Raw genomic sequence first — 286486 nt, forward strand, 5'->3', positions numbered from 1 at the left:
AACAAACAAATGAAAGGATGCTCAACATCACTCATTATCAGAGAAATGCAAATCAAAACCACAATGAGGTACCATCTCATACCGGTCAGAATGGCTGCCATCAAAATGTCTACAAACAATAAATGCTGGAGAGGATGTGGAGAAAAGGGAACCCTCTTACACTGTTGGTGGGAATGCAAACTAGCACAGCCACTATGGAGAACACTGTAGAGATTCCTTAAAAATCTGCCATACAACCCAGCTATCCCACTGCTGGGCATATACACCAAGGAAACCAGAATTGAAGAGATGCATGTACCCCAGTGTTCATCACAGCATTGTTTACAATAGCCAGGACATGGAAGTAACCTAGATGTCCATCGGCAGATGAATGGATAAGAAATTAACCATTGGTACATATACACCATTGAATATTACTCAGCTGGTAAAAAGAATGCATTTGAGTCAGTTCTAATGAAGTGGATGAAACTGGAGCCTATTATACAGAGTGAAGTAAGCCAGAAAGAAAAACACCAACACAGTATATTAATGCATATGTATGGAATTAAGAATGATGGTAACAATGGCCCTATATGCAAGACAGCAAAAGAGACAGATATAAAGAACAGACTTTTGGGCTCTGTGGGAGAAGGCAAGGGTGCGATGATTTGAGAGAAGAGCACTGAAACATGTATATCACCATGTGTGAGACAGATGACCAGGCCAAGTTCAGTGCATGGAGCAGGACGCTCAAAGCCGGAGCACTGGGACAACTTCGAGGGATGGGATTGGGAGGGAGGTTCAGGACGGGGGGGACGCATGTACACCCGTGGCTGATTCATGTCAAAGTATGGCAAAAACCACCACAATATTGTAAAGTAATTAGCCTCCAATTTAAATAAATTCATTAATTTTTAAAAAACAGCAGCAATATTGTAACAAATTCAATAAAGACATTAAGAATGGCCCACGTCAAAGGGACCTATGGCCAGTGGAAGGGGCTTCCCCCTAGGCTGCTAGGTGAGTGGATGCGCCATCTCCCACACCCCTCAGCCTCATAAGCGGTCCCCAGGGGCACAGGAGATCCAGCACTGTGTCCTCCCTCTGGGTGCGGACCGTCCAGAGGAAACACTGGCAGTTTTGATGCCAACGCCATAAAGAATCAATGCACAGCCATGGAGCAGAGAGGACATAGGCGTCCTTTTGTTCACAGCAATTAGTGCATTCCAGCGGAGCCAGTTCTGGGCAGGGGGCAGAGGGAGTCACCACAAAATGGCCTTTGTCCGAACTCCCATAAAAAATTCCAGCCAGTGGGAGTGAGCACAGAGCCCAGAGACTCGATTGTAGATGTCCCGGATCTCAACTTCTACAGCGAAACTATCCCAGGAATTCGTGAACCGTGGTCTATTCAAGGAGGAGGAGAGCAAATACCTCCTGAAGAAAAGACGCCGCTTTCAAAAGATCTGATCTGATGGTTGAGGATTTATTGCTCTAAAAAGCTCAAGATCCCTCTAGAACACTGGGTGGGTAGATACGGCCATGGAGAGACATCTTCCATCTTCACTCACCCAGCCTACACCCAGTTCCTCCTGACATGTGGAAACAGGAGTTTGGCCATTTGATTCACAGATAAATCATCTTCAAATTGTGTTATTCTTTCTAATGACAGACGCACACAAGAAAACCTGCTCACTTGGTAGTTGTCATTATTCCCACTGCAGAACTAGAGAAAACGATGATCCGAGTGGTCAGGTAGCTGGATTATCGGGCAGAGCTGAAATGTTAATCTAGGTCCGCCTGCATTACCTGGACGTCAGGTCCACTGTGCAATAAGACTGTAGCTCTTCAGTAAGATGAGCACAGCTCTGTGTGCTGTGACAAGCACGACGACACAGCCTCCATCACAGAAATTCTCCAGCCTCCAATGAGGCAAAGTGTGGAGTCCTTGGAACTGTACCCAGCACTTAGTAAACAGCATATGGACCTATTTCAATTAGGTCAAGGGCTCAGCGGATGAGCCCACCCAAGACTAGGAGGATGGATGTGCTTGAAAAGATGTTTTCAACTTGGAGGGATTTGCACTGATTCGCATATTTTTAGTCCCATTTTGAGCTAATTTTATGCATTCCGAAGGGAGCCAGCTGGATTAGCCACGCACTTTTGGACAAGTTGGAGGACATTAGGACATAAGGCAGATGCCCTAAGGGCTGACCACCACAGGGAAGAGAGGAGAAGATGGACAGGCCACACCCTAGTGTCCTAGGGTCCACTCGAGCTGACACGTCTTTTTCCAAGAAGGTAAGATTTGCTCCATCAACTTTAGGCAGAGCGTGGGCTCTTAGGAATCTTGAATAGAGGGCCTGGGATCCACTGACTTCAAAAGAGCAGGGCTTGAATACATATATACACATTCACAGGTATGTACATTCATATACGTATACATACAGGAATCATTTGGCGGGACACCGGAAACTAACACAACACTGTAAATCAACTCTACTTCAATAAAAATAAATTTTCAAAGGTGGCATGGAGTCCAGACCCAGGGCTCCTAATTCACTCCCTGGGGTTGGTAGTGGGGGCTTCATTTCTTCACCTGCACAAACAACGAGAGGAGAGGAATCCCCATCTACGCTTTCTTATAGTTCTAGAAACATAATTCTGCAGCTTTACTTCTTTGTGAAAATCTACCATGGTTTGTCTCAAGGCTGGACTCCAGCCAAAGACCATACAAAGGAGCAAATCCAAACCTCTGAGTGATGCATGGTGATTTCAGTTGAATTGAACCAACTGTACACTATCAACCAGGTAACAGTAGAAGCAAAGCCTGTGCAAAATAATAACAAAGCAAAATCAGACACACCTGGGCCCTTCCTAGGTGGTAAATTCACCTTCTTACCTTGTAATGCTTTTTGAGTGTTTCACCTCTAATGTTTATTTCCACTGGACTTTGGCATATAACTTAATTTTTATGAAGTTCGAACTTTTTATTAGTGGAAGGGTGGGAATAGGGTGTGTGTTTCATGCCTACGTTGAAAATCATCTCACAAGTCCATCCCAACCCACCTGAAATGATTCAGATTGTCCTCGTGTCATCTTCAGAACACCTGCCCCTCTTCAGTCGCTGGGTCTGCTCCCCGACCAGGGGCTCACAATATCCTTACAGGACTCACAACCTTGTGTGTATGGTGGGGGTAGGGGCTGCTCTGGGTGTGTTACAATTGAGGAGTCATTTTCCCATCCTGCTGTAGGGTCTTCATTATGATGAAACACATTAATATGTTGAACTTTAGTTATTTTCAGTTATAGATTATCAACATGAGTACAGTCAGTACTTGCTATCTGGGACAGTTCCGTTTTATAAAAGTCAGCGAGAACACTGAATTAGTGAATCCTGAACCTTTGCTCCAGGGGTGGGGAAGTACAGGGTACCTTTGATGACAATGTTTTCATTGACCAACTGACACAGAACCCTTGATTTTTTGTGTGTTTCTGTTTAAAGACACCTGATTTAATAGACACCGGCGATTCACTGCACTCACGGCCGGCAGCCCTGTAACAGATGTGCAACAAAGATTCCCTAACACACATGCTTCCTCCATAAGGACTGTCTCAAGCTTCTCGCATGTAGGATCACTGGGCAGCATCTCAGCATCTTGGAAGCCATTTTAAACTGCAGAATCACCAGCAAAAAAGCACAAAAATGTGAAAAATGTGGCCCCAAGTATGCAGTGAAAAAGGGCCCCTGTTTACAACACAGATAGCTTCTGGAATAAGGATGAGGGTTGAGAGAAAGAGGGGTGGCCCCAGACAGACCTCACTCTTGGCTCCTGTTCCTGAAAAGTATATTCAATTCCATTAATAATATCGAAATAAAATAGCATGAAACATGGTGGTGTTGATTAGGGTAATATATCCACAGAGTTTCTAGACTTTTCTGGGCATGCTACCCTCTCACTGGGGGCTTCCCTGGTGGCTCAGATGGTAAAGAATCTGCCTGTAGTGCAAGAGATGTGAGTTTGATCCCTGGGTCAGGAAGATCCGCTGAGAAGTAAATGGCTACCTGCTCCAGGATTCCTGCCTGGAGAATTTCATGGACAGAGGAGCCTGGCAGGCTACGGACCACGGGGTCGCAAAGAGTTGGACACGACTGAGTGACTAACACTTTCACCCACCTGCTTATTTCCACTGGACTTTGCATATCATTTTCTTTTTTATGAACCTTAATACTCTGCTCATTAAAAGAATAGGAAAACAAAAGACACTGATATTTACACAACGTGTGGCAACACCCATTTGGCCCTGAGTCAGAAGGGATGATTCACGGTCCTACACGACCATTTAATCTCTAGGTAAATCTCAGAAAACACGCACGCATCACAGACTCAACAGTGGAGCCCAAGAACCACCATCAGAAGACAGCACACCCACGTCCCAATTCTGTTTCCTTAGAAAATCAATAAACTTATTTCCAAGGTCAAATTTGCAAACTGAAATGCTGCAGGTTCACGGCCATTTGGTGACCGGAGTTAATACTGTCTCTCTCTGTAATGACCCACATGGGTGGTTGTTGTTCAGTCGCTCAGTTGTGTCTGACTCTTTTTGACTCCATGGACTGCAGCACACCAGGCTTTCCTGTCCTTCACTTTCTCCCAGAGTTTGCTCAAACTCATGTCCATTGAGATGCCATCCAACCATCTCATCCTCTGACATGCCCTTCCCCTTTTGCCTTCAGTCTTTCCCAGCATCCAGGTCTTTTCCATTGAGTCAGCTCTTTGCATCAGATGGCCAAAGTATTGGAGCATCAGCATCAATCCTTCCAATGAATATTCAGGGTTGATTTCCTTTAGGATTGACTCGTTTGGTCTCCTTACAGTCCCCCAAAAAAGAGTGGATATACGTATATGCCTAACTGGTTCACTGTGCTGGACAGCAAAAAGTAACACAACTATATTTCAAGAAAATTTTTCAAATAATAAAACAAAACAAAATAGAAAAAAAAAGTACTCTATCTCATAACTATGAAATGTAGGACAAGATTGCAGTTGAGAAAGAAGAAATAAAAACTACAAATAACTAGAAATAAATAACTACAAATCATCATGAATAATCAATCCTAGTACAAACCGTACAAATTCATTTGTTAATTTTCAGTGTACCTTAATCTGAAAAGCAGAATTATCGATAGTATCAAAATCATGTAAATCACCATGATAACCAAGCTTATTAACATCTGAGCTGTCCCTAAGGTAGGAGGGGAGCAAAACAGCTTGGAAGACGGCACAAGGGTTGTGGTGGCTTCAGCACAGGGACAGGAAAAGAGAACCATGTTCAACCAGAGCTTGCACTTTTATTGTTTGAAATGACACCATCAGAGCATCTAGCGCAGAGATGGCAGATAAGAGAATCTGCCGTATCAGCTCCAATTCATGGTGGGGATGGTCCCTCGGAGCCCTGTTAGGGATGCTTCTGCCATCAAGGTTAGTGGGAAGCGGGGCCACACGTGCAGGACGTCCACTCAGACTTCATCCAGGCTCTGTTCTAAGTGCCTTCTATGCACCGGCTTGTGGATTCCTCCCAACAAGCACCATTAACATAGCCATTTATGGATGAAGGAACTTGCACAAGATCCATCGGCTAACAAAGCTGCCCGGGGGCATTGCCAGAACCCTCTGGCTGGGAGGCAGTGCTTTTAAGTGTACAGCACTTAGAAGCAATGAGGCTGTGGGCATTTCTTCAATCTCTCTAGGCCTCCATTTCCTAAGCCACCTCATAAAGGTAATAACAGTACAATAGCATCATATTACAGGATTTTTATGATTGGGACAGGTACCTGACAGTACCTGGCAGACAAAAAGATGAGATATTATTACTGTTGTTAAAGGCCTGCCAGCGAGCACTGTCCATGGTAACTGGGATGCTGCATCCCCAGCCCCACTCGAAGAGTAAGTTTCTGATGGGAAAATGATATAAGTGCATGCTAAGTCGCTTCAGTCCAACTCTGTGTGACCCTGTGGACTACAGCCTGCCACGCTCCTCTGTCCATGGGATTCTCCAGGCAATACTGGAATGGGTTGCCGTGCCCTCCTCCAGGAGATCTTCCTTACCCAGGGATTGAACCGGCATCTCCTGCATTGCAGGCAGATTCTTTACCACTAGGGGAGCCTAGGAAAATAATGTAAATTCATCCAAAAGAGGATGAAGCTGCCCCTTAGCAAATCGACTTTGTTCTCTTACTAAATCGACTAAATAAAACTGTCCAGCAGGTACTCTGCCTTTATGGCAAATCATCAAACTATGCCAGACAGTACACAATCCTTTCCCAAATACCCCAGGAGTGATGCCATAGATGTAATCTGAATGTGTTTTTATCACTTCAGTCGTGTCCAACTCTCTGCAACCCTGTGGACTGCAGCCCTCCAGTCTCCTCTGTCCGTGGGATTCTCCAGGCAAGAATACTGGATCACAGAGATGATTGTAAGACCTTGTAGGAAAGAGAAAATGCCAAAGAAAAAAAGACGAAACTAAAAACCACCCACAACATGCCCCCGGGACAACTGCAACCAACAAATTTGCATATATCCTTCCAGACTTTTCCTACCTCCGTACGTTTATTTATTTTTCACACACACACACACACACACAAATGTGATCATCCGGTTTTGATTTAATTTGCTGTATTCCACCTTTTCATGTGACTTGATTGCCTTTTGGGGGCCCTGGCAGCCTGCCAACAGCCGTCCCAAGCTCCAGTCAGATTTTCCTAACCCAATGAGGTTAGAATCATTAAAGCCACTCTCAAAGGGGAAAATTAATGTTTTGAGAGCTTAAGTAAACTCGGCAAATTCCACAGAGCCGGCAGGCATCAGCGCCAGGCTTTGTTGCCAGCACCAGGCCTGTTCTGCAGCCAGTCTTATGCTTCCACAGGGCCTTTGCAGCCAGGGACAGAACCAGGACAGAATCTACCAGGATAGAACCAGACTTTATTTGACCTGCCCCCATTGCCTTCCAACCCCACCCCCACCCCTGCCATGACTGTGCACGTAGAATTGTCAGTTCTTTTCACTATAATGAACAGTGTGGCACAAAAATATCATTATACCTCCTCTAGTTATCTCTTTGAAAAAGAAAAGTTTCTGGAACTGGAATTGCTGGATGGAAAGGGCCGAATGTTTAAGGCTACTAATTCATAGTCCTAGGTCAGCCTCCAAAATGCTGCACCATTGAAAACCCTCATGGTCTCTTTGCCATGTGATTCATGCCATGTACCCCTTTCATCAACAAGTATGTATTAAGCACCTATTAGATGCAAGGCACTGATTAAGCACCCTGTATTTATAGTCATTGGATTTTTATTATTTGATAATGTAACACTGGTCTTTCCAGGTGGGTCAGCAGATAAATAATCCACCTGCCAATGGAGGAAATGCAGCTTTGTTCCCTGGGTCGGGAAGATTTCGTGGAGGAGGAAATGGCAACTCACTCCGATATTCTTGCCTGGGGAATCCCATGGCCAAAGGAGCCTGGCGGGCTACAGTCCATGGGGGTCGCAGAGTCAGACATGACTTAGTAACTAACAACAATAATATAACATAGCTGGAAAGGTATATATTTGTTCCCTGGCCCTGACAATAATCCAGTGGAGAGGCAGATAAGGGAAAGCTTCAGAAGAGGAAATGTTAATACACACCCAGAGTTTTAGGAGCCCACCCAAGTCACGCAGCTGGCGAGGGACAGAGCCAGGACCAGGGCCAAATCCATCAAGCCCCAAAGCAGAAGTCTTGCCTTTCTGCCACTGGCCAACCCCAGACAGCGAGGATCATCTGAAGGGTTTTGTGCAATTTCCTGTCCTTTCCCCACAAGCTGCATATTTTGAGCAAAAATCATGAAAGGGAAATGCAAAAGAGCTGACTGAGAGAAAGTTGAAAATGGGTGACACTTCCTGAACCTGGAGGCTGCCTGGCGTGGGGAGGTGTGTCCCGGTTCTGCCCAGCAGAAGAAAGCCAGCAGCAGGTACAGGGCAAGATGACGGCTACACACACCAGGTGCAAATAATGGTGACCCTGGAAGAGACTCTAGCAAGGGTCTGGATGAGACCCTTTGTTTCACCTCCTTAACCGGCAGCCCTGATCTCTTCCCATAAATCTTTTCTCAACAAGCCCAGATGGTTCTGAATCCTTTCCCCAGGATCCAGAACCTCCTCTCATCTTTGTGGACCACAAGTGCCAAAGGAAAGTGTCTGGAATATTTACCTTCATCTCTCACCCCTTCATGATGCTGCTGGTAAAATTTAAAATTCCTACTCAGACATACAGAACAGATTTATGGACATAAGGGGCAGGGAGAAAGGAGAGGATGGGACAAATGGAGAAAATAACATGGATGCATATACATTACCATATGTAAAATAGATAGCCAGTGGAAATTTGCTCTATGACTCAGGGAACCTTAACTGGGGCTCTGTGACAACCTAGAGGGCTGGGATGGGGTGGGAGGTGGGAAGGAGGTTCAAGAGGGAGGGGACATGTGTATATCTATGGTTGATTCATGTCAATGTATGACAGAAACGAAATAATATTGTAAAGCAATTATCCTTCAATTAAAAATAAATAAGTTAAAAAAAAATTTAACTCCTATGTGAAAAAACCACCAATAGAACCTAATAACAAACTGGCAAAAAAAAACTCTGTACTTCATATGCAAATATATATGTAAATATTAATTAACAAACAGATTGTACAAATCAACAACAATAAAAAGACAAACTATTCCACAGAAAAATGGCAAATAAAATGAACAGGCGTTTCAGAGAAAAGTGAAAGTGAAAGTCACTCAGTTGTGTCCGACTCTTTGAGACTCCATGGACTGTATAGTCCATGGAATTCTCCAGGCCAGAATACTGGAGTGGGTAGCCTTTCCCTTCTCCAGAGGATCTTCCCAACCCAAGGATCAAACCCAGGTCTCCCACATTGCGGGAGTATTCTTTACCAGCTGAGTCACAAGGGAAGCCCAAGAATGCTGGAGTGGGTAGCCTATCCCTTCTCCAGGAGATCTTCCCAACCCAGGAATCGAACCAGGTCTCCTGCATTGCAGGTGGATTCTTCACCAACTGAGTTATCAGGGAAGCCCTGAAAGCTTTTTCAGAGAAAAAGAAATACAAATGGTCAGTCCATTTAAAAGATATTAAATCTCACTTATAATTAAAGTCAAACCAAAATAAAGGCAACTATTTAATGAATAACAGCAAAAAATGTAGTGAAAAATAAAATGATGGCATTTCATTTCAAATGGACTAACAAATGTTTAAACACATTTCTCAATCTTTGGCTTATCCTTGCTTTTCTTTTTATCATCCCAGTAACACGGTGGGATGTTTCCATTATTTGCTATACTAACTGAACAATTTGTTTTAAAGTTATACTTACCACATGACCCAGCCAGTCTGTGTCTAAGTATTTATCCCAAAACAATGAAAGCATATGTTCATACAAAACCATATATCTAAATGTATATAATAGCTTTATTTCTTTTTTTTTCCAGTCCTAGAGTCACATGCATTTTATTCTTTTTTTAAATTTATTATTATTTTTTTTAACTTTACAATATTGTATTGGTTTTGCCATACATCAACATGAATCTGCCACGGGTGTACACGTGTTCCCAATCCTGAACCCCCCTCCTACCTCCCTCCCCATACCATCCCTCTGGGTCATCCCAGTGCACCAGCCCCAAGCATCCTGTATCCTGCATCAAACCTAGACTGGCGATTTGTTTCTTATATGATATCACACATGTTTCAATGCCATTCTCCCAAATCATCCCACCCTCTCCCTCTCCCACAGAGTCCAAAAGACTGTTCTATACATCTGTGTTTCTTTTGCTGTCTCGCATACAGGGTTATTGTTACCATCTTTCTAAATTCCATATATATGCGTTAATATACTATATTGGTGTTTTTCTTTCTGGCTTACTTCACTCTGTATAATAGGCTCCGGTTTCATCCACCTCATTAGAATGATTCAAATGTATTCTTTTTAATGGCTGAGTAATACTCCATTGTGTATATGTACCACAGCTTTCTTATCCATTCATCTGCTGATGGACATAATAGCTTTATTTCTAAGAGCCAAAAATCAAAAGCAACAGAAGTACCCATCAATAGTTGGATGAATAAATTAAATATGATCTATCCATCTGATACAATGCTACTACTACTAAGTCACTTCAGTCGTGTCTGACTCTGTGCAACCCCAGAGACGGCAGCCCACCAGGCTCCCCTGTCCCTGGGATTCTCCAGGCAAGAACACTGGAGTGGGTTGCAATTTCCTTCTCCAGTGCATGAAAAGTGAAAAGTGAAAGTGAAGTCGCTCAGTCGTGTCCAACTCTTCGCGACCCCATGGACTGCAGCCCACCAGGCTCCTCTGTCCATGGGATTTTCCAGGCAACAGTACTGGAGTGGGGTGCCATTGCCTTCTTAGCAACAAAAAGGAGTGAACAATTGTTATATGTAGTGATATGGATGAACCCTAAGATAACTGTCAGGCAAAAAAAGACTATAGACTGTACTGTAAGATTGTCTTTGTATAAAATTCCAGATAATGCAAACAGATCTACAGTGACAAAAAGTAGATTCATAGTTCCCTAGGGACAGATAGTGGCAGGGAGAAATGAGACGGAGAGGCAAGGAAATTTTAGTGGTTGGTGAATATGTTCATTACCTTGATAGTGGTGATTGTTTCATGAATATGCTATACATACACACACACACACACACACACACACACACACACACACACACACATATATATACGGTGGCTCTATCGGTAAAGAGTCTGCCTGCAATGCAGGAGACTCAGGTTCAATCCCTGGGTAAGGAAGATCCCCTGGAGAAGGAAATGGCAACCCACTCCAGTATTCTTTTTTTTTTTTTTTAATTTAAATTTTTTTTTTAGTTTTTATTTTTTAAATTTTAAAATCTTTAATTCTTACATGCATTCCCAAACATGAACCACTCCAGTATTCTTGCCAGGAGAATCCCATGGACAGAGGAGACTGGCAGACTACAGACCATGGGGTCACAAAAAGTTGGACTTGACTGAGTGACTAACACACACACATACACACACACAAACACACATATATAGATGTACGTGAAAAAACTTAAAATTGTTTATATCACACTTAGACAGAGCTATAATTCAAAAAGATACGTTCATCCCTGTGTTTGTAGCAGCACTATTCACAAGAGCCAAGACATGGAAACAATTTAAATATCTATCACCAGAGGCATGGATAAAGAAAATGTGGTACATACCTAAATGGAATACTACTCAACCACAAGAAGAATAAAATAATGGCATTTGCAGCAACACGGATACAGCTAGAGATTATCATACCAAGTAAAGTAAGTCACTAGATGAACCACAAGCTGGAATCAAGATTGCCAGGAGAAATATCAACAGCCTCAGATATACAGATGACATCACCCTTATGGCAGAAAGCAAAGAGGCATTGAAGAACCTCTTGATAAAAGTGAAAGAGGAGAGTGAAAAAGCTGGCTTAAAACTCAACATTCAAAAAACTAAGATCATGGCATCTGGTCCCATCACTTCATGGCAAATAGATGGGGAAACAACGGAAACAGTTAGAGACTTTATTTTCTTGGGCTCCAAAATCACTGCAGATGGTGAATGCAGCCATGAAATTAAAAGACGCTTGCTTCTTGGAAGAAAAGTTATGACCAACCTAAACAGTATATTATAAAGCAGAGACATTACCTTGCCAACAAAGGTCCATCTAGTCAAAGCTATGGTTTTTCCAGTAGTCGTGTATGGATGTGAGAGTTGGACTATAAAGAAAGCTGAGTGCCGAAGAATTGATGCTTTTGAACTGTGGTATTGGAGAAGACTCTTGAGAGTCCCTTGGATGGCAAGATCAAACCAGTCCATCCTAAAGGAAATCAATCCTCAATATTCATTGGAAGGACCAATGCTGAAGCTAAAGCTCCAATACGTTGTCCACCTGTTGCGAAGAACTGACTCATTGGAAAAGACCCTGATGCTGGGAAAGATTGAAAGCAGGAGGAGAAGGGGGTGACAGAGGATGAGATGGTTGGATGGCATCACCAACTCAATGGACATGAGGTTGAGCAACTCTGGGAGTTGGTGATGGACAGGGAGGCCTGGCATGCTGCAGTCTGTGGCGCAAAGAGTCGGACATGACTGAGCGACTGAACTGAACTCAAAGTAAGTCAGAACGAGAAAGACAAATACCGTATTATTGCACAAGTGAGCTTATTTATGAACAGAAACAGACTCATAGACATAGAGAACAGACTTGTGGTTGCCAAAGGAGAGAGAAGTTGGGGAGGGAAAGACAGAATATGAGATGAGCAGATATAAACTACTATAAATAGGAGGGATAAACAACAAGGTCCTACTGTATAGCACAGGGAACTGTATTCAATATCCGGTGATAAACCACAATGAGGAAGAATATGAAAAAAAAGAATGTCTATATGTGTATAACTGAGTCACTTTGCTATACAGCAGAGGTTGGCACGACACTGTAAATTAACTGTAAAATCAAACATTGTACAATTTAAAAGTTTTTGTGTATATTAATCATACCTCCATTAAAGTTAGCTCTTACATAACATGGAACTCGCCTTGCATTCTTTCTGGTATACTGACCTACTTCATGCTCCTCTGTGATTTCTAGTTTCTCCTCCTCTCATTCTTAGGGCTTCCTATTTTTTTTTTTTTTACAGTTGTTTGCACTTCTTCTTTATTTATTGTTTGAATATTTAAATATTCACTGCATGGATTTTCTTCGTGTTCCCATCCTTTCCCATCAGCTTCTGTCTCTTAGGAATTTGAACCAAGAAAAAAAAAAAAAAAAACCCCGGAAATAACAGTAAAATCATCACAACACTGGAAAGGTGAGGAGAGCGGACAGGACTCTCAGCTATCCTGGAGAAGGAGACTCAAGTTCAGAGCAATTCGACCATCCAAGTAAGATCCTGGTGAAGTGCCATTTCTGTAACACGGCACACCACCCACACACTTAAATGCTGGCAATAAAGGAAAATACTTTCCTCTTTGTCCTTATACTTCAGTCTCAGCCCAGAGGTCAAAGAATCATTGAAACCTCACGCTTAGATCTGACAATCCCCAGGGGAGGAAGGGTTGATGGTCTCATGAGGGAGAGTCTGAGCAGTTCACTGGGTCAAGTTCAATGGGGGAGGTGGAAATGCATCCATGCTCTGGGCTGTCTGTTCCCAGTTCTCTGGCTGGATGAGTAAGTCCAGTCTGGTGTGCTCTGCATGGACCACCTCAGACTCCTAGTAATCAGTGTGGCCTCCTGACCAAAGGTACAGCCACCCTTTCAGCTTCCCCAGAGAGCTCTGCCCTGGGACAGGGGCATAGCTGCCATGTCCCTGCATGTTTCACTCCATCTCAGAGGGGAGACAGCATTCATCAGAATTCAAGCACCAAAACCAGTTTGCAGAGGCCCGACTACAATCTCCACCACTCTGGCTGCCCCCACCTCTTCCAAAAGCCCAGTCTTGACACCCAGCTCACGCATTCCTGCCTTTATGGGGCAGGCACATGGAATCTTAAGCAGTGATAATTTTACAATACAAATGGACTCCCCATGAAAAGAGATTTTGTCGTTCAGTCACTACATCATGTCCGACTCTATGCGACCCCGTGGACTGCAGCACACCAGGCTCCTCTGTCCTCCATTATCTCCCGGAGTTTGCCCAGATTCATGTCGGTTGAGTCAGTGATGCTATCTAACCATCTCACCCCCTGCCACCCCCTTCTCCTTTTGCCTCCAATCTTTCCCTAGGGTGGCAAAAAAACACAGGTTGATCACATCACCATCCATTCTCCCTTCCCTCCCTGGTAGAGGACTCCTAACTAGTAGCTGGGGACAGAGCTGACTGGAAAAGAAAAACAACCAAATGTCCAGCCACCCTCACAGTTCGGTACCACCAGGAGACAGGAGCAGGAATGCCACGTGGGACTTCCCGGAAGGAAGGCTGCCAAAAAGAGCTGCCTGAGGTGGGAGGGGCTCGTCTTTCTACCAGGAGGGCAGCCCCAGAGGACCAGAGGATGAGAAAGCTGCAGGTTGATGATGGCAGAGCACGAGATAAAGGCCTGGGTTCCTGATGCCCAAGAGCCTTCATACCACTTCTAAATTACCCACTTCTGGACATGTTTTATGTGCAAGAGAAATACAAACCAGTGTAGGCCACTGGTATTTTGAGGGTTTCTGTTCTCAGCATTGGACCTTGAGCTAACCGATGTAGTTGGTCTTCTTTCTGTGTGCCCACAGCACTTGGTGACTTACTGAATTCTACTGGGATGATCACCCTGTAATAACATTTCTCCACTAGACTCTGACTTTGCTAAGAGCTCGACTCCAGATGCCTGTGTGTGTTAGTCACTTAGTCATGTCCCACACTTTGCGACGCTATGGACTGTAGCCCGCCAGGCTCCTCTGTCCATGGGATTCTCTAGGCAAGAGTACTGGAGTGGGTTGCTGTGCCTTCCTTCAGGGGATCAGGAAGATCCAAGGATTGAACCCATTTCTTATGTCTCTTGCATTGCAGGCAGATTCTTTACCCACTGAGCCACCTGGGAAGCCCCTCTGGGTGCCTGGTACCTCCTTATGGAACGAAAGGCAGGTACCTGGGGTATCTTTTTAAATATGTGAAGGAATGAATGTCCAAGATAAGATTCAAAAGCCACCTAGAGCTGGAAAGCTCTGTAATCTTCACCCCTGGGTAACTCCAACTCCTCTAGGGATGACTCACGCTGTCTGGCCCCAGGGCTTTCCTCCCTGGCAAACTCCACTCCCTGCAGACCAGAATATGGGTGTTAAAAAAAGCCATTGTCAGCTCCCCTCCTCCTCCCCCAGCAACCTCCCCCTCATTCACAGATGACAAAACCAAGGCTTTGTTTAGGCAAAGTACAGTGTTACATTTCTGACCTCTCAGACCCCAAAACTTCAGGAATGGAGACAAAAACAATTTTACCAATAGTCCTTATATATCCAAGCCAACATTTATTTAAAATATTCAAACACTGTTTTAGTATACTTTTCTCTGTCTCAGATTTCTATCCAGTTATTGAATCCTACCCACCTACTCTTCTATCAGTGGCACGTTCAACATTTCTCTCTTTATTTATTACTCCCCTTTTCTTCTGTAAATGAGTTAAGAAAATATATTTGGGATTTCTCTGGTGGTCTAGTGGCTGGCTCCACACTCCCAATGCAGGGGGCCCAGGTCTGATCCCTGGTCGAGGAACTAGATCCCACATGCCACAAGGAAGATGGAAGATCCTATGTGCTGCAACTAAGACCTGACATAGCCAGAATAAATAAATAAAATAAAATATTTTTTAAAATATTGATTGGGCATCCATAAATACTGAACACTGCGCAAGGTTCTGGGGAGACGAAGACAGATGTGACTGCGAGTTGGGTTTCTCCATCAGGTGTAGACAACAAGCCACAACTTGGCAATCGATGTAATGATACCAAACACAGTGGTAAGCCTTGAGGAATGACCACCTCAGTTTTCCCAAGACAGTTGGGAGAAGCTGGACACCATGGTGGTTGGGAGATCCTTGAAGGATAAGCAGGAGGTCAGCAGAAGAGGAGAGGGGGCAAGTATTTTGTGCAAATGTGAGTTGAGTGAGAAATATTCTAGACAGGACAGACACTCATGAGGAATGAGACAGATGGTGGTATGGCAGGAGGTCACCTTCTCCACAAGCCATCTCCCCATTTCCTGAATTCCTAGAGGAGTTTACCTGGCCCTCCCTCCCAGCACGCAGCTCTCCCTACCCTCTTATAGCCATTGTGTTCTTTTATTTTATCCCTGATGAACTTTGGTCACCCATAGGGCAGTATTCCATGTTGAACTCACTGGAATTTCTCCTGTCCACACCAGCGGTGGATACAGCTGCGGCAATGTTCATCACAGTGATCTGTGCTCCCCTGACTCTTGGCCAGCCTCCTAACTTTGACCCAGAGTCTATGCGCAGCTTCTCTGATGATGGTGATGATGTTGTTTCAGGTGTATATCACTGTAATTGAACATTTGTGTACACTAAAGTTGTCACCTCTAGTCTCACCATCCACCACCATATGGTTGACCTCTTCACCCATTTCTCCTGCCCCCACCCCCCTTCCCCTCTGACTTTGTTTTTGTTTTGTCAGTTTGTCTTGGCTTTTTTTTTATTCCACATATGGATGAAACCATACAATATTTGTTTTTCTCCATCTGACTTATATTCACTTAGACCTTCAAGGTCCATCCATGTTGTCGCAAATAGCAGGATTCATTCTTTCCATGGCTGACTAATATTCCAGTGTGTGTGTGTGTCCCATGTCTTCTTAATTCACTTATCCATCAATAAGCCCTTAGGTTGTTTCGATACCTTGGTTATTATAAATAATGCTGCAATGAATACAGGGCTATAGCTGTCTTTTTGAATTAGTGTTTTCCTGTTGTTCAGATAAACACACATGAGTGGAATAGCTGGGTCCATATTGGTTCTTTCTTTTCCTGATAGTTCATTATTAGCATATAGAAACACCATAGATTTCTGTATATTTATTTTATATCCTACCACTTTGTTGAATTTATTTATAAGCTCTAACAGCTTTTTTGGTAGTCTTTAGGGTTTTTTATATAGTTTTATGTCATCTGCAAATGATGACAATTTTCCTTCTTTCTTTCCACTTTTGATGCTTTTACTTTCTTTCTTTCTTTCTTTTTTTTTTTTTTTTTTTGCCAATTGCTGTGGCTAAGATTTGTGTTGAATAAAAGTAGTGATAGTGGGAATCCTGGTCTTATTCCTGGTCTTAGAGGAAAAGCTTTCAGCTTTTCACCATTGATTATAACATTAGCTGTGGGTTTGTCATAGATAGTCCTCATTATGCTGAACTATGTTCTCTCTATACCCACATTGTTCAGAATTTTTATTATAAATTGATGTTGAATTTTGTCAAATGCTTTTTCTGCTTCTATTGAAATGATTGTGTCATTTTTACCCTTCTTTTTATGAACCACGTTGTCTGATTTGCCTATACTGAACTCTCGTTCATCTCTAGAATAAATCCCACTTGATCATGTTACATGATCATTTTAATGTATTGTTGGATTCTGTTTACTAGTATTTTGTTGATAACTTTTGCATTTATGTTCATCAAGGATATTGGCCTGAGAGTTTCTCTTTTGTAGTGCCTGGCTTTGGTATCGGGGTGATGCTAGCTTCATAAAATGTTTGCAAGTCTTCCCTCCTCTTCTACTTTTTGGAAGAGTTTGAGCAGGAAATGTATTAAATCTTCTTTGAATGTTCATAGGATTTGCCAGTGAAACTCTCTGTGCTGGACTGTTGCTTGTTGGGAGTCTTATTTTGTTTTGTTTTTTTATTACTGTGTCGATCTCCTTACTAGTAATCAGCCTATTTTCTGTTTCTTCATGATTCGGTCTTAGAAAATTGCATGTTTTTAGGAATTTATCCATTTCTTCTGGGTTATTTAATTTGTTGGCTTATAATTGTTCATAGTAGTCTCTTATGATTTCTGTGGTATCAGCTGTAACATCTCCTCTTTCACTTCTGCTTCATTTGAGTCCTCTTTCTTTTCTTGGTTAGTCTAGTTAAAATTTGTTGATTTTGCTTATCTTTTCAAAGAACCAGCTCTTAATTTCTTTGATCTTTTCTCTTTTTTTAGTTTCTGTTTCATTTATTTCCACTCTGAACTTTTTTATTTCCTTCCTTCCATCAGCATTTTTAATACCATATTTTTTTTGTTTTTGCTTTCAGATCCTCACTTTTCCTTGAACGCAGAAGTGTGTTCAAATACTGTTGTCTTCTGGGGGTGGCTTTGAGTGACACCCAAACAGACTCACCCTCCCTCAAAATGACTAGAGAGATCCTTATCATACTTGGCTGCTCCTGCCGGGGGAGGGGCACCTCCCAGCAAGCCCTTCACCCTCTTGTGAACATGCAGACTCCAGGGTCCACCCCATCCCCCTTCCACAGACTCGTCTGAATTCCATCTCAGGCTCCTAAGCTGTTACATAATCATAAGCTGTTACATAAATAATCATAGTCATTTATGTAAACAATACCCAGACCCTCTAATTCTGTGCAAAAACACAGTGTTACGAACATTCGACGGGTGGGTGAGTATTGCCTCTGATTTACTGACTCTTTGAATCATTTAGTCCAGCTTAAGTGCAGAACTATTTTTGAAGTGCAGATGGATAACCATAGACTCTCAGTCGGATGTAAATCTAGTGATACTGGAAGGGGCCAGTTGCAGATTTCGTTGTTGTTGTTCAGTTGTGTCCTACTCTTTGTGACCCCATGGACTGCAGCACGCCAGGTTTCTTTTCCTGTCCTTCACTGTCTCCCAGAGTTTGCTCAGATTCGTGTCCATTGAGTCTGTGATACTATCTAACCATCTCGTCTTCTGTCACCCTCTTCTCTAGTTGTAGATAAATAGACATTTTGTCACCTGAGGGAAAGAAGGGAGCCCTGGGGATGTGAATGCAGGGAAGTCTTTTCCATCTTTAAACAAAAATGGTGTCCAGAGCTTCTCGTGTCTCATGAATGATGTTGGATGTTCTCTGTGCATCATTTCTTAGCCTCACAAAAACTTAAGGGTAAGATCCCCATTTTACAAAAGGAAAAACTGAGGCTCAGAGAAAAGAACTGATTTGCCCTGGGGCCCATCAATAGATTTTTAGATTGAAACTCAGATCCATCTGGCCACAGAGCCAGTGGGGTTTCTGCTACTGCACGCCTTTTTAGATATTTGACAAACTCTCCTGTAGAACAGGGAAGAAACTCCTGGAATGTGCTTAAATCGGCAGAGCAGGGGTCTGTGGGCAACAGTACAGAGGGGCCAGCCAGGCTCGCAGGCACAGGGGTGGCCAAGGAGGGAAATGGTTGAGCTTCCTAAGTGATGAATTTCCATCAGAGTGGGCCAGAGCAGAGGTCTTGAGACCAGATGTCAGAAAACTACAAAGAAGGTTACCTCCGGTTGGAGGTTGAAACTTGATTTCTAAAGCTCTACCAAGTTCAAGACTGCAGCTAGAATGAGAGTTCTCCATCAGAGCAGAGAGAGTTGGCTGCTCATAAAGAACGTGGGCATGAGATGAGGCTTAAAATGCATGAAGTAGGTTGCACAGCGATGTGAATGCACTTAATGCTGCTGAACCGTACATTCAAAATGGTTAAAATGGTAAATTTTACATTGTGTGTATTTTACACAATATCAAAGTCAGTAAAAGGGGGGAAAAGAGACAGATCCACAACTAGACTGAAAACAGGTTCAAACACAGAAGGTTCCAATGTTATTGTAGATGTCATGGGCCCCTCGCTAGATGGCCATATCTTGGAATTTCGATAAAGAGGGATGACCAAAAAATTAGTCAATAGCATTCTTTTTTAAAACTTTTCATTGTGTTTTGAAGTATAGGAGAAATATCAATAACCTCAGATATGCAGATGACACCATCATTATGGCAGAAAGTGAAGAAAAACTAAAGAGGAGCCTCTTGATGAAAGTGAAAGAGGAGAGTGAAAAAGTTGTCTTAAAGCTCAACATTCAGAAAAGTAAGATCATGGCATCCGGCCCCATCACTTCATGGCAAATAGATGGGGAAACAGTGGCAGACTTAATCTGGGGGGTGCTCCAAAATCACTGCAGTTGGTGACTGCAGCCATGAAATTAAAAGATGCTTACTCCTTGGGAGAAAAGTTATAGCCAACCTAGACAGCATATTAAAAAGCAGAGACATTACTTTGCCAGCAAAGGTCCATCTAGTAAAGGCTATGGTTTTTCCAGTAGTCATGTATGGATGTGAGAGTTGGACTATAAAGAAAGCTGCTGCTGCTGCTAAGTCGCTTCAGTCATGTCTGACTGTATGACCCGATAGACGGCAGCCCACCAGGCTCCCCGGTCCCTGGGATACTCCAAGCAAGAACACTGGAGTGGGTTGCCATTTCCTTCTCCGAAAGAAAGCTGAATGCTGAAGAACTGATGCTTTTGAACTGTGGTGTTGGAGAAGACTCTTGAGAATCTCTTGGATGGCAAGGAGATCCCAACAGTCCATCCTAAAGGAAATCAGTCCTGAATATTCATTGGAAGGACTGATGTTGAAGCTGAAACTCCAATACTTTGGGCACCTGACGGGAAGAACTGACTTATTGGAAAAGACCCTGATGCTGGAAAAGATTGAAGGCAGAAGGTGAAAGGAATGAGAGGATGAGATGGTTGGATGGCATCACCGACTCAATGGACATGAGTCTGAGTAAACTCTGGGAGCTGGTGATGGACAGGGAGGCCTGGCATGCTGCAGTCCACGGGGTCGCAAAGAGTCAGACACAACTGAGCGACTGAACTGAACTGAACTGAACTGAATAGCCAATTAACGATTGTGATAGTTTCAGGTGAGCAACAAAGGGACCCTGCCGTACATAAACTGGCTGCCACATAACATTGAGCAGAGTTCCCTATGCTATACAGTAGGTCCTTGCTGGTTATCCATTTTAAATACAGCAGTGTGTGCAGGTCCATCCCAAACTCCTTAACTATCCCTTCCCCCATCCTTTCCCCTGGCAACCACAAATTCATTAAGTCGGTGAGTCTGTCTCTGTTTTTGTAAGTTCATTTGTATCATTTCTTTTTAGATTCCACATATAAAGAATGTCATATGATATTTCTCCTTCTCTGCCTGACTTACTCCGTTTGATATGACAATCTCTAGGTACATCCCTGTTGCTGCCAGTGGCATTATTTCACCCTTTTTAATGGCTGAGTAATATTAATATTCCATTGCATATAGGTACCACTTCTTCTTCATCCATTTCTCTGTCGATGGGAATTTAGGTTCCTTTCATGTCTTGGGTACTTGGAGCAGTGCTGCCCACCCACTGTGCTTGTGGAACAGGCCATGTGATGTCCGGCAATTCCAAGTCCTATTTTCTTTGCAGGTCCGAGGTTGAACCATTAGCAATGTCAGGAGGGTCACTGAGGTTTAATTGTAATGATCAAAAATACCAACTGGCTTTATTGAGTGCTTACTACCTGCAAAGTATATCGTGCCCCCCTTACAGAGACCTGGGTTGATCCCTGAGTCAGGAAGATCCCCTGGAGAAGGAAATAGCAACCCACTCCAGTACTCTTGCCTGGAAAATCCCATGGACAGAGAAGCCTGGTAGACAACAGTCCATGGGATCTCAAAGAGTCAGACACGACTGAGTGATTGCTTGCCTTGCTTGCCTTACGGGGTCAGCGGTAGAGAGGAGAGAGGTGGGCCCAGAAGGAAGGACGGTGGGAAAGGATGGGGCCCAGAGGACCTCGTGGAGGCTTCAGGCCTCATGACAGCGAGTGGGACTTCACTGCCTTCCTGGATGTTCCCATGTGGACACTACATCCAGTGCTCTGGGGGTGGACAAAGGTTGCTAATGGACTGAAAAAAATCTCTTAAGAGAAATTTTTTTTTTTCTATCTAAAGTCGAGTTCATTTATTTTTTGGCTGGGATTCCTTCAAATAATTCAAAGAGCTGGGGTTTTGTTTTCACAAATCTAGTGTTCTCCCCTGCCAAAAAAATCTGCATTTATGAAGCTCGGCAGTGTCTTAGGAGAGCTGATGGGCAGGGTCAAGGGAATAGACAAGCCTTTGCCTTCTGGGTTTGGGGTTTTTTTCTCACTCCCATCCCACCCCTGTCCTCACCTGCACCCTCCTACCCCTTGCTGCTGCTGCTGCTGCTGCTGCTGCTGCTGCTGCTGCTGCTGCGTCACTTCAGTCGTGTCCGACTCTGTGTGACCCCATAGACGGCAGCTCCTTAGTTACTGTCACAGGCACTTTCCTGGGCTCCCTGCTTCCCCAGGCCCCAGCCTAGATCTTCAGCTTCAGAAAAGTCTTGCTGAAGTCCCATGTCCATCATTCCATGTCTTGCTTGCTAAGCCAGCAAGGATCTTTCTCACTGAATCAGAGTCCCCAGCCTGACAGTATTGCTGCCCTGAGAGCCCACTTCAACTTCCCATTCCTGTCTGCCCCGTACCATCCCTCTTTGGCTCCAGTCAAGACCATCTCCTCCACAACTGGCCTTCCCTGGCCTTTGTGCTAAATACCTCCATCAATTCAGAGCCACCAGCTTCTGCGGGATCCAGCTCAACGCTTGCAAGAAGAGTTCCAAAACATCCATTTGCATTTTGGCTCATTGTGTTTAGTGTCCTCCTGTCCAGAAACCTGCAGTTGAAGCATTTCCAGAGAGAAAAACATCCGATTTTGTATTAGCCTGTGGGCCAGGTGGTCACCTGCTGAACAGAGCAAAGGAGGAAAGGAGAGGTAGGGAAAGACTATCATACTTCTTCTTAAACAGCTTTCCAAGGAATGATGTACTTTGACGTCCACTTTTATTTTTTTTTTAATTTATTTATTTTTTATTTTATTATTATTATTTTTTTTTAATTTTAAAATCTTTAATTCTTACATGCATTCCCAAACATGAACCTCCCTCCCACCTCCCTCCCCATAACATCTTTCTGGGTCATCCCCATGCACCAGCCCCAAGCATGCTGCATCCTGCGTCAGACATAGACTGGCGATTCAATTCACATGATAGTATACATGTTAGAATGGCATTCTCCCAAATCATCCCACCCTCTCCCTCTCCCTCTGAGTCCAAAAGTCCGTTATACACATCTGTGTCTCTTTCCCTGTCTTGCATACAGGGTCTGACGTCCACTTTTAAAGGCACATGGGGGCTGCCATTCTTGAGGCTTTGGGGAGTTCTGGGCTGGAAACTGGGCTTCATTTTTCTCACCCAGGGTTAGCAGTGAGCCTCCCACATCTGCAAAATCACTTGCTGTGTGTCCCTATCTTTGCCTTCCAAAATGTCCCTGCAGTTGACTCCTCTCTCATCTTCTTTACCCTTACAGATGTGAGCCTTTTTTTCCCAGCCCCTCCTCAGTGATGTTCACGGAGTTTTGTGAATATGGGTCCCACCTGCCCTCTTGCACCAGAAGTCCCAAAGGGCCGTACTTTGCTAAAGGGTGTAGAGAGCTGTATGTGACCCCAGACGAGGGGTTGAGCAAGGTGAGTGAGGTTTAGAGAAACAAAGGGGGCACATGCGGACCAAGCCGAGGGCACAACTCAAAGCACCAGCCACATGGCCCTGGGCTCACACAGGCTTGGAGGTCACCTAACAGTTTGGACTAAACTTGAAGAACCGTGGAGAGCCCTGGGAAACTCCCAGGCAAGGGAAGGATTCACATTCTGGAAAGATGATCATGAGAGTAAGAGGAATCCCAGGGGAGGGGTCTTGGGCCAGCAGGAAACCCAGCCCCACAGGTCCCCAGGGAGAGGCTGGAGCCTTGTGCATGGTCCTGCAGGGCCCATGAGGCCTGCAGCAGGTGAACTCACTGGGGTCTGGGGATGCATTCGCTCCAGAGAAAGCAGTTCAAGAATCTGGGCGGTGGTCCCATTTCGAACTGGGCACATGTGTGGTGATATTTACCAAGACAGGGAGCCCTGGGGACAGTTCAGCCAGATGTGGTGTATCTTTCTTACTTAAAAGAGAAAAAAGAGCGTATATGTGGAATCTAGAAAAATGGTACAGATGTACCTATTTACAGAGCAGGAGTAGAGACGCAGACATAGAAAATGGACTTGTGGGCAGTGGGAGAAGGGTGAGATGAATTGGGACAGTGGCATAGACAGATATACACTGCTGCTACTGCTGCTGCTGCTGCTAAGTCGCTTCAGTCGTGTCGGACTCTGTCCCCATAGACGGCAGCCCACCAGGCTCCCCAGTCCCTGGGATTCTCCAGGCAAGAACACCGGAGTGGGTTGTCATTTCCTTCTCCAATGCATGAAAGTGAAAACTGAAAGTGAAGTCACTTAGTCGTGTCCAACTCTTCGCGACCCCATGGACTGCAGCCCACCAGGCTCCTCCATCCATGGGATTTTCCAGGCAGGAGTACTGGAGCGGGGTGCCACTGCCTTCTCTATACCGCTGTGTGTAAACAGATGGCTAGTGGGAACCTGCTGCATAGCACAGGGAGCTCAGCTCGGTGCTCTGTGGTGACCTGGAGGTGGGATGTGCAAATGGGAGGGAGGTCTAAGAGGGGGTGTATATATACATATGGTACAGCAGAGACTAACGCAACATTGTGAAACAACTTCACCCCCCACCAAAATATAAAAAGATGAAGGACTAGATTTGGCCCATAGGCCTTAGTTTGACAACTACTTGTTTTGAGCATTATTTCAGATAATCCCAATAAAAGCTTTATAATAGTTACCCACACTTAATGAACATTCAATAAATATTAGCTGTTATTATACAAAAAAAAAAAAAAGCATCAGTCAGGACCCTAGATGAACTTCCCCAGATACTCCACTCAACAGACCTGAGGAAGGGTCTGGATCTACTCTGAGCTCATCAGCACTTTATCAGCACTGCCCTCTGCCCTTTCACAGCCCAGCTCCGCATCTTAACCTCTGATTGGACTTTCTACATGTCAAGGCTGTATATTGTCACTCTGCTTATTTAACTTATATGCAGAGTACATCATGAGAAACGCTGGACTGGAAGAAACACAAGCTGGAATCAAGATTACTGGGAGAAATATCAATAACCTCAGATATGCAGATGACACCACCCTTATGGCAGAAAGTGAAGAGGAGCTAAAAGCCTCTTGATGAAAGTGAAAGAGGAGAGTGAAAAAGCTGGCTTAAAGCTCAGCATTCAGAAAACGAAGATCATGGTATCTGGTCCCATCACTTCATGGAAATAGATGGGGAAACAGTAGAAACAGTGTCAGACTTTATTTTGGGGGGCTCCAAAATCACTGTAGATGGGGACTGCAGCCATGAAATTAAAAGACACTTCCTCCTTGGAAGAAAAGTTATGACCAACCTAGACAGTATATTCAAAAGCAGAGACATTACTTTGCCGACTAAGGTCTGTCTAGTCAAGGCTATGGTTTTTCCTGTGGTCATGTATGGATGTGAGAGCTGGACTGTGAAGAAGGCTGAGCACCGAAGAATTGATGCTTTTGAACTGTGGCGTTGGAGAAGACTCTTGAGGGTCCCTTTGACTGCAAGGAGATCCAACCAGTCCATTCTGAAGATCAACCCTGGTATTTCTTTGGAAGGAATGATGCTAAAGCTGAAGCTCCAGTACTTCGGACACCTCATGGGAAGAGTTGACTCATTGGAAAAGACTCTGATGCTGGGAGGGATTGGGGGCAGGAGGAGAAGGGGACGACCGAGGAAGAGATGGCTGGATGGCATCACTGACTCGATGGACGTGAGTCTGAGTGAACTCTGGGAGTTGGTGATGGACAGGGAGGCCTGGCGTGCTGCGACTCATGGGGTCGCAAAGAGTCGGACACAACTGATCAACTGAACTGACTGACTGACTGACTGATACAATGAGAAGCCAAGAGACCCAGCCCCTTGAGCCAAAGTCCATAATATCCCAAAGCCAAGTGGCAGCTGCACCTGGGGATATCAGCCGTCACTCTTCCGCCTTCACTGCCCTGTGCTCACACACAAGGGCGTCCGACCACACCCCCTCACTTCTGAGACCCGCATGCAGGCTGTCTGCTCTGCCTGAACCTCTCTCCCTAATCCCAGGACCTCCTGCAAAGCCCATAGGACCCCCAGGCCTTCTGAGACTCTCTTCTAGATGGAAGCAGAGTGGGTGACACTGGGTGTCACTGGGTGACAGTGATGCTCTGATTGATGACACACGAAACATCCAGGTAAAAGCAAATGAAGTCACTCATGCTCCTGCCATGCACAGTGACCCTCAAGCTGTTGTGGTTCAAGGCCCAGACTCGGTCAAAATCTCCAGTGTCTCCTTACAAGTGCTGAGCAGGATTTAGCACCGGGAGGGACTCAGGGCTGAATCAGAGTAGGCATCACCTACACCACTACAGTCTAGAGATGACCCCGATCCTGCTGCTGTGGGCTGAGTCGTGTCCCCAGATTCACATCTGGCCTCCTCCTCCTGCCACCTACGCATGTGATGTGTCTGGAGATGAACCCAAGAGGGAGTAGAGATAAAATAAGCTCACGGGGTTGTGCCCTCATCCAATCTGACCCAGTGTTCTTCTGACAAGAGGAGAGCAGGACAAAGACGTGTACGGGGTGAGGCAGGAGCAAGGGGACACTGTGTGTGTTACCAAGACCAAGGTCACTCTGCTTACTGCACGACGGGGGAGGAGGCGTTGAGGCCAGGAATAGCGACTTTATTCGGAAAGCCAGCAGACCGCGAAGATGGCAGATGGGAAAGTGGTCCACTCAGGGGCCACTTGTGTGGATTCCAGAGCCAACTGACTGGGTTCAAACTCCCTCACCTACCCTCCCCGGGGGACAGCCCCGCTGGGTGTGGTTGTCTGCAGGATGAAGGAAACAAATTGGCACAGACTAAGCCCACAGTAAAGGGTCATGACTGTGGGGGAATTCCAGGCCATAAAAGCTAAGAACACAGAGATGGGTGGGATTCCAGGGCTTGAATCTGGAGGAAAAGGCATTTCCAGCAGAGGGGATCCTGGGCCAGGATGCAGGGCTGGGCTGGATGGATCTGGGGGGTGTAGGGGAAGGGAGCCTGGGCTGGGGGAGGGGCCAGAGCAAGGGAACACCCAACACCAGACCAGACTCTGCTCCGGAGAAGGAGAGACAGGTCAAGGTATGTAAGGCAAAGAAGCAACCAGCAGGGAAGGAAGTGATGACCGGCCAGTGGACCAGGGGTCGGCAGAGAGGACTGAGAAACACGTGCAGACAGACCTGGACTTCTTCTAGCCCTTCTCTCTGCTCATCTGAAATATTTATTTCAATGTCTGTATGCATAAGCAAGAGCCCAGAGGTAGCCACCCCCACCTCCAGCTCTTAAAAGACTGCCGGAGGAGTGTTTCTGGAAGAGGTGGTTAATGCCTCTGCTCCCGGCCCTGAAATCCATTTCTGAGAAGCAGTCCAGGTGTTCACGGGCTGGCCGCCAGTGGGGTTTCTCAGATACATCCCCTCTCCCAGGTGGGTTTTTGATGGGACTCGGGGAGGTCAGGTTTCCAAAGGAAGAACTGTCCTTGGGGAATTCAGCAGGCTTTGGCTAATGAATAAATAAAAGCTCCCGAGATGTCCCTGACATTCATTCACCAACACTGTGCTATTTAATCTTTGATCTGAGAGGTGAGCTTGACCCTAACCTCCTGCAGGAACCGAGACAGGCTGGGCCAACCAGCACTGCTTCCCAGTTCACCCACGTTATTTGGGTAGCAGAAAGTGTAAGTTGCTCAGTCATGTCCGACTCTTTCGCAACCCCAGGGACTATAGCCTGCCAGGTTCCTCAGTCCATGAGATTTCCTAGGCAACAATACTGGAGTGGGTAGCAGAGAAGTGGAAAAGAATTGTAGGAGGCTCAGATGTTAGCTAATTCAACTCCCCTATTTCACAAAAGAGGACATGGAGGCCCAGAGAAAGTATTTGCTCGAAGTCTTTTGTTTTGTGAGGGCCCATAGTTGATACATGAGCTTGAGTAAATTCCGGCAGTTGGTGATGGACAGGGAGGCCTGGTGTGCTACAGTCCATGGGATCGCAAAGAGTCAGACACAACTGAGCAACTGAACTGAACTGATAGGTGATACTGGAACTCAAATATTATGTCATAACACCCAGCACCCACCAGGCACACGGTGCCCAACAGAAAGATGTGAGCCCCAGCTGTGCTTTTTAACTTTCAAGCAGCCCCATTTAAAAAGTGAAGTGGGCATCTAGATCAAAAAGTGAATTATGCCAAGTTAAAAAAATGTTGAAGATATGAACCTAAACACAAGCTTTCTCTTTTCTATGATTGAAGTCTGTACTGAGTTGTTGAGACTGTATAATAAGATTCTATCCAAACACATTAGCAGAAGCAAACTATTACATACGACATATAGGATGGATAAACAATAAGGTCCTACAGTATAGCACAGGGACCTATGTTCAATATCCTAAGATAAACCATAATGGAAAAGAACACATACATGTATAACTGAATCAATTTGCTGTATGGCAGAAATTAACACAATGTTGTAATCAACTGTAGTTCAATTTAAAAAATTATACCCCTAAAAAATAAAAACAAACATTTTAAAAAGTGAAATGGGGATTTCCCTGGTGGTCCAGTGGTTAAGACTCTGATCTTCCACTGAAGAGGGCACAGGTCCAATCCTCAGTCAGAGAATTAAGATCCCACAGGCCACATGGCCAAAAAATATTTTAAATAAAAATAAATAAAAACTGAAATGAATCATAATATATTTCACTCATAATATATTTCATCCGGTCAATGCAAAATATACGGACTCCTTCCACCGGCTCAAAACACGCTCTGCACCTGCCAGGACTTGTGGGGGATGCGGGCGGGGAGTAGGGGGCCAGGCTCTGAATAGCAGTCTCTCCAAGGAAACAGTAGACATGGAAGCCCACTAAGCCACAAATTCTGCAGAAAATCTGCACTTCTCTCAGGAGCCTAGAGCAGAGCGAGAAATGTCCCCATAATGGAAGCGTGGGCTGTCGTGGACATTATCCCCGCCCCCCCGCACCATGGCACACAGAGGACTTTTTATCCAGCCACCCATCTCCAGGGCTCTTTTTGCTGACACAAGAGGCCCGTGGGCTGCTGGCATTCCAGCCATCTCCAGAGGTGGCTGCATGGGGGCGGCACTGCCAAGTCCTGGGAGGAATGCTCTGTCTGGCCCTGATGCTGGAGGCCCGCAGGTCAGCCCAGAGGACTAGTGCAGAATCCCCAGTCCCTCCAGTCCAGGCCACTGGACCAGCTTCCAGAGCTCCACTCCCTTCCTACAGCCTGGAGTCCATTTCGGGTCCTTTAAAAGCTGCTGCTGCTGGCTCTGCTTGTCCAAAGTGGTCCACGTGCATCTCAGGGCACGTGCTCCTTCCCTGACCCTTTAGACAAGCTCCGATGTGGGAGCCACTGAACAGGGCTGGGGAGGTGGCTGCCGACCAAGGACTGGTTCCCAAGGTCACGGAACCCTGATATCGAGCCTGGTGTATCCCCCATTCTCAGCCAGCCCAAGCTATGGCCCACCTGAGCACCAAGGGCGGTGGAATTAGCCAGTTCCTCGGACAATAGGTTTTCACAGAGGTGAGCTGTAAGGTCTGATTTAGGTCTGAACTGACCAATACACGTGGCCACTGAGCAACATGGCTCATCCAAGCCGAGATGCTGCTAAGTGCAAAACACACACAGGTGTCTAGAGCTTAGTGTGCAGAAATGGTGTGAAAGATCAAACTGAAAACATTTATGTTGCTGCCATGCTGAAATGAGCATATTTTGCATCTATTAGATTAAGTACAATGTGCATGCCTACTTGCTAAGTCATTTCAGTCTTGTCCAACTCTGTGAAATCCCATGGATTGTAGCCCACCAGGCTCCTCAGTCCATGGGATTGTCCAGGCAAGAATACTGGAAAATGTTGCCATGCCCTCCTCCAGGGGATCTTCCTGACCCAAGGGTCAAACCCATGTCTCTTTAAGTCCCCCTGCATTGGCAGGCGGGTTCTTTACCACTAGCGCCACCTGGTAAAAGTCACTCAGTCAATGTCTGACTCTTTGTGACCCCATGGACTGTAGCCTGCCAGGCTCCTCCATCCACGGAATTTTCCAGGCAAGAACACCAGCATGGATTGCCATTTCCTTCTCCAGGGGATCTTCCCAACCCAGGGATCGAACTCAGATCTCCAGCATTGCAGGCAGACTCTTTACTGTCTGAGCCACCAGGGAAGCACCACCTGGGAATCACCCCCCCACCAAAAAAATGGTTAAGATAGTAAACTTCATGTACATGTTTTATACCGCAGTGTTTAAAAAGTTAAAAATCAGGGCCTTTTAGCCTAAAGATCAATGTCTTTCTTTCACTAGTCACCCTATTCAAGGACGAAGAACCAACAAGCTGTTGGGCATGTGAGCAGGAACCAGGCGGGCAGCTTTGGGGTGCTCAGCCTTGGAGAAAAGCAGAAGCAGGGCGTGCGCTCAGCAAATGGGCTGGGCATTGGGGCAGGTGGGGCCCAGCTCATGCCAGGCCTCACCTCAGGCATGTCCCATCCCCAGATGGATCTTGTGTGCCCCCTAAAGGTGGAACTCAACTTGTTATTACAGAGGTGGCTGCGATCAAAAATGTTCATAACTGTCGGGGGCAGGGAGCTAAACATCTAGGTGGAAATATGGATGCCTGGAGTTGGATGGGGCTGGGAAGGTGGGGGCTGAAACCTGAACTGACAAATTAGATCTACTTTAACATGGTGGGGGGGAGGCGGTGGGATTGGCATTTGGGGGTGTAGTTCTTCATACCAGCTCATAAACATGCCAGGTTTGTCCTGTACAAACTAAGGGAGGAGCTTGACCTTTTGAGCCCAGTTGTGCAGTTGAAGCAGCCATGTGCTTCCTGGGACAGGGCACATGTAATCCAACCTGCTGAGTCGGGCAGGGCAGGGCAGGGGGTCCCTGCACCCCAAAAAAATGGCCACCCAGGGCTGACTTCAGTGTCAACGAGGAGGAGGAAGGAGCTGCAGGGCTGGGAATATCTTTCTTATCCAATCATGAATATGCACAGGTATCAAGGGTCGGTTTTTGGGAATGGGGGGGTGTCTCTGAAGGTGGATATTTCTTCCCTCTGAAATTCACCCAGGCTGCCCGGGAGCCCCTGGATGGCCTGGAATGTTTATCCAAGGTGACAGATGTCTTAGTGTTGCTCCTTTTCAGCCACTGGGGCGTTAAGACCGTCTGCCTCCATCACAGCCAACAGTCGCACATAGTGCCAGGCAGCAGCTTCGGTGGTCTTGCACCTGACCTTGGCAAAGGCAGGTGGACATATATGCATGATTCCGCTCCCCAAGCAAAAGATTCAACTGCTTATGAAAAACAGTATTGTTTTCCCTCTTGGTTGTCTAAGTCATAGGAAATTTTTGTGTGGTGATGCAAAAATCCCAGAAAGTTTGGTTTTTAAAAGTTCCCTCAAATGTGGGTGGTTCCTCAAGTTTGCCCAGATTTATAAATCAAGCCTGAAGCTTTCACCCCAACACCCTCCATAGGCCCCTGGGATCCTCATTAGTGAGTTTTGGCAGCTGGCTGTTGCGTGCAGGACTTTTAAACTTGAAGTTAGAATGACTCTACAAGCCTAAATTAACAGTCAGCAGAGAATATCGTTTGAGCTCAGTTAAGGACAACCCTCCCAAGATTCAAAATCCCTCTTAGGCATCGTAATTAGTCCCAAATGAGTTAGCTGTTTTCCTTGAAAAACTTGTCTTTGTTGTTTTACTCAATCCGTCACCTGTGTATAGAACTGTGGGAAGCCTACCCAACCCAATTCCTTCTCCTGCCCTCCCCGCCCCCACCTCCTCCCCACCCAGAAGATGATTCCACTAAGATGCCCCCTCAATGTCCAAGGCAGCCAACAGTGCATTGACATGGAGAGATGGAGGCTGACAAGGAAGCCCTCGGTCAGTGCTGCCTCTGTAAAAACATCAATCCTCTTGTGCTCTGTTCAGTCGTGTCCAACTCTCTGCAACCCCATGGACTGTAGCCCAACAGGCTCCCCTGTTCTGCAGGAGGAGCAAACAGTTGGCCTGAAAACCCAAATTCCTAGGGCTTCCTTGGCGGTCCAGTGGTTAACACTCTGAGCCTCCAAAGCAAGGGACACAGGTTCAATCCCAGGTTGGGGAAACAAGAGCCCACATTCTGCACAGTGTGGCCAAAACAAAGCAAAATAAAATAGGCCTGGACTTCTCTGGTGGCCCAGTGGTTAAGAAGCTGCCTGCCAATGCAGAGGACACGGGTTCAGGGAAGCTCCTTCTTGCCACAGAGCCGTTCGGCCCAGGAGCCACAACTACGGAGCCTGCATGCTCTGCAGCCCGAGCTCCACAACAAGAGAAGCCACTGCAGTGAGAAGCCCGCACACTGTAACTAGAGGGTAGCCGCCACTCACAACTAAAGAAAGCCCACGTGCAGCAACAAAGACCTACCAAGGTCAAAATAAAATAATTTTTAAAAAATAAAAATACCCTATTTGTTCTCTCATAGAAAAAAAAAAAGCAATATAAAGTTTAAAATAACAATTTTTTAAACCAAATTCCTGGTGTGGATATGGGGGGAGGAGGTGATAAGGGGTACTGTAGCTCCTGACAATAGCAGTTTACATTTGGGAAAGATTTTAAATCATATGTTAGAGGATCGTAATTGTAGGGCTTCTTAGAACTGGTGGTTTGCCTACTGAGCTCCCAGCATGTGCTCAGCCTCCTGCAGGAAAGGGGGTGAGCCCGAACAGCTCCAGAGCCCCTCCCTCCCCCTCAGTCCCAGCCTTCTCCCTGCCTCCAAGCAGACCACCCAGCTTTCACCTGCTTGATTTCACCCCAACAACATTTCATGGGAAGAAAGGTCTCTATGATTACAAAGAGTAGATAAAATATATATTCTATATATAATATCAATATATATTATTTCTAATATACTATATTATATATAATGGTATATAATTTGTATAATATTATATGTAGTATGGGGGCTTCTCAGTTGGTACCAGTCATAAAGAATCTGCCTGCCAGTGCAGGAGCCACAGGAGACAGGGGTTTGATCCTTGGGTCGGAAAGATCCCCTGGTGGAGGAAATGGCAACCCGCTCCAGTATTCTTGCCTGAAAAACCCCATGGACAGAGGAGACTGGTGGGCTACTGTCCATTGGGCTGCAGAGAGTCAGACATGACTGAGCCACTGACCACCGCCACATATATAACATAGGATAATACTATAACCCTAGAGGAGGAAATGGCAACCCGCTCCAGTATTCTTGCCTGAAAAATTTCATGGCCAGAGGAGCCTGGTAGGTTACAATCCATGGGGTCACAAAGAGTCAAACATGACTGAGCAACTGAGCACACATATAATAAATTATATATATATATGCATTATATAGTATTACACTGTAATATATTATATATAGCATAATATACTAATTACATATATACTTATAAATATGTATATATGCCACTGATTTTAGCTGATTTCGACATGCATATAAAATTACTCAAAATACAAATATCCAACAAAAAGTTTCTATGGCAAAATACAGGGAACTACATTCAATATCCTGTGATAAACCATCATGGAAAAGAATATATGTGTGCATAACTGAGTCAGTTCACTGTGCAGCAGAAGTTAACACAACATTGTCAATCAACTATACATCAGTAAATGTTTTTTTAATATTTTAAATATAAATATTCCTCTTGCCTATGATGCCTTTTCTGAATCACATGGATTCGACACGTGTGTCTACAGTTCATTCCTAATGAGAAAGAGCACTTCAGGCCAACAGGAAACTAACTCTGGAGGAGATCTGTCCCTAGGGAAGACGCTCAGACGTCAAAAACGAGGACTGTTTGGATGGAGATGATCTCTGGCAGGAATGCCCTTGGCGGGTCTTGTGCGTCCCGAATTAACGCTTCGAAGTCAAGCCAGCCAAGAGGACCGGCTCTTCCTCCCCAAAGAGGCCATGAGCACCGAGATGTTGTGCAGATGTGGCTGCCTCTGTGGAAGGCCCTCCTGGGAAAGGAAGGGCTGAGCTCGCCAGGTGGCTGCAGGGCCCGGCCTCGGAGGTATGCTGTGCAAGAAGCAGGCCCTGGGCCGTTGTCCTGACTTAAGGTCCTCGCAGGTGGGGGTGGGGTGCAGCAAGCAGAGTGGCTCCAGGACAGACATGGGTGCTGCCTGCGCTGTGGGCTCAGTCACTCGGTCTCATCCGACTCTTCAGAGGAACCTGGCGGGCTACCGTCCATGGGATTTCCCAGGCAGAATTCTGGAGTGGGTTGCCATTTCCTCCTTCAGGGGATCTTCCCAAGCCAGGGATCAAACCCGTGTGCCCTGCCTTGGGGATCAGATTCCTTTACCACTGAGCCACCTGGGAAGCCTATACTGGACCCGTTCTCATTCTGTCCCCAGTCCTTAGTGGGGCTTTCTCTCTGGGAAGCATCGAGCTCCATGCTGAGGGGACTGAGGTGGGGAGGAGGGTCCTTGTTGTGAGGTTGGGGTAGGGGCTCTACGTACAGGTGATGGAATGTCCTGTGTGAGATGTCTCTGCTCCAGGGCCCCGGGGTGAGGCAGGGCCTGATGGGAAACCTGGCGAGGCTTTCTGAGCTCCGGGCAACCACGCCAGCACTCTCATTACAGGACTGTCTTTATGGACTTGGGGTCTACAAATATCTCCAGAATTTCAGCCTTAGGAACAACCCCCATCTCCATGAACCCACACACTGGTCTGAGGCAGGAAGCCCCTCCAGGACACCCTCCATGGATTGGCATTTTTGATTGCCCTCAGGATGGGGTGCTCACTCCCACCTGTCAGGGGCTGGACTAGCTGGCATCCACACAGAGGCACCTACTCTATAGAGCCAGCGTCCATTCTGGAGTGTGCAAGGCTGAGGAATGCTGTTCCCTGGGTGTCTGGCTTGCTTGAGTATGCCCAGGGCCCCAAGCTCAGGGATGCCAGGCCTTGGGTTATATCCCAAGTGGGGCGGCCAGCTGCCCACAGTCCCTCTGGAGGCTCACAGCTCCTTCTCCAGGCATGGCATGTGCCTCTCAAGGCAGTCGGCCTGGCCAGAGGTCGGGGGCACAGTACCTGATGCCCCCACCTGTACCCTTGCTCAGCCATGGGGCCTACGGTGGCCTAAGCCTTCAGGGCTCCACCCAGCCTGGTGGCCAGCTCAGTTCAGCTCACAGTGTCCTGGGCTCCACTCAGATGTGCTGCCTTCCTGGCTTTCAAGAGTTCTTTTGTTATTTAATGGGGATATAGTTGATTTACTCTGTTGTGTTCATTTAAAGTATACAACAAAGTGAATCAGTTATACACACACATATATCCACTCTTTTTTAGATTCTTTTCCCACGTAGGTCATTACAGAGTGTTGGATAGGTTTCCCTGCGATATACAGTAGGTTCTATTATCTATGTTTGCGTGCTCAGTCGCTCAGTTGGGTCCAACTCTGTGCCACCCTATGGACTGTAGCCCACCAGGCTCCTCTGTCCATGGAATTCTCCAGGCAAGAATATTGGAGTGGGTTGTCATTTCCTTCTCCAGGGAGTGGTATGTATATGTCAAGCTCAATCTTAGCTTTGGAGAGTTTTTTTTTTAAGCAAGAGAGTGGGGTTTGTTCGGGGTTTTTCTTTTTTTTTTTTTTCCATTTATTTTATTTGGCTGCATCGGGTCTTCATTGCTATGCAGCATGTGGGATCTCAGTTCCCCTACAGGAGATTGAACCTGCATCCCCTGCATTGGAAGGCAGATTCTTAACCACTGGACCACCAGGGAAGTCCCTGGAGGGTCCTAACTTCCTGCCTTTTGTTTCTGCCATGGCTCAGGGGTCTCTTTGCACTATTTCAAGCGCATCAAGTTCCCTGTGAGCACGGGTGCTGTCTCTCTTTGTAAACTCTCATCAGCCACGTGGCTGCCAGTTTCAGTCCCAAGTCCCCCACCTCAGAGATTCTTCTAGCCCTGTCTGTCACCACCCGCTACTAACCTCACCCTTTCTCAGCATCTTCAGCACCTTCAAGCTCCACCTGCCCAGCCAGGGTCTGTCTCATCGTATCCTGCCTCCAGTTTCTCTCTGACTCCTCCTCCCGGTGAGCTCCTAACAGAAGAATTTCGTGTCTTCTTTTAATCCCCTTTGAAGCATGTAATAGGCTTTTAAGAATGTTTGTTGAATGAAGACATGAATACAATTTGAGCCCTGCCCTTGAAGAACCTCATAATCTGGAGGTGGGGAGGGGAAATGATAACAAAGGACTGCAAAGCAGCAGGAGGCAGGGCAGCGATCACCCCAGGTGCTGGGCGAAAGTTTGCTTGCTTGATAAGATGTGCACACCGTCTGTCTCGTTCTTCCCTTAAGTCATTGCATCCAAACCTCCCGTCAGCTTTATTCCTTACAACACACACTTGGGTTTGTGCTAAAATAAGGAGACCTGTTATCATGAAAATCGTGGTGATTGCACCTGGGCGATGATTCACAGTCTTCAGAACTTTCTGTGAACAGAGAGTCTGCATGGAGCAGTGACGGGCTGGGTGCTTCTGGAGCTCCATCTAGATCAAATTCCCTTACTTTATGGAAAAGAACAGACATTCCAAGTGGCTTTCCTAAGTTCCTGCAGGGACGTGGGCTTCCGGGCAGCATGTTTGCTTTCAAGGACCTGTTCAGAAAAACATGTGCCAAGGCACCGTGACACCCACTTACCTGTCCCTGACATCACACCTGTACCTGGAGGTTCCCCAGACCATTTGCCCGTGAGCACAGACCCCTCGAAGGTGTTCTCCTGCCCCTGAGGCTGAAGACCACAGGAGTAAAATTCTTTCCTGATTGAAATTTATCATCAGTACAATAAAGATGTTGTCAGCGCTTAAGCCAATTAGGCCAGTCCCCTCTTTCAGCGTATTGGTTTTCTCCAGGGGATCTTCCCGACCCAGGGTTCGAACCCAGGTCTCCTGCATTACAGGCAGATTCTTTACCATCTGAGCCAGGAAAGAAGCCCGTATTGATTTTAGTAGGGGTCAATTCTAGGTTGATTTCTGGGTCATAGGAGTATAATCTTAGTAAGTAGTCATGGTGCTGAAGCGGGCTGTTTAGGAAAAAAAAAAAAAACTGATTTGTAGTATCTGCTGATTTCTGTGGTGTGAACACTCCCACCCTGGTCCATTTCAAGCTGCCAACATAATGTCGCAGAGTGGGCAAGGGGCCAGCTGTTCTTGGCACTGGAAGTATTCATACAGTTAGCTCTTATGAGCCCCTACGAGTGGCTGTTCCAGCCACATTTACTGAGATTTTTCTAGGAGCTAGGCATTTCTTTAGGTTCACTGAATCCTAGCATTTAAACTGCGATTTATCTATCACAATAGTAACAATTAAGAGTACTTACCTCTCTGGTTTTGTAAAATCTGAAGTCATACAAGGTGACTAAGCCCTGCCTGGCTCATGGGAAGCTCTCAGTAAACAAACACAACCATAACTGTCCTTATTACTCCATAACTCATTTCATTTACTCTTTTCAGTAGCTGAGGGCAGCCAATGTCTGTCTGTCAGGCACGGGGAAGATGATGCCACAATTCCCCTTGTGACAGATCTCCTTGAGGATAAACTGTGACAGCGTCAGCTGGGCTGAGCTAAGGGATGCCCAGAGAGCTGGTAAAATGTCATTGCTGAGTGTCAGTGGCAAGGGTGTCTCTGGAGGAGATTAGCCTTTGAATCCATGGATGGAGTAAAGATCACCCCCACCTGCACAGGTGGGCCTCATCCAACCTGCTGAGAGCCTGAATAGAATAAGAAGACAGAGAAAGGCAAATTCTCTGTCTCTCCGCTGGAGCTGAAACACTCCTCTTCCCCTGCCCTCTAGCACTGATGCTCCTGGTTCTTGGACTTTGGGATGCAGACCAGCTCTTACACCATTGGTGCCCGAATTCCCAGATCTTTAACTCGGACTCAGTTACACCACTCAGAAAGTGAAGAGGAACTAAAGAGCCTCTTAACAAGGGTGAAAGAGGAGAGTGAAAAAGCTGGCTTCAATCGCAACATTCAAAAAACTAAGATCATGGCATCCAGTCCCATCACTTCATGGCAAATAAAGAGGGGGAAAGTAGAAGCATTGACAGGAGACAGTGAAGGACAGGAAAGCCTGGTGTGCTGCAGTCCACAAAGAGTCAGACATGACTGAGCAATTAAATAACAACAGTTAGAGCACAGGCTTTCCTGATTCTTCAGCTTGCAGAGGGCAAACCATGCACCTTCTTGGCCTCCATCACTGCATGAGCCAAGGCCTATAACAAGTCACTCTGGAGCTGTCAAACAGCATGAAATTTTCTTAAGGGTAATCAGTTTTAGATGGCAGGTTTACAATTTTTCCACAACTTGTACTATTTATATTAAAATGTTTTGTAATTACTTCTTTACATATTATGTTCACACTTTCTTCTTAAAAAAATTTAAAAATTGTTTTGTACAAAGGTAACTCTAAAACCAAAAAACCAAAAGTCTCTAGCACCTGTTGATTGAGCTGAACACTCACAGAAGTACAGGGGGTAGGGCTTTACTGGGCACTGGGCTAGAGGCAGGGGCCCTTCCCTCACTTGACCTGTACTCAAAGCTTATTAAAAAGCAGAGACATCATTTTGCTGACAAAGGTCCGTATAGTCAAAGCTATGGTTTTTCCAGTAGTTATGTACAGATGTGAGAGTTGGATTATAAAGAATGCTGAGTGCTGAAGAATTGATGCTTTTGAACTGTGGTGTTGGAGAAGACTCTTGAGAATCCTTTGGACTGAAAGGAGATCCAACCAGTCAGTCCTAAAGGAAATCCATCCTGAATATTTATTGGAAGGACTGATGCTAAAGCTGAAGCTTCAATACTTTGGACACCTGATATGAAGAGCTGACTCATTAGATAAGACCCTGATGCTGGGAAAGATTGAAGGCAGGAGGAGAAGGGAACAATACAGGATGAGATGGTTGGATGGCATCACCGACTTGATGGACATGAGATTGAGCACACTCCGAGAGATGGTGAAGCCTGGCGTGCTGCAGTCCACGGGGTTGCAAAGAGTCGGACACAACCGAGCGAATGAGCAACAGCGCAGCTCCTTCACTCCCCCTCCCCGTCATCCTCATCCGCCCTTCTCCATCTCAGACACACACCAGCGTGGTCCTCGAGAACTGGATGAGCCCAGTTGTACATGTTGCTCCTCGGTTGGGTATGAGGATCCGCTAGTGGGCTCATCTCTGAGTGTCAAGCTCTGGACTCTTCCTGAGTTTTGAGTGATTCTGCAGGACAGATGCTGGTGGAGAAAGGGCATGCTGGGAGGGGAGGTCTGAGTGGTCTTGTAGCTGCAACTCTGGAGCCGAGCTCTGCCCCCCAGGGCCCGGCACACTGTCTCCTGGGGCGGGCTATGGCACCCTGGCCAAGCTGCCCAGGGTGGGCATGCACAATGGAAGCCTGTTCCTGAGGAACCAGGAATAGTCTAAGAGAAAGAAGCCGAGAAGGAAAAATGTCTTCGTATCTGTTTTGCTTCCCACGCCTCACCCACTGCGAACATTAACTTCATACCAAGCTCCCACTGCTGGGGACCAGGGACGGGAGCTGTCAGAGTGGGGGTGGCAGCTCTGCACCACTTCTAGGTCCGCGGCGGCCCCGAGGCCTAGGCCCGTGCTCTGTGCTTTCAGTGTCCTTAAATATTTGTCAGCATCATCTGCGTCAGTCCTTTTCCAAGAGTGAAGTAGGAGGAATTTCCTTCTGAACTGCATTTCCCTTCTATTTTGGTATCACTTTCCAAAGTGGAAAGGGTAGGCCTTCAGACCACTACGTGAGTTGGCAAATTCAAGTTCTGATGTTCCCATCTCACCTGCTGGAGGTGAGCCAGCCCCAGCACACCTTCAGTGCCTCAAACGGCAGGCAGGTATCACTGCTTGGAGGTGAGGGAATACAGGCACCCCGCCGTCACCTTGTTATGGAGTTCAGCCTTTCAGCAGGAACAAGAGGATTGTCAGTGACAAGGGTCAAGGAGCCTGCCTTCTAGTCACCAGTCTCACTACCTAAGAGAAAAGAGGGCAATTGTACTACCTGAAAATCACTTTCATTCTCACCAAGAGGCTCAGTGGTCATCAGGAAAAAAATTTCAGAAAGGTTCTCTGGGCTTACTCTTATCAGACAATAAAAGAGATGTTAAAGCTGCCATAATGGAAGCAATCTGACTCTGGCAAACAGACAGGCAGATCAATGAGCTGAAATAGAAAATCCCCAAAAAGACTGGAAAACATAGAGTAATTTCAGGTATAAGAAAGGCAAGTTTCCAGTCATTGAGGGAAAGATGGATTGTTCAATAAATGTTCTTGGGGAAACTGGCTCACCAGAGAGGGAAAGTTCAACTAAATCCTCCTTCCTGCCTTGATACTAAAATTAATTAATTACAATTTAAACTAAAATTAATTAAAAACAGAAAAACCATAAAAGTACTAGAAAAGGACATGAAGTAATTTTTTTCATATCCGGTTAGGAGAGGAAAAAGCTTTTATAATTAAGACAAATTTTTTTTGGTCTGAATTAGACAAATATTAATGAGGCTGACTGTATAAATATTTTAAAGTTTATGCATTTCAAAAGTACTAAAATGGAATCAAAATACAAAGGACAGGTAGGGAAATATTGGAAAGACAGGTTATGAGCAAAGGACTGAAGAGCCTAATACAAAAAGAGGACTTGAAAGCCACAAGTGAAAGGCCAAGTCAATTTTTTTTTTAATCAGTAAAATATATTTTTAAAATGGTTCACAGAGAGAGTATGTTAGAAATGGTGAACAAACAAATGCAAAGAAAGAAAAGGCACATTAAAATCTGTAAAATTTTAGCTAATTAGGTCAAAAGTGAAAGTGTTAGTCACTCAGCTGTGTCCTCCTCTTTGCAATCCCATCCACTGTAGCCCTCCACGCTCCTCTGCCCACAGAATTCTCCAGGCAAGAATTTTGGACTAGCCATTCCCTTCTCCAGAGGATCCTCCCGACCCAGGGATCAAACCTTGGTCTCTGCATTGCAGGTGGATCCTTCACTATCTGAACCATCAGGGAAGCCTTTCAGTAAAGACCAAAAATTTATTAACACATGTGCCGAATAGGAAGTGGGGAAACAGGGCTTCTCACAACTGTAGGGGGAGTGTGAATAGGTGTGACATTTTCTGAGGTCAATTTGGTAATAGTTTCTGTCCAGATAAGAATGAACCAGGGCAGCTGCACTCCAGGAATTCACCTTGCTGATGTGCCCCTCATGTGAGCAGAGACACAGCAACTCTGCGTCCAGGAACCACCAAATGTCCATTATGTCTGGCTAAAGAGCTATATTCATGGTGGACACACACAGCATTACATTCTGCAGCTGCTTAAAAGGATGCAGTGATTCTATGTGCCCAGAGAAACCACCTCCAAGATGGCTAAGTGGGAAAAGCACCCAGCAGGACACTGTGTATCATACAACATGTGGGGGTGGGGAGAGTGTGAGCATTCAGCAAAGCTTTGCCAAGCAGCTACCTGATATGGAAACTGTTCCAAGAGCCAGGGACCCAGCGGTAAACACAACAAAGACCCTCTGCTCTCCTGAGCATGTATCCTCCTGGGAGAATGACAAGCAGTAAGTAGGTGGTGGTGGTGGCCACCAGGCGGAAAGTGATGGAGAAAAAAATGAAGAGATATGAGGGATGCAGGGGACAGGCTGGAGCTTTACCAAGACGAGGGTATTTGAGCCAAGACTCCTACGATGCCAGAGAGAAAGGGTGAGGATGGGGCGGGAGCGTTTCAGCCAGGAGGGCACAGAGAAGGAAGCCTGATGGTCCAGGCAGGCTAGAGCTGCCAGCTGGAAGGAGAACGTGGAGAAGAGGCACAGAAAGGAGGCCAGAAGAGCTTTCTGGTTGTACAAAGGATTCTGGTCTCTTACTAAGAGGAGATGTGATGTGACCTGACTTCAGGGTTTAAGAGTGCACAGAGAAAATCCCCCAAGGAACACACATCCACCCGTTAATGGTGGTCACCTCCAGGCAGAGGAACGGCAGGGGGCAGGCAGGGAGGTGGGGGCAGAGAATGATTTCTCATCATATTCCGTGGATGTCTTTTTTGTTTCTTGACCGCAAACATGCACGCCTTGCTTTTTTTTCACGTTTCAAAGAGCCCTTGTGCCCTGAGTGAAACACAAAATAAAGAACTTCCCCCGCAAAGGGACTCCTTTATTCCTGGGTGGCTGGATAAGCCAGGGGTTGCCTGCATGATGTCTTAGCTTGGGTTCCCCAAAAGCAGACTCTGAGATGAGGATTGGAGAACAAGGAGCCTACTGGGGGGTGTAAACCCAGGAGACACGGACAGGGGAGTGGAGAAGTGGGCAGAGGAAGAACACAGGCTGAGGCACAGGGCGTCCTTGAGCAGATGGCCACTCAAATACTCGTCTGTTACCAGCTTGGACCTCCTCACTTACACGTCCGAACTGGGGAGTGGGGGAGGGGTAGGAAGCTGGGCCATTTGTCTTCTCCCTCCTGTTGGCCATACTGAGGGCATTTCCCAGGACCTTAACTCCTTGTCCCCTCCAGGGCATTGAGAAAACGCTCCAGGTGGAGAGTTATTGGTGCCTGGAGTGCAGGCAGGGGCGGGGACGTGAATGTTGCCTTTAAAAAGTCCTGGCAGTGGTTTGCCCCATGGGTATTTTCGCCCTGTCTTTTGTAAAGTATGCTGGTCTTTAACTCATTCTACATGAAGATGAAATCAGTAAAGGAGAACCAGGTGGGCTTGGAAATGTTTCAAAAAACTCTCCTGGAGCACAAGAAACTAGGACCACCTTGGAAGGAGGGTTTGCACCCAAACACGACTTGCCTGGGGTGCTCTGCTGGGAAAATAAGTTTCAACAAAATCTCTGGCTAAAACTATATTTGGTGATTTTCTGAAGAAAAGGAATTGCAGATAGTGGTCCACCCACCCCCTCCACAAGGAAATTCCAGCTGCGTGCTCAGGGCTATCTGGAGAGGCCCCCTTCCCTGATCCATGGCAGACGTCAGCAGTGGATCAGGAAGACCAGGATGGACTGCTTTCAAATCCTCCACGAAATCACTGGGCCTCTCTGACCTTCTGTCTCCTTATCTTCAGAATGATTGGGGGAGATTAAAGGAGCCACTCTTACATGCCCTCCCTCATTCTCTGGTCCTAGAGCAGCTGAGTTTTGCTACAGCCCGTGAACTGAATCAGAAAATGCCAACGAGAGTGGAGCTCAGAAGGCTCCAAGCAGAGCCAGCTTGTTGAACAGGGCACAGCTTCTCAGGTTGAGGACATAGCATCACATGGATGACTTGGGAGAGGATAGCTCTCACTTGAGAACAAAATTCATGTATATATAAGACTTTTTGCTCCTCAGAGGCGGGCCTCATATCCCCCTTTTCCTCACCTCTTGATATTTAAGGTGGTTGGTGAGCTAATGTTCATGGTAGTGGGCCAGGGAGCCAGGAATCCAGAGTTTAGCCTCTCATAGATCTCGCTATTTCCCTGCCTAAAACCCTGCTGTAGCTGTTGGTCATTCTTAGGGGGGAAATGGTCTTTCATTTTTGGGTCCTGAGGTGACCCACTCTCACCCCCTTACTTCCCAACCTCTGCTTGGATCCCTCACCTCACCCCACCCACTCATACTGGGGCTTCTCAGAACGCATTCCTCAGTCCTCCTTCAAACATTTAGCATGGTGTTATCAGCTATAATCAGCATCCTGTACATTAGGTCTCATCAACCTCATAACTGGAAGTTTTACCCTTGAACTAATATCTACTCCTCCCCTACCCCCAGCCCCCAGGGAACCACCACTCTACTCTCCCCGTTTCTGAGTTCGGCATTCTTAGATTCTACCAATGGCACCCCACTCCAGTACTCTTGCCTGGAAAATCCCATGGACGGAGGAGCCTGGTAGGCTGTAGTTCATGGGGTCGCGAAGAGTTGGGCACGACTGAACGACTTGACTTTCACTTTTTACTTTCATGCATTGGAGAAGGAAATGGCAACCCACTCCAGTGTTCTTGCCTGGGGAATCCCAGGGACGGGTAGCCTGGTGGGCTGCTGTCTATGGGGTTGCACAGAGGTGGACACGACTGAAGCGACTTAGCAGCAAGGGCTTCCTTGATGGCTCAGGTGGTAAAGAATCTGCCTGCAATGCAGGAGACCTGAGTTTGATCTCTGAGTTGGATAGATCTCCTGGAGAAGGGAATGGCAACCCACTCCAGTATTTTGCCTGGAGAAGTCCATGAAGAAAGGAGTCTGGTGGGCTCTAGTCCATGGGGTCCCAAAAGAGTCAGACACGACTGAGTGACTAAGCATTCACACACTCTACAGTATTTGTCTTCCTCTCTCTAATTTATCAATAGGCCTTCCTCGAGAATCCCAGGGACGGGGGAGCCTGGTGGGCTGCCGTCTATGGGGTCGCACAGAGTTGGACACAACTGAAGTGACTTAGCTTAGCTTTAATGAGACTGTGTCTTTGCTGGTTTCATAATTTTTCAATAAATAAGGGCTGCACTTTCATAAGTTTGTTCAGAGGTGACGTGGCCTGATGGAGGTGGTGAAGGTGGTGGTGATGGAGATGGTGGTGGTGGTGGTGATGAAGATGATGATGGTGATGGTGGTGGTGGTGGTGGTGGTGTGTGTTCTGCCAGGAGCTCCCCACTCTGGCACAACAGAAGGCGAAGTTTGCCTGAATTCTGCCAGCAGGACCCTAAAGAGGACTAGATGAAAGCACCCTGCTAACCATTCTGAGCTCTTAATTGCAGTGTGTTCTGTTGAACATTGGGACTGCCTTCTCCAGTTCAGAACTACTAAACCTCCTCTTAGAAATGGGGCGCTTGGTATCCCAGCAGCAATTCTATGATCAAGAGGGAAGCTGTTGATGCAGGAAGGGAAGATGAAGGATTCAGGGGGAACTGGTTCTGGAATCTGAGTTAACAGAGATGCCCTGAGATCCGTGTTGGAGGTGGAGCTGGTCCTCACCAGGGAACACCACTCAGAATTAGACTGTGGGCCTCCCAAAGTACACACTTCCAGTAGAACTGTAATTTATTCTGTTGAGTTTCTGCCACCCCGAGGCCTTCAGGGCAGATTTACTGACGTGTGTCAACCTGGGGGAGCCATGCCCTGGGAGACCATAGGGGGACCCAGTGGAGAAGAGGGAGAGCAGTGGCCTGGGACTTCGGAGCAATGGCTCTGGAGTGAGAGAACGGCCAGGGTGACCTCAAGTGGCGCACAGTGCTCAGAGCTTCCCAGGGTGCACCTGAGCACGTCTCACCTCCTCAGGTTAGAGGCTCAGACCCAGGATCTGAGCATAAAGGGGCCTGCTTCTCCAAAATTTGTGCAGCCCAGGCCATGTCAGTCACTTCTACCGCAGGGATACTGAGTCACAACAAGCATCATTTCATTTTACAATGACAAAAAATAAAATGAAAATCAGATGGAAAGGAAGGAGGAAGAGGGAGGGAGAGAGGCAAGCAGAGAGGGAGGGCTCTGCAGGTATGACCAGGACAACGACGAGGTGGAGCCGGAGACCACGCCTCGTCCCTTGGTTAAAGGACATCCCTCGCCCTGGTCTGCAGAGGGGTCCCCCAAACCCAGAAAGGCAGGTAGAAAGCATGGAAAGCCAGACCTGGTCTCTTTGTTTTGAGACATGGGAAAGTTCATGTGAGGCTCATATGTCTAGGGGCCCAGATGCTAAGGGTTTGGACCTGACCACCACCCGGTGGGGAAAGTACAGACACTGGAGGGGCCCCCCCACATCTGAAGCTGCCTCGCCCAGCCCCAGCCCTCCAGCCAGGAAGGCTAGAGGTAAGAATCATAGGGCTAGCAGCCTACAGATGTGGGTGCTGCCTCTGTTCTGCTACGAGGGGCCGGGCCGGGAGAGAGGCGCCACACCCCGAAGCTCGCTCCCGAGCCCAGGGACAGCTCCATGGTGCTACAGAAACAAACACGGCAGCCGGGTAAGCGTAAACTGAAGGCAGCTTGGCAAAGTTCAAAAAACTCACCAGGCCGCCAAACTTCAGTTTGGCCAAAAATTTGACATGACCTCACCCCTTTTCATAAGCAGCTGTCCTGATACTAATCCTGCCTCTTCCCTAAGCCCTTTGTCCTGAGCCTGGGGAGAACACACCAGGTGCTTCAAGCAAGAGTGCTCCACAAACCCCAAGCTTCTCTGTAACATGCAAGGGTGATGGACCAGGGTCTGCACCGCCAGACGGAAGACCGAGTGTCTGCCGCGCTCACGCTGAGCCCCCTTGGGGTCCCTGGCACAAGCCAGCACCCAGCACATATTTGTAGGGTGCCCATTGGATGGCTGCCGACGTCGGAAAGGGAGATGGTGTTAGGTCTGTGAATTTACATCCCTTCTGATAAAGGATGGAGAAAACACATTAACTTGGAGTTCCATCAGACAGGCATGGGCTGGTCGTTTTAAGAGGACAGAGTAACTAGATGTTGAATTTTGAGAGACTGTGCCTGCTGCTCCTCCATGTCCTTCAGGGAAGCGCACATCCAGGGTACCACCAGGGTCCTTTATTCGAATCACACCATCAGGACCAGAAGGACCTTTCCAGCAAAGCTGCCTGCCCCTTGCCTCAAACCTTTTACACAACCCTGGCCAAGTGGTTTCTCCAGCCTCTGGACATTACAAAAGATACATCGCAGTTCATTCTGTTCCAGGTGTTGGGAACTGCTGTTGTAAATTATTTGTAATTGAGCTCCAGTCACGTGCCAGGCCATGGGCCGTGTTCTGGGAAGATGACCATGAGCACGGCTGACCTTGTCCGGCTCTCATGACACTTTCAGAGCCTCCTTCCCAACTCAGCTGGTCCGGCGGCAGGTGAGTTGGTCCTGAGGAATGCGCCATGAAGGACTGGCTTCTGGTAAAGCCACTCACAGGGAGGAGTGGATGCCTTCCAAAAGGATGCCCGGCACTGACCCTGAGGGTCAAAGCCACAGGCCAAGCTCACCTGGCCCTCATGAGGACACATCAGCAGGACTGCCAGTGATGAAAACAAGGAGGAAGAGAAGGAAATAGGGGGGAAGGGGACCCGGGTACAGGGAAGGTAGCCAGGACTTGGACCTGAGGGCTTGGGTCCAGTCCCAGAAGGGCTCCCTTCTAGCCAGGACAACAGACAGAAGCCCCCAGGCAGTGAATGGACCTGGACAAGCAGGAACACACAGAAGTGGGCACAGAGGGCCTGGTGCACTCAGGGTCCACAGGGCAATTGTCCTTCCAGTGGTCACTTTCCCTGGGACCAGTTCATCTCTCTGCAACACCCCTCCCGACAGGCGGACCCACAGAAACCATTCTGACTTGTCTGAAATGCAGAAGCTTCCTGCCTGCCTTGTCTACCAAAAATGACGGAGGTTACCGGGTAGCTGGAGACTGGACCTGAAGGGGAAGTGGGTTACCTGGAACCTTGCTGGGCCCTCACAACTAGGAGCTTCCTAGAAAGGCCTTGGGTGGGGAGGGAATTCTTTGCCCTGGAACAGACAGCCTGGGAGAAGAGATGGGGCTCTCGGCACCAAGTCCAAGGTCATCTCCACATCACTGTTTATCCTGCCTGTCCCATGTGGAAACTGGATCGTGGTCGGGACCAAGGCACAGAATATGGGGGAAGTGGTGGGCTCCACCTAAAACTGGGATGTTCCCGCATCCCCTGCCTGCCGCCCATGCCCATCCCAATACCCCAGAGGGAGCCCCTTGCATGTGCCCGGCCATGCCTCACTGGTTTAGGGCAGCACAGTGTGAGTTCCAAGTACCTAATCAGATGGCACTAGTGGTAAAGAACACGCCTGCCAATGCAGGAGATGTAAGAGACACGGGTTCCCTCCCTGGGTCGGAAGATCCCCTGGAGGAGGGCATAGCAACCCAGTATTCTTGCCTGAAGAATCCCATGGACAGAGGAGCCTGGCAGGCCATAGTCCATGGGGTCGCGAAGAGTCAGACTGAAGCAACTTAGAACGAAGGCAGGTGGCTGAGGCTTTGCGTCCCTGGTGAGAGCTGGGGCTGGGGAAGTGGGTAGTGAGCAAGGAAGAGGGAAGATTTCCTGATTATCTGAGCTGCAGCCGAGGCTCAGCAACACTGGATCCTGGTAAATCCCAGGCCCGTGTTTACTGCCCCTGCAGCTCCCATTCGGTCTCATCACTGATAAGGTGCGGGTTTTGCACACACGCCCATCACTCCAGAAGGGTGGGGATTCCAAGAAGCTTCTAGGAGTGACTGACTCAGACAGAGCTGAAGAGAGCCACAGGGGCAGGACAGGCGCGCAGGCGCACCCAACATCCCACAAAGCACTTTACAGTCTTTCCTACCACCTCTGTGGACACGCAGAATGAGGCTGCAGGGCTGGGGTTCCTGCCGCTGGCTTTCCGTCTCCAGGGACGTGGGGCTGGCCCTTGGTTGGGATTCCTGGGCTGTGTTCCCTCTCCCTCCCAGGGCCCCCATCAAAGCCCAGGGGTCCAAACCCCTACCTCAGGGGGCCCATTATTTTATCTCTGTCCTGAAAAAAAGGACTGAGGGGACTGTGAGGCTTTTGTGCCTCCCACACAAGGCCCTCAGGCCCCCTAATGGACCAGAAGGATTTGTAATCACACGCGCTGTCAGTTAAGTCCACGGCTCCACTAAGCACCTGGCCTTAGGCCCCACCCTGGCCTCCCTTTCCAATTGGAGGATCCCTGGGCCACCCTCAAACATCTGGCTGGCACACCCCAGCTCCAGGAACTGCCAGATCGTCTGTCCTTACAGCCCACCTTCCCCACCCCCACCCCTCCCAACCCCTGAATGGCAAGGACCACAGGCTCAGCTGAAGGTAAACGTCAACTGTTTAAACACCAACTGTGAAATCTGCAAACAGATGAAAACCATATCGTGCACGGGAGCCAGAGAATTTGCTCAAAAACAGCTACTCAACGTGTCAGAGGCAGAGGGGTCCTTAGTTACTGAGCAGCACAGAAGGGCTAACAAAAGATACACTCTGGTGTTTCACACACCAGCCAGAGTGGGGAGACGAAACAGCTCCCCTGACAAACAGAACTTTCTAGATGCTGTGGAGATAAAGAGGCGGCGGCTACGGGCTGTGGACTCCCAAGGACTCCACAAGTGCTGTGAGTCCAGCACATCCAAAGGAACCTGAGCTCCCCCAGGCCCTCCACTCAGAAGGCGACTGAGGTTGCACTCGGAAGAATCCACATTCCTCTCCAAGCCCCGCCCGCTGGGCCGACTCCAGGCAGCTGGAAGGCTGCTTGCAGGCCCTGGGAGCACCGGGAAGTCTCCCAGCTTCATGAACAAAGCCAGTCCAGTCCCGCCAAGCATCTACTGGGCTCTACAGACCCACAGCTTCGTGTCCACGCCCAGGGAGGGGACCTGCACGTGGGTGCCTTGTGATATCAAGAAGTCTCTCCCCCCCTTTTCGTCATTACTTCAGGGCCTCCCAGGATTTTAGCAAGAGTCCTCCACAAGTTTAGCACAAGTTCAGCTCCAGGGCCCCCACCTCTAGTCAGGCATCTGGGCCTGGAGACAAATTTAAGCAACAGCTGCTTCAATACCTCAGGGTCACCCTCCTTCCTCCAGTGACGGAGGCTTCATCACTGGTCCAGCTACTCCGTCCATCAGCTGCCTCCCCAGGAGAACCCCTTCCAGGCAGCCCCCTTGGTCCTCAAGCCAACATGGCAAGCCCTTGAAGTGGCTGGACCTATGAACCCAGTTTGGCCTTGAACAGACTCCTTCCCTTTCAAAGCAATTAAGAGTTTTTCTTTCTTAAAACAGCCCCAGAAGCCACCGTGTCTGGACTGCAGCCACAGACACAAGCCATTCTCATCACAGTGTAAGGTACTGGTATGCTTAGCTCCTGCTTGTATGTTATAACAGACTGAGAATTAATCTAAGCAATGTTATCTATAAAACAACCATTCATTTAGAGAGTATATATTTGTAAAAACTGTGAAACACCTAGAAATTTAAAAAGCAACAGCCACCAAAAACAAAACAAAACACTATGTAACAACTCTACCTTCAAAGGAATGGAAAGAAATCAGCCCAAACCCCTGCAAACACTGACACAATGAAAATCTATAATCCATCACTTCCCAAGTATACTCTAGCTATAAACTCCCATAAAGGGATAGAGAAAAGAAAAATTTTTGTTAGGAATTCATCATTCGCTTCCAAGTCTGTAAATGTTCCGTGGACCCAAAAAACAGTCATTCAGATTCACTGTAAATCATATTATTTTTGTAAGAATTCATTCTGGCCAAGAGCTGCGGACCCAGGAATGGATCTGGAGCTCCTAACTTGTGCAACTCTCTACACAGCTCACGGCAGCCAGAGTGCAGCCAAGTGTTTCTGCAGGGCTCCTGGGTGGAGAGGGCACATTCTCAGGGCAGCTTCCACATTTTCCAACAACTAACTCATTGCATCTTCTGTGTCTGTGTGAGAAGCTGGGTGAGTATTAACCGTTTCACTAACACAAGCATAGACACTTGGATGAGGCAAAGAAGAGAGATGCGATCAGTGAAGCCACGCTCAGTGCAGGAGCCCCAGAGCCAAGACTGGGTGGTCTGCCTGTCGCATTGGGTCCCCTCTGTGACTAAACACATAGTGTGTCCGCCTCCAGACTGAGGACAGCATCGTTTGCTCTGAGGCCAGCTGGGAATAGCCCAAGCATGGGTGGACCGATTTCAGCTATCTGACAAAGCACAGCTGGGGTCCAGCCGGAGCTGTCTCCCCGCCAGCTCTGCTCCACAAGCCTCAGAGAAGCCCAGGGGACAGAATCCCCCATCTCTCAGCAGCGGACACTTGGACCCCCATAGCCACTTTGTAAGCACCCCCCCCCCAAGGAAGAAACCCCCCAATACAGGTTCAGGAACCAAATGGGACAGCAAGGTGGGATCTCTTGGAACCCACTGGGCAGGGACTCAAGCTTAATTCCCTGGCTCTAAGTCCATCCTTTCACACTCTGCTTTGAGACGCAGGATTTGGGTTGCTGCAAACCACATTTCTATTTCCCTCCCAGTTAGGCTCTGCCTATCAGGAGAGCCAGAGGGAGCGTCAAGACTGGAGGAGGAAGAAGGGACTTGCTCCAGATTTGGTTCCTGCTGGCTTCCTGTCCTCAGCAATACTCATTCACTTGGGCGGTGTCAACTCCTTCCAGAAACATCTGAGCCCCTCTTGGGTTTCCCCAACAACTCTTGGAACCAAGCATGTGCGTCCATGAGCCAAGAGGTGGGGGTGCCACCCCACAGGGCTGTCCTCCGAGCTCAGGACACCAGCGTCTGCTGAGAAGCATTCGTTAGCCCACCTCAGGAATCAGAGATCAGCCCACCTGCCCATCACCAAGCGTCTAGCTTAATATATTTGCATCTTCCCTGGGTGCATGCCCCAGGCTGCTTCCTGCAGGTGCCTCTCCATCCATGTCCTCTGAACCCTCTTCCTGCCTTTTCAGTGGCCTGCTCTCTGGTGTGGTTTCTGTCTGCTGCCTGGACCAGAACTGATTTGTCCTCAGCTGGGTCCTAAGCATCTACACCAGGAACTGGAGCCTGGCATTCCCAGGCCCACTTAATTGCACTGCCAGAGGGAGAGCACCCACCCACCCATGGCCCCCATCCCTTGGGGTTGATCTCAGCCAACCTCTGCACCAGCAGGGGCGAGTTCCAACGCAAGGGCCGCCACACAATGTGTGGCAAACGGCGCTTAATTGCCATACAAGCTCAGGGGTCAGCTGCGGGGACTCTGGCTAGAGGCAAAACATTTCTGACGGCCGCCCGGCCGTGTAAGGGAGCGTCCTCATGGTGGGCGCCCGGGCAAAGATGATCTTGTTGTAGCTGGTGGTGGGACTCGCCCTGGAGTCTGAGTGCAGGTGGAGGGGCTCTGGGACCCCCGGGGGCCCCATGGCCGACATCGTGAGGGGGCCCCACACAGACAGCATGGTCTCGGACCTCAGGTCCTTGAAGGTGGCAGTGCCCGAGGACTTGGAAGACTTCCTCCTCTTCAGCTGGATGAGGCTGGCTGGCTTGCTCTGCTTGCCCCCCCGCCGACTCTCCTCCACTGTTTGCAGGCACTCCAGCTCTCTGGCCTTGCTCTTCTCTATGAGTCTCTTCACCATCGGGGAGGTGTATGTGACATAGGCCGGCCACGGGTCGTGTTTGTCAAGCAGATTCACTGGGAGCCCGATGTTCTCAGTGAGTTCTACTGGCAAAGAGAAACACAGGCAATTTAGAGGCACTCACGGCAATGGTTCCATTCTTTAGAGGTCAGAGGAATCAGAGTCTGGATTTCTTCCCATCAGGCGTGATAGCCCTTCCACCCCCTGTATTCAGTGGGAATAAAATGGTGGGCTTGAGCTCAAATCTAACAGGCTCACACATCCATAAACTTCTCACTCTAGCTGCTGGTCAGAAGTTTTGGGTGTCTGAGGTGGGGGGAGCTTTACTGGAAAATCTGTAAAGTTGGGAGACAGAATGACACTCCACAGAGTATATTAATTAAGGAAAACAATTGTCAAGAGTGGGACCTTGGAGTCCAACAGGCTTGGTTTCAAATCTTTGCATACATCAAATTGTTTAACCTATAAACCTGTGTCATTTTCATTTCACCAGTAAAAATGGTTACCATAAGGCTATAGGAAGGATGAAATAAAGTAATGTAAGTCAAGGACTTGTAACAGTGTAGCTCAGGGGTTGAAAGCATGGGCTTTGCACTTGGACTATCTGAGTTCAAATTCATTCTCCACCCCCTCTTCTTATCTGTGAATCTCGAGCAAGTCTCTGACCCTCCTTAACTTCAGCTGCTTTGTGTGTAAAGCAGTGATTAGAAAAAGACCAACCCCAAAGAGCTTTCTTGTGGATTAAAGGAAGCAATATATGTAAAGATTTTATTTAGCATAGTACCTGGCACAGAGTAATCAGTGAACAGCAGCTATGAACACCTTGGCTGAGTCTCACTGCCTTTTTCATTTAATCCTTGTTACACCTGATAATGGATGTCATCTCCCTTTAAAGAGAGGACAAGCCCAAGGCTGTCCATCCTGCTCAGCTAGCACATGGTGGGTTTGAACTCAAGTCTCACAGGCTCACACATACATAAGCTTTTCACTTTAGCTGCTGGCCAGAGGTTTTGGGTGTCTGGAGTGGGGGGAGCTTTACTGGAAAATCCACCCATTAGTTTGCCAAGCAGCCCATCCCTCTGTGAATACCAAGTCCTTCCAGGTCAGATCTTCTTTCTTTCCTTTGCAGCTTCACTTGGTCCAGAAGAAAGGCCTCCAAATTTCCCTCCCGCAGCTTCTCCTCCCCTATATCCTCAGGTGTTGCCTACTTGCCCTAATTTTATAGTCCTTTGGTCATTTTGATATGAGTTGGAGAGGCAGGGGACTTAAAAGGTTCAGCCTGAATTCAGTGAAAAGCACTATAACTCAAGAGAAGAGGCAGATTCTAAAGTGATTCCCAGGCTCCCTTGTGGGGAAATAAGAGCTCCTCGGAGATAGGGCCATGAGGAAGAGCATCGTGGAAGGTTCCAGGTCCCAGCAAGGGTGTCACTGTGCCTGGGGGGAGACAGGATGCGTGACGTCACCTCGCTCTAGAAGAAGAGCATCCAAGCTTCCGGGCACAGATGTGACCACCCATCCTTGCCTGCAGACACAAAACTCCAAGGTCCTGCGGGTTAGGGAATCCACTGTACAGGACAGAGATGAAACTACCCAGAGACCTGCCCCTCTGTCTCTCCAAGCCACCAGATCCTCGCACCAGTGTGACAAGAGCAGCCACCTCAGCGTCTCCCCCACCCCCACCACGCCCCAACCTCGGCCAACCCCACCCACTGTGAAGACCTGAGCTTTACCTTCTTCCATCTTCATCTTTCTTGCATCGAGCCTCTCCATGTTTACCGAATTCTTCACAGCAAAGGCCTAGATACCTTTGGAGAAAAACATCTGTAAGCCTGGACTCCCACAGAGAGTCCTGGAAGAAAGCGGCGGGCAGCCTCCCTGGGAGCCTGAGCTCAAGGGCCTCTGTCAGCTCAGAGACAAGGAGGAGCCTCTGGGAGCCGGAGAGACAGGCTGAGCCCAGGGCATGCGGGGAGGGCAGGCCAGGTCCAGGCCTCCACCTTCTGACTGCCAGCTTTTGAGGACCCAGTGCGAGGCTGGCTTGGGGGCTACATCAAGACTGCACTAGGGAAAAGGTGAAGAAAGAAACGCCCCCACTTCAAAACCACGTCTTCTTCTCCACCAGAGCCCAAGTTAGCACGTTACTGCCATTGGGCAGAATACGTCTCCCTGGCAGCACCCTTGGCCTGCTATCAGGGGAAGGGGCAGCAGAGATGGGCAGCTGCCTGGAGTCAACCTCAGGCCGGCAGGCAGAGGCTGCAATAAGGCTGCCTTCCTGCCCAACATGACCAATGGTAACTGCAGTCTAGGGACTCTCGAACCTCTCGAGGGTCCATCCGCCTGGAGGGTTGTTAAAACATCCCTGGGCCCAGGTCCAGAGCCACAACTCAAATCTTCAGCAAGGAAGATTGGTGAGCTTTTATTATTAACCACTTAGCGACCTTTTCAGCTCCTCTCTACTTCCAAGTCCCTGAAATGCACATCGGAGAATGGATGACTTTATAGATTCATTCCTTGAGCATTGGGAAGGCCCAGGGAGCATGCCCACTGCCTCCTGTCAACACCCAGGGACTAAGAATCTGAGTGTCTCTGAACAAGCTTGAGGGTGAGTCCAGAGCTGTGTCCAGCAGACCCTGCTTTGAGAACCATGGGTCCAGGGCAGTGCCACTTCATGGGAACCCTAGGGGGTGGGGCTGGGAAAACACACCAGCAGGGTCCGCACCAGGGATGCAGAGTCTGCCGCCGGCTCTGGGGGCCTGAGAACGTGCATGTCGAAGTCACGCCCAGGTGCTGCTGCCAGTGTGAGGACCTACTCTTAGTAGCCCTATTAGAGGCTGAATGACGATTCTAAATCTTTCAGCTGCAACATACACAAGGCTTGGCTTGTGCAGGCAGGAAACGCCCCTCAGGTGAGCAATTCCAAGACTCTCTGCCCCTTTTCCCTCCCCATTGAGGAGCCACTGGGGAAGGCAGGGAAGGGAGCTCTCGACAGGGCCACCATCAATTTTACTGCAGTTATAAAGTAAATCATTTCCAAGGTCAGAGCTTTACTATAACATGCCTCACAGCCAAAAAAAAAAAACAAACAAACAAACAAAAAACAAAAAATAAAACAGAAGCAATACTGCAGAGCAAATTCAATAAAGACTTTTTTAAAATTCCACATCAAAATAAAAATCTTTAAAAAAATTTTTTTTTAAATTAAGGGCTGTGGAGCACCACCACCTGCTAATACTGGAATCAGGAAGATTAAAGAACCACTGTCTCAAAGTGGGGGCTAAGGATGGTGCTTTCATGCAGAACTGGTTCACACTCTGTCCATGCCACATTCTTATCTCAGGAAACCATCCTGCAAAAGGATTTCGTGGGTTCCAGGCAAGACAGATGAATCAGTGGGTACAAATCCACCCCGAACACTCAGATTGTTTGCCCCACAAACACTGTGAAAATAGTGCTGTTGGCACACCCCTGATGGGCAGGACAGTGTCTTAATCCAGTGTTTCCCAAGCTGTGCCCCACAGAATGCAAAAGAAAAAGTGAAAAAAGTGAAAGTGTTAGTCACTCAGTCATGTCCAACTCTTTGCAACCCCAAGGACTGTAGCCTGCCAAGCTCTGTGTCCATGGGATTTCCCAGGCAAGAATAGGGTTTCTCCAGGCAAGAATATTGGAGTGGTTGCCATGCCCTCCTCCAGGGGATCTTCCTGACCCAGGGATCAAACCCACATCTCTATGTCTCCTGCATTAGCAGGTGGGTTCTTACCACTAGCGCCACCTGGGACGGGCCAAGCCAAATGGAGGGCCCAGTGCTCCCTGGAAAGTAAACCCTCTTCCTTCCTTCTGCTTGGCCTGTCCCCTGCTCTGCTTCAGCCTGCAGGCATCTTGTCTTGCTTGCATTTCATCTCTCTCTTCTCCCTGAGCCATCCAAGGAGTTTGTCTGACCCCTCGGCCCCCCACACCCACCCCACCCCCCACAGATGGAGAACCATATTTTTCCCAGCAGGAAGCTGGTGCAGAGTTTCTTTCCACCTCTGCACTTACCCTTCTCAACCTCCGGTCTCCTCCCTGGCCTGCCCGTTTCCTTGTCTGCCTTCTGGTTACTCTGCGTTTATTTTGGTCTGAAGAGGAAGCTTCCACTTAGGGCAGAAGTGTCCTGGGAGTCTTATCTCTAAGACGAGAACCAGCCTGGTGCCGCGTGGTGTTCCCATGCTGACTTTCATCCTGAGCGGACCCTGGTCTTATAGGCTGAGAACACGCTCTGATGCCCCGCACTTCAGACCTAGGGAAGCACTGGGCCCCCCGACAGACTTACCATGAGCCCACCGCCCACTTACCAAGACTCCCTCCACCTCTTCACACTGCCCCATCCCCCCACCCAACACTAGGCAGCTGACAGGCTCCAGGGGGCACCCAGGAGATCCTGATACGATACTGGGAAGCCCTGAGAATTCCAGAGCTAAAACAGAGGGGACAGGGGTGGGGAGCGGCAAGCTTGCCTCCCCTGCCCCCTCCCTACGAGACAACTTGCTGGTCACCTTCTCAACCTCAAATACACGCCTACTCCAAGAGAGGAGAAACAAGCCCATTATGAGCTCTGCTAAAAAGCCTCCTTGTACACGATGGGCAGCTTTGGTAGCTATCAGCTGGTCCTGATCGAGACCACGCCTCTTTCCAGGGCAGGGGATGAGGGGGGTGGGCACCACCCTGGGGCGGGAGGCAGGAGCCTCATCGAAGTGCCCATCTTCTGACACAGGCCTGGCATCACTGACTTATCACAGCGGCAGGAGGGAGAAGGGGGACACGCTGCTTCTTGAAGACACTTCGGCACATCCATGTTCTCTAATGATTACACGCGGACTTTGAGGGACACCAGAAGTGGAAGCAGATTTGAAGTGCCCACTGCCACGCACACCAGTTCAAGCACGGGTACAGGTGTTCACCAAATCCATACTGAGCCCCAAACACAGCACTTCTAAGAGGTGTGGGCCCCACCCTCCCCGAGAACCCACAGTGGATTCTCCATGTTCATCTCTTGCTTTCGGGGGGTGGGGGGAAGGGGTCTACTCTTTGCAGTGCCAAGGGTCTACAAAGCACATGTGTCTCCCATGCCCATAACACATCAAACACAACCAGCCTGTGTCATCTGAGTCACCAGAAATAAAAGAAGAGAAGTTCCTGCAGAGACCAGAAGGAGTCCCCTCAGCCACTCTGCAGATGGGGGGTCCACTGTCACCACGCACCAGGCCTGGAGCTTCAGTTCAAGGAGCACCTGGCTCGTTGAGGAGCCAGATCACAAGCTTCCCAACTCAACCCAGGTCAGGGTGGGAAAGCACGAAACAGGTTCAAGAAGAGAAGATAGATGGTTGTGCTGAGTCCTTGAGGAGTTCAAGTCCCGAGTGAAGTGCGTCTCTACTCGGGCCCACCTTCCTCTCTGGGTGCAGCTCACACGGGCTGCAGGGTTTCTGCCTATGAACCATGATGCTGAACTGGCAGAATGAACACTTGGCTGCAGGAAGTAGAACTGAGCCTTGGGTAAAACTACAAATCTAAATTTCATATTTATCTGAGGACTATTCAATGATAAATAGTAAAATTCCCAATTTAAATGTAATATGAAGACTCATTCAACAAACAACACCCGTGGCTATACTGTCTAGAGATCAAGGTTCAAATTTTTAAATAAAATTTCCAAAATGAGCCAAACAGGCACAATCAGAGGAACACTGTTCAACCTTTTCCTTCCATGGACGTTTTCGGTGGCCGGGTACACCGACAGGCAAGACGGCTGGGAAAGATGAAAAGACAGGCAGCAGAATCAGCCCTGCCTTCGTACTCAGGAAATCAGACATGAAAGGCGTGAAGCAGTGTGTGCCCAGGGACCTTCTCTCTGCCTGACAGCTGGCTCAGGAGTAAAGGGACCATGAAAACATGTGGCTTCACAGAGTGTAATCAATCAGAGAGAGGAAGCCCTGCTCCACTGGAACAATGGGAGGACAGACAGGCATCTCCAGGGTGGGCCGCAATCAGTGGGTCCCACCACGAGATTCTACAGTGCTCAAAGCACCAGGAACCCAGGGTTTGCTTTAAAGATGGTGACTTGCTAACAGCTAACATTGATTACCCTTCAAGTCACAGACCTGGAGACCAGAGAGTGAAAGCGGGAAATCAAATTTCATTTCATTCTTAATGAACACTGTGAATTTTCAACCTGGCATATATTACTTACATTTAAAATATCTTTAAGGAAAAAATAATAAATATCAAGCAAATCCTAGAAATAATGCTTTTTCAAAAGTTAATATTTTAGATAATAATGATGAGCAAAATTTTATTTATGTATCCTTATACAATATTAATTTGATTTTTTTGCCTATTTACCTATATATTTTTCTTAATTAGAAGATTTTTATAAGGCCATGTTTCACCTGATTTTTTTTTAACTTCACTTTAATCATATTAAAAGAATAAAATATGAGGAGGCTTCCCTCATAGCTCAGTTGGTAAAGAATCTGCCTGCAATGCAGGAGGCCCCGGTTCGATTCCTGGGTTGGGAAGATCTCCTGGAGAAGGAAATGGCAACCCATTCCAGTACTCTTGCCTGGAAAATCCCATGGACGGAGGAGCCTGGTAGGCTACAGTCCATGGGGTCACAAGGAGTAGGACACGACTGAGCGACTTCACTTAATCATATTAAAATCCCTATCTTGTTTTTTTCTTAAAAAAAGAAAAAAGGTGATTGCATTTGAGACTCTGCCTGGAAGCAAACAGCTAATGTGGCCACCTTCTTCAGAGGTCAGTTATCCCAACGTACACGTAACCTATGGGCTTCCCTGGTTGCACAGTGGTAAAGAATCTGCCTGCCAATGCTGGAGAGAGGGGTTCAATCCCTGGGTCAGAAAGATCCCTTGGAGAAGGAACTGGAAGCCCACCCCAGTATTCTTGCCTGGGAAATGCCATGGACAGAGGAGCCTGATGAGTTACACTCCCTAGGGTCTCAAAGAGTCTTATACGACTGAACAACTACACAGCATATTTATATACATATACATATACATATACATATACATATACATATACATACATGCGTGCCAAATCGCTTCAGTCGTGTTCGACTCTTTGCAACCCCATAGACCACCAGGCTCCTCTGTCCACGGGATTCTCCAGACAAGAATACTGGACTGGGTTGCCATGCCCTTCTCCAGGGGAATCTTCCCAACCCAGGAATCGAACTTGCATCTCTTATGTCTACTGCAAAGCGGCGGAGGGAGGGGAGGAGGATATACCACTAGTGCCACCTGGGAAGCCCTGCCCAGAAATGAGCCCAAGACACTGGCTTGAAGCCACCAAGTCCAGGATTCAGGCTTCACTGAAACCCTGTCTCACACAGAAAACCACAGGGCCTGAACAGACTGAACTCCAACCCCGCTTTTCCTCGGAAGCTGCATCTCCCTTCCTGTCTGGTCCAACATGTGCTCCATCCCCTGCATGCCCACCATACACAGGGATGTCACTGCTACTAGAGGCAGGCCCGGGAGGTCTCCCATCTGCTCTTAGAGGATGGAGTGGTCTTTTCTTCCCTCAGAACGATGATAAATTCAGATGCCCCTTCATCTCTCCTTCCAGGACTGTTTTGACTCTTCTTTTGGGAGGCCGATCAGCACCCCCAGGGGCCTTATACCTGCTCTCACCTCTTCTCTCAAGTGTCTTATCTGTGCCTGGTCTACCAGGGCCCTTTGTCCCATTGTGCATGACTTGGTATTGGGGTCTCTCTCCCCAGGTTTGCTCACCTCACTCTGACCGTCTCTGGTTCCTGTTTCTCCAGCGTGCATGCATCTGAAAGTCTCTGGTGTGGCTCTTTTCAAGAGGTTTCTGAAAAACACAGAATGAGGAAGGTAAACTGGTAAAATACACTATCATGTAACTACCATGGGTGATCTAGGGGAAATGGACAGCTGAATATGCAGGAAAACTGTTGCCTGCAGTTAAAAGAGAAAATAGCAAAGATCGAGTACCCAAAGATCAAGAAAAGGGTCTTTGAAATTGGAGAGAAATACTGAGTTACTCATTTTTAATGAATTTTTCTAGGCACCGATATACAAACAGTCCACAGCGATCCATTACCACATAGGAAATATGTGCAGGTCACATGCCAGGAAGTTCTGAGGTTCTGACAAAAGGAGTTTTTGTTGAGTCAGAAATCCAATTCAACAAGGGTTTTAATGTGTCTCTCCTTGGCACAGTGGAAGGGTGCACAGAGCGCTTTTACTCTCCGGGAACGGGCCCTCCACGGTATGTGTTGGGGGGACATCCTCTCCTGACAGAGGCCCAACCTTGCAGACCCACCGTCGTGCAGCCCTGCATGAGAGCCAGCTCTCTCCTCGGCGCTCCCACAGTGCTTCTATCATCTACCTATGTTTTATTTCAACATCTCCAGGAGGCAACATACGAGAATGTGCCTAACAGGACAAAGGTGCATAGGAAGCAGTTGTTTGGAGTAAAGTATACAATTAAGGGGCTTCCCTGGTAGCTCAGTTGGTAAAGAATCTGCCTGCAATCCAGGAGACTCCGGTTCGACCCCTGGGTCGGGAAGATTCCCTGAAGAAGGGATAGGCTACCCACTCCAGTATTCGTGGGCTTCCCTGGTGGCTCATACGGTAAAGAATCTGCCTGCAATGCAGGAGACCTGGGTTCGATCCCTGGGTTGGCAAGTTCCCCTGGAGGAGGGCATGGCAACACACTCCAGTACTCTTTCCTGGAGAATCCCCATGGATAGGAGCCTGTCAGACTACAGGCCATGGGGTTACAAAGAGTCACACATGACTGAGCAACTAAGCACAGCACAGCACGTACAATTAAGAGCATGAGGGCAGGACAGGCCACCTGCTGCCCAGCTGTGTGACCTGCAGTGGGACACTTAAACTTCCTGAGGCTCGATGACCTCGTCTGTAAACTAGGGGCAGTAACAGGATTTCTCTGGCCTTGACAGCTCTGTCGTGAGGCACATTATGTCAAGCAGGTAGGAGCCCAGGTTGGACCGCCCTCACCCTCCTTGGGTGACTGTCATGCAGGACTGTGACATCCAGGAAGAGGCTGGAGCAGGGGGAGATGACAGGATGGGCTACGGGAGGGGGACACACTTCTGTCCCCAAGTCTCACCCAACCCCCACACCAATGCCACTCCTTAGGTCCCAGCAGCCCTGCTTATATCGTCTGCTTGCAGAAAGGACACCCTCTGGAGGTGACCTGAGCCCAGCAGGTCTGAGGCATCCCAGACAATCTGCAGCCACTCAAGTCCAAATGTACATATATGCACACGGCCCTGATCCCCAAGGTGAAGCGGGGGGTCTATGACCTACACACACACATGTACACATGCACACATGCACACACATGCCCCGTGCAACCCCCCGATGTCCCCAGGCATGCCTCTAGGCAACCCTCAGCTTCAACACCCCTGGTCCCAGCTGACCCCGTTTCTCTTCTCCTCAGGCCACTGCAGCTCCAGCCTGCGATGACTTCATGAGCAAACTGGGCCAAAAAGTCTCGCCAGATTCCTGCTGGAAACAATCTGGAGACTTGGGTATGTGAGCAGCTTAAAGGGGACGTGGGCTGGAGGAGAGTTCTGAGACCCAGCTCTGCATCTTAGGTCCAGCCTTCAGCAGGTTACTCTGTCCTTCCAAATTTCATTTTCTCCGTGAGAAACACCCTGTCCCACGGATGTTACTCCAATCCAGTTGATTCAGGGAGAAGGATGTCATGATCAGTAAGTTCTAAACTATCTGCTTTTGTAGAGAAGATCAGGAAGCCTGAACTAATGGCATGAACATACCTCTCTGATGTGTGACTGGGGCGTGTGTGGGTAGCAAGATGATGCCGTAACATGGGCACCCAAGACAAGAACTAGATGAATTCCAGAGAGAGCAGAGGGTGGAGGTGGGACAAGAGGAGTGAGTGGAGGGCAAGTGTAACCAGTTCAGGAGCTCAGAATCACCAGCCCCCAGGTGGTCTTCAGAACACTGTGTCTTACTCTCTGGTGACCGTAAAACTCGTTTATCTCTACCACTCACAGCCACAGGCTTATCAGAACCACTGGGGTGCCAGGGCCCACAGGCTGAACAGACTGAACAGAACTGGGCCCAGAAGCCTTGGCAGGCTGCCTCCCACAAGGCCCCCAAATATCCTCTGCCCAGAACTCACATCCTCTGAAACCACCCCACACACACACATCTAATGTCTCCTTTCTAACAGATAGAATGTGATCAAAGTGATGGGACATTACATGGCGATTGGATTACACAGAAACCTTGGCTTCCTTCTCAAACTCACTCTCTGTCTCTGTCTGTGTCTGTCTCTCTTTGTCTCTGTACATCAGAGGGAAACCCTATTGTAAGCCACCCTAGGGAAAAGCTAATGGCCAGGGACATTTCTAGCCAGCAAGAAACTGAGGCCCTGAGTTTCACAACCTGTGAGGAACTTGATCTTGCCAATAATCACGTGAGTGAGCTTGGGCAGGGACCCTCCCCAGTTAGCCTCTCAGGTGAGACCACAGCCCCAGCCAAAACCACAACTGTCCCCCACAGAGAGGCCTGGAGACAGAGGCACAGTTAAGTCCCACTCAGATTCTCAACCCATGGAGACTGGGAGGTACATGTGTGTTTTAAGAAACTAAATTTGGGGTTATTTGTTACACAGCCAGAGGTAACTGATACAAGGCCCATATCAGATTTCCCAAGGAAGGATCCTACTCCTGATACAGAACAGAGATGTGGACTCTGCCAGCCATGGGGGTAATTCCCGTACACGGTTCCTCCTTCTACTCTGCTCCCATCTCTGGGGAACAATGCAACTCCTGCTACAAGGGAGCACGTGTACATAAATAATTCATGGCTATCAAACACCACAGAAATGAGGCCATGGTCTAACAAAGCCAGTTTGGACAAGGCCATCTAGATGCTGTGGACACACTGCTGTGGCTGGAGGGGTCAAGGCAGAGAGGGGACAGGGAGGGGTGGGAAGGGGTGGAGGTGGGGCTCAGAGATGATGCCAGGGTGCTCTCTTCACATGTTCCTTGAGAGGTTCAGAAAGCTGTAGCTTTAGTGGTTTAAGACCAAGTAAAAATGACTTTGGCATCAAAATGGCTTTGTGAAAGCAGCCAGATTATAAAGTCAAGTTCTATCATGCAATTATTTTACCCACCCACCCCCTCTACTACATAAATGCTGTTTGGGCTCTGGATCTGGGTGGCTGGCCAGCCACCTTTCTCTCCTACTGTGTGTGCATGAGCACGTGTGTGCACTCATGCATGCGCATACACACACAAACCATGAAAGGGATTCAGGAGTAGGTTTTCAGAGTCTGAGAGCACAGGATAAGAAAACTGGGGGTTTCAAGGCCACCATCTACCCCCTGCCTGATGTGGATCTAGGCTGTTCCTATCCAAAAGGCTGAAGGGCACCTGCCCCCAAGGCTGAGGCTTCACCCAGGACCCTGCAGAGAGCAAATCATCCCCAAGAAAAAACCAGGAACCAGGTTATTGTGTTCAAAGGGAAGGGTGCCTTTATCTCTGAATTGATCCCACTGGTTTCCCAAAGGTCTCTATATCGTTAATAAAGAGAAGAGGGTCTCTGTGGCCCTGCTGTGTGATCATCCTGCTAAAGGACATCCTGTTAAAGGACAGTAACAGTCACAGATCATCACAGGCACCGACCAGCATGGTTCTGAGACCCAACCAGCTATGTTGGGGTCTTTCTGACCCAACAGTCTAGCCCTCATGTCACTAGATTTCTGTGAAGATAGGGTTGTTTTTTTTCCTCTCTCTCTCTCCAGCTCTGACCTCCTCCCCACACAGCAGCCCAGGACCCAGGATGCACGCCAGCTTCCCAGCACCCCACCAAATGAGTTCCATGTGAGCCCAGCTTCTGAGTTTATTGCAAACAAGAAAGCACAGCAAGCCCTGACCTTCAGCACTCTGCCCACTTTCTGCCCGGTTCCAGAAGAGAAAGCACACTTTGCCCTCTAGGGTGGGAAATGTGAAAGGCAGGGTGCAGAGCCAGGGCGAGCCCCCCCCCCCCCCCCCCCTACCCCACCACCACCAAACAGCCAGCAGTCTTTCCATCCACCCATGGAAATTCTAGACGCACGAGGTACAGGAACCGACCCTGCGTTCCCACCCTTGCCAACTGCCGTAAACCTGTTTCTCTCCCGTTGGAGTTACGACCGTGGAGCCAGAAATCTGGAAGAATTTAACGCCCAGTCGGTTCAGACAGAGGAAAACATTGTTCGGAATAAACACTGGGATCCCTCCCTCAGCATCCAGGAATGTGGAGCCGGCGGGGTGGAGATCAGCAGCTTCTCAGCGCGGCCCTCCTGGGCCACGGCGGGAGGGCCGGCTGGGGCTGTGGTCCAGCCCAGAGCCCAGGCCTGGGGCTTCCCCCTTCCCTCCCTCGATCCTGGCCTTGGCTCCAGAAACGCTGTTTCTGGGCAGGACCCAGCCCACCTGCAGAGGCCGCGCCTCCCTGTCCTTGGGAGGGGCCAGAAGAGGCAAAGGGACCCAGAGGGGCTCATAGGCTCTGTCTGGGACTTTCCACTTCCTTCGACTGCACCGCCCATGAAAGAGTGGCTTCTCCTGGAGGAAGAAAGGAGGCTCTGTGTATGCAGCAGGGACACAGCGCCTGCAACCAGGAGCCACAAGTGCCAGGCTCGCTGTGACCGCCAGCATCTACCTGGCTTTGAAGGAGCCATGGGCCCGGCCCCACCCCGTGTTCTCTGGCTCTGGGGTGGGGAGACGAGGGGCTGACTTTTCCTGGGGCGACGTGGGGGTCCCAGGAAGGTGTCTTTGGGTCACAGCATCCCTCTGCCTAAAGTGCCCCTGCCAACAGGTAGGCCTGACTGGAACTGTTGACAGTTTCTGACAGTCACAGTTCAGGAGGAACCCTGCAAGTCAGGAAGGCTTCATGATGATGCAGACAGAACCCGAGGACAACTGTTTTGCCCCAGGACCTCCAGCGGGGCTGCCAGGCAGTTTAGGGGCAGCAACAGAGCTGCACGGCCACCCTGTGGGCCCTGACCCTCACCACGGCTCTCACCCCATCCTCAGCCCCAAAGGATGCACAGAGGGCATATTTCAGTGGACTTATTGATGCCTCCCACTGGGCTTCCCAGGTGGCACTAGTGGTAAAGAAACCGCCTGCCAATTCAGAAGACGTAAGAGACTCAGATTCGATCCCTGGGTCTGGAAGATCCCTTGGAGGAGGACATGGCAACCAGTATTCTTTCCTAGGAAATCCCACGGACAGAGGAGCATGGCATACAATCCATAAGGTCACCAAGACATGCACACATTGATGACTCCCACTGGCACTTCCCTGCTCTCAGGAAGCATATGACCCAGACCAGAGGTCACCAAGGTGGTCGGGGGACCAGCCTCAGCATCACCTGGCTGCTTGTTGGCAATGCTTTTCCTCTGGTCCGCCCGGGCCTGCTGCATCGGAAACTCTGGCATGGGGCCGGGACCTGAGTTCAGCAAGCCTGCAAGGTGATGCTGGTTCACAGGAGAGCTGTCCTCTGCCATCTCCCCACCAGATAGCAGAGAAAGGTTGAGAGGTTCGTATTGGCTTCCAGGAAGTCACAGAAATGGTGTGTGAATGTCGCCTGGACTAAGAACTGCTGTGCCAAACTCTGGTGTCAGTGGAAATTTTTGACTCCAGCTTCAGAAACACTTTTTCCACCTCAGTGTGGTCACCCTTGACGGGTGGTTTCTAAAACTTTACTCTGAAGCCAAGGGGCAGGCAAGAAAACGACGAGATTTCTTGGCTCTTGCAGCAGCTGCCGGCCCTGGGCACATCACAGCTCTGCTTGGAGGCCCTGCTATTGCCAGGGCTCCCTCCTCATCCAGTGCTTCAAAGGGCAACGAGGAGAGGATACAGCCAGACTCTCTGACTGAGCAGATTTGTAAAGAAAAGTACTGACCGAGGAAGTAAATCTCATTTGTCCCTTTGGCAAATGATGCTGAATATTCATTGCAAGGATGATGCTGAAGCCAAAGCTCTAATACTTTGACCACCTGATGCAAAGAGCCCATTCATTGGAAAAGACCCTGGTGCTGGAAAAGATTGAAGGCAGAATGGGGAAAGGGGTGACAGAGAATGAGATGGTTGGATGGCATCATCAACTCAATGGACATGAGTTTGAGCAAACTCTGGGAGATGGTAAAGGACAGGGAAGCCTGGCATGCTGCAGTTCATGGGGTCGCAAAGAGTCAGACACAGCTGAGCAACTGACCAACTGCACGTCACCAAACTCCATCTGTTCCATTTGGCTGTTCCTGAACTGTATCCTCCACAATAACCTGGTGAACATTTCCTGTAAAGTAACAGTAAAGCATTTCCTGAGTTCTGTGAGTTATTCTAGCAAATGAGCAAATCTGAGGAAGGGGTGATGGGAACCCCCAAATTTATAGCCAGTGAGAAGTAGAGGAGGCCCTTGGGACTTGAACTGAAATGGGGGCAGCCTTGTGAGACTGAGCCCTCTGTCTGATGCTCTCCAGGTAGACAGAAGCTGAATTGAATTCACGTGTAGGCACCCAGCTGGAGGAGGAGGGGAGAATCAGCTGGTGTCAGAAGCTACACATTTGGTGTCAGAAAAAAGATGTCACAGACACGGACATGTGAAGGCCACAGAGGCATCAAGAAACTCAAGGACCAAATGAACCCGTTGACATTGACACTAGGAGCGTGTATGAGGGTGATTCCATAAAATGATGGGGGTAAAAGCCAGAGCTGGGAGAGCTACAGAGGTCACGGGGAAGGCGGATGTGGGGACAGGGATGGAAATAATGTAAATGGAGACCCGGGAGGACCAGCACTGCCACCAGAGGGACACACTTCACGCCATTCATTCCTTACCACTGTTCACCTGTGACATGGTGTCCCCATTCTGTAAAGGGAGTAATGAGCCTCAGAAACACCAAGCAACTGTCTCAAAGCCCTGCAGTTGGCAAATGCTGAGGTTAGAATTCAAAAGCAAGTCAATTTGATTCTAAAACCTGCTTGTAACTAGCAGACAGTTGCCCCTTGGAGCTATGGGTGCTAAACCCGCATATATGGGACCAACTGTAAGGGATTTGAGCATCCGTGGACTTAGATAACCTCAAAGGGTCTAGGAACAATCCCCCAAGGACACAGAGGGAAGACTCTGACTATATCTGTAGATACCCAAGTGAATCTACAAATAAACTATTAGCATTGTCAAGTTTAGCAAGGTTGTTGGAGGGAAAGACAACATACTCCTTCTAAATACCAGCCAGAAACAAATGTCTGCAATGTTACTGTTTACAATTACTTCAAAAATGCCAAATAAATCCAACAAAAGATGTGCAAGTCCTCTCTGCAGAAAATTATACATTATTTTAAAAAACATATTTCAGTTCAGTTCAGTCGCATCCGACTCTTTGTGACCCCATGGACCACAGCACGCCAGGCCTCCCTGTCCATCACCAGCTCCCGAAGTTTACCCAAACCCATGTCCATTGAGTCAGTGATGCCATCCAACCATCTCATCCTCTGTCGTCCCCTTCTCCTCCTGCTCTCAATCTTTCCCACCATCAGGGTCTTTTCCAGTGAGTCATCTCTTCACATCAGGTGGCCAAAGTATTGGAGTTTCAGCTTCAACATCAGTCCTTCCAATGAACACCCAGGACTGATCTCCTTTAGGATGGACTAGTTGGATCTCCTCGCAGTCCAAAGGACTCTCAAGAGTCTTCTCCAACACCATAGTTTAAAAGCATCAGTTCTTCGGGGCTCAGCTTTCTTTATAGTCCAACTCTCTCATCCATACATGACTACTGGATAAACCATAGCCTTGACTAGACAGACCTTTGTTGGCAAAGTAATGTCTCTGCTTTTTAATATGCTGTCTAGGCTGGTCATAACTTTCCTTCCAAGGAGTAAGTATCTTTTAATTTCATGGCTGCAATCACCATCTGCAGTGATTTTGGAGCCCCCCAAAATAAAGTCAGCCACTGTTTCCACTGTTTCCCCATCTATTTGCCAGGAAGTGATGGAACCAGATGCCATGATCATAGTTTTCTGAATGTTGAACTTTAAGCCAACTTTTTCACTCTCCTTTTCTCTTTCATCAAGAGGCTCTTTAGTTCTTCTTTACCTTCTCCCATAATGGTGGTGTCATCTGTATATCTGAGGTTATTGATATTTCTCCTGGCAATTTTGATTTCAGGTTTTGCTTCATCCAGCCCAGCATTTTTCATGATGTACTCTGAATATAAGTTAAATAACCAGGGTGACAATATACAGCCTTGACATATTCTTTTTCCTATTTGGAACCAGTCTGTTGTTCCATGTCCAGTTCTAACTGTTGCTTCCTGACCTGCATATAGATTTCTCAAGAGGCAGGTCAGGTGGTCTGTATTCCCATCTCTTTCAGAACTTTCCACAGTTTATTGTGATCCACACAGTCAAAGGCTTTGGCATAGTCAATAAAGCAAAAACAGATGTTTTTCTGGAATTCTCTTGCTTTTTCAATGATCCAGCAGATGTTGGCAATTTGAGGTCTGGTTCCTCTGCCTTTTCTAAAACCAGCTTGAACATCTGCAAGTTCATGGTTCAAGTACTATTAAAGCCTGGCTTGGAGAATTTTGAGCATTGCTTTGCTAGTGTGTGAGATGAATGCAATTGTGCAGTAGTTTGAGCATTCTTTGGCATTGCCTTTCTTTGGGATAGGAATGAAAACTGACCTTTTCCGGTCCTGTGGCCACTGCTGAGTTTTCCAAATTTGCTGACATATTGAGTGCAGCACTTTCACAGCATCATCTTTTAGGACTTGAAATAGATCAACTGGAATTCCATCACTTCCACTAGCTTTGTTCGTAGCGATGCTTCCTAAGGCCCACTTGACTTCACATTCCAGGATGTCTGGCTCTGGGTGGGTGATCACACCATTGTGATTATCTGGGTCATGAAGATCTTTTTTGTATAATTCTTCTGTGTATTCTTGCCACCTTGTCTTAATATCTTCTGCTTCTGTTAGCTCCATACCATTTCTGTGCTTTATTGAGCCCATCTTTGCATGAAATGTTCCCTTGGTATCTCTAATTTTCTTAAAGAGATCTGTAGTCTTTCCCATTCTATTGTTTTCCTCTATTTCTTTACATTGATCACTGAGGAAGGCTTTCTTATCTCTTCTTGCTATTCTTTGGAACTCTGCTTCAAATGGGTATACCTTTCCTTTTCTCCTTTGCTTTTCGCTTCTCTTCTTTTCACAGCTATTTGTAAGGCCTCCTCAGACAGCCATTTTGCTTTTTTGCATTGCTTTTTCTTGGGGATGGTTTTGATTTCTGTCTCCTGTACAATGTCACAAACCTCTGCCCATAGTTCATCAGGCACTCTATCAGATCTAATCCCTTAAATCTATTTCTCACTTCGCTGTATAATCATAAGGGATTTGATTTAGGTTATACCTGTATGGTCTAGTGGTTTTCCATACTTTCTTCAATTTAAGTCTGAATTTGGAAATAAGGAGTTCATGATCTGAGCCATAGACAGCTTCAGTTTTGTTTTTGCTGACTGTATAGAGCTTCTCCATCTTTGACTGCAAAGAATATAATCAATCTGATTTCAGTATTGGTCATCTGGTGATGTCCATGTGTAGAGTCTTCTCTTGTGTTGTTGGAAGAGGGTGTTTGCTATAACCAGTGTGTTCTCTTGGCAAAACTCTATTAGCCTTTGCCCTACTTCATTCTGTACTCCAAGGCAAAATTTGCCGGTTACTCCAGGTGTTTCTTAACTTCCTACTTTTGCATTCCAGGCCCCTATAATGAAAAGGACATCTTTTTGGGGTGTTAGTTTAGAAGTCTGAATAAATGGAAAGAAATGCCATGTTCACTGTAAAAATATCAGTTCTCCTACATTGGGCTGTAGATTCAATGTCATCTCAACCAAGTTGAAAGTGTCTATAGAAATTCACAAGCTGATTGTAAAGTGTATTAATGTAAAGGGGCTTCCCAGGTGGTGCTAGTGGTAAAGAACCCACCTGTAAATGCAGGAGCCTCAAGAGATGTAGGTTCAGTCTCTTGATTGGGAAGATCCTGTGGAGGAAGGCATGGCAACCCACTCCAGTATTTTTGTCTGGAGAATCCCATGGACAGAGGAGCCTGGCAGGTTGCAGTCTATGGGGTCACAAAGAGTCCACGACTGAAGCGACTCAGCAGACCACATATTAAGGTAAAATGTTTTAAGGATGTAAGGATGGCAGGGGCCAGAAAAGGGAGCAGAGTGTGTGGGCAGGAATGGACCAAACCTTGGAAGTGAAAAGAGAGATGAGAGACTGTGGAGAAGAGTCAGGGGGACCCTTACATCCCCCACTGTCAGCACAGCTATAGGGCCACCAGTTGGAGGTGCATCTAGATATGGAGAGGGGATTCTCTTTAGCATCAGAGAGGAGACTTGGTTTGAAGAAGTTGGGAAGAAGAAAAAAAGGATCAGATGTGGTGGAAAAACCAGTGTGCTACAGAGTCAGGGAGGCTCAGGGTCTCCATGAGCAAGAGTGAAATGCTGGTTCCAGGGTGGCTGGAGAACAGTACAGGCTGGAGACATCCTGCAGGTGGCCCCTCCAAGAAGCCCTGGCTGACAGCCTATGACTGTGATTAGCTAATTGGCTTCTGTCTCTCTGCAACCAAAAGTCAAGAGTCTAAAAACCAGAACAAAGTCATTCTCTGGCATGTTCCTAAAAACTTTAAGAATTACAATGGTGAAATAACTATTTGTTAGAAATAAACAATGAAAAGTGAAAATCAGAATGGGCCAAGTATTTCCCAGGCTGCTGGCCTGACCTGCTGCATATTCCTGATGCCTAACCTAGACCAGACACTCACTTGTTGTTGTTCAGTCGCTCAGTCAAGTCTGACTCTTTGTGACCCCATGGACTGCAGCATGTCAGGATTCCCTGTCCTTCAGAATCTCCCAGAGCTTGCTCAAATTCACCATTGAGTCAGTGATGCCGACCAACCATCTCATCCTCTGTTGCCCCCTTCTCCTCTTACCCTCAATCTTTCCTAACATCAGGGTCATTTCCAATGAGTTGGCTTTTCACACCAGGTGGCCAAAGTATTGGAGCTTCAGCTTCAGCATCAGTCCTTCCAAAGGCTATTCAGGGTTGATTTCCTTTAGGATGGACTTGTTTGATCTCCTTGCAGTCCAAGGGACTCTCAAGAGTCTTCTCGTGAGCATCCCTCACAGCAACTTGGCAAACCTTTCCTTCCTTTCTGTTGATTTCTGGGCGTTTTCCCTGCAGCACCAGCCTCCATGAGCTGTGGAAGCAGCTTCCCATCTTCTCTCTGCAGCAGACTGCCCACCACGCAGTTTACCGGGTGCCATCAGATCTGACATTGACCCATCCAACTGGAAACGCCCAGTCATCAGCCCCCTCCTCAGAGCCTGACTTCCCACACACCTGTCTGTCCCATCCCCAGAGACCTGGTAGCCTGAGGAAAACGGGAACTGGGGGGAGAAGATCCTGAGGTCCTGAGGAAGAAGCCGGGGCCGGGAGTTGGTGGGAAAGCCAGAACTGGCACATGGCCTGGCTGAGGTCTGGACAGTGAAGGGCCGTGTCAGGAGTGGGCAAAGTGACAGGAGGTCAAGCAGGCAACGGAGTCAGAGTTCCCAGAGGGGCTACCCTCACCCAGAGCGCGAACACTGGGGTCAGAGGGCGCTGGGTTTCTGTCCTAGTTCTGTTGTTTGCCAGCTGTGTGACTTTGGGCAAATTACCAACCTCGCTTGGCCTCATTTTTCTCCAATGAAGAGAGGGTGGGGCGGGGGTGGGGCAGGGATGAGGGTAAGGGTGGCAGAGGAGTGAAGACCCATGGGCCAGGCAAGCCCTCAGGCGCGGGAGGCTGATACGTCTTTGTCCCAGGAGATGCTGAGCCTGTTAAAGGCAGAGACCAGCTCCCGGCCTGGGCATGGTGTTTGGCATCTTCTCTCTGCGCCCTTTGCTGGTCACCGCTCACTGGGGACATCGACAGCATGGATGCTGGGGGTGTAAGCAATCTGGGGCATGGCGACTGGCCCGAGACAGACCGCAGCAGTGCTGACGTCCACTGTCCACGCTCGGCCCCTTTCACCCGCCCCGCCCACTGGCCTCACTCCTCGCCCCAATCACCAGCATTTTCCAAATGTCCCTCCCTCTCTGCTTCAAACATTCCCAAGTCTCCCCTCCCCTAGAAAATTCTTCCCTTGACCCCAAGCTTCCCTGACTTCTATTTTCCTCCTTTTTCTGCCAAAACTCCCCAGGGAGTGGCCTGTACCAGCTGCTATTCCTTCCTCACTCCCCCAGGCCCAGCTGCCTGGCGCCCATCCACCAAGCCCCACAGCCCCACTGAGAGCCTGACGGGGAAGGACAGGGGGCACGGCCATGGAGGGGCTCGAAAGTGCAGGGGTTGGGCCCATGTGTGCACACACACACACACACACACAGATGCACACAAAAACACAAGCACAGACACAGTTGCACATAGGAACACAGATATACACAGATGCACATGAACATGTACACACAGGCACACACAGAAATACAGACATGCACACACAGACATATACAGACACAGACAAATGCACACACAGACACAGACACACACAGACATGGACGTGTGCATGCTCAGCCGTGTCCATGGGCGACTGGAGTCCACCAGACACACACAAGTACATAGAGGCAACAGAAATCCACACACAAATACAAATATATGTGTATGCTCAGTCATGTCTGATTCTTTCCACCCCATGGACTATAGTCCACCAGGCTCCTCTGTCCGTGGAATTCTCCAGGCAAGAATACTGGAGCGGGTTGCCATTTCCTCTTCCAGGGAATTTTCCCAACCCAGAGATCAAACTCACATCTCCTGAGTCTCCTGTATTGGCAGATGGAGTCTTTACCACTGATCCACCTGGAAAGCCCCCAACACACACACAAGCACATATACACATGCCCACACAGACACAAGGACACACACACAATAACCCATTCCAATACAGCAACCGAGGGCCCCCGCTCTGACTAGGGGAGGAGGAGGGATCCCAGGGCTCCAGACCCCTCATGGCAGCACCAGGAGGGCAAAGAGAAGACACCGGAATGGCTGCCCTACATTCCAACCCAGGCCGTGTGGGCCTGACCATTCATTACTGGGGAGGAAGGGTCCCTGTACTCTACACAGGTCCCAGCTGGGAGTGCTCAGAAGACACCCCGAAGTAACTCAGCCGAAAAGGAAGGAGGGAAGTGCTGGTTGGAGGCCTGAAGGAAGACTGTGACCTTGGGACGCAGCGGGTGAAGCGGACAGGACTGGCTCCCTGACCCCAGGCTGGCCAGTGACCCTCTCCCGGACACGGGGCAGTCTGAACTGAACCCAGGACTCTGGCCCCCTCATCCTTGCCCCTCCCCTCCCTTCCTGCTTCTCCCACAGCAGCTCCTCACACCTCGAGCACATGCAAATCCGCAGCTGCTGGCACAGACAAGGTGGCCTCTGGGGGCCTGGGTTTGAGCCCAGCCCCCCTGCCTCTTCCCCTCCCCCTTCCACACTGTGTCCACGCTGATCAGAATGCTTATGGACTGCTGTGTTTACGTACTCACCCTTTTTCCTCCTGTTCTTTGTTATTCAATAAGCAACTGGAATATTCATCATCACTTTTTCTAGAACCTGCTGTCTGTGTGGCTGTCACGACCTTCTCCCCTCCGGGTTCCTATAGGTCCTTAACCGTCAAGGCCTCCCCCAATCCGGGTGTAGCATGTCCTGGGTGCTGAGCTCCTGGTGGGTGGGGAGGAAATCCTATAGAAGCCTCGTCCCCCACCCCTAGGGAGGAAGCAGGTGTATTTCGTGTGTTTGTTTTGGTTTCTTTGCTGTTCAAATAGACTTGTTGCCCTGGCTGCCTTGAGGAGTCACCTGACCAGTTTAAAGGACAGGCCTAAGTTCCTGCAAAGTTAATCCAGACCTCAGTAGAGTTAGAGTCCAGGGGTGGACGGCAGGGGAGGAGGAAGACCAAGGCTCCGATGCCCAGCAGAAGGCCTCCTGCTGCTGTGACAGGCTGGCCTTGCTCCGCATTCATTCCTGACTGTTCTCTCTGGAACCCCTGGTGCTCCAAGGCGAGACAGGACCCTACCCCCGAGTTACCTGAGAGGTCTCTGTGCTTCTCCATGCTACCTTCAGGAGCCTGGTGACTCTCCCTCCCGGGGCTTATTTTCGCCCCCAAACGTCCCCGTGTCCTTGACCCTACTTCCCCGTTGGTCCTCTACTCGTGGCCGCCAGCCATCCTCTCTCCACTGCCCCAGGTGGTCCAGGAGCCTGCAGCCAGAGTAAATGGGCATTGTGATGTCAGCACGTGGTATGGTCCCCACCCTGAGCAGAAGAGGAGCAAAAGAGGCTCCTGCCCTCTTCTCTTCATCCCCCTGGAGCTCAGCCTGCTGCAGGGTGCTGTCCTCAAACCCTGGTATGGGATCCCCCCACCCCTGGTCTGGTTGTAAACGCCCACTGGGTTCTGGGCCTTAGCCCAGGTAGCAGGGGGTTTCTCTGCCCCAGAGAGGCAAATAAACCCCTATTCAGTGGTCACCTGGAAGGTCTATTGAGACCCAGATTGCCAGACCCCACCCAAGAGTTTCTGATTCAGTAGATCTGGAATTCACCTGTCCATATTTCCGGACATTTGGGGGCTCTGAGAATCTGCCCTCTCTCCTGGCGGGTGTAGAGACACGAGACTGTGGACACTTGTGTGATATTTGGGGGCTCAGAGAACATTCTGCCTTCTCCTTGGGAGTCTAGGGAGACTGTGGACACTTGTGTGCAAAGGCCTGGGGTGGCGGCTGGTTTGCAGCGTGGAGGGTGGGCAGGTAAGCACAGATTCACAAGAACCTCCAAAGAACCAGCCCGTAAAGCCTCCTGCAGCTTAAGGTGGCCGTCACAGGCCTAGTGCTGCAGGTGACAGGAACCAGGCCCTTGGACCAACAAGCTAAGGAGCCTTTTGGGAGTGACCTCAGCCCTACAGCCTGCCAGCACACAGGGGGCCATGATGCTAGTGACTCTGTGTCTATGTTGTTTGTGGCAAGGCTGCAAGCCCTACAGAGGAAACCTACAGCCCGAGTTCTCTTCCTCCCACTGGGCCTGCCTGGCCTCTGATTGTCCCCTCTTAGAGAGGTGCATTTTTCCCTCCTCTGTGGGCAGAAAATTCCCCGAGAGTCAGCACGCTGTGCCTCTGCAGTCACCCACCCACTGCTGTCACCTCAAAAGGGACCCCTAAGGGAACGTGCAGGGCGAGCCATGGGCCTCCCGGTGCCCCAAGGCTTGCAGCGTCCCCCCATGGGGGAGGGCCAGCCTCATCCCTGGCTCCGCTGTGATCGCCCTGCAGCACGTGCTCAGCCCCACCCTCCCTTCACTGGGTGCACAATGAGTTAGGACACCCAGGGGTCAAGCGCCAGCTCCGGGTACATGCCTCCCATGCCAGGGACTGTCCTCAACTCACCAGGGCCTCCCCAATCCACCATTCAAAATCTTCTCCACGTGCTAACAGGCAGGTTTCACTACTTCAATCCCCATTTTACAAGTGAACACAATGAGGCACAGAGCTGGTAAATGAGTTGTCTATGGACACACAGTCTATAAGAAGAATCAACTACGGAACATACATGGATAAAGGCTATGTGATAGTCATAAAGACAGCATATGCTGATTCCATTTATACGAAACATCCAGAATAGATAAATCCATAAAGACAGAAAGTAAAGTGGGGTTGCCCTGGGCAGGGGCTGGGCAGGATGGAGAAGTTGGGGGCATGACAGCTAAAAACTATGGGGTTTCTTGTTAGGGTGGTGAAAATGCCCCCAAAAAATTGACTGTGGAGATGGTTTCACAACTCTGCTAATTATACTGAAAAAAACCATTGAATTGTACAATTTAGACTGATGAATTCTACAGCATATGAATCATATCTCAATAAAGCTATTTAAAAAAAAGAAAACCACCTTCTGCGTTATCTTTCCAAGTATATGCCAAAGATTAGATAAGAAGGAGAATAGATGAAAGTTACAGTTAATAAAAAAAATCAGGCAATGACAGATTAGCTAGCAAGCCACCTAGACAGACACCTAGATAGGTAGATAACAGACATGTTTCCTGGCTATGTTCTTCCTCATGTCCTACCTTTCGAGATCATCAGTGTAAGAAAATGGAAGGCTCATCAATAAATCGTGAGAGTCGCTAAGTTATTAAGAAGATAGCAAACAGCAGAGTGCATTAGACACCAAGCCACATACACACAGCGCTTTCGGACCAGTCCCGGCACCCAACGTGGTCCGGGTAGACTGCTGCTCTGTGCATCGCTGCCCCCAGCTCGGAATCGTGTTATCAGGTCAGAGCACAAGACGGATTTCCCCCAGTCAGCCCTCACTCTCAACTCAAGACAAAATGCTGTGTACAGTGCTCCAGACCCCGGCAAGCCCACAGGAATTTTTCTCTTTGAAACACTGCATAATTTATTTCACAAGAGATCCACACACCTAATTCCACCTCTTATTGTATGTAGTCACTCAGTCGTATCCGACTCTTTGCGACCCCATGGACTGTAGCTTCTGTTTGTGAAATTTTCCAGGCAAGAATATTGGAGTGGGTAGCCATTCCCTTCACCAGGAGATCTTCCCAACCCAGGGATCAAACCCAGGTCTCCCGCTTTGTGGGCAGCGTCTTTTGGTGTCTATTAATAGGAGTTCCCACTGCTCCCAGGTGAAACTCTGGAGCCACAGCAGGTGCAGGTGGAGGGGACGGAGAAGAGATGGGAAGGGAGCTGAGTCCACAGTGGGAGTCCCACAACCCTGAGAGCAAGGGACTCTGGCCAACCTGATCTCAGCTGTGGACCCTGAGTGACCCATCAACTATAGACATCCACCATCCAACAGCCCCCAACAGTCCAGCAGGAGGAGAAACTCAAAAGCCTCATGATGGGTTGGGGACATGAAAGCAAAACTTGCCCTGTAGAAACCAAGTGGAAATTTGGGATGGGGACTTGCTTCCTTTTGAGCTGAGCCAGTGAGGCTCCAGAATGCTACCCATTCCCAGCTCCATCAGGTGTGTTCATGCTGGGCCCTCCACCCAAAAAGCCCTCTTCTCTACATGCAAAATCGCTCATTCTTCAAGGCTCACTTCACCTCTATGAGGCTTCTCATCCCACCAGGCAGAGCCCCTAATTCCCCCTTGGAGGTTCCCGATGTGCCATGCATACTTGTCTCACGGTAACAGCATCACCTCTTCATAGGCATGTTTACCCCCAGTGGGTCAATGGCTTCTTCCTCTTTTCTTTCTTTTTTTTTTTTTTTTTGGCCATTATGTATTCATTGGTCTTGGAGAAGGAAAGAGCAACCCATTCCAGTATTCTTGCCTGGAGAATTCCATGGACAGAGGAGCCTGGAGAGCTACAGTCCATGGGGTTGCAAAGAGTCAGACACAACTGAGCGTCTAACACACACATATTCATTGGTATATTAGATCGAGCAATTCCCTCCTAATAGTTACAGAAGTGTGTAAATACAAATAAATTACACATAAAAAATATAAAGGCATGAAAACAATATTATAAATATAATCAAAGTGTTTACGACACAATAATATTTATCAGAGAAGTTAATTTTGCCTTTATCTTTTTAATTAACTTTTATTGGAGTATAGTTGCTTTACAATGTTGCATAGGAAACTCTTCTCAATGCTCTGTGGCGACCTAAATGGGAAAGAAATCCAAAAAAGAAGAGGCACATGTATACATATGGCTGACTCACTTCGCTATAAGGTAGAAATGGTCAATGGCTTCTTGAGGGTAGCAGCTGTGTTTTAGTTGGCAGCTGCATCTGAGCCATAAAGGGCTAGCGATGTACCTGGCACACTCCTGCTGTACATTACTGAACTACTATTTCTTAGAACCCTGGAGAAGGAAATGGCAACCCACTCCAGTATTCTTGCCTGGAGAATCCCAGGGACAGAGAAGCCTGGCGGGCTATATTCACAGGGTCACAAAGAGTCGGACACGACTAAATGACTGAGCTCATTTTTTGGAAATCCTATAACTAATTTAACATATTGCAATTGTATCACACTGGGACTTAAGTATATTGAAAAGCATTACCTTTTTTTAAGATTAATGTATTTATTTTAATTGGAGGCTAATTACTTTTCCAGTGGTCATGTATGGATGTGAGAGTTGGACTATAAAGAAAGCTGAGCACCAAAGAATTGATGCTTTTGAACTGTGGTGTTGGAGAAGACTCTTGAGAGTCCCTTGGACTGCAAGGAGATCTAACTAGTCCCTCCTAAAGGAGATCAGTCCTGGGTGTTCATTGGAAGGACTGATGTTGAAGCTGAAACTCCAATACTTTGGCCACCTGATGTGAAGAGATGACTCACTGGAAAAGACCCTGATGGTGGGAAAGATTGAGGGCAGGAGGAGAAGGGGACAACAGAGGATGAGATGGTTGGATGGCATCACTGACTCAATGGACACAGGTTTGGGTGGACTCCGGGAGTTGGTGATGGACAGGGAGGCCTGGCGTGCTGCGATTCATGGAGTCTCAAAGAGTCGGACACGACTGAGCAACTGAACTGAACTGAACTGAATTACTTTACGATATTGTGGTGGTTTTTGCCACGCATTCACATGAATCAGCCATGGGTGTACATGTGTTCCCCATCCTGACCCTCCCTCCCTCCCACCTCCCTCCCCATCCCTCTAGGTAGTCTTGGTGCACCAGCTTTGAGTGCCCTGTTTCACGCATTGAACTTGGGCTGCTGATCTATTTCACATATGGTGATATACATGTTTCAATGCTGTTCTCTTAAATCATCCCACCTTCGCCTTCTCCCACAGAGTCCAAAAGTCTGTTCTTCACAACCTTGTCTCTGTTGCTGTCTTGCATATAAGGTCGTTGTTACCATCTTTCTAAATTCCACATATATGCATTAATATACCGTATTGGTGTTTTTCTGACTTACTTCACTCTGTATAATAGGCTCCAGTTTCATCCACCTCATTAGAACTGACTCAAATGCATTCTTTTTAACAGCTGAGTAACATTCCATTGTGTATATGTACCACAGCTTTCTTATTCATTTGTCTGTAGATGGACATCTAGGTTGCTTCCATATCCTAGATATTGTAAACAGTGCTGTGATGAACATTGGGGTACACGTGTCTCTTTCAAATCTGGTTTCCTCGGTATATATGCCCAGCAGTGGGATTGCTGGGTCATAAGCCGTTCTATTTCCAATTTTTTAAGGAATCTCCACACTGTTCTCCATAGTGGCTATACTAGTTTGCATTCCCACCAACAGTGTAAGAGGGTTTCCTTTTATCCACACCCTCTTCAGCATTTATTGTTAGCAGACTTTTTGATGACAGCCATTCTGACTGGCATGAGATGGTACCTCATTGTGGTTTTGATTTGCATCTCTCTGATAATGAGTGATGTTGAGCATCTTTTCTTGTGTTTGTTAGCCATCTGTATGTCTTCTTTGGAGAATGTCTGTTCAGTTCTTTGGCCCATTTTTTGCTTGAGTTGTTTATTTTTCTGGTATTGAGCTGCATGCTGCTGCTGCTAAGTCACTTCAGTCGTATTAGACTCTGTGCGACCCCATAGACGGCAGCCCGCCAGGCTCCTCTGTCCCTGGGATTCTCCAGGCAAGAACACTGGAGTGGGTTGCCATTTCCTGCTCCATGAGCTGCATAAGCTGCTTGTATAATTTTGAGATTAATTCTTTGTCAGTTGCTTTGTTTGCTATTATTTTCTCCCATTCTGAAGGCTGTCTTTTTACCTTGCTTATAGTTTCCTTCATTGTGCAAAAGCTTTAAAGTTTAATTAGGTCCTATTTTTTTATTTTTGTGTTTATTTCCATTACTCTGGGAGGTGGGTCCTTTTTAAATACATTTTTTCGTTTTTATTTCATTGGAGTTGCTTAAAACTAAAAAGCATTGCTTTTTATTGCTTAAAGCTATAAAGCAAAGTGAATCAGCTATACATATATGCATATCTCCTCTCTTTTGGATTTCATTCAGTTTAGGTCACCAGAGAGCACTAAGTAGAGTTCCCTGTGCTGTATAGTAGGTTCTCACTATTTTATACACAGTAGTGTATATGCCGGAGAAGGCAATGGCACCCACTCCAGTACTCTTGCCCGGAAAATCCCATGGATGGAGGAGCCTGGTAGGCTGCAGTCCATGAGGTCACTAAGAATTGGACATGACTGAGCGACTTCACTTTCACTTTTCACTTTCATGCATTGGAGAAGGAAATGGCAACCCACTCCAGCGTTCTTGCCTGGAGAATCCCAGGGACAGAGGAGCCTGGTAGGAGGCCGTCTATGGGGTCGCACAGAGTCGGACACGACTGAAGCGACTTAGTGGCGGCAGCAGCAGCAGCAGCAGTGTATATGCGTCAATCCCAATCTCCCAATTTATCCCACCCCCACTTTCCCCCTTGGTATTCATATGTTGGTTCCCCACATCTGTGTCTTTATTTCTGTTTTGCAAATACGATCATCTATACCGTTTTTCTAGATTCCACATATATGCATTCATGTACAATATTTTTTTTCTCTTTCTGACCGACTTCACCCTGTATGTATGTGTGTGTTTGTGTTGTCCCTTCAGTCATATTCACCTCTTTGCGACCCTGTGGACTGTAGCCCACCAGGCTCTTCTGTCCATGGAATTCTCCAGGCAAGAATGCTGGAGTTGAGTTGCCATGCCCTCCCCCAGGGGATCTTCCCCACCCAGGGAGCGAACCCACATCTCTTAAGTCTCTTGCACTGGCAGGTTCTTTACCACTAGCGCCACCTGGGAGGCCCTCTGTATAAGGACTTTATTTTCTAGGATGATTTCCTGTTTAAACACACTGGTGGTACAGAGTTCCCATACACCCTCAGCCCCCACATATGCATAGCTTCTGTATAATCAGCATCACCCTCCAGAGTGAGACATGCTTCACCCAGGATGAATCTACACTGAGACATCAGAATCCCCAAAATCCATAGTTTACCTTAAGGTTCATTCTTGACACTGCACATTCCATGGGTTTGGACAAACATATAGAGGACCTGTGTCCATCATTATAGTATCATATAGAATATTTTCACTGCCCTAAAAATACTCTATATATTCACCTCACTCCCCAAGCCCTTGGAAACCTCTGATCTTTTCATCGTATCCATAATTTTGCCTTTTCCAGAGTGTCCTATAGTTGGAACCATACAATATGAAACCTTCTCATGTTGGCTTCTTTCACTTAGCTATAGGCACTTAACATTCCTCTGTATCTTTTCATGACTTGATATATCATTTCTTGTTAGTACTGAATAGTATTCCATTGTCTGGATGGACCACAGTTTTCCCATCCATCTACTGAAGGACATCTTGGTTGCTCCCAGGTTTTGGCAATGATGAATAACGGTGCTGTAAATGACCACGTGCAGCTTTTTATGTGAATGAAGATCTAAGTTCATTGGGATAAATGAAGCACAATGGAGCACAATGGCTGGAGGATGAGATGGTTGGATGGCGTCACTGACTCAATTGGACATGAGCCTGAGCAAACTCTGGGAGTTGGTGATGGACAGGGAAGCCTGGTGTGCTGTAGTCCATGGAGTCACAAAGAGTCAGACACAAATTAGCAACTGAACAACGACACAGCAAAAGTGTTCCATTCTGTAAGAAACTACCAAGTGTCTTCCAAAGAGGTTGCACCTCTTTGCATCCCCACCAGCAACCAACGAGAGTTCCCTTGGCTCCACATCTTCTCAGCCCCTCTTGTTGTCTGTGTTCTGGATTTTGGCCATTCTAATAAGTGTGTGTTTTAATTCGCAATTCCCCCCCATGACATATCATGCAGAGCATAAAATCTTTACTTTTTCCACATAAACATGAAAACTCTCACAATGAATCTAGGCACTCACTTTCTCATTTCTGGTTTTTATAAGTCCAGGAAGCTGGAAGTGGCCTGTGGCTCTCCTGACCTCCAGTGGACCTTGTGCCCACATCAAAGTCCATGCAGAAGATGTTCAGGAAATAAATGCTGGTCATTGGCTACTCTATTGCAAACTTCCGTGAGATGGACCAACGCCAGAAAGTGGTAATTTATCATAGGAAGACAAACTTGATATTATTGATTTGCCTTATGGAACTTGATTTGCTTCATGAAACATTAACTGTGTAAAGCTCCCAGCTGCAAGAGATGAGCTAAGGGCTGAATCATGTCCCTCCCCACCCCCACCCCCCAGAAAATGTTGAAGTTCTAAGCCCTAGTACCAGTGTATGTGACATCATTTGCAAATACGGTCTTTACAGAGGTAATCAAGCTAGAATTAGGTCATTAGGGTGGGCCCAAATCCAAAATGCCTGGATCTCTAAGCCAACCAGTTTGAGGTACTTTGTTATGACAACTCTAGAAAACTAATACAGATGGACACTAGCGGAAGCAGAAAAAGCAATGTCATCAGAACTCAGTGATTCTCAGTTTCTCTAAGCTCTGCCATCCTCAGTCTGGGCTCCACTCCCAGGCAAGCAGTCACTACATGGTGGCCCCAACAGTTACAGCCTTCCCATTTCACGTCCTCGGGGGAGAGCCTCTCCTCCCAGGAAATCCAACAGTAGACCTGGGATCCAGTCTTAACAGCTTGAGTCTTAGGCGTAAGATTAGCCTTCTCCCTTGGGACTTTTCTTGTGGCCCAGTTATTAAGTGCCTGAGCTTAAGAACCCACAAGAGGCATACGTTCAATCCCTGGTTAGGGGAACTAAGATCCCACATGACATGTGGTTCAGCCAACAACAACAACAAAAAGATTAGTCTCTTTCCACACCCTAGAGTCTGAAAGTGAGAGGATTTTTCCTCATGGAAAACTAGGGTTCTCATCCCAAGTGGCAGTGGGTGGGGGGCATAGATGCTGAGTGCTAGACAGGTAAAACATAAGAAGGCATCCAGAGCATATTTTTTTAAATTTATTTTTGGCTACATCAGGTCTTAGTTGCACACTTGGGCTCTTCATTGCAGAGTGCTGGCTTCTCTCTAGCTCTGGCATGTGGGCTTAGTTGCCCTGCAGCATGTGGGATCTTAGTTCCGCAACCTGGGATCAAACCCAGGGCCCCTGCATGGCAAGGTGGATTCTTAACCACTGGACACCAGAGAGGTCCCTGGAGCACATAGTAACATGCATCCATTCAGTCAACAAGTTTTTCTTGAGTGCAAGGCGTTATTCTAGGTCCTTAAGGTATGTCAGTGAGCAAAGTGGTCAAAGATCCTGGCCCTCTTGGAGCTTACACTTTCGTAAGAGGGGGACTAAGTCATCAAAGGCCAAGGAAATCACTGTGGCAAATTTGGAGCCAGTCATCCATCCTGTGGGCTCTCAGTGTTTGCTGAATGAATAAATGAAGGGAAATGAGGACAAGTGACTCTGCCAAGTGAATGCTGGCTATGTCTGAAGGCCCACGGAGACGGGGTTATAAGGTTCCCACAAGCTAAGTGGGAGGGGACTTCTGTCCACAATCAAGCAGGTCAGAGATGAAAATGCTTAACTTCACCCAAACTGGAGCACCCAATGCCTGGTGCTGTGATGTTCTGTGACAGACACATGGGAACACGATAAACGTGAACACAAACACACACACGCAATGAAATGCCATGTTACAATGGTCCTTTTAAGGAGTGAAAACAGGATGCTTCTGAAACACTATTTTCCTGTTCTTTCGGGGAACCCTTGCCAGGCCTCCGCAGTGTGAAGAGAACTGTGCTTCTGAGGAGAAAAAAGAAGACCGTGAAGTCACCCTGTTTTGCAATCAGAGTTCTTCAACAGCCAAACGTGTTTAAACCCAAAACACTCCCTCCCTAATGAGATCACGGTGGGAGTGGGAACTGGCAGTTGGGTTGGTGAGCTTTCAGGAAAAGCAGAACTCTAAAATAATGGCCCCATCACATGCAGCTCCTGCTGAGATTCTGAACCACTGAAGCAGGTCCTGCTCCCCAAGAGAAGGACACAGTCTCTTTGTTTGCGTTAAGCCAAGGGCAAATGGTGCCACTGGCGACAGCTTTAGTAGAATCCACCACCTTTCAAACTGTCAGTGGCATTTTACTCATTTATGTATTTGCTCATCAACTCAGCTTTTTCTGAGCACTGTGTTCCAGCATGATGAGCAAAAACAGACCCAGTCTACCCCCACGGAGCTTACGACCTACCCTGACTTACAGTTTCTACAGCCTACAGACTCACACCAACACATCACAAGGAAACATACAATCTCAAGTTGCATGGGGCATAAATATGGAGATGTGAACCAATCAAAGGTGTCAGAGAAGATGGCTCTGAAGAAGTGATAACTCAACTGAAATGCAAAGGATGGAGTGGAAGATCCATGATGACAAGAAAGAGAAGCAGTCATTCCAGGAAAAGGAACAAAATGTCCCAAGTTAGTAGCGAAACAAGGGGCCCTAGTCTGCCTGAAATACACACGAGGGTGTGGAGGTAAATGAACTGGAAAAACAGGGAAGAGCAGACATTGGAGAGAAGCCAAATGAAGAAGCTTTGTCTCCCTCCTAAGAGCAACAGGAGGGCGTCAAAGAGGGACGCATACGCTCAGATCTGTGTTTTGAAGCAGTGATGGATCCAAAAAGGGACTGCAGGGAGTCAAGATGGAAGCAGGCAGAACCTGAGGAGGCTCTCGAAGTTTTCTACAATGAATATGCATTAATTATGCAGTCAAGGGGAATGTTATATAAGGGGGAAAAGAATCCCGCCACTGCCTTCCACGGTTCATAGGATGAAATCTCCAGCTCCTCAGGAGATCCTGGTTTTTCTAAAAGGCCAGCTCCCCCTCCCCTCTGCCACTTGAGGCTGGGATGTGTCTGCATGGCTCTGGTTTCCCCGAGATAAAAGTAGATGTTTTCTGGGACTTCCCTGGTTGTCCAGTGGTTAAGAATCCACCTTGCAATACAGTGGACATGGGTTTAATCCCTAGTCAGGGAACTAAGATCCCACATGCCTCGGAGCAACTAAGCCTGTCCACAGCAACCAGAGAGCCCGTGAGCCTCAACGCAAGATCCTGCATGACATAACGGAGATCCCAAGTGCTGCAAATAAGATTCAATCCAGCTAAATAATTAGAAAAAAAAAAAAAAAGAAACTAAGAAGTCTGAACATGGAAGAATTGATGCCTTTGAACGGTGGTGCTGGAGAAGACTCTTGAGAGTCCCTTGGACTGCAAGAAGATCAAACCAGTCAATCCTAAAGGAAATCAACCTGTTGCTGAAGCTCCAATACTTTGGCCACCTGATGTGAAGAACCAACTCATTGGAAAAGACCCTGATGCTGGGAAAGATGGAAGGCAGGAGGAGTGACAGAGGATGAGATGGTTGGATGGCATCATCGACTCAATGGACCTGAGTTTGAGCAAACTCCAGGAGATAGTGAAGGACAGGGAAGCCTGGAGTGCTGCAGTCCACGGGGCCGTAAAGAGTTGAACACAACCTAGTGACTGAACGAAGCCCACAGTTATACAAAGTTTGAATAAAATAAGTCAGCCAAGAATTCCTTTTTTTAAAAAAGTGAATGTTTTCTGAAATGATAAAGGGAGGCTCCTTTGCTTATAAACAGTTAAACAGGTCATGTCTCCTTTCGTTTGTTTTGCCAAGAGGCTTCCATTCACTTCCTTGTGTGGTGGAGCCTGTGACCATGTGCCCCTTTGGTGGGGGGTGGGGAGGTGGTGGCTGGCCTCCAAGGATGAGTTCCAAGGACTAAGCCTTAGAGGCCCCACCCGAGGAGAGGCAAGCAGGGCTCCTGCCATCCAGAAGCATCTCATGGTCTCTCAGGAGGATGCTGTGGGAACCCTGATGACGGTACAGAACTGTCTGATGCTCCATGGTCTCCACCACCATCAATAAGAAAACTCAGATAGGATTTTCACCCCCTTCTCTCTAGCCCCTTCCAGGATGGACTTTGAGGAGGGGTGCAGTCATCCTCTACCTGATGGGACACACGTGGTTGGGTCGGAGAGTTGGGCTACGACTTGCACCCACCCTACAGTGCCTCCCTATGGGCAAACCTCGTCCAGAGAACCCATCCAGGAGACTAATTTTCAACATGTGTGGTGGTCCTATCACCCCTTCAGCACTCTTTCTCCATCCAGGCCTCCTGTCCTGATTGAGTCTGGAAGCTCATGGTTGCTATAGCCGTGGCTCTGTCCCCCTGTGGCCAAGAGCTCATGGGCAAGTGAGTCAGCTCTTCCTGGACTTCCAGCAGCCTCCGAGCAGGAGGAGGAGGACAGGGAAGCAGAAACAGAAATACTGGGGAGACAGTCACCACGCCTCGTCCTGGGGGCGCTCCTGGCAAAGCCCGGCTTTGCCTCCTTTCCCTGATGTTGACCTGGCTGGGGGAGGAGGTGACGCCACTTGGTGATGTTGTGGGCGAGGAAGGCACAGATGTCCTTGCTGGCAGCGATAAGCAGCTTCTCAGGAAGCCTGAGTCACCTGGGGCAGAGTGTCTCTGGAAGCAGGGGTACCGCCAAGCTTGTGTAGCCTGGGCTTCCTCCCAGCCTAGGGGCCCCGGGAGGCAGCATTTCCTGTTGGTATCCCTTGATCCGGGCAGCCAGCACCCCTGGGAGGTTTCCAGCCACCCTCACCCTGGCACTGTGAACCTGGTGCTCAGAGGTCTTTGTCCCTCTGCTCATCTTGCGGTTGTTTCCTCAGGAATGTTCCAGGACCCCTGGAGTGCTCCTTGACAGGAATCTGAACATTCCAAAAGTGGGGAGCGGCTTCAGGGTATTCATCTCTGTATGGGATTTCCCGATGAGGAAGCAGAGAACTGAATTCTGGTCCAGGTCTGCAAGGTCCTGATGCTCGCAGTCAAGCCCCCCACCCCACGCCCGGCCTCTGCAAAACCTTATTTCCTCATTTGCCTAATTGGGGGTGTGGGGCAGGATGGGACAATCTGGGGATTTTTAGCAGTGGGGTGATACTAAGACCCTTATGCCTCTGGCAAATGATTCGTCACCTGCTGGCTGGTAGCTGCCATTCCATCACTGAATAGAAAGGAAATACTTGAAGCTGTTTTCCTTCATGGGTTCTTTTTATTTTATTTTATTTACTTGGCTGGGGTCTTAGTAGCAGAGCTCATAGGCTCAGGAGCTGTGGCGTGCAAGCCTAGTCGCCCCAAGGCATGTGGGATCTTAGCTCTCTGACCAGGGATTGAACCCAAGTCCCCTGCATTGCAAGGCACACAGACTCTTTACCACTGGACCACCGGGGAAATCCCTCCTTCATGATCTCTGATGGAAGCAGGAGCAACTAAATTCCACAAAGGCACTTGTTCCTTGCCCCTCCGTGGATGGAGGAAGCCCTGGGGAACACTGGGGAAGGAAGGAAGCTCAGAAAGAAGAGTCTGCTTCATGCATTTTTTAGGATATGGCCCAAGGAAAGGGACTTTCAGAAATTAGGACATAAGGGGATGTGTGTGAGAGCAAAAAAAAAAAAAAAAAAAACAGTCACTGAAGGTCAACTAACCCACCCTGAATTTTCCAAGTAGGAGACCATGACGTCAGCCTTAGGAAAGTTCCCAAAGCCAGGAATAGTACCCAGAAGCTCAGCTCAGCGGCTCAGGACTCTGGGCCAACACTCAACCTGCCAGGTGGCAGGCTGCTCAGTTGTCCAGTGAGAGTGACCGGAGGATTGTGGGGATAAGTGAGACACGGCACACCGCATCAGGCAGGTATCAGTGCAGCGAGCTCTGGCGGGATGACAACAATTGCAATAGCAGTGAATAAGGCCACCCAGCTCTCCTGACAAGATCTCCCTCCAGAAGCATCCTCCTACCTGCCCTTCTGGTCCTTCAGTAAAATTTTTTTTAATGGAGGTAATACGAAACTGAAGCTGAAACTCCAATACTTTGGCCATGTGATGCGAAGAATTGATTCATTGGGAGAAAAGACCCTGATGCTGGGAAAGATGGAAGGCAGGAGGAGAAGGGATGACAGAGGATGAGACGGTTCGATGGCATCACTGACTCAACGGATATAAGTTTGAGCAAGCTCTGGGAGTTGGTGACGGACAGGGAAGCCTGGCCTGCTGCAGTCCATAGGGTCGCAAAGAGTCAGACACGACTGGGCAACTGAACTGAACTGAATATGAAATTGTTCTTGGGACTTTACTGGTGGTCAGTGTCTAAGGCTCCTCACTCCCAGTGCAGGGGAACCAGGTTCTATCCCTGGTCAGAGACCTAGATGCCATGTGCTAAGACCCAGCAGAGCCAAACAAATAAATAATTGTTCTTAAATGAACCTAACTTCATTTTTTTACATCCCCCACCCAAGCCTGGTCCTGGCACAAAAGTGGGGGCCGGGGCAGGGGCTGCTGGCGGGGAAGACAGCCTGGTGCCTCCAGGGCCCTGGGAGAGGGGTGCGGGTCCAGAGCCCGCCCTGGGTGGCGGTGGAGCCACTGCTGGGGCCAGCCACCACTGCTGAGCTGTCCTTCAGCCCAGAGTGCTGGTCTTTGTCAAAAGCAGGGATTTGTGCGGGGAAAACCCCCAGGGCCTGGCATTGTGGAGCTGTCCAACTGCATTTCAGCCCTGGGCTTCACCCTCTGCTGAAACCAATCCCATCACCACACATCCAGAGCAGAAACAACAGCCTCAGTCTTTTCTGCCAAGAGTTTTGTGTGATCTGGGGGGGGGGGGTGGAGTCGGGGGGCAGTGCTCCCAGAACTGGACACCTCCCCCTGCCCACAGGTCCTGCTGTCCCACCCAGAGAAGGACCCCTGGGCATCTGGAGTCTTTCTCCCTCTACCAGCCTCTGAATGCAGAGAAGGCAATGGCACCCCACTCCAGTACTCTTGCCTGGAGAATCCCATGGATGGAGGAGCCTGGTGGGCTGCAGTCTATGGGGTCGCTAGGAGTTGGGCATGACTGAGCGACTTTAATTTCACTCTTCACTTTCATGCATTGGAGAAGGAAATGGCAACCCACTCCAGTGTTCTTGCCTGGAGAATCCAGGGACAGAGGAGCCTAGTGGGCTGCCATCTATGGGGTCGCACAGAGTCGGACACGACTGAAGCGACTTAGCAGCAGCAGCAGCCTCTGAATGAAGGCTGCTGATTTGAGCTCAGTGTTCCCTAAACAGGGCTGAAATCCACCTGTCCCCAGAAGCACCTGGCAGGAACCTGAAGGTGGGAATGCGGATGCTGCTCTTCTGGGAAAACTCTGATGCAAACCTCCTTCACTGCATGTCACACGTTTGACAGGTGACTCTAACATAAGGGTGTGCTCCTAGTTGATGTTACAACGGAAATCACTGCAGGGAAGTCTGAGGACAAGTCACACCACGGCACCAGGTCACCTGTCCTGGCTAACTCTCACCTGGCAAGGTGTGGTGTACCTCAACCAACATTTTCTCATTATTTGCAGGCTATTTCTCATAATGCTTAGGTTTCCTTTCTACTGCGGTTTACAACTGTCTCATGCAATAGTCCCAAAGTACAAAATGGATCAAGGATCCAAAAGCAATTCATGGTGGGATAAAGGCAGGACTGAAAGCAGAGCGCGGAGTACACTCAGAATAAAGTAATAGGAACATGGACCACATCTCAGTATAACACAATAGTCATGCATCGCAAGCAGGACCTCGGTGAGAATACAGATGGAGAATCTATAAGCACTGCGACCAGTAAATCTGCAAATTCACTAATTCCCAACAGACTGCCAAAAAAAAAGAGAAACACATGAATAGGAATTAATCGCATAATTGAATGCTCTGGAACAATGATTCAGCCAATCTCCAGCAGACTGGCAGTCAAAAACACTCTATTAAATCACTTCCAGGTAAATCAATTGATTTTTTGTAGAAAAAAATGTGAGATCATGTTTCCCAAAGAAAACAAACTTATTTCACTCATGGTAGAGACCCAAAACACAGAGACACCATTCTGAGTGATACTAGAGTAGCAAAAAACAGTTTGCACTACTTCAAAGATGCTGAGGGAGGGGGGCAGGGAAGACCAGAAGACCATGACAGATGTCAGGCTTGGAATAAAAGCATGCTTTCATCAATAAGTTCCTTTATCAGATGATCCTACTGGACACAAAAATGTCAGTGATTATGTGTAAGAGCAATTACTGCTGAGTGTGACAGCAGATACTTCCATCTGTGATTTGTCTAAACTGGTGGTTCTCAACTGGGGATCAGTTTTGCACACCTCCCCCTCCCCAGGGGAACATTTGGCAATATCTGGCAATACTTTGAGTTGTTATCGCCGGAGAGGGGAGGAGTGCTACTGTCATCTACATGTAGAAACCAGGGATGCTGCTAAAATCCTAGGATGCAAAGATGGTCCCCACGACGAAGAACTATCTGCCCAAATGTCAGTAGTGAAGATAATTGAGAAGCTGTAGTCTAAACCCCTAATATGCAGAAAGGAGGGTCAGCTATGTGGGCAGATGGAGAGAGCGGAGGAGAAAGGAGATGATGCAGGGGAAGAGGGAGGGGGACGGGGAGGGGAAAGGGGGGTACAGGAAGAGCTTGAAGACTCTTGGTTCTGTCTTTTCTTGCAAATCCATCCTCCAGATAGAGTGGTATTGTTGCTAAGACGATTCTGTCCTGAGCCACAATGCTCCGCTGCAGGGACAGCCTCTGCTGGGTGAGCCGGCCAGCGTCCTCCCACCGCGACTCAGTGATGGACATAAAATCATGAGTATGGTCACCTTATGGCCACTGAGAGCTCACCTTTCCAGCATATCTTGTGAGGAAATGAGCCCAAGTACAAGGTCCTCCTTGCGCATCCTGCAGAATGAAGGCACTCGGGGAGGAAGCACTTTCCTGAGGTTTTGAAAGGAGTTTTTGCTGCTCTGTCACTAACTCATGTCCCACTCTGCGACCCCATGGACTGCAGCACACCAGGCTTTCCGGTCCTTCACTGTCTCCCAGACTTTGCCCAAACTCATGTCCATTGAGTCTGTGATGCCATCCAACCATCTCACCCTCTGTTGTCCCCTTCTCCTCCTGCCCTCAGTCTTTCCCAGCATCAATGACCAAGACTTGAGCATCTTCTAGTAACAGGAAGAAGGTGCCGGAGGCTGCTCGAGCATTTCTGTGGGGGTTTTCTCAGTGTCCCTTCCTGGTCATCACTGATCCATCCCCAATGACTCATTTTAACTTGGCACTCACTGCGATCACTGGATCCTTTTCTTCTGTCCTCTATTCTGCTTGGAGTTCATTCTGACCACTTGGAGATTATTTAATTCCACAGACATAAAGCCTTCCTCCCCAGTCTTGGGCTGACTTTGGTGACCTATTAACGGTAGTTCCTATTTCATTCAGCGTGTCACCTGGGGACATCACATTTGTGTGCAATAGGCCTCCGATCCGAAGCCTCCTGCTACTTCCTTGGGGAGCCCTTGGGGAAGGGGGTTAGAGAAGAGTCTCACAAGAAGCCAGGTTGGCCCGGCCTGGGGCTCTGCTCAGAGTTCGGAACACCCTTTCACATGCCTCTGCCAAAACACAGCCTTCAGGTACAGGGAAGGAACCTTGAGGCTGTGCACTGAAGTGAGCAGCCAGCTGCAGGGGGCTTCAGCTGGAAACCACCTGGATTAGGTGAGAAAGAATGCAATGACCTGATTCTGGGGGCCGCAGCCTCCTGAAAGCAAGTATACCCCCTCAGTGGGCAGGCTTTTAGATGGAGCTCCTGTCCACCTTAGTCAGGATGGCGTCTCTGACCCCCAGGAGTGGGAGAGAGAACCAGACCTCACTGCCTACCTCACTGTCACAACGTCCATCCTCCTGGGACCCCTACTCCCAACCCATCACCACTGGCCAGTGGATCACACGGCCTGTTAGCTGCTGAGCAGTAACCACTTGTCACAATCACAGCCCAGAAAACAGTAAGTGGGGGAAGCAACTCAGAGGAGGGGTGACTGAGGGACAAGGATCGTTTCTGGAATTGGACCCCTCAGCCGTACCCATTAGTCACCCTTAGACGCGAGGATACTTCCGGCAGGGGAGGAAGGTGGCCGGCCTCCACCCTTCCCTCTGGGTCCCCTCCTGGGAGGGTCAGCCGTGCCGGGAAGAAGGGGGCTGGCAGGCCCAGCGCTCTGGGACCCTGTCTTGTCATCCTTTGTTTGGAACCCTCTGGCTCACCGCTTCCTTCCTCCGGCCGTGCACCCCGTGCCCCCTGTCCACCCCGAGCGGACGTGCGGGGGTTGGGGAGCCGCTGGACGGCCCAGCGAGGGCAGGGCCAAGCCCTTCTCTCCACTACGCAGCTCTCCGTCTCTCTCTCTCTCTCTCTCTTTCTCTCTCGGAGATGAGAGGCAGAGCCAGGGCGTCGGCAAGGCGGTCCAGATTGCCGGAAGAGTTCCGGGCGCAGCCTCCGCAGCCCGGTCTTCGGACCTCCCCCTGCCCCACGCCAGGCGGCTAGCGCCACCTAACGTCCGCAGCCTGAAGCTCGCGGAGATGAGGGGGACCTTAGGGTGGGGCCGGGGGTTCCAGTAACCGGCTCTGGTCACGCATCCTGGGTGAAGAAGCCCGCTTATCTGAGGATACGTCCTCGAGGCAGAAGATCACAGAAACTATTAACAGAATGCCTCAGTCCTTAGAAACGAGCAGTGAAGAGCTCTGAAAATGTAGGGTCCGGCGGGGGCGGGGTGCCCAGAAAGCTATCTTTGCCTCATTTGCAGCCCCCTTAGTTCTATTTGGCTTCCTCGGTGGCTCAGAGGTTCAACCCCTGGGTTGGGAAGATCCCCCGAAGGAGGAAAGGGCAACCCACCCAGTATTCTCGCCTGGAAAAGTCCATGGACAGAGGAGCCTGGCGGGCCGCAGTCCACGGGGTCTCAAAAGAGTGGGACTGGACTGAGCGCCTGAGCACTGCGCACTGCGTAGAGTTCACGCGAGTAGTTGGTACCTGTCTTGCCCCATGTCCAGCACAGTGTTTTGCACGCAGTAGGTGTCCAGTAAGTAACTTTGTGCTCCGAAGGGAGTGGTGGAGCAGAGCGTGGGTAAAAGAAACGGAGGAAGCCAGATGAGGGGAAATCTGAGGAGCCCTCCCCACACGAGACGTGTCTGCTCCCCGTAGCTCAGGGAGAGAGCTCAGGGCTGAGGGCCCAGTCACCCCAACCAGAGCTGCAGCTCTGTGATGGCATGGCTGTCCCTAGAAAGCCTCTTCATTCCTCTGTCATGCCCCATGTTGAGTGATGACCAGTTAGTTAACCACTAACCTCCACCAGGCTTCCCAGGTGGCAGTAGTGGTAAAGAGCCTGCCTGCCAATGCAAGTTCAATCCCTGGATCGGGAAGATCCTCTTGAGAAGGGCATGGCAACCCACTCCAGTGTTCTTGCCTGGAGAATCACAGGGACAGAGGAGCCTGGCGGGCTGCAGTCCATGGGGTCGCATAGAGTTGGGCACAACTGAAGCAACTTGGCACACACAACCTTTACCAAATCTTAACTACATCAGTGCTTTTTCAGATATTAACATAGTTTCCTTAAAAATGGAAACAAGGGTCGTGGGCCCTTTTCATTTTAAGAAGGGAAGATCCCCTGAAGGAAATGGCAACCCACTCCAGTATTCTTGCCTGGAGAATTCTTTGGACAGAGGAACCTGGCGGGCTACAATCCATGGGGTTGCAAAGAGTCAGAGTCAGACATGACTGAGCCACTTAAATGACAACAAAAAATGGGCGGGGCAGCCCACAGATTACCTGACCTTGAACAAACCACCTCCTGCGCTTCACAGCTAAGGAAATGGGATGACAGTGAAGTGAAAGTTGCTCAGTCGTGTCCGACTCTTTGCGATTCCATAGACCATACAGTCCATGGAATTCTCCGGGCCAGAATATTGGAGTGGGTAGCCATTCCCTTCTCCAGGGGATCTTCCCAACCCAGGGATCAAACCCAGGTCTCCTGCATTGCAGGTAGATTCTTTACCAGCTGAGCCACCAGGGAAGCCCCTAAAAGAAATGGGATGGCAAGAGTTAAGCACAGGTACTTCATCTCCATTAGGGAAGACAAAATACAAGACTGGATGTCGAAGAGCTTTGAAAACCACAGAGCCAGACAAATGTGAGGGGTTATTCTGGGCAAACAATGACATTACAGACCGGGAAGTGCTCACTGCCCTTGAGAACAAGGGTCCTGTTTCACTCCCTGCATCACCACGAGAGAGACAATCCCTGATCTCAAGACATATATTTGCCCCAGTGAAGCCTTCAGTCTATAGAGTATGCCAATCTTAAGTCCTTAGTAAAAATCATCCTAAATGTTTCTACAGACTCCAGGAACCCAGAGGAACTGATGAATTAGAACCATTAAGAAATATACAGAATATAATAGAATAAAATATACAGAAACAATAGAGATCCTGGCCCTACAGAGACAGAGGAGCTTTTAATTAGTCCCATTTTCCCTTTTCTCTTTGTTCTAATCAAAATCACTTCAGTCTCCCATCTTTCTCCCGATCAGAATAGCCCTGAGTTTACAAGTGGGCTTCCTTTCTTCACCTGATAGCTCAGGACCCACCATAATCTTGTTCATTTCCCCTTTTCAACAATATGTGACTTTGGAGAAATAACTTACAATAGCTAATATGTAAAAATTCAGAAGTCTGATATAGTTAAATAAGCTAAAGCTTTGTATCAGACTTAACTCACAGAAGGATAAGGAAGACTCAAAGAGTTGGAGAGTGTGGCTTCATCAGTGGTCCTTTAGAACAGTGATTCTCAAACCACAGTGAGCACCAGGACCCCTGAACCATTTGTTGAACACAGACCTCCTCTGGGCCATCCTCAGAGTACTGGGGTAGGATCCCAGACATAGCTTTGCCCTGATGTCTCTAAGTCAGGTTGTAGGTGCGCCCTGGCATTTTCCACCGGTGGGCTAGACAGCATGAGATTTAAGGTTTTTCTTTAAAGACCATGTTCTGTCTGTCTACCTGGAAGGGACTTTTCCTGATGTAGCTCAGAGAAGCCAAGGCTCCAGGGGAAATTCTCCTGTATTGGTATCCATGACAGCCCATACAAACCCTGCAGTGCTCAGGGGCTCATAAAAAAAAAAACAACTAGAATATGTTGTCCCAACTGTCAGTACCCAGCCCCTGAGAGGGAAGTGATCTATGTCACTACAGTCTGAAACTGCTGGGAGCATTCCCTCTCTGCTGCATATTGATTATTAGATAAACATTATAGATTATAGATAGACATGGGGCTTCCCAGGTGGCGCTAGTAGGAAAGAATCTGCCTGCCAGTGCAGGAGACACAAGAGTTACAGGTTCGATCCCTGGGTCAGGAAGATCCCCTGGAGTAGCAAATGGCAACCCACTCCAGTATTCTTGCCCGGAAAATTCCTTGGAGAGAGGAGCCTAGCAGGCTATAGTCCTGTGCTGTGCTGTACTTATCACTCAGTTGTGTCTGACTCTTTGCAATCCCATGGACTGTAGCCCGCCAGGTTCCTCTATCCATGGGATTCTCCAGGCAAGAATATTGCCATTTCCTTCTCCAGGGGATCTTCCCAACCCAGGGATCAAATCCAGGTCTACTGCAGTCCATATTGCAGACGGACTCTTTACCATCTGAGCCACCAGAGAAGTCACAGAGCTAAAGTCCCCGGGGTCACAAAGAGTCAGACACGACTGAGCACAAGCACAAGACAAGCCCTAGATAGATAGACAGACAGATGATCAGATAGATAGATGGATAGATAGGTGAATAGATGGATAGAGGAACAGATAGATAGGTGAATAGATGGACAGATGAATAGATAGATAGATTGTACCACACTCTTTGTTGCAGCGGCTTCTCTTGTTGGCAGAGCTCAGGCTCTAGAGCACACGGGCTTCAGTAGTTGTGGCACACGGGCTAAGTAGCTGCAGAACCTGGACTCCTGAGCACAGGCTCAGTGGTTGTGGCTCACTGGCTTAGTTCTCCATGGCATGTGGGATCCTTCCTGACCTGGGACTGAACCTGTGTCCCCTGCATTGGCAGGCAGATTCTTTACCACTGAGCCATCAGGGAAGCCTGAGATATTTTTATTAATGCAACATAGTTCAGATTTGGAAAGTGTCACACTCTGTCTTACCACCTCCTAAAGCATCCATGTGTGTCAAGTAAACCACCATTACCACCATGACCAAACCTAATTGCACCAAAGGAAGGAGCCCCACTGAATCAAGGGGGAGCCGGCACACTCACTCCCCTCTCAGGTGGCCAAGGGGAAGGAAGTAAGCAGGCAGCAGGCAGTCTGGACAAGCGCCTGGCCATCCCCGGGCTCTCGTTTCTTCCTCTGCAAAGTGAGGATGCTGACCTGCACTAGCTCTGGAGCCCTGGCGGCTCTGGCTGCCGTGAACACAGTAAACTTCTGTTCCTTCTCATGCCACCATAGGCCCCCTTTACCCTGTGCTATGCCCGGAACTTGCTCTGTCATCAGATTTGAGTTGGGGGTGTTGGATGCTCAGATACATCCCCTAGGAAACCAAGGCCGACTTCAGGCTGTACGAGCAGACTGAAATGGTAAGGAGCTCAGACAATGTTACATTGTGGGGTTTAAAAACACGCATTTTCAAGAGCCTGGGCTTACTGAGTCAGCGATCTGGAACATTCTCAAGATGCTAAAAATATCCCAAGAGTGAACTGAATTTTAAATTGGGCTTTAAGAAACATTCTATGTGAAAACAATCAGGCATTTCTTCTTTAAAACCGTTATGCATTTTCTTTATTTAGATTTTTCACTACTGGAAATAATAAGAAATAGGGTGTTCGAGCCTCCAATGGGGGACCGAACATCAAGGCCCAAAAGGTCATCCAGTCGTAAGAGTCTATCCAAATAGCCAAGATTCTACCCAGAGGACCTTGACGTAAAATCTTCAATCTCTCAATTTACATTTTCAAAGTAAAAAAGGGTGAAAGGCTTCTCTCCCTTCTGACTAACAGTTTGATGACTCACAGGTCCTGGCCTTGGGGAGGTCCCAGCTGTAGGAGCCTTGCCCCCACCCCAGGGACCCCATCATTGTATGGGGGAATACTTTACCCAACTTCAGGGTTTTTTTTTCCTTCCAACAGCTTGCAAATGCAAGTCTTTTTTGAACAGCTGCCCTTGGGCTACTGGAAGCAGTCAGAAATGGTGGGGTGAACCCCTTCCTCACTGGTGGGGGGGCATACTCAGTGACTGACGGGAAGGAGCAGAAAGAACCCAGCCTCCCATCCTTTGCTCCTGGGCACTTAAAAACCCCTTGTTTACAAACCCCCTGCAGAAATAGGCTAAAGTCACTTCCTTGGAATTCAGTCTGAAGTCACACCCTCTCCCACCCAGCTCCTCTCATGCTTCTCCAGGAACCAGGAATACAGCTTGCAGAACTATCATCTCAGTGTCCCTCGTGGGGGACCTGACCCAGGACGACCAGCTGGGTGAAGGGGGCCTGGAGCCAGGCTCCATGGAAGACTTGCCACCCAGCCTTGCAGTGTCTCTCCACCCAGGAGGCCTCCTCGGGGCCTGAGCAGTGAGATGCCAGCTACGTGGAATTGCTCCACATGGTTTCCCTGGTGGTTCAGATGGTAAACAGTTCGCCTGCGGTACAGGGGACCAGGGTTTGATCCCTGGGTCAGGAAGATCCCCTGGAGAAGGAAATGGCAACCCACTCCAGTATTCTTGCCTGGAAAATCCCATGGTTGGAGGAGCCTAGCAGGCTACAATCCACGGGGTTGCAAAGAGTCGGACATGACTGAGTGCCTTCACTTCACTTTTGGTCTACAATATTGGTCTCTGCCATACATTAATATATGTACACATGTGTCCCCTCCCCCTTCAATTTCCCTCCCTGGATGTGACTTTCATGATGAAATGTTACCAGGGTCACTTGGATTCAGAGGAGAGAAAGAATGGAATTTTTTTTTCATACTCATTTTTGTTTGTGGAGAAGCAGAATCCAGAAAGGCCAGGTCATAAAGACACGAGCCTCTCAACACCACTCCAAGGGGTTGAGACCACAATTATCCTAAAATCCATCTTTCATCAGCCTCTCCCTTGCTCTGGGGTCTCCAGGCACAGGGAGGCTCAGGGATGCCCACAGCAGGTCATCAGTGCAGAGGCAACAGCAAGAAGAGAGAAGATGGAGAAGGGAATGGCAACCCACTCCAGTATCCTTGCCTGGAGAATCCCATGGACAGAGGAGCCTGGTGGGCTGAAGTCCATGGAGTCACAAAGAGTCAGACACAAATGAGCAACTGAGCATGTCTAATAATCTACCCGCGGAGATCTCTGAAAGGACACTGAGTTTGCCAGTCATTTCCGTAGGACCCTTCTTTGCTGCTGTTTGGGTTTCTCTCTCCCATCCCATCACCCTACACCAATTACAAGCTTTCCATGACCCCAAAACCATATCCCACTCAACTTCATGTCCCCATTCATTCATTCCCAAATATAACATTAATATCTGTATTTCCCAGCACCTAACACAGGTGCTGGCACAAAGCTGGTGGTCAATGAATACGAGCTGCTGGCCATACTGTGGCGAAGGGGCCTGGCCTCCACAGGGAGAACAGTGGCTGAGAGTGCAGGCCAGAGGTCAGAACACTCGGGTCTCTAGCAGGGACCAGCTGCGTGACCCTGGGCAGAACCAACCGCTCTGAGCTCCCCTCACCTTATCAAGTTATGATGATACTTATAGAACCTCACAGCATGAGCAATGTCACGAACGTTAACTGAATTAGTCCAGTAGTAGTAGTTGTTTAGTCACCAAGTCGTGTCCGACTCTTGAAACCCCATGGACTGTAGCCTGCCAGGCTCCTCTGTCCATGGGATTCTCCAGGCAAGAATACTGGAGTGGGTTGCCATTTCCTTTTTCAGGGGATTTCCCAATCCAGGAATCGAACCCAGGTCTCCTGCACTGCAGGCAGATGAGCTATGAGGGAAGCTACCTCACAGCGCAGCACACAGGAAACAGTATGTCAGTGCTGCTCGTGTATTCATTTATTCGGCTGTGGCAGGTCTTCAGTGCGGCACTAGAGGTCCAAAGGTAAGTTGCCTCAAGGCATGGGGGATCTTAGTTCTAGTCCCCTAACTAGGGAGGGAACCCACATCCCCTGTATTGCAAGGCAGATTCTTAACCACTGGACCCCCAGGCAAGTCCTAGTGCTGATTATTTTTAATATCCACTGTGTGCTTCATATATTACCTACTTTGTCTTATTAAATCTCCAAACAACTTCCTGAGTTGATGTCGCCAACCCCTCCTTAGAGATTCATGTTATGGTTTGACAGAAAACAACAAAATTCTGCAAAGCAATTATCCTTCAATTAAAAAAATAAGTAAATTTTAAAAAAAACAGAGGTAGAAGCTGGACTGCTTGGCCGGTAAGCGGCAGAGACAGAACATGAGTTCCAAGCCTGGTCTCATTCCCAGTCTCTTTCTATCCCGTCTGCAAATTAGGCCGAGATAATCCTCAGCCGAGAACAACTGCAGGTGCTCACAGAGGACCCCTCAGGCACTAAGAGTCCAAAGCAGGGGCCAACATCACATCAGGCTCCACCCCCAAAACAAGGGGTTCAGAGCTGTGATCAAGTCCCAACTTCCACCCGCCGTGGTTGCAACCCTGGACACTCTGTCAGCACCCCAGCCAAGCTCAAAAGCCTCTTCATTCCATCAGCCCCAAGGCATCCCAAGCCTCCAGTGCCCCCAGAATGTCTGCCTCCCTCCCCCCGCCACCGCCGGCTCTCAGCCAGACCGCCAGCATGCCAGCCGTGCCCACGTACTGGAAAGCAGATGACAGCTGGCAGAAAACTTAGACCATGTCCGGGACAGGATGTTACTGCGCCTTTCTGAATCCTAAGCGTTCCTTCGGGCCCAGGATGCCAAACAGTTAAACACTGTCAGCACTAATGCTAGTGAATTAGAAGCAACCATCTATTAATAGAACCTATTAATAGAACCCTGGCTACAACCAAGCTCATTGGGGAAGTACTCCAGGCTTGACTAGTGATGTCTGTCAGGGCCCAGGAAGGTGGGAAGCACATAGGTACACATTTGCTAGCCCTCTTCAGGCCAAGGGTCTACACATGAGGACAGTCAGGTATTGAGGAAACACGTGGTACCCATGGGGTTTGTCATGGGGGGGTGGGGGGAGACGCATGACAGTGGTCTCTGCCTTCAACAAGGAATGCACGGAGGTGAGAAATCAAATAAAAATATAAATGCCAAAGATGCGTAGGGAAAATTGCTCTGTTCCTTTGTACTTGAATTTTTTACGGTGTGGGTTTTTCAGGGACTTTTTTCTAGTTTTCTCAATATGCGCTTTTTTTTCTCTTGGTTACATCGGGTCTTAGTTGCAGCATGTGGGATAGCGAGCTCAAGTTCCAGAGCACGCAGGCTTAGCTGCCCTGAGGCTTGTGGGATCTTGGTTCCCCTACCAGGGATGGAAACTGTCCCCTGCATTAAAAGGTAGATTCTTAACCACTGGACTACCAGGAAAGTCTGGGAGGGATTACCTGCCTCTCTCTGGGTTCCTCCTCCCCATCTCAGCATCAGAAACTGCCTGCAGGTGGAAATCCAAGGCAACTAAAAGGCTCACTTCATTTTTATCCCTTTTCTCAGGCACCACCATTGTGCACCATTTGTGGTACAGTGCCAAGGTAGTAGAGGAAATTATTTTATGTATCTTGTTGAGCTTTACCATTGTTTACAATGAGAGGTTCAGTCCAGTCCTTGCTACCACATCATGGAAGTCCCCCACAACATGTATTTGTAGTTTAGTCTGTGTTTAGATCAGCACAGTCAATCCTAAAGGAAACCAACCAACCCTGAATGTTAACTGAAAGGACTGATGCTGAAGCTGAAGCTCCAGTACTTTGGCCACCTGATGCAAAAAACTGACTAATTGGAAAAGACCCTGATGTTGGGAAAGATTGAGGGCAGGAGAAGGGGGTGACAGAGGATGAGATGGTTGGATGGCATCACCAACTCAATGGACATGAGTCTGAGCAAACACTGGGAGACAGTGAAGGACAGGGAAGCCTGATGGGCTGCAGTCCATGGGGTCACAGGCAGTCAGACACAATTTAGCGACTGAACTATAAAACAACAACAATAGTTATTTCTGAGCATTTTTAGAGATTCATCCAGTTGAGAGTCCCACCAGTGATGTGTGAGAATGCCTGGTCCAGGAGCATGTGTAAATCAATCCTATGTATTGAGGAGGCTATACCAGGCTCCTACCAGTCTCCTCTGTCCATGGGATTTTCCAGGTAATAGTCCTGGAGTGGACTGCCATTTCCTTCTCCAGGGGATCTTCCCAACCCAGGACTCGAACCTGGGTCTCTCACATTGTAGACAGACGCTTTACCGTCTGAGCCACCAGGGAAGTGGCTGGCACATAAGTTATCATTTAATTCCCACAATTCTGTGAGGTGGGTTTCATTATCCGAGTTTTTCAGACAAGGAAACCAGGCTTGAAGGGATTGTCGTTGTTTAGTCACGAAGTTGTGTCTGACTCTTTGCAAACCCAGAGACTGTATAGCCTGCCAGGCTCCTCTGACAATGGGATTTCTCAGGCAAGAATACTGGAGTGTGTTGCCATTTCCTTCTCAGTGTCCAAATTCCTGCCTTGTGGTGTGGGGCCTCATCACTTTTTGTTGTTGTTGAAACTCACTTTATTTTTAAAAAGTCATGAACAATAAGTTATAATTATTTCCCCTTTTTATATCTCCATCACTTTTAACCTTGCTAATCCCTTCAAGGGCTTCCCAGGTGGCTTAATGGTAAAGAATCTACCTGCCAATGCAGGAGACATGGGCTTGATTCCTGGGTTGGGAATATCCCCTGGAGAAGGCGGGACCCAATTAGATGCAGAAAGAGCTTCTATTTTGTTCCTGGAGCTGGAAAAGCCTTCATGAAAATTAGTGTTTCCTTCCTTTATGCTTCTCTGGCTCATTTCACATCCTCTATGAGACAAGCTTTAAAAATACTACTGTTCATTCCGGTTAAGACTGTAGCAGTCAGCTTGGGCTGCGGTAACAAAGCAGCATAGACAAGGTGGCTTAAGCTAATAGAAGTTCACCTCTCACAGTTCCAGGAGGATGGAAGTCCAAGATCAGAGTGCCAATGGATTCAGCTGGACCTGCAGACAGACACTTTCTCTGTGTCCTCACATGGCCTTTCCTCGGCGTGGGCACAGGAAGTGATCTCTCTTCCTGTTATTATAAGGCCACCTATAAGGAGCCATCCTGCCTTATTTAACCTCTTAGTTACCTCCTAAAAGCTCTGCCTCCAAATAGTCACAGTGGTTAGGTTTTCAGCATAGAATGTGTGTGTGAGCTTAGTCACTCAAGTCATTTCCAACTCTTTGTGACCCCAAAGACGGCAGCCCACCAAGTTCCTCTGTCCATGGGGTTCTCCAGGCAAGAATACAGGAGTGGGTTGCCATTTCCTCCTCCAGGGGATCTTCCCAACCCAGGGATGGAAACTGCGTCTCTTATCTCTTCTGCATTGGCAGACAGGTTCTTCACCACTAGCGCCACCTGGGTAGCTCACGTTTATATCTCCTGCTGGTCTGTTTCTCTGACTGATACAAGCAAATACACACATACACAAGGAATTACTAGGCAGTGTCCTATGCGCTATGATTGGGGAAGCATCGTACATGGTACCTGGCAGTGTAACTCAAGCCTCAGTCAGACTCGCCAGATCTGAGTCTTGGCACCATCATGTACCAGACACACCATGAACTTGGGTGAATTCCTACATTCTGCAGGCCTCAGTTTCCTTACGTGTAAAATGGTGAGAGTATCTCCCTCTTGAGGTTATCGCAAGGGGTCAAAGAGGTTCTTATCTTGCTTGAGAACACACCACCAGTAAGGACAAAGCCAGGTTTTACACTCAAGACTGTCTGCCTCCAGTGCGTGTTCCCTTAGCCCTATGCTGAATCACCTTCTCCTTGGGAATTACACTTCAGCTGTTCTTTTTTTTCATATTTATTTATCTGGCTGTCAGGTCTTAGTTGCGACACACGGGATTTTCACTGCAGTGTGCAGGCTTCTCTCTAATTGTGGCTTCAAGACTCCAGAGTGTGTGGGCTCAGTACCTGAAGCTCTGGGCTTATTTGCCCCACAAGCGGAATCTCAGTTCCCTGACCAGGGATCAAAACTGCATCCCCTGCATTGGAAGGCAGATTCTGAGCCACCTGATGGCCAGGAAGTCCCACAGCTGTTTGTCCTTCAACAGGCACGTTTGCCAAAGGCAGCCCATACACTGTTATGGCTTCAACTCTGCTCTGCAGAGAGGCCTCATAAATTCATAGCTTTTGCCCAGTCCTAATGGAAATCCATCGTTCCATTGCATTCTGGTACCTGGATGTAAACACTGGCTTCAAACCAAACATATTTTACATTCAAACTCATCATCTTCCCCTGACACTGACCAGTCCTGGCTTCACCTGTCTCTAGTTGTATGACCCAGGGAAAGCTGCTGATCTTTTAATCCTCAGAGTTCCACTGTTCAACCGGGGGAGAGGGCGTTGGTGATAAGAGGAAAGCAGACATGTATCATGTATGGAGTGCCTAACTCAGTGTCTGGTACGCTGTAAGTACTAAATAATTGCACTTATTCATTCAGCATCTACTCATTCATAGGCACTGGTTTTAATTAATTTCACAACAGGAAACATGGATTTAGTCCTAACTCACTACTTGCAGGCTAATTTTCCAGGAAAACTATTATTTCCCACCAAACCAAGTAAACAAGATGCTCCAGTCTGGCTCTTTTCTTTGCATTTTACGTTGATGTATTGCCATCTAGTGGACCCTGCAAAAGTTACAAGCAAAAGAGGAAAAGGGCACGCAGAGAAAGGCAATACCCTAAAAGAAATGTTCACCATGAACACTGGTCCATAGCATTGCTGAATTTCAGTGACTATCTGAAAAACTTAAATAATAATATGTGTTCTAAATATAAGCTGTAAACAAACACTATAGTAAGTTACCAGCTTATCTTACAATCTCTAACTTGGTCTAAGCAAAATGAAAAATAGAAGAATCAGCCTGCAAAAGAATCTTTCCTTGAGAGCCTGTTTGGAGGTTCTCACAGGGAAGTGCAGATACTCATATACCCTTGACCGAAGACTGGTCCTCCTCTGTCGGGGACGATCATCCTCTTCAACCAAGCACGCAGCTTCGGGAGGGACGCACATGGAGCAGTGACGGAAAAAGGGGACACCCGCCTAGATCAGCTGAATCAACCCTGGCAATCAATGGGGTGACAGACGTCACAACCAGATCACCCTCACATCCAAAACACTCTAACACCATACACAAAAATAAACTCAAAATGGATTAAAGATCTAAATGTAAGACCAGAAACTATAAAACTCCTAGAGGAGAACATAGGCAAAACACTCTCTGACACAAATCATAGCAGGATTCTCTATGACCCACCTCCCAGGGTAATGGAAATAAAAGCAAAAATAAACAAATGGGACCTAATTAAACTTAAAAGCTTTTGCACAACGAAGGAAACTATAAGCAAGGTGAAAAGACAGCCTTCAGAATGGGAGAAAATAATAGCAAATGAAGCAACTGACAAAGAATTAATCTCAAAAATATACAAGCAGCTCATGCAGCTCAATTCCAGAAAAATAAACGACCCAATCAAAAAATGGGCCAAATACTAACAGACATTTCTCCAAAGAAGATATACAGATGGCTAACAAACACATGAAAAGATGCTCAACATCACTCATTATCAGAGAAATGCAAATCAAAACCACAATGAGGTACCCTCTCATGCCTGTCAGAATGGCTGTTATCAAAAAGTCTACAAACAATAAATGCTGGAGAAGGTGCGGAGAAAAAGGAACCCTCTTACACTGTTGGTGGGAATGCAAACTAGTACAGCCACTATGGAGAACAATTCCTTTAAAAACTGGAAATAGAACTGCCATACGACCCAGCAATCCCACTGCTGGGCATACACACTGAGGAAACCAGAATTGAAAGAGACACGTGTACCCCAATGTTCATCACAGCACAATATTTAGGACATGGAAGCAACCTAGATGTCCACAGGCAGACAAATGGATAAGAAAGCTGTGGTACACATACACAATGGAATATTACTCAGCAAGTAAAAAGAATGCATTTGAATCAGTTCTAATGAGGTGGATGAATCTAGAGCCTATTATATGGAGCGAAGTAAGTCAGAAAGAAAAACACCAATTCAGTATATTAACGCATATATATGAAATTTAGAAAGATGGTAACAATGACCCTATATATGAGATAGCGAAAGAGACACAGATGTAAAGAAAAAACTGTTGGACTCTGTGGGAGAAGGCAAAGGTGGGATGATTTGAGAGAATAGCACTGAAACATGTATATTATCATAAGTGAAATATGTCCAGGTTCGATGTATGAGGCAGGGAGCTCAGGGCTGGTGCACTGGGATGACCCTGAGGAATGGGATGGGGAGGGAGGTGGGAGGGAGGGTCAGGATGGGGAACACATGTAAACCCATGGCTGATTCACGTGAATGTATGGCAAAACCACAATACTATAAAGTAATTAGCCTCCAATTAAAAATTTTTTTTTAAAAATTTGGATATATACAGTATAGTTCTATTATAATAACTTCCCTATGTTAGAATATGGAATCATGTATCAATAGTATATTACAGAATATAGGGAAGAAAAAAAAAGTCTTTCCTGCAACTGATGGCTTTTCTCCACTTGAATTCTCCATGCCACATCCTGAATGGGAATCCAAACCATATAGTCACTCAACTAGGGGTTAGGCCTCCTGACTGCTCTACTTTCAACTAGCTAAGCAACTCTGTTTTTCTGAGTTTCCATTATGGAGTGCTTACTGAGTATTTGGGACTATGCTAAATATTTTACATGGATCATCTCACTTGATCATTAAATTATTAATAGTGAATCATCAGTAATGATTACTGAGTTTTCCCTTCAATCCTCTCTCTCAGCTTTCACATCATGCATTTTGGAGCTCTGACACCAACTGCATATATGTTCATAATTGTCACGTCTTCCTGATGGATTGACCCTTTTTTTTCAATATGTAATGTCCTTGTCTCTTGCAACAATTCATTTTGTCTTAAAGTCTGTTTTGAAAGTGTCATCTGACCTCATGGTTTCGATAAGAAGCAAGCTTTTAAGTTCACCGAGCATCCTTTACACGTGGTGGATTGTTTTCCCTTGCTTTTAATATTCTCTGGCATTGGCTTTGGACAATTCAACTATGAATGTATTTAGATGTGGCCTCTTTAAATTTATCCTACTCAGAATTCGTTACACTTCTTGGAAGTGCAGATTAATGTGGGTTGTTTCTTTTTTCCAAAATCTTTCATGAAATTTGAGAAGTTTGCAGCCATTAATTCCTCAAATATTCCGCCTTTCTCCTGGAACTCCCCTAGGGTGTGTTTGAGGTCCACGGGCTGTGTTCACTGTTCTTCAGTCTTCTTTCTGCTCCTCGAACTGCAATATTTCAATTGTCCTATTTTCAATTGTTCTTTCATCTGTTTAACTTCTCCACTGAATTTCTCGTCAGTTACTAAACTTTCAGTTCCAAAGTTTCTATTTGGTTCCTTTTTATAATTTTTATCTTTACTGATACTCGCATTTTGTTCATAGATCATTTCCCTATTTTCTTTCAGTTCTTTGCCCACAGTGCCTTTTAGCTCTTTGAACATACATGACAGCTGATTTGAAGTCTGGGCAAGGTTTCTGTTGAATTCTTTTTCTGTGTATGAGCCATACTGTCTTTGTTTCTTTGTGTGTCTTGCCAATTTTTGTTGCTGTTGTTGTTGAAAACTGGACAATTTCAGTAATATAAGGAGACAACTCTGGATATCAGATTTGTTGCCTCTTTCCTTTAATGCTTGTTGTGGTGGAGGTTGCAGGGTCTTTCAGTGACTTTTCAGAACTCTGAACATCTGTAGTATTCTTTGTCATGTGTAGTCACTGAAATCTCTACTCAGCTAGGTTCATCTTCAGCTAATAATCAGAGATTTCCTTAAGCATCTGAAGTAAGCCTTTTGCTGAAGGGCTCATGTGCACTGGGGTGCGTAACACTAGTAATTTACATCTCTACCTAAGCTTTGATTTCCTGTTTGTGTAGAACCTCAAGACAGTCTAGAGGCAAGAGATTAGCGCCTTTTCAGGTCTTTCCTGGACATGCAGACCCTGTACATGCACATGGCACAGTCAGGAGCTTGCAAATACACATAAAATTCCTGTGAATGTGGCCACAACAAAGCAGACTAATGCTGCTGCAGTGACTTTAACTTGCAATTCAAAAGGTTGTTTCTATGCTCCAACACAATTACACAGGGTCCACATTTTTGTCTTGCTCTCTCAGGGCCACAGAATGACCCTGTCAGATGTCAGTGTCATAGAGGACTACCTATGTTCAAGGAGAACCCCAGAGCCTAGCGGTCAGGGCCAGGTCAGTGTCCAGCTGACAGCTGTCAGGGGTTGCTTTTCCCTTCTCTTTAAAGGAGGACTTGCATGTACATAATTTTCCTGGGGCATATGGAAGCTATAGAGATGCCAGACAACTTGGGGTTGTACAGAACTGTTCTCTACCCATGAAAAAACCCATCACTGTGCAAACCAATGATTAACGTATTTACAAAAACACCCTCCCCTGGGGGTGGCACCACCTCGAGAGACCTCTTGAGGGAGCAGGCTCTGAATATTCTAAATCCAACCCCCAAATCACACTGAAGTAAGAATACCTATGTAACAGCACAGCACCCTATGCCCTCACAGACCTCACCAAGTTGTGCTTCAATAGCTTTACAGCAAAAGTTGGCATTTAAAAAGCTGTCCAGATCCAACGCAGCAACATGCTCACCTACCTATTTATTACAGAAGCAATGCTGACAGCAGCAGTGTGTCCCCTACATAAAGCTCCCATGAGAAGTGTGTGGTGGGCACTGCCAGTTCCCTACCCAATGTCCCTTTCTCCTTTGAAAGTGTTAGTCACTCATGTCCAATTCTTTGCGATCCCATGGACTGCAGCCCACCAGGTTCCTCTGTCCATGGACTTCTCCAGGCAAGAATACTGGAGTGGGTTTTCATTTCCTTCTCCAGGGGAATCTTCCCGACCCAGGGATTGAACCTGAGTCTCTTGCATTGCAAGCAGATTCTTTACTGTCTGAGCCATGGGGGAAGCCCTCACTTTTACTCAAAGAAGCAATGTCCACCTACCTACCTGTTTTTCCAGACTTTACACACCTGAGCAACACCACTCTGGCCAATGAGATGTAAGCAGAAGCAAAACCCTACTGTGATTGCTGAGAAAGCTTTTGATTTTCTGATAGAAGAGGACAGACAGGACCAGAACCTCCCTTCTCCTTCCTTGCTTATAAACAGATGAGTCATCTTCAGCTGTGACAGTCATCTTGTGACCCTGAAACAATAAGCATGGGGACAAAAACCAGCTTTCTGAGAACTGTTTAGTAAGTGGATCAACACCACCAAGTGCCCACTTTTAGACCTCCTTTGTAGAAAACCGCACAAACTCTTTTTTTTTAAGCCACTATTATTTATAATATATAAATATTTATTTGTAATATAATAAGCCACTATTAATTGTTATTTGCAGTTGAACAAATTACTAACAAACAGAGAAAACTAACTTTACCTTCGGACAACTTAAGGAGTTAGCAAATGGAGGTTTATGTTAAGCCTGTAATTTTACAAACAACTAGGGAAAAAAGTGCTCAAACTATGAGGGGGAGGTGCATACTGTGTGCCAAGTTACTTCAGTAGTGTCTGACTCTGTGTGACGCTATGGACTGTGGCCCCCCTGGCTCCTCTGTCCATGGGATTCTCCAGGCAAGAATGCTGGAGTGGGTTGCCATGACCTCCTCCAGGGACTGTGGCAGGCAGGTTCTTTACCTCTAGCACCACCTGAGGGGTTTGAGTTAAATCTTCATTTTTCATAGTAGGAAGCCAAAAGCTAATAGAGACAGTTGGTAAGTCAAGAAACACTGTAAAAACAATAAGCATTTTATTCAGTATGGAGGTAAATACCCCCAAATACAAAAACTGTCACACCTAAAGATGTCTACTACTTGATAGCAGAACTGAGAGTGGGCAAGACTTGGATTTCTTTGTAGCCCTTCGGTACTATTTGATTTTCTGACCATCGTACTTTAATTATTATTTCTTCATGAATTAAAAGTGGGTAAAGGTTAGATTACCCTTTTCCTTGGTACATTTAACCTCTTCAGGAAATGACAGGCTTGCTCTTTTCCTTCTAGAATAACAATAAAAAGGATAGAAAGAATGTTTCCTGCTTCTCACAAGAACTTATTATTTTGACTTTAGTTTTAATTGAAAATGTATCTGACACATGATTTGAGCAAGTGTTCCTCAAAACCACGCAGACTTTGGCTTCACGTTCCTAGCAGTGGTTTGCCAACAGTGGCTTGCGGGCTCCTCGGAAATCGGTGATTAGGGCAGAGTAGGTGATGGCCGAATAGCTGTGCTCATTACAGACGCTCAGCTTTGACTCAAGACTCAGAAGAGAGAGTCCCACTGGTGTAAACACGATCACACAACAGCACAAGTTAGCACAGCTGAACTTGTCCTGCAAACAAACAGTTTGGCTTCATGTGTTCCCTTTTTTCCTCTTAACATTTAATTTACAAGCATTAAAAGACTAGATTTCATACAAGCATCCAAATTTTCCATTTCTCTTGAAAAACTGAAAACCCTAGGCACACAGAGACCATGTGCCTAAGGGGGCAAGCAATGGCTGGAAATGAGGAGTTCCGGTTCATTCAGACGCAGGTGGACTGTCCTACTTTCCACTCATTGACTCTACCTGTCTGGTATGACCAGAACTGGCAGCCCTGCACCAAGGGACCAGAATCCAACAGCAAACTGGGACTTACAAGCTTTCTGAGTATTACTTGTCAGTTGTGCACCTATATTCATCAGAACAGGCTACTGTGTTGTGTTGTTATGGAAACAAATTCACCAGGAGATCAAGTGGCTCCACCAGGAGCTTACTCCTCACTCACACCATTCGTCTGATAGCAGCAGGTGGGAGATTCTGCTCAACAAGCCCCCCAGGGACCTGGCTGGCTGAGGTACGACTTCGAGCACCTCTGGCTGCCTCGGAAGGAAAGAAGATTGGAGAATCCCACATCCGCTGTACGTTCTTCACCCCGAAGTGACACAGGTCACACCTTCACTTGCATCACAAGGGCCACAACTGACCTCACGGCTTCTGTAAAATAGGGGGCTGCTGAGAAGCAGAGGAGAACCAAAGGAATAGCAGGGGAACATCATTTGTCTCTACTACATGCAACTGTCAGTAACACAAGGTTTTCACGGTCTCACCTCCCTCTCGAGGTTACAGAGGGATAAACAAATGAGGTTAATAGACATAAAAGAACTCTGAATTAGCTCTAAAGAGTTTTACTAATTTGATGGATGATAGTATCGACACCTCAGTGGACTTACTGTGCCATAAGCTCTGCACAACACACAGCTTTCAAAGGTGTGGGTCAGGGAACAGGCACAGGGGGGCCGGGGAATGCAAGGCTGGGGAATGCAACGCTGCTTTCACGTTAACTGCACCAGTCAGCCAATTCACTTGTGCTCAAGGCTGACCAAGCAAGACAAAAGGGAAAGCAGTATTTGCACCCCATAGTCTCTTCCAACTAGCTTTCAGTCTTGAAATGATTAAAGTGTGTGGGGGGCGCAGATTTTTACCTTCCAGAGATGGTTGCTATGTCCCCTCTCTGTGAATGCAGGGGAAGTTTGTGGCTGCTTCAACCAGAGTGTAGCAGAAGCGACACTACGTGAATCCCGAGGCTAGTCATAGAACGTCACACACTTCTCTGGCTCCCTAGGGAAGCCTGTCTGAGACCCCAGCTGCCAGGCTGTGGAGACAACCTCAGATGAGCCTCCACAGAGAGACAACCCAGAGGTTGCAAATATAGATGTTCTAACTGCAACCTGGCTGCGGTCCAGCTGACGGCCAGCATCAGCTTCCAGACCCAAGAAGACACCCCTAGATGCTTCCTGCCTCCTGGAGAGCATGCAAACCCCGGCCTTCAAACCTCTCAGCTGAGCCTAGACTGTGCAGCAGTGAAAAGCTGTTTCTGATGGGCTTCACCCAGACCCCTGATCCCCAGCTTGTGTAAGTGTCATGAAATGACTACTCTGCAAGGCTTGGTTTTGGGGTAAATTTTTATGGAACAACAGCATCTGGAAGGGCTAGACTTGTTAGCTTAAACACCTCACAGTGGAAAGAGCAAACGTGTGTCTGCTGAACTCCTACATCTCAAATTCCACACTAACAGAAACTGTGGGGGAAGCTAAAAATACAGACTGGTAAGAATTTAGTTAGGCTGCAGCAACAGGAAAACAGTAGTAACACTTAAAAAAGAGAGAAGTTTGTTTCTCAGTTAAAAATTCAGACGGGCACTTCAGGGCTACTGTCCCCACCAGAGGGAACTCAACCTCTACTTGTCTGCTGTTCACAAGACCAGGCTTCCACCCCATTGACCACAACTATCTAAGCACCATCTGTTCCATGTACATTTCAGCTAACAGGGGTGGAAAGGAGAAGAGACAGGCATACCATCCTTCTAAGGACACTTCCTGCAAGTGCAGCCACAAAGCGGCAAAAAAAATCTGGGAAACACTGTCTCTGTTGCCATGTTCTGGCTAATCAGTGGGAAATGAGCAGAAGGGAAAAACTAATAGTGGGGGATAAACAGCAGCAAACAGCAGGTGCTGCCACATGCACATTCCGAAAATCAGTCTGGTTTAGGATCGCAGCCTCAAATAACAACAGCTGCCTCAAGAACGACACCACTGGGTCTCCTGCTAGACTCCCAACTCAACAGACTGACGTCAGATCTTTCAGGTTCAATAATATCATGTCTTTACACAGCATTCACTTTCCTCATCAGATATGTATAAATAAAATGGGAAATAAGCACTTACCAAATTAATGACTTAGTAAGTTAATGATTCATAAGAAAGGAAAGGACATTTAGAGACAAAGATTTCCTCAAAAATCAGAGACGTGTCCTGATGGCTCTTCCTGCAATCAGTGGCTCCTTGGACAAGTCACTCAGTGACCTGAGGTCCCGCTCTGTCACCGATACACTGGTGTCACACAGAACAGGTTTGCCATGAGGATCAAATGAGATCACAAACGTCACGGTGCTTTGTAAACAGTAGAGTTTTATACAAATATAAAGTTATGCACCTTCAAAGCTCTCACTCCAATAAAGACACGCATTCAATTAAACAAAACATCTTCAAAAAATTTTTAACAATGTATAAATACAATCACAAAATAATCCATTGATTAAAACAAACTTTACAGTACCTACAACAGAATTCACAGATGTCTACAGTATTTTGCAGATTGTTACATATGTTGTTTTAACAAATACCGTTAATACAAATGCATGATTTACAATATCCCCATTACAGCAAGACAAAAAAAATAGATTCATAAAATAAAACGTCTTTTAGGCATTTACAATGCCAAGTACTGAAATAATTATTCTCACTATTACATAAGAATAATACTCTTTTAGTGGAGAAAGACTTCATTAGGCCAAGGATCACTGAAGAGCTTCTGGGGGTTTCAAAGTAAAATCTGGCTACTCTCCCCCAAAAATAAATAGAACAGCAGCCATCCCTAGGAATCCCATGAAAATAAACTATGAATGTTCCTGTTATGTTAACTGGGTCTTGAGTACAAGACTCATCAGTAAACCAAATTTTAGAAACTAGTTAACACCAACAGCCCAAGTGTGGTTTGTACCTGCCTGTGAATGCCTAGGATAAGAAGTTTCATCACGAAAGTATATATAAGTGTAAAATTAACCATTATTTCTAACGTATACATTAGCCAAAGTGCTCACTCTTACCATGGAAGCAAAAACTTCTAAAATAATCTACAGAAACAGTGTGTAAACACAGAGAGTTTTGAGATAGACTAAGAACATCCTTCTGTGTTCTATGGACCAAGATGCAAAGGTCTCCATTTACATGGACGTGAACACAAACACTTTAACTTAAAAGACACAGGGATCTCACAAGACTATGGACAGACGCCTATGTATACCATAAACCAAATGCCGACAATGTTTCTAGCCATACCACACCTTCAAGGCCCAAGTGCTAGAAAGAAGACAATATGAAAACTACTTTTCCTTTTTCTTAAAGTAGATTTTTAAATGGAAAAACAAACCCCACACTCCTCTTTGCAGTAGCTTCTGAGTTCTGAAGGTTCAGTCAAGACCCCCTTGGGCGGTTCCCCATGAAAAAAGCACGCAGACTTTCACTCTCCTGAGGAGGTTTGAGTGTCGCCAGTGGTCTGGAAAAGAGAAAATTCCTTAATGCCAAAAGTGATTTACAAAATAAAGAAAAGCTATTTTACATAAAACACCAGATTCAAAGCACTAGGAAAACATTTCCTATTTGTCAGCAGATGCAGTTACTATATGGCCCCATTATGTTAAAAATTACTGTCATGCTGGAGAAGTAAAGCAGTGAGTCCACCCGGATGTCCAGCAAGCAATCTCACTGGAGCAGAGCATCACTGGCTGCCATGTAAGTCTACCAACCCTGTCTATGTACGTTAGGCTCAAAGTTCAAAATCTGAAGGGAAAAACCTATTGAGCGCACACCTGAAAATTACCATAAGGTGGACTTCACCCAGCAAAAGTATACTAGGACTCTGCCAAAGCCGTCAAGATGAGTCCTGGCCCTGCAAGAATCCCTGCTTTCCCCACTTCTTCACTTTTCTACAAGAGAAACCACACAGGAAAGAGCAACAAATTTCAAGAGAGGAGAGCTGGGTTAAGCCCTCACTTTGAACCACTTAGCCGCTGTTTATTTCTGAGACGCCACTTAGCCTCTCAGGGCCTTAGTCACAAAGGTAATCTCTGGACCAGCAACATCAGCACCACCTGGGAACGTGTAGACATGCAACTGGTGAGACCTGGCCCCAGGTTATCAAGTAAGTAAGAAACTGCGGGGGTGGGACCCCGAGATCTGTGTTCTAGCCCTCCAAGCAATCCTGATGCAGGGCCAAGGTTGAAAACCCGTTAACTGTCCTACGCATCATTACCTGCCCAACCTACTGCACAAACACAAACGTGAGGCGTCACTCACACAAAGACCTAATCAATTTCCTAAAGATTTTACCAGCAACTATTTTTACCTAAGACTACTACTGATCCCACTGAAAACTCTTAACTGAAACCTTCACATCCAGAAACTACAGTAATAAAACTTACATGTTCTTAAAAAAATCTGAGTACTTTTAAAATAATCTTTAATGATACGGTCTTATGTTTCTAACTTGCTCTTACTATAAACCCTAAAACCATATAAGATACATTCTTTAAGACTGCCACCAGAAGTAATGGAAAGCAACTGAACTTCAGCTAAATTTTTCTAAAAAAAAAAAAAAATTATTGTCAGTGAACAGTTTAGCCCTCTGGTTTTAAAATAACTTCAGGACAGTGACATTTTTGGAATGTCCTAAAAGCTTCCAAAGACAAAATAACCTGACCATCATCATTTCATACTTAAATATATCCCTTTAAAAACTTCAAGTATTTCATAGAAATTAAACTCTACAAGAGTTAGAAATCATCACTGCATTAGTCACTGACCACATCAAAATGATCCTCACATCCAGAGAACACTTACTTGTCTTAAAAACTGCCTCCCAAGGTACGTGGTGGCCATGCTGGTTAGGTTCTTCCTGCTGCCCACTTTGCACCTGATGTAGCCATATAGGTTGGCCCCTTGCAGCACCACGCCCATGATAACCACCGCCTGGGGGAAGGCAACAATCAACAGTTACGGGCCTGACGGTGACTGACCGTTCTGCCATCAATGACACATAGAGCCCAGCTCGCAAAAGAAGAGGAAGCTTTGTGAAGGGTGGCAGAGACTCCTCCCATCTCCCTTCCAGAACAGACTCATCCACCACGAGCTCTGCACTGTCCAACAAGCAGCCATCAACATGCATGCTGTGTGTCAGACCTGGGGGTACAGTGGCGGGACCTCCCTACTATTTTCCATGGTTCAGTGAGTAGACATAGAAAAGTAACTGAGACCCAGAAGGAGCGCAAATGTCAATTATTTCCTTAAGAATTCCAAAAGAATGGTCAAGAGAAAGACAACATGGCCCTAATCCCACATGACTGATGTCCTTACAAGTAGAGATCAGGACACTGACATGTACAGAGGGAAGACCACGTAAAGACACAGGGAGAAGACAGCCAATAAGCCAGAGAGACAGAGACCTTCAGGACTGGGAGAAAACAGTGCTGCCGTGTCAGCCCCCGGTCTGGGTACTTTGTCAGGGAAGCCAGAGCAGACAGGTTCAGCTGCACCAGGTACCTCAGCACGTGAGCTCCAGCACTCTCACCCGGAGCTGCGAGCCTCGAGTAAGCAGTCTTACTGCCACAAGGCCACCAGGCTGTGAGGAAGCCCCAACTAGCCGTGTGCAAAGTCCACGTGGGAGGCCATGGGACCTCATAGAGAGGGGCCATACCAGCCCCCAGCCACTGTCCGATCAAAAAAACAAAAGATCCCAAGCCAGAACTTCCCAGACAAGCCCCTTCCAACCTCCTGAACCAGAGAAACTGAGAGAGACTGTACAATGACTGCTGCAGTAGATAACAGGACAGGTCACCACCAACACATTCAGGAAGGACCACCGTCAGCTCCAAACTAAGCTAAGCACGTCGGGAGTATGCGGACCACCCACACCGGACAAGGTCCTGGGACCAATGTGGTAATCCCTTAGATGGGCTAAGTCAACACACTGCTGGGCACCTGGAGAACTGGTGAGACGGGGTCTTTCACAGGACTGTTTTCTAGTGCTCAGAGGAAAGCAGAGTTGAGAATCCAAACTCAGGAAATACAAGATGAAGCTGCCTGTTTGAGACAGGACCCTAATATTATTGATAAGACTGGTGGTCACCTATTGCGATTACCCACTGGCCACCTGGGTGGGTCACCGACACTCACCAACCACTTTACTCTGAAAGAGAAGAGAGCACTGAAGGCAAAGACCACCCACAGCACAGGACAGGCAACGAGTCCCAACCAGAAGATCCTTGATTCAGCCTCAGAGACGGTTTTACCCTCTTGAGGGGAGGCCTACAAAACAACACAGATTTAATAACCAAGGTTCTGTGATATTTATTGGCAAAAAGTTAAAACATTTTTAGTGAAAAACTCCTTACCCTCAAATTTAAATAAATTAATACAGACAACCCAAGTCCCAACTTTGAATCCCTACTCCCTGCCCTGTTCAAACAGTAGATGTACCACCACTGTGATGTTTAGAACTGGTCTTAACATGCTTTGTTTTAAATCGAGAATGTTTTATTTTCAAGGCAGAGTGGACAGTTTGTCATCACCCAACACAGTAAAAGTGGCCTCTGACAGGCTTCTAGTCATGCCTCTTACACTTACACTGGTTATTCATAACCAACCCTTTAACAACACCTTCATGGTAAGCATTCAGTAAACCAAGGCTGTGGTCATCCTGGAGACTCAAAGGTGAAGTCAGGGTCCAGAGTCAGGACCCTGACAATGACCAACACATCTCAGCAATATCCAGGAATGTAAAAGGTTGTGTGCTGTTCCCCAGGTGGGTTTTATAACATAAAGGTCTAGGGCTCACTGAGCACACACTGCTTTCTGAGAAGCACTAGTCAGGGCCCTTCCAAGCAGAAGGCGAGAGATTTAACCCATGCTGTCTTCAAGAATGTTGTCCTCTGCTGCCCAAGCTGATTCCACTATAGGGAAGCAGGCTAAAACCCCAAAGTAACCAGTGTCCCCCAGGGCTTCTGAAGGCAAAGCTAAAGAGCAAACTGCTTCCATCAACTCAGATTTTCTATGCACTTGCAATCCTCTTTCTTCCCTGCCCAGGAATGGAGAAGGGCCATGGGGGCAAGAGGGAGCCATTGGAGGCAGTTACCCCTGGCAGAGCCCACAGAGCCAAGGGGCTCAGAAGAGATCCTGCAGCAGCAGTCCCCAGGGGCCAGCCGGGCACACGGCATACACTCGGAGCCCAAGCCGTCTCTCATGATTCTTTCCTGGACACACCATTTTCAGCCTGAGCCGGCCAGAGAAAACGGGGAGTTCAGAAGGCCATCCAGTTTAGTGCTGCCCCGCCAAGGGATCTGGGGTGGTTCTTTATGAGTTGATTACGTCTACATAGGTAACTTATCCTTAAATAACCAAATATTATCTATACAAAATGTATTAAATGACATGCAAGAAAACCAAAACACCAGAGGCTGTTTACCTTCCGGGACTCAAACACCCAATGGCTTTTTCCGTCTTCATCAATATGATTCCACCAGCGCAGGCCAACCATTAGTCTACCTGTGACATTCTGGTGAAGATTAACACACATACACACATTTTAAAAACACCACCGACAGATCTACCTTAACATCCTATCTTAGTGTAACATTTCACAAACAACAAATCATCAGCTTTCCATCCATAACACCCAGTTAAGACCAGCACATGTGAGGCCTGGACAAAAGAGTAACTACAATGGCCACGCAGGCCCAGCAGGACAGAGGTGACAGGATCGGCACATCCACAAATGTCGCCCTTCTTTCCCCTCGTGAGCTCTCGCCCTTTCTCTGGTTTCCTGTTTCTAAACCCGACTCTTTAGCCACTGGGACCTACTTTTGGACTGAATACTGAGTTCCCCCAAATTCATGTGCTGAAAGTCTAGCCCCACAGCATCGCCCAGTGATAGTGTCAGGAGAAAGCCTCAGGGAGGTGACGAGGGTGAGATGGGGTCAGGAGGGGGGAGCCTGTGCAGATGGGATTAGTGTCCCCCTTAGAGGCAGGAGAGTTTCTACCCTCTCTCTCTGCTCTCAGCTGTGTGAGAAGTGAGCAGTCTAGAACCTGGTGGAGGGCCCTCGCCAGAAGCTGAACATGCTGGCACCCTGTACCTGGATTTCCAGCCTCCAGAATGTGGAAAATAAATCCCTGTTGTTTGCGAGCCACCCAGTCTCTCGTATTGTGTAAGCAGTCCATTTAATAGTTTCCCCATTCCTGACTTAATTTCATATCTCAATTATTTGTGTATCTGTATGTAATCCTGCCACACACAAAGAGTGACTTTCTTTAAGCCTTTTTTTTTTTAAGAGTTCATCAGAAAATATATTTTCTGACCATATTTCTTAAAACTCTAAACCCACAAGGTTCTAATTGTTTAATTTTTAGAAATTACCAGGAGGAACTGACTAAAAGTAAAAAGGTAGTGTTCTATCTGGCTAGGCAGAAATAACATGAACAACAAAAAGAAACATTCATCAAAACAAAACTATGACCTGGATACAGTAAACACTTTAGGACATAAAGCAACAAAAGGAATTCAAAGTCAAGCCAAAGACTGTACAAAATAAGTCCTTACAGGAAACAGACCTTTGTAATTTTTATTCTCCACATTTTGTGGCCTACAGAAACTGGCCACCACCAAGCCAAAGACTTCTGATTATCTCTAACAATCAAAAGATCTAAAATGGCTGGGCTGGTGGGCATGAGTAGACCCGTAACACCTTATTGGTTTTTGAATCAGTAAACACATCTCTGAAATTGCAAAACTAGTTTTTGCATTTTTTCCCCCCTGTATTCGAAATTTAAAAATTTCCAAACATACAAAAAAGCTTTACAGTGAATACGTATATGCCTAATCCGGGAGTCTATATCTCATATTTGACCAGTGACTTCCTCACACGCCCCTCTATCTGTACAACTACCGCTCCACCACCATGGCCTCTGGGTCTATTTCTTACCTTCTCAGTATCCCCTACGACATGGCTCCTCAGGCACAGCACTATCTGCACTCGGGGCCAGATAATTCTCTGACATGGGAGGCTGTCCCGGCTATGCACCTTAAGATGGCCAGCAGCATCCCTGGCCTCCACCGTGATGCCAAGAGCACACTTCCCCACCCCAAGCTGCGACAACCAAAAATGTCTTCGGATGGTGACACACAACAAACGCCCGCAGGGGTGGGGGGGAATTGACCCTGGCTAAGAAACACTGTCCTGGAGCTCCCATGGGAGCCTTCGCAATGGTGGGGACTCCTTCAGTTATCTGTGGTCAAGCTATCCAGGGGTCTTATCTAGAAATCACACATGGCACAGCCAGAGGTGACCCCTGAAGCAAAACCAATGGTGTGGACCAGAAGCAGTATGTGCGTGGTCTGTAGCTGCTGGTCGCATTTTTGTGTGTTTCACTTTAAAGCTGATGCAGGTTAACATAACACACAGACAAGTCAGTACAGTAGTAACCTACAGATATAACTGGCACTTGTACACAGATGAAGCCTAAGGTAACAAAAAGATAAATTAACCCCAATCGAAAATGCTGTCTTTTTTTTTTTTTTTACTGTTTATATGTCATTCAATCTCATCACATTAAACGATTTTAAAATAAAAACAATCAAACCTACCTTGACTGCCCAAAAGTCACATGACAACAACAAGATAATTGTCACCATACAGGCAATAAAGCTGCTGCTGAACAATTCACAGAGAAGATAGACTATAATTGCACTGACTCGAAAGAATAAATGGAAAAATGATGCCACTGGGTGTCTGAAAACCAAAACATAACAAAAAAAATGCAATTACATTTTACGACAGATACTGCAGATGTAGATGAAAATGTTTCAGCCACAGAACCGTGCAGAGTCTTGTCAAAATAAAAGGTGACTTGAGGAAGAAGCAAACCAAGTACCTCTCTTTTTTCCTAAGTCCCATTATTTGACTAGGCCCTGCTGTCACAGAAAATACACTATGTAAACATGACTTTACACCTCACTGACTATAAACTTTCACAAGAAACATAACAAGAAACCTTACCAAGGTTGGAGAAATAAGGGACACTATACTCTTAGGACCAACTCCTATTTTCACCTGTCTAAAAGGCATGCCCTCAGAATTCCCAGGCCCTCAGAAATCCCTTCAGGCATTAAGACAAAATACCTATCAGGCAGAGTTGGTGTTTTATTAACAGCATCATTGAGCTATAACCACATGCCATACAATTCACCTGTTTAAAGGGTATAATTCAGTGATTTCTGGTAATATTTACAGAATTGTGCAACTATCACACAATCAATTTTAGAACTTTTTCATGATTCCCCGCCCCCCAAAAGAAATCCTATACCTGTGGGCAGTCACGCCCCCATTTACCCCAATTACACCCCTCCTCCAGCCCCCGGTAACCACTAACGTGCTTTCTGTCCCTATGGATTTCCCTGTTCTGGACACTCCACATAAATGAAATCATATAAAATGTGGTCTTCTGCACTGGTATCTCTCACTTGGCGTAATGCTTTCAAGGTTCAGGTAGAGTTTTATTTCATTAAGTGAATTTCTTTAGAGAGTACTAAGTTTGGAACTGAAATTTGGCTTGTTTTCATATTAATTGACACAAAAGATACAGTACTGAAATTTTCACAATAAACCCAAATGTAATGTATCTTTAGAAATTAGCTTTAAAAATGGTGCATCCTTGGTACAAAAGTCAGAATTTAAAACACTGGTGTTCAAATAACTGGCTTTGCAGATTTGAAAACTCAGTACTGAGTAAAATTCCATATGTCAACTATTCCCAGAGAAAACGTGAGATGTCATCTCATCTCAGACTGAAAAGCGAACTGGCAGTACACAATCTTCACCAGCATAGTCACAACCACTCTGCCCAGAAAACCAGTGCTGGCACCAGTCAACAGACGAAACAGCACCAGACGCTGACCCATCCCTTACAACTTGTCCTTATACCTGATTTTGGATTTTTTCGGTCTGTTAGTTGTCTCCTCTTCCGCATCAAACAGTGAAACATCTTCAGTGTCGTCAGTACTGTCCTGATAGGAAAAGTAGACACTCATGAAGCAAAATGCAAACATCGTTTTATTTTTATTTTTACTTTATTTTACTTTTACAATACTGTATTGGTTTTGCCATACATTGACATGAATCCACCACGGGTGTACATGCGTTCCCAAACTTGAACCCCCCTCCCACCTCCCTCCCCATAACATCTCTCTGGGTCATGAAGCAAAATGAAATCCCGTCTTCCACTAGTCAACACGGAAGACAACGGAAAGACACGGTCACAGCCACCTAGAACTCACAGCCCAGGTCTCACCCTGGCTTTGTTATCACTATGTGAAAACACCTTAGTCTTGTAACTTATCCTGTCTCCGCGCCCCGGCCCTGGACCAGCCCCTACCCCCGGCACAGTCCACTTCACCCTCCCATTCAGGGCAGGAAGCATTCCGCGTTGTGCGCAGCTCTTTCCCAGGGCCTAAGACGGTGGCCTCGACCACGGTAACTCCTCAACACGAAAACACCACCTACGATAATCTAAGCAAAAGTGTAATTTTTCCAAAAACAGGAAGATGCCCTGAGGGCAGATGTGGTCACGGGAGTGGACCAAGCGTCCATCACCTCCAACGCTGCTTCGACGGCATAAACTTCACCGCTAGGCCCGGGAGGGCAACTCCTCTAATCCCACGTCCAGAGCGGCGGCCCCCTCCCCTCGCCCGTCCACACTCGGGGTCTTCGCTACTGCCCCCTTCAAACCCAGCAGGCCGGGCCCCTCCAGGCCCTCACCTGGCAGACCCAGCCGCCGAGGCCCTCTCCCGGCGCCCACAGCCCCTCACCTGCTGCAACATGACGGCTAGGCGCCAGCCCCACTTCCGGAAGCCACGTCAGCGCCGCAGCCGCGGGGAGGGACCGACCAGACGCGAAAAGCACTCCACCAGCCAGGAGGAGCCGAAGTAACAGCGGAAACCCGGCCCTACTTCCGCATCCGGGCTCTCGGGGGAGGAGCGAGTGGGGTGGGGCGAGTGTGGGGACTGGGCGACTCGGGGTGGGGCGGGGCTAACGAGTGGGCGGGGACTCGCGGACTGGTCCAAGCAGGAGCTGAAATTAACCGTGCAGCATATCGCGGAAAGCTTCATGGTTTATCACGTAGAGATGTTGCTTGTAACTACAGGGTGTCCTTCCCATCATTGTGGACGGCCTCAGGGCAGGTTTGGGGACGGGGTGTTCCATAGTTTTAGTTTGAGTGTTCTACGATGATCTGTAATCCTGTACAGCATTGCTTTTGTACTTTAAATGGTGGAAACAATTGAAAAAATAAATGTGCACTTACCAATTATCTAACTGACCCCTGTGTTCCGTCCCTTCTTCGGGAAGGTGATGAAAGGGTGTCCCTACAGGATGGGTACCTACTCAATAGGAGATGTTATTCTTATTATGGTTTTAAGTTTAGCGGCTAAGGATGTGGTCTTGCCCCTTGAAGGAGCTGAGTTCAGGGACTTGGCATCTTCTCTGAAACTGAGATGGTAACAGTGTTCTACCTGCTAGGCCTATGTGAAACTGCTCTTGGAAGACTCGGAATAATATGTAGAAGCACGTTTCCTTAATTGAGGGGATTCTTTCCATACAAATCACAATTTTGTATGGCTATTGGCCAATGCTACTTTACACCTGATATCTTAATAATGGAGAAAAAAATTCTCCAAGGAGAGAAAGGCTGCCAAACATTAGTATTCACGGACTTGGAGGTGAAAGTGGAGGCTGGGAGCAGGTGTCTCGTGCATCTAGTCTGTCATGCCAGGGTTTTGGTGGCCCACCCAGTGTGTGGGTTGTGGGGTTGGAGTTTTGTTGTTTTAATCTGCTACTGTTTGAATGGTTTGCATCCCACAGCCATGCTGGGCTAGTGGAGGGTACCCCCTTCGGATGGGGCTTGAGCTCTCTGATGGGCCAGAGGCCCTGTGCTGGGCTGCATGCTTCTAAATTACCTGCCTGGCCCCTCAACAGCTTTAAGTAGCAACATCGACACACGCTATCAGTGTAGAAAGGGTCAGTTCAGTTCAGTTCAGTTGCTCAGTTGTGTTGGATTATTTGCAACCCCATGGACTACAGCTCGCCTGGCCTCCCTGTCCATCACCAACTCCCACAGTCTACTCAAACTCATGTCCATTGAGTCGGTGCTGACATTACTTAGTCAACAAAGGTCCGTCTAGTCAAGGCTATGGTTTTTCCAATAGTCATGTATGGATGTGAGAGTTGGACTATAAAGAAAGCTGAGTGCTGAAGAATTTATGCTTTTGAACTGTGGTGTTGGAGAAGACTCTTGAGAGTCCCTTGGACTGCAAGGAGATCCAACCAGTCCATCCTAAAGGAGATCAGTCCTGGGTGTTCATTGGAAGGACTGATGTTGAAGCTGAAACTCCAATACTTTGGCCACCTGATGCGAAGAGCTGACTCATTGAAAAGTCCCTGATGCTGGGAAAGATTGACGGCAGGAGAAGGGGATGACAGAAGATGAGATGGTTGGATGGCATCACCAACTCAATGGACATGGGTTTGGGTGGACTCCGGGAATTGGTGATGGACAGGGAGGCCTGGCATGCTACGGTTCATGGGATCTCAAAAAGTCGGACATGACTGAGCGACTGAACTGAACTGAACTCTGCATATAAGTTAAATAACCAGGGTCACAATATACAGCCTTGACATTCTCCTTTCCAAATTTGGAACCAGTTTGTTGTTCCATGTCCAGTTCTAACTGTTGCTTCTTGACCTGCATACAGATTTCTCAGGAGGCAGGTCAGGTGGTCTGTTATCTCTTTAAGAATTTTCCAGTTTGTTGAGATCTACACAAAGGCTTTGGTGTAGTCAATAAAGTAGAAGTAGATGTTTTTCTGGAACTCTCTTGCTATTTTGATAATCCAACAGATGTTGGCAATTGGATCTCTGATTCCTCTGCCTTTTCTAAATCCAACTTGAACATCTGGAAGTTCACAGTTCACATACTGTTGAAGCCTGGCTTGGAGAATTTTGAGCATTACTTTGCTAGCGTGTGAGATGAGTGCAGTTGTGCAGTAGTTTGAGCATTCTTTGGCATTGCCTTTCTTTGGGATTGGAATGAAAACTGACCTATTCCAGTCCTGTGGCCACTGCTGAGTTTTCCAAATTTGCTGGCATATTAATTCTTCTCCCTAGGAGTTAGCCCTGAGAAGGAAACACAATTTGAGAGCTCCTTTTTGATACTTAATTGAACTTACTGTGCTTCATCAGGCTTCCGTACAAAAACACCAGGGGACTCCAGTGCATGATTCTGATATAATCCCTTTGGTCCATTTGCTAGAAGAAATGGCACAGGAAATTGGTAGCGACAAGTGGTATTAAATTTCCAAAAACCACTTCTCCATCCCCCATCAGTGAAACAGGGTTTCCATGCATCTCATTAAATGGTTTTCAGTGGGAATACAGATACCAATCTCTCTTAGTCTCTGTTTCCTTACTTTGCTAAGTATCAGTTCTTTGACTTATAGGAAGATAATGAAGAGTCCCCATGGTAAATGCCAGGGAACAGTTGAAAACTAACAAAACAAAAGAGGCCAAATATCAACATCTACTTGGTTTCCTGTTTATTATAAGACACTGTAATTTCCCAAGGCTGGTTCAAATAAACACATTCTGTCCAAGTTCAGGGGCCGCGGTTTTCCCCAGCTTCATGAAGTTGTCGATGGGCAGACCTTTGATCTTCCTGATCCATGCAGCTCTGCTGGCCTTTTCTGGATCGACCGCTCCAACTGGCTTTATGGCCTGAAACTCTTTCATCCTGGCCTCCCTATACTCTTTCTGCTCCTTCACAGTCAGCAGCATGAACTCTGTGTTCACTCGTAAGGGGTCAAGGGCAGAGCAGAAGCGGGGCCGTTCTTTCCTGGCAGCCTGGGCTGCGGTGCTCACGAGCGGAGCCAGCATGCGGTTTGGCTTGATGACCTGCGGGCTGGTTAAGGGGCTGAAGTTGCGCACTCCATCAGTTGAACTGGTCGCCCGGTCTTCGCCCTTCGAGCCACCACGGAACCTGGGGCAGATAAGCACCGGCTGGGGGATGGTGGACTGCACTCGGGGGCCATGTACAGACTTCTTCAGGTTGGGCTGAAGCTTCTGGATTTTGAGGGGAATATTGGTCTGCTTCACTTCTATGGGAGGAGTGCTGAATCTCAGTCGGTCAACTGCTTGTTGGACCACTTGGCCCTTCAAACTCAAGACCTTCCTTGGGTATGGAATGGAAGGTCCCCAGACATCGATGATCTGGGCCTGGGGCCTCCGGGGATAGGCAAACTCCCCAGAATTATGGGCTTTCTGCAGGGCGTTCACGGTCAGGAGGAACTGGTCAGGTGACATGGGAATGCCCCAGGACTTCTTTGAGCGACTGATCAAGTCTCCTGAAATTCCCAGATACCTTTGTTTTGGTAATTTCTCCATATCATCTGCTTTTCCCAAAAACAGAAAAGAAAAGCAAATCAGTGTTCCATGTAAACTATTAAATACTCATTCATGAAAATTAAATCCATTCTAACTATTATGCAGACTAAGGTCGCTGTTGCCCAATGGACACGCCACCATCATGTGAACAAAAATCCTCTATGAGATGAGCAATCAGAACATATTTAACATGAGCTTTTAATAGATATGCTAGTATTTGTGTCCAAGGGTGCATTAACATCTAGATATGCATATTTTGGAAGGAACATCTCTCTTCCACACATTCTTGAAATTCCCCTGTGGGAATGAACTTCACACCCCATTTATGGGCCTTATAAATTTTTAGTGAAGTGTTAGTTGCTCAGTCATGTCCAACTCTTTGCAACCCTGTGAACAGTAGCCCACCAGGCCCCTCTGTCCATGCAATTTTCCAGGCAAGAATACTGGAATGGGTTGCCATGCCCTCCTCCAGGGGATCTTCCAGCCCCAGGGAACAAACTCTCATCTCTTACATCTCCTGCACTGGCAGGCAGGTTCTTTACCACTAGTACCACCTGGGAAGCCCATAAATTTTTAGTAACACGCATAGATTTTTAAATAAAACTTGTATAGCAAAGCTTGATCTCCACTTTATTATAATCATATTTGATTCCAAAAGATCTTTGGATGTTTCTTAGAATCAAAACTGCCTTCAAAAAATATGTCTCCACTGCAAAATGGAAACTATCACATGGCCAAAAAGCAATTCCTGAACAGGAGATCCCAAAACATTTTGAATGATAACAGGTCCAAAAGCCACTGATAAGGACAAAAGATTCATTCTAGCACACTGGTGGCTCAGGGGTAAAGAATCTGCCTGCCAGTGCAGGAGATGCAGGTTCGCTCCCTGGGTGGGGAAGAGCCCCTGAAGAATGAAATGGCAACACACTCCAGTATTCTTGCCAGGAAATCACATGGACAGAGGAGCCTGGCGGGCTACAGTCCATGGGGTGGCAAAGATTCTGACACGACCGAGTGACTAAACAGTTTCACACTTTTCTGTGTGGCCTCAAGTTAGTAGGGGATGATTAGGGGAAATCAGTCACTAAACCAACACCACATTCTTAGGAGGAGCTGGGGATTTATCTGTTCTGAATCAAAGATAAACAAAGCTATTGGCCTGGTGAAAAACTGAACTGAACAGAGAGAGAAAGAGGGGCTTAATCCTGTCACACTGATTCAGAATAAAGGATCACCCGTCTTCTGATCTCCGGCGACAACAGGTTTTGCTTCTAAATTCTCCTGCTCAGCACCCATGCCATTTGCTTCCTGAGAACCCAGTCTCTTCCTGCCATCTTTCCATGGTGACTTTGGCTTTCCTGGACTTGGAGGTGTTTCCATTAACACACCTAAATTAAGATTGAAGAGGAAACTGTAGTTATTCTGTGATTCAATCAAAGATGACTACTGGGGGCACAGCTGATAATTCAACTGATCTTCACCCAAATTATCACTTTATAGTTTGATGTTTCTTATTCCTTGAAGCTAGGCAGTCACCTAGAACCAAAGGTCCATTTGGTCACCAGCTGAACCCCACCCCCAATCTGATTTCCTACTGATTATGAAGCTTTAAGTGTTATCTGAAATTTCTAGTGCTCTGTCCTAGCTGATCATTTGTGGTATAATATGCTTGGAGGTGATCTATTGATCTAGTATTTTCCAGGTTAGCATGTTATCAACCAGAGGTCTAGAGAGAAGAGAGCAATATATCTCGTCTCTGCCTTAAGGAAATAATCACGTACTATATGTTTGGAAAGTAAATCATGAACTATATGTTTGGAAAATGGCTTCCCAGATGGCTCAGTGGTAAAGAATCCACCTGCCAAGCAGGAGACACTAGAGATACAGGGTCGATCCCTAGGTTGGGAAGATCCCCTGGAGAAGGGCATGCCAATCCACTACAGTATTCTTGCCTGGGGAATCCCATGGACAGAGGAGCCTGGCAGTCTACAGTCCATGGGGTCAGACACGACAGAGCAACTAACCCAACGGCAACATACGTTTGGATCAAGGGCGTGGAGGAAGGTGTTGGTAGCTTGTTTCTTGTTTTAATGGCAAGTATGAAGGGCTCAATGGACATGAGTTTGAGTAAACTCTGGAAGTTGGTGATGGACAGGGAGGCCTGGCGTGCTGCGATTCATGGGGTCGCAAAGAGTCGGACACGACTGAGTGACTGAACTGAACTGGACTGATGAAGGGCTAGCGTCACCTCCTGTAGAAAGAGTCTAATACATTTGGAAATTAGGCCTTGAAATTAAGCAGCTTTCCTTGAGCTGCCTATTAGATTGTCATGTCAAAGAGAACGGTTCCCATCTGCCCTAAAGAACTGGATATACATCATTAAGAAACCACTGGCCAAAATATCCCACAAAGAAGCTGGTCCTGGCAGCCCCTTGCCTGCCCCAGTGGATACCACAGAGGCTGCCTGGGTTCAGCTGTCTCACCTGTAGGTAATCTGGATGTCCTCCGGAAGATGCGGGACCTGTGAGGTTTGCTTAACAGGGACTCCTGGGCTGTCTGCCTGCTGGACACAGAATCCCTTGGACTGTAGACCTGGGTGCTAGACTTGGAGAGGACTTCTGCAAAGCTGTTTTCTTCCCTGTCCTCCTCTCTGTCCTTCTTCTTTTGTTTGGCCCGCTCCACTGAGTACTGCCACTTGATATTCTCAAACTGAAACAGGAGGATGTTGCTCTCCGTGTTGATCACCATCCTGGAACCAAAGCAACATGATTGCCCACAAAAGGGGACTTCCCTGGTAGTCCAGTGGTTAAGACTACACCTCCCAGTGAGGGGGAGCGAGTTCAATCCCTGGTTGGGGAACTAAGATCCCACACACCCCTAAAAGGAACGTGGAGGCTGCCATTGCCCCAGCTTCCAAATATGCATTAAGACTACTGTCCCATTGGATCCTGAGCCAAGAGATCAGTGCTGGGGCAATGACCACACAAACAGGGTGGTGTAGGTTGTTGTAGGGTCTAGAACGGAGAAAGGTAGCAGGCCGTGAAGCATAACTCATTAGCTCTGTAGCTGGTTTCTTTAAAAATGAGTTGTGAGCAAAGCCCACGTGTCCTGATCACTTCACTTCTCGAGTTAAAACATTTTTAAGTGAATTTCTGTTCCTGGAGTAAGTGCTAAGGACCTAGGTACCTGAGACAGAAAGCTTAGCTACTCTGCACACAGATGTCTGGAAGTTCGCTCCTTTTTTAAGTACAGCATCCAAATGCCACATGTCTATCGTCATGATGAGATAAGAAAGCTCTCTAATGGGGGAAGTCTTCAAGCGCTCGCTGACCTTCTACCCCAATCTTCACTCCATCACTCCAGGATCTCTGTGCACACTCTATGTCCAGACAGGACATTTTGTATTTGAAAAGCAGGAGGGTTTCCATCTTCCCTAATGCCCCCTGAACCCAGGACCCCCAATATTACCTCCCACCCACTGTTCCTGGGGTTCACAACATTCACAGGGTGCTGCTCCCCAACCCTGGTTCCTAGGTTGCCTATAACTGTAAACAAGAGAAGGAAATGCTGTGTGCAGGCTCCTTTCTGCTCCAAAAGGCTGTAATTTTAAGGCTATCAACAGTTAGCATAAACTCTCCATTAAAGTGACTGGTTATGGTAGGATACGCTGGAATGGAATTAAGGAACCACCCCAGTTAGAAATCTTTCAGACTCATTTTTACTCAAGCTGACGTCTCTCTTTGGATGTCACGAATGAGAAAAAAGGTCAGAGGTGACCTCTCTTTATGGCTTTCTGACTTCATGACTGAAAGAGTATTCATTTATTGAGCCTTATTACACAGAAGGAAGGCAAAGTAGTTCAGAGCGACTAGGTGATGTCTCAAGTGAGCCTGTGCTAGAATTTAAAAGTCTAGTTGGGTATTTTTACATAATATCACGTGAACCTAGTATATAACAACACAGGGCTATATTCAGTTAGTGCCACCATGGTTCTGTTTCGTAAACTCCTCTGCTCCCTGGAGAAGGGAAGAGCCACCTACTCCAGTATTCTTGCCTGGAAAATCCCATGGACAGAGGAGCCTGGTGGGCTACAGTTCATGGCGTCACAAAGAAAAGACTTGACTAAGTGATTGAGCACACACACCTCTGCTCAGTTCTGCCCCGCTGGACATGGGGCCACCTGCCAATGCCACCCCAACCCTCCTGCAAGTCTCCTTGCATCAGAAACGAGACACAGGGAGCTGAGGAGCGCTCAGGCTGGACACGGGATCAGGGGGCAGGTGGAGGCTGCCTGTTGGCAGAACCAGGTCCCTGCAGCAGAGTTGTATCATGCCCATCATGTGATCAGATCTGACCCTGGAAACAAATGAGCCCCTGAGCCTATCATCCACCGCAACCCAAAATGCAGGTGAGCACAACCTGTGCTCTCCTGCTGCCAGCAAATCCGGGGCCAGTGTCCCAGAGGAGGGTAAAAGAAACCATCTAAACAGACTCGCTCAGGACCCTGACCTCCACAGCGGCCACCCACCTGTTGCCCTGAATAAAGAAGGACAGCACAGGATCACCTCTGCCATTGGCTTTCATCACCTTCAGACAGTTCCCGTTTAGGAAATTGTAAATGCGGATCTTGCCATCGGCACAAGCACTGATGACCCGGAGGAAGAGAAGGGCCACATGGAGAACCTCCCTGGAAGGGAACAGAGCAACGGGCAGTACCCACCTTCCGGCAAACCACTCGGATGTGTCTGCAGTTAGGGACTTTGGTGTGTGGTTGGAAGGGGGTGGGGGGCTCATGACTGTCCTTGAAGCAATGTTTGCCTCATTTTGTGATTCTGGATGTAAACCATTAACCCTCAAGATGCAGCTGTACTCTCTCCCCTCACTCTGCAGTTACTGTTCCTACAACTTGGTCACAGTGCCACAAGGCAGAAAAACAAAAGGGCTTATGTCAAGATTTTGTGTGTGTGTGTCAGACATATAGATGACTGTGCTTCTCTCTTACAATTTGATTTCTAGCTATCAGACTTCTACAAATGTCATGCTCAGAATCATTTGACGTTTTGAATCTTTTTAAAAGTAGCATTATTATACAAATAAAGAAAAAAAAACAGACGGGAAAATGGTTATCTTTATAAGAAGCAAAAATCTGGTATTTGAGCAGGTTCTCTTGGTCCTCAAATTAGTGGCTTTTATTCTTTCAGTGAAACATCCCATAGGTAAACTGTACCCAGCAGCTGAGATTTTTGAGCTCTCTTTTGTGATTACCAGCAGGAGAAAGGGCGGGGGGGGTGGGAATCGGGAAAAGATTTAGATAAATGCCTCTAACAAAATCCCCCTGGCAACAGTTGGGTCCTAGCTGGGCTCCAGATAAGTGGAGTATTCAGATCTGACAAGTGCCATTACCCCACTGCTATTAATGCTACTGAAAAATGGAACTTGATGTCACCAATTTGTTAGACCTTGTGTGCAAAGTAGGTCCATTGATCTCTGCCACCTCCACCCATCCAAGTCCATCCATGGCCACATTCATATGTTACTTTCTCCATAAAGCCATCTCTCACCTCCACTGCTCCTCTCACCCCACTTATATACATAGACTTCCAGTATACTGCCAGGTCCTCGGGCACAGCGCTTGTCTTATCCACCTTTGCACACCCAGCACCCAGCACACGGCCCAATCCCGCAGCAGGTCCTCAAGAAATATTTATTATAAAAGTGAACATTGGCTCATGTTTCAGTGTATGATCATTGCTGAGGTATGTTAAAACAATGACATCCAACATAGGGAGTTGGGATGGGCAAATATACACTGTTCTACTTAAAATGGATAACCAGCAGGGACCTACCGTGTAGCACAGGGAGCTTTGCTCAATGTTATGTGGCAGCCTGGGTGGGAGGGGAGTTTGGGGGGAGAACACATGTATATGCGTTCTCTGTTTATGGCTGAGTTGCTCTATTGTGCACCTGAAACCATCTCAACATTGCTAATCAGCTGTGTTTTTGTTGTTGTTTAGTTGCTAAGTCATGTCTGACTCTCATGCTTCAATATGAAATAAAAGTTAAAAAACAAATAAAAGAATGACATCCACCACATATCATCTGGACTTGGTCAGATTCCAAGGTGACCAAGGTACCAGAGTCATGCTGAGACTTTTCAAGGCTCCAACAACTAGCAAAACAAAAATAACAAAGACTTTGAAACACAGAAGACATTCAAAGAACAGCAAAGAAGTCAATGTGGCTTGATGTATCACGTGATGAACACATGGACAGATGGACAGATGGATAGATACATAATAAATGTAAGGTATAAAATACATGTAAGAAAGTTCAACAAAGTTCTCATTTTTTTCCAAGATGAAACTGCAATAAATTTATTGGTGCCCTAAGCGCACCTCAGTCCACCTATGGCGAATCCAGCACTGGGAGAGATGCCTCGTGATTGAAGGCTTTTCCTCCTTGTGTGTCTCTTTGGATCTTGCTATACAGTCAACAAAAACAAGACCAGGAGCTGACTGTGGCTCAGATCATGAACTCCTTATTGCCAAATTCAGGCTGAAATTGAAGAAAGTAGGGAAAACGACTAGACCATTCAGGTATGACCTAAATCAAATCCCTTATGATTATACAGTGGAAGTGAGAAATAGATTTAAGGGACTAGATCTGATAGATAGAGTGCCTGATGAACTATGGAATGAGGTTCATGACATTGTATAGGAGACAGGGATCAAGACCATCCCCATGGAAAAGAAATGCAAAAAAGCAAAATGGCTTTCTGAGGAGGCCTTACAAATAGCTGTGGAAAGAAGAGAAGTGAAAAGAAGAGAAATGGAAAGCAAAGGAGAAAAGGAAAGATATAAGCATCTGAAAGCAGAGTTCCAAAGAATAGCAAGAAGAGATAAGAAAACCTTCCTCAGTGATCAATGCAAAGAAATAGAGGAAAACAATAGAATGGGAAAGACTAGAGATCTCTTCAAGAAAATTAGAGACACCAAGGGAACATTTCATGCAAAGATGGGCTCGATAAAAGACAGAAATGGTATGGACCTAACAGAAGCAGAAGATATTAAGAAGAGGTGGCAAAAATACACAGAACTATACGAAAAAGATCTTCACGATCAAGATAATCACGATGGTGTGATCATTCACCTAGAGCCAGACATCCTTGAATGTGAAGTTAAGTGGGCCTTAGAAAGCATCACTATGAACAAAGCTAGTGGAGGTGATGAAATTCCAGTTGAGCTATTTCAAATCCTGAAAGATGATGCTGTGAAAGTGCTGCACTCAATATCCAGCAAATTTGGAAAACTCAGCAGTGGCCACAGGACTGGAAAAGGTCAGTTTTCATTCCAATCCCAAAGAAAGGCAATGCCAAAGAATGCTCAAACTATTGCACAATTGCACTCATCTCACACGCTAGCAAAGTAATGCTCAAAATTCTCCAAGCCAGTCTTCAGCAATACGTGAACTGTGAATTTCCAGATGTTCAAGCTGGTTTTAGAAAAGGCAGAGGAACCAGAGATCAAATTGCCAACATCCGCTGGATCATCGAAAAAGCAAGAGAGTTCCAGAAAAACATCTATTTGTGCTTTATTGACTATGCCAAAGCCTTTGACTGTGTGGATCACAATAGACTGTGGAAAGTTCTGAAAGAGATGGGAATACCAGACCTCCTGAGCTACCTCTTGAGAAATCTATATGCAGGGCAGGAAGCAACAGTTAGAATTGGACATGGAACAACAGACTGGTTCCAAATAGGAAAAGGAGTACATCAAGGCTGTATATTGTCACCCTGCTTATTTAACTTCTATGCAGAGTATATCATGAGAAACGCTGGGCTGGAAGAAGCACAAGCTAGAATCAAGATTGCCAGAAGAAATATCAATAACGTCAGATATGCAGATGACACCACCCTTATGGCAGAAAGTGAAGAGGAACTAAAAAACCTCTTGATGAAAGTGAAAGTGAAAAGTGAAAAAGTTGGCTTAAAGCTCAACATTCAGAAAATGAAGATCATGGCATCTGGTCCCATCACTTCATGGGAAATAGATGGGGAAACAGTGGAAACAGTGTCAGAGTTTATATTTTGGGGCTCCAAAATCACTGCAGATGATGACTGCAGCCATGAAATTAAAAGATGCTTATTCCTTGGAAGGAAAGTTATGACCAACCTAGATAGCATATTGAAAAGCAGAGACATTACTTTGCCAACAAAGGTCCATCTAGTCAAGGCTATGGTTTTCCAGTGGTCATATATGGATGTGAGAGTTGGACTGTGAAGAAAGCTGAGTGCCAAAGAACTGATGCTTTTGAACTGTGGTGCTGGAGAAGACTCTTGAGAGGCCCTTGGACTGCAAGGAGATCCAACCAGTCCATTCTGAAGGAGATCAGCCCTGGGATTTCTTTGGAGGGAATGATGCTGAAGCTGAAACTCCAGTACTTTGGGGATTGGGGGCAGGAGGAGAAGGGGACGACAGAGGATGAGATGGCTGGATGGCATCACTCACGTGATGGACGTGAGTGTGAGTGAACTCTGGGAGTTGGTGATGGACAGGGAGGCCTGGCATGCTGCGATTCATAGGGTCGCAAAGAGTCAGACACTACTGAGCGACTGAACTGAACTGAACTGAGCTGAGCCTACACTTCTTATGGGTTCCTGTGACATTTGGTGGTTCAGCCTATATACCAGTATAGCCTGTGATTTAAAGCACAGACTTTGGGATCAGAAAATCTGGGATCAAAACCTGATCGTATCTCTTACTGACTGTATAAACTTGAGAAAATAACCTCTCAGTCTTCAGTTTTCTCTTCCATGAGAAGGGGAACTGCTTCAGAGGATTCCTGTCGGGATCAAATCAATCAAGGTATTTTTAAAACTAAGCCTATACTTCACACAACAGTGGTTTTCATGGTTCTGGCATAATCCAGTCTCCTTTCATATTTTATCTCTGCTCTAGAAATGTCACTTGTCTCTTTCTTTGTCCCTCCTTGATCAAAAAAAAAAAAAAAAAAAAACCACTGCAGAAGCTGATGTCAGTGAAAATGGTGACGTTCAAAGGAACTCCAAAATTCCATCCTTCCATAAAAGCAACGAAAAAACTGGCAAAAACTGTCAGAATCAACTATTTGGAACTCTAGAAAACAACCAAAGGCTTGCAGCAACCCAAGGGAAACCACTAATAAAGTAATTCAAAAATACATAGTAAAAACATGATGACAGAATTAAAATGATACACTGTTAATATCTAAATATCCATTCAACACCCCAAAAGACCACAATAGAAGACTTGAGAAATGAAACAAACAAACAAACAAAGACTATAGAAAAACAAAGAGCCAAATGGTAGAGTTAAGTTCGTTTTACACTTAATGTAAATAGATTAAATTCTTCCATTAAAAGGCGGACATTGGGAGAAACGATTAAAAACATGATCCAACTAAATGCTGCCTACAGGAGGCTCACTGTAGATTCAAAGACACAAATAACGTTGAAAGTGAAAGAGTGGGTAAAAAACATACTCCTTGCCAAAGGAGCACCAGAGTGTCTATCCAAATACAACACAAAATAGATTTTTAGACAAAATTGTTAATAGAGACAAAAAAAGAACATTACATAATAATGATAAAAGAATGAATTTACCAAGGAGATATAACAATTACAAAATCTTTGCTTAGACTGCCCCCCAAAAATAAGAGATAAAATTCAAATTACTAAAATCAGAAATGAAACAGAGGACGTTACTACTGACTGATAGAAATATTGAGTAATCAGATAGTGGGAATGGCCACATAACATTTTGAACATACTAAAAAACATTCTATTGTACCTCATGAAACAGTGAATTTTGTGTCATGTGAATTATCTTAATTTTTAAGTTGTAAATATATATATTCAATTTACTTAATATATATTAAAATGTTATATATAATATATAAATATACATTTAATGTATTAAATATATAATGTATATAAATATACAATGTATACATTAAATGGAATGAAGGTGTTCAGTGTACTTGATAGTCATATTTCTTGCAGTAAATTAATAATTTGGCTTCTTTGTACAAATCAATAGCATGAATTTGCTTTCTTAACACTTCATTATGTCCAGCTAAACTACCTACCAAGGAGATCAAACTGCCCAGCAAGATCAAACCAGTCAATCCTAAAAGAAATCAATCCTGAATATTCATTGGAAGGACTGACGCTGAAACAGAAGCTCCAGTCCTTTGGCCACCTGATGCAAAGAACTGAGTCACTGGAAAAGACCCTAGAGCTGGGGAAGGTTGAAGGCAGGAGGAGAAGGGGATGGCAGAGGATGAGATGATTGGATGGCATCACCAACTCAATGGACATGAGTTTGAGCAAACTCTGGGAAATGGTGAAGGACAAGGAATCCTGACTTGCTGCAGTCTATGGGATCGCAAAGAGTGAGACACAACCTAACAACTGAACAACAATCAAGCACTAATATACACACAGTGCTGCTACAGATAAGTGGGAGAAAGGGCCCTACAAATGAGAACACTGCCCATGTCCTCCAAATGTACTACACCTGTCTATGGATTTGCTGTAAGTGTGCAAGGTATCAAAAGCCAATGTGGATGGTGTGTTGGGCTGTCATTCAGTGGAAATGGGAATGGTTTAAGAAGGTCTCATAGCTGAAGTACTAATAGAATGGGTTTGATGAAATGATGAACACACTGCTGAGTTTGCTGGAAACAATTATCTTCCAACAACTAAATTAAATCCTACTGAATCATGCTCGGAAGGTTTTAAAAACATAGCGTTACCATTTTAATGTGACATCACAAAGTTTGAGTCCCTCCTTGAGGTCAAGTTTGGACAAGCCAGATGATAAATGCTGAGAGGTTTATCAATAATCACCCAAGGGTTGACTAAATCACTGAACACTGGCCCTTCCTGATACTACCCACCTGTCAACAATGCAGTTATACACCCCAGATAGAGAACATACACATATAGGCCCATATCCCCCTCTACTGCCCACAAAGCCAGTCTGCCTGCTCAAGAAGTTCCTGTGGATAACCAAAAAGGGCCTATTGTATAGCACAAGGAACTCTGCTCAATGTTATATGGTAGCCTGGATGGGAAAGGAGTTAGTTTGGGGGAGAATGGGTACATTCTCAGCAAAGGCTGAGTCCCTTTGCTGCACACCTGAAACTATCACAACATTGTTAACCAGCTATACTCCAATATAAAACCTTTTTAAAAATTAAAAATTAATCTTAAAAAAGAGGTTCCTGTGAGGGTACAGTGAAATCTAGGACCATATTTCATTAAATAACTATCCCTGACAGATCCTCCTGGAAGACCCATTTACTCTCTCAGTGAATTAGGATAGCACTTAGCTTCCTGGCGTCTCTTATAATGCACTCAGGGGAAGAAACAATATTCATGCAGTACAAGAGTGGCATAGAGCAGTCTGTAAAACCCACGCTTATGGCAGAACCATTAACTGACCACAATGCCCTTTCCAAATAAACTTAGATAACCTCAGAGTACTTCTTAATTGGATCCAAGCAGGCACCATCACTAAACTGGGATTGGAAATGCAAAATGAAATCCATTTGCTGTCCTGGAATAGAATTGAGCCCACAGGCTTTAAGGGAGCACCTTCTTTAAGCCCTTAGTTATTTTTAAACCTTTGGCACCTGGGTCATTTTAAGCTTTCACAACCACAATATTCCAAGAACTTAAGTTTACTGAAACTGGCATCATTAAGGGACAGCTCCGCCAATATTCTTAAGTTTGGTAGGTAACAGATAAAATTCATCACATGTGCCATAAATGTAAATTTTCAGTAACTTCTCAAAATCTGCACACAGTATTGTTGTTTCTTAAGAGAAGCAAAGGAGGGCAGGAGAGGGGGTGACTATATTGGGCAACAGGTGGAAGAAGAGGAAAGTGGAAATGCGTGAGGAGCAGAGGCGAGAGGGTCAGCAGAGAGCAGCAGGGACTGATCTAAAGATTGAAGTCTAGGTTCTGATGGGAAAATTGGGTTCAGGAGCAGGGATCTGGCCAGGGTGTCCTGAGCACCTACTTTGGATGCTTGAAGGCCATGAGGCACCGCTCGTACTTTCCCACCATGCTCCAGGCCATGACCAGGCCATCAGTGCTTCCCGAAAGGAGATGCCACTGGTCGAAGTATAGACATTTCACGGCCCCCTCGTGGCCGTTGAGCGTCTGCAAGAAAAGATGCCTCTGTTCTCAGCCCATCTTCAGCCCGAATCATGACTCCTCAAGGAGCAGAGCTGGAGGCTTCTTGAGATGGATCCCAAAGCCACGCTCCACCAATCTGGGGCTACCACACTGGGAGTCTGCCTGAGCCCACTCCATGTCTGCTCTAAGAAGGTTGATGAGGTTCAGGCAACCTGCTCTCCAGAGCTCCCTCCCCAGTTAAGAAGGAAGGAGATCAGAAGAGGCCTTGTACCCAGTGGGTCTGTGTACTCCGCCTTCCTGGAGTACCTGAGAGGGACACAATCTTCCTTCCTCCGCTGCCAGAAGGGCAAGGCTCATGCGTCAGTTCCCTGCCAGGACCAGAGGCAGCTTGATATCCAGTAACTGCTGCTTAGACCACGGTAACATCACTGGTGAGAAAAGCCCACCAGCCAGGCAGCCACTTCTTGCTGTGATCCTGTGTTCTCAGCACAAAAGATATCTCAGCACCACTCACCAGGGACAGGGGCTGCCTATCTGGCAAGAACACTTCTTGTGTTTGAACATTCGATCACTTTCTAGACAGCCAACATTCTCTTCTCAGAAGAGAGGCAAGAGGAGATCACTATGGTTTGTTCATTCCCAGACCCCGTGCCAGAATCAGGGTCAAATGTTCCAGAAGAAGAAAAGGTACTTTACCTGTGCTGCCGTGAAAAGACCCCGCTGAATCCACGTATCTTTCAGAGTCAGAACGTAGCCTCTACCACCTCCACCCATGACAACATGGCTCACGTGGGCCTTGACCTTCAACCAGCTCAGAATGGCCCCTTCTTAGGGGGTCTTCCCCTTCCCTTTCTCAGGACCATCCTCTTTTGGTGACTGCCTCTCAACCACCCTAGGGTGGTCTGGGGAGCTACCTGTCTGTCAATGTCTGTCAGTCAGTGTCCTCCAGCCTCTCACCCGCAGCACTCCGCTCCCCAGTCCCCATCCCTAGCCCCTCCCCCTAGTCCCCTCCCCCCAGTCCCCACCCCTCACCTTTACCAGCTGGGCCGTGGCCATGTGCCACACTTTGACCAAGCCTTTCTCACAGCTGCTCACGATGTAGGTGTCATTGATCCTGGTGTCCAGGATGGGGTCTTTGTGTTTGAAGGTCTTTAGGCACTTCCCTGTCTCTATATCCCACTCTGAAAGGGAAGGGGAGAGAGAAAAGAGGGTGCATGGAGAGGGTGCCAAAGGGGCTCCATACCCCATCACAGAGGCTGAGACCAGCCGAGCCCATCATGTCAGATTCCAGAAGGCTTCACCTGGTCCAGCACCCCCACTGGCTCACCCACAGTCCATGTACGTGCAACCCAGGGCTTCCCTCTCATAGCCCTTGGGAGATCCAGCAATGCGTAGACCTTGGCTCTGACTCTGGAACTTAGCCTCCTGGTCTAAGAGGTGGACAGCTCATCTCCAGCAAGCCTCCTCCTCAAGCCTGAAAGATGCTAGAGTAGATTTCAGGAAAGTCATGGCAGGTGTTCAGGGCATGATTCCTCCCAGATGCTGTCTCCTGACCCTCACCTCCTACCCACCCCCAAAGAAGAGAAAGCTGTCTATCTCCATTTACATTTTAAGGTATTTCTGAATCTGACTTTTGGATTTTACTTCTAAGAGATTGTCACAGCTGAGTGCGGATCTACTGCTGCTTCTACACAGATGGTGCTGGAGCCCCCACCTCTCATATCGTAAATGTTGGGTGGATATGAGAGTCCATGGGTGGTGGGAGAACTGAGCTTGAAGGAAGAGACTGAAAGTGGGCATCACAAATTCAGTGATGAGAACATTAAAGCCCCTCATAGAACCTACTTCTTCAGGCAATGCAATAAGTACCACAGGACCAAATACTAACCACAGTGCACACCCACCCCACACTAGCCATGACCCAGGCACCAATCAAAGTGCTTGCCATGCATTAACTCATCTTCACAGGACAAAGCTGTTGTTACTCCTTCCTGTTCAGATGGGGAAACTGAGACCCAGAGAGGTTCAGTAACCTGCTCAAGATCACAGGGGTGGTGAACAGATTGAACTGGGATTTGAACCCAGAGAGTCTGGGTCCAGAGACCATGTTTCTAACCATTAACCCAAACTATGTGAGTAAGCTTTTCTACACTGATTTTTTGCCCTCCCCTGGGCATCTGCGGGAACTCTGCACTCAATGCATTAGCTTCCCATTGCTGCTGTAACAGATTACTATCAGCTTAGAACCTGAAAATGACAAAAGGATTATCTTACAGAATCACTGCACAACCTCACAAAGCTAAAGTCAAGGTGTCAGCAGGGCTGTGCTCCTTTAGGGAGTCTCGGGGGGGGGGGGGCGGGGGGAGGAATCCATGTCCTTGCCTTTTCCACCTTCTAGGGTCCCCCACACACACCTTGGCTCAAAACCCCCTTTCTCCATCTTCAAGGCCAGCAACGTTCCATCTCTCTGACCATTCATCCACAGTCAAGTCTCCTTTTGGTCACACATAAGAAAATGTCTGTTTTTATGGATCCAGGTGATGATCCATGGGCCCACACCAATAACCCTGGGTCATCTCCCCATTTTAAGGTCCCTGACTTCAGTACATCTTCAAAGTCCTTCTTGCCATGCAAGGAGACACAGTCACTGGTTTCCGGGATTAGGATAGGACCATCTTTGGCTGGCTGTTCTTCTGCCTGCCACACTCAACGTGTCCAAAATATAAGCTATCATCTTCTCCTCCATCCCTCCCCTACCCTGCTCTTCCTCCAAGGTCGCATTTCCATCAGTGGTACTTCTGTGTACCCAATGGCCTGAGTTATAAAGTCTGGCCTCACCCTTCTCCCTTCTTTCTTGCTTTGCATCTCCTGTTGGTGCTGAAGTCCTGCCAGTTCTCATTCTGGAAATCTCACCACCACCACCACCACCCCCTGCCCCCCGCCCTCTGTATGTACCATCTCCTAGAAACTCAGATCTATCCAATAACTTCACACTTGCCTATTCTCAAATATTCTGAAGACATACTGTCCCCACAGAGTTGCCATCTCTCCAAATCTTTCTTCCACAATATCACTAGAGCAGTCTTTCTCAAATACACATTTCATCATATCACTTCTCAGCTTAGAATGCATTTACAGCCTCCTACATCTTACAGAATAAAGTTCAATTTTCAACACAGAAGGCCTTTTATAATCTGTCCCCAAACAAACATACCTGCCTGATCGCCAACACCACACACAACAGCTCAGCCAACTGAGCAGACGGAAAGTCCCTCAATTCTTCATTTTCTTTCATACTCTGGGATTTGCCTGAACTGTTCCTTCTGCTTGAAATGCCCTGCACACTCCCTCTGCATGTAGAACTACTCATCCTCAGGACCACACTCAAACAGTACCCTGCCTGCAGTACTTTCCCTTTTACTCTTATTTCTATGGTGACTTAGCCCTCCACAAACTCACTGGAGTACACGTTTTAGAACCAGACAGCCCTGGGTTCATATCCCCACCCAACCACTTAGCAATTTTGACTCAGGGCTAATTGTTTTTCTCTCTGAGTCGCGGATCCCTTATCTGCATCCATGCCATAGAACGCTTATGAGACTGAAATAAGATAATGTAAAGCACCCATCGCAGTCCCAAAGTTAGTACTCAATAAAAGGCAACTGTCTCATTCTCATATTTACTCTGCCCTCCATGATGTATTTATGTATCTGTCTCCATTAGGAGACCACGAGGCTCTTGCGGAAATAGAAAGCCACGTCGAAAGGGCCATGGCATATGCTGCTTTTTTCAACCAATAGTCATCGAGTGAATGGATCAGTGGATCCATAGACAGATGGATGAAGGAATAAGCGACTGCCTGTAGAAATGAGCAAAACAAGTCTTCTGGCAACCCATGGGCTTAGGGAAACATCTTAGAGAGTCTGAGGCATTTCTTTCTCACCTTTTACCTGGCAATCTTTTGCTCCAGAGGCGAGCTTGTTCTTATACACATCCATGCAGGTGATGGTCCCCTGGTGGCCGTTGAAGATGCGTATACAAGCCCCACTTTTCAGATCCCAGTATCTGCAGGAATCAGACCACAAAAAAGAGATGTTTTTGAGGCTTTCTGAGGGCCCAAGGGTTCAACAGTATAGAGTTCCTTCAGGTTGATAGGTAGTTGGAAGGCATCAGAGTTTCATGATTAAGCTCAAAGTCCAAGGCTTGGATTTGAATCCCACTTGCAGCATCTCTTAGGTGTAACTTTAAGAAAGCTACTGAACTTTGGTGAAAACTTCATTTACTCCTTGATGCAATGGAAATGATAATAAAAATAATTATCTCACAGGTTTATGAAGAATTAAATACAGTAATGCAGAAGTTGTCAACTAGAGGTGACATCTGCTCCCAGGGGACATGTGACAATGTTTGGAGACATGTTTGGTTGTCACAACTTAGGCTTCCCTGGTGGCTCAAATGGTAAAGAATCTGCCTGCAATGTGGGAGACCCAGGTTTGATCCCTGGGTCAGGAAGATCCCCTGGAGAAGAGAATGGCTTAATTCCACGGACAGAGGATCCTGGCGGGCTACAGTCCATGGGATTGCAAAGAGTCAGACACAGTTGAGTGACTAACAATTTCACTTTTCATCAGTTGGAAGGGTCCCTAGAACAATCACCAGGCTAAGAATCCACGACACTGATTCAGTGGTAGAGCTGATCTTCAAACAAGAACAATAGAACAATTGACACATGCCACTTGGATTCAGACTATTTTATGTGCATTTCTAAAGCATATCTAGGGCTTTCCAGGTGAGTCTGTGGTAAAGAATCCACCTGCCATGCAGGAGACCTGGGTTCCATCTCTGGGTTGAGAAGATCCCCTGGAGGAGGAAATGGCAACCCACTCCAGTATTCTTGCCTGAAGAATCCCATGGACAGAGGAACCTGGTGGGCTACAGTCCATGGGGTTACAAAGAGTCAGACACAACCTAGCAACTAAAGACACACACACAAAGCATATCTAAGAGATACATGGGAAACATGTATGAGTCATACTGTTTTTTAATATACAAACCTGCCTGAGGTCTCTCAACCATCATTCATACTGACTTTGTGACAGGACAAAGTATAATGTCAAGAGACTGGGCTCTGGAGCCAGGCTGCCTGAGATCTACTCCCATATCCATCACTCACTGGCTGTGTGATCTCAAATAAGTTACTGAATCACCTGCTATCTCAGTTCCCTCATTTATAAATTGGGGATATTAATGGTACTTATCTCATAGAGTTATCAGAAGACTTGGCACAGAATAAACAATAAGTAAATGGTTTTTTTGATTTGGGGGGTGGGGGCGTTGTCAGACCTTTCCTTCTAATATTCCTAAAGGTCCCATGGCCTTTATCTGTTCATCAGAGCCTGCTATGTATACATAGTTGAGTTTAACAAGGTCCCAGTGGTCTGAAAAAAAAGCATGTTTTGAATTTCTACTTCCTAGCAGCATGGTTAGCCACATACCCAGGTTGTTTTCATAATTTATGCAGAAAAGATAGTCGATAAACGCTTTTAGAAAAATAGGAATGGGGACTTCTCTAGTGGTCCAGTGGCTAAGACTCCATGCTCCCAATACAGGGGGATTGGGTTCAATCCCTAGTCAGGGAACTAGATTCCACATGCTAAAACTAAAGATCCTACATGTAGCAAAGAAGATTCTGCATGCTGCAACTAAGACCCATTGTAGCCAACTAAATAAACAAATATTTTTTAAAACTTGTAAATGGATGTTTATAGCCATTTACTCATAACAAACAAAATGTAGAAGCAACCAAGATGTCCTTCAGTAGATGAAGAAATAAATAAACTGTGGTCCATCTGGACAGTGGACTATTATGAAATGTAAGTAAAAAATGAGCTATCCAGACATGAAAAGACATGGAGGAGCCTTAAATGCATATGACTAAGTGAAAGAAGATCTGAAAAAGCTACACACTATATGATTTCAACTATATGACATTCTGGAAAAGGCAAGACTACAGAGCCAGTAAAAAGATTAATGATTGTCAGGGATTGGGAGAAGAATGAATAGGTAGAGGACAGAGGATTTTTAGGGCAATGAAAATACTTTGTATGATACTATAATGATGGCTATGTGTCATTATATATTTGTCCAAATGCATACAATGTACACCACCAAGTGTGAACCCTAGATAAACTGTAGACTTCAGGTAATTGCATGCATGTTCAGTCGCTCAGTTGTGTCCAACTCTTTGTGACCCCACAGACTGTAGCCCACCAGGCTCCTCTGACCAAGGGATTCTCCGGGCAAGAATACTGGAGTGGGTTGCCATTTCCTCCTCCAGGTGATCTTTCCAAGCCGGGGATCAAACTCGCATCTCCTGTATCTCCTGCACGGCAGGAGGATTCTTTACCCACTGAGCCATCAGGAAAGCAGAGATTATGATGTGTCAAAGCAGGGTCATCAGTTGTAACACATGTACCACTCTGATGGGGAATCTTGAGGACAAGAGAATATATTCATGTGTGGGTGCAGAGGGTATATTGGAAAACTTTGTGTCTTCCTGTCAATTTTGCTGTGAATCTGAAACTGCTCTATCAAAACTGTCTTTTTTTAAAAGGTAGTTTTGAGGCAAGAATAGAAAAGCAAGCCAACAACACTGTGTTGTATTTTTGAAAGTTGCTGAGAGTAATCTTGAAAGTTCGCATCACAAGAAAAAAGAACTGTCACTCTATGCAGTGATGGATATAACAAAATTCACTGGGGTAATCATTTTGCAATAGATGCATATATCAAGTCATTATATTATACACCTAATATATTGTATGTCAATTATACCTCAATAAAAAAATTTTTTTCAAATTTGTAGGTCAATTATACCTCAACAAAAAAATTTTTAAACTCATACACATGGGTACCAGGAAACACATACAGGAATGTCTATGGCAGTGAAAGAATAAAGAGCTAACAACAATGCAAATATCCACCAGCAGAAGAGTAAATAAATGAGTTATGATGATGTATTCATCCAATAAAATACTATATCTCGGTGAAAATAAGTTAATTACTGCCATCTATATCATAAAGATGAATCTCAAAATTAGTGCAAGAATCAAGTACACATGAAGTTTTAAAATACAACTACATTTATGTTGAGTTCAAGAAAGGACAAAGGTAGTGAATATATCTGGAGATATATAAATAGGTAGCAAAACTATAAAGAAATTTAAGTATAAAATTTATACTGATCAGGAGGAAGAAGAAAGAAAAAATAAGAGAAAGGCACATAATGAGATTTGGGGAATGGTAATGCCCTACTTCTTGACCTGAGTAACAAGCACATGAGTGTTTTATATTATTTAAAAATATTTGTATATATACACTTTTATCACTATTTGGCTTCCATACCAGGTTTCACACCCACAAAAAAACTACTTTCCCCTGAAGGAATCTGTGAAAAGAAATATAAATTATGCTTTCATATAAGAATACTAAAGAAAATACTTTCCGATTCGTAGCCTTCTGCTAGAAAATAGATCTAATAATTGCTATAAATCTATCTCACTCAAAGTTAAACAATATACAAATTTTTGGTTTTTGTCTTGCCAAAAAAAGTGTGGGTTATTCTAGAAGTCAGCATCATTTAGGATAACTTTTGCATAAATACAAAAAAACCATAAAAGCACACGTGCTTTTTCCACAAGCTATGTTTAAGCCTGGGCAAGTTGAGGACCACAACTTTCTTGGACCACTTACCTGATACTCAGGTCATAACTCCCACTCAGGAGAAAGTTTTCTTCTTCACACAAGAAGAGGGCCCGGACACTCCCAGCATGGCCTCGAAACCTGATGGGTATCTCCTTTACACGTATGATGTCCAGAAGCTGGATCTTTCGATTGGATGACACAGCTAACAAATCTCCCCCAGAATAGTGGATGATTCTGTTTCGGTCCCACCTGAGTTGCCGGGAAAAAGATGCACCATGAGAGAAGAGAACCATGGAACAACTTAGTACAGTGCCTTTCGCCTATAGCAATGCCATCATGGAAAATCCATCCAGCAAGGGATGTAGCAGAAGGCAAGGCCTAGCGTTAATAAGCCCTAATGGATCCCTGCCTCACACTGTAACAAAAATGCATTTCAACTAGATTTAAAACCTAAACACAAAAGGCACAACTATTTTAACAATTTCTGCTAATGTATAATAAATGCCCAGGACAGAGAACAGAGTATGCAGCATTTTCTGCTTTATTTGACCATGGGAACCTTTTTTCACAGAAAACCTCAGAGGAACACAGCTGAGAAGCCCTATATCCACTGCATATCCCACTGCTGTCACTGTTTCCCTTAACCAATATCCAGTGAGCATACTACATTAGGGGCAAAGTCTTGTGCCAATAGGTGCTCATGGGAAATACAAAAATGAGTAAGATATGGATGGACCCTGCCCTCAATCAGTATGAAATCCAACAAAATAGAGCGAGTTGAATTAATTTTCCAATCATAAGATTATTAGCAAATAGATTAAATATGAGCAGGATGACCAAAAATTTTATTGTCCAAACTGAGATTTTTTTTTATCATGAAAGGGGACACTATTACTAATTACTCGAGGACCACAAAGTAAAGCAGGGTTGTTTGGATAAACAGGGATGGATAGTCACTCTAAATACAAGGAGCAATTCCTGACATTTTTGCCCTCATTCCATTTGTCGTATCTAGAGTTCAACTTGTCATTCTCTCTGCTAAAGAGCACGTATCACCATACTACTCATAAACACTCAGCTCTGCCTTTTCCCATCTGTTCTGTCCTCCCCCTATTTGACTGGTCAAGATGCAATTTGTTAGTAAGGTTTACAGCCAAAAATAGAATAAAAGATGTCCTTCACAAAACTCTTTGAGTAAAGAGTGAAGTCCTAGATCTAAAATATGACAGGAAGTTGACATTATGAAAGGATCTTTTTCTGGCATATTCAAATGATGTCACACTACATAGTTACCATAAATACCATTTTCATATTTAACATGAAAAGACACAGTACTTTGCTAGAGTGGGTTACCAAAATATGTATAGCATAGCCCCATTTCTATTTAAAATATGTATTTATACATGCCAAGAAAAAATTCTATGATAGACATCAATGTTAATGGTAGTTATCTCTATATGACGAGATTATAGAAGAGATTTCTTTTTCTCTATACATTTTCTGGCATTTAGTGTATATTTTTTCCAATGAGGATATATTACTTCTAAAATAAGAATTAAACAGTAAAGATAGTTTTAAAAGATTTCATGCATGTGAATTGTGCAAAAGGTTGCTGGTCAGTGTACCCAAAATTTGAAGGGCAGAGTGTCCTCCACCAGCTAGTTTGTTGTTGTTTAGTTGCTAAGTCATGTCCAGCTCTTTTGCAACCCCATGGACTGTAGCCTGCCAGGCTCCTCTGTCCATGGGATTTCCGGGCATGGATGCTGGAGTGGGTTGCCAGTTCCTCCCCCAGGGGGTCTTTTTCCACCCAGGGATCGAAACCATGTCCCCTGCATTGACAGGCAGATTCTTTTACCACTTAGCCCCCAGGGAAGCCCACCCTCTACTGAGAATGGTGCAAAAATCAAGCACCAAGTCTCCAGATGGGCTTGGGGCTGGAGTTTCAGGTGAAGAAGGATTGCTTTTCCAGTGAGCAAGGGTCATGGGAATCCTCAGATGCTTGCGTGGATAGTCCAGGGGCCCTGGGCCCTAGATTCTGAGCCTAGTACCTACGTGTCAGAGAGGATGCGGATGTTGTAAGAGCCACAGAAGACATTCCTCTCCTCCATCTGCACCTGCTGAGTCTCCTGGTTCTGGTACGCAGTCCACAGGTTGTAGTCATTCTAACAAGGGAACACCCGCAGTCAAAGGACAGCAGCGACCTGACCCAGGGTCCCAGACATGCACCTTGGGATTCCCCCCTGGCAAGGGTGCAGGGGTCCACGGCCTCCTCCTCTTCAGGCCATGGCAACCGCTATGTGGTGTTGGGGAGGGGGCCGACCAGTGAGAAAAGGAACCCCTGAGTGCGAAAATACTGAATTGAGGGTCCTGATTCCTCTTCCACCTCTGATTCTGTGAACGTCCAGTGCTGCTGATAACACAACTTTTTCAAACTGAGCTCAGGACCAAGATGCATGGAAAATAAAGTCACTGGTGCCCCTTGACTGACTATTTCATGGAACCCGGGGATTTATGTTTATGTTGCGTACATGTAACTGTACAGAGCATACTTGTGGGAACTCGAGGCACAAGTGAAATCACTGCTGCACGCTCTGGGCCTTGTGTGTCGAGGTCTTCATGCATCAGCAACCCTCATCTCCTCACAGCTGAGTCACACAGCATGCTACCTGCCCCACCAAGTATTCTCATCATTTCACAGATGAGACAGCTGAGCCTCAGAGAGGGTAGCCTCAGAGAGGCCCTGCCCCCATGTCCTTCCCCATCCCCAGCCACAGACTTCTGCGGCCATGAAATGCAGGGACAGACCAGTGGTGGGGACACCCAGTGACCCTGACATTGCTGCTGGCTCTCAGCTGCCCACTAGATGCTTGGTGTCATGGACATAGGACCTGATGTGGGAGCTGCAGTCAGGAAGAACTCCAAGAAGACACCCAAATGAGCCCTCACTTAACAGATGAGGAAGATAAGGCTTAAGGAGAAGAAATCACTTGCTTACGGACACACAGCACAGGACTCTGGCCTCCTTCTTAGGGTATGTCACCTCCCATACCCCACATCCATATGCTCTATTCCATATCCTCCATACCCCACATCCTTAATATGCTCTATCTTGTACCCTCTGATGTCTGACATCCTTATGTGAGATCCGAGCCTGGACTTCGGCCTTCCGCGGCCAGTAAGAAAGGACGCCCTACAGTCACTTACCCCATATGCCATCAGAACCCACCTTTGTTCTCAGTTTCCACTTCTGATTTTTCACACGTAGGCGCTTCCCATCATCCGTCATTTTCGGAATTGGGATAATAACCTTGCTGGCGTAACTAGGGTCTATTCCCCTGGTGTAGGACCCCTGGGGGAAATAACAGAAAACAGTTATTCTTTGTCCTTACACTCCAAGAGAAAACTAAAAACTAGTGCTTGACAGAGTCTGAAAGATGGACAAGCACTGGCCCAGGAAGGCATGGGCCTGGAGAGTTGGGCCAGTGGTATGGGCAGACTGGCTCGAGGAGGGTAATGACATCAAATGTCCAAGGAGGACCAGCAAGAACGGTGGGTGGCATGGCTGATTCATGTTAATGAATAGGAAAAACCACTACAATATTATAAAGTAATTAGCCTCCAATTAAAATAAATTAATTTAAAAAAACGGTGGGTGGTCCCCAGCCTCCAGCATATGGCCTGCCTCAGGGCCTCCTCATCTGTCTCCTGCCCCCTCCCTCTGCTGGGAAAAAACCAGACTACCAGGAACCCCTGATTTAGAGTCAGGCTTCAGGCAAGAGACAGAACTGTAAATGCCAGAGGTGGTTACTAGCCAGGGAATAATGCATCATAACCTAAAAATACACTTTGTGGCCCTGTAAACGTCTGTGTACATGAGTCTCTCTTATGGCACAAGCTCTGGTAAGGCTCCCTGGGGAAAGCTCACAGCTCCGTGGGGCGTGGGGAAGGCTCTGCCTCTCTCTGCCTGCGGGGCTTCTAGACGGGGTCCTCCCCACTAGAGAGTCAATGGTGATCGGGAATCTGGACATGAAAGCAGTGAAGAAGCAGCCCACGTGGAGCTGGAGGCCAGTCGGGGGCCACCACAGACAGGAAGGCTGGGCAGAAAGGAGGCTGGTCTGACCTGTCCCTCCCAGACAGGCCATACCTGCAGGAAGGTGATCTGGTGCTGGATGAAGGAGTGCATGGACAGGTCGGTCTTGACCTGCTGCACTAGCGCCGCCCAGTGCTGGCTCACAAAGCTACACCTGTTCAAGGTGCTCCTATCCAGCAAGCCTGGAAAAACAAGAGGTGGGCCTGGGAACCTCCCACCTGGGCCACGATGAGGGAGAGGGGGTGCTTGAGAAACCCCCCAACAGGCCCCACATACTTAGGATATACTTGGAGAGGTGGATGGGCAGCTGGCGGATGAAGTCGCAGTACCTGCTGACCCCAGAGGACAGTTTTCTGACGGTATCCAGCTCCAGCAGCACATCAGGGGCCGGGGCCAAGCCTGATTTGGCTTTTTCAGAAAATAGCCTGTTCATCTCGGAAATACACTGGAGCGAACTCTTCCACTGCATTTCTAGAGGGAATCCGGGGAAGGGGGCACAGCTGGGGCATCTTTGGGATGGGTCCAAGCCCACCCAGGGACGTGTGCTTTCTCCGAGCACTTTTGGGCTTCCCTGGTGGCTCAGCCAGTAAAGAATCTGCCTGCAATGCAGGAGAACCATGTTAAGTCCCTTGGCCAGGAAGATCCCCTGGAGAAGAAAATGTCAACCCACTCCGGTATCCTTGCCTGGGAAATCCAATGGACAGAGGGGTCTGGTGGGCTACAGCTCATCCGTATGTGTGCTTAGTCGCTCAATAGGGTCCGACTGTATGCGGGGTTGCAAAAAAGTCAGACACGACTTGGCAACTAAACTACCACCACCACCAGGCCCAAAACAAGTCCTTGCCAAAAGCTCCCCCACCAAAACAGAGCTCATCAGAGTCTACCCTGAGGCCACTGACCTTTGGTGATTTCTTCTGCCAAAGTGAAAATACCATTTCCCCTAACCAAGCTGAAAACCAAGCAGTTTTCAGCGTTCCCAGCTCAAGGTAACATCTGCAGCATGAAAACTGCCCTGCTGGTGAAAAGGCATGGTGTCCAAAGTTCCCTTTAAAGGGTCTCAACAAGAAAAAGCCTCAGACAATTTCAAAAGAGAGGGGTGGGCAAAATAAGATGGACAAGATGGTGAAAATTACTGAGCCTGGAAGACAGTTAACATGGGTGACAATTATACTGTTCTACCTCCTTGGAACAGACCCTGATGCCAGGAAAGATGGAAGGCAGGAGGAGAAGGGGGCAACAAAGAATGAGGTGGTTGTATGGCATCATTGACTCGATGGACAGGAGTTTAAGCAAGCTCCAGGAGACAGGGGAAGAGAGAGGAAGGAACCTGGCGTGATACAGTCCATGAGGACACAAAGAATCAGACACGACTTAGTAACTGAACAACAAAAACAAACCTATTTTTGAAACTTCATATTTTCCATATAAAAAGTGTTTTAGAACCTATGCTTTGTGTTTCCTATATTTATTCCATGTATGTGTCTTGATTCAAAAACCAACTGAGGACAGCCTTAAGGTCAGAGCCCAATTCCCCACTGCTCTTATTTCCACCTCAAGACTGAATCCAGGGACAGCCCTGGTGGCCCAGTGGTAAAGACTGCACTCCCACTCCAGGAGCCTGAGTTCAATCCCTGGTCAGGGAACTAGGTCCCTCATGCCACAACTAAAGATCCCACATGCCACAACTAAGACCTCACAGAGCCAAACAAATAAATAAAAAGGCTGAATCCAGTGCTGCAAAAATAGCTCCTGGTGGGCTGGATCCTGGAGGTGCCCCTCCCCCTCCCTGCACCAGAAGTCAGAGGACTAGACCAAGGGGTACAGCCTGGTGCAGAGGAAGACTTAGGATCACACCGACTGATTATTATCCTTGTTTCTCACCCCAGCAGTGAGTGTGTGCATGCTCAGTCGCTCACTTGCGCCCGATTCTGTGACCCCGTGGATTAGCCCACTAGGCTCCTCTGTCCATGGGATTCTCCTGGCAAGAAGACTGGAGTGGGCTGCCATTTTCCTCCTTCAGGGGATCTTCCTGACTCAGGGATCAAACCTGTGTCACCTGTGTCTCCTGCATTGCAGCCTGATTCTTTACCCACTGAGCCATTGGAGAAGCCCACTTACCAGACATGGGATTAAATGAGGGAATAAACACCAGAGTGCCCAGCCCACTTTGTAGACAACAAATGAGTGTGAGTTGCCCACATCTGTCCTCCTCAGATGCCATCACCTGCCAGCCCCTCCAGGTCTTTGGGGACCCCTCCCCTTGGGCTTTCCTGCCACCAGCGGACTTACCAGCAGTGGCTGCTCCCCGCCGCACAAGGTCATGCAAGCTTGCTTTTCCTGCAGCTTTGGACAACGGGAAGGTTGTGTGCCTGGTTCTGGCTGCCCAGCAGACTTGTGAGGTGTCGCACGAGTGTACGCGGCCTTTCTCAGGGATTAAAAACATGTTGGTAAAGTCTGGGTCAGTCCCTAAAGAACAAAAGACCAAGACGAGCGGCCCTTGAAGCAGGTGCATGGAGAGGAAGTGCTGAAGAAAAGTGGCTTTAGGTCTACCGGTTTCTCTAAAATCTACACAAAACAGACCAGGCCAGTCATGTCTGTTTTTATTTAGGGGCCTCTGAGTTTCTACACAAAAGTCACAGAAAGCCTCTGTTAGCCTTTGCCACCCTGCCTGCACTGTAAACCTCATCAGTTTTCTATATACATGAGGATAGAGACCGAGAGACAGGGAAGGAGGACAAGAGAGAGAAAAAGAGGCACGAGTTGAAAGAGGGATTGCTTTTTCGAAGCACTTTTAATTTTCTTCGGTGATATGAATAAATGCCCTTGAGTCAAATTAGAAAATTTCATTTTTAAGAGAGAAGCTCCCCTAGGAGAGGGAGACCTGTAAATACAAGGAGCTGATTCCTACGGTGGGGGAGGACCTCCGAGCAGGGTATGTATATGGACAGATCTGCTTCCCTGCCTGGAGGGCAGCCTTGCCCATGGGAGATGCTTAGGATGGGAGGCCTGGTTTTCACCCCCCAACCGGATGACCACAACCAAGTCACTCAGATTGGCTGAACTTCAACATCATTACCTACAAAAATAAAGGTGCTGGACTGGTCAATCTCTAACCTAACTGATGGGATTCTCTGACTTTCTCCACCACTTCTTCATTCCATATGATTATTCTTTTACTTCCTGGACACCAAAGAAAGCAAGTGCCTTTATCAGGTTCTAATAGCCCTCTGCGTGCATGCTTAGCCTCTTCAGCCCCGTCCGACTCTTTGTGACCCCAGGGATTATAGCCTGCATCTATTCATGGGATTCTCCAGGCAAGAATACTGGAATAGCTTGCTATTTCCTTCTCCAGAGGATCTTCCCAACCCAGGAATTTTTACCCACTGAGCCACCTGGGAAGCCCCTAATAGTCCCCTAGGGAGCTGTAAAGTTTCTTGAAATTCTATGAGTCTGCAAATAGGACCACACTGCAAATAGGACCATGGACAGCAGGAATCCCCCACTCTCAAGAGCACAACCTCTGAATCTCTCCATCTCTTGCCCCCTTCCAACCTTCTCCCATGCCACTAAACCTCTGCTTGCCTTTCTAGACACCCCCCTGCAACCCCAGTCCCTTGCCTCCTTTCTGGCTGCTTTTGCTGCCCTAGTCCAGCTGGCCAATACCTTCTCACCAACAGACTGGACCACTGGCTCCCAAAATGAGGCACACAGACCAATATCAGCATCTCCTAGCAACATGTTAGCAGTGCAGACTCATAACCCACATCATACCTGCTGGGTCAGGAGCTCTGGGGGAGGACCACAGCCACCTGGATGTTAACAAGCCTTCCAAGTGATTCTGATACAACAATAATGGAGAACTCCTATCCCAGCCTTATTCAGTCCTTTCATGCCTTCAGAAGACTCTTGAGAAGTTCCTTGGACAGCCAGGAGATCAAACCAGTAAATCCTAGAGGAAGTCAACCCTGAATATTCATTGGAAGAACTGATGCTCCTTGAAGGTGAAGCTCCAATGTTTTGGCCACCTGATGTGAAGATCAGACCCGCTAGAAAAGACCGTGATGCTGGGAAAGACTGAAGGCAAGGGGCTGGGAGTGGCAGAGGATGAGATGGTTAGATAGCATCATCGGCTCAAGGGATATGAATCTGAGCCAACTCTGGGAGATAGTGGAGGACAGAGGAGCCTGGCATGCTACAGTCCATGGGGTCGCAAAGAGTCAGACACAACTTAGAGACTAAACAACAACATCTGACCCAGCTTTGGATAAACTCCACATCCAGGTTCGATTTCATGTCCAAGCAAGGAATACAGTGGAATGAATGGAGATAGGGCTTCCCTGGTGGCTCAGGCAGTAAAGAATCTGCTTGCAATGCAGGAGACCCAGGTCGATCCCTCAGTCAAGAAGATCCCCTGGATAAGGGAATGGCAACCCACTTCAGTGTTCTTGCCTGGAGCATCCCATGGACAGAGGAGCCTGGTGGGCTACAGTCCATAGGATCGCAAAGAGTAGGACACGACTGAGTGACTAACGCTTTGAATGGAGAAAAGTCCTAGGTTTGGACCTCTTGGCCTGGTTTCCGTGCAGTGCAAACTGAAGGGCAAAACAAGTCAGCAGTAACCTTAACCCTCTCCCAAACCCACTTCAATCCTGAATGCACTGAGGCGGGAACCAGCCTGGCACTAATGAGCAGAGACAGAGAGACCAGCCACTTCTGGGCTTCAGGGATGAAGAAGTCCCTGAGCCACGCTTGACAGCTGAAAGTTCCTTCTGCATGTGTCATTTCTCATTTTCCAGAAGGAAGTCACATTTCAGCAGCTTCTCCTTCAGTCAACAGGACCAGGCACCAGGATGGTGGCTCAGTCGGTAAAGAATCTGCCTACAATGCAGGTGAGACCTGAGTTCTATCCTGGGAAATTCCCGTGGGGAAAGAAATGGCAACCCACTTCAGAATCCTTGCCTGGAGAGTCCCATGGACAGAGGATCCTGGCAGGCTACAGTCCATGAGGTCGCCAAGAGTCGGACACGACTGAGCAACTAGCCCACCACCATCTGCCATCTGGCAGTGCCCTGTCAACCTGAGCTCGTCCACACCTCCCATCCCTTCATAGGCTCCTGGTCTCCAGGGACCCCCGGTCTCTCTACCTGTGGCCTTGCTTACCTGAGGCGTCACCCCACTCTCTCAGAAACAGGACTCTGATGACATCAGTGGCGGTGAGCAGCAATCCGGGGTCACACATCTGCAGCAGCAGGAGCGTGTAGTTAGCCTTCGTCCGCTGGCTGCTGTTCTGGAGCCAACGCAGAGCCTCCCGCATCTTCTGCTCCACCGTCTCGTCCAGCGTTTGATTCCAGGACTGGATCATCTTGCCCTCCTTCCTGCTCAGGTCGACCCGGGTCCTGTGGTAGACCAGGTCCTTGCCCTGTGTGGTCTGCAGGAGGGTTAGGAAGTAGTGTAACAAGTACGGGCTGTCCAGTTGCTGCAGGACACTCACCAGGAACCTCCTCTGGAACCCAGCACCCACCCTCCAGAACCACTCTCGCGTGGAGAAGATCTTCCAGGCCAGGATGCATGTCTCACACTTCTGGCACACAGGGAGAGAATCATTCCCCTTCTCACAGCGAAAGTACGGGGCATTCTTGAGCCTGGACTCCAGGTTTGCCATGGCCCCGAGAAGACTGGCTCATTTTATCCTTGCCTGCGGCCAAATCCCAGACGGACAGTAGACGCTGATGAGTATCCCAGCTGAGCCTTTTCCGACATGAACATCTCTCGAAGAAAAGGTACACTGCTCCAATGGGGTGGAGAGCTTGTCTCTCCCAGAAACTGCCGGTTAAGTCTGGCTTTCAGTACTGACCTCCTAGGAAACATGCCTTTACCGTAAATCTCCTAAGCCTGGTGCTGCTCAGAGGGAGGCAGTTGCTGTATATTCTGAAAGAGCTGGTCATCTCATTTCTAGAACAGCAGGAAGAGAGGTGGTCAAATCTAGATAGTGGAGGGACCCCTTTTAAAGAGAAAATTATATGGTGGAGCCTGGTGTTGAGGCTTCCATTGTTGTTGTGAATGAATTTTAAATATTTATGAATATGAAATTAGATAGAGGCTTCTGTGGATGGCTGTTTAGTTAGAATGATCTTGCATGTTTATAGCTATCTTCTTAACATTGAAGTGAAAACACAAATGCTTAATGTATGTTTGCCTGGTAGGCTACAGTTGGACATGACCAAGTGACTAAAACTTTTGCTTCAGTTTCACTTCACTTTTTAAGTTACTTAAGTGTTTCAGAATGCTAACCAAGGGACTTCCCTGGCTGTCTAGTGGTTAAGATGCTGCCCATCCAACACAGAGGGTGTGGGTTCAATCCCTGGTCCGTGAACTACAATCCCACATGCTAAGGAACAACTAAGCCCATGTGCCACAACTACAGAGTCTGTGCACTGCGATGACAGATCCCTGATAACACAAGGAAGATCCTAAGGCCTGTGACCAAGACCCAACCACAGCCAAGTAAATACAAATAATAAAGTGAATAAATAACAACAAAGACCCAACCACAGCCAAGTAAATACAAATAATAGAGCAAATAAATAACAACAAAGACCCAACCACAGCCAAGTAAATAAATATATTACAGTAAATAAATAATAATTTTTAAAAAAAAGAATCCTAAATGGAAATCTCTGCAGGTAAAACTCCTTAGTGAAAAAACTGTCATTGGGCCTGAGCATATATTTGGGGTCTCTTCAAGCTTCAATCACATGCCAACCCTGGTGTTAGGAGACACCACAGCTGAATGGAGAAGAGCGGGGAGTCTGGGGTCAGACCCCTGGGTTTGGACCCCAGCCCAGCTGCTCACAAGGTCTGTGATCACAGGTAGATTACTTAACCCTTTATGCTTCAGTCTCCTCATCTGTAAAAGGGAGACAACTGTTCAGTTCAGTCACTCAGTCGTGTCCAACTCTTTGTGACCCCATGAACCACAGCATGCCAGGCCTCCCTATCCATTATGAATTCCCAGAATCCACCCAAACCCATGTCCATTGAGGCGGTGATGCCATCCAACCATCTCATCCTCTGTCATCCCCTTCTTCTCCTGCCCTCAATCTTTCCCAGCATCAGGGTCTTTTCCAATGAGTCAGCTCTTCGTATGAGGTGGCCAAAGTATTGGCGTTTCAGCTTCAACATCAGTCCTTCCAATGAACACCCAGGAATGATCTCCTTTAGGATGGACTGGTTGGATCTCCTTGCAGTCCAAGGGACTCTCAGGAGTCTTCTCCCAACACCACAGTTAAAAAGCACCTTCGGCGCTTAGCTTTCTTTATAGTCCAGCTCTCACATCCATACATGACTACTGGATAAATCATAGCCTTGACTAGACGGACTTTTCTTGACAAAGTAATGTCTCTGCTTTTTAATATGCTGTCTAGGTTGGTCATAACTTTTCTTCCAAGGAGTAAGCGTCTTCTCATTTCATGGCTGCAATCACCATCTGCAGTGATTTTGGAGCCCCCCAAAATAAAGTCAGCCACTGTTTCCACTGTTTCCCCATCTATTTGCCAGAAAGTGATGGGACCAGATGCCATGATCTTAGTTTTCTGAATGTTGAGCTTTAAGCCAACTTTTTCACTCTCCTCTTTCACTTTTATCAAAAGGCCCTTTAGTTCTTCTTCACTTTCTGCCATAAGGGTGGTGTCATCTGCATATCTGACGTTATTGATATTTCTCCCGGAAGTCTTGATTCCAGCTTGTACTTCATTCAGCCCAACATTTCTCATGATGTACTCTGCATAGAAGTTAAATAAGCAGGGTGACAATATACAGCCTTGACATACTCTAATTCCTATTTGGAACCAGTCTGTTGCTCCATGTCCAGTTCTAACTGTTGCTTCCTGACCTGCGTACAGGTTTCTCAAGAGGCAGGTCAGGTGGTCTGGTATTCCCATCTCTTTCAGAATTTTCCACAGTTTATTGTGATCCACATAGTCAAAGGCTTTGGCATAGTCAATAAAGCAGAAATAGATGTTTTTCTGGAACTACCTTGCTTTTTCGATGATCCAGCGGATGTTGGCAATTTGATCTCTGGTTCCTCTGCCTTTTCTAAAACCAGCTTGAACATCTGGAAGTTCACGCTTCACGTATTGCTGAAGGCTGGCTTGGAGAATTTTGAGCATTACTTTGCTAGCGTGTGAGCTGAGTGCAACTGTGCAGTAGTTTGAGCATTCTTTGGCATTGCCTTTCTTTGGGATTGGAATGAAAACTGACCTTTTCCAGTCCTGTGGCCACTGCTGAGTTTTCCAAATTTGCTGGCATATTGAGTGCAGCACTTTCACAGCATCATCTTTTAGGATTTGAAATAGCTCAATTGGAATTCCATCACCTCCACTAGCTTTGTTCATAGTGATGCTTCCTAAGGCCCACTTGACCTCACATTCCAGGATGTGCAGCTCTAGGTGAGTGTGAGTGATCACACCATCGTGATTATCGGGTCATGAAGATCTTTTTGTACAGTTTTGTGTATTCTTGCCACTTCTTCTTAATATCTTCTGTTTCCATTAGCTCCATAATATTTCTGTTCTTTATTGAGCCCATCTTTGCATGAAATGTTCCCTTGGTATCTCTAATTTTCTTGAAGAGATCTCTAGTCTTTCCCATTCTATTGTTTTCCTCTATTTCTTTGCATTGATCACTGAGGAAGGCTTTCTTATCTCTCCTTGCTATTCTTTGGAACTCTGCATTCACATGGGTATACCTTTCTTTTCTCCTTTGCTTTTCACTTCTCTTCTTTCCACAGCTATTTGTAAGGCCTCCTCAGACAGCCATTTTGCTTTTTTGCATTTCTTTTTCTTGGGGATGGTCTTGATTCCTGTCTCCTGTACAATGTCATGAACCTCCATCCATAGTTTATCAGGCACTCTATCTATCAGATCTAGTCCCTTAAATCTATTTCTCACTTCCACTGTATAGTTATAAGGGATTTGATTTAGGTCATACCTGAATGGTCTAGTGGTTTTCCCCACTTTTTTCAATTTAAGTCTGAATTTGGCAATAAGGAGTTCATAATCTGAGCCATAGTTAGCTCCTGGTCTTGTTTTTGCTGACTGTATAGAGCTTCTCCATCTTTGACTGCAAAGAATATAATCAATCTGATTTCGTGTTGACCATCTGGTGATGTCCATGTGTAGAGTCCTCTCTTGTGTTCTTGGAAGAGAGTCTTTGCTATGACCAGTGCATTCTCTTGGCAGAAGTCTATTAGCCTTTGCCTTGCTTCATTTTGTATTTCAAGGCCAAATTTGCCTCTTACTGCAGGTATCTCTTGCCTTCCTACTTTTGCATTTCAGTCCCCTATAATGAAAAGGACATCTTTTTGGGGTGTTAGTTCTAGAAGGTCTTATAGGTCTCCATAAAACCATTCAAATTCAGCTTCTTCAGTGTTACTGGTCGTGGCATTGACTTGGATTACCATGATATTGAATGGTACCTTGGAAACCAACAGAGATCATTCTGTGTCAGCGTCACTTCAATGTCAGTGTGAGGATTAAATGAGGTATTATTACATGCGAAGCAGGGCTTCCCCACTGGCTCAGACAGTAAAGGATCCCCCTTCATCCTTTACTGGATGGAAGGATGATCCTCTGGAGAGGAAGGAAGATCCTCTGGAGAAGGGAATGTCAACCCACTCCAGTATTCTTGCCTGGAGAATCCCATGGACAGAGGAGCCTGGCGGGCTCCAGTCCATGGGGTCACAAAGAGTCAGACATGACTTAGCAACTATAACACCATCAAAAGGCAGGCAATGGCATGAGCATTTCTAGCACCCACATTTGGAAACTAGCTACTGCCAGAGAAAGGCAGTGGAAGTCATGGCCAGGCTGGTCTTATAAAAGGTTAGGGTGAAGACAGGACCCAGAAGGAGATCAGTGCTAACAGCTCAAGCCTGGAGAAGCGGCAAGAGTGGATTAGCTTCTGGTCCACCAGGAAGGCCCGACAGAGCAGAGAGGCCCAAAGCACCTGTATAGGGGGCACATTACCCCCAAATATGCTACATACTGGAAGCAGCTTGTTCCTAAAGGTCTAAATAAATTAGGGTTTTAATCTGTGGAGCGGACATACGCCAAAGAAGCAGTTTTACAATCCAATTTGGCCTTGACTTCATGTTTGAGGGCCCAACCTTGGGAGTTAGAGATGGGCTGGAATCCCCCACAGTTTTCTTACTGGAGCTGTGGCCTTGGGCAAGCCCTACAGCCCCTCCAGGCCCCGTTCTCATCATAGAAGACAGGTGCTTACCACTGACTGGTGGGGCGTCCTAGTGTGAGGCCTACATTCCATCTGTGATTAAGGAGCTGCCAGAGACAGTGGAGGCTCCTATATGACATACAGCTTGGAGATATATATACCAAGCTTGGAGAAAATGACAGAGAACATAACACTGGCCTTTGTTATCTTTTTATTTTTTATCTGTTTGTTTTAGGCAATTTCAGTTTTGGACCAAGTAAAAGAAGATATGACTGTCACTTGAGGCAACAATAGAAAGAAACTAAATGTTCCTAACACCCAGTTTTGCTGTGATCAATCAATTTTGATCACAGAAAAACTGAGTGTTACTAAAATTTAAGAAGGGGCTTCCCTGATACCTCAGTTGGTAAAGAATCTGCCTGCAATGCAGGAGACCCTGGTTCGATTCCTGGGTTGGGAAGATCCCCTGGAGAAGGGATAGACTACCCACTCTAATATTCTTGGGATTCCCTTGTGGCTCAGCTGGTAAAGAATCCATCCGCAATGTAGGAGAACTGGGTTCGATCCCTGGGTTGGGAAGATTCCCTGGAGAAGGGAAAGGCTACCCACTCCAGTATTCTGGCCTAGAGAATTCCATAGTACAGTCCACGGGATCACAAAGAATTGCACACAACTGAGCAACTTCTCGGAGAAAGCAATGGCACCCCACTCTAGTACTCTTGCCTGGAAAATCCCATGGATGGAGGAGCCTGGTGGGCTGCAGTCCATGGGGTCTCGAAGAGTCAGACACGACTGAGCGACTTCACTTTCACTTTTCACTTTCATGCATTGGAGAAGGAAATGGCAACCCACTCCAGTGTTCTTGCCTGGAGAATCCCAGGGACGGGGGAGCCTGGTGGGCTGCAATCTGTGGAGTCACACAGAGTCGGATACAACTGAAGTGACTTAGCAGCAGCAGCAGAGCAACTTCTACTTTTTTACATCAAGAAAAAAGGTCTTCAAGCCAAAAGAAAGAAAAAAAGTGATAGTTGCTCAGTTGTGTCTGACTCTTTACCACCCTGTGGACTATAGCCCACCAGGCTTCTCTGTCCATGAGATTTTCCAGGCAAGAATACTGGAGTGAGATGTTATCTCCTCCTCCAGGGGATCTTCATGACCCCAGGATCAAACCAGCGTCTCCTGTGTCTCCTGCATTGCAGGCCGATTCTTCACCCCTAAACCACCAGGAAAGCCCTTAATGAGTGAACAAAAAGAGAAGCCGGTGTTGAAGACAGGTGAGGAGACACCCAGAGGGTTCCTTTTATGAGTCTGAGTGTGGCGTAAACAAACGACATCTCACGACACTGACACAATTTACCAACGTGACTGAAATCCAAGCAGTAAATTTTGAGAAACTAGGGAGAATGCTGGAGGATGGAGACAGGCAAAATTGTCTAGATTTTTTAAAAGAAAAATAAGGTAGATTCTACAAACAGCAGACTAGATGTGAATTTGTACCTGATTTCTAAAATGCTTTATCAAATAGTTTGTGAGCATTTAAGGAAGAAACATCAACAACATATAGGGGTTTAAAAACAGCACGGTGGCCAAGCTGATCTCATTTTCTCCTTTCAGAGCACTGTTAGAAGGAAGCGCTGACCTAGTGTATCTTGACCTTTGCGGTTGAAAACGTCCTTCATGGTGTCCATTGCATAAAGGTGCAGAGGTGGACTATGTTATCGAAGAGTTCTACTCGTGCATAACTTTTAAAAAAATTTTTTAGACATGGACTATTTTTTAAGTTTTTATTGAATGTTACAATATTGCTTCTGTTTAATGTCTTGGTTTTTTGGCCACGAGGCATGTAGGATCTTAGCTCTCCAACCAGCGATTGAACTCGCACCCACTGCATTAGAAGGCGAAGTCTTAACCATTGGACAGCCAGGGAAGTCCCACACGGATGCATGACTTATTGAATAACTAAAACCAAAAGGTATTGACTGAGGACTGCAAGACTCTAACCAATTTATGTATCAACGAAAGTAAGATTTAAGAAAAGGTCACCAATTTCTGCAGGATAGGAAGGAGAGCTGTTATAACCCAGTAGGATCATGAAACAAATCTATCTCCACAAGCAGCAGTGATGTCATGAGTTTTACAATTCAAATTTTTTAAAAGTCAATAAAATTTAAAAATTTAAAATTCAGTTTGAAAATTAAAATCCTACACTGTGTAAATCCTATGATCAAATGTCTGACAGGGTCTCCAGAAACAAGTCAAGTGATGCTGAAATAAAGTGCTCTTGAGACAGGACCACCAGACAGGGCAAAGAGGAAGAGGATTGCCTTACACAGGTCATGGAAAAGACCCAGAAGTTACATGTCCAGTGAATCCCAGAAGGGATTTCAGGTTACGTCCTCAGAAACCCATTGAAATACAGTTTGTCATTTGCCTAAAGGTTTGATGTTAGTAAAGAATTGTCTGCCAATGCAGGAGACACAAGAGACGCAGATTCGATCCCCAAGTCAGGAAGATCCCCTGGAGAAGAAAATGGCAACCCACTCTGGTATTCTTGCCTGGGAAATCCCATGGACAGAGGAGCCTGGCAGGCTACAGTCCATGGGGTCACAGAGTCAGACACAATTGATCAAGAATAAGGACTAAAGACACCTTTAATTTTAGGGAACAATCTGTCAAAAGGAAGAGAAAGTGACCAGAGAGGTAAAAAATCTGGAAACAACAAGGAAACTGGGAAACAGGATGTGAAAACACGCATATTCCCAGGGGACCTGTGAGAGCTACTCCTCAGTGTGTAGACAACTGCCCTTTGGATAAGGAGCTCCCCACCATCCAGGTGGCTCCAGAAGAGAGGTGTTAGGGCCATATGCCGAGGTCATAGGGACTAGGACATGGACCCTATGAAGACAGTCCTACAGTTCTCGCTGTGCCCAAGCCAGGAGAGCTGCCTGTGAGGTAGTGAGCTCTCTGTCACAGCACAGCTGCAAGGCCCATCAGACGTGGGCAGGAAAAGCCACCGAGACTGTCAGACTCTCCATGCTCACAAATGCAGTTCAGCTTGTAGTTTATTCACTTACACACAACATCTGTGATCTAAGGAGGAGGGCAGGGTTGGGTAGTGGTTAGAACTTCGATGTCAGGTTTGAATCCCAGCTCGGCCACTCACTCGCCACGTGACCACAGTGACCCTGAGTGAGTTCACTAACCCCCTAAACCGCAGCCTGTCCATCCGCCAAGTGGGGGTGGTTGAGCACCTCCCCATGGGGCTGCCGAGAAGGTCACAAGGGCTGAGGCCCAGGAGGCGCTCAGAACAGGGGACACGGGAGTAAGACAAGGTTAGCGATTGGTTCTGATTCCTCTGCAGTCTTTCTGATCGCTCTGAGGTTGCCTGGTGACCACCTCTGGGCACAGCATGTCGTCCACCCAAGCAGACAGGGCGAGATCATAAGAATATGGTGAGGGGGACCTAGGGTTTGAGGATTACTGCAAACACGGGGACCAGCGCAGTGAGGAGCCCAGGGCGGCAACCAGAGACCTTTCCCCTCATCCTCACATGATTTCTAAAGCCAGCAGGCACCGGCCTGGACCCCCCGTCAGTCTCCCAATAGAAACTGCCACCTGTCTGTGTGTCAGCACAGGTCTGAGACCTGGACCGGCGTCTAGGCAGCAGCCTCCACCGGGGCCGGCCCTGGCTTCTCGGGTTCCTCTCCCAGATCCGCAATCCGGATGGCACTGTCCTTCTTGGAAAGCCAGAAGGCTGGGTAGACGGGCTCCGAAAACTTACACTGGAACCTGTGCAGCAGCGTCAGGGTCTCAGGCTCGATGCCGTAGAAGGAGAGGCCCCCGCCGGGGAAGTCCACATAGATCCCCAGCCTCCGGCAAGCGCTGGCGCTGAGCAGGGTCTCTGCATCACTGTGCCATGCCCTGAACCCCTTCCCGTCCCAGTGGAGGCTCCAGGAGAAGTCGTTCCCGGAGATACAGCTGTTGCGCTCTTCACCCTTGCGGTCAATGCCCTGGCATGTCAGGCCCACATAGATGCCCGCTCCCGAGAGCTCCACCTCGAAGTAGTACCTGTGCAGGTACAGGCTCTGCTGGGCCAGCACCTGCCGCCAGTGTGAGAACCTGCTGGGCAGGTCGGGGTAGGGGTGCTCCCAGGGCGCCGTGTTGGTGACCTTGCGGTTGTCCTCCTGCAGCCGGAGGTACCTGTGTGCCGTGTCAGGGTCGAAGACAATGTCACAGGCATCTGGGGGGGATATACAAGGTCGGGGGTTGGCAGCTGACTCACATCTAGCCAGCCTCCAAAGGATGAGAAGACATCCATCCCTCTGTTCCCTGTCTACCCAAGTTCTGTCCCCTCCCAAAGAAGAGGTGGGTGAAAACCAGGAAACAGAACACAAGCGGGACTCTGTGACTTACAGTAATTGTAGACTTGGTCTCTGCCCCTGGCTACCACCACAGAGTTCTCTGTAATTTCCTGAGTGGTAACAGTACTAGCACCATCCTTTGTTCTAATGTTTGGTCTTTGACAGGCTTCCCAGGCAGTTCAGAGGTAAAGAACCTGCCTGCCAACACAGGAGATGCAAGAGACTAAGTTTTGATCCCTGGGTCAGGAAGATCCCCTGGAGCAGGAAATGGCAACCTACTCCAGTATTCTTGCCTAGAAAGAATCTGCCTGCAATGAAGGAGACACAGGTTCAATCTCTGGGTCAGGAAGATCCCACTGGAAGAGGAAATGGCAACCCACTCAGTGTTCTTGCCTAGAAAATCCCATGCTGAGACCAGTTCCTGACACAGAGCTCCTGAAACCCTTGTAATTTCCTGGGTTAAACAAATGTCTTTTTTCTCCTTAAGAGGTAGAGTTTGGGGGTTTCATTTTATGTTTATTTATTTATTTATTTGGCTACACCAGATCTCAGTTTTGGCATGTGGGATCCAGTTCCCTGACCAGGGATTGAACCTGGACCCCAGTGCCTTGGAGCTCAAAGTATTAGCCACTGGATCATCAGGGAAGTCCCAGTGTCTTTCGTTCTAACAAAGTGACTCTGTGTGTGGGGATGGGGGGGTGGGGCTGGCTGGTCACCAGAAGAACCAAGTCATAACCAAGTTCTGCTTGGATCTTGCAGCCCTAATTCCTCTTCTCTTGGGAAGAGAGATGGGCTGGAAGTGGTTCATCATGCCTGTGGGATAAAGCCCCCATAAAATCCCAGGAGTGTGGGGTTCTGAGTACTTCTAGGCTGACAAACATCCACATCAGGCAATTGACCCCACCTCCACGGGGACCCTCCCAGCCCTCGCTCTGAGCATCTCTCCCTTCCTCCGGCTGCTCATCTGTGTCCTTCATCACACCCTTTGATGAACTGGTGAACATAAGTGTCTGAATTCTGTGAGCCGTTCTAGCAAATGCTCGAATCCAAGGAGGGTCCTGGGAGCCTTGGATTGCAGCCAAGTCGGACAGAAGTTGTGGGTCCTCTGGGGGCCCCATAATTGTGACTGGCATCTGAAGCGGGGTCCATCTGGTGGGCTCTGACACCATCTCCAGGCAGATAGCATCAGGACAGAGTTAAATCCTGGGATGCCCAGCCACGTCTGGGGGAATTGCTAGGTTGGGGTTGGGGGAGGGGGTCTCACTTCCACACATGTGGTAAGTGGTCCCAGACACCTTTTAACAAGTCACCCCCACTTCCTTCCTTCCTTCTTGAAGCTCAAACTGCTTGCTATTTACTGTACTATTTGTTGAACTGAATCAAGAAATAAAATTTACTGATGGGCTCATGTTTTCATTCATTCGACAAACACGTCCTGAATTCAGGTGCTTTTCTATGCAGTGTTGGCAAGGGTCATACACCCACATCTGATTCACTCATTTGTTAAAATATTTGGCCACTATTTAGCAGGGGAATTCTCAAGCAGTCCCCCCCCCCACATGTACACAGATATTCTTTTTCTGGCCCCAGAGGACACCTCCACACACCCAAATGCTCAAGTCACACTCCAGGTTATTTTGACATTTCTCTTGGCCCCATCCTCCCTCATTTTGCCCCTCAACTCACACTGGAAGCCCCAAGTCCCACCTAGAGACCCCGTTCACCCCCATCTAAGCCACCCCTGAATCTCCCCTGACGCGTGCAGCAGCTCCACATCAGCTGGCTTCTTGTATCAACTACATGTGCGCATGCTAAGTCACTTCAGTCATGTCCTGCTCTTTGCAACCCCCACAGACTGTAGCCCACCAGACTGCTCTGTCCATGGCATTTTCCAGGCAAGAATACTGGAGTGGGTTGCCATCCCCTCCTCCGGGGATCTTCCTGACCCAGGGATCAAATTTGCATTTCTTATGTCCGCTGCATTGGCAGGAGGATTATTTTCCATCACGCCAGCTGGGAAGCCCCTATTTTAACTGCATTGTCTGTTTGTAAAACATTGATATGCTGCTGTCAGGAAGCACAAAAGATAAATAAAGGAAACTGGAAACCAAGAGGTCCTGGGGGAGACGAGGAGCTGTGGCAAGAACAGGGTCATCAAACCCGAGGCTCCACGTCAAGACCAGAGAGAATGGGGTTCAGGAGTCAGCCAACCAGAGCTTACCCCAGAAAGCAAGCAGAAGCAGGGTTGAACAGTGAGTTCCAAAGAGATGAAAGTCAGAAAAATTAGCCTTGATTACCCAGACATGTCCTTCCTCTCCTGGGAGACAAGACCTCCCTGTCTTGTTAACCATGAGCAAGTATTGATTGGAAATAAGTGTTTCTAAAAATGCCAACAGACCAGGACACTTCAACGTCAGGACAGGACAATGGGCTAGGTAATTTCAGCCAAACCAGACTTAAAAGGGAGCCACCTGGTAACCAGCCAGGATCTTTAAAGGGGCCAAGGTTTTGAAGGACACAGAAGGACTAAAGGACTGGACACAGACTGAAGGAAGCTAAGGAGACCAGAAAACATCTGTGACTCTGGACTGGACTTCCGACCAGAAAAAGGACACTGGAAGCAACCCTGGTGAAATCTGATAAATTCCAGCCAGCAATGCTCACTTCCTGATTTGGATCAATGGACCATATTTATGTAAAGTGCTCACGTTTGGAAAAGCTAGGTGAAAGGTGTATCAGAATTCTTGGTCCTCTTTCGTGCAATGTTTTTTTTAACTCTGAAATGGTTTCAAAATTAAAAGTTCTGATTTTTTTGAAATTCAACTTATTTAAAATTTAAATATACCATTTGGGGATAGACCTGAAGTTGCAAGAACCTGAAACCTGCTGAAAGATGGTATCCTTGCTTCTGAAGCATCACATGCACATCTCCCCCCCCCCCCCCCCCCCCCCCCCCCCGCCCCGGGAAAGCAGAGCAGCTCACGACTTACACTGGAGGAACTGCCGCCTGGTGCAGGGCTCAGGTTTTGAGGTCCGATGTCTGTGCTCAATGACAGCACACACCTGAGTTCTGATGTCGTACTCCTCTAGAAAATCAAGAGTTGTAAATGCTCACCTGTCCAGGTGGGCAAGAGAATCTAAGGAACGGGAACCCCCCACTTCAGTTGCTCTTCCCTGGGCCTCCTGGGGAAAGTCAGGACCAGACACTAGTCATGCTTCAGAGAATCCTGCTCAATGGACCACATCAAAGTAAAACCCACTGAGGAAAGATCCCAGCCTAACCTGGGTTTCACTTGAAAGCATAGGCATCAGTGACCTCGGAATTTAGTCTGCACTTGAGTGGAGATGTGGGCCAAGTGCATACCAAGACCATGTTTTCTGAAATCAGTTGTAAGTTAACATCATCAAGGTACGCGTCCACCAGCTACACGGTCCAACCAGTGGACGGCTCTGAAAATGGGACATTCTCTCCACCCCTGTTCTGTTCTCCTTCCCTGACCCCCACCTCCCCTGCCAACCCCTCCAGAGATGTCACAAGGCCTGGCGTCTCACCATCCTTGGAGAACTCCTGGAGCTTCTCTTTGTAGCTCTGCAGCAGCTGGATCAGGTGGGCAGTGGAGTCCGTGATGACCTTGTGGATGCCTGATAGCTTGTCCTTGAGCCCTATGTAGACACTTGGGAAGGCGCCATCCTCCGTGCTCTTGAACTTGCAGTACTCCTGCAGGAAAAGAAACACAGTGGAACTTGCCCTGGCTTCTGTGCTTCCTAAACAGGGCTGCCCTACTCAATACAGCACCTTCTGCATCTGTGACACGGGCTGATATGGGCGTGTACTTCACAAAATGTAATGGGTCCAGCTCAGCACCTGACCACATAGAAGGCATCTTCCATGACCTGGTCTGGCCTCCCGCTCTGGGCAGCCCTCCCTCCTACTCCTGTTCTCTGCTGCTCTCTGCCTCATTTATCAACAGGGTGGTTGCGTTGCCATATCCACTGCGGACCTAGCAGAGTGAGGGTCTCTCTGGCTCCGGCGTCGCAGTGACCCATACCTCCAGGAATAGCATGGGACTGCCAATGGCAGCGATTCTGTCCAGCTCCTGCCTGGCCTTCTCCATCTCTGCACTCCTGTACTCCAGGTGGGTCTTGATGCCGTTGGCCTGGCCCAGGGCAGCTTGCTCCTTCTCCTCCAGGAAGAGCATCACGTCGGCCTGGGCCTTCGTCACAGCAGCACGGAGCTCCCCGAACTGCTCTTCCACCCTGGCCTTCACCTCCGACACTGACACCTAGTGGCAAGGGGGTGGGGGAGAATCAGTGAAAAACCCATTAGTGATTAGCGAAGCATCAATCTTATCAAAGCTCAACACACAGAAATGTAAAAAAGCATGCATGCATACTCAGTCATGTTCAACTCTGACCCCACAGACGGCAGTCCGCCAGGCTCCTCTGTCCATGGACTTTCCCAGGCAAGAATACTGGAGTGAGTTGCCATTTCCTCCTGGAGGGGATCTTCCCCACCTAGGGATCAAACTTGCATCTTCTGAGTCTCCTGCATTAGCAGGTTAATTTTTAACCACTAGCGCCACCTGAGAATCCCAATATAAACCCAAGAAACCCTCAAATTAGGGAACAATTTCCTACTATAAAAGAAAGCCTTTATTCTCATTTGAATCCTGGGTTCTATAAAACAAGGACCCCTCGGGGTGTGAGTCCTTATTTACTCTTCATTAACTTGGTCTCTCATCCATTGGACGAGACTGTGCATTGTCTGCTGAGCCCAGATCTGACAGTCAGGTTCCTCTTCAGGTCTGTGACATCAGTCTTCCTGCCTGGACAATGGACCTGTTCAGTGTACTTGAGAGTCATATTTCTTGCAGAAAATTAATAATTTGGCTTCTTTGTACAAATCAGTAGCCTGAATTTGCTTTCTCAGCACTTCATTATGTCCAGCTAAACTACCCACCAAGGAAATCAAACCGTCCAGCAAGGAGATCACACCAGTCAATCCTAAAGGAAATCAACCCTGAATATTCATTGTAAGGACTGATACTGAAGTTGAAACTCCAATACTTTGGCTACCTGATGTGAAGAGCCAAATCATTGGAAAAGACCCTGAGGCTGGGAAAGATTGAGGGCAGAAGGAGAAGGGGACAAAAAAGGGTAAGATGGTTGGATGGCATCACCAACTCAATGGACATGAGTTTGAGCAAACTTCAGGAGATAGTGAAGGACAGGGAAGCCTGGTGTGCTGCAATCCGTGGGGTTGCAAAGAGTCGAACACGACTTAGTGACTGAACAACACCAAACTGCCCACTGGATCCATCTGAGCTGAAAGCACATCCTCTGGTGTCTGGGCCAGACACAAAACGTTTAGGGCATGTGAAGGCAACCACAGCACCTGAGCATTGCAGGACAAGCCTACCTGTACGGAATGGAATGCCACATTCAAAAATATATACAACTAACTCCACGTGATGAACAGTAGGGATTTGCCTGATGGCACCTGTGTGTGTGGGAGTCTGTCCTTCCATATCTTTAGTAAATGCCTTAGTCAAGGTCATATTTACAACTTCAATCCACGTTCTTTTCAACAGTTTCCTCTTATCTTTGGTAGTTCTTAGGTACTGGTGCTGACAGGTGAGTGGGTGGATGGATGGATGGATGGATGGTTGGGGGAGGGATGGATGGGAGAGTGGATGAATGGATGGAGAGGTAGAATCATTCTTCATATGCAAAGATGCCGCTGCTCCTAACTGCCAATGTGTGCACGTTTTGCATTCTCCTCTGAGTTGTGGTTATTGGCTTGCCACTAGTGAGAAGCTTTTGTGAAACAGTTTGGGTCCACTTAGAGTTTATTATGGAAAGTGGTCAGAAACCAGAGAGACTAAAACTAAGTAGCCTGGCATACCGTTATGGGACTTCCCAGATGGCCCAGTGGTAAAGAACCCGCCTACCGATGCCGGAGATACAAGAGACTTGAGTACAATCCCTGGGTCCAGAAGATCCCCTGAAGGAGAGCATGAAGAGCCACTCCAGGATTCTTGCCTGGGAAGTGCCATGGACAGAGGATCCTGGTGAGCTAAAGTCCACGGGGTTGCAGAGAGTCAGACTGGGCACACACATACACCACTGGCCTTATCAAGTTGCTATTGTTGTTGTTTAGTCACTAAGTCATGTCCGACTCTTTGCAATCTCATGGACTGTGGCATGGCAGTCTCCTATGTCCATGGAATTTCCCAGGCATGAATCCTGGAGTGGGTTTCCATTTCCTTCTCCAGGGGATCTTCCTGACAGAGGATTCAAACCCGAAGTACCATCCACTAATCCAGCCGCTCTCGCCTCTCTTTTCTGTCTGCCAGGACTTAGGACAGGCGAGAATCGCATGCGGAACACCCTGTCATGGTGGAAGAAGCCAAGATTATGCATAATTTCTGGAGCTCTAGCTAACCACCCCCCTCCATTCCCACATATACCATTTGCTCCTGGTCAAAAAAGCATATGCAAATATACAAATAAGCCAGAGCTATCACAGGACTGGAGGAGGGCATGGTAATCCACTCCAATATCCTTGCCTGGAGAATCCCATGGACAGAGGAGCCTGCTGGGCTAAAGTTCATAGGGTCGCAGAGTTAGACACGACTGAAGTGACTTAGCATGCACACACATCACAGGACTAGTTTGCTTCTATTCTCCATTGTTAAAAGTGAATCACTTGCCAGTTTTCAACCTTGAACTAATTTCACAGCAAATCCCAGAGACAAGGTGACGCCACCCTACAGTGTAGCCAACTTGATCTGTACCCACAGTTTCCATCAGGTGATAAGACCTAAGGGGCCTGTAGACACAGAGGCCGGGCCTGCGGACGTGGAGGCCAGGCCTGCAGCCGAGTCCCACGGTTCCGGGTGGGCCTGACTGAACCAGCGGCAGCAGCCAGCCAGGTGTGTCAAAGCCTGGCAGGTGACTCTGGCCAGACTTACCAGGACAGATTTATGGTTAGCCTGGAGCCTGGAGATAGCATTTTCATTCAACTTGAATTTCTGCTCCAGGTCTAACTGGGTCCTCCGAAGCTCAGCCTAAGAAGAAGAAAGGTCAGCAGTGTTAGGGAGGAAGGTGCCCAGGGCACCCGGAAGGTCCCCGGGAGCAATGGTGCCACCTGCCCTTCTTCCACAGAAAGTGATGGGGGCCCGGAAGCTGCTCTCAGGAGCAGGCTGGGTGCCCTCCGTGGAGGCAGAGAGGGTCCACTGTGCACCAGCATTACCAGCTGAATCTCCTCCCGTCATTGCGACCATGCCCACAGCAGGTAAACACGCTGTCTCCATAGCACAGGTGAGAAAACAGAGCCACGAGGGTCATGTAGGTGTCAGTGGTCTAGAACAGGCTGACAGGGAGCACAGGGGCTTGGAACTGGCGGTGGGGGGGACCCCAGGGTTTCTACTTAGCAGCCAAGACTTTGGGGCAAAGTTGACTTAAAGCTTCCCCACTTGCATTTCTTCACTGTGAGGTGGGGAAAGCTAGTGTCCAATTCACAGGGTTCCTATGAGGACGGGGGGCAGCAGGAAGTCTGCACAGCAGCTGGCACCTCGCGGGTACTCCATTAGTGGCAGTGGCGTCATTGACTTCGTCATTTTACTGGTGCCTCTTTGGTTGCTTTCCATCACAGAATCTTCTCTTCCGAACACAGGCAGGGCAACTCCTCCCCACCAAGGTGAGTGCCCACATGAGAACTCTGGGTTTGCCTGCTTTGACCCCCACCCCCCGCCCAGCCCCACTCCACCTCCCTAAGCACTTTCTGCCCAGAACCTGACAAGACAGGAAACCAGAGCCTTTGTGAACTTCAAAGGCCACCATCACTTTCTGCCTCCACAAGGGTGTGAGACAGTGGCAACAGAAAGGACAGCTTTCGCTGCTTTTCACAGCAGCGTGTGTCAGCACTGAGTTCTGAGTCACTTGCCCTAACAGGTCTTGGACTGGCGGGGAGCACCTGACGTGTCTCCCCTTCCTCCCACCAAAGTTCGTGGTAATCCCAGGCCCCAGGGACAGAAGCCCAGGCGAGCAGCGGACCTGCCTCACTCTGCCAAAAACTGGGAACTTCTGAGCAAGCTCCAGGGTCCTGACTCAGAGCTGATGGGAGTCCACTGACTTCCCACACCTGAGACCTGATGTCCTGGAGTGGGGGAAGCGGGGGAGAAGGAAGGGATCTGACCTGTTTGGGGGAGATTGTGGAATCCTGGTCTATCAGAAAGGCTTACCCAGTGACCTCTCCAGGTTGGGCGGGGGGAAGGACATGAGGTGCTTGTTTAAAAGGTGGTGGGAAAAAAAATAAATAAATAAAATAAAAGGTGGTGGGAGACGCAACAGGACACACAAGAGCAACAGCACAGACATGTGGACATGTTAAAGGGGCCAGCCCCAACATGACCCAGGGACCCAGGAGATCCCCAGAGTATATAGGGAGGGGTTTCTACCCACTGTCTGCAGACAGCCATTAAAGGAGAAAAGGACTCCAAAGTGCCTCATGGGGACCTCTGAGTCACCCCACCAGCGGGCACTCCCGCTTCCCCATGACAGGCGGGACCACTTGGGCAACCAGCACCTCCAGTTATTCCTGTTCCTAGAAAATGACGGGGTGCCTCAGACCCCAGCTCCAGGATTTCCCAAGACTTCAGCCTCACACACATCGCAGGCCAGGGCAGGCTCTGCACCAAAGCAGAACAGGGGTGCCAGTGAGCGTAAATGCCCCACATCCAGAGGCACAGAGAGCCCTGCCCACCTTGGCGGGGAGAGGACAGATGCTGTGCAAAGGACACCGTGTCTGTGATCCAACACCTGCCACTGGCGGGCTCCACGGCCCTCGTCAGGCCCTCTAGCATCTCCTCTGGCACCTCAAGAAAATGTTGACAGACTGTTTCTTGCCTCTTCCTCCAGGGCACAGGCGGCACCCAGCTGGGTGGCCGGGATCAGGTTAGAGATGCAAACTGGAACAGCAGAGGGAGTGAGGAGAGAAAAAAAAAGACATTCTACATGGCGTCAGGCACTCTGTGTGTCCCTCTGGGAACACAAGAGTGCCACCTGCGCCCTGACTTCGCTCCTCAGGTGGCTGGTCGGAACCCACTACATGTCAGTCCAGTTACATAAGGCAGCCTCCCTGCTCTTGAAGGCAGTAGAATGTTTAAGAAAAAACAACTTAGATAATACTGAGTCCAACACACTCTTCAGAAGTTCTAGAAGAAATTCTTCTGAACGGCCTCAAGCCATCCACCTTCTGGCAGCAGACGGCCATGAACAACGCTGGTTAACTGCTCCCCCGAGAACTGGGGACACTTGTGGCTCTCAGAACCTGGCTCTTGCTTCACCTTGAGACTGTGTCCACGTCCCTACCCTGTCCTTAGCTTTCTGGAACCTGTGCCGAGGTTGGATGCAGTGACCTGCCACGAATGGTCCTAAAGGTCTAAGACGGGGTCCAGCCCAGGCCTTCCCTCCTCCCAAGACCCCCACCCCTCACCTGCCAGGGGCTCCCTCCTCGGAACACACGGCTGAGCTTTTGTGCTGTCCCAGCCCTTGGACGTCTGGGGAGCCAGGGGCCTGCTTTGGCTTCCTGATTACAGCCCACACTCCCTGGGAGGGTGCAGCACACTGAGCCCACAAAAAGCTCTCGGTAATGTTTGATAAACACAGCAAGGAACAGAAAAGAACAGAAAAGCAGTCACAGAAGTGGTACAGACTTCACAACATGCACACACGCACGCAGGCATGCAAGCATGCAGCCTCACTTCCTGGCAGTGAGCCTGAGTTCTGAGGTGAGAGGAGTTAAGACCAGCTGCTCTTGACGGCTAAGGGAGAGGGATAGACTGGGAGTTTGGGATTCAGTTCAGCTCAGTCACTCAGTCATGTCCAACTCTTTGCCACCCCATGCACTGGAGCTCGCCAGGCTTCCCTGTCCCTCACTATCTTCTGGGGTTTGCTCGAATTTATGTCAATTATATACAGGGTGGATAAACAACAAAATCCTACTGTATAGCATAGGGAACCATATTCAATATCCTGAGATAAACCCTAATGGAAAAGAATATTTTAAAAAGAATATATATATGTTAAAACTGAGTCACTCCATTGCTGTACAATGGAGATTGGCACAGCATTGTAAATCAGCTATACTTCAATTTAAAAAAAATTTTTTTAAGTTAAGGGGCCCTGGGAAGTTGGCCCCAGGAAGAGGAAGAGGTGAGTCCCCATAGGAAAGGGCTGGGCCCTAGGAGCCCAGCAGCACAGAAGAAATACTCAGAGAACACCTGGAATTTCCAGATTCAAGAGTTTTTGCCCACAGGCATAGCTGGAGAGCATAGGAGCCACAGAAGAGGCTCAGTCGGAGAACTGAGAAGCCAGTTGCCCTGCAGACCCTGTGCAGGGTCCTGGCTGCACTTTGTCCCTGTGGCTGACCCTGCCGTTCTCAGCTTCCTCTGCATGATGGGCTTGCCTGAGCAAGCAGCCCTAAACACCATCCAAAGTGACCTTCAGCAAGCAGCTCCAGCAAGTTCAGGCTGGCTGAAGGAAAGATGGAACTTCTGGAGCCTTACTTAGGTCTGTTAAGGCTTTCCAAATAATCCTGGTGGAGGTTGCAGCCTCCTCAAGGAACTGTGTCTTCTGAGCCAGTCTCCTGGCAAGAAATCTTTCAGCTCCTGAGCAGTGAGGACCACGGAGAGAGAGCGCACTTATTGGGCACGCTCACACTGAATTGAAAGCAAGGACACAGGGCAGAAAAGCAGAAAACTCAGACAAGCAGAACCGCAAGCAGAGGCGGTGAACAGGCCAGAGCCTAGATCTGGGGCCAGGGCTACCGCACTGCTCCTATAACCGCCACTGCTTTCAGCACCAAAAACTGTCCTGAGTGTCGTTGTGTTACCTGACACAGCTCCCTCCTGGGATATCCAAATTTGGGGTTCTGCACATGTACTATATAAGCAGTCCCCAACTTTATTAGCACCAGGAACTGGTTTTGTGGAAGAAAAGTCCTCCATAGATAGGGGGATGGTTTTCTGGATGATTCAAGCACATTACTTATTTTTATTATTTATTGTGTACTTTATTTTTATTAATGGTAAAGAATCTGCCTGCAATGAGGGAGACCCAGGTTCAATTCCTGGGTTGGGAAGACCCCCTGGAGAAAGGAATGGCCACCTACTGCAGTATTCTTGCCTGGATAATCCCACGGATAGAGGAGCCTGGAGGGCTACAGTCCATGGGGTCACAGAGTTGCACACAACTGAGCGACTAACACTTATTTCTATTATTACATCAGCTCCACCTCAGATTGTCAGGTTAGATCCCAGAGGTTGGGGTTCCCTGCACTAAACAACTCTCCCTGCTCAGAATGACAACTACTCAATGTCTCTGTAATGCACCAGCTTACACTACATTTAAAATTTATATTGTATCTATGTTGCTACAGGCACAGAATTTTCTGAAAGGAACAAGGAGGAAGAGTATATGATGGTGTTTACCTCTGAAGAGGAGCTTTCCAGGTGGCTCCAAGGTAAAGAATTTGCCTGCAGTGCAAAAGATGCAAGTTTGATCCCTGGCGATCGATGTTATTCCCACTATTCCCCTGGGCTGGGAAGCTCCCCTGGAGAAGGAAATGGCAACCCACTCCAGTATTCTTGCCTGAAAAAATCCCATGGACAGACTGGCAAGGCTGCAGTCTGTGGGGTTGCAAAGAGTCAGACACAACTTAGTGACTGAGCATATTATACTTCTGAAGAAGGAGACGGGTGGATCCAGGATGGGAGGGAGACCTTTTCTGGTAAAATCTATTGCCGTATTTGGTGATTGTTCCTCTGTGTGTAGTTACATGCATTCCTTTTCCAGCTAAACATGACAGAATTCAGATTTTATACCCTGAACAAGGGAAATGCACTCTGCCTTCAACCCTTTACTATATGTATGGCAGGTTTTTGGAGCATTAAAAAAAAAATAAGGTTATAATATTGTGACCTTGGAGTTCTTCCTTGTGTCCTCCAGTGGGTGGCCTTCCAGAAGCTTCCATCCCTCACTCCATGACTTAGCCATCTGTATGAGCTTGGACAAATGTGGTGGGGATGAAGAGTCACCACCTCATAGAGTCATCCCAGGACCAAATGGGGAAATCCCAGGGAAGCATGTTGCACATGGCAACGCTCCAAGACCAGTTTCCTCAATTACCTGGAGCTTTGTCCTCTGACCTGTCTGTTGATCCAGAGCCTCCTCGTGGCCGTGAACGTGAGGAGTGGGTGGAAATGACCAGCTCTCTCCTGACCAGATGTTTCCTGGCACTAGAGACGCTGGGAACAGTCGACAAGTGGATTCTAGAGCTGGAAATGGTGACTCACTGACATCTGGGATACAGAACTTTCCAGAATTATTCCCACTAACACCAGATAAAATCCATACTTAAGGGAGGACGTGGAAGAGGGACCCTGCTAGGAACCTGCCCCTCCCAGGAAGCTTCTTCTCAGCTGTCTCAGAGCCCTGGGCCAAGGCGCTGTGCTCAGTGCCAACAAGGGAGCTGCCCAGCATCTAGACACAAGAAATGTGGCACAGGACTTCCCTGACGGTCCAGTGGCTAAGAATCCACCTTTCAACACAGGGGACAAGGGTTCAATCCCTGGTCAAGGAACCAAGATTCTACATGCAACTAAGCCAGCATGCTTCAAGTAGCTAAATAAATAAACATTTTAAAAAGAAAGAAAGAAACGTGGGACAAAGTTCAACTGCACGTCACCCCACCCCCCAGAACCAAAGTGCTCATAGGAAGTCCAAGTAAGAGAAACAAAGCATTTAAGTCCGTTCCCAAGAATTCTCCAGGCTCTCAGCTTTAGGGCAGAGAAAAGCCAGTTGTTCCATAAACAGTTTCCTTATCTGTTGGGAATAAAATTACAGGCTATGAGCACAGTGTTTCTGTCTCTCCTGATGCTTCTATCTGATGATGAGGTTTATTTTTCCTAAGGGAAGTGGTCCTTGACATTATCCAGGAGGGACGTTCCCAGTTCTATGTTATCTCAGCCCATCTCAAGGTCTTGAATTTCATAGCTGGCACTTCCAGAGGGGCCCTGTCTCCTGATATCTCGTTTGGGGTAAAGGGAAGAAGAGAAATTAGGGGAAATTTTCGGCTCTTTTCTCTAGAATTTCTGCCAAGATTTACATTTCATTCATTGCCACTCAGACCTGACCAGAGGGGAACACCACTGTCCTCAATCATACACCTTGTATACCCCACCCCCAGGAACAGATCAGCACTGAAAGCTGAGTGAGAAACAGCAGGAAACTAGCAAGAGGAGCGACAGACAGGGAGCATTTCAGGGACAGTGGGGCCAATGGGGATAGAGTGAGCCACTACAGCATCCAAAGCCAAGTGCAAGAGACATTCAGGCTGGGTGTACCGCCAGGTAGCAAGGCTGAGAGAACGCAGCCCCAGGAGCCTCGGCAGAGGCCTGGCAGCCTCCCCACCTCCCTCTCCCCTAGACCCCAGCACTCACCTCCTTGTCCCTGCGGGCGGCGTCCAGGGAGACCAAGGCGTGGCCCCTGTGCTCCGCCTGGCTGCACTCTTCGCAGACGCACTGCCTGTCGGGGTCGCAGAAGGCGATCAGTGGGCTGCGGTGGGCGGGGCACACCCGCAGGTCCCGGTCCCTGGCAGGCTCGGTCAGCTGGTGGCCATGCAGCCTGCTGTTCTCCTGGTGTGGCCGCAGGTGCTCCGGGCAGTAGTTCACCATGCAGGTCAGGCAGGACTTGACGGCCTTCACCCTGCTGGCCCCGAGACAGAAGTCACACAGGACCTCCTCCTCCTCCTCCAGGCCCTCTGCCTCGGGAGCTCCCTGCCACTCAGAGCCCTGTCCCCCAGTTTCCCCTGGGGGGCTCCCCGGGGAGCCCAGGTTCTCTTCTTCTGCAGGACTGGCCGAGCCAGAGTCTGGGCTGTGAGTGGCCGGAGGGTGAGCGGGGATCCCGCTCAGCGGGCCTGGAGCCATCAGATCCAATTCAGCCATGTAAACAGTCTGCCACTGCGGAGCTGGGCTTCCTCTGCCTCTGGGCCCAGGATCCAGAGCCCCAGTCAGACAGCAGAACCACGCCCAGAGAACTGCAGCTGTGGCAGGACTTTAACTGTTTCCTCCCCCAGAGGCAGCTCGGTTGCTCATTACTCCACTGAGCTGGGAGGACGGCCAACTGTGATGGCCACCAGGGAGCCCGGGTCCTCGCGCTCAATGGCCCAGGCTCCGGCTCCTCCTCCAGCCCAGAACCGAAATAGCTATTCTTCTGTGAGTGATTCGTACCACCATCCCCACCCCATAATCTCAGCCAAGGCAGGTCAGTCTGGAAAGGACCGGAGATTCCTGAGATCTGCAGTCACAGCCGATGTTGCTTTATATAACTTGACAGGTTCGACCTTTTTGTCTTCAACTTTTTCTTTCCTGGGGCCACGCCACATAGCACGTGTTCAGTCGCTAAGTTGTGTCTGACTTTTTGTGACCCCGTGGACTATATCCCACCAGGCTCCTCTGTCCATGGGATTTCCCAGGCAAGAATACTGGAGTGGATTGCCATTTCCTCCTCCAGAGGACCTTCTTGACCCAGGGATCGAACTCGCATCTCCTTTGTCTTCTGCATTAGAAGGCAGATTCTTTACTGCAGAACCACCTGCGAAGCCCGCTGGATAGCATACAAGATCTAAATTCCCCGACCAGGTATCAAACCCAAGCCCCCTTCAGTAGAAGCACTGGACCGTCAGAGTGAGAGTGAAAGTGAAGTCAATCCGTCATATCCCATTCTTTGTGACCCCACGGACTGGAGCCTACCAGGCTCCTCCATCCATGGAATTTTCCAGGCAAAAATACTGGAGTGGGTTGCCGTTTCCTTCTCCAGGGGATTTTCCCAACCCAGGGATCGAACTTGGGTCTCCCTCATTACAGGCAGACACTTTACCATCTGAGCCACCTGGGAAGCCATCAGGGTGGTCCCTTCTTTTCAATTTTTAAAGGGACCCAAAATGTAAGGACTTAAGTAATAGGACAGCCCTTCATCCCTTCCCACCTCTTAGAATAGGAGGGACACAGTTGAGAACAAGATCTGTGTCTCTGACCTTTTGTATATGACCTTCTCCATTCCAGGAGAAGGGTTTAGGAGGTGGGCCTAGTGGCGATCAGGAGGGTCAGGAGGAATTTGTCTCTTTCCACATAAAACTAAGCAGACAGCCCTCTCAAGCTGCACAACCTGCCCAGGGGCTCCTAGAGATGGCTGGTCTCTTAACCCACTTATTAAGGTTTTCCTAGATATGGTGAGGGCTTCCCATGTGTCTACGTGGTAAAGAATCTACCTGCTAACGCAGGAGACATGGGTTCGATCCTTGGGAAGATCCCCTGGAGAAGGAAATGGCTACCCACTTCAGTATTCTTGCCTGGAGAATCCCATGGACAGAGGAGCCTGGTGGGTTACAGTCCGTGAGGTCACAGAGCTGGAAAGGACTGAGCGACTAACAATAAGATGCGGTGATGGGTTTCCTCCAGCTACACAGATTGGCTGATTTAAGCAATAGAAGCTTATCTTCTCCCAATCCGAGAGGGCAGAATTTCAAGATCGAGGTCTGAGCAAGGTTGGTCTCTCCCGAGCCTCTCTCCTTGGCATGCAGATGGCTGTCTTCTCCTGTGTGTTCACATGACCTCCCCTCTGTACACACCTGTGTCCAGATCTCCTCCGTTTATAAGGACAGCAGTCAGATTTGGATGAGGGGCACCCTCATGACCTCTCTCTTACCTTAATTCCCTCTTGAAAAAGCCCAGTCTCCAAATTTAGTCACATTCTGAAGGTTAGGACTACAACATATGAATGGAGGGGACACAATTCACCGCCTAACAGATGCCAGAGGATAAGACGTGAGCATTTAGCTCCTTAGGAGAAAGATGGGGATAGACAGCAGACGAAGCATCTACCAGATGGGCATCACGGAACCAGGATAGTCCAAGGCACCTGGCCCCCATCTGTATCTGTTCTACAGCTCCCCCGTGCCCAAGGATTTCTCCAGATACACTCAAGGGATTTGGAACGTTAATGCAACAGAGACAGAATGGGGTGGGGATGATCTGGTTCGCCCCTGAGATTAGCGTTGGGGTAAGTCCAAGTCATGGCACCACCCCCCGGCCATGGCTCTCCACCCATGTGAGTTCTACAGGATCCAGATAAAAGCAAATAAACCAAGAAGTCCTACCTAGTGTAGGAGGACAGGCAGGCAGTAAAAATCTATGTCAGGCGCAGCCCTGCTTTTTGTCAACATGTACAGAGCATGCATGTCAAGATGGCCTAGACACGCTCCTTTTCAGCAACATGAAGGTTCTTCTCCCCTCTCCACTGGTGAAGACACCCAAGAAGAGGTTTCCCTGCATTTCATTCCATGGGTTTTTCCCTCATCATTCTATTTATTTATTTATTTTTGGCTGCGCTGGGTCTTTGTGGCTGCACAGGCTTTTCTCCACTTGCAGCGAGTGGGGGCTACTCTCTAGTTGCAATGCTCAGCCCTCTCATTGCAGTGGCTTCTCTTGTTGCAGAGGTTCTAGGGTGCTTGGGCTTCAGTAGTTGCGGTTCCTGGGCTCTAGAGCACATGTTCAGTAGTTGTGACACAAGGGCTTAGTCTCCACGTGGCATGTGGGATCTTCCTGGATCAGGAATTGAATCTGAGTCCCCTGAATTGGCAGGTGGATTCCTCACCACTGGACCAGCAGAGAAGCCCCACTTCATGGCTTTAAATCTCCAGGTGGGAGGGAAAGGAGATGACTTCTCCTGGCCTAGACCATTCCTGGAATTTTAACAAATAGGGTTGCTTTCCTTTCTTTCTCTAGATGACCTGGTTCTGGAAACTGAACTGGTCTACTCACATGCCAGGAGCCTTTGATTTTTCTGGGGAGGAGGAGGGGAGGTAACTGCCCGGCCCGACTTGTTCCACAACCCCGGGCGCCAATCCGAGGGCACTGAGCCAGCCTCTCCCTCACGAATGGTCACCTTGCCTGCCCCTTCTCTCCTGCTGACCCAGAGGGCAGCTCGCACGCTTGGTGCCCATTGGAGTCCTGAGCCAGCAGACACTCCACAGCAGCATGGAGAACAGGACACCTGACATTCCAATGCCAACCTGACCCGGGAAAATCATTTGTCCTGTCTCAGCCTCAGTCTCCTCATCTATGAAGTGGGCAGGCTGGCAAAGCCAAGGCCAGTAAACACATTCCTGGCTTGGCTCTCGGGGCAACTGTGCTGCTGTACCTGAGATCTGCCCAAGCTTGTGGGAAAGAGCACTGTGGTCTAGTTGAGACGTCTGGCCTGGGTTCAGGCCTGGAGAACACTGACCATCTGGAGGCCCCTGGCCCTCTAAGGACCACGAAATCCACCTCAACTTCTAAGCCCCCTTCACTGCCCGGCCTGATGCAGCTTCTTCCAGACAACACTGCTACCTGAGCTCCAACCTGACCTCCCAGGGCTGTAGCCCATCTCATCATGCCCCAGGCCCCCTGGTGCAATGCTCTAGCACCTCAAGATTCGGGCTAATGTCCCATGTGTTTCCTAAGCCCAAATTCCCTACTGACCCAGCTTGCCACAGTCACCCCCCTCTCTCCCCTGTGCCCCGGGTGCCCCAATATTCTCAGTCACAGTTCCCCACTTCCCTGCCTTAACTGAAGCTCATGCGTGCTAAGCCTCTTCAGTCATGTCCAACTCTCTGTGACCCTGTGGACTATAGCCCTCCAGACTCCTCTGCCCGTGGGATTCTCCAAGCAACAATACTGGAGTGGAGTGCCATGCCCTCCTCTAGGGGATCTTCCCAACCCAGGGATCGAACCTGCGTCTCTCATGTCTCCTGCATTGGCAGGCGGGTTCTTTACCAAGCTCAGCTTTTCCCAAAAGTGCTGTTTCTCCCGCTGACCCCCTCCCCTTCCCCAGACCCCTGCCATATCTCAGGCTGAGGTGGAAGTCCCCCATCACGAAGTCCAGACCACCCTCCAGCCCTCTCATCACACCTGCTCCTTTGATGTCAGATGGAACCCCACATATTTTTCTGGGCTCCAAAATCCCTGCAGATGGTGATTGCAGCCATGAAATGAAAAGAAACGCTTACTCCTTGGAAGGAAAGTTATGACCAACCTAGACAGCATATTAAAAAGCAGAGACATTACTTTGTCAACAAAGGTCCATCTAGTCAAGGCTATGGTTTTTCCAGTGGTCATGTATGGATATGAGAGTTGGACTATAAAGAAAGCTGAGCCCCGAAGAAGTGATGCTTTTGAACTGTAGTGTTGGAGAAGACTCTTGAGAGTCCTTTGGACTGCAAGGAGATCTAACCAGTCCATCCTAAAGGAAATCAGTCCTGGGTGTTCACTGGAAGGACTGATGTTGAAGCTGAAACGCCAATACTTTGGACACCTCATGCGAAGAGCTGACTCATTTGAAAAGACCCTGATGTTGGGAAAGATTGAGGGCAGGAGGAGAAGGGGACAACAGAGGATGAGATGGTTGGATGGCATCACCAACTCAATGGACATGGGTTTGGGTGGACTCCGGGAGTTGGTGATGGACAGGGAGGCCTGGCATGCTGCAGTTCATGGGGTCGCAAAGAGTTGGACACGACTGAGCGACTGAACTGGACTGGACTGGAGCCCCACAACTCCACCCTGTCCTGTCTTCCACACCAGCCTCTGACCGTTCAGCCTCGAATAATACTAATGTTTTTCTTCTTCACAAAACAAACATAATTTCCTTCTTCCCTGAATCACATCTGCCATCCGGGGCCTCAGGGCCAAGCTGCAGCTTGGTTTTCCTTTCTGGAATTGAGGGAGGTTTCCTGCCCAGAATTTGAGCCCCAGTGGTAGGAAATGAGTCGGCAGGTAGGTAATGGTTAATCTTTCATGAGTGACTCTGTGATGAATAACCCCACAACCTGACACTCTCCCTCAGGGCCACATGAACAGTAGCGCCAACACACCCCTTCCTGGTTTCTGGGTTTAAGGTCATCCCCCTGAGGGAAGAACTCAAGAGGAACTTTCTCCACCCGAAGACTCTTGTCTGGCAGTTTCAGGATAAGGAAGCCTCTCAGCCTTTTCCCTAAAGAAACAGCTTCCAAACTCTCACTGAGGACTTCCTGGGTGGTCTAGGGGTTAAGAACCTGCCTGTCAATACAGAGGGCGTGGGTTCGATCCCCGGTCTAGGGAGATCCCAAATGCTTCGGGGAGACTAAGCCCATATACCACAACTACTGAAGCCCGTGTGTCCGAGAGTCTGTGCTCTGCAACAAGAGAAACCACCACAGTGAGCTGGCCGTAGCCCCCATCACCACAACCAGGGAAAGCCTGCACACAGCAACAAAGACCCAGTGCAGTCAAAAGACAAAATAAGTAAATAAACACATCTTTTAAAAACAATCTCACTGAATGTTTCTCATCTTTGTCTGCTGAGCTGTGATTTATAAACCTAGCTAATACTTGTCTGTCAAAAATTAGAAAGGGGACGTCCCTGGTAGTCCAGTGACTAAGATTCCACACTCCCAACGCAGGGGGCCCAAGTTCAATCCCTGGTTAAGGAACTAGATCCCACATGCCACACTAAGAGTTCGCCTGTCCCAACTAAAGATTCCACGGCAGCAAAGATGGAAAATCCTGTGTACCACAACTAAGACCTGGCACAGCTCAATAAATAAATATTTTTCAAAAAGAAATTAAGAAAAAGCAGGCATCAGACTGAGATAAATAAGGATAATATAATAAACAATTATACATCTGAATTTGACCCATCTCTAGGGATAATACTTAATTGAGGCTGTGTCCTTTCCCCTTTTCTGGAACTGGCAGTCTTATCTTTAATAAGTGGGGTAGAGTTATCTGGAAGAGTTACACCAGTCCTCCAAACTCACTTTGCAGCTTTTCTGGTGAAATCCCAGGGTCTGAGAACCACAGAGGTGGAAGCTGCACCATCACTCCTCCAGACACCAGCCCAGACTTCTCCTGCCACCTGGGGATGTGGGTCCAGTGGACTTTCCAGCCTATGGTCACCATCAGCCAACTGGTCCCCAGCCCTGCCTTTCTCTCAAGATGAAAAGACTTAGATCATTCTGGTAATTTGCAAACTAAAAGAACAAACTGAAGAAGAGAATAGACTCAAAGAGTCTTTGTTCTAAGTCTCAGAGCTGGATGGCTGTGACTACCCCAGCCCCTCCCCAGCCTCACCCCCAAGCCCCTGGTCCCTTTGTGGGGTAGTGACTGTTCCACTTGGGAAGGAAGGGTGGTCCCGGGGTGCTGCACATGCTTGCTCTTCACAAAGATGGGGGACACACATGTTGGTTCAGGAAATAAGACTGTGAACCCGACAGGGTGGTTTGGCTTGCTCATGAGCACCTACCACAGATCTTACAAAACTCATGCTGATGGACAGAGAAAACTGGCCGAAATCAGCTTTCACTGTGCCTGGAGTGACAGACCTCTTCCAACTTAAGGAAGCACATGGGTCACTTCCTGCCTCATCCACAGAAGGTCTGGCCCTGGGCTGTTTCCAGGTCACTCTTGTTTGCCCATGAGGTGTGGTCACAGTGCACACCTTGATCAGCAATCCTCAAGCCACCCAGGCTCTCAGGGCCATAATTAGCTGCTGGACCTGCCAATAACTCCCATGGGAGCTTTCAATGCCCTGGAAACAGGGAGCCCAGGATCCAGGCCACACACTCCAATCATTCCTCATACATTCCAGACATACATCCCAAGAGCATAACGCTTTATGTGGCAGGTGGCTACCACATGCCTTAAACTGTGCCCTGTCCAACCTACATAACAACTCTAAGAACCATGTGAGAAAACCCAAAGTAACTACACAAACTAAATGCTAGTCCCCTTCACAGCTTAGGCATAAAACAGCCAAACAACCTATTCTGACCAAATGAGTAAATCTTTTAAAATATAGAACAAATGCTCTTTCCCACCCTGGGGATGGAAGATGGGCTCCAACTGTGACTCACCCCAGAGGTCCCAGGACAGCTGCGGCTTTGGCCAGTTTCCTGAACCTGGGACAGCTGCACAGCCCCCAGTCAGAACAGGCTGGGGCACCACACATTCCAAGGAGCCCTGTTCACTTTCATAAAGGTATTTCAGGCCAAGAAGGCTTTCTGGGACTTCCCTCGTGGTACAGTGGATGGGAGTCCACCTCCAATGCAGGGGGACACAGGTTCCACCCCTGGTTCAGCAGGATTTCCATATACCGCGGAGCAACTAAACCCATATGCCACAACTACTGATGCCCTCACGTTCTAGGGCCCGCAAGCCACAACTACTGAACTGTGTGCTGCTACTACTGAAACCCACACGCCCTAGGGCACATGCTCTGCAACAAGAGAAGCCACCACAATGAGAAGCGCTCGCACCACAAGGAAGAGTAGCCCCTGTTCACCGCAACTAGAAAAAGCTCATGCAGAGCTTCACAAAGACCCAGAGCAGTCAAAAATAAAATTTAGAAAGTTTTTTTAAAAAAAAAGAAGTCTATCTGTTTACCTCACCTGAACAGCGTGAAAGAATGTAGAGCGAGGGCCTGTTCCAGGAAGGGAACTATGACCAGAGATAACTACAGTGAGAACTAGGTGTGGGACAGGGAGGAATCCAGCTGAGTCTGTTTGTTGGAATTCCACTCAGCATCCTATTGACTGCACTGGCCCAGCAAACACTTGTTTATCAAACATTCACTTTTCCATCTTCTTGTAAACTGACTTCCTTCCCTCTGAAATCCCAAACCACTACCCACAACATCCTCTTCTTGTCTTTAACTTTAAAGTGTTGGTCACTCATGTGTCTGACTCTTTGCAACCACATGGGCTATAGCCCGCCAGCCTCCTCTGACCATGAGATTTTCCAGGCAAGAATACTGGAGTGGGTTGCCATGCCCTTCTCGAGAGAGTCTTTCTGATCCAGGGATCAAACCCAGGTCTCCTGCATTGCAGGCAGAATCTTTACCATCTAAACCAGCAGAGTTGAAGATGGTATTTAGAGTGAGGGTTTCGACCATTTTGATAAGTTGCTCAGTTTTCCTGGGTGTCTCCCAAGTACACGTATTGTTATTAAACTTGTACTTGATCTCCTCCTGTTAATTTGTCTCATTTAACTCTCACACCAGCCAGAAGAACCCAGATCAGTTCAGTTCAGTCGCTCAATCATGTCCGACTCTTTTTGACCCCATGGATTGCAGCATGCCAGGCTTCACTGTCCACCACTAACAAACTCCCAGAGTTTGCTCTAACTCATTCATGTCCATTGAGTCGGTGATGCCATCCAATCTCACCCTCTGTCATCCCCTTCTCCTGCCTTCAATCTTTTCCAGCATCAGGGTCTTTTCAAATGAGTCAGTTCTTCACATCAGGTGGCCAAGGTATTGGACTTTCCACTTCAGCATCAGTCATTCCAATGAATATGCAGGACTGATTTCCTTTAGGATGGACTGGTTGGATCTCCTTGCAGTCCAAGGGACTTTTAAGAGTCTTCTCCAACAACACAGTTCAAAAGCATCAATTCTTTGGCACTCAGCCTTCTTGTATAGTCCAACTCTCACATCCATACATGACTACTGGAAAAACCATTGCTTTGACTAGATGGACCTTTGCTGGCAAAGTAATGTCTCTGCTTTTTAATATGCTGTCTTGGTTGGTCATAGCTTTTCTTCCAAGGAGCAAGCATCTTTTAATTTCATGGCTTAAGTCACTATCTGCAGTGATTTTGGAGCCAAAAAAAATAGTCTCTCACTATTTCCATTGTTTTCCCATCTATTTGCCATGAAGTGATGGGACCAGATGCCATGATCTTAGTTTTCTGAATGTTGAGCTTTAAACCAACTTTTTCACTCTCCTCTTTCACTTCCATCAAGAGGCTCTTTAGTTTTTTGCTTTCTGCCATAAGGGTGGTGTCATCTGCATATATGAGGTTACTGATATTTCTCCTGACAATCTTGATTCCAGTTTGTGCTTCATCCAGTCCAGCATCTCTTATGATGTACTCAGCATGTAAGTTAAATAAGCAAGGTGACAATATACAGCCTTTCCCAATTTGGAACCAGTCGGTTGTTCTACGTCCAGTTCTAACCGTTGCTTCTTGACCTACATATAGATTTCTCAGGAGGCAGGTCAGGTGGTCTGGTATTCCCATCTCTTGAAGAATTTTCCACAGTTTTTTGTGATCCACACAGTCAAAGGCTTTGGCATAGTCAATAAAGCAGAAATAGATGTTTTTCTGGAACTCTCTTGCTTTTCCAATGATCCAATGGATGTTGGCAATTGGATCTCTGGTTCCTCTGCCTTTTCTAAATCCAGCTTGAACAACTGGAAGCTCACAGTTCACATACTGTTGAAGCCTGGCTTGGAGAATTTTGAGCATTACTTTGCTATCATATGAGATGAGTGCAATTGTGTGGTAGTTTGAGCATTCTTTTGCATTGCCTTTCTTTGGAATTGGAATGAAAACAGACCTTTTCCAGTCCTGTGACCACTGCTGAGTTTTCCAAATTTGTTGGCATATTGAGTGTATCACTTTCACAGCATCATCTTTCAGGATTTGAAATAGCTCAACTGGAATTTCATCACCTCCACTAGCTTTATTCATAGTGATGCTTCCAAATGTCTTCCTCCCTGACGATGCTAAGATGGGGACAATAAATACGAGAGTTGGAGGAGAGCAAAGGTGATAAAAAGCGTAGATGAATGTAAAATGGGAGCAAGGGCAAAGGTGGGAAAGTTCAGCCTGAAGAAATCCAGACAGACGTCGAGGAGGACCTGCTCTGACTTCTTACCACACACCCTGGGTCTGTTCAGACTTCTGGGCTCTCTCCCCAGCATGACATCTCAGTCCTGGCATCTCAAAGCTGGACAGACCACGTCCTAAGAAAACATGCACCAGGGGCACTTCCTAGGTCAGGCAGGAGTCAGGGATCTAGGTTGTTGTTCATTGTTCAGTCGCTAAGTGGTGTCTGATCAAGGCAGAATGTGCCTTAGGTCTGCAGCTCCGACCACAAACAGGCAAACAGGGCTTCCACTGACCCTGAGGTTATGTGCTCCCCTCCCGCTCTGGCTTTGTGTGGGTGCCTTCTGGATCGGTGTCAGGTTTGAAACTGGATCCTCCCTGGGACCCATCCTGACACCCATATGAACCTATCTTTTTGTTCCCTTGAACTGAGCATAGGGGTTTCTGAAGTTTCGTCTTTGAAATACAGTGTGGCTTCCTCTTAGGGACCAGGGAAAGGGTGTGTTCATTCTGCTCCCATAAACTAGAAACCCATGTGGATCCACAGGGCCAGGAACATCATGTCAGGCCCAGGCACAGAACACATGCCCTCCAGGGTTGCATAAGAGTGGTGGGGATTACTGATGTGAGCAGTGGAGACTTTAGTTCCGGAACCGCTGTTCATTCCAAAAAGTGAATGCATATGTTCCATAGAAAGTATATAAAAAGATCATAGGAGCTGGGTAGGACTGAAGGTCATCCACCCAACAAGGTTTGTTTGCTTCTGCCAAGCTGTTCTATTTGCTTTTCTAACTCATTCAAAACCAGTTACTCATTATTTAAAGGCATGAGGAAGGATCACAATATATTAAGTTTCTTAAAGGTTATATAAAGTGGATTGTACACTAGGAGACTATGTCAAAAAGAACAGCTTTAGTATATGTGTGTCACTGCAGGAAACACAGGTTCCACCCCTGGGTCAGGAAGATGCCCTGGAGGAGGAAATGGCAACCCACTCCAGTATTCTTGCCTAGAAAATCCCATGGACAGAGGAGACTGGTGGGCTACTGTCCATGGAGTCACAAAGAGTCAGACATGACTGAATGAATGAGCAAGCAGACCACATCTACATGTAGACAGCACGAATGAAGTGATTCCAGGTACTCCATCCAGAGATGCATGAAGTTCTTCCAGGTAGTTGCGCTTTCTACCTGGAATGTGCTTTCCCAAATTATCCAACTTTTAAAATAACAACTCATACCATACATTATCATAAAATAGTATTAATAACTTAAAAAAAAAAAACCTGTTTGTTGACACGTCCCCTGTGGCAGCTCAGGGGTCATCTTCCAAGGAGAGATGTCCAAGAGTTGGGAATCAGAAGACAAGTCTGCACTCAACTCAGCCACTGGTTCATTAGCCACTTTTGCATGTCATTTGTCATCTAATCCTTTAGTTTCTTCACCTGAAAAACAAGAGTAGGACTTGCTTTGTCTAACTCTCAGGGTTATTGTAAGATTCTAAATTTTAAATCAAGAGAGCGTAGCCGGTAACACCACATTGTAAATCAACTACATTTCAATAAAATAAAATTTAATAAGAAACAAGATAATGTAGTAGAAAACTGGATAATGACTAGACAGCCTTCAAAGGACACTCCCTCTCTTTCTCCTGACTGCCCCGTCTCACGGCCACTACTTTCCCTTCTGCTCTTCTTGCTCCTCTCCCTCTCCCTGGCTGTAAAGACAAGAAATTCTTTGCAGTTCAAGCCAAGATCACTTTCTCTCCCAGCTGATGCTCTGCCCTCAATGAGTACATCCCTTCCTTAACCTTCAGTTACCAAGTGGACAAGTTGACATCTCCAGCTCACACTTTCGGATCTGTATCTCCAACTACATTCTAAATATAAAATCTTGGGATGTCCCTGGTTGTCCAGTGGTTACAACTCCACACTTCCATTGCAGTGGCCACAGGTTCAATCCCTGATCAGGGAACTAAGACCCTGTATGCCATGCACTGAGGCAAAAAAAAAAAAAAAAATCACTCTAAAACCAGCACAAGATTAGATATAACAGAGTCCAAAATTAGATCCTGGGGATGCATGCATTTGATTACAATGGAAAGGCAGGAATTAAGTAATAAAGGTTGTTAGTTCAATTGGCTAGCTGTTTGACAAAATATTAAGTTTTATCCCTAACTCACCCCTTACTGTAAAAGGTCTTGTAGGTCTTCATAGAACCGTTCAACTTCAGCTTCTTCAGCATTACTGGGCAGGGCATAGACTTGGGTTACCGTGATATTGAATGGTTTGCCTTGGAAATGAACAGAGATCATTCTGTCATTTTTGAGACTGCATCCAAGTGCTGCATTTTGGACTCTTTTGTTGACTATGATGGCTACTCCATTTTTTCTAAGGGATTCCTGCCCACAGTAGTAGATATAATGGTCATCTGAGTTAAATTCACCCATTTCAGTCCATCTTAGTTCGCTGATTCCTAGAATGTTGACATTCACTCTTGCCATCTCCTGTTGGATCACTTCCAATTTGCCTTGATTCTTGGAGAAGGCAATGGCACCCCACTCCAGTACTCTTTCCTGGAAAATCCCATGGACGGAGGAGCCTGGTAGGCTGCAGTTCATGGGGTCGCTAAGAGTCGGGCACGACTGAGCGACTTCACTTTCGTGCACTGGAGAAGGAAATGGCAACCCACTCTAGTATTCTTGCCTGGAGAATCCCAGAGACAGAGGAGCCAGGTGGGCTGCCGTCTATGGGGTTGCACAGAGTCGGACACAACTGGAGCGACTTAGCAGCAGCAGCAGCAGTGGACCTGACATTCCAGCTTCCTATGCAATACTGCTCTTTACAGCATCGGACCTTGCTTCCATCACCAGTCACATCCACAACTGGGTGTTGTTTTTGCTTTGGCTCCATCCCTTCATTCTTTCTGGAGTTATTTCTCCACTGATCTTCAGTAGCATATCGGGCACCTACCGACCTGGGGAGTTCATCTTTCAGTGTCCTATCTTTCTTCCTTTTCATACTGTTCATGGGGTTCTCAAGGCAAGAATACTGAAGTGGTTTGCCATTCCCTTCTCCAGTGGACCACATTCTGTCAGACCTCACCATGACCCATCCATCTTGGGTGGCCCCACACGGCATGGCTTAGTTTCATTGAGTTAGACAAGGTCTGTGTGATCAGATTGGCTAGTTTTCTATGATTGTGGAACAACAGACTGGTTCCAAATAGAAAAAGGAGTTCGTCAAGGCTGTATACCATCATCCTCCTTATTTAACTTATATGTAGAGTACATCATGAGAAACGCTGGGCTGGAAGAAGCACAAGCTGAAATAAACTTTGCTGGGAGAAATATCAATAACCTCAGATGTGCAGATGACACCACCCTAATGGCAGAAAGTGATGAAGAACTAAAGAGCCTCTTGATAAAAGTGAAAGAGAAGAGTGAAAAAGTTGGCTTAAAGCTCAGTTCAGTTTAGTTCAGTCACTCAGTCGTGTCCAACTCTTTGAGACCCCATGAATCGCAGCACACCAGGCCTCCCTATCCATCACCAACTCCCGGAATTTACCCAAACTCATGTCCATTGAGTAGGTGATGCCATCCAACCATCTCATCCTCTGTCATCCCCTTCTCCTCCTGCCCTCAATCTTTCCCAACATCAGGGTCTTTTCCAAGGAGTCAGCTCTTCACATCAGGTGGCCAAAGTATTGGAGTTTCAGCTTCAACATCAGTCCTTCCAATGAATACCCAGGACTGATCTCCTTTAGGATGGACTAGTTGGATCTCCTTGCAGTCCAAGGGACTCTCAAGAGTCTTCTCCAACACCACAGTTCAAAAGCATCAATTCTTCTGCACTCAGCTTTCTTTATAGTCCAACTCTCACATCCATACATGACTACAGGAAAAACCATAGCCTTGACTAGATGGACCTTTCTTGACAAAGTAATGTCCCTGCTTTTTAATATGCTGTCTAGGTTGGTCATAACTTTCCTTCCAAGGAGTAAGCGTCTTCTCATTTCATGGCTGCAATCACCATCTGCAGTGATTTTTGAGGCCTAAAAAATAAAGTCAGCCACTGTTTCCCCATCTATTTGCCATGAAGTGATGGGACCAGATGCCATGATCTTAAGTTTTCTGAATGTTGAGCTTTAAGCTAACTTTTTCACTCTCCTCTTTCACTTTCATCAAGAGGCTTTTTAGTTCCTCTTCACTTTCTGCCATAAGGGTGGTGTCATCTGCATATCTGAGGTTATTAATATTTCTCCCGGCAATTTTGATTCCAGCTTGTGCTTCTTCCAGCCCAGAGTTTCTCATGATGTACTCTGCATAGAAGTTAAATAAGCAGGATGACAATATACAGCCTTGACGTACTCCTTTTCCTATTTGGAACCAGTCTGTTGTTCCATGTCCAATTCTAACTGTTGCTTCCTGACCTGCATACAGATTTCTCAAGAGGCAGGTCAGGTGGTCTGGTATTCCCATCTCTCTCAGAATTTTCCACAGTTTATTGTGGTCCAGTCAAAGGCTTTGGCATAGTCAATAAAGCAGAAATAGATGTTTTTCTGGAACTCTCTTGCTTTTCCATGATCCAGCAAATGTTGGCAATTTGATCTCTGGTTTCTCTACCTTTCCTAAAACCAGCTTGAACATCTGGAAGTTCATACTTCACGTATTGCTGAAGCCTGGCTTGGAGAATTTTGAGCATTACTTTGCTAGCGTGTGAGATGAGTGCAACTGTGCAGTAGTTTGAGCATTCTTTGGCATTGCCTTTCTTTGGGATTGGAATGAAAACTGACCTTTTCCAGTCCTGTGGCCACTGTTGAGTTTTCCAAATTTGCTGACATATTGAGTACAGCACTTTCCCAGCATCATCTTTTAGGATTTGAAATAGCTCAACTGGAATTCCATCACCTCCACTAGCTTTGTTCGTAGTGATACTTTCTTTTTTTTGTTCAGTCTCAGATACTTTTATTTTTAACACTAGAAATTACAAACACTGTCTGCATACAGGCATAAATTTGCAGTTGAACTAATGCAATGTAAAGTTTTCATTACGTTAAAAACTCAAATTCTAGAAGAATTAAGAATGTCTGCTCTTATTCCAATGTGAAGAGAAATAGAAAAATATGCACATACCAATGAAAAGGCTGCATGTGTGGCTACTTTAGAAACTAAAATATTTTTGTTAAATTCTTGTCTTTCCTCATTAATAATATCCATACCTTTACAAAAGATCCCCAAAATGAGGATTAAGAGTATTTAATCAATTATGAATCTGCCACTTTAGGTAGAGCTTTTCAATTAGCTCTCTCTCTCTCTCAAAGTGGATCATAACTCCAGAAAGGGGTTAGCAGTGGTTTTCCTGGGGGTGGGGTCTGCTGCTGCTGCTAAGTCGCTTCAGTCGTGTCCGTCTCTGTGCGACCCCATAGATGGTAGCCCACCGGGCTCCCCATCCCTGGGATTCTGCAGGCAAGAATACTGGAGTGGGTTGCCATTTCCTTCTCCAGTAGTGATACTTTCTAAGGCCCACTTGACTACACATTCCAGGATGTCTGGCTCTAGGTGAGTGATCACACCATCGTGATTATCTGGGTCATGAAGATCATTTTTGTATAGTTCTTCTATGTATTCTTGCCACCTCTTCTTAATATCTTCTGTTTCTGTTAGGTCCATACCATTTCTTAAAGCTCAACATTCAGAAAACTAAGACCATGGCATCTGGTCCCATCAGTTCATGGCAAATATGGCAATCAGATGGGAAAACAGTACAAACAGTGGCTGACTTTATTGGGGGGGGGGCCTCCAAAATCATTCCAGATGGTGATTGCAGCCATGAAATGAAAAGACACTTTTCCTTCCGTGGAAGGAAAGTTATGACCAACCTAGACAGCATATTAAAAAGCAGAGACATCACTTTGTCAACAAAGGTCCATTTAGTCAAGGATATGGTTTTTCCAGTGGTCATGTATGGATGTGAGAGTTGGATTACAAAGAAAGCTGAGTGCAGAAGAATTGATGCTTTTGATCTGTGGTGTTGGAGAAGACTCTTGAGAGTCCCTTGGACTGCAAGGAGATCTAACCAGTCCATCCTAAAGGAGATCAGTCCTGAGTATTCATTGGAAGGACTGATGTTGAAGCTGAAACTCCAATACTTTGGCCACCTGATGTGAAGAGCTGACTCATTTGAAAAGACCCTGATGCTGGGAAAGATTGAGGGCAGGAGGAGAAGGGGATGACAGAGGATGAGATGGTTGGATGGCATCACCTACTCAATGGACATGAGTTTGGGTAAACTCCGGGAGTTGGTGATGGACAGGGAGGCCTGGCATGCTGCAGTTCATGGGGTCTCAAAGAGTTGAACATGACTGAGTGACTGAACTGAACTGAACTGATCACCACTTACTCAAAATCAAAATTCAGACAAAGCAATAATAAGCAAAACATATAAAGAGCTACTTCAAATTGATTTTTCTAAATTGAATAGAAAATTGGGAAATGTACTGATAAACATTAGAAAATATTTTAAAAGATATGAAAAAAATCCAACTTCATAAGAATAATACAATAAAATATGAATTAAAGATAATCAAATATTGAGGACTTCCATGGCAGTCCAAGGGTTAAGATTCTGCACTTCCAATGCAGCAGGCTCAGGTTCCATTCCAGGTCAGGGAACTAAGAGGCCATATGTCACACAGCACAGCTAAAAAGTAAAAAAAAAAAAAAAAAAAAAGACAGTATTCAATATAGATATTAGATACTAATGGATACCAATATAGGTGAGACTATGGGGAAATGGATTCTCTCTGGCACTTTGGAGCACAAATCAGTGCTTCTGAGTCATCAAGATTCTACCTTTCATGCACTCTGACTCATCACATTTCTGGAACCTATCCTGCAGCAATAGCAGGATAATCACAGAATTGTTTGCATTTGGAAGAAAGGGAAAAAAAACTGGTAAGAACTCAAGTGCCCATCAATAAGTATATATACATAATTATAGTATTTATAATATAATTTTATATATAATATATAATAATATGTTGAGAAAAAATGAGTTGTAAAAAGAAACAGTACAATACTGGTGATATGCGTGTGTACATACATATATATACGTACACAGACACACATACATGAGGAAAGATTCTGAATAGGTACACAGGTTCAAACTCAATTCTTTTTTATTTTCGGCTGTGCTATTTTATTTTTATCTTCGTTGCTGTGCGCAGCCTTTCTCTAGTTGTGGTGAGCAAGGGCTAGTCTCTAATTGCGGTGTGCAGGCTTCTCAGTGCAGTGACTCCTCTTGTTGCAGAGCATGAGTTTAGTTGCCCCGCGGCTGAGATCTTCCCAGACAATGGATAGAACCTGTGTCCCCCCACACTGGCAGCTGGATTCTTAACCCCTGGACCACCAAGTGAAAGTGAAGTCGCTCAGTCGTGCCCGACTCTTCGGGACCCCATGGACTGCAGCCTACCAGGCTCCTCCGTCCATGGGATTCTCCAGGCAAGAGTACTGGAGTGGGGTGCCATTTCCTTCTCCAGGGGATCTTCCCGACCCAGGGATCAAACCCAGGTCTCCCACATTGCAGGCAGACGCTTTAACCTCTGCACCACCAGGGAAGCCCTTAGGGCCACCAAGGAAGTCCCAAACTCCTTTCTTTAAGGGTAAGCCTTGCAGGGGAACAGAGGAACCCTTATATTGTACTTTAAGATCCCCTGGAGGAGGGCATGGCAACACACTCCAGTATTCTTGTCTGGAGAACTCCATGGACAGAGAAGCCTCGTGGGCTATACAGTCCGTGGGGTTGCAAAGAGTCAGACACAACTGAGCCCCAGGAGAATGCACCTGGGGCTGGCGAGCGCCTGTGATCTAACATCTTAGCAGCAGGCATGACTGCCACCTGGTGGTCATGTGCTGCCATGGCATGCCACCAACCTGAGGGTTTCTCAGCCTTGCACTGTTGCCATTGTGAGGGGGTAGGGGGCTGTTTTGTGCACACTATGGGAGGCTCAGCAGCACCCCATGGAAACCAGCACCTTCTGGAAACCAGTGACACTCTCTCCCCAAGTGGTGACAGCAAAAATGTCTCCAGACACTGGCAATTGTCCCCTCTGGGGGCAAAACCACTCCTGGCTGAGAACCTGAGTCTCGTGAATGCAAAGTAAATAACTAAACTGTTTGTTCATTCACTCAGGAACAGCTCACGTTAGGCAAAGGCTTTTGTTCCTAATGTCAGCTGGAAGGAGTGAGCTCTTGGCCAGGGTCACTCACACACAGAATGCTTCTCACAGCTTTGCGAGATTCTGAGCTTTAAATTCGGGAACAAGAAAATCCATTCTTACCCAGTGACTCCCCACCTGCCTCAGGCAGAAATAACAAGCATGGTGACTCCTGGCACACACACGCCCCACACTCAGCTCAGACCTCCGGTGGGAACTCGCAGCGGACCATGCTGCGGCCTCATCATGGCACTTCAGCCAGCAACTGCCACCTCACCCAGACAGAAAGCTGCTTTACCCCTTGGACTTGAGTCTCCTCTCCCCCACCTAGAGCTGAAGTCAGGGTGAAGTGGGGGATCCTACTTGAGAACCCTCTTTGTCCCCCACAAAGCTGAAACTCCACTAACCCGCAGAGAGAAACCAGGCTCCAGGTGGCACTGGCAGAGGTCCAGGAAGTATGCTCTGTCCCAGACGGTCCTGGGAGTCCCCACTGCCCCCCGAACACACACACATACACAAACACCCCTAGAGACATCGGATGGCTGGGTGCTACTGGTACTGGCAGGGAGGTGCCACCAAACAAAGCACTCTCCCCAGGAAGTTCCTCTTCCTTACGGGCAGATGATCCCCTACCCATCCAGTTGCATTCCCTTTCCACCCACTCAGGCAGCATCAGCAGGGACCAGGTAGAGCTCCAGCAGCACCAGATCAACCAAGCTGACCAAAATAGTACCACAAAGGCTCTAAAGATTAAATTGCCATTGAAACCACGGTCCACAAAACTACACCGAGACCTACTATAAACAGGGTGACGATGCCCTAAAGCAGAAGTTTTAAATAGCACCCTCAGTTACATGAAAGTAACACGTAAAAGCCTAGATTGAAAGCTTTATCTTTTACAATTTGAAAAGATCCTTTTCTTTTTGTAGTCAGTGCTACTGACAAGTCAGATTTACTCAGTCAGTTATTCACTGAGGGACCACAAAATGCCAGGAACTGGGGTTTTTTTAATTTTTTTAATTTAATTTTGCCTGTGCTGGGTCTTCATTATTGCCCACAGGCTTTTCTTTAGTTGTGATGAGAGGAAGCTACTCTGTAGTTGTGTGTGGGCATCTCATTGGGGTGGCTTCTACTGTGGAGCACAGGCTCCGGAGCACAGGCTTCAGGAGTTGTAGCACCTGTCCTGCAGGCATGTGGAATCTTCCCAGACCAGAAATCAAACCACTGTCCCCTACATCGCAGATGGAGTCTTAACCACTGGACCATCAGGGAAGTCCCAGGCATTGCTTTTGACACTGGGGTTTTAGCACTCATTGAACAAAACAAATCATTCTTTTTTTTTTTTTTTTTGTCTTGTAAGTGATCCATGTTTAGTCTTTGAGGTTGTCAGAAGTTCTTCTTTGTTATTTATTGTTAGAGGACTTCAACAAGAGGATGTGACCATTGGTTGACCCAAGAGCCGTTGTTTAGTTGCTGCTGCTGCTGCTGCCAAGTCACTTCAGTCATGCCCGACTCTGTGCGACCCCGTAGACAGCAGCCCACCAGGCTCCCCTGTCTCTGGGATTCTTCAGGCAAGAAATCTGGAGTGGGTTGCCATTTCCTTCTCCAATGCTAGTTGTATCCAACTCTTCACCACCCCGTGGACTGCCAGGCTCCTCTGTCCATGGGGTTTCCCAAGCAAGAATACTGGAATGGTTTGCCAGTTCCTTCTCCAGGGGATCTTCTCCACTCAGGAATCAAATTTGTGTGTCTTGCATCTCCTGCGCTGGTAGGTGTGTTCTTTACTAGCTGAGCCATCAGGGAAATCAAAGGAATTTGAGTTATTTTCAAAGCAGAGAATCCATGGTGTTAAAATATGGTCAAGACCACTCCCCATTTATCACCCTCTTCCTACCTGATGATCTTATATAATAATAAATCTATTTTCACCTCTGTTTTGCAGTAATCATCTGGCTGACTGCATGTATGTTCCTGCATGTGCATACGTATTTGGGTATTCATGTGGATCAGGGTGGGACAAAGGTGAATAAAACCTTTGGAAGTGGAGCTGCTTGTATCTGTTAGTATCTACTCCTCTCCTAGCCCAGCTATAAGGTTACCCTGTGCTATGGGGAGCGGACAAAGATTTCCCCAGAGTGATGTCAGAGAGAGTAGAAAGGAGCACACAAGACATCAAAAAGCACCCCCACTCCCAGAGCACATCCCTGAGTCCCCTCGTGGCATCTGGAGCTTTTCATCACTGCTACCATTGCATCCCCATCTAAACACACCGCACACACACCCTAGGGCAGACTGTAGCCATCTGTCTCCCAGAGGGTCTCCAATCCATTTCTCATTCATTTCTTAATTCAACAACCTCCCTCCTTCCAGAGGCACCTAGGTTGGGTTTGGGACAAGGATCTAGCCATGTACACTGGGATGCTGTGTTAGTTACCGTTTTCTATCTAACAATATTACTACATACTTAGTGGCTGAAAATGGCACACATTTGTTATCTCACAGTATCTGTGGATGAAGATCCAGGCACAGCTTAGCTGGGTCCTTGCAGTGGGCTGTCAAGGTATCAGCCAAGACTGGTTTCTCATGTGAAGACTCTACTAGGGTTGATCCACTTCCAAGCATCTGGGGGTTGTTGGCAGGCGTTAGCCCTCATCTGTCTTTCTGGGCTGACAGTTTCTTGTCTCGCAGATTTCCCCAATATCATACTTGTTTCACCAATGCCAGCAAGGAGGATTCTCCTAGCAAAACAAGCATTAGAATCGTGTCACCTTTGTTCCGTTTTATAGGTTAAAAGTAAGTCAGAACTCCTACTCACACTCAAGGTCACAGAGCGGATAACACAAAGGTGTGAATACCATGAGGCTCAGATCATGGGAACCACTTTGGAAAATGGGAACTGGATAAGGAGTACCTTCTTCTTCTTTTTGCCGTGTCTTGTGGATTGCAGGATCTTACTCCCCCTACCAGGGACTGATTCTGCGCTCACTGCAATGGAGGTGAGAAGTCTTAACCACTGGACTGTCAGGGAAATCCCAGGGGGTGCCTTATGGTAGGAACTAAAAATCTTTTCCCCAAAAGTTTTTGAAAACCATTGAAGGGTTTTAAGCAGGAATGCAACATCTTATTCTTAACTTTAGAATGATCGCCGGCCAGAACATGTGGCTAACAGACTGGTGGGAAAGCAAACTTGACTTACAGAAATCAGCTAGGAGGCTGGTACCTTAACACCAGAGAAACGTCAGTGTCTAGAACTAAGGTAATGGGGCTTCCCTGGTGGCTCAGACATTAAAGAAACCGCCTGCAATGCAGGAGACCCAGGTTTGATCCCTGGGTCAGGAAGATCCCCTGGAGAAGGGAATGGATACCCACTCCACTATTACACTAAGGTAATACTGAAGGGAAAAGAGAAACATGAACAAACTGGAGAATGATTTAAAGAACACAGTGAATAGGACTTGGTGATGAATAAACAGTGAGAGTTGAGGATATTCAGGTTCTGGCTTTTGCAAATGATTTGTAAGCAGTGATGTTATTCACTGAGAAGAAGAGGGACAGTGTAGACAAAAGTTTGAAGTGCCTAGGTTTGTCCAATAACAGAAAGTGAAAGTTGCTCAGTTACATCCAACTCTTTATGACCCTCCTGCTGCTGCTGCTGCTGCTGCTAAGTCGCTTCAGTCGTGTCCGACTCTGTGCGACCCCATAGGCGGCAGCCCACCAGGCTCCCCCGTCCCTGGGATTCTCCAGGCAAGAACACTGGAGTGGGTTGCCATTTCCTTCTCCAGTGCGTGAAAGTGAAGTAGCTCAGCCGTGTCCGACTCTTGGAGACCCCATGGACTGCAGCCTACCAGGCTCCTCCGCCCATGGGATTTTCCAGGCAAAAGTACTGGAGCGGGGTGCCATTGCCTTCTCCATATGACCCTATAGTCCATGGAATTCTCTAGGCCAGAATACTAGAGTGGGTAGCCTTTCCCTTCTCCAGGGGATTGTCCCAATCCAGGGATCGAACCCAGGTCTCCAGCATGGCAGGCAGATTCTTTACCAACTGAGCTATAGGGAAGCCCATTAACAGAGACTAATCGTGCTCCCTTGAGGGAACACCTCCTTTGATAAATTTAATTTTTATGCTTGTAGAGAACCTGTTGCTCAAATCTGTTGAGCCAGTTGAAACTGGTTGAATCTTTTCAACTCACCCATCTCACATGTGTGAATTTTCAGTATTACAAGTAGTCTACGAACGCATAAACATCGGTCTGCAAATACCCCTTTCACACTGTTTGACGGCAAAGGATGAGTTTGGGAGAAAGGAGACGAATGTGGGGAAAGCCAAGTACTCTGAACATCTTACATTGGAGTGTCTTAAGTGGGACGCCTCAGCAGCGCCCCCTGGAGACAGAGCGCGGGACTTGCAATATCTCGGTTCTGCCGTTTGCTCTTTTGCGTGTCCGCGGGATCCCGCATGAGCTAAGCGCCCGCTACTCTCGCGAGACGGAGGCAGCCCGCGGCTCCTAGGATTCCCCCAACCGCGCCACGCGTGCTCCCACCTGCTAAGGAGCGGGAGTCTGGCCGCGCCCGGGGCCTTCTGGGAAGCGTAGTTCCGGGACCGAACGAGGCCCGCCAGCCTAACCCCCTGCTCTTGCGCATGCGCGGTCCCGCTGGCCCGAGAAGTTCGTAGCCTTTGTGAGGCCGTGGTGGGAGGTGAGTTGTCGCTCAGGTACCGCTTCTCTCGCTCGGCCTCGGCGGTGCCCCTTGGGCAGCTGTCTGCACCGATCAGGGCTGGAGTGCGCGCTGGAGGAAGGGGCGTCGAGGGCAGGAACGAGGCCCGGGGGCGCGGGACGGGCTGGCGGGTGGGGGGCTTGGTCTGCGCGGCGGCCCCTCGGCGGCGGCCCGGGCGCTGGTGCTCCGGCCGCGCGGTCCGGGAGCGGCAGCGCGAGGCGCTAGCGCCCAGCCTCAGGGATGCTTGTCCCGGCTTTCCAGGTGCCAGTTTCGAGGGCCGAGCCGGCTCGGGACGGAGCGAAACCTTTTGGAGGAGCCCCCCGAGGGGCGGCGGGAAGGAGGACCACGAGGCCTCGGGGCTTCCCGCCCCTCCGCCCCGAGCGGGCTGCTCTGGGGGGAGAGCAGAACCTTCGCGGCCGGGGGGAGGCGGTGGCCATGGAGACTAATGTGGCCGAAACGCCCGGGAAGAGAGGTGAGAGGGGCTGGTGTTGAACTTGTGCTGGGGGCCGGGCCGAATCCTTCCTGATGAACGGGAGTCAGTGTTGTCTGGCTCCTTTGTCTGGGGACGGACGGGCTCTTCGAATGAGAGTGGAGAGCTTGCTGTGGGATCCCCTCTCTTCCCACTCCAGCTGGGTGCACAGGAGACCCTCCAAAGCCTCCCTCAAAATGTGAGCGAAATGTTATTAATTGCTGCTGAGGCTTGGGCATAGCCTCTCACTTAGTCTCACACCTTCTTCTTCTCCTGGGTGGTTATACCATCCTAGCTTCATCAGTGGGTCCGACGGTTTAGCTTTTTGGTTAACAAAAGTATCTTCCACATCTTCGCAGTTGGCTCAATGGTGAAAGAACCCGCCTGGTAATGCAGGAGACACAGGAGAGAAAAGCTCGATCCCTGAGTCTTGAAGATCCCCTGGGGAAGGAAATGGCAACCCACTTCAGTATTCTTGTCTGGGAAATCCCATAGGCAGAGGAGCCTGACGGGCTACAGTCCATGCGATCGCAGAGAGTCGGACACGACTGAGCACGCATGCATTTTCCACTCCTATTTTTCCACTTTGCACAAAAACTCTTTGATTTCGATAGAGCAGATCCTTTGTCTTACAGAGGAGACACGAGGCATAGGAGTCAGTGACTGGCTTCCAGTTCTGCTAAATCAAGGCTTTCTTGAAGTTTTCTCTGTGACCTACATCAGATCTACACTCCTCCCCCACCCCTGCTTGTTGGATTTCTAAGTTCTACCCCAGTCTCAAGTAATAATAATTATTTGGAGGTGGGATCCAGCAGTCTACCTTTGGACTAAGGTTGCAGAGTGATTTCTTTCAGAGCTGTTGAGCCTAATTTTCCTATATTAATTTAATGTAGATCAAGCCTGGGGTGGGGGTGGGGGGGGTCCGTGCAGCGGGGACTTTAATTTCCAGGCTCAGAGGATGCTGTCTTCCAGGATCTGTTAGGGTAACAGCAGCTGAATGAATTGAAGCCCCGAAGAGCAGCGTTCCTGAGTTATTTCCAGATTGGGATCCCTTCAGTAGCAGTGTCTGTAAGGAGCACCAGTAGTACAGAGGCAGGAGTTTTAAACTTGCAGATCTGCATCACGAGATATATTTGGGTCCTATCATGACTGCTTTCTTGCCTTTAGCTCTGCCTCCCCAGGATTCTCCCTTTTCCCAAGAAAACTGCACAGAAGAGGGAGAAGTGGCAGCTTTGCGCCTCATGGCCAGGTCGCAGGTGAGTGGAAATCTCTGCTGATTATTGAAATTCACCTTATCTCTCAGATCGTGGACACACTCTCTTCTGTTTGAAGTGGAGTTTCTGTGTCCCGCTAGAGCCCATCTGGAGAGCTGAGTTCTGATTCTAAGAGATGGCTTGAGTGACTAGTGGATTCGGTGAGAAATGTTTTCTACTTCTTCACAGTATCTTGTGCATCTAGTTTTATCACTCAGCAGGCATGGAAGGAGCTTTGCCCTTCTTGAATGTAGCGGCTAATTTCTGTGCCTGGTATTTGGAAATGATTTTAAAAGATAGTGTGGTGCACTCTTCTTAAAATGTATGTTTCAATAGGGGGAAACAGCATATACGTGACTGTTAAGTAGGAATTTAAGAAAGCACCTTAAGTGCTGAAGTGAATTATGAACATAATTGCTCAGATAGTTCAAAGAAATACCGGAAGAGGAAGCCTATAGAAGGATTCTAATCAGCCCTCCAAGATGATGAATGCTCAGGTATTTTAGAGGTGAAGTGTTATCAAGTTGCAGCTCACTTTCCAATCTCTCCCTTCCCCAAGGGCTGATATTAAGAATTGTTAATTTGGGACTTCACTGACAGTCCAGTGGTTGAGACTGCTTCCACTGCAGGAGGCTTGAGTTCGATCCCTGGCCAGTGAACTGAGATCCCTCATGCCCTGTGGTGTGGCCAAATATATATGTATTAGAATTGTTGGATATAAGTGATAGTTGTAATATATGGGTGATTGGTATAATAGTCTTTCAACTTTCTTTGCGTGTCCAAAAATTTTTAATTTTTATTAAACTTGGATAGGAGAAAAGAGTTCTCCCTGATGCGTGTCATACCACAACCCAAAGATTCTTCCACTAGCCTCTCTCTTGGCTGCTTCAATCCAGAGTGTGAAAAGTGGGCCTACCACATTCCTACTGTTTAGCAAAGTGATTTCTCAGAATCCTTGTGTACTTGGTGGCATCCGTTGGTTTCTTGAATATCTTAAATGAATATTGAAGATTTTATCACTCAAGAAGCTTTTTAAGTTGCAGCTAGTGAAAACTCAATTCAAACAGGCCTAAGCAAGTTTATTGACAATTATAAGGGAAAATCCAGGTCTGACTAAAATTAAGTTCAGACAGTGACATTAGAACCTGTCTTCTCCATTTCAGACACCTTTTCCTTTCTCTGTGTTTTGCACTCAGTCTTTTCTTCTAGTGCAGGCTGACTCCTAACAAATTTAGGCTTACGTCTTCCCATGTTGAAAATCAGAGGAAAAGAACATCTTCCTTTCTGGTCGTTCCAGATTCCAGAAGTACTGAAAGTTAACTCTAATGGGTATTATACCCTTCCTTGGGCCATTATTCACCAAATCTGAGTGTGATGATCAGAGTATAGACCTGAGCACACACATGTAAACCTGTATCCCACCCGTGGGTTAGAGGTGAGCTACGACTGCCTGAACCGTGTGGACTAAACGTGGCTAGGCGTGGCAGCCAGAGGACAGTCAGGGTATAAAGCACCAGAAGAAGGGTGAACACTTAATACATTTCAACAAGAGACTAGTTTCGAGAGTTGTTACAGCTTCAGGATGGATTAAACCTTTTATGGAAATTTTGAAAATTCTCCGTGTGTCCTTTTTGTATTGCATTTGCCTGGGCTGTGGATCTTTTACTTATCAGATTTTTTTTTTTAATGTTTTAAAATTTTCCTCACAGTAACCAGATGAAAGGCACAGACATGTGTAAATATAAAAGTATATTATGTGTACTAACCTCACCAAATTGTTTGCTACCTCTCCCTACTGAGGATAACAGTTTGGTGTATACTTTTCCATATGTTTTCATTGGACTTGAACTACTGTATTCAGACATGTAGTATACTATGTTTCCTTCCATTTCCCCAGCCACCCACCCAGTCCCCAACTTTGGGGGTTTTGTCTGGATCTCTTTCTCTGTAAAGAGGATGTGTCTGTTTTAAGAAACCTTTTTATAAGGGAAGTGAATTTATTCATATTAATATAATTACTTGTGTGTTTCACATTTTTGTTGCTGTGTGATTTTTGTAATTCTGTTTACTGTGCTTTCTCCTATATTTTTTCTGCCTTTTGTGCAGTAGTTTGCATTTTGTTTTTCTGATTTTTTTGTTTGTTTGGTTTTCTGATTTTTTTTTTTTTAATGGTTTGGAAGTTAATTTCCACTGTCAGTTTAGCTATAGATAGGGAGATTGGAAGATCAAAGTCATTTTTTCTCATAGTATCTTGTCTACTTAGTAGCTGATTAATGATTTTTATATTTTCTAAGGATGATTCCTATATTTTTTTAAGTCTCTAAGGTTAGTTCCATTTTGGGAAACTTTATTTGAAATAATTTGAGACTTATGTAGCAAGTGGTAGAAAGATTTCTCATATATGTACTCCATTCAGATTCTCCAGGATTTAACATTTCACTTCATTTATTACTTTCTTTTTCCAGAATCAGGAAGTTAATGTTGTTATAGTATTATAACGTACTGCTCTTACTCATGTTTCCCAGTCCCTTATTTTTCTTGATTTTCTTCCCCCTAATTTCTGCTTTTATCCTGTAATTCCTTCTGTTTTCCCTCATTCTGTCTCTAATTTGACTTGTATGCTTTGTTCACTTAATTCTACTAATTTTTTTTAATGAAATGGAAGTGTTTCTTCTGAGTACAATTTTAGCCTTATGACATTGATTTTTGCCTTCTGTTTCATTATTTTGAAATTTTAATATTTTTGTAATTAATTTTTTCAATTACCATCAGTTATTGCTTTTTCATTTCTTTTTTGGAATTTATTAACATTTACTTCGTTACTTTTGCAAATGCTTTATGGATATTTAAATAGAAGTGGTTTTCTATCAAGTTATAGCATTTGGTATATTTATTTCAACAATGTGGAATATTATTCCCATTCTCTATCGCTTAAAGAGAAACGTTCAGTACTGGTATGTGTCTTTTTCTAATGAGTTTTTGTATTTTGTGTGTTAGATAAATTCAGTCCTAAGGTGTTTACATATGAACATTTACATTTTATATCTGTACCCTTTCTTAATCTGTTGCTGTCATTTTCCAGTTTAATGCTTCTTGCTTTGAATTGATTCCATGCTTCACTGAGCTTGTCCAGTCACAAGTTCTGTGTAAATATCTTTCAAATTTTTTATTGAGGACTCCCAAGGAGAATTATACAGATGTGCTTTTTGTCTCTGCCTATATTTCATTTACTTTGCCAAACTGTTTTGTTGATTCATTGGTTCCTGTTTTAATTCTTTATTCCCCAGAAAAAATGATAGTCTCTTAGTGCAGAAACCATGGTCTCCTTTTGACTCCCATGTTGGGTCTTGGACAGTGTGCCTGGCACGTAATTGTTACCCAGCGACTTTATATGGAAAGTCCAGGACACATGAGAATGGTTGTCTCTTACTGCAGTCATTCCCCCTGTTGAATACATCTACACACTTACTCCAGGACCAGCAGAAACTGAGAGGTGATAGGGAGACTGCGAAGAGACGGATGGTAAACAGAAGTATGTTTTGTGTCTTAGGCATCAGTGACCTTCAAGGATGTGGCCATGGACTTTACCCCAGAGGAGTGGGGGAGGCTGGATCCCGCCCAGAGGGACGTGATGCTGGAGAACTACAGGAACCTGGTCTCACTCTGTAAGGACAGACTCTCGTTGTGACTCCTGACCTGCTTATGGGGACCTCATTGTTTTATTGACAGTGAAGTAGCTTAACAAAGCCAGAAAAAGTATTGGTCCCTTTGGGCCCAGAGAGAATCTGTATATGCTCTAGGGTCTTGGTGAAAGGTCTAGGCTTGAGTCTTTGGATTCAGGTGACAAAAACTGAATTCACACTAGCTTGGAGGGGAATCAGGTACGGTGTCAGGAGTCTCTTTTACCTGCTTATTTTTTAATGACATGCCATAGGTTTTCCCGAATCTCCCTGTGGGCAGAGATGGCCTTTAGCCCCTCTAGTGTTACGTCCTTCCAGTTACAGAGCTGAGGAAAGAAAGAGGGCTTCTGTCCTGGGAGTTTCAGCAGATAAGCTCATGTGTCCATCATGAGACAGTTACTCAAGCCAGGGAAATAGAGAACACTCTGGCCAGTTTGGATCCTGTGTCCACCTCTGTGTGGTGTGTTTGTGTGCAAGTGTGTGCATGCACACACATGCATGTACATGTATGTGTTTGTATGAGTAGTGGAAGGAACTATCTTAGCTCCTCCCAAATCTCATGTAATAAATTCAGTAAGAAAGTGGGTTCTAGTAACTGAAGAAAAAAGAAAGGAAAACATCAGAAACAACTAGTCATAGACCCCCAGGCTCATGGTGCTGCTGCAGGGGTCCCACTTCACCCAGCTCTTTCCCTGAGCTGAGGATTGATGAGCAGTGTCTCTCTGGGACTCCCGTAATAAACAAGTGAGAAAATCTTTTTTTTTTTTCTTTCCATTTTTTACAGGCTAAATGTTTGTCTTCTCAAATGTGTGTGACTCCTTACTGTGCCCAGACTCTTGCTGCGCATGTTTTAAGCTTCATTTATAGGCTTCCACCTCCCTTATTCCAGAACTTCCTATGGTGTCTTGTCTTTGTGGATCCAGGGGTTGGGACTGTGCTCTGGGACACAGCTTTATACCCATCACCAAGAGCTAAGTTCCTTTTTTTTTTTTTTTTTTTAATTTTTCTAATGAGCAGGGCTTCCAGTTTCCAAACCTGAGAACCACAGTTTGGAGAATGGAAAAGAACCACTGCTGCTTGAGAGAAAAGCCCCCAAAAGCAGCTGCTCAGGTGAGTCAGATAGATGGGGGTCTCCAGAAAGAACAATCCCATGGGATGCTAAAGAAGTCAGGACTTCTTTAGCATCTGGTGGTCCAGTAGTTAAGACTCCTTGCTTACAATGCAGGAGCCATGGGTCCAATCACTAGTCAAGATACTAAGATCCCGTATGCTATCTCTACTTGTTTATGTCAGAGATGCTACAGTACAACATGTCGAAAACTGAATGCCTGGTATGTGCCCAAATTCTTCATCCCCCTAACAGGATCCTCTTCCAATAATTGTATTAAGGCACTTGCTGCTTATCAAATTGTACATGTCAGAAATCTGAACAATCTTTACATAACCCCTTTGCCTTTATCCAGTTCATCCTTGTGTTTATCTGATCACTTCTAAGTATTTCCTCATCATTAACATCTCTCTGTCTCCCTTTCATCTGAGGTCATCTCCCTGACTCCACCCTTACCCCTATAAACTCCATTCTTTATGTGGCAGTGAGTGATATTTTCAAAATGCAAGTCTGATGGCGTCACCCTTTTGCTTAGGGCTTGTCCGTGGCTTCCCGTTGCTCTTAGGATGACCGCCAAAATCCTAGAGGCCTATAGACACTTATAAAATCTGACCCTTACTCATAATATCCAGCCCTGCTTCATACCTACTTTCCCTCTGATTTTGTACCTTATCTTAGCAACTCTTAATGGTTTTAGCGTCATTGAACCTATTTAACTCCCAAAATTGTTGAGAATCTTAGCATGCTTTTGTTTATGTGGGTTATATCTACCAGTAGTTACCATATTAGAAATTAAAAGTGAGAAAGATTTTAAACTATTGTATGATAAATTTAGAAATAACAATTATAAACCCATTACATGTTAATGCAAATAATACAATTTAAATAAAAGTTATTTCTCTACAACAAAAATTTATTGAAAAGAATGGCATTGTTTTACATTTTTGCAGGTCTTTTTGTATATGGCTAATAGAGGACAGCTTTATAATTACATCTGCTTCTGAATGCAGCTTGATGTGATGCATTGTTTTGGTTGGCCTGTATGAAGAATATTGCCTCATGCCAATATTTAGTTGGAAGAAGTAGGAGTATTTTATAGCCTTTTGAGATAATTTTGGCTTTTCTCCTGATTATACACCAAAGTGGGGCAAGTAGTAGTTTCCTAAAGGGTTAGGTGCAAGGTGCATCTGAAACCATATCCATGAACTTTTCATACTCTTAAAATCTATTGATCTTTTGGAAAATTTTGTTTACTGAGTTAGGCAGATCTTCCAAATATTGACACATTATGGAATATGTTAAAAGCACAATTTTCAGTATCACCACTGATCTTATCAGAAAAGCCTTTAAGTATTAGGAAACTATGAAGCTCTCAGTGGGAGGTAAAAGTTTTCCAAAATTCTAATTTCTGCCTAAAAGCTCACATTTTTTCAAATACTGCCAGTTGTTTTCTTTGAAATGGTAGGCTCATCTTTTTTTCAGTTTTGAGAGAATATCTGCCAGATACCCAACATAGATAACATAGTTTGTCAGTCATTCTTTCAAGTAAAAGTGCTAGTCTATTTAAAAAGGAAAAAATGACTGATTCCACAATGGATTTCCTCAAGCACCATATTTTTATATACGTGGACTTGCATTATAAATATTTCCTATTTCATCATCTAGAATGTTAAAAGGCATGTAGTCAAAGTTTAATAGATTAAAATTAATTTATTAAGTTAATGTTGTTTCCATAGACATTTTTAGGTGAAACTGGCTCCCCCCTCCCCTTAACTGAGAGTACACAGCAGGGGAAAATGTAACAGCTACTGGTACATCTGGTGTTTTGTCCTGATTTGTGCCTAAGTTGTGGGCAGTTTCACCACCATTACTTTGCAACATAAATGCAAATTTCAAGACAGTGAAAAAGGCCAATAAGATCTAAGTATTATTTTGAAAACAGTTTTGAACCTAGAGACTCCCAGAGGTCCACAGACCACACTTTGAAATCACTGCCCATACTAGCCTTATATCAATTTATATTTTACAAACAACTTATGTAGCACCTATGCTATATTAGGGTCCTCAGTGTTTTATAAATATCCTCATTTAATGCTCCTTGAGGTAGGTGTTGTTTTTATTCTTCATGAAGCAGGTACTGTTTTTGCCCCATCTTACAGATAAGGAAGCTAAAGTAGAAAGTTAAATAACTTGGGCCAGGTCACATGGCTGGAAGTGACAAAGCTGGTTTTAAATTCATGCGTTCTGATTTCAGAGTCCATGCTGTCAACTGCTGTGCTCTTCCTAAGCGCTGCCTCTCACCTTGGGGCTTCTATACATATCATTTCCTCTACCTGGAAGGCTCACCTCTTCCTCTGTACCTGTTACCTGGAACACTCACCCGGACCCCAGCCCCACTTGGATTTCAGCTCAGTGATTTACCTTCTCAGGGAGGACCCCCACCCCCCATGCCCCTGGATTCTCCTTATAATCTTTCACAGCATCATTTGCCTTTTATTTTTTACTAAGGTGCATTTTTTATATGTATTCATGGATGTCAGACTAAATTTTTTTCTCCCCTTGTGTACATAGGGACTGTTTGTTTTTCCCCAGAGCCTAGCATATCCAATAGATAATCATTGAATAAATGGATAGACGAGTAAATAAATGAACAAAGTTCATCTGGCTGTGTGGAATGAGGGACAGGTCTAACTTGTCTTCTGAATGTTTAATGAGTCACAGGACCATTTCCTTTAAAAACCAATTATCTTTAGTTCACTGACTGAAATTCCACCTTTGTATTGTCCTTAATTCCTTTATATACTTGATTTTGGTTCTGAATTGCTCTTCTGTTTCATTTTTTGTTGTTTGTTGTTGTTTAGTTGCTAAATCATATCTCTTTTGCCACCCCATTAACCCACCAGACTTCTCTGTCCATGGGCTTTCCCAGGCAAGAATACTGGAGTGGGTTGCCATTTACTCCTCCAGGAGATCTTCCCAACCCAGGGATTGAACCCGTGTCTCCTTCATTTCAGACAGATTCTTCACCACTGAGCCACCTGGGAAGTCCACCTATCAAGCTGTCAGACTTCTTCTACCACACCTTTTTTTAGGCAACCAAGAATTTATCTGGTCAAATGGATTTCACTGAACTATTTATTTATTCTTTGGAACTATAGTCTTTATAAATTATTTTGGCTTTATAATTTCATATTGAACATAAAAATTCTAATAGATATATAGTAGATAATATTCAGAGAGGTTGGCTACTGTCCCTGCTCTCTTGTATTCTGGTGCTCTCTCTGTTAGTAATCTTATTTTCTAGTATTTCATGTATCTGTCCTTGATTTTGGAAAATGTAACCAAATATGTCGATAATATCTCTATCTCTCAAAGTAGCAAACCAAACACACTCCTTTCCAGTTTGCTGGAATTTTTTGTTTTGTTTTGTTTTGTTTATTTCACTTTAAATATTGTATTGGTTTTGCCATACATTGACTTGACTCCTCCATGAATGTACATGAGTTCCCCATCCTGAGCTGGGGTTTTTTAAGTCTATTTAATGTATCCTGAAGATCACCTCCTAGCAATTAGGTAGTGATCAATGTACTATTTTTTTAAGTTCCACATACTCCATTGTGTATATACACCATGATTGAATCAGTTCTCTATAGTAGAATATTTGAGATGTTACCAGTTTTGCTACCTCAATTAGTGTTGTAATGTTTAGCCTTGTGCAGGTATCAGTTCAGTTCAGTTCAGTCACTCAGTCATGTCCAACTCTTTGCGACCTCGTGAATTGCAGCACGCCAGGCCTCCCTGTCCATCACCAACTCCCGGAGTTCACTCAGACTCATGTCCATCGAGTCAGTGATGCCATCCAGCCATCTCATCCTCGGTCATCCCCTTCTCCTGCCCCCAATCCCTCCCATCATCAGAGTCTTTTATATTTGCCATTATATCTTAGGGAGGTCATAGATTTTTGAATAGGGACATTATAAATGCATTCTTAGGAGAGATTTTAAACTGAAAATGGAGTGCATAGTAGGACTGAGTAAGGCTGGGTGACTGGAAACTTAGAAGTCATCGCTGTGCCTGCACCAAAGTGGTGACTGCCTGGCTATATCTGATAGACAGCACTTGATGTTCTGTTAGAGGTTGTTCCTCCCCTGTCCTGATCTGGGATACTAATTTCCTGCTCAGCCAGCAATATAGCACTTCCTCTCCATCCCTCTTCTTGTCTTTTTGGTCATCTTTTGCCTTATTCTGCCTCCTGGGTCAGATTGTGTATGGATTTATCTGCATAGCTCTGTACATTCGTTCCCCTCCATTTTCTTCTCTTTGCAAATCATCTTCCAAGAGTCAAATCCACTTCCTCATTGAAGCCATGCTTTTCACCTTCATTAACTCTGACCCATTACAGAACTACCATTTTGTCAAACTCAGAAGACGAAAGAAATTTACATTTCCAATTTCTTTCAGACTCAGAGACTAGTCCCAGAAGCAAGGATTCAACTTCAGTGCAAGATTTTTGCAAAGAAGAATCATGCCAGGTTGCAATCATAGACAGGCTGACAAGGGACAGTGTCTGTATCTCCAGCACAGAAACAACTCTTGACTGTAAAGACTGGTTGGAGAATCAGCAGGGAAGTCAGGAGAGACACTGGAGAGGAATGTTCACCCACATGAATTCACTCCCAGAAGAGAGAGCCCCTGAGCACGACGTTTACTGGAAAACCCTAGGCCAGAAGTCAGTCCTTCTCACTCAAGACAGAATTCCCAAAGGACACTATGCTTTCCACACCCTCGAAAAAAGACTGAAACAGAAATCTACCTTAACAAAAAAGCAGAGGACCTATAAGGAAAAGAAACCTCATAAATGCAATGACTGTGGTGAACTCTTCACTTACCACTCAGTGCTCATTCGACACCAGAGGGTCCATACGGGGGAGAAGCCCTACAGCTGTGCAGACTGTGGGAAATCTTTCAGCCACAGGGCTAATTTAACCAAACATCAGAGAACGCACACAAGAATTCTCTTCGAGTGCAGTGAGTGCAAAAAAGCCTTCACCGAAAGCGCATCCCTTGCCATTCATCAGAGGATTCACATTGGAGAAAGACCATATGAGTGTGGTGAGTGTGGGAAAGGCTTTAATCGAAGCACCCACCTTGTGCAGCACCAGCTGATCCACACGGGGGTGAAGCCCTATGAATGTAATGAGTGTGATAAAGCCTTCATTCATTCCTCAGCACTCATTAAACATCAAAGAACTCACACCGGAGAGAAACCTTACAAATGCCAGGAGTGTGGGAAAGCCTTTAGCCACTGCTCGTCGCTTACCAAACATCAGAGGGTTCACACCGGAGAGAAACCCTATGAGTGCAGTGAATGTGGGAAGACTTTCAGTCAGAGCACACATCTTGTCCAGCATCAAAGGATTCACACAGGAGAGAAACCCTACGAGTGTCATGAGTGTGGGAAAACCTTCAGCCGGAGCTCCAATTTCGCTAAACATCAAAGAATTCATATTGGCAAGAAACCATACAAATGTAACGAGTGTAGCAAAGCCTTCATTCATTCGTCAGCCCTTATTCAACACCAGAGAACTCATACTGGTGAGAAACCCTACAGATGTAATGAGTGTGGGAAGAGCTTTAAGTGCAGTTCATCCCTCATCAGACATCAAAGGATTCACATGGAAGAGCAGCCCTGAAAAATGACTTGAGTGCTAAGGAATGTAAGTTGGTGTTACCGCTGTGTTAAATACCTGAGTGGTTTAGGAGGAAGACCCAAAAAATGCTGCCTGAGAAACAGTTCTGTGTGCATCTAATTCTACTCACATAACACAATAGTTTTGAGCCATAAACAGAATGTTTCTTCTATCCATTGATTTGATGATTCTGAATGCTTCCAGCCAGAAATCTCAAAGGTTGATCCCTAAACTACCATCCCACTACCCATAATGCTCTTTTGTAGAAATTCAGAAAGTCCTTGGGAGTGGGTAGCAATACAGTCATTGTGAAGTCCAATTCCCCCTCTTTGTCACACCAAAGCTTGTTACTGCCTCTCACTGTGTAAGAACGTCCTTGTAGGTGAGGCTGAGGGTTCATATCCTCAATTATCAGGAAGACACAGAGCTGTTTATTTTCAAATCCAAAGTGGACACCCAGCTATCTGGAGAATGTTGTTTCTTTTACATTAACTATAAAAATTTAAAGATTAGAGTTGAAATACACTCTGGCTTCCCTCCCAGTCCCAAAGGCTGCTGTCTCAGTTGATGAACAATGGGGTTTGAGTTATGCCCACATGGATTAGGCTGACGCTTAGATAGTTATTACCCCTCTGCTGGATACATCCTCACTTCACACTTCCTTGGAAGTGACCTTGAGATAAAGAGTTGGAACCTTAACTGTAGTTTTGTTTCAGGTCCCTCTTTCCTTATCTTTGACATTGAATGAATCCTTGGTTTTCTGTACTACAGAATTAGGGAGATTTCACTCCTTTACCTCATTCTGCTGTTTGTAAAGTAAGTTTTGTCACTTTGAGAAAAAGCCCCTGGGATATGGAGAGTCTAGAAAGTTGACTGATTCAGTGTGCTGTTCCATTTAGAGTCCCAGGCAAGAAGACGACCTGGAGCAGCTCTGAGGCACAAGAAATGTATCCTCAGACCTCACATGATGCACATTTTTTGTCGTCGTTCTTCTGTGTATTGGTCTTTGTCGTATCCCAGAGCCCTGGAGAAGGTAGAAAAGGCACAGAGCCACCCTGATCTTGACATAAGTTACATGGGTGACCAAAGACCTAGTAGTGGGATGGAAATACAAAAGCAAGAGTTCAAATAAATATTTAGCAGGACACCACACAAATGTCTTGTTACAGACTTTTTATTTATTGTTACAGAGACTAACAGAGACTCTGAAAAGACTATAGAAAAGAAAGAGGAAACATTTGCAGATTTCCTCTCTCCTCCTAAATTCTGTCCTTGATGAACACTCAACAGCCAGCGCACGCTTTTCCCCTCCACATTATCCCCATTACTCCTTACAGTCCTCATTGTTCCCTCCGTATACCTTAGTTCTATCGTTGAGGAAAAGGAGAGGAAGAGTTTAAAGTGGGGTAATAGAGATCAAGGTCAGGTCTAAACCCAGCAATAATGGAAACCAAAACAATAGGAAATAGAGTGTAAAGGACTAAGGAGAGGCTTTGAAAAGAATTTTTTAAAAAAGAGCTGGAACTCGAGAGATGACACTAGGAGAATGGCTGACATAGGACAAAATAAAAAGGAGCTCAGCCCTCATCACTTGATACTCGGATTAACAACCTGAAGCAGGAATTGACAAACTGGCCTGGACCCACCACCTTGTTCTGTAAATAGTGTTTAATTGGAACTGGGCCTCGCTCATTATTTACATGTCATGTATAGCTGTTTTTGTTCTAAAATAGTGGAGTTAAGTAGTTAAGGCAGAGATTTCATGTCCCAGAAAGCCTAAAACACTTGCTGTTTCTCAACATTCCAGGTGTTTGAGTGAGAAGTTCATTCATCATTTGGCGGCCAATACTTGGCTAACACAAGATTAGTGGGCTTGAATTCTGTCACCTCCACTTGGCAATTAATTATGTGACTTTAAAAAGCTACTTCTTTCTGAGCCCCAGCCTTATCTGTAAAATGGAAACAGGTCATCCCTCTCTCAAGGCTGTTGTGAGGATAAGACTGCAGGTAGAGAAACTGGCACACAATTATTCTTTTCTCTCATGAGTTTCCAGGAGCCCCCACATAAGCTAAAATCCATGGATGCTCAAGTTCCTTACAGAAAATGATGTAGTACAGTTGGCCGTCTGTTTCTGAGGCTTTTGCATTCTCAGATTCAACCAACCGTGGAAATTTTCATCCACGGTTGGTTGAATCTGCTGATGCAAAACAAAACACAGGGCAGGTTGTATTTATTAAAAGCACGCATGTAAGTGGACCTGTGAAGTTCAAACCTGTTCTATTCAAGGAAGGATTGACAACATTTTAATGAAGTGGTGAGTCAGTTTAGTTTGCTGTAACGAAATGTCACTAAGTGATTTGTTTATAAACAACTGTCTCACAGTTCTGGAGACTGGAAAGGCCAGGGTCAGGACCCTGGTGGGATGTCTGATGAGGCCCCTTCCTGGTCCACAGATGGCCATCTGTTTGCTGTGTCCTTCCATGGTGGAAGGGCTGGGGAGCTCTCTGGGGCCTCCTTCATGAGGGCATGTTTGTGAGTCCATGTTTCATGAGTTCTGTTTGTGAGGACTGCCCTTATGACCTCATCACCTCCTAAAGGTCCCGCTTCCAGATACCAGCACTTTGGGGATTAGGTTTCATCGTGAATTGGGGGGTGGGGGTGGGGACACAATCATTCTGTCTATTAACAAGTGGCTGAGCATCAATCAGAAGTTACTTAGTGTGTTTTCCATACCCTTTGTTTATTGATCTGGAGGTAACCACCCTGCTCCTAGCACACGGTAGAGAAGGGCTTCACAGCTCTCTGCTCTTTCTCCATCCCACACAGCCTCCTGGAGATCTTGTGGAATCTGTCTTTTTTCCTTGTAAGTATCACATAACCAGGAGGTGTCCCGTATGTCTGCTAACTGCAGTTTAGCATCAAGGGACTTACTCTAAGATAGTTTTACTAAGAGCTCTGGCCCTTTTCATATCAGTATTTGTTCCTTTTATGTTTAAGAGTTTAATCTGACTGCGTGTTTGTACTTCCACAGGAATCTTGGAAGTTTTAGTGTCCTGCTTTTCAAATGTTTTTGATAATCTGTAAACTAAATTTGATTGTTCTTATTGGCCCACTGTCAATAAAGATATTGTTTGTATATTTGTTGTCAGAAACTTTTGTAAAATGCTTTTAAATTCTCACTTAAGCATGTTTTGAGAGGTAAAGACCAGCTGTAAAATATCTCCACATCATTCAGGAAACCAATTGCACTTCTAATTGTTCACCTAGGCTTAATAACCTCTATCCTAGAGAAGGTGAAAGAGCCGAGGAAGATTATTCCTACCAAGTCGTGCTCAGGCCAAGTATATCCCTCACTTCAGAGTGATGGGGAGACCAGGGAGGGAAGGACTTCATGTAAAAAGTACAACTAAAACTAAGCCAAATACATTGTTGGGCCAGACACAGAATAATCCATACATACTAAATGCACACATTTATAACACACAGGATACTAATCTGTAGGGTTGGAAACTAGATGATCCTTAGCTTTGGCAGGACAGAATGGGTAGTGTTTATGGAGGTTGAGGAGAGAAGCCTCTGAGTTGCTAGTTTTATTCTATTTTCTTACACTGTGTTGTAGTTACAAAGATATGTTCAGTCGCTCAGTCGTGTCCGACTCTTTGAGACCCCATGAATTGCAGCATGCCAGGCCTCTCTATCCATCACCAACTCCCAGAGTTCACTCAAACTCACATCCATTGAGTTGGTAATGCCATCCAGCCATCTCATCCTCTGTCGTCCCCTTCTCCTCCTGCCCCCAATCCCTCCCAGCATCAGAGTCTTTTCCAATGAGTCAACTCTTCCCATGAGTTGGCCAAAGTACTGGAGTTTCAGCTTTAGCATCATTTCTTCCAAAGAACACCCAGGACTGATCTCCTTTAGAATGGACTGGTTGGATCTCCTTGCAGTCCAAGAAGTCTCTCAAGAGTCTTCTCCAACACCACAGTTCAAAAGCATCAGTTCTTCAGTGCTCAGCTTTCTTCACAGTCCAACTCTCACATCCATACATGACCACAGGAAAAACCATAGCCTTGACTAGACGGACCTTTGTTGGCAAGGTAATGTCTCTGCTTTTCAATATGCTATCTAGGTTGGTCATAACTTGCCTTCCAAGGAGTAAGCCTTTTAATTTCATCACTTGGTAATAAATCACTAAGCAGTGGAGGTATGATTTCTGTCCTTTTTGCTGTATGTTATACTTCAAATAATGCACTTGAATACATTTTGTAATTAAGGCAAATAATACAAATTATAATAAGGCTTTGCAATCTTATTTCCGTTTCATGAAAAACAGTCACCAGAAGGACTCCAAGATTAACTACCGTGGGCCCAGGGTTCAAGCCCTGGTCGTGGAGCTAAGATGCCAGAAACTGTTGGGGAAAAAAGGGGTAGGGGGGGGGCGGAGGTGGTATTAGAGTTAACAGTCTCACATCATTGAGGGAAGCTGCTCTAGAAACTTTGAGGATTCTGTGTGACCCAGTGTGGAAATATGGCCTTTGGGCATCAAAACCGTGGAACTGAGGCAAAAGAAAGAAAACGTGCGTTAAATAATACTGTCAGCATTTATTATTAGGATGAGCCAAGGAAACTTTCAAAGATCCAGAAATTAAAATGAAGGCATTATGATTTTTCGGCCAAGAAACTGAACGAGGCAGATACAGGCGGACACGCAATCCCCAATTCCCCTGCCCCTAACCCCCAACCCCCGCGCGCGTCTGGGGTTTTAATTAGTTGTATGAGGCTTCCCTTGTGCCTCAGATGGTAGAGTCTGCCTGCCATGGAGGAAACCTAGGTTCCATCCCTGAGTTGAGAAGATCCTCTGGTGGAGGACACGGCAACCCACTGCAGTATTCTTGCCTAGAGAATCCCATGGACAGAGGAGCCTAGTAGGCTACAGTCCATGGGGTCGCAAGAGTCTGACATGACAGCGACTTGCACACTGTTCTCTCATTGGCTTTATTTCTTTAGTCAAATGGAAGTGCTCAGAGGCAAGGGCTGTGTCATTCTTTGTATCACTAGTTTTAGTGCTCGACACACAGTCGTGATCTCTCAACGTGACCAAACTTCTTAGGTCTACAAACTGTCTACGATGCCAACTCCCGCACCAAAGCAGAAAGGAGTTGCAAGAGCAGGGCGGCGGCGCGGAGGATTCTGGGCGCCGTGGTCCCCGCCGGCTGCGCAGGCGCACTGCCATCCGCGGCCGCTCCCGCCGCCGGCGCCATTGCTGGAAGCGCTCACGCCCTGCCCTAGCGCCTTGTCCTCAGGCGGCCGCCAGGTATTAGTTGCCCTGGCGCCTGGCCGGGTCCCCCTCACCCCTCCCTCGGCGCTCGGCTCCCGGCGGCGTCAGGGGCGGGGCCGCTTCCGTTGGGGCCTCTGGCCTGGAGCTGACCCGCCCGCCTCAGAGGCGGCCAGGGTCGGGCTACCTCAGAAGGCAGCGACCTGGAGGCTCTGGGAGAGGGAGCTGGGCTGGGCGGGGGCGCGGCTGGACCCTCCCTTCTTCCTGGGGCCGCCCCTGGACTGAGGAGGAGTGGGCTGAGAAGGGCTTTGAGGGGAGCAGACGGGTTGGAGGAAGGAGAATCTCTCCGTCCTGGGTTTGGCAGCGTGGAGGGACTGGGGTTCGATAGCGGAAACCTGACAGATGTCCCCCTCCTGCCTTTGGGAAGCGGAAGCAGCTTTTCCTGCCGGCGCAACTTCCAGATACCCAGCACAGGTTTTTTTGTCTGTTTTTGTTGCTGGGGTAACTTCAGTTCAGTCTCTCAGTCGTCTCGACTGTTTGCGACCCCGTGGACTGCAGCACGCCAGGCCTCCCTGTCCATCACCAACTCCCGGAGCTTACTCAAACTTGGAAGACCTTAGTTCCCCGACCAGAGCTTGACCTGGGCCAGGGCAGTGAAAGCCCGGAATTGTGACCACTGGATCCCAGGGAATTCCCAGAACGCAGTATTGTTAACTCTGGTCATGGTACTGTGCGTTGCAGCCCTGGTTGCTTATTTTATTTTATTTATTTATTTAATTTTCTTGGCCGTTCCATGCAGCTTGTAGGAACTTAGTTCCCCAACCAGGATTGGAACCCGTACCCCTGCAGTGGAAGTCCCGTGTCTTAATCACTGGATTGCCAGGGAAGTCCCTTGGACTTAACTTATTTTGTACCTGGAAGCTTGTACCTTTTGACCACCTTCGCCAACTTCGCAGCTACCACCCCCCACCCCACCCCCCAAACCATCAATCTGTTCTCTGTATCTGGCAGTCTAGGGTGTTTTGTTTTGTTTTTAGATTCCACATTTAAATGAGATCCTATGGTACTTAATTCACTTAGACTTAATCTTTTTTAATGTGGGATAAGTTAGTAGTCCACTTTCATGCTTTTGCAGGTCACTGTCCAGTTTTCCCAACACTATTTTTTGAAGAGACTCTTCTTTCCCTGTTGTATATTCTTGGCGCCTTTGTTGTAAATTAATTGCCCATTTATGTGTGGGTTTATTTCTGTAATCTTTTCCATTAATCTGCATCTTTCGCAACATCATACTGTTTTCATTACAATAACTTAGTAACATAGTTTGAAATCAGGAAGCATGATACCTCCAGCCTTGTTATTTCTCAAACTTGCTTTGGCAATTTGGGATCTTCTGTGGTTCTGTACAAATTTTAGTATTATTTGTCTCAATTCTGTGAAAAACACTTTGGGAATTTTGATGGATTTTGAATCAAATCTGTAGATTAGTCTAAGTAGTATGGACATTTTTAACAACAATTCTTCCAGGCTTTGAGCAGGGAACATCTTTCCACTTAATGTCTTCAAGTTTTCAATGTATGCAGGTTTGTCCCTTTCTTGGTTAAATTTATTCCTAAGTATTTCTTTTTTAAGCAATTGTAAATGAGATTGATTCTTAATTTTCTCTGTGGTAGTTCATTATTAGTGTACAGACGCACAACACACTTTTTTTTTTAAGTTGGTTTATTATTTATTTTTGGCTCTGCTGGATCTTCATTGCTGTGCGAGTTTTTCTCTAGTGTGGTGAGCAGGCGCTACTCTCTGGTTGTGGGGCGCAGGCATCTGATTATGGTGGCTTCTCGTTGCAGAGCATAGGTTCTAGGGCTCTCAGGCTTCAGTAGTTGTGGCTCCCAGGCTCTAGAACATAGGCTCAGTAGTTGTAGTGCACGGGCTTAGTTTCTCCGTGACATGTGGCATCTTCCTGGATCAGGAATCAACCTGTGTCTTGTGCGTTGGCAGGTGGATTCTTTACCACTGAGCCACCAGAGAAGTCTTGGATGTGGATTCTTAATGAAAGTATATTATACATGTAAAGGAGGGACATATTCAGCATAATTCAGCATAGATCCCTTTGGGCCTCCAAAGTTCTGCTGAATGGTGAGAATGTCAGACTGCCTGGGAAGCTCTTATTCAAAAGTAGAATTTCACAAGATATGGAAAGCTCAATTCTCTCTGTGTTCCTGCCCTTTTATTTGCCTTGCAGCATCATTCCACAATTATGCACTTGTTAAGAAAATGTTTTCAAACCTCAAGCTCTTGTTTTCAAACCAAACTCAACATCAACAGGGCCATATCTTTAACCAAAGACAAAAAGCAGAATCAAAAAGTGCCTCGGGTATCTGAACAAGATCTCTGCCACTTTGCTTCTCCACAGTGTAAAGCCTTTATTAGGCATATAACATTTTCAGTATAAGAGGACTACTGCTCAGTGCTTTGTGCACTGGATTCCACTTTGTCTTATATCGTTATTACTATCCTGCTCCTTATTGTTTGGTTTTGTCTGATATAGAAAGGATAGATACTTGAATGTGAGATTGAGAGAAGCATGTCAGGGTTTCTGATATCTTTAAGTTTGGAGTTGTGGTGTTCTTTTTACATGAAGCTGAGGTCTGTGAAACTGTTAGCAAGTTGACTCTTCATAGGAAAGACAGAAAGAGATTATTAGATTATTTCATTGTTAGGTAAGGAGGTGATTGTGGCAAGGAAAGATTGAATTGTTCTCTTTCACAACACACAGCAAGTTGATGTAATGGAAAAAGTGTGGGCATTATAATTAGATTGATTTGGAATCCTACATGGCATTGTGTAAAATGGTGTAATTTTTCTAGGCCTCGATTTTCTCATATGTGAAATGGGAATGTAGTTTCTGTTGGATGATGTGAAGGTCATTGAGAAAGTAGTTTAAAAGCTGCTTGTACCATGTTTGATCTGCTAGCTGTGACTACATTTAGTAGTATTAAGAGCTACACTAGTAAGAATAGTATTCCCTCACTGATCTTGGGGGTTAACTTGTAATTTTTAGAGAGGTCATACTAACTTGTAATGTCAGGATTTCACCTTAGTACATCTGAGATTTCCAAGGCAAGATTGGTTTTCATGGCTTATTTCTCTTTCTTAGATTTGTCTTTGCAGGACTCCCTTTTTCCAGAGAGGGGAACCCAGAGGAAGAAATTATGGCTGCTGTAGTTTTTTCAGTTGGACCTCTGGTAAGTTGAGGAAACCTCCTCTGATCTGACCTATTGTCCTGGTTTGAAAGCACGCCTACTTTTCCCAAAGTTGTGTGACTTCTCTACCTCACCCATACCCCTTTTGGTAACTGAATCAAATTGTTTGATCCATGAAAATTGAGTTTATCATAGTAAAGCTTGTAATCTATAGGGAGATTCACTATGCATATTGAAACAAATATCAAGACACCAGATCTTGCATACAGTATATGCACTATCTTGAGATATGATAGGAAGTCTGGGAAATTTACGTATGATGTTAACTTTGTATTGTTCCCAGGAAATTTGAGTTATTTATGCGATAGTAGAATAGAGTATTTTCCAATTGGAAAATTTTGTTTAGGAAACTTTGAAAAAAGAAAAATGTACACATATGCATACATACACACACCTTAATTCATAGGGACTGTTCCCCTTGTGCCCACTCTTAGTGTTCTCCTCTTTTCTACCCATAAGAAGTGATCAAGCTTAATAGATGACATGGAGAGAAAGAAGATGTTTAAGACACAGTGCTTGGCTGTAGGGAGCTTACAGTCTCACTGAGGTAAGGCTTACAAAAGAAACAGTTACATAATTTATTTAGGTGAATGATAGTTGTTGAGCAGTATGATAAAGTTGATGAGTGATATGTAAGAAAAGAAATGGGATATTAGTATGGGCTAAATCGGTCATGGAAAGCTCAGGAGGACGGTTAGATTTAAGCTGTGACCCAATTACAAGTGGGATTTAAATCGTCATAAATTAATTGTGAGGGTACTTCAGATGAGAAGGCAAGGCTCTGAGGCAGAGAACAGTGAGTGAGCTAGCGATTCGAGATAGATATTTGAGAAAGATAGTATTGAAATTTAGATATTTAAGCTGAATCTTTTCATGTTTCTCTGAAAACATTTAAGTGTAGATATGCATGTGTGTGTGTGTGGGTGTGTTTGAGGTGGGTAATAATGTATTAAAGCTGTGTTTTAGAAGTGACATTTTTAACAGGAGAGACAGAAGAAAAGTAGTCCCAATATAATTTGTTATAGTAATGATTCATAATAACCTGTAGTGGTGATCTTTTATTCTTGATAGCAAGAATATATAACATGTAAATAGTCCTTAAGACAAAGCCTTGAAAAGATAAAATGAAAATTAAAGTGTTTCACTTTGTTAGTAGATCTAAAGTATTTGTCTAGTATAGGCCTGATCAAACCCATCTCTAATTATCAGAAGTTGAGCTCACATCATCATTGATTTTCTAGAAGCTGAATATTTGTATTTTTAACATGAAAACTTGAAAGGGAAGAACTAAGATGACATTTTTCTCAATGAAATTTAAAGATAGTTCTGTTACCCTTAATTTTTAAAAATGGCACAAGATCCAGAATCATTAAGTACTACTAGAAGGTATAAAATTAGGTCCTTATAGGCATACAGTGTCTTAAGGTTTGGAAGAAAACAGTGTTGTGAGAGGTCCCTGAAATATTTCCTGAATGAGTATGGAGACATGCCCTCCAACGCCCAGGCATGGTAATGATTTTCCAACTGTAGAAAACAGACGGTGTTAGTAGTGTTTGAATATTATTCTTGAGTAAGATAGATAATTTCTGAGAAACAGACTTCATCCTCATAGGAAAAAGAATTATGTGGCATCTAAGACCCCTTATATGTTTATTTTTGTTTTGATAGGTTCTTTGTTAGAGCCTTTAAAACCTATACAGTTATATCTTTCTCAGTCTTGTGTGTGTCATTGTCTCAAACAAAATGAAAGAAAGTTATGATTGGATGTTGCTATGGACCTTAATTTCATCCCTAAATAAAACAGTAGAAGAGATGTATATACACCACATCTGCGGTGGACTGGTGGTGCTTGTTGAGGCTGTGCTGTATGTAACAGGTAGTCATGGAGTGATCTTATCCTGTGTCCCCTCAGAGTCCTCAAGTTTTCCAGCCAGAGGAAGATCTTCACCTTCAGGCAGAAGAGCCAGAATTGGTAAAGGTAATACTTGGCATTGTATCTTAAGGGGAATGAAGTGACAGCTCCTCTTTTACTGCCCTAATTCTTAATGTTCCAATACCATTGCAGGTTCACCATGCATACTGTCTTGCTTGATCAATGCAGTAATCCCAGAGCTAGTAGCATCAGTTTGACAGATTTTGTTTCTCTTAGTGGTGGCAGCCCTAATTTGACAGGTGGTCTTGTTATAATTCCTGATGAAAAAGTAGCCTGTGCCACATACTTCACTTCTTGCTCAATCATCTGATTCCATTTTATTGCTGTGCAAACTGGATGTTTGCATTGGAAAAGAAGGGCAAGGGTTGATTCTTTCTCTTTACCAGTTTCCAGGAATCCTCCAAAGTTGATCAATGAGTATCCTTTTAGTTTTATAATGAAATAATAATTTTAAATATATTAGATATTTTTGAAATCCATTACAGTTATTGTTCTTACTGATGCTCAAGTCTTCCCATCTTTGGCTAGTGGGAGCCTCTTTAAGTTGTCTCCAATGTCTTAGATATTGTCCTCTAGTCTTTGAGAGTTTCCTTGCTTTTAATTATGACAGAAAGTTCCAGGTCCTTGTTTTGTTTAGTGGAATCTGTAGAGGTCACAGTCTAAACTGCATAAAAGTGCCTTTTTGGTTATCATTTCTAGACCTTTTCAGTGGACAAAGCTAGGAAGTATGATGGGATATTTTCCTTAAACTACTTAGTGAGTTTATACCAATATTTCCAATTCAGTTTTTAATTTCTCGAGTTTATACATAATCTCATTGATATTGAATCTATATGTTCTTTCTCCCATGTCAGATTTATTAACTCTGAATGATACTAGTATTCTAATTTGCTTTATCCAACACTGCACACACAATGTGGGTAAATACTGTGGCTCAGATGGTAAAGAATCTGCCTGCAGTGCAGAAGACCTGGGTTTGATCCCTGGGTAGGGAAGATTCCCCTGGAGTAGGAAATGGCAGCCCACTCCAGTATTCTTGCTGGGGAATTCCATGGACAGAGGAGCCTGGCGGGCTACAGTGCATGGGGTGGCAAAAGAATCAGACATGACTGAGCAACTAACACACACACAACAGTTACAAAATAGCTTAGCATTTCCATCACTGCCACCAGCAATAGGATTATTTACTGAAAATGTGCTCTTTTTTACAATTCTTTTTCTCCTCAGAATGTATCTCTCAAGAGATATACAGAAAAATTACTGTGTTTTAAAGATGCTCAAAATAGTTCCTCTCTGATGAATGTGTATGCTACCAGTTGATTTCATTTTACTTTTAATTTTTAGGAATTGCTTTTTTAAATTTAGTTTTTCTTTTATAATAATATAAAGTATTTCTATGGATCAAAAGTCAAATCTGTAAGGCAAGAAATACAAAAGGAAATCTAGCTTCTGCTCCAGTTCTCTTCACTCTGTTCCTCCTTCCTCTAATAGATAACCATTAAAACAATTTTATAGCTCATTCTTTGATTTTTTTTCTTTACAAGACGCATATACATACATTTTATAACCTGACCGGAAAAGCTCCTCAAGGTCCCGTGATTTCTTATTTTTCTTTCTCAGACAGCTTATTCTATAACTACAATCTGAATGATAAACTATGTATTTTATTAAGCCATATTTTATAGAATAGAAATGAAAAAAAGTTGATAATATACATATGGCAGGATTTTGAGGAAGGAAACATTTGGGTGGAAACTGCTAGTTTTCTTCCCCAGTTTTGTATGTATTAATCTACCTAATAGATCTAACTGTATAGTCCCCTGAGGGATCTCTGTATTTATTTCAGGAATCAGTGACATTTAAAGATGTGGCTGTAGACTTCACATTGGAAGAGTGGAGGTTGATGGACCCTATGCAGAGGGACCTGCACAAGGACGTGATGCTAGAGAATTATAGGAATCTTGTCTCCTTGGGTAAGGATAAGCTCTGTGCATATGTACCTGACACTGGACCAGATTTACTGAAGATAATAGATTCTCTAAAATACTTAACTGAATTTTGGGTTAGAATTTAAGCATTAAAATCTCAGTCTTGGGGGCATATTGTTAGGAGTTATACTGTCTCTTGCTCTTAACTCAATGGTCTGCCAATTGTAGAGTAAGAAATATGTACTTCATTGTAATCTTAGAGAGTGTTGACAGTCCCTCTGATTGAAGACTAAAGTTTTTTCCAGTCATTTCCAGAGTAAGAGTTATCAGTGCCTCTAGAAAGAATGAACAAATATGTTTATTTTCTTTCTAAACAGATTATTTCCAAACCTAGGATTACAGTCTAGAGCTTCTTTGAGGTACCTTTGTAATTCTCTACAACACTGCTGTACAGTAGGATGTTCTCCTGTGATGGGAATTTGCTGCATCTGTGCTGTCCAGTATGACAAGCAGTAGACACTGTGGCTACTGAGAACTTGAAGTCTGGCTAGTAAAATGAAAAACTGAATTTTAAGTTGTATATAATTTTAACTAATTTAAATTTAGAGTTAAGTAGCCATAGGTGGCTCTTGGCAGCTGCCTTGGACAACGCACCTCTAGAACTTCTCATAGCCACTCCACACAGGAGATAAAGAGCAGTTGACCCTGGTTCTTGCTCACAGGCACAATCAAATCCTATTCGTTTTTCTCTGAGCAGGGCTTGCAATTTCCAAACCAGACATGATATCTCATTTGGAGGATGGAAAAGGACCATGGGTAGTAGTGAGAGAAATTTCAAGAACCTCCTTTTCGGGTGAGTTAATAAGAAACTGGAGGATGAGATTTATTTAAAGTCAGTAGATCTTGGATGGAGCAGAATATTTGAAATATCTGGGGGATATCTTTGTTCAAAGCTGTCTCAGAGGAAAAGATTCTCCCCATCTCATCCTCTCTCCTTACTCCTCCCTCCTGCTTTTTCTCCCTCTCTCCCTTTTTCTCTCCTTTTCCTTCTCCCTCATCTCTGCCCTGTACTTGTAGTCCCCATCCCATCCTATTTTATTTTCTTGGGAACATGATTTTCATAATTGTTCTTTCATTTCTTCTTCATTCTTTCAATTCTCTCCTCTCCAGTTAACTTAATATTTTTCTCATTTGTTTAACTACTGTGTATCTGATATCTCTTCTTTCATTTTCCTGAAAGTGCTTTCTTAAGGATCATCATTGATTCCTTTTACGCTAAACCTGTTGACTGATTATTTAACTTTCTTCAGTTACAAGCCTGCTGAACCCCTCTCCACTCTTCCAGGATCTTAACTTATTGAGAATATGAACAATAAATCAGTTGGGAATCAAAATACAGTATTTATCTATTTAGCCAATATTTACCCTTTTAACTAAGATTATTTTTCTTCTACTTAAAGAACACTGTTCAACACTCTCTTTTATTCAGATATGCTGGTGTCATATTCTCCCCATTTTTCTTTTTCCCTAAAAAAAAAAATCCTGTCACCTTAATTCATTTAGATATTTAAATCATCTGGGTTTTAGTCCTTGGATTCTAGAGTGGTCTTTTTTGGTGACCCTGAATTCAGACCTGTGTCTCACCCTGTGAATTCATTAAAACTTCTACTTAACTTGAGTTTTAAAATCATTGAACCATTTCTTTTTTCATAAAACCATTTTACTAACCACAGATTTTGATTCCTTTTTTTTTAAATTTAGATGTGATTACTTGGAGATAAATTTAAAATTTTCAAAAAGTTTGAAAGTGTTTTAAAAAGTAAAATATTAAGTTTGCATATACAAATAAATTATAAGACCACCACCACCCAGTATAATTGTTTAAGAAAATTTTGAAACTGTCAGAAATTTTCTTAAGACCCATAAAAAGGTTGCAAAACTACTCTTGATAAAAGTAATTGTCATTATTTGTAATATTCACAACTATATTAATTTTGACTAGTTCAGCCTACTTTCTGAAAAATCAGTGTCTTCCATAAATGTTGTGTAAAAAGATACAGAAAAGAATATTAAAAAAATAACATATGTATGTATAACTGAATCACTTTGCTGCACAGCAGTAATTAATACAACACTGATTAATAAAATCAACTGTACTTAAATAAATACAATTTTTAAAATCAAAATTGAGAGCAAAAAAAAAAGATACATATGAAGACCTGAAGAAGCTATTCTGACAAGGAAATGTCAGAGAAAGCCCTCACAGAAAAGCTAGTGAGCAAATAATGAGAACAAGTGGAAAGTATTGTTGGGGGTGAATATCTGGTTTGTGGAGTAAATGGAAATCAAGGAAGTAGTTACAGCTTTTGAAGAAGCTCTCTAAAGAATTTGACTCTAAAAGGAATGAGAAAAGGAAGACATATTTGAGAAACTTGGATCGTAGAAGGGTTACCGGGAATAAATTTTTTTTAATAGGAAGAAAACTCCTTGAATTACTACTGTGGTTCTTTGCTCAATCAGCCACCCTTAACCCTACCCCCTTCTTCCTAGAAAACAAGGCCAATTTGCAAGCGGTTAAAAACATATGTTCATTATCAGTTCAGTTCTCTTATGTTATCCTGTTAGTACAATCTCCTCAACCTAGGAAATAGGAGTCATTTGACTTTTCTTTTTTTCCTCCCAGAGTTGGAGACCAAACCTACAACCAAGAATATTATACCAACAGAGGATTTTTCTAAAAAACATTTATCACAGAATGCCATTGTAGAGAAACTCACAGAGAATGGTCTATGGGACCCCAGAATGGGAGGATTATGGAAATGGGGCGACAGGATACTGAGACTGCAATACAGTCAGCAGAGTCCTGTAGGCCAAAGAACAGTTAAACACAAGAAAATCCCCACTATTCAGAAAGGCTTTGGGTTTGGATCTGTTCTTCTTCCAGAACCAGAAGTTATCACAGAAGAACCCCATGGCAAATACCAAACACATGATGAAAATTTTACAGAGGGTTTAGATTTGATCACAGATACCCATCTGAGGAAGGAAATTTGCAAGGATACAGAAGGCAGCAAAGTCATGAGCCCTGCCTTAGAACTCACTTTAGAGAAAAAACCCAGTAATAAAGAAAAACCCTATAAATGTAGTACATGTGAAAAGGCCTTCCGTTATAGGTCATTACTCATTCAACATCAGAGAACTCACACTAAAGAAAAACCTTATGAATGTAATGAATGTGGGAAAATGTTCAGCCAGCCTTCCTATCTTAGTCAACATAAAAAAATTCACACTGGAGAAAAACCCTATAAATGTAGTGAATGTGGAAAGGCTTTCATTGCTTCTTCATCACTTATGGTGCATCAGAGAATTCATACTAAGGAGAAACCTTATCAATGCAATGTCTGTGGAAAATCTTTTAGCCAGTGTGCACGCCTTAATCAACATCAGAGAATTCAAACTGGAGATAAGCCCTATAAATGTAGTGAATGCGGGAAAGCTTTTAGTGATAAATCAAAACTTGCAAGACATCAGGAAACTCACAATGGAGAGAAACCCTACAAATGTAATGATTGTGGGAAAGCCTTTAGGAATAAGTCATATCTTAGTGTACATCAGAAGACCCATACTGAAGAGAAGCCATATAAATGCAATGAGTGTGGGAAGTCTTTCAAGAATACCACAATCTTTAATGTTCATCAGAGAATTCATACTGGAGAGAAGCCCTTTAGGTGTAATGAATGTGGAAAAGCCTACAGAAGTAATTCCAGTCTTATTGTGCATATCAGAACTCACACTGGGGAAAAACCCTATGAATGTAATGAATGTGGGAAAGCATTCAATCGTATTGCAAATTTCACAGAACATCAGAGGATTCATACTGGAGAAAAACCGTATAAATGTAATGAATGCGGGAAAGCATTCATTAATTATTCATGCCTTAGTGTACACCACAGAATGCATACAGGAGAGAAACCTTATAAATGTAATGAATGTGGAAAGGCCTTCATGCGTTCTTCATCTCTAATTATACATCAGCGAATTCATACTGAGGAGAAACCTTATCTCTGTAATGAATGTGGGGAATCTTTCAGAATAAAATCACATTTAACTGTACATCAGAGGATTCATACTGGAGAGAAACCATATAAATGTACTGACTGTGAGAGGGCATTTACCAAAATGGTAAATCTCAAGGAGCACCAGAAAATTCACACTGGCGTGAAACCCTACACATGCTACAACTGTGGAAAATCCTTCAGAACTAAGTCATACCTTATTGTACATCAGAGGACCCACACTGGAGAAAAACCATATAAATGTAATGAATGTGAGAAAGCTTTCACTAATACATCACAGCTTACTGTGCATCAGAGAAGGCATACTGGAGAGAAACCCTATAAATGTAATGAATGTGGGAAGGTTTTCACAAGTAACTCAGGCTTTAATACCCATCAAAGGACACATACTGGGGAGAAGCCATTTAAATGTAATGACTGTGGCAAAGCATTTAGCCAGATGGTACATGTTACAGAACATCAGAAAATCCATAGTGGAGAGAAACCCTATAAATGTGATGTCTGTGGAAAAGCCTTCAGGAGAGGTTCATACCTTACAGTTCACTGGAGGACACATACTGGAGAAAAACCCTACACGTGTAAGGAATGCGGGAAAGGCTGTATTACTCTATCACAGCTAACTCTGCACCAGAGAATTCATACTGGGGAGAGGCCCTATAGATGTGAAGAATGTGGAAAAGCCTTCAGAACTAACTCAGACTTTATTGTGCATCTGAGGATGCACACTGGAGAAAAACCCTATAAATGTAGTGAATGTGGAAAAGCCTTTAGGAGTAGCTCCAGCCTTACTGTACATCAAAGAACACATCAGAGAGAAATTCAGTTAATATAGAGAACAGCAAATCATTGTTCAGACAGTAACAAGAATCTTATAAACTATATTTTATGAATGTGGGAAAACATCCAGGAGCAATTCACCAGAAAATACACACTGAAGAGATGCTTTATAAGAATGTAGAAAAGTAGTTGGTCATCTTAAATCTTAGAAATTATAAGAAAATTCATAATAAAAAGGGCATGTGAAAGCCTTCATCCAAATTTCATATTTTATTCATTTAACAAGTTGTCTTCAATGATTGCTGATATATATATATATATATATATATATATATTCCTATTGGCCTGTCTATATTTCTTAGGAATCTAGAGGTGCTCTTAATGTATTTGAGATATTAATCCTTTCTCATGTGTGTTCCAAATGTTTTTCTTAACCTAGTATTTGTCTTTGTATTTTTTATATAGTAAAAGATAGTAAGTCTTTAATTTTTTATAGTAAAACATCTTTTCCTTTTTATAGTCCTGATTTACTCAGTTAAAAGGACCCATGTAATATATAATCTCTTAAATTTGTTTCTAAGGTTTTTATAATTTTATTTTTTACCTTGAGGTTTTAATCCATCTGGACTAGATGGCTGTTCATAGAAAAATAACTCCAAATGCGTTAACCTATGACAGTGTTATGAATCCAAATAGTACTCAGGGAAGTACATATTAAAACAACCCATGAGATGTTAACTTTCACTTTGTGGAGTTGGCAAAAATTAAGAGATGTTTTGCTAGTGGAGTTTGGTAAACCATGTGCTCTTACAAAATGGTTATATCAACTTATATTTCCACTTGCAATCCAGCTATATATTTTTCAGATTTTTAAGTAAAAGTTTAAAAGCATTTTGACCCAGCAATCTCACTTTGAGAATTTGCTGCACAAAAATAGTAGCATCAGTGAAAAATATATGCATAAGCAAGGATGTTTGTTAGAGTATTATTTATAGAGACAGAGATGAAACCCAGCTGGAGACAAAGTGAATGCCAACTAATTGGGGAATGGGTGAATTAACTGTTATATAGCCATACCATGGAACAACATGAGAGTAATTTTTTTAATGAGTTATATTTACAGTAGTTGACTAACAGGTGTTACCACAATTTTTTGGTAAGTAATTGCTTTACTACAGAGATGTATATGTACAAAATTTCATTTTTAAAGTAATGATCACATGCATTTGTGTGTATATGTGTGCATGTGATTAGATGAGCATGGAAACAGGTAACAAGAATATACACCAACCTGTTAATATTGGTTACCTTGAAGGGGGGGAGAAAAGGGAAGTGTGAGATAAGTGCGGGGAAAGACTAGGATAACAGAAAAATGTAAATGCAGTGTTTATGGTATAAAACTACAATGTATTTGTGTAAACATTTGATAACCATGAATGAAGGGATGGTCTCCTAAAAGTTAATGACATTCATTTCAGATTTTTTTGAGAATCTACTGTTTTTTTTGTTTGTTTTACCTGTGTTTTTCCATATTTTTCAGTTTTTCTTTCCAGTGAGCATGTAATATTTATGTAAACATGAAAAACCTATTTTTCTGTGAAGCTAATTTTTTCCCCTGTGGACACCTGTCATGTCCCAGGAATTACCCTGGATGCTGAGTATACCTTGGCAGAGCAGGAGTGGTCATGGATCTTAAGAGCTTGGGAACTGGTTTGGATGCTTCCTAGATTCCAAAGAAATTATCCAGCGTTTCACCACCACCCCTCACTCTCTCACTTTCATTTGGTTGATTTAGCTCAGAAATGGTTTCTTCCTCAGCCTTCAGAATCAACCCAGCTGACTCATTGATTTCAGCCTTTGAGACCTGAGCAGAGAATCCAACCTCACTGTGCTTGAACTCCTGACCCACAGAGCTGTGGGCTAATAAACAGTTGTTGTTTTAAGCCACTGTTCCCATTAATGCATTATGCAGCAGTAGAAAGCAAATATACACGATATATGTCTTTCCCCTATTTTTTACTTTTAACCTAATCTGTGACCTTATATTTACAGTATGTCTCCAGTAAGCAGCATCCATTTAGGGTCTTATCTTTATCTAGTCTGACAATCTCTGTAGTTTAATTAGTGAGTGTAATCCATTTCCACTTCATGTACTTACTCGTTGGGTGTAAGTCTGCTTGTGTTACCTTGTTTCTTCCATTTCTCCTTTATTGCTTTTTTTGTATTAATCAAATATGCTTCATTATCTCATATTCTACTCTATTCAACTTAATTATAATTCAGTTATCATTTTGGTTGCTACCCTAGAGCAGCAGGACTATTTTCATAATCTAAGGCATTATTTACCTTTCTCTTCTAATTTTTCATACTCATTTTCTCATGAGTATAGATTACTGTTTTTCAGAAGCTGCATGGCATGAGATATTGCAAAATATTTAATGCAAAAGAAGATCTCAGAATTCAGCTATCTTCTATTGAGCCACTGTTACTGAGTGAACTGTGTCCCTCACCCCTCAAATTCATGTGCTGAGACTCTGACTCTCAAGTGCCCAAGAATGTCTGCTTTAGGACATAGGCCCTTTAAAGAGGTGATAAGTTAAAAGCCACCTTTCTACAAGGAGGCTTTCCTTGTGGCTCAGATGGTAGAGTCTGCCTGCAATGCAGGAGACCCGGGTTCAATCCCTTGGTCCAGAAGATCCCCTGGAGGAGGGCATGGCAGTCCACTCCAACATTCTTGCCTGGAGAAGCTTATGGACAGAGAAGCCTGGTGGGCTACAGTCCATGGGGTTGCATTGAGTCAAACACGACTGAGCAACTAACATACAAGTTAAAATGAGGCTGTTAGGGTGGTTCCTAAATGAAGTCTGACTGGTGTCCTTAAGAGGAAGCATGGATGAACAGAGATTCCACCAGTAGTGCACACTCAAAGGGACAACCATGTGAAGAGGCCCCAGGAGGGTAGCTACCAGCAAGCCAAGGAGAGGGGCCTCAGGAGAAATGAGCCTTGCAAACACCTGGCTCCTGGACATCTGTCCCCAGAACTGTGAGTAGATAAACTGTCATTTAAGCCATTTCATCTGTGGTACTTTTGTTACAGCAGACCTTGCAAACTATTCCAGTCAGGCATTAAAAGAGATTTGCAAAAAATTTCAAACACCATCACTCTTAGCACTAATTTTTTGTTTTGAAGTTTTTTTTTTTCAAAAATATATTTCAATATCATATTGTAAGTTTAGTATTTTTAATCAATAAAACAGTAAACATTTTTCCAATTTTAGTTTCAAATACAGTAAATATTTATGTAATTTATAAAAATAAAAAGTCTTTGGTTTCCTTAATTTTTAAAATTGTAAGGTTGTCCTAATATTGAAACATTTGAAAAATCATTACCCCTAAAATGTCTTTGACTCGTTGGAGCACTCTTGAAATTAGTCTTTCAATATTTCAAAGCAATGAAAAAAACTAATGGTTTAATTCCCTTGATACTCTGCCTTTTGTTCCATTGTAGTCATATATTTTATTTCTGTTTTAAACTCCAGAAGATATTATTATCACTATTTTAAACAGTGTTTACTCATATTTATTCACGTATTTACCTATTCCTGTGTTCTTAGTTCTTCCCTGACTTTCCTCATTCTAACTGGATCATGCTTCCTTTGCCTGGTTATCAGAGCATCCAGTGGCTTATCTCAGCTTTTGTCTTTACTGTATCTTTTTTTTTTTTTTTTTTTTTTGTATATTTACTTTGCATTCACTTAGGTAGGATATTTTCACTGGGATAAGGGTTCTAATCTGGCATTTGCTTTTCATTATAGTTAGTTTTGGGGATCTTTTTTATAACCTAAAATAAAATGGCATTCCACTGTCTCTCACTGTGGTCCAGGTCTCTCTTAAAGCTTCTTCTGTCTCCCATCTCTTTATTCTTTGTGTGCATCAAACTATATACCTCCACTATCTTAATCTGCTAATAAACCCACATTTTGAATTTCTAACTTTAGTCAGATTTTCTTTATTTTTGGAATTTTTGTCCTCTCTTTATATGGATTGTAGGTATCTGCTGAAATTCGCCATTCTTTTCTCCTGAATATATTAATAATATTCATTTCAAGTCCTGGGCAGTTAACTACAGTAGCTACACTTTGGAACCTACTCCTATGTCTGTTGTTTTTCTTGCTATCTAGTCAGCTGTTATCTTTTTTTTTTTAATGGAGGATATTTACTTTATATGATTTTTTAATACACCTACTAAATATTAGTAAAATATTTCATTTGATGCCAGCTATTGTAAGTATAAAAATTGCAGAGATCCCTGGTTTATCTTCCTCTAGAGAGAATAAGGTTTTATTTTAACAGAGTACTAGTGGATCACGTTAAAGTTGGTCTGTCTCAGTTTTGTCCTTGCTCTAGAGCATGGTACTCTTGGAGTCTCAGCGCAAGCTCCAAGGCCTTTACCAAGCCCGTCTAACTTAGTAGAGCTTGATCTTGAACTGTAATCTCTATCTTCCCTGTACTGTGCCAGCTGCTGAAATCAGCTCATCCATTTAACCTCTCCTCACCTCACTTTGCCGACTAAGGTCCATCTAGTCAAGGCTGTGGTTTTTCCAGTAGTCATGTATGGATGTTGAGAGTTGGACTGTGAAGAAGGCTGAGCACCAAAGAATTGATGCGTTTGAACTGTGGTGTTGGAGAAGACTCTTGAGAGTCCCTTGCACTGCAAGGAGATCCAACCAGTCCATTCTGAAGGAGATCAGCCCTGGGATTTCTTTGGAGGGAATGATGCTGAAGCTGAAACTCCAGTACTTTGGCCACCTCATGCGAAGAATTGACTCATTGGAAAAGACTCTGATGCTGGGAGGGATTGGGGGCAGGAGGAGAAGGGGTCGACAGAGGATGAGATGGCTGGATGGCATCACTGACTCGATGGACATAAGTCTGAGTGAACTCTGGGAGTTGGTGATGGACAGGCCTGGCGTGCTGCGATTCTTGGGGTCTCAAACAGTCGGACACTACTCAGCGACTGAACTGAACTGAACCTCACTTTCCCCGGTGGCTTCCCCAGTGGCTCAGAGTAGAGAATCTGCCTGCAGTGCAGGAGACCTGAATTCGATTCCTTGGTTGGGAAGATCCCCTGGAGAAGGAAATGGCAACCCACTCCAGTATTCTTGGCTGGAAAATCCCATGGACAGAGGAGCCTGGCAGGCTACAGCCCATGAGGTCACAAAAAGTCACAACTGAGCAACTAACACACACACACAACCTCACCTTAAAAAGGTGCTGCTTTTTACAGGGTTTCTCTTGTTTCACAGCTTGGAAGTCAGCTAAAGGTTTGAGGGGAAATAACAGTAAACCTTTCTCCTCTAGGATATCACCCCTTTGTCTCCCAGCAACACCCCTAAATTCTGACAGTAAGAGAGGAATTTTCTCCCTGCTCTCCATAAACAGAGGAAAAGTCAGGTAAATGTAAGCCCAGCTCCTACACTTCATTTCTATCCAGGATCTAAGTTGATGTCCGTCAACTTTTGTTCAGTCGCTCAGTGCTGACAACACAAGCTTAAATTTTGAAGCCCTGGTGGCAGAGATGGAAGCTCTGCATATATGCGCATCATCCCAAGCTGACCCTTCCCAAGGCTTGTTCACTTTCTGCAACTGCTGACTGTCCAGCCTTCCAGCCACAGGCTCCTCAGTGCTAGGTCCCTAATATGGTAACCACCCCACTAGGAGACCAGTCAGACACTTGGTGGCAAGTTAGTGCCACTGGATCCCTTCTGTTATGAAAACAACAGCAATTCATATGACTGAATCAACTCATATTCTAGCTATGTGCTTTCCTTTCCTGCTTACAAGGTCTCAGACAAAACCACTCACTATCTTGGGGCTCATAGAATGTTTGATTCATCCACATGACAACATCCACATAATAAACAAGGAGTTTTATCCTTGTTTATCCTTTATCCTTTATCAAACTTTACAGCAGAGGAGGTTAATGCAGTGTGCATATTCTCACAGGATCCACTAGTCGTATCACCAACCACGTCCCCAGAAGCTTCCAGGGTGATGGACATTGGAACTGGAATGGCCTGTTGAAGGCATGCCATAAGTGCCAGTTTAGGCCACACTTTGTGGAACAGTTAATTCAGGAAACACATTGATAGTCATTGATAATCCCTTTGAGATGTAAACTGCAGCTGCTGCCAGGGGACCAGGCAACAACAAGAGGAGCCAGCACTGCTACAGGGATATCTGATCCTGATCTCTAGGAGAGGGTGGGGCTGTTACTGCAGTGGGGGAAGGGAGGCATATGTTTGGCACCCAGGTAATTCCCCATTGTCTTAGAATACCTCCTAGTACCAACTCACCCATCTTGGTGGTGAATAAGGAACACAGCAGTCATAGCCTGAGGAGCGCACAGCAACCAGGGCCCCAGGGATGGATGAATGAGTCTTGCCACTGGGTAAGGCACCAAGATGAGTGCAGGTACTGGCTGAGGTTGAGGAGGCAACAGTGAATATAAATTAAAACCTTAAGACCAGCAGCAGAGGGAAAGGAGACTGTAGTTCATCCCCCTTGTAAGTTTCTTCGAGGAAAACAGACCCTCCAGAATCCTGGTGTTTCTTTTCCCAAAAGTCATATGAAGTGAATCCAGATGATGAAACAGTGGGCTGCCCTGTCCCCACTTTCAGAACTGAAGTGTTTATTCTACACACCCTAGACATACCCTAGACATGCTGTTGGCAGCCAGTCCTGAGGTTGAGAGTCAACTCACCCCTGAAGCAGACCCATTCCCGGGACAGCCCACATCCAACAACTAGTTGACCCAGGAGTAGAAATCTGGCCTTTCCACTTAACGCTGAGGCAGTTGTGAACTTGGAGCTCTTCATGGGGTCAGTTGATGTGTTCACTGAGTGTCCTCTCTCTATCCAGTCCTGCTTCCTTCTCTTGTGATCCCAAAACCCTCCGTGCAAAGATCCACTCAGAGTCGGCTGGGGAATCCAACCTGGAGTATTCTTCCTCCTTCCTCTCATGTTTCAAAAATCTAGACTCTGCTTCTGGAAAGGAGCAGCTAAAACTGCTGCTAATTCTTCACTGTTATAAACAATTTTAATAACCCTACAGGAAAATCACTGCAAATATGCTTAACTGTTTTCCATGGGGTCATAAAAATGGAATTTCTGGGACAAAGTGCACATATTAATAAGGCCTTTTAATACACATGCCAAATGCCTTCTAAAAGCCCTGACTCTGACCAGTCACATGAGGGTGCCTCCTGCCCCGTATCTTTGCCAATACTGGGCAATTGCATCCTTTTTAATAATTGTTATTTTGACACTGCCTTTACCAAGTTGGAGAATTTTTGCATCCCATACAAACTGGAAAAGGAATCTCCATGTAAAATCCTTTCCATGTAAAATCTCTATACATTCCATTGAATTCTCCAGGCCAGAATACTGGAGTGGGTAGCCATTCCCTTTTCCAGGGGATCTTTCCAACTCAGGAATTGAACCCAGGGTCTCCTGTATTGCAGGCAGATTCTTTACCAGCTAAGCTACTAAGGAAGCCCATGAAATATCTAGAAGAAGGAAATGAGCTTTTGAGAACAGCAAAATAACAGAGGAGAGCAGGATCCCAATCTTCAAAAGGAAACTCTCAACTCCTGCCAACCCATCTGTACCAGGGATTTCCCCGAAACCACTATGTGAGCAGAGCACCACCCTGTCACTTTAGTTGATATTTTCACTTTAGAAAATCCTGACGTTCCACATCCCCAGGCAGTAGATCCACCAGGAAACCCAGGTACATCCAGAAATGTGATAAGAGGATTGGTGCAACAGCAGATTCTGGACTCGAGTCTCCTGAGGAGAAAGCTGTTGTCTCCCTCACAGTGGTTTCTCTGTGGGGCCAGTGCTCATGGCTTTACAAGGCAGAAGGGAAGGAAGTTAGTGTAATCGGGCTAGAGCTTCTAAAATTTACATTCATCATCCACATTGTCCAGAAAAAAATTAAAAGTTAAATCAACATTCACCAGAGGGGAAAATTGGTGAGCAATAATAAACGAAACAGTCAATAGAAACAAGTCCAGAAATGACTCAGACCTGGAGTGAACAGTCAAAACTGCTGTGATTCATATGTTTAAAAAGCTAGAAGGAAAGGGGGTTACAACTGATTTTTAAAACATCTGGGGTAGAATATTTCAAAACAATTAAAATCTGCCAGAAATCAAGTGGACATTTTAGAACTGCAAGATAAAATATTTGAAATTCATATTACTAAACAGAAACAGACGGACATTGAGAACAGACTTGTGGTTGCCAAGGGCGAAAGGAATGGGGAGTGTTGGATTGGGAGTTTAGGATTAGCAGATGTAAATTATTATATGGGGCTTCCCTGGTGGCTCAGCAGCAAAGAATCCACCTGTAATGGAGAAGAGGTGTGTTCAGGCCCTGGAGAAGGAAATGGCAACCCATTCCAGTACTCTTGCCTCCAGGACTCTTCCATGGACAGAGGAGCCTGGTGGACTACAGTCCATGGGGTCACAAAAGAGTCGGACACGCCTTGGTGACTAAAAACAAAAACAAGTGGATTACTACAAACTTCAACAATTTTTTAAAAACCTGTAAAGGGGAGAATCTGATTACTCCTCTATTTGAAAAAATCTCCATTTGATATTTTGGTAGATTTTAACTGTACCAATCTGATAGATAAAATTTGATATATCCATGCAATGGAATATTATTAGGCACTAAAAAAGAATGGAGTGCTGATACATACAGCAACATGGATGAATCTTGGAAATATTATGCAAAAACTATGGGAAATTGGTTGAGTAAGCTATGCTTGCATCCACACCAGGAAGTACTGTGTAGCTGTAAGAAAGAAAGATCTCAACAAACTGATGTGGAGTGATTTCCTTTTCGCTAAGCTAAAAAAAGCAAAGGGCAAAATAATGATTATAGTGTGCTATCCTTTATCTAAGAAAGAAAAGGGTGTAATAGAATAAACATATACCTGCTCATTTGTGCAAAAGAATGCAGGAAGGATCAACCAGAAACTGAAAAGATTAGTTACCTACAGCTGTAGTTGATGAAGAGCTGGAAAGAAGAGGGCAATGAGTCTGGGTAATAGAGATGACAAGAGAGTGACACAGTTTTTAGTATACCCTTTCACACAGCTCTGGCACTTAGAACCATGGTAATATTTTACAAATGCTGAAGTTTAAAGAAAATAAAAGTAATCAGGTGTGTTCCTGCATGAACCAGAAATGGAATATAAAAGTAACAACCTAACTGTACTACAGATAAATAATATAACCAGGCATGAAGGACTTGGGGAAGAGAAGAACTAATGTTAATGACTTTGCAAAAACAGTATTTTGCCTGTAAAGCTAAAGGCAAAAACAGAAAGCCATACACATATAAGGTAATCCTCTTAGTAAATCTTTTTCTTACAGGTGTGCTGCTAAGTCGCTTCAGTCGTGTCCTACTCTGTGCAACCCCGTGGACTGCAGCCTACCAGGCTCCTCCGTCCATGGGATTTTCCAGGCAAGAGTACTGGAGTGGGTTGCCATTGCCTTCTCCTGTAACTGCGTAGTGATACACCAATTCAACTTACTGCTATGAGGGGAAAACACCATTCAATGAGACATGAAGACAAAGCACAAACCCGACTAAGGGCACACACGCTGTGGACCACAGCATGGCTATGACCAGAGCAAGTTGGGGGACGGGGGAAGGGAGATGGATGGGTAAACTACAGCCTCGGGGGCAGGGGAGGGGTCTGGATTGACGACAACGAAGCAGACAACTGGATGAGATGGGAAATCTAAACCAATGATGAAAGCAGACACACCGTCAGAGAACTCCAAAAGCAAATACAGAACTGTTCTTTAACAAATATTCAGAAAGAAATCAAGCATGAAACCACAAAAAAATCCTCAAAGAATTTAGGTGTATAGGTTAGTAATTCTGAAACACATATATGTATGTTTACATATGTATCATAAGTGCATATATTATGACTAATGAGAGCTGTATTTCTCAGTGTCCGAGAAGCTACAAATAATGAAAAGGAGGGTGACAGCCCATTGTAATGAGCACACCCAACAGCCAGATCTTGATTTCTTAAAACCATACTCCAAAAACAGGAACCAGAGCTCCTTGGAGAAATGGTTTTCTGGTTAACTCCTGGTGCAGGGAAACTAAAAAATAATCCTGGAACATCTTGTGTCAGAAACTAAAAAAGTACTGAAAACAGGATGCAGATGTCAAAAGGCCACATTAACTAACCAGAAGGACTTGTAGCCAAAGCTGGGAGACTTTCAGAAACATTATTAAAAATGATATTCTATGGATTAAAAGAGTTTCCCTGGTAGCTCAGATGGTAAAGAATCTGCTTGCAATGTAAAAGACCTGGGTTCAATCCCTGGGTTGGGAAGATCCACTGGGGGAAGAAATGGCAACCCACTCCAGTATATATGCCTGGGAAATCCCATGGACAGAGGAGGCTGGTGGGCCCCAGTCCATGGGATCACCAAGAGTCAAACAGGACTGGGCAACTAATACACATGGATTAAAACTATAAATTTTAAAAATACCCATGAATCTGTATTGATGCAAATAAATAAATGAATATGTAATACCTAAGTAAATGGAAGAGAAGTACCAGTTCTGTTTTTGTTTTCAACTTTTTGATCCTGAGGGATCTTAGTTCCCCAACAAGGAATCGAACCAGCGGCCCCTACAATGGAAGTGCAGAGTCTTAACTAACCAGCCACCAGGAAAACCCCAAGAAGTACCACTTCTTTCCTGTAGAAGAATTATGTTGATGAACACAGACGGAAAAAGGGAAACAGAAAATGACCATGAGACAACACCACAGTGATAGTTGTTGCAGTCAAGTCTGGATGCTAAAATTGGTGCAAGTTTGAAGAGAAACAGCTTGTATAGCTTGAAAGCATTTATCCCCAAAATATTTATTAATTACCAAGGGGGAAATAGTAGCATACAGTGGAGGACCACCATGGAAAGCATAACTAAATGATATAAGTCAGCATTCTCCAGTAACAAGACACACTGACAACAGAAATGTGAAACCTGAGAACAGGGTGGATGAAAAGTGACATATGCCCCAGACAGAACGCCTCCACAGTTTTTACTGATGCACATTTGGGTGATAAAACTATGAAGCAAGGAAGTCCTTTCCATAGACATCCAGGTGGACTGCTTGTCAGGGAGGAAGGCAGATGTCAAGCTCTTGGCGTGGCTGGCAGGTCTGGGGGGAGCAAGGGTTTGCGATCCTTCTCTTTGTTTTGTGCCAATTTCTGTAACTGCTGTACTTTACAGCAAAGAAGGTTTAACACACACAGGTGGACACTCATGTATGTGGTGGTGGTTTAGTTGCTAAGTCATGTCCGACTCTTGTGACCCCATGGACTGTAGCCTGCCAGGCTCCTCTGCCCATGGAATTCTCCAGGCCAGAATACTGGAGTAGGTTGGAAATCTGGAAATACATCAAAATGCTTTACAGCGGGTAGTGGGATTATTGATTTTAATTGTTACTGCACATTTATGTAATGTTCAAAAATGACGGATGGGGCGAAGGGTGGACACAGAAGCATCTAATTTTATGCTAAGTTCCAAAGTCATCTCCCAGCTGTGCCCGCCGATTTCGGGTTTTGTTCCCCTCTTTAACGGTTTTCAGCGGCGGGAATGCGGTACTGCACTCACCCCAGCCCCTCACCGGCCGGACTTTGGGTTTTGCAGCTGTTTCCCTGCTTGGGCTTGGGTGGGCTGGGAGTCCCGGGAGCTCGCACAGCCAGGTCCTCCGCCCAATTCTCGCTCTTTTTCTGTTTGGCCGGAAGTTTACCGGAAAAGCAAAGAGTTTAATCCAAGAAGCGACCTGGATGGGCGGAACTGAGGAGCCTTAAAGGATCAAAAGTCAGGGATCCTTTGTGACCTCGTGGCGCAATGGTAGCGCGTCTGACTCCAGATCAGAAGGTTGCGTGTTCAAGTCACGTCGGGGTCATAGTTTCACATTTTCGCACCGAGCGAACCGGGGACTTTGGACCGTTCGTGCTTCTGTGCACCTATTCCTCTGTAATAGTGTCGTTTTCTTATCTGACAGGGGTGACTTGGAAGACTCCTGGGCGTATGAACCGAGCACTGCAGCCCCTTGTCACCCGAAGAGCTATTTTAAAAAGAGATAAACAGTACAGGCTTTCCTGGTGGCTCAGTTGGTAAAGAGTCTCCCTGCAATGCGGAAGACCTGGGTTCAATCCCTGGGTCAGGAATATCCTTTGGAGAACGAAAGGGCAACCCACTCCAGTATTCTTGCTGGGAGAACCCATCCCATGGACAGAGGAGCCTGGTGGGCTACAGTCCAAAGGGTCCAAAAGAGTGGGACTGGACTGAGTGATTAACACACAAACAGCACAACAGAAGACAGGACAAGAGAGTTATTGGGAAACTGAATGTAAATTATTTTTAAACACATGAAAATAACTTCTTTATATGATTAGAGAAATGCAAATTAAAATTCAACAAGTTATTTTTAACCTGTAAGACTAACTAACCTATGATCAAAAAGCTTTTATTAAATTGCATTGCTCACATACTCAAAGCTATGGAGATAAAGGAACATAGCCCAAGACCAGAGGAAATTTAAATTATAAAAGACTACTTTTCAGCCAGTTTAGAGAAGTTTCCTAGTGTACTTTTCAGTATTGCTTCATTTCCTTTTGCTCTAGACTTTTCCCGGGAGTGTGTTCACCTTTCCATAGGGTGGATAATTCCCACCACCTGGATGGATAATCATGCTGCTCCATCCTCTGCATCAGTTATCTCCTCTCAGATTGTCTCCAGTTTTCATATTCTCTCTGCCCTTTGGGCATCTTCTCAGGCATGTCCGCCATCTGGGATTCCATGCTCTGCAATTTCAGAGACCACTTGATCCTGCTATTGTCATTTCAGTTTCCAAAAGGCCTCCCCTGTCTTACTCTCCTCTCTTTTAAACTCAAAGTCAGTTGCCCCATAAAGCTTTTCAAACCTCATTTTAAAGAGGCCACACCTTGAAGGAAGTCTCATACTATTTTTCTGGGGAAAAAAATCTGAACCTTTCCATCATTTTCACTGTTATATCTTTCTTTTGTCATGAACTAATCTCTTTTCCTAGTTCTTCAGAATTTAAAAATAAACAAACAACGTGCTTTTCTCTCTTACTCATACTCTGAAATTACTCTTGGCCTTCTCTAAAATCTGTTCAGAGCATCAGATGGGGCTGTGCTATGCGTGGTCTTGCTCTCTGTTCCCTGGGTTGGTGGGGCAGATCCCTTCTCAAATCCACTGACCAGAGAACAGGCTGGGGCATAGCACCCATCCCCATCTCCCAGTGCTCAGGAGGCTATCCCCTAGGGCTTTCTTGCAGTGACCTTTTCTCCTCTTCTCCTTGAGGTTCCCCTGCTACTGTGAACCAGTGGAAGCAATACTTACTCCAAGAGATGTCACATTTCAGCATGAGTTTAAACTTAAATGTCTTAAGTGGGTCTTGCCTCCTTGGCTAAGGCAGAAAACAACCCCTTTCTATTCACTTAAATCTCCTAAAAGTAACATTTTAATTTAATACCAAACAAACACTCTGAAATCTCTTAGACTGTTCTTCTTTCAAGAATCTTACATTCAGGGACTTCCCTGGTGGCCCAGTAGCTAAGACTGCACTCCCAGTGCAGGGAACTAGGTTCAATCTCTGGTCAGGGAACTAAATCCCACATGCCATAACTTCCACTGCAACTAAGGGTTCATGCTGAAACTAAAGATCCTGCATGCAACTAAGACTTGGCGCAGCCAAGTAAATAAATAATTTTTAGAAAAGAATTTTATGTTCAAATCTATTTGTAGATATTCTAGCCTAAGAATTAGTTCTAAGCAAACTTTATTAAAGTTTTAATGGTGTCCTTCAAGTTTCTCATGGAATTGATAAAATTCTTTTTGTGTATTCATAAGTCAAATTGTAAAAGGTTGTAATTGTCGGATAATATTTTACCAATACAATCTCATTTTTGTTATAAAAGTGGATTTTCAGTTATCAGTTTTAACTCTCAGTTCATTTATTACACATGAATAAGCACTTGTTCCCCCAGTTGAGAAAACAAAGCAGCATACATTATTATAAAAACTGGGGCAAGGGTATTTTTTTGTGGTTAAAGTATCACTTTTTAGAAAGAAAAAGTAGGGATGAAGAGAAAGAAAAAGAAAAATTGTCTTAAACTTAACTTCAAAGGTTTATTCCACCAGCACCAAGGCATCAAATATTTTAAAAAATTTTTAATTCCTAGATATTATTCTGTTCCATTAGTCTACTTATACATTCCTGCTTCACACCAAACTAGCTGTATTGCTTCATTTTGAAAGGAAGGTAGCATTTTAAAATGGCATACAGGCTTCCCTGGTGGTCCAGTGGCTAAGACTCATGCTCCCAGTGCAGGGGACCTGGGTTTGATTCCTGGTCAAGGAACTAGGTCCCACCCACATGCTGTAACTAAGACCCAATGCAACCAAATAAATATTTTTAAAATGAATTTTTAAAAATGAAGCTGGCACAGCCTTGCCGCAAATACAGTATATGATAAAATTTTTCTTTGGCCCATTGCCTCTCCCACTGAGGATGTTTCCTTATCTCCAGACCTGGGACACATCAACTGGCCAGAGAGTTACTCTCCCGATAGATGCTGAGCTACCTGTGCTGTATGCGTTGTCTCCAAGGAATCAGGATTGGAAGCAAATGGGACTGGCCGTTTGTTTCAGAGGGTGTTCTAAACATGTACAAGGTGAGCTGAGATCATAAAGTGACTGTTTCCTATCATTCCTCAAAAAGGTTGTTCAGTTTCTAGTTCTTCTCATGGATGATGGAGCAAAGGTGGGTGAAGAGAGTGAGAGACAAATCCAGTTAAGAAACACTCCCCCAGACTGTGATTACAACCATCCTATGTAACAGTCAAGTCTCTGAACATGAATTAAAGTTGAAGCCGCTTCCCTCCTGGTCTTGTGGAAGTTTCTCTGAGTGCTTCTGAGTCAGAGCAGGGAAGGGAGGATAAACAGAGGTGCAGAGAACTCTCCATGGTCAGTATCTCTAGCAGCACCCTACTCTGACTTTGGTGGAATTTTAAGAGACTACCTCAGGGCTGAGGATTTCACTTAGCCCTGGAGAAAATAGTATTTCAGCTCATTGCTCTCTACTGGGGAAGCCTTAACCTAGATAATATATTCAAAAGCAGAGACATTACTTTGCCGACTAAGGTCCATCTAGTCAAGGCTATGGTTTTTCCTGTGGTCATGTATGGATATGAGAGTTGGACTGTGAAGAAGGCTGAGTGCCGAACTGATGCTTTTGAAATGTGGTGTTGGAGAAGACTCTTGAGAGTCCCTTGGACTGCAAGGAGATCCAACCAGTCCATTCTGAAGGAGATCAGCCCTGGGATTTCTTTGGAAAGAATGATGCTAAAGCTGAAGGTCCAGTACTTTGGCCACTTCATGAGAAGAGTTGACTCATTGGAAAAGACTCTGATGCTGGGAGGGATTGGGGGCAGGAGGAGAAGGGGATGACAGAGGATGAGATGGCTGGATGGCATCACAGACTCGATGGACATGAGTCTGAGTGAACTTCGGGAGATGGTGATAGACAGGTAGGCCTGGCGTGCTGCAATTCATAGGGTCATGAAGAGTTGGACACGACTGAGCGACTGAACTGAACTGAACTTTATGTGATCAGCCCTCCAGGCCACCCCTCAGATGGCACCTAAGAGGACCTTCCCCCAAACTCCCAGCCCCCTACCCCCTACCCCAGGCACCCAGAACATGTCTAGATCATGGGAAGAATTCTTGCATCTTTTGCCCTCAAATTTGTGCTTTAAAAAGCGTGCAGATACCTTTTTACTTTGGGGCTGCACCATGCAACAAGTCGCATCTTGGTTCCCTGACCAGCAATCAAACCCACACTCCCTGGAGTGGAAGTGCAGAGTCTAAATCGCTGGACCACCAGGGGAGCAAAAATATACATCAGACCACTGAGTACCCCCCCAAACACCAGGGGACCCATGTCAAGCTGCCCAGGTGGCCTGTTAAAATCACTGTCACTAGGTTTGATCTGTGGGACAAGCCACCTCCCCACCATCTTTCCAAACCTTAGAAATCCTTTTCGGTCCTTTTCAGGACTGCTTTGATGTTCTCACTATAGGTGAGGGGCGTAAGAGTCCCCCAAGAGTTTCTCAGCAACTTTTTTTTTGGGGGGGGGGTCAGTTTTGCATGGCAGCCTGCCTCACATCTCACTTTAGGTATCTGATCTCTGCTCTCTTAGATTCTTAGCAGAAATACCCATTTTAACACCATGTTGCACTTAGGCAATGGAAGAGGTGGACATGGGCAGCATTCTTATCTGCACAAGAGTGGAGTAGCCCCAGGGTCATGCCTGGCACGCTGCTCTGGGGCAACTCTACCAGGATCTGCCTCCCATCTGTCCCTGAGACGTCAGCGCGCCAGGCCCGGCTCCCTCCCTGGCCTCCCTCGCCAAACCCACACTCCCGTTGACGGGTGTGTACACCACCCCTTAGGGCACCTCCAGCCCAGTCGGAGGGCGCTGTCCAGACCTCGGTGCTGAAACACCTTGGTTCTCGCAGCCCTTGAAGGAAGTGGAACCACAGCCTGCAGCAGCCTCCCCCCTACCCCTACCCAACCCCAAGGACACACAGGTTCAATGATCCACAGCAATGCACTGATGCCTCAGCCCTTCCGACCACAAACCACACCAGGCCTTTGAACCCTCAGCATCTCCTCAGGAGGTCTGATCTTCCCTAAGGAATCCCACAGAGAGCCAATGGCTTAGCATAAACTCTCAGTCCACTTCCCTGAACAGGGGGAAGGCTCAAACTCAGACCTAATGTGCGAGTTGGGATTTGGGGGCTGGCCACGAGGGAGATCCTCCCTCTTTCTAGGGACACAACCCTTTCCAACAAATCCTAGAATTCTAAGAAATCCTAAACCCCTCACAGGCACATTCCAGGTGTAAAGACACCTCACTGTCTAGTCTGGGTGATTCCCAGCTATGTGTAAGTTAGCACCCCTTGTCCCCAAGCTCAGGGAGATGTGTCCCTAATGAAGGTCATCCTGGAAGCTTTGAAAAACCTGGACAGCAGTGATGTTGGGGACCACGAAGAAGGAGCAGCAGCCAGCTTGGAAAAGAAGGGCTAATGGGAAGCAGAATAAGCAGCTAGAAGCTGGCAGCCAGGACCCAGACTCTACCACACTCACCAGCTCCACAGCCCAGGACCCCCATCTCCTTAAGCAGTGTAAAGGATCAGTGTGGGACCAGGTCGTGGTCGAGGGAACAGGGTTTGAGAGACTATTGCAGGGAGCCTATAATAGGCCCTCTGGAGCCTGGGCAAGGGTCTTCTGTTGGCTGCCTCCGAGTTTCACAAGAGGACATTGCCAAAATCCAACCATTGCTGGTGAAGCCCCAATCGGAGGCTCAGCCTGGTGTAGACAGCAGTGCTCCGAAGGCCCCAAGACTGTTGAAACATCTCAAGACATATGCTGACAGCTAATGCGTATAACTGGACCCTTGCACCCTGCACCCTACTTTATCCTGGAGACCAGCTCGGATGGGAAGGGCATTTCAGGAGTCCTAACTGAGGACAGCTGATGCCAGCCTTACTAGTAAAGGCTGAGAGGTAATTCAAGTCTTCACTTCATTTATGGGGATGATGTTCAGGACATATGGGGGTAATCAGAGTGGCAAGTCCTTTGTGCAAAAACACCTTGATCTTCATCCGTTTCCAGATGGTTGTTGAAATGTATGATTTTGTGACACTTTAATACAGAATACATTTATAGTACCTTTAACAGAGCTAAATTTTTTTTGCTTTTCCCCCTAGCCTCACCAAAGTGTAATAGACAAATCATTTAGCAAATTTTTAAAGAGCAATTTTAGTTTAATTCTTGGCTAACGTTATCCAGCAATATAATAGCTTTGAATAATCACAATATTTAAATACAATTAACATACAGCAGTAATTCCATCAGCATTTTATTTCATTTTCCTCAGTTTATAAGAGTCTTATCCTTTTGGTTTCATTGTTAGGGCTCATGTGAACATGGGCAGAATATATAGAACTGTATTCAATGTTGTGATTTAGCTGATGAAAGCAATAGAAACTCACAGGTGAAGACAGAGGAACGGCTCATTCAGACTCCAGGTAACATTCAGTCTGCTCTGCAGAACTCTTCACTCCCAAATGGAGATAATTATAATGGACTGTGAAGAAGGCTAAGCGCCAAAGAATTGATGCTTTTGAAATGTGGTGTTGGAGAAGACTCTTGAGAGTCCCTTGCACTGCAAGGAGATCCAACCAGTCCATTCTGAAGGAGATCAACCCTGGGATTTCTTTGGAAGGAATGATGCTAAAGCTGAAACTCCAGTACTTTTCGCCACCTCATGCGAAGAGTTGACTCATTGGAAAAGACTCTGATGCTGGGAGGGATTGGGGGCTGGAGGAGAAGGGGACGACAGAGGATGAGATGGCTGGATGGCATCATGGACTCGATGGACGTGAATCTGAGTGGCCTTCGGGAGATGGTGATGAACAGGGAGGCCTGGTGTGCTGCGATTCATGGGGTCGCAAAGAGTTGGACACGACTGAGCGACTGAACTGAACTGAACTGAACTGATAATGGCCTTTGAAATCTCTGATCACATATTCTTTGATGTGTTGTCTTCTTGTGATCACTACTCTTGCCAAGAAACATCCTGGCAACTGGAAAAGATTTTGTCTTATTTTACAAAATGCTCCCTCAAGTTATGAGTACGACACTCAAACGCCTCAATGAACGGCTATTGTTGTAAAATAAATCCTAGTACTGAGAGAAGATAAAGAATGAAACATAGGGACATTCTATTAAACGAAAACTTCTGCAAGATAAGTCGGGAAGCTCACACTAAGCGTTTTCCTCCCCCTTGGTCTAGGTGCCCCATCCACGGGCGGAACATGCCTGCGTTCCAGGAGGGTCATGAAGGGCGGGTTCGCGCGCCCTCTTGTGGCCAAAGGTGGGCAGCGCAGGGAGGCCGGCTGCCTGCCGAATCCGGGGAATTGAATTTTCCGTTTTATCTAAATTACGTAAACTTGTGGGCAGTTCACAGCACTCTTATATTATCTTTCCTTTGCGAAGAGACCGTAGCAGTGTCCCCACTTTCCAACACAGCTTGATCAATTTCTGTTTTTCCTCTTTTTCTTGGTCAGTAAAGGTAAAGACTAACCTCGAACTCCCATCATCCAGCCTTTATCTCGTTGGTTGTGTAGACTGAACACCACCCTGTTGTTCCTGTGAAGACACTGTGTTCAAGTAATTGTCCCCATCACTCTCTGAAGATAAAGCGCTCCCCTCACCTGCTCACCGGTCTTCCACGTTGGCCTTTCTGCTCTTTCTGTAAGCCTGATCTCTGAGATTTGGTGAGCCCGGTTCTATAAGGAACCCCCTACATCAAACCCAGCAGAGCTTCTCAATGATGCTGGTGCCCCCTCCCACCAGACCTTTCTGTATCTCCACGGAGGGGTTTCCCCCATCTTCCAAAGAAATGGAGCGGGGACGTTTTCCACCCCTACATTCTCTGCCTGTTCTGGACTGTCCACTTCTTTGAGCATTTTAACCATCTTTTCCACCATTTGCCAAGTGATTCTGGCCTCTCTGCTCAGTGTGGAGCTATCATTTCTCCAAGCTTTTCTCACCACCAGTGTGTTAGCACCACCTCCTGACACCCTCGGCAGAGTGTGTAAACCCTTATCACAGGCATGTGCTCCTTTCCAATTAGCTCTCCACACCCAGCTGTATGTTCTACACTCCATGGTCCAGCATCCTTGGGATCCAGACTGCACTCACCTGATTCCTTCAGACACAGGTTGACCAGGGCCCACAGCAGCTGAATAGTCATCTTCATCTCTTACCATGTCCAGCGTTTCTCTTGTGGGCTGTCATGGTGACTTGACCCTAGTTATGGGTCTAGGGATCAGGAGGGGAGGAAAGTAGATTGTGAGGGGACACAGGTCTTATCACAAAATAGAAGCTTCCTCTGCATCATCTTCAAACAAGACTGAGAGGAGTGGGTCACGTTTGCAGGCCCCCAAAATCCAGAGGGATTGGTGTTTACAGATATTTGTCCACATCAACCCAAATGTCCCCATCCCGAGTCTCTGGGTTTCCTCCCTTGAGAACAAGGTCCTGACCTTGGCATAGAAAACTTCCTGGGATCAAGAATCCAACTTAGCCAAAGTTATGCTACTCTTACATTTTTGCCTCAGGCTTCAAGCCCTCTGCTTTTCACACTTCACCTTAAATTGGTGATTAATCACCCTCAGCCTTTTCTTGTCAATGGCTCCTAGCAATAACCACTCAATTCCAGTCCTAAAATTGCTCCCTCCCCCATCCTCATGAAAGGTTGTTGCTGAACCACGAAAAACGTTGGGATTGGGATTCTCGGCCTCCAGAGGAGAAGAATTCAATCCAGGGCCAGAGATGAGGCTTGATCACTCAGAGCTTTTGTGTAATAAAGTTTTATTAAAGTATAAAAGAGATAGAGAAAGCTTCTGACATAGACATCAGAAGGGGGCAGAAAGAGTGCCCCTGTGCGAGTCTTTAGCTGGATGGCCCTTTAGAGAGATTGCAAGTTTGAGGCAAGGGGAGAAGGTCTTTGAACCCCCACAGTGAGCACCACTAGATGTGGCTGCCCCAGGGAGGATGTGTGACCTGAGAGGGGATGCTTGCTTCATCCAGGACAATTCCCAGGGAAATATTTTATTGTGAACCATTAGCAGCCAAACACACAGATGGCTGGGGAGGGGGGTGCTACAGCCCATCACAGTGTGCTCTACAGGGTGTACTAAAGTTTCTAGCTTCAGTTTTGATTTCTGTTTTGCTCTCTGCAGTTACATGAGTTATTGCTTGGTATTTTTTGAGGCATTATTGTTAGAGACATGTATTTAAGATGATATGTCTTCTCTGTCAAGTTTTGTAAGTATTATGAAGTTGTATCATGCTTCTCTTTTCCCCTGATGATTTTTTAAACATTTATTTGCTTCTTTGGTTGTGTCAGGTCTTGGTTGCAGCATGTGGGGTCCTCGTTGCATCATGTAGGACCTTTCCTTGCTGTGCAGACTCTCTAGTTGTGGCGTGGGGGCTCAGTAGTTATAGTGTTCTGGCTTAGTTGCTCTGAGGCATGTGGGATCTTAGTTCCCCAGCCAGGGTTTGAACATGCATCCCCCGTATTGCAAGGCAGATTCTCAACCTCTGGACAATCAGGGAAGTCCCTCCCCTAATAATTTTTTTAAGATTCTATTCTGTTAGAAATTAGGCTTATTACTTGCATCAGTTAGGGTTCCACCAGAAAAGCAGAACCAGTAAGGCATACATACTAAAAGTTTCTCTTTTTTTGCAAGAAATTGGCTTGCTTGATTGTGGAGACTGACTAGGCAAGTTCAAAACCTGGAGGGCAATCTTTTGGGAAGAGCAGGCTGGAAGCTTTGTCCAGAGTTTTTTCTTCATCAAGAAAGCCTCAATTTTGCTTTTAAGGCCTTGATTGATTCAGACCCAACCTATTTAATAAGATAATTTCCTTTACTTAATTCATCTCAGTTTATGGATTTTAACCACGCTTACAAGTAGCTTTACAACACCATCTAGGTTAGAGTTTGATTCAATAGTGGAAGCCTGTAGCCTTGCCAAGTTGATACATCAAAGATCATCATACTACCCAACTTTTTTGTTGTTCAGATTTGCTTGGTGAGCTAATAGTAAGACTCTGACACTCCACCCGTCATGAGATGGAGTCGACATCTGCCTCAACTTGATTCCACACAACTTGTGATCCCTTTGGCCAGGAGTATGATGGAAGTCATGCTTTGTGACTTCACAGCTATATTCTAATCAGCCATGGGCTTCTCTCTTGTTCACTAGGACACCTGCTCTTGAAACCCAGAGCCACCATCTCAGCTGCCAGCTGAGTCCTTCATGTCAAAAAGGCCACATGTCCAAACTGAGCTTATCCTTAAGCCATCTCAGCCCAACCAGGAGACATGTGAGTGCAGATACAGCTTGAAAGAGGACCCTCCCTGCCATCAAATCATGTTCTCAACTGAGGCTCCAGAGGCACTGTTCACCTTCCAAATTCTTGACCCACAGAATCCATAAACATAATAAAATGCTTCTTCTTTAACACCATTAAGTTTGGGGGTGATTTGCCAACACAGCCGTAGATAATGAGAACACTTGTATGTTTTTCATTCTTTTATTTTCAGGCATTTTTTTTTGTATGTTGTGAGTATTTATAAACGTGATGCAGGATGTTGTTCTTGTTTCCAATCTGAGAGTTTCAGAATCAGATTCCTGAGGAGGGACTCGGAGTCTTTAACAGTGAATAGTAAAGAACCAGCACTTTCGGTCTTTCTACCTTAAGACCCACATCTTCCCTGCCCATCCTTCCTCTAGAACTCAGGCACCAACTTTCTCAGGTTGATTCGCGCAGGGTTACAACCGCCCCCCATCCCCACCCCCCTCATCCGCACCCCTTTTTCCAGATACTGTCGCTCTCCGACCTCTCTCACAGTCATCTACCAGACCTGCCTCTGCCCGGGGGAACTTTAAAGCCCGCTCAGAACCTCGCCGGCTACCGAGCAATTCACAGTGGGTGGGTGGAGGAGGTTGCCACGGAAACGGGTTCACTATCCGCGGCTCCGGCCCGGGGGCCGGCGCGGCTTCCGATTGGCTCTGCGGGCGCGCAGCGTCCTCCCTGCGCACATGCGCAGTGGTGCCGAGGCGAGGTCGCGGCGGAGCCGGGGCTCGGTGGTTCCGGGCCGGGCTTCCTAGGACCGGGCTGGGCGGGCGGCTCCGGTCGAGGCTCCGTGCCCTCCGGGACGAGACCTGGCGGGCGGAGGCCCCTCTGCAGCGCGGAACCGAGCCCGCCACGCAGGCGCAGCGCCCGCCGCCATTGTTGCCCGGGGCCTCTAGGGCCGCTCCGCTGCGCGTCCGCCGGTCCGGCCACAGGTTAGGATGCGGGCGGCCTGAGGGGTGGGGGCTGCGGGGCAGACCCCACGCAGCTGCCCGCGACCTTCAGACTGCGGAGTTAGGGGGACCCCGCCGGGTGAGGAGGCCAGGGGCGCCTCTGCCCTGCAGGCCTAGTGAGCAGCCGGTTTTAGGGGACACTGTGCGGTTGAGGGGGGCTTGGAGGTGGAGACCGTGGACAGGTGGTGTCAGGCCTGCAGTGAGGTTTTCCGTGGGAAAACTGGTACCAAATTCCTAAAGAATTGTCCTGTAGAAGCTGTGCACGGGCTTCAAGTCACACGGGTCCCCTCTGCTGCTTTTCTGTCCCAGACCTCAGGTAGTGATGGGCTTGGACTGGCCGCCATCGATACGCAGAGCAGGTGGATAGCTCGCCCCTTTTCCCCACCCTTGAGCGCTTTAAAAAGTTCTCCGAGTTTGTTCGAAGTAACAGATTTGCTGTTGTTTTTGAGAGTCACTTCAGTCATTACAGCTTGTGTAATATCAATGACTAAAATACTGAGGCTTTTTTTTTTTTCTTCTGTACGAGTTAGAAGATTGACCTGTGTTTTTGCTCAGGATTCAAGTCGTTGCATCTAGCACCACTCTTTTATGGCAGTCCCAACTGGTGCCCAATTGGTAAGGTCTCTAGGTGGGCTGTTTGTTTGTGTGTCTGGCAGAGAGCTCCAGGAATTCCTGACCTTGTGGTCTATTCCTGTGTTTCAGGGTCTCTTCCCCATCCGTACGAGTTCTGGGCTCAGAATTTGTAAGCAAGACAGCTGACTCCTCCTTGCCTCTGTTCAGCCCCTGGCTGCAGCAGCCCTCCGTAAATGTCTCGGTGGCTCTAGCATGTGGCTTCAAGCACTTGGCTCTGACCTGAAAAAATAAAGGCTGTTGCCAGATTGACTCTCCTGTTTGTAGCAATGTTCTCCCCAAGCAGGAGGACGACCAGTTCTTCTCGCGCGCAAGTCCTGCTAACATGGAAGATGGACAAGGCTCAGAGTGGACCCCGAAATGCTGAGAAGGAAATCCTCGCCTTGAGACTCCTGCGTGACACTGAGACCTGTCGGCAGAATTTCAGGAACTTCCCGTACCCAGACCTGGCCGGTCCTCGGAAAGCCTTGAACCAACTCCGAGAGCTCTGCCTTAAGTGGCTGAGACCCGAGATTCACTCAAAGGAGCAAATCCTGGAGCTGCTGGTTCTGGAGCAGTTCCTGAGCATCCTGCCTGGGGAGGTTCGGACGTGGGTGAAGTCCCAGTACCCGAGGAACAGTGAGGAGGTAGTGACGCTGGTGGAGGACTTGACTCAGATTCTGAAAGAAGAAGGTAAGACTTGTAGGGCAGAGTTGGGAGGAGCCCAGGGTGGTACAAGGAAACAGCCATGACGTCAGAGAGCAGTCCTTGGAGGTGATCAGGAGAACCGAGCTCAGGGAGTGAGTGAGGACCCGCTTCACCTGAACCCCCTTCTGTACGGCATTCCCCTTCTACCTGCTCAGAACCCAGCCCATGTTCTCTGAACGCACATGATGTGTCATGTAGAACAGTGGCCAGACACAATAGATGACCCCTGTTACCTCAGGAGGTTCCCTACAGATGTTTGAACCTTTCGCCAGTAAATAATTTGTTTTGTGAACTGGATTTTATTTAGTTTTTTAACCTATGCTTCCAAATAGCTAGGAAAGTGTCCAGGGAATATTTCTTTACTAAGTGAAAAGAAAACTCACAAAATTTCTGTCACATGAGGGTTTAGTGGGAAATTGTGAGTTTGGCACCTATTCTGAGGAGTCCCAGAGCAGACTTGTTTTTGAGGCCTGCGCCAGGGTCTTCAGGTGAATCACTGCCCCTTCCCTCTAGTTCTTCGAAGCAGGGGTGCTGTTTCTGGTTTCCTTCTGACTCCTCTTCACTTTAAGAAAACATAGATATCTACTGGTGAAGAGTTTCCTAGGCTCTTCAGACACATCTGATCTCCATCATTGTCTCTCTCTCTTTTTCCCAGCTGCTCCTCAGAACTTCACCCTTTCCCAAGAGACCCCAGAGGACGACCCCAAAGGAAGACAAGCTTTCCAGGCAGGGTGGTTCAATGACTTGGTTACCAAAGTGAGTGTCAGTTTCTTCCTTTCTAAAACATGTATTTATTTATTTGCCTGCCAGGAGTCTGAGTTGCAACACTTGGGATCTTTAGTTGCAGCATGTGGGATCTAGTTCCCTGACCAGGAATCAAACCTGGGGCCCCCTGCATTGGGAGTACAAAGTCTTAACCATTGGACCACCAGAGGAGTCCGAGTGTCAGTTCCATCTGTGATTGTGTGGACATATTCTAACCTGGCCCTCTACCTTCTGTGACCCCAGAAGTCCTATCAAAGACCTAAGCCTCAGTTTCCAACTTAAGTCTCCCTGGCCTGTTAAGGTAGGTGAGTGCCTTTTACAGGAAACGGGACCCATTGCTTCTTCTGATCATCCCTTTCCTTACCATAGGAAGGGGTGCTATTTTATTTTCAAGGAGCAGTATCACGTGGAGGCTAAAGCATTGACCTCCAGAGCCATGTGGGTCTAGATTTGGTTCCAGGTTCTGCCATGGAACCCGTGACTTGGGGCAAAGATGCTTAACTACTCGTAGCCCGAGTTACTCAACTCCAATGAAAGAATATTCCTCTTGGATTGTGAGCATTAAATATTATGAGACCCATTAGTCTGGACTACAGTAAGTCATCAAGAAGACCACAGTGAGATTAAACAACAGTTATTATTTTTCTTTAACAGGTAATTAAAGGCCATGACTTGTGCAGTGTTCCTGTTAATTATGAGTTTCTGTTATCTTCAGGAAGAGCAGCTCAGGCCGTCTTAAGAGAAAGGTTTACTGTAAAAGTATATGTGGTCTAAAATTGATAACCAGGGTAAAATTATTATTTGTAGATAATATGAATGTTTACAAAAAACCTGAGGAAATCAAGGGGAAAACTGTTAGAAACAATAGTGGAAAATTTGAGTAAAGTGACAACTACAGAAAATGGCTTACAAAAATTAATCATTTTATTATTTACCTGAAAAAATCAGATCATAAAATGAAATAAAAGATTCCATTCATAGTATTATTCCCTCAAATTTAAAATAGCCAGAACTCAACATAGTATAAATTTTGCAATCCTGTGTTATTCTATGGGACATGAAAGAAGAAGCCTTATATATTGTAAAATTGTCAGCTCTCCCTAAATTTTACACTTAACTGTGATTTGAAAATCCCAATACAGTTTTTTAAAGAAAGAAAATCTATTTGAAAAACATGTGAGAGTAACCAAAAAAAAAATTTTTTTAACAAAGGAAGAACAGAGGGATGCTAACTTTACCAGACTGTAAGGTGTATCTGTAAGTTCAGTAGTTCATTGTGGTTATAAGTACCAGTTTTATTTTAGAAAGAGGAAGGGCCCTGCTTTCCATAATAGAACAGACAAAATATCTTAAAATGTCAAATTATAACGCACTTTATTAATTCATAAGACAGCACTTGAAAAGCCGAACCTTGCAACTCTGTCATCTATGTTCACATCCCTTTCTTCTTTAAGATGGAACTGCCAATGCCTGCACTAAAAATGGTAAATTTGATTTTATTTTCATACTTCTAGGCCATTTGAGTTTGCTCATCCGTACACTGGGTGAGTATTGGGTGGTAACCCTTAGGGTCCTGCCAACGCTCAAGACTCTGTGGTTCCCTCACCATGCACACACCTGTGCCATCACTGTGCCCTTCCAATGTTTCAGGAATCTATGACATTCAAAGATGTAGCAGTGGACATCACCCAGGAGGACTGGGAGCTCATGCGTCCTGTGCAAAAGGAATTGTACAAGACTGTCACCCTGCAGAACTACTGGAACATGGTTTCTCTCGGTGAGTGTCTGTCTGTGCCCTGCAACCACACACATACCGGAGTCTGTCTTTCCTCAGCTCTCAAAAGTGGGTTGGGCCTAGAGGTGAACATGCTCATCTGTTCAGGCACAGAAACAGCCAATTTCTGCTCCCTTTTCCCAGATGAAAGGTTTCAAAGTGAAAGGTCATCAGGAACCACGATGCACGGCCCCCCAGGACCGCCACCCCATGCCTTGCCCAGCGCCTGCCTCCCCCACAGTCTCTGCACACGCATCCTCCAGGGTGGTGGGAGATTTTTGTCCCTGCTCCAAAAGGGCAGTGACCTCATTCATGAGATCGTGTCTGTGAACCGTTCTTTTCCTGTAAGAGGTCTGTCCTCATGGGTAAGAAGGAGTCAGTTAATAAAAGTAGAATGACTGTTTATCTCCAGGGTAAAACTCATTTTGTTCCTCCTGGACAGGACTTACAGTGTATAGACCAACTGTGATCCCCATGTTGGAAGAACCGTGGATGGTGCTAAAAGAAATTCTAGAAGGCCCAAGTCCAGGTGAGAGAACCACCAGTGGACAAGATTCTTTGTGCTTAAGAGCCTGTGTTATCCTAAGTGTGTGAGATGTGTTTTTAAATATGGCTGAGTCACTCACTGTACACAGAGACACCCCAGCTTGTCAAGATGACTGAGCTGCTCGGTGTTGCTTCTTTCCAGATCCCGTCTTCAGGAAAAGATTACCATATATCATCTTGTACTTCTCCATGACCCTTGGTTTCCCTCTGTTAGAGCTCTGTCTGGGGCTTTCCTTGTGTTCCCTCCCTGTATTCTTAAGTACGCATGAACGTCCCCTAAGATCTTAAATTTCAAACCCTTTCGACATCTTTTTGAATTTCTTTTACTCTATTGACAGAATCCTGTATCCACCTGCCTCCAGTCTCCTACCTCAGTTCTTCGTTTCTTATTTTCTAATTATTTAAAAAGATAACATGTTGACAAGACCAGAAATTGTAAAAATATATAAAGCCAGAGCTATACGGACAGAAGTCTCTACCTGTTTGCCACATTCACACAGTTCCTACATCTGTGTAGTCATCTGTGGATTGACACCTAAATGACTATTCTAGTCCCTGATGATCTTTCATTTAAGGTTCATAGCGTCCACTGAAGATCCTTGCTTTATTACATTGCAGGTTGAAAAAGGGTGATTTTCTAATTCTTGATCTCTTCGAAATTATTTATCTGTAAAAAACAGTTATCCCTCCTCCCATCCCGTTCTTACGTGTACGTGTCACTATGGACTAATGGAATTTTTAAAAATTCAGTGTATTATTGGTCCATTCCCTTTGTGGGGTGGGGAAGTTGCTTTTAATTATCAGTTGTCCCAAATGTGGGTGATGGCCGCCTTTCAGCCCAAGGCCATGTCCTTTTGAGGCATTTCCATCCATGTCTCAGTGCTTCCTGGCTTCCTGGCAGAGGATGGTCTGCAGGCACACCTCATGCCCACCTTAGACCTGGAACTTCTCTGAGGAACAGTGGTTCATTGTAGTGGAGATGAGCGATGAGAAGCCAGAATCTGGACAATGAGGGGGTGTTCACTATCCTGGGTACCATTGCTTCTAGATTGGTTCAGTAGGTAGAGCTGTGAAATATGTGTGTAGGTTTCTTGAAACCTGGATTCATACTGGTAACTCAAATTCCAGTTCAGCATCACAAGGTCCATCTTGTACCTTCCCATATCCATTTTCTACTTCCTTTCCCACACAGTGAGTCACCTGGTTCCCAGCATCAGTATATCTGTTTACTCATTTGCTCTGTCATAATAATACACACAAGAATGGTTTCAGAATTATATCGCTGAAATAACAGACTGTTCAGGTAATATTCAGAACACCTTCTTGTCCTCAGGAAATATTCCACCAAGGATACACAAGGATGTCTACCAAGGATGGTGGGTTCAGAGTTACTTGAATTCTTCCCTTCTGGTTTTCTTAACAGTTTGATGTACATTTAAACTTGTTTGATTCCATCTGGGTTCAGTTTTAGTATTTATTTCTTGATTCTTTTTTATTTAATCTTACATTTTTGAGTCTATAAAAGCATTAACACGGTTCAGAAGTCAAAAGTGCAGAGAAAAGCATGTGCTGTCTTCCGTCCTGCCCTGTTCCAGCCCACTCTGTGCAGTTTACTCCGTTCACTTGTCTCTGGTTTATCCTTCCTGTGTTTCTCTTTGCAGAGATAAATCATAAATATAGTCTTAGCTCTCCTTTTGTGTAGAAAAGAAGTACATTGTACTCGTTTGCATTTCCTTTCCTATCCACCACCCCTCCTTTTTTAAGGCACTAACTTCTGGTTGTCTACCAATGTCAATGCTGGAATATAGTAGTAACAGTAAATTAAATAGTAATGACAGAGAATAATATGCTCCCTTAGAGCTGATTGCTTCACTTTTTTAAAAAGTTAACTTTATCTGATCACCAGGTATTTTAAGGGTGCTACCTGACAAACTAATTCTTCTTATAATTTATGGCCTATTGGCTTTAGTTGGCAGAGTGACACAAAATATACACCAGGTTATTTAGGGAGTGATTTCAGCACAGTCTAAATACTGAGAAAACATGTGGCAGAGTGGAACTACCCCTGCACTGCAGTCAGAACAGTCTTCTGGGAGGCACTGCCCCTCTGGGGCCACTTCAGTTTTTCAGATGATTCAGGTTGAATTAAGGCTATAAACCCCCAAAAGGGGGCCTATTGGTAGGGGGTGGTTTGCTCCCACCAAAGAGCACAAAACTGAGAAAGGCAAGTTCCTCTTCTCCTTCAGTTGAGGTGAGCTTTTGCGTTTTGTTTGTTTTTCTAGCCCATCCTCAATAAAGAGGGTGTGGCACAGAACATACAGGCTCCTGCCCGCTGCCCCTCCTGGTTGGCTACAAGCTCTGTCTTCTGGCCCCCAAACCCCTTGCACCCTTAATGGGCAGCTAGAGGCCATCAACAGGATGGAAGAGTTTTTCAGGCAGTCAGCATCAACCTCCAAGACTCCCAGCCTTCTGCTTTTACTTGATTTGGGGCCTCTAAGGGTTTTACTTTCTTAGTGGCTCAGAGTGGTGTAAGTTGAACCTTTGGTTACAACATCTCATCAGTCATACTTGAGGAGTGGGATCTTTGATGACTCACAAATCGAGCATCTGTGTTGGTCTCTGATGGCCAGTTCTGTCTTAGAATTTCATGGTTCTTTACATCATACAGGACCACCTATTTCTTCAGGTTCAGACCAGACCTCCCCCCATCCTTGATATCCGTCTGTTGATAGCCTGATCAACACGATCTCTTCTGCTAGAAATATTACACCACTGTGTGATACCTTATGCTTTTAATCCATCCTTTCTGGTTAGTTATATATACATATTTAAGCCCTGCTTAGTGGTCTCATTGGTTTAAGAATGTATGCTTATAATAGCGATTTCTTTGTCGTCATCATTCAGGCTTGTTACTTTAAGCTTGTTAATTATAACTTTATTTATTTATTTGTTTGGCTGCACCAAGTCTCTAGTTTGCAGCATGTGGGATTTAATTCCCTTACCAAGGATTGAACCAAGGCCCCTTGCTTTGGGACCTTGGAGTCTTAGCCACTAGACCACCAGGGAAGACCCTAATTATAACTTTAGTACTTCCTTCTTAGGTGTATGGAACATTCTGTCATAGACTGATTGTGATCACATAGAAGCTAAGCCCAGTTTCTGGGACTATCTTGTCTTTATATACACAAATACACACTACTTGTGTGCTTGTGCTCAGTCGCTCAGTTGTGTCCAGCTCTGCAACCCCATGGGATGTAGCCCTCCAGGCTCTTCTGTCCATGGTATTTTCCCAACAAGAATACTGGATCAGATTGCCATTTCCTGCTCCAGGGGATTTTCTCAGCTCAGGGGTGGAACCTGTGTCTTGCATCTCCTGCGTTGGCAGGTGGATTCTTTACTGCTGAGCCACCTCAGAAGCCATATATATATATGTGTGTATATGTGTGTGTCTGTCTATATATATACAGACACACATATACACATACATGCTTTCCCATGCATTCCATTAACATTCTCATTTTTATTTTTTTTAAGAAGGGAGTAATAAATCCTGGTTTAAGAAAGTTGTTTTTAAAATTTTCTTCCACTAGATAAAGTAATACATTAACATTTGTAGTGCTAAATAACAAAGAAATACAGGCAATTTCTTGAAAATCAGAAAATATTTTTGAAGCTTAAAAATCCCATTGTTGGCATCTTGATAATATTTACCTAGTTCTAATGAGTTTTCATGTGAGTCACAATACTGCTTTTTTCGTTTAATATTACTCCTAAGCATTTTGTAATGTCTAATTTTTGTATTTGAATCAAAGTAATAAAAGTAGTGTGTAAATCGAAGCAGCACAAGGCAGAGTAATGAACTATATGTCTCCCTTTCCTTAACCACATGTATGTGCAGGCATGCAGAGAACGCTGATCTGAGGGGAGAAGGCCCTGATTTGGGGTGAGGAGTTGGAGATACACATCTTTACACTGATGGGATCTTTCCGTACATACCATTTTCTCTCTTTTTTTTTCCTGTTGATATGTCCTGCACACTTTTTCATGTCAATGTACCTACTATTCCATTATCTCCTATTCTAACTAGTCCTTTATTGATGGATGAGTCTACTGAATGGATATATTTGTAAATATCCTGCTTCGATCTGCATCTTAGAAAGTTTCTGAACAATCCATTATTGTTTGTACTGTATTATAAACTCTAGTTGATGTTTCATTATATAATTCTTAATATTTTCAAGTTACAAGTTTCTTACCTGATTTCAAAGGTGTAGCTTAGATTTGTTTTAAGTCATCATAATGAAACATAGGCATCAACAAATGAATATTTGATGGCTTTGCAATCAGGTTTTGGGCTCCCTGTGTGTGTGTGTGTGCACACGTGCGCATGCTTTCATTTGAGTTCACCGTTTTACAACAAGGTATTGTCATTTATTTTACCAGGTTCACTTGAGTGGCCTCCGTATCCAGAGTCTTATGCTTTTTTCTGAAGGAAATGTAAAAGAAGGATAAGCCATTTCCAGAGTTTGCATCTGAGTTGGAAATAAACACACAAAACTATGAAATAATGTAAGGCCAACTTCTGCCATAGGCCCAACATTATATTAAGTTGAACTATATGAAACTGCTAATATTCTGCCATATTGACCTATATACAAGGCAGTTTTGTATGATTCAACTTAATCTGTACTTTGGGATTCTAAGAAGAAGAAAGAAACATGAGCTGGGCCATAAGCATCTTTCTTAATAGGTGAAGGTGTCATAAGAAAAATCTGGAGTCTGGAATTAGTGGCACCTTCAGAAGATGATGAGGACACAGTTGTAAGTTATGTGGATAATGTGGAACTTTAAGGTGAATGTGAGGTGTAGAGGATGGAGAGTACAGTAGAAAAGGGTAGATTATTTGGGGCCTGAGTACTGAATGGAGGTATTTTAACTGTTTTTCTTTACCTTTCATCCTTTAAGCCACTGATCCTGAAACTTCAGTGTGATTTAAACCTCCTGGAGGGCTCAGCCCTACTCCCAGGGTTTCTGCCTCAGGATGTCTGGGAGGGTCCCAGTCACTTGATGTGTTTCAGGTGACAGTGATGCTTACTTACACTGAGGGTCTGGACCACTGCTCCAAGGCTGTAGGAGTTACTGTAAGAATTAAAACAGGGACACACGCCGTGAAACTGCCCAGGATATCATGAGGATGTCCAGGGTAGATTGGAAGGGGAGGGGTGGTGACAGCCAGCCTGCTTTATGACCTGTTATGTAAATTAACTTATATGATTATAAATGATTATGTAATGGAAGTCATGCCATGTTGTTCATCATTTGTTTTCACTTCTCAGCTCTGTTGCCTGACCTCACCTATTCTAGTAACTCCACGCTGGTGTTAGAGAGGAGCTGCTCCTCCTCCAACTATTTAGGCCTGTTTTCTGCCGTTTTATCCTCCTTGCCTGAACATTGAGGACCATGTTATGGGGCTGTCAAAGCCACAGTCTTTTTAGGCATTTTTATTCATGTTCATTATTTTGTTTCTACTGTAATAGTTTCCTTTCTCCAAACAGGAAGACTTTTTTATGTGTATTTTTTAAATTTCAGAATGGGAAACCAAAGCCCAAGAGTATACTCTGGTGGAAAATGTTTCTAAACTCAAAAAGGATGGAATCAAGCTCATCAAACTGGAAGAACCCTCTGACTATGATGACAGAATGGAGGGACAAGCGGCAGAGACCTTCAGGAGAATTCCCACCAAAAGGAGACATTTCAGTGTGAAGAAGTCAGTCCTTTCACAAGAAGATGGTCCTGTAGAAGACTATAAATATGATATATATAGAAGCGATTTTGAAAAGCATTCAAACCTAATTATGCAGTTTGATACCCAGTCAGACAATAAAACGTTCATGTATGATGAAGACAAGCCCTTCAGCCCCGGCGTCGTACACAGGAAAATATACCCCGGAGAGAAGCCTTATAAGTGTAAGGTATGTGGGAAGAAGTTCAGGAAGTACCCATCCCTCATTGCACACCAAAACAGCCATGCCAAAGAGAAGTCTTATGAATGTGAAGAGTGCGGCAAAGAGTTTAGACACGTCTCATCCCTCATCGCACATCAGAGGATGCACACAGGGGAGAAACCCTACGAATGCCACCAGTGCGGGAAAGCCTTCAGCCAACGTGCCCACCTCACCATCCACCAGCGGATCCACACGGGAGAGAAACCCTACAAGTGTGATGACTGTGGGAAAGACTTCAGCCAGCGTGCTCACCTCACCATCCACCAGAGAACACACACGGGAGAGAAACCCTACAAGTGCTTGGAATGTGGTAAAACCTTCAGCCACAGCTCATCACTCATTAATCACCAGAGAGTTCATACAGGAGAAAAACCTTACATATGCAACGAATGTGGGAAGACCTTCAGCCAGAGCACACACCTCCTCCAACATCAGAAGATACATACAGGAAAGAAACCATATAAATGCAATGAGTGCTGGAAAGTATTCAGTCAGAGCACTTACCTTATTCGACATCAGAGAATTCACTCTGGAGAGAAGTGTTACAAATGCAACGAATGTGGAAAAGCCTTCGCTCACTCCTCCACACTTATTCAGCACCAGACCACTCACACTGGAGAGAAGTCCTATATATGCAGCATATGTGGGAAAGCCTTCAGCCAGAGTGCAAACCTCACCCAGCATCACAGAACACATACTGGGGAGAAACCCTATAAGTGCAGTGTGTGTGGGAAAGCATTCAGCCAGAGCGTTCACCTTACTCAGCACCAGAGGATTCACAATGGAGAAAAACCGTTTAAATGCAACATATGTGGGAAAGCGTATAGACAAGGTGCAAACCTTACTCAGCATCAAAGGATTCACACTGGAGAGAAACCCTACAAATGCAACGAATGTGGAAAGGCATTCATTTATTCCTCATCACTTAATCAGCATCAGAGAACTCATACTGGAGAGAGACCCTATAAATGTAACGCATGCAACAAAGATTTTAGCCAGAGAACATGCCTTATTCAGCACCAGAGGATTCACACAGGAGAGAAGCCCTATGCGTGCCGCATATGTGGCAAAAGCTTCACCCAGAGTACGAACCTCATCCAGCATCAGCGCGTCCACACAGGTGCCAAAAATCGAAACTAATGCATCCGGGAGACTGCGCATAGGTTTTCAAACCTAATCGTTCTACATTTTATTTTGTACTCTGCTTGTTGAAAACATTATTCAAAAGAAGTGCAATATGGGTTAGATTTTCACTCAGCAGAAGTATCAGAATTAGTGATGGGAGTATAACCTATTTAAATGTACTGTGAAATTTCAGATGAAAACATTGACTTCATAATAACCTTTATTTGATAACGGTTTAGTTCATTCCAGAAAGAAACCCTAGGAAAGGAAGAGTGCCAGTAACCTATTAGCTACTAACTCAGAACGAGTTTCAAGTACTTCATCATGAGGCCTTAAGAATGTACTGTAACAGGAAGGCTTCCATCCAGTAGAGCTTCCACACCAGAGGGTAATCCCAGGGTGGCAGAACAGAAGAGCTGCCCTCCGGCCTTTAGTTCTTCCCAGCTTTGAAGCCTTAAATATGTAAAGGGCCCCCTTCCCTTTTCCTGTTATGCCATAACTGCCACGTGAAGCCAGTAGGTTTGCCAAAAGAGAAGATGGTTGAAAGTATGTTAAGGAAGGACCTCTGTGTGACCACTCTGTATGTTTCCCTCTGAATACTCAGATGTTAAAGGAAGAGCAGCCTAGTGAAAGGTGATCTCTTAGGAGAAGCTAATGTGTCTAACCCTTAGACATGTGCACAAATTTTCTTGAACAGGCAAAAATTAATTTAAAATTTAGATATGTTTAGTATCTAAAACAATAGCCTGAGTCTCACTAGTTTCTGACAGGCTTCCCAGGTGACTCAGTGGTAAAGAATCTACCTGCCAGTCAGGAGACGCAGGAGACCTGGGTTTGATCCCTGGGTTGGGAAGATCCCCTGGAGGAAATGGCAACCCACTCCAGTAGTTTTGCTCCAGGCAATGGGGTTGCAAAGAGTTGGACACAACTGAGCACACACTAGCTTTCAACAGCTGTCATCCAGAAGAAAAAAAAGAGTACAGTTCTTAACCCCACCTCCCATCTGATTCCTAAATTCACAGTTCCTTTTTTTTTCCCCCCCATCTGACTTCTAAAATCATACCCTAAGGCTCCCCTGTGACTGTCTTACTGTAGAAAGTCCATTTCTTCCTTTGAAACATGTGTCTTGAGTGCCTGCTGTGCTCAGGGCCCAGACCTCCTAGTTGGATCCTTCCAGGGCTTACCTGCTGAAAGTCACAGCTGACTGAAGCAATAGAAGGCTTTCTAAAATAATGAAAGGTAACAAAGTCAAGGACATGATCTTAACCAGTGCTTCATGGAATTAACCTAAGAAACCTGCTGAAATGGGTTGCTAAATGCAACCCCATTATCTTAAGAAAGTAATGAATGAAAGCAGCTATTTAAACAGTATGAGGAAAAAATAAATACTGCAAAATGGATTTGAGTTTAGTGCAGAAAGTGGGTCAGGCAACAAATCTAAAGACTTAAGGGGGAGGAAAGAGGATACAGAGATTACCTAAGAAAATAAGAGTGGCCACGTGAATGAAAAAGCAAACCAGCCTATTTATGTAAGAAGAAATTGAAATGACTGGTTTCAAAAGAATCACTGAAATTGGTACTCCTTGTACATGTTAAGTAAAACAGGGATTACTCTTAAGATAACGGGACATTTCATTGGAAAAAGCATTGATGCAGAAACTATCACCGTTGCAGTAATTATTAAACAGTAATAACTGGGGCCCCAAGCAGCACACAAGGAAAACTGGTAGAAACACAATTAGAAATAGGTGAAACCACTACTGTATGTACTGTCCACAGCATTGCACTCTCAGAATTTCAGACCATGTGCTGACAGCTGACCTTCCCTTCTGCTTGTGTTCCTTCAGTGCCTTGCCTTTGGTAGGTGATTGAGATATGCTGGTTGAATTAATGAATATGTAGTCAAGTTAGGCTGGAGTAATAAGGTAGAGTAACTGATGTGGCGTGAAATTGGCATATCTTTATAGTTTTTGGTGCATACATGCAAAGAAATACATAACCAATATGGCCATTTGTTACTAATAGGAATGACTTCAAAATGAAGAACTATAATCCGCAAATCTTTCCAGCGGGGGTATTCGTAAAAAGTCATGGGACATCGTTATGTAAGAAGCTTTTCTGAGCTAGCTGAGGAAAACCTGATATAAATTCTGGTGCCATTAATAACACTGTCAGCATGTGTGAACCATGCAGCTTCATTTGGATATTGGAAGGACCTGAGGGGGAGATGGCAAAAGACCTGGAGTGCCAGCATCTTCCAGGTTCTCTTCTCCAGCGTTTTCTTCAAGAAGCTGCTTTCCCCTTGTCCTCCTAGTAGTTAACCTTGATGTCATGGAATCACCCTTCACAAAGTGCAGGTTTTCTCGAGGTTGCATAATTCTCAGTTTATGCTCATGCCATAGTTATGTTAAAAAAAAAATAACCATTGTATTTAAGGTGCAATTTTTGTAACAGCACTTCATACCTTATACTTTATTCTCCTGGAAAGAAAGTGTGGAGTGTTAGAGTCCATAGCGCCTTTCTTTGCATTAATCCGTGTTTCCTACCTTTGTGTGTTTTATGTAAATAATACATTTATAAGGTCTTCCGCTGAAAACACTGAGGCAGTTGATGCCCTTATAATAATCGTGGAGAATCCTAGATCTTCGTTTTTTTCCCACTTTTACAGTTGTCTGATCCATGCTTTGAAGTTTTTTTTTTAAACAGGTAGTCTTATTTTCCACAACTTTTTATTATGAAATGTTCAAATATACAGAAAAGTTAATAAAATGAACTATATATATCCACCTAGATTCAAAAATTAACATTTTGCCATATTTTTTACTGAACAACTGGAGAGTAACTTACAGACATTTCACCTCTAAACACTAACCATGCATCTCATAAAAACAACCACAAAAACATTACATATCTCAAAAAATGAACATTAATTCCCGACTACCAAGCACTCAGTCTGTGTTTCCATCTTCAAGCCGTACAGATGCTTGTCTGTTCCATCCACCCAGAATAGCTTCCTGCCTTGAGGTTTGTTTTCCAGGACTTTGTTTTTTCTCCTCTAAATAGAGCAGGTCAGTTGTAGAATGTCTTTCAGGATTTAACAGATTGTACATGTGGTTTATCTTGTTCCTGTAGTTTCTGTAAATTAGCAGTTAGGGCCAAAGGCTTGGTGTATTCATGTTACACATTTTTTACATTAACACTTCACAGATGTATTTCATATTGCATCCCATCAAAAGTCTCAATATCGGGTTGACTAGGGACTTCCTTGGCAGTCCAGTGATTAAGACTGCACTCCCAGTGCAGGGGACATGAGTTTGATCCATGGTTGGGGAAATCTGCATGCTGCCTGGCACAGCCAAGAAAAATAAGGATGACTCACTGTGATGCAAAATTTGATCACATCTTCCCAACTTAAAAGGATGTCCTTGCTGTTGCAGGTAACAGATAACCTGTGCAGTGACGTGGTAGTGCATAGGTAGACCATTTACCAGCAACATTTTCCCTGGTGGTTTGGGGGATCCAATGATGATGATCCTTGCCAGAATCTATTATTTCAGCAAAACTTGGCTGAAATTTTCTAATTTTGTCCTTCCTACATTTATTGACTGGTATTCTGTAAGGAAGAGCTTTCCTTCATCAGCTGGGACTGCACTAGAGACAGGATCACACTCAAGTCTTTCCTTACATTACCGATTTTTCAAGAGTCAGGAGTCACCAGCAGTGATGACATATGATTCGGTGCTGCAGTTATGATCACTGTTTCAGATTCTCTGATTATCCCAGCTTTGGCCAGTTAGAAACCTTCAGGTAGCCCTTTTGTCCGCTGTCGTTCCTCTCCAACCTTTGGGCACTTAATGGCCTTTTGACAAAGCTATCTCCAGTTCACCTCGCACTCTCAATACCTCAGGTATGGGATGAGCCCTTTCTCCAGGAATCCCTGGCTTTTTTTTATAGGCAGCAATTTAGAAACCAGATCTGAGCAATGGGCATGCTCTCTGCTACTGGGCATACTTGGCAAGTGGGCTGAGTCCTTCCAACCACTGGAAGAGTCTGCAGTAAAGGCAACTCTGCCCTTCTTTCACCAGTTACATAATATCTAATTCTGTAATGGGGAGACATCATTACATAGCCAGGCAGACGATTTGGGGAGCAAATAAATCCTGTTGAGCCAACAAAACCAGGGGGAACACAAGGTTTATGTGTACCTGGAAAACCACACACTTAACCATGAGAGGTCTTGTGCCAAGGCCATGAGCAATAAGTTTTCAGAGGGATGGAGCTTTTCAGTTAACCTGGCAAGCACGTTAAGTACAGAGCTGCTGCTGCTGCTGCTGCTAAGTCGCTTCAGTCGTGTCCGACTCTGTGGGACCCCACAGATGGCAGCCCACCAGGCTCCCCCATCCCTGGGATTCTCGAGGCAAGAACACTGGAGTGGAGTGCCATTGCTTTCTCCGAAGTACAGAGCAGTTGAGAGCAACTGAGTGAATGATACCAACTATGTGGTGGTCTGACTATGACGTGTCTTGGTGATTTACCGTGTTGGGCTCATCACACTCCTTTCCCATCACGTTAAAGCAGGTTTCTGATCTAAATCAGAGTTCTGAGGATCTGTTTCATACAAAGTACTAGTTTTTCTTGCTAAACTTTTATTTGGTCTTTAAAAATTAATGCCATTAAGTTTCATTCTTTTATTCTTCTGGTATGAATTCACTTGCATGTGCCTGTAAATGTACTTTCACCCCTTTATTTCTGTTACTCTCCTCATAGCTCCATATTTCGCTATAATTACTACACCTTTAGAACACAGTAGCCATTAAAAATGGCAAGCATGTGCACTACAGTGATATGTATAATGTGTGTGTAAGCTTGTCAGCAGGACTGAGTCCTTTGTGTGGACATGGAAGGTGAAGCCCACCCAGATCACATACCCCCAGTGAGGGAAAACCCTTGGCTCCAGCACTTGGTTGAGTTCTTTCTTTAAAGTAATGATAAAACTCAGAATACAAAAAGTATGTACCTACAGTTTTATAAAATTACATTATTTTGATGAGATTCAGTTCAGTCGCTCAGTTGTGTCCGACTCTGCAACCCCATGGACTGCAGCACACCAGGCTTCCCAGTCCATCACCAACTCCCATTGAGTTGGTGATGCCATCCAACCATCTCATTCTCTGTTGTCCCCTTCTCCTCTTGCCTTCAATCTTTCCCAGCATCATGATCTTTTCAAATGAGTCAGTTCTTTGCGTCAGGCAGCCAAAGTTTTGGAGTTTCAACTTCAGCATCAGTCCTTCCAATGAATATTCAGGACTGATTTCCTTCAGGATAGACTGGTTGGATCTCCTTGCTGTCCAAGTTACTGTCAAGAGTCTTCAACACCATAGTTCAAAAGCATCAATTCTTTGGCGCTCAGCTTTCTTTATAGTCCAACTCTCACATCCATACATGACCACTGGAAAAACCATAGCCTTGATTAGATGGACATTTGTTGGCAAAGTACTGGTCAGCACTTGATGAGATGACAGCACTGAAAGTTGTTCTGTCTCCCGTCCCCTTGGGTCTTTTAAATTCAAATCTTTATATGAGAATTGCCTAGCAAATGATGCACTCCCCCTTCCTCCAATTCTGGTATCTCATCCAGATCTTTCCCACGTTTCAGAGCCATGTGATCAGTGACTCCCTGGACCATCAGGTTTGGGTTTTACCTCTTCATATTATAGTTCATTCTTCTACATCCCCACAGCCTTTCATCAACTCTTGTTTATATTATTTCGTAGCCAGGTAAGTGTTCACTCCAACTCTGATCCTGCACCTCTCAATTATCTCCCACAGGCCACAGGGAGGTGGGCACTGAGTCCTCCCCTCCCGCTCTGAGAACGCTAAATAAGCCCCCTCTGCCTGAAGCCCACCTTCCGCCCGCCCCGAGCGCTGCAGTTCATCCAGTGGCGGGTGACCCTCGCCCGTCCCGGTACGCCGCCATCAGACTGAAGGGAGGGAATTACCAGAGGCCAAGCTCACCTCCCGCGGGGAGGGGCTCGGACCAGAGCCGCCCTCCCTGGACCACGAGAGCAGGAGCCCCAGTAGTCCCGGGCGGAAGCCCAGCTTCCGGCTTGAAGGGGATTCTGGGATGCTAGGCGGGGCCAGGCGCACGGGCGTTCCTGAGAAAAGCGGGGAGAGCCTCGTTACGCAGGCGCACCGCCGATTACGGCGACTCTACCCCTCGGCTCGCGACCACCTGCCGGCGCGCTCCCGGCCAGGCTGGAGCGCTGACGGGAGGGGCCGTCCCCGCGCCGCCGAGGCGCGTGCTCGGACATCCCCAAGCTTCGGCCTGAGCTCCCCTTAAGGGGCCGAGAGGCTTGGTGACGAGGCTATTCAAACAGCCCCTTATAGCCGCTACCATCGCATCCTTCCAAGAGTGCAGCAGCCTCTTCTCTTTTCCGGTGACCCTCACGTACCTGTCCACCTGCCTGGACAGCCAGCCGGCCTTGCTTCCGGTCTATAGTCCACCACTGACACTCGCCTCATGTTATTTTGGAGCAAGTCTCAGCATCATATTATTTACCTGCAAACATTTCAGTGTACAGATTTAAAGATAACTTTTTAAACACAGTGACATAATTTGTTGCATTTAAAATTGTTTCTTAATGTTATCAAAAAGCAATCGAATGCTTAGATTTCCCTGCTTGGTGTAATTTTTTTTTTTTTTTGCATTCTTACAGTCTGTTTGATTCAAGATCCAGGAGAGTTGCACACTTGAAGTTAGTTGATGCTTTGTAAGTCTTTTTCAATCTGTAAATTTCTCTGACATTTCTCTTTTATTTCTGTCAATATATTTCTTGGACAAACTAGGTCTTTTGTCTGGTAGCATTTCTCATGATCCAGACTGTGGTGTTAAGACACTAATATACATAGTTTCATTTTATTTTATAAAATTTGAAAATTGCATTTTCTTTATTGTATTTCTGTGTTATAATTAGGTGAAGTTTTTTCATGCTATGTAAAATCTGTAGAACAAAGTACTTCAAGAAATCCAACTTCTATCCCTGTCCTGTCTACCCAGTTTTCTCCCTCTCCCAAAGCTAACCATTTTAAAAGGTTGTAGTTTATTCTTCTATTTTTTAAAAAAATTTGAGAAAATATATTGACCCTTGAATGATGTGGGGGTTAGGAGCAACGACTGCCCAGCAGTGTGACGTGTAAGGTTCCTTCCTCCCCTCTGTTCAGCATCTGCTTATTCAACCAACCACAGGTCATACAGTACTATAGTTCATACTTACTGGAAAAAAAAATCCACATGTAAGTGTACAGACAGCTCAAAGCCAGGTTGTTCAAGGGTCAACACCCTTTCTTAGATACACTGTAACCTAGTATACACACATCTCTCCACCTCTTCCACATAAACATATACTCTAGAAATCACAGAGATGGTTTCATCCCTCTTTTCACAGTTGCATATGACCTTGGTGTTTGGATGTACGGCAGTATATCCAGTCGTTTAATGATGGACACTCAGGTTTTTTGTAAAAAGAGATAAGAGAAAGAAGCATAGATTGGGGTTGGACAAGTAGAAAAATAGGAAGAAGGTGGACTGATACCCAAATAAATCTATATTTACATGTAGTATAAATGGACTAAATACTTCAAGTCAAAGACAAAGATTGTCAAACTGGATTTTTGAAAAATTATTCTGTTTAAAAGAGATGAAGTTTAAGGACACAAAAAAGTAGAAAGTAAGAGTATGGAAAAAAGATATACAGTGTAAACACTAATCAAAAGAAAGTTAGTGTCTTGATATTACTATCAGACAAAAGAGATTTTAAGCCAGGAAGCATCACTAGAATTAAGCAAAATTCTTAATGACTGAAGGGTTAATCAAACAGGAAGATAAAAATTCTGACTTTGAAATTCACTTAATAATATAACTCAAAATACATAAAGCAACAACTGTCAAAACTGAGAAAAGAAATAAAAGCTCAATCACACTGTGATGATGTGACATGTCTGTCAGTCACTGGTAAAATAAGCAGATAAAGATCAGTAATGATGTTAGAAATTTAAAGAATATTATTTTCCTGCTCCAACAATTGCATGATTTGTTTTCATTTAAATCCTTCTCAGTTCAGTTCAGTCTCTCAGTCATGTCCAACTCTTTGCAACCCCATGAATCGTAGCACACCAGGCCTCCCTGTCCATCACCGACACCCGGAATTCACTCAGACTCATGTCCATCTAGTCAGTGAGGCCATCCAGCCATCTCATCCTCTGTCGTCCCCTTCTCCTCCTGCCCCCAATCCCTCCCAGCATCAGAGTCTTTTCCAATGAGTCAACTCTTCCCATGAGGTGGCCAAAGTGCTGGAGTTTCAGCTTTAGCATCATTCCTTCCAAAGAAATCCCAGGGCTGATCTCCTTCAGAATGGACTGGTTGGATCTCCTTGCAGTCCAAGAGTCTCTCAAGACTCTTCTCCAACACTACAGTTCAAAAGCATCAATTCTTCGCTGCTGAGCTTTCTTCACAGTCCAACTCTCACATCCATACATGACCACAGGAAAAACCATAGCCTTGACTAGATGGACCTTTGTTGGCAAAGCAATGTCTCTGCTTTTCAATATGCTATCTAGGTTGGTCATAACTTTCCTTCCAAGGAGTAAGCATCTTTTAATTTCATAGCTGCAGTCACCATCTGCAGTGATTTTGGAGCCCCAAAATATAAAGTCTGACACTGTTTCCACTGTTTCCCCATCTATTTCCCATGAAGTGATGGGACCAGATGCCATGATCTTCATTTTCTGAATCTTGAACTTTAAGCCAACTTTTTCACTCTCCACTTTCACTTTCATCAAGAGGCTTTTAGTTCCTCTTCACTTTCTGCCATAAGGGTGGTGTCATCTGCCTATCTGAAGTTATTGATATTTCTCCCGGCAATCTTGATTCCAGCTTGTGTTCCTTCCAGTCCAGCGTTTCTCATGATGTACTCTGCATAGAAGTTAAATAAGCAGGGTGACAATATACAGCCTTGACGTACTCCTTTTCCTATTTGGAACCAGTCTGTTGTTCCATGTCCAGTTCTAACTGTTGCTTCCTGAACTGTATACAGATTTCTCAAGAGGCAGGTCAGGTGGTCTGGTATTCCCATTTCTTTCAGAACTTTCCACAGTTTCTTGTGATCCACACAGTCAAAGGCTTTGGCATAGTCAATAAAGCAGAAATAGATGTTTTTCTGGAACTCTCTTGCTTTTTCCATGATCCAGCAGATGTTGGCAATTTGATCTCTGGTTCCTCTGCCTTTCCTAAAACCAGCTTGAATATCTGGAAGTTCACACTTCACATATTGCCGAAGCCTGGCTTGGAGAATTTTGAGCATGACTTTACTAGTGTGTGAGATGAGTGCAATTGTGCGGAAGTTTGAGCATTCTTTGGCATTGCCTTTCTTTGGGATTGGAATGAAAACTGACCTTTTCCAGTCCTGTGGCCACTGCTGAGTTTTCCAAATTTGCTGGCATATTTAGTGCAGCACTTTCACAGCATCATCTTTCAGGATTTGAAATAGCTCAACTGGAATTCCATCACCTCCACTAGCTTTGTTCGTAGTGATGCTTTCTAAAGCCCACTTGACTTCACATTCCAGGATGTCTGGCTCTAGGTGAGTGATCACACCATCATAATTATCTTGGTCATGAAGATCTTTTTTGTACAGTTCTTCTGTCTATTCTTGCCACCTCTTCTTAATATCTTCTGCTTCTGTTAGGTCTATACCATTTGTGTCCTTTATCGAGCCCATCTTTGCATGAAATGTTCCCTTGGTATCTCTAATTTTCTTGAAGAGATCTCTAGTCTTTCCCATTCTGTTCTTTTCCTCTATCTCTTTGCATTGATCGCTGAGGAAGGCTTTCTTATCTCTTCTTGCTATTCTTTGGAACTCTGCATTCAGATGCTTATATCTTTCCTTTTCTCCTTTGTTTTCGCTTCTTTTCTTTTCACAGTTATTAGTAGGGCCTCCCCAGATAGCCATTTTGCTTTTTTGCATTTCTTTTCCATGGGGATGGTCTTGATCCCTGTCTCCTATACAATGTCACGAACCTTATTCCATAGTTCATCAGGCACTCTATCTATCAGATCTAGGCCCTTAAATCTATTTCTCACTTCTACTGTGTAATCATAAGGGATTTGATTTAGTTCATACCTGAATGGTCTAGCGGTTTTCCCTACTTTCTTCAATTTAAGTCTGAATTTGGCAATAAGGAGTTCATGATCTGAGCAGCAGTCAGCTCCTGGTCTTGTTTTTGTTGACTGTATAGAGCTTCTCCATCTTTGGCTGCAAAGAATATAAACAATCTGATTTCAGTGTTGACCATCTGGTGATGTCCATGTGTAGAGTCTTCTCTTGTGTTGTTGGAAGAGGGTGTTTGCTATGACCAGTGAATTTTCTTGGCAAAACTCTATTAGTCTTTGCCCTGCTTCATTCCGCATCCAAGGCCAAATTTGCCTGTTACTCCAGGTGTTTCTTGACTTCCTACTTTTGCATTCCAGTCCCCTAGAATGAAAAGGACATCTTTTTGGGTGTTAGTTCTAAAGGATCTTGTAGGTCATCATAGAACCATTCAACTTCAGCTTCTTCAGCGTTACTAGTTGGGGCATAGACTTGGATTACTGTGATACTCAATGGTTTGCCTTGGAAACGAACAGAGATCATTCTGTCGTTTTTGAGATTGCATCCAAGTACTGCATTTAGGACTCTTTTGTTGACCATGATGGCTACTCCATTTCTTCTGAGGGATTCCTGCCCGCAGTAGTAGATATAATGGTCATCTGAGTTAAATTCACCCATTCCAGTCCATTTTAGTTCGCTGATTCCTAGAATGTCGACGTTCACTCTTGCCATCTCTTGTTTGACCACTTCCAATTTGCCTTGATTCATGGACCTGACATTCCAGGTTCCTATGCAATACTGCTCTTTACAGCATTGGACCTTGCTTCTATCACCAGTCACATCCACAGCTGGGTATTGTTTTCGCTTTGGCTCCATCCCTTCATTCTTTCTGGAGTTATTTCTCCACTGATCTCCAGTAGCATGTTGGGCACCTACTGACCTGGGGAGTTCCTCTTTCAGTGTCCTATCATTTTGCCTTTTCATACTGTTCATGGGGTTCTCAAGGCAAGAATACTGAAGTGGTTTGACATTCCCTTCTCCAGTGGACCACATTCTGTCAGGGGGCATGAATTCAAGCCCTGGTTGGGGAATGAAGATCCCACATGCCATGCAGTGCAGCAAAACACAATAAATTAAAAAAAAAAAAAAAGAACCATATGAAGCAGGCTTTCTCAGGACGTTCCTGGTGGTCCTGTAGTTGAGACTTCACCTTTCAATGCAGGGAGTATGGGTTTGATCTCTGGTTGGGGAGCTAAGATCCCACATGCCTTGAAGTCAAAAAACCAAAACATGAAACAGAAGCAATATTGTAACAAATTTAATAAAGACTTTAAAAATGGTCCACATCAAATATTCTTCAAAAAAAAAAAAAAAAAAAAGGAAGTAGCCTCTCCCTGCCCACCGATGTCCAGGCTGGCAGCCTGACTTCTCTTAAAATTGTAAATTGTGGGGGTACCAGTGAAGCCCAAGACAAGAAAACTTAAGGTAATGCGATTGCCCAGTTGTCACCAACCCTCCCGAGTCTGGCCCAAAAAGGGTGCTTTGAGCTAATAAGAGACCCATCTCAGTTCAGAACCAAAGGAAGATTTTTTTCCTCAGGTCAGAGGGTGGAGAGGACAAGATTTTCTGACATGCCGGTCAGTTGATGGTGGGACTGCTTCATAGGGTCTCCAGGGTGGGGAGGGGGCAAGGTTCTCTGTTTACCACCCAGGTCTGCAGTGCCCAGTACATTGACTCTGCACACAGACCACTGCCACCATCTTGGATTGAGTGCTGTGTGCAGAGTCTCTGCACACAGCTCACTGCCTCCATGTTGGATTGAGTGTCCCGCCAGGCTTCTGTTTACAGCCTGTAGCTGAGGTGCCAGGGCAGCCATGCCCCACAGGGTGCTCTGGGCCGAAGACACGGGTGTGAGGCCTCTGCCTGCAGCCCCCAGTGAGCTGGAGCGACCAGGCTCAGTACAGAGGAAAAGCAAGGTAAGACTTTATTTTATTACCCAGATTCTATTTTTATTTCTCCAAAACTGTTTATGGGCTTTGCTGGTGACACAAAGCCTTGAAGGTGGTTGAAGCATAAGCCTTGTCAGTGCAAATAGGTGTTAAACAGTCTATAATAGGAGTACAAAAGGGTTTTATTTGAGAGAGCTGAGGGCTGTGGCCCAGGAGAAGGCCTCTGAGTGGCTCTGAGGACCTGCTCTGGAGAAGCAGGGTTTTCAGCACAGTTTTGTGGCTTCTCAGCACAACAGTCAAACCTGACAGGGGTACATTCCATCAGGGTTTCCAAAAAAACAGTTAAGTATTTGGGACATCTCAGCAGTCCAGTGATTATGACTCAGCACTTTCACCCTGGAGGCCTGGGTTCAATCCCTGGTCAGGAAACTAAGACGCCAGAAGCCAAGAGGGAAAAAAAAAGAAAAACTAAACAACAGCTAAAAGAGACCAGCACCTACTCATCGGATCAGTATAGCCTTGGGAACCAGGAAGGGAGTCTGGTCATGGAAGGAGTCCCAGCATTGCCATCCGAGTAAGGGGAGGCATTTCATCCTTATTTTTAACATAGACATTCTTTGCTTCTGGTCAGTGCACCTTTTCTTTCTTTATTATTATGATTTTTTAATATTTATTTATTTGGCTGTGCTGGGTCTTGGGCTTCCCCAAGTGACTCAGCAGTAAAGAATCCGCCTGCAATGCAGGAGACGAGGTTTGATCCCTGCATCAAGAAGATCCTATATTCTTGCCTAGAGAATCCTATGGACAGAGGGTCCTGGCAGGCTACAGTCCACGGGGTCCCAAAGAGTCGGACACAACTGAAGTGACTGAACATGCACACCGGGTCTTGATTGCAGCATGTGGGACCTTTTAATTTGGAAGTGTGGGATCTTCCCTTTAGTTGCGGCATGCAGACTCTTTGGCTATGGCATGTGAACTCTTAGTTACGGCATGGGGGCTCTAGTTCCCTGACCAGGGATTGAAGCCATGCCCTCTGCATTGGGAGAATGGAGTCTTAGCCACTGGACCACCGGGGAAGTCCTTGTACCCTTTAATGGTTAAATCAGGTGTATGATTTAGCTAACAAACCCAGGTTCGATTCCTGGGTTGGGAAGATCCCCTGGAGAAGGAAATGGCAACCCACTCCAGCACTCTTGCCTGGAAAATCCCATGGACGGAGGAGCCTGATAGGCTAGAGTCCACGGGGTCGCAAAGAGTCAGACACACACACGACTGAGCAACTTTCCATTCCATTCCATTTCCATATATAACCAGACTGACTCCCCTGAACCTCAGTATGTAAAAGCTTTCCTCTCCTCATCAAAGAGTGGGATCAGGAATAGCTGTTCCTTTAAAGACGGTGATGAACTTCTAAGCAGGATATTGGTTGCAATTAAGATGAAAGGAATGGCCTGGGGCCTTAGACGGTGGCTGCTTGCCTCTGACTCACCGTGTTGAAAAGAAACATCTAGAGAACCTCCTTCTAGCAGCTGCAGGAGAGGCAGCCTGTGAATCAATGGAGAGTCGGGTCGGAAATGTGAAGCCAGTCCTTATAGCTGGGGAACAGCTTCCCACCCCCACACCGGTGGGAGCAGGACTGAAGAAGGTGGGTGTCCACAGGTGACAGGCGTTCTCTGCAGTGTCACGTGGTTAATCCTGGTTCCCTCTCATCTTTCTTATCTGCCTGTACTTTGACAGTCCCTCGCCCCCACCACCAGCCCCACCAGCCCCACCGCCCACACTCAGCAAGGGTAGAATTAACTGTGCATTTTCAGTTCCTACAGATTTCAGTCCAATGTGCCAACCAGATACTTTAAAAATACTAAAAAAAAAAAAAAAAAAAAACCCTACACTGACACCTCTTCCAGTGAGCAGAGACCCTCCCACCACCCCAGCCAGCTTGATTCCAGGGAGGGAGGCTGGTTGCTGCGAAGCACCCCTGGCTATCTGGAATCCCACTCCTCTGGACTTCTTTGCATCTACCTCTCACTTGTGTGTCTTTCAGTCTTTTCAGTTCAGTCGCTCAGTCGTGTCCGACTCTTTTGACCTCATGGACTGCAGCACGCCAGGCTTCCCTGTCCATCACCAACTCCCGGAGCTTACTCAAACTCATGTCCATCGAGTCGATGATGCCATCCAACCATCTCATCCTTTGTCATCCCGTTTTCCTCCTGCCTTCAGTCTTTCCCAGCATCAGGATCTTTTCAAATGAGTCAGTTCTTTGCATCAGGTGGTCAAAATATTGGAGCTTCAGCATCAGTCTTTCCAATGAATATTCAGGACTAATTTCCTTTAGGATTCACTGGTTGGATCTCCTTGCAGTCCAAGGGACTCTCAAGAGTCTTCTCCCCCCCCCCCAAAAAAAAAGAGTCTTCTCCAGCACCACAGTTCAAAAGCTTGCTGCTGCTGCTGCTAAGTCGCTTCAGCTGTGTCCGACTCTGTGTGACCCCATAGACGGCAGCCCACCAGGCTCCGCCGTCCCTGGGATTCTCCAGGCAAGAACACTGGAATGGATTGCCATTTCCTTCTCCAATGCATGAAAGTGAAAAGTGAAAATGAAGTCGCTCAGTCATGCCCAGCTCTTAGCAACCCCATGGACTGCAGCCTACCAGGCTCCTTCGTCCATGAGATTTTCCAGGCAAGAGTACTGGAGTGGGCTGCCATTGCCTTCTCCGGTTCAAAAGCTTAGAAGTGTCATTTTTAAAGTTTCTTCTGCTTTTCTCCATGCTGTCACGGTGGCGCTGGTCAGTTGCAACCCTGTACTTCAGACCAGAAGCTCTGCAAGAACCACTATTATGTGGAAAGGTGAGTCCTGGTAGCAGGGGACTGGAGAGAGGGGCAGGCTGCCAACCATAAGGAAATGGCCGTATTTACGGGTGTGCTGGCTTGAGTCTTTTGATCGGGAATTTGAAATAAGCAGTTGTTTGAATGTAGGCCTATAGAAGGAGGCCCCCTGAGGTCATCTAAAATGTGGGTTTTATGTGAGATGATGAGTATCCACTAAACTTACTGGGATAATCATTTCATGATGTATGTTAGCCAAATTATTAGGCAAAATAAAGTGTTAGTCGTTCAGTCATGTCTGACTCTTTACAACCCTATGGACTGTAGCCCACCAGGCTCCTCTGTCCATGGGATTTCTCAGGCAAGAATACTGGAGTCGGTTGCCATTTCCTCCCCCAGGAGACCTTCCCAACCCAGGGAGCAAACTCAGGTCTCCTGCATTACAGGTAAATTCTTTACTGTCTGAGCCACCAGGGAATTATTATATTGTACACCTTAAATTTATACAGTATTATATGTCAATTATATTAATATAGCAATAAAACTGAAAGAAAAAATGTGGATTTTTTGAGGCAGTTGGGGGCATTTCAGGAAAGTAAGTGTCCTGAGGAACCAGGTGACCAACTTGCTGTGGGGGGTGCATGGTATTAGTGTCTGGAGGTCTCCCAGAGGTAGAAGGGCCTGAGCATCTCAAGTTCTTTTGAGCTGATGTGGGAAGAGAATGAGCTTCTGACATGGATGTTCCAGAAGGAGCAGGTTTCTGGTGGTGGAGAAGCCAGTGGGTACAGCCTCAGCATGACGGCTCAGGTGGGCGGCCAGAAGATACTGAAACAGCAGTGTGTCTGGGTGGGGGTTGGTCATCCTGTGGACCCTGACCTCGCAGAGCAGGAAGCTGAGACTTGGAGTGGAGAGGGAGTTCATGAGCAAAAGTCTCCAGTAAATGAGGTGGGAGGAGGGCGGCCAGCAGGTTTGTAGGAAAGGAAAACACAGCAAGCATGAAGCTGTCCCCTGGGTGCCATGAGGTTTAAAGGAAAATAAAGCAAGTAATTGAAATCTGGTTAAGCCTCCTAACCATGCCATCCTATCCTCTGTATTTTTCTCGTGAGGATCAGAGAAATGGAGAGTCTGAGGAGTCACAGTGTATTTCTGACGTGCATTGAATGTAGACGTTTGCCATTTCTCACATAGCATAGACCTTAAACTTGTAAGAAAATGGAGACAATGTTTAAAATGTAAATTTTTTGTATTGTGAAAACGGTTATATCCTGGAGAATTAAAGTGCAGTGGAGGGACTTAACTGGCGGTCCAGTGGTTAAGAATCTGCCTTCCAGTGCAAGGGACATAGTTTCTACTCTTGATTGGAGAACTAAGATCCCACATGCCAGGTGGCAACTAAGCCCACTCGCTGCAACTAAGACCAAAATTAAATAAAATAAACATTTTTTAAAATCAAAATGGTTTATGTCTGTAGGGATCTTTTTACCAAGGCATTATGGAACATTGTCTCTGACAACTTTGAAAAAGTAAAAAAAAGCAAATAAAAATCAGTGGTAATCAAAGGAGTGGCTTTGCTAAAGTCTTTTACACTGAGTAGGTAAAGATCCCACAGCTCCAATGCCGCTGCTGCTAAATTGTTAAAGATAGTGGGGTATACAGATAATTTTATTATTGATTTAGAAATTAACTTCACCTCATTTCCAGGGTTTGTGAGTATTGTCACTGAACAGAACTTGTGTCTGCTCGCTTGCCACATGGCAAAGCCAACTTACTGGCCCTGGACTGTGGTGAAGGGAAGGCCAGGGCTTATTTGCAGGGCATCAAGCAAGAAGTACAGACAGCTCATGCTCAAAAGACCCAAACTTCCAGGCAGCTCTCTGGGAATGGTTTTTAAAGACGACATGTAGGGTGAGGGCTGCAGGGTGCATGACTTTCTTCTGACTGGCTGGAGGGGAGATAACCAGGTGGTATTTCAGGAATCTTAATTATCAACCTTTGGGTTCCAACCAGCCTGGGGTCTACCAGCTGTGGTCAGCATCCAACTGGGGGTGGTGGATGGTCTTAGTTCCTACAGAAACTCTAGGATATGTATCTGATTGCTATGTACATCCCTTGGGAAGGATTAGGTCTCTGTTTTACTACTGACCTATTGTCATTACTTTTCTTCAGTTCAGTTCAGTCACTCAATCGTGTCCAACTCTTTGTGACCCCATGGACTGCAGCACGCCAGGCTTCCCTGTCCATCACCAACTCCCCAAGCTTGCTCAAACTCATACCATCAAGTTGGTGATGCCACCCAACCATCTCATCCTCTGTTGTCCCCTTCTCCTCCTGCCTTCAATCTTTCTCAACATCAGGGTCTTTTCCAAAGAGTCAGGTCTTCCCATCAGGTGCCCAAAGTATTGGAGCTTCGGCTTCAGCATCAGTCCTTCCAGTGAATATTTGGGACTGATTTCCTTTAGGATTGACTGGTTTGATCTCCTTGCAGTCCAAGGGACTCTCAAGAGTCTTCTCTAGCAGCACAGTTCAGAAGCATTCATTCTTCTTCATCAGTTACTTTTCTTGCTTAACTGCTTTTCCTTTGTGTCTGTATTCCCTCACTTCCCTAATTAGTAACTGCTTGTGCCTGTTCTTTGGAGTTCAGGGGAGGCCTGGGAGACTAAAGTCTTTTTCTACAAACAAGAAACAGGGGACACAGAGGGGTTTTGTACCCTTTAGGGCCCCAAAGGATCCTGCTCAGTCTCAGTATCACCCTTCCAGTGGGAGAGTCCAGCCTCAAACAGAGCAGCTTCCAGTGCAATAGGAACAGGCCCTTCCACAGTGGCCCCGTGTCAGCAGCAATGGTGTTGCTCTGGCTGGGCTGTTGGCCAAATGCAACCATACAAATTTAACTACAGTTTTAACTGTGATGTTGGAATGTAATAAGAAATACACATTTGGGGCTTCATCCTAAGGTCCTGGCCAGAGCTCCCAACACCACTATAATTTCCTAAGTGATAAAAGAAATAGCATCGTTCGCTATAATATTTGGGTTCTGTGAGTGATAAACATGAAAAGAGCATCCTTTGTTATTCATAACAACACCTGCGTTTATATGAATAGGGTGAATTTTGGAAAGCCCCTAAGGATGGGGGCTGATTGCCAGGGAAACCAGCCATGTGATTAGATGGTTGGAATGTCAGCCCAAAGGGAACTTGAGCCCTGAGATGCTGGAAGGTGATGTGCCGAGTGGATGTGGAAGCTCCGCACCTGTGGGGATGGGGGTTCTTTGCCCCATGCAACGTCTCCATTCCACTCTTCCTGGGTTGTATCCTTTATAATAAACTGGTGAACATAAGTGGATGTTTCCTTGTGAGCCGTTCTAGCAAACTATCAAATCCTATCGTTGTAATGAATATGGTAAATACTTGTACTCGTATTTTATTCAACATCAGAAAATCCACTCAGCAGAGAAATCTCTTCAGTGCAAAATATGCAAAAGTATTTCAAGCAGAATACACATCTTATTCTGCACTACAGAACTCAGATGGGCAGGGAACCCTTTGAATGTAAGGGATAAGAGAATGCTTTCATCCAGAGCTCATCTCTCAAGCATCATCAGAAAATTCATACTGGAATGAATACATGATTCCCAAGCACATGTTAAGAATTACACGAATGCCTCAATCCCAGCTTATCTCTTCCACTGACTCTGAAATCATACAGAGAGAGGCTACCTGTGTACTGAATGTCTAGTATCTAGAGAAAGGTCACCTCTTACTTCCCATCACAGTATTCAAACTTGGGAAAATCGCTGAATATCGTGAATAAAGTAGCATAACTTCTTCCATGATTACAAAATCCTTTTCGAACACTAGATTTATAGTGGAGAAAGCCTTATGGGTTTCCCTGGTGGCTCAGATGGTAAAGAATCTGCCTGCAATGCGGGATACCTGGGTTTGATCCCTGGGTCAGGAAGATCCCCTTGGAGAAGGGAAAGGCACCCCACTCCAGTACTCTTGCCTGGAGAATCCCATGGACAGAGGAGCCTGGTGGGCTACAGTCTATGGGGTTACAAATGACTGAGCAACTAACGCTTACTTATGAATGTGTGAGAAAGTCTTCACCTAAAAGGTGGATTTTATTCTCCATGTCCTCACACTAGAGAGAGGCTCTATGAGTGTAATAACCATGAAAAGTCTTGAATCATAGCTCATCCCTTATTGTCAACTGAGGACTCCTTTTACCAGAAGGGGGGCACCCTCTAAATATCCCCAATGTGACACAGTTCTGAAGCACAGTAGATATCATATTAAAGATCAGATCTGAAAAATCTCACTAGAAAAAGATCTTACCACTGTAGAAACTGTGAGGAAATCTCTTCACCAAAATACACACCTTCCTGAATAGTAGGAAATTCATAGTAAATAAATACCTCTTTTTTTTTCTTTTTGGCTGCTCAGCTTATGGGATCTTAGTTCTCTGACCAGGGATTGAATCTTATGATTCTTAATTAATGTACAAACACTGACATGATCATTCAGCCCACTTTGACCTCAGAAGATTTTCACTGGGAGAAATCTAATGAAGTATGAGCAAAGCCTTCAGCCAAGGGTCATACCTCACTGTGTTTCCTTCATTGCCTGAATATCATCATATTGAGATGATAGAAGGAAATTTTTAAGTGGTGTTGAATGTGAGAAATCCTAAGATTTCCCTCCCCTATAGTCTGTCCCCAGATCATGGTGAAGTTGAACACATCAGAGGAAAGAGGGGCTGTTTTGTAATGTATAGTCACAAAAATCCAGACCTCCCCTAAAAACAGATACATTTGCTAAAACTAAAATTGTAACATTTCATTTAACAACTAGAAATGACCTTTTAGTTCAAAAAAGTATATATCCATTAACCTATAGACGTGTTTCTAATGTTATATTATCTTCCCAATCTAATTACTAAATCTATTTATTCCAATGAATAAATAATAGTCTTTAATCTCATGGTAAATTTTAAAGTTTTGTTTGGCCCCCAAATATAGTAATCAATCTATGTTCTTATCTAGTTCTCTTCATTCTCCAACATCAAGGTGGTTATCAATTTTTTAAATATTTATTTGGCTGTACTGGATCTTAGTTGCAGGATCTTCAACCTTCTTTGCAGCATACAAACTCTTAGTTTTGGCACGCGGAATCTAGTTCCCTCACCAGGCATTGGACCGAGGCCTCCTACATTGGGAGCAGAGTCTTAGGCACTGGACTACCAGAGAAGTTCTTCAGTTTGTTGCTTTTTAGCATCACCGGTTCTGCTTTATTTCTGAATGCTTTTTTTTTAGTTTCTCATTCTTTTTTAAATGGAAATCATCCCTTTCTCTATCACTCTGAGCATGCCACATACACTTATTTTGAAGTCTTTATCAGTCTATTCCAAAGTGTAAATTTAGAGTGAATTCATATTCTAATTTTTTATTTTCTTGGAAAGCTTTTGTTTTATTCTTTCCCTGTTACTCTGGGCTCACACTTCTCTGCCTAGCATTCCACATTTGTTTGCACCTGACCCTTGGCCCAGCTAAAGTCCTGTAAACAACACTTCAGGCCTCCCCTGCCCCATGCTAGTCTCACAGTCTCGCAGAATCAGGAAATGGGCCAACTGGAGGCTTGGCTGTGAGGCTCATCTGTGTATTCCTGCCTCCCCAGTCTCATGGTTTTGGAAATGCCACCTCCCCAGGTGGCAGTCAGAAGTAGTTGTTTATTTTTTCCAGCTTCCTTTCAGGACCTGTTCTGCCTCTCACTTCCAGCAGTGAGCCTTGTGTGGAACATCTTTAGTTCTCTTTATCCCATAGGATTCAAACTCCCAGTCAGTTTTCCTGACTTCTGGACCAGAGCACAACGCATCCCAGGCTGCAGTCTGCTCTGCTTTGCATTTCTGCCAAGAGTGTATTATCTCTTTTCTGCTTGATCTTTTCAACCTTCAGCTATTCATCTTATCCTTGGGTTTATCTAGGAATACTGGGTTATGTCATTATTTTGTCTGTCACTGCTGTATGTTTGGAGCAGAGAAGGTACATCAAGCATGAATTCTTTCTCATCCCTGGCCATTCTTCTCTGCCCAACCAAGTCTTTATGTCCAGTGGCTACTAAGCAAGGGAAGTTTTATGTCTGTTGATCCAGTGGTGTATCTGGGTGTGTGCTGACTACCATTTGCCACATAATCAGCTGCCAGGTCTTTGATGAGACAGATGGGAAAAGTTTACCACAGGTTGATTAGTTCTGAATGACTTAGCAGATTATAAACCAGTTTTCTCCTTCATGTCCAAACCACTAAGAGAGAGGTTGGATTACAAAACCTGAGAGATCTGTTCCAGATTTTAATGACCTCCCATCTGTATTAAGTCATCACTTCAGAGGATATACAGAGCACCCAGGTTGTTTTTGAGAGTTGACTCCGTGAATTTGTAATTACTACCAAACTCGAGTATGAGCTTGTTAGCCGGTCTCATCCTAGGATGTATATACCACAGCGCACGTTACGGCCTCACTACAGAATTTCCAGGCCTGTGAAGGACTAGGGAAAAGCTGAACACATCTAATCTCTAAAGATGGACCACTTACAAGCAAGGTGACTCTTATTTAAGAAGGCCCTTTAGGGACTTCCCTGCTGGCCCAGTGATTAAGACTTGCAGTGCTGGGGGTGCATGAATGTTTGGAGGAACATACATGCTCTTCCAGGCTAGTGCTTTACACACACTGGTTCACTAGTTCAACCCTGGTTGGGGTGCTAAGATCCCACATGTCTCATGGTCAAAACCCCAAAAAAAACATTAAAAAAGAAAGGAAAGCAATATTGTAACTATTCAATAAAGACTTTGAAAAATAGCCCACATTAAAATCTTTTTTTTTAAAAAAAAAGGTCCTTTCCCCCAACTCAAGGCAGGCCCTTCACCCACCAGGGTGAGGGAGCACCCCCCACCCTGCTTCTGGAAGAAAACAAATGCAGCACAGGGCTCAAAAGCGTGGGTTTTGGAATCTAAATGTGAGCCTCAGTCCCAGCTCACCACTGATTGACTATGAAATTGACAAGTTAACTTTCTCTGCCTTCATTTCCTCATCTGTTGAGAAAGAAATGAAAGTGTCAGTTGCTCAGTCATGTCTGACTCTTTATGACCCCATAGGCTGTAGCCCACCAG

The 286486-nt window shown here is 45.9% G+C and overlaps 7 protein-coding genes, 1 long non-coding RNA gene and 1 other non-coding gene across 30 annotated transcripts; 4 read left to right on the top strand and 5 right to left on the bottom strand.

Annotated features, from left to right (window-relative positions):
* Positions 1-44059: 44059 nt before the first annotated feature.
* On the bottom strand, positions 44060-73584 carry CDRT4 (CMT1A duplicated region transcript 4). 2 transcript variants are annotated; one of them, XM_027975466.3, is made up of 4 exons: positions 73348-73584; positions 59505-59586; positions 53457-53531; positions 44060-51809 (listed from the first exon to the last, which is right to left on the bottom strand). In XM_027975466.3, exons 3-4 carry the CDS (start codon positions 53494-53496, stop codon positions 51358-51360), a joined length of 492 nt encoding a protein of 163 aa, XP_027831267.1. In that variant the 5' UTR covers positions 53497-53531; positions 59505-59586; positions 73348-73584; the 3' UTR covers positions 44060-51357. The 2 variants fall into 2 exon arrangements, with proteins under 2 accessions (XP_027831267.1, XP_027831266.1); XM_027975465.3 differs by having other exon boundaries at positions 44060-51812.
* Positions 73585-108741: 35157 nt separating this feature from the next.
* Positions 108742-121590, bottom strand: TVP23C (trans-golgi network vesicle protein 23 homolog C). Of its 3 annotated transcripts, XM_027974853.3 has the most exons (7): positions 121469-121590; positions 120585-120667; positions 119249-119393; positions 117074-117163; positions 115786-115917; positions 114454-114582; positions 108742-113110 (listed from the first exon to the last, which is right to left on the bottom strand). In XM_027974853.3, exons 1-7 carry the CDS (start codon positions 121478-121480, stop codon positions 113075-113077), a joined length of 627 nt encoding a protein of 208 aa, XP_027830654.1. In that variant the 5' UTR covers positions 121481-121590; the 3' UTR covers positions 108742-113074. The 3 variants fall into 3 exon arrangements, with proteins under 3 accessions (XP_027830654.1, XP_042111623.1, XP_060250820.1); XM_042255689.2 differs by lacking the exon at positions 114454-114582; XM_060394837.1 differs by lacking the exons at positions 119249-119393; positions 121469-121590.
* A 2636-nt stretch (positions 121591-124226) lies between these two features.
* On the bottom strand, positions 124227-154906 carry FBXW10B (F-box and WD repeat domain containing 10B). 2 transcript variants are annotated; one of them, XM_042255692.2, is made up of 14 exons: positions 154229-154906; positions 151358-151534; positions 149345-149539; positions 149123-149250; positions 148205-148327; positions 147031-147140; positions 145027-145227; positions 141221-141342; positions 138310-138458; positions 137159-137301; positions 129622-129780; positions 127577-127842; positions 126329-126481; positions 124227-125098 (listed from the first exon to the last, which is right to left on the bottom strand). In XM_042255692.2, the coding sequence occupies exons 1-14, from the start codon at positions 154728-154730 to the stop codon at positions 124284-124286; spliced, it is 3243 nt and encodes a 1080-aa protein (XP_042111626.1). In that variant the 5' UTR covers positions 154731-154906; the 3' UTR covers positions 124227-124283. The 2 variants fall into 2 exon arrangements, with proteins under 2 accessions (XP_042111626.1, XP_060250819.1); XM_060394836.1 differs by having other exon boundaries at positions 124227-125101.
* A 6162-nt stretch (positions 154907-161068) lies between these two features.
* On the bottom strand, positions 161069-177710 carry TRIM16 (tripartite motif containing 16). 2 transcript variants are annotated; one of them, XM_042255693.2, is made up of 7 exons: positions 177165-177198; positions 172427-172631; positions 170634-170729; positions 167709-167942; positions 167212-167377; positions 166650-166745; positions 161069-163538 (listed from the first exon to the last, which is right to left on the bottom strand). In XM_042255693.2, the coding sequence occupies exons 4-7, from the start codon at positions 167856-167858 to the stop codon at positions 162955-162957; spliced, it is 996 nt and encodes a 331-aa protein (XP_042111627.1). In that variant the 5' UTR covers positions 167859-167942; positions 170634-170729; positions 172427-172631; positions 177165-177198; the 3' UTR covers positions 161069-162954. The 2 variants fall into 2 exon arrangements, with proteins under 2 accessions (XP_042111627.1, XP_027830652.1); XM_027974851.3 differs by lacking the exon at positions 172427-172631 and having other exon boundaries at positions 177165-177710.
* Positions 177711-200287: 22577 nt separating this feature from the next.
* ZNF286A (zinc finger protein 286A) lies at positions 200288-215678 on the top strand. Of its 5 annotated transcripts, XR_006061173.1 has the most exons (8): positions 200288-200323; positions 200603-200813; positions 201978-202066; positions 205614-205728; positions 206761-206853; positions 211313-212568; positions 213258-213357; positions 213441-215678. XR_006061173.1 is itself a non-coding variant. In XM_042255694.1 (7 exons), exons 2-6 carry the CDS (start codon positions 200777-200779, stop codon positions 212542-212544), a joined length of 1566 nt encoding a protein of 521 aa, XP_042111628.1. In that variant the 5' UTR covers positions 200288-200323; positions 200603-200776; the 3' UTR covers positions 212545-212568; positions 213258-215678. The 5 variants fall into 5 exon arrangements, 3 of the variants coding, with proteins under 3 accessions (XP_042111628.1, XP_042111629.1, XP_027830651.2); XR_006061172.1 differs by having other exon boundaries at positions 211313-213357; XM_042255694.1 differs by having other exon boundaries at positions 213258-215678.
* Positions 215679-217773: 2095 nt separating this feature from the next.
* ZNF624 (zinc finger protein 624) lies at positions 217774-231734 on the top strand. 4 transcript variants are annotated; one of them, XM_060395444.1, is made up of 7 exons: positions 217774-219397; positions 220972-221059; positions 221537-221624; positions 222990-223055; positions 224857-224983; positions 225696-225791; positions 227622-231734. In XM_060395444.1, exons 5-7 carry the CDS (start codon positions 224914-224916, stop codon positions 229844-229846), a joined length of 2391 nt encoding a protein of 796 aa, XP_060251427.1. In that variant the 5' UTR covers positions 217774-219397; positions 220972-221059; positions 221537-221624; positions 222990-223055; positions 224857-224913; the 3' UTR covers positions 229847-231734. The 4 variants fall into 4 exon arrangements, with proteins under 4 accessions (XP_060251427.1, XP_060251426.1, XP_060251428.1 ...); XM_060395443.1 differs by having other exon boundaries at positions 217774-217856; XM_060395445.1 differs by having other exon boundaries at positions 217774-217856; positions 221540-221624.
* A 10003-nt stretch (positions 231735-241737) lies between these two features.
* Positions 241738-241809, top strand: TRNAW-CCA (transfer RNA tryptophan (anticodon CCA)). Its single transcript has one exon. It is a non-coding gene; the product is annotated as a tRNA-Trp (tRNA).
* A 10801-nt stretch (positions 241810-252610) lies between these two features.
* Positions 252611-267210, top strand: ZNF287 (zinc finger protein 287). Of its 10 annotated transcripts, none has more exons than XM_060395448.1 (8): positions 252611-252860; positions 253405-253493; positions 253581-254180; positions 254851-254951; positions 256611-256737; positions 256879-257085; positions 257177-257263; positions 262870-267210. In XM_060395448.1, exons 3-8 carry the CDS (start codon positions 253778-253780, stop codon positions 264423-264425), a joined length of 2481 nt encoding a protein of 826 aa, XP_060251431.1. In that variant the 5' UTR covers positions 252611-252860; positions 253405-253493; positions 253581-253777; the 3' UTR covers positions 264426-267210. The 10 variants fall into 10 exon arrangements, with proteins under 10 accessions (XP_060251431.1, XP_060251430.1, XP_060251433.1 ...); XM_060395447.1 differs by having other exon boundaries at positions 253409-253493; XM_060395450.1 differs by having other exon boundaries at positions 253434-253493.
* Positions 267123-270519, bottom strand: LOC121820588 (uncharacterized). The gene is made up of 2 exons (XR_009595557.1): positions 270317-270519; positions 267123-269859 (listed from the first exon to the last, which is right to left on the bottom strand). It is a non-coding gene; the product is annotated as an uncharacterized LOC121820588 (long non-coding RNA).
* Positions 270520-286486: the final 15967 nt, after the last annotated feature.

Source organism: Ovis aries, chromosome 11 (genome assembly GCF_016772045.2).
Source record: "Ovis aries strain OAR_USU_Benz2616 breed Rambouillet chromosome 11, ARS-UI_Ramb_v3.0, whole genome shotgun sequence".
Classification (NCBI taxonomy): Eukaryota; Metazoa; Chordata; class Mammalia; order Artiodactyla; family Bovidae; genus Ovis; species Ovis aries.

What these genes read in the sequence shown, in the direction of transcription:
- CDRT4 (XM_027975465.3), bottom strand. Translation starts at nt 53,496, where the DNA reads ATGGAGAGGCTCGATGCAAGAAAGATGAAGATGGAAGAAG. An exon ending in AAAGATGAAGATGGAAGAAG is followed by an intron (nt 51,813 to 53,456) that starts GTAAAGCTCAGG and finishes TCTCTTTGCCAG; the next exon opens with TAGAACTCACTGAGAACATC.
- TVP23C (XM_027974853.3), bottom strand. An exon ending in GGGTGTTTGAGTCCCGGAAG is followed by an intron (nt 115,918 to 117,073) that starts GTAAACAGCCTC and finishes GTTGTTTTGTAG; the next exon opens with GCCTCCCCTCAAGAGGGTAA. An exon ending in GGAGGCAGTTTTTAAGACAA is followed by an intron (nt 113,111 to 114,453) that starts GTAAGTGTTCTC and finishes TCTCTTTTCCAG; the next exon opens with ACCACTGGCGACACTCAAAC.
- FBXW10B (XM_060394836.1), bottom strand. Translation starts at nt 154,730, where the DNA reads ATGGCAAACCTGGAGTCCAGGCTCAAGAATGCCCCGTACTTTCGCTGT. An exon ending in CCTCTCCAAGTATATCCTAA is followed by an intron (nt 149,251 to 149,344) that starts GTATGTGGGGCC and finishes TTGTTTTTCCAG; the next exon opens with GCTTGCTGGATAGGAGCACC. An exon ending in TTCTTTATTCAGGGCAACAG is followed by an intron (nt 127,843 to 129,621) that starts GTGGGTGGCCGC and finishes CTTTGGTTCCAG; the next exon opens with GATGGTGATCAACACGGAGA.
- TRIM16 (XM_027974851.3), bottom strand. Translation starts at nt 177,668, where the DNA reads ATGGCTGAATTGGATCTGATGGCTCCAGGCCCGCTGAGCGGGATCCCC. An exon ending in CTAACCATAAATCTGTCCTG is followed by an intron (nt 167,943 to 170,633) that starts GTAAGTCTGGCC and finishes CCTTGCCACTAG; the next exon opens with GTGTCAGTGTCGGAGGTGAA. An exon ending in CAGGCGGCAGTTCCTCCAGT is followed by an intron (nt 163,539 to 166,649) that starts GTAAGTCGTGAG and finishes TATCCCCCCCAG; the next exon opens with ATGCCTGTGACATTGTCTTC.
- ZNF286A (XM_027974850.2), top strand. Translation starts at nt 200,777, where the DNA reads ATGGAGACTAATGTGGCCGAAACGCCCGGGAAGAGAG. An exon ending in GCCTCATGGCCAGGTCGCAG is followed by an intron (nt 202,067 to 205,613) that starts GTGAGTGGAAAT and finishes TTTGTGTCTTAG; the next exon opens with GCATCAGTGACCTTCAAGGA. An exon ending in CAGGAACCTGGTCTCACTCT is followed by an intron (nt 205,729 to 206,760) that starts GTAAGGACAGAC and finishes TCTAATGAGCAG; the next exon opens with GGCTTCCAGTTTCCAAACCT.
- ZNF624 (XM_060395446.1), top strand. Translation starts at nt 221,027, where the DNA reads ATGGCTGCTGTAGTTTTTTCAGTTGGACCTCTG. An exon ending in TTTTTTCAGTTGGACCTCTG is followed by an intron (nt 221,060 to 222,989) that starts GTAAGTTGAGGA and finishes GTGTCCCCTCAG; the next exon opens with AGTCCTCAAGTTTTCCAGCC. An exon ending in AAGAGCCAGAATTGGTAAAG is followed by an intron (nt 223,056 to 224,856) that starts GTAATACTTGGC and finishes TATTTATTTCAG; the next exon opens with GAATCAGTGACATTTAAAGA.
- ZNF287 (XM_060395448.1), top strand. Translation starts at nt 253,778, where the DNA reads ATGTTCTCCCCAAGCAGGAGGACGACCAGTTCTTCTCGCGCGCAAGTC. An exon ending in TCAATGACTTGGTTACCAAA is followed by an intron (nt 254,952 to 256,610) that starts GTGAGTGTCAGT and finishes CCAATGTTTCAG; the next exon opens with GAATCTATGACATTCAAAGA. An exon ending in CTGGAACATGGTTTCTCTCG is followed by an intron (nt 256,738 to 256,878) that starts GTGAGTGTCTGT and finishes CCCTTTTCCCAG; the next exon opens with ATGAAAGGTTTCAAAGTGAA.